The sequence below is a fragment of the Coturnix japonica genome, chromosome 5, assembly GCF_054131305.1.
Source record: "Coturnix japonica strain WE chromosome 5, WE-NBRP24, whole genome shotgun sequence".
Taxonomy (NCBI): domain Eukaryota; kingdom Metazoa; phylum Chordata; class Aves; order Galliformes; family Phasianidae; genus Coturnix; species Coturnix japonica.
In genome coordinates, this window is record NC_140667.1 from 43,792,851 (window position 1) to 44,036,643 (window position 243,793).

The window sequence follows — 243,793 nt, forward strand, 5'->3', positions numbered from 1 at the left end:
CATGCCACAAAACCATATTTCCCTTTCCTTCACTTATCTTGCATTAATTCAGCTTTCAGTTTGAGTTCATTCATATGGCAAAAATTGCTTAATTTATTCATGAACCAACAGGAATTATATACAAAATTACATAAAGCATAAACATGAAAACTTTATTTCTGCCAGAAAAGCCAAATTTCACCAGGATAGAAAAAAATCTTGGTGACAGCATTAAAATTCATCACCAGAAACATGACATCACTTCCTCTTCTGCACAGTGTGCCCAAAAACTTCCTATGTGACTTTTTGAGGAAGAGGTACACAAGCTTCTCCCAACAGTGAAACAGGATAATGCTAATAAAGTAGTTCTCAACCTTGGGACTACTCTGAAAAGTCACAGCTCAGTTCTGAGACAATTTGCCAAATGCCTTAGATAAAGGAAACAAATAGTTATATTTAGAGTCAACATTAGTAATTCCAGTTTTTGAAACTCCCATCCTGATTCTCTGCAGTTCATTCCAGCACCATAATTTGCTGTGGAGGATCAATGGTTTGTGATGATACTTGGCCATCAGAGTCATAATCTGGCTCTGAACTCTTGATACTTATTCTTTTCCTGAAGAATGTATTGTCTGCAGTGTCCACAGGTCCACCGGTACTGCACAGAACAAGGAGCCAAAGCCCTGCTGGTTGGTGCTGTGCTCAAGAAGATGGCTCAGCCCAGGAGTGAGGAGAGGAGAATCCATACACCTAAGTCTTTCCCTCTTGCCATGCTGCAGCCAAGGCCAAAACACAACACATGGTGTTAACAGAGCACTCTGCAATCACTGGATAGCAACCACTGACTAAATCCCCTCAAAGACTGGAAACCATAAAGATTTATTATAGCCATTGTACCTATGTAAAGAAACACATGTAGAATCTGATGGAGATTCAGTGCTGGGTTCAGAATCAAAGGAAATGTTCCTTCCCATAGAAATAATGGGAAGAGGCAATTAGAAATTCCAAGTTGGCACATATATTAAGTATGATTTGAGGTATTCTAATTAGGCAAAGCTCCTAATCTCCCAAGTTGGAAAGCATGCTCAACAAGGAGTAGAAAAGAAATACCAGTAAATACCAGTATTTAGGCATCACGTAGAAGACAAGGGTGAGGTGACTTTCAGCACTCTATTTCACAGGCACTTCTAAGCTATACAAAGTCTCCTGGCCTTTCACCTGCTGTAGGTCCATGTTCCATTCAGTTGTGCCATTTTCCATACAGTTGTAGCTCAGGTTTTGCTTTATGTCCTTGAGGGATATAGTCTATGCTTCTCTGCAGACATCTACTTTATCTCAACCACTCCCCGCAACCCCCTTCCTCCCTCCTCCCCCCCCCACCTCCACCCTTCCTTCAATTATTTCCTCCCCTCCACTCCCCCCCCCAAAAAAAAGGAAGGAAAAAAAAATAATAAAGAAAGATGCTTGATTGGTTGGTTGGTTGATGATGATGATGATGTGGTTTAACATTTTCTTCTTCTTCTTCTTTTTAATCATTATTTTATTTTACCTTTCAGTTCTCCCTCTCTGGAGAGCTTCAGCACAAAGCAGTGTACTGTAGCAACACAGGGCTCTACATTTGAAGCCATCAGAGTTTAAGTGATCGACCCCTTAACTTTGTATTAATTGCTTACAAGGTAACATAGTGCAGCTACAATTATTACCTTTGTATAACAGGCTCTGCGTATCAAATCAGGGTAAGCGTAACCCCAGAGAAACAAAGTAATTGAACTGAACTACTCTGTCTAGATTTTGTCAAGACTCGCCAGGTCTCCGAAGTAGAAAAACATAAAGTGGAATGAAACCCTAAGGGAGTAGAACACAAAACAAGAACTCTTTGGGTTTCTGTTCCTTTATGCTTCGCAGTGTATAACCCCAGAGAACCAATAAATGCAGATGGAGCACAAAAAAATATGAACTCACCTTAGCGTTGCCTTTTTTTTAACTTCTACTAATCCAAATGTTTGCTTCACAAGCCATGTAAAAAGGAGTTTGCATGGTTTATATTCCCAGGGTCCCATTATGGTAAAGCTTGAAACCAGTTCACCAAAGTATTACTAAAACCGTGGGGGAAGAGAAGTATAGATTTTCAACTGATAATAAATCACTTTGTCAGCCAAAATAATCTGACTCTGCTCTCCAGTATTACTTACTACAAGATGACAGGAAGAAACACAGTAAATAGGGTACTAAATAAAAACATCAGTTGGGGCTATCTAGATACAGATGGCACAGATGGAGATATGCATCAGACTGCTCGAGCTGACTGCGTGGCAGAATGCATCTGTGCCATACGTTTATGAGTCTGCTCTCCCTAGCTTCAAATGTCCTACGTTACAACTTTCTCTGGCAAGAGAATTTCATAATCCTAAACTGCTTGCTGTCAGGAAGATGAACGTGGTGTATGTTCCTATTGTATAATTATTCATTTGTTACTCCTATAATGCATACTGTTATCTGGAATAATTCTTCACTACAACAGTGAGCCTCTGTGAGCAGCTTATATTTCTTTTTACAGTCCGCCTTCTACCCTATCTCTCCTGTGAGATCTGGAAGGGATATTATTCATTCTACAGACAAATTTAGGAAGAAAAGGTCCAACATTTCATACAAAACCACAGAAACCAGTTACAGCAAGAAACTGAACTCAAGTTCTAAAACCTCGGTAGTATGTCAGTATCACAAACCATAGAGCATGTGTCAAAAAAATAATAATAAAAAAATGCCAAATGAGTTTTTCAGTCATATTAAACCTTTTGAGAACAAGTTTGCATCAAGGATTTAAATTATGATGAAGATGGAGACAAAAAACAAAATATATCTATGTTTTGGTCTCCTTCTACAAGAATACAGTATCACAATGAAACCTTTCAAAGCTCTTTTGTTAGAGCTGAACCTGTTAGAACGTAGTGGGCATTCAAATCCCTCATGTTGCCTTTCCCTTACTGCACTAACACAGAAAATAAGGAATGTGCTTTTGTAGGATTTGCATTTTGGCATGGGGGAATTCTCCTAAAATAGAACTTAAAAATAAATAAATAAATAAATAAAATCCATCTAGAGTCTGATAATGTCAATGAAACACAGCGATGCAAAGAGAGATTTTACTAACATCATCTTCATACCTTCCACCATTTGTTTTTCTACATTCTTGATCTTTTTAGTACTGCCTTCTCACTTCCTTTCTGTTATCCTTCTATTCCAGACCTAACAGGACTTGATTTCACAGCATACAGAAGGGAAAGCAAAGCCCTTGGGTTTCTGCCACACACTACTGAGAAAAATAATAAGTCCTACCAACTAATGGTACAGATACCATTTTTAGTAAGTAATATCAAGCTTTTAGATCAGGATTAAAATTGCTTTTCAATTAGACTTACAGTACTAAAATATAACTTTGAACATAACATTTTTATCCCTAAAAGACCTTGATTTCCATATAGTATTAAGAACACATACTACTGACTGCAAGACCAAGCTTTAGTGGTCAAGACCTCAGAGAAAATGCACATACTAACTCAACATAAGGCACAACACGACTTAAAAAGCAATCACTGGTGATTTCATCATGATCCCACGCATAGAAAGCTTGTTTTGGAACACAGTTTTTGCATTCTTATGAAAAATGACATGATTTCACAGAACAAATGTTGTATATAGGGACATGTTCTGTGATGTGGATCTTTCATAGCTCTTAAGCTCTTTGCTTGCACTGGATAAGTCTGAAAATCTCTGAAGATGAGAACTGTAACCTTAAGTTAACTAGTGCTGGTTATCAGAAATGTATTCCAAACCCACCTCTTACAGCACCAAATCCAGTCTGACTCTCGCATTGAAGTAAGCAGGCTGAAACCCTCATTTCTGACTTCCAAAATTACCATTCCACTATACTCACACACATAAAATCCAAACAAACTCTGCCAAGCTCCCAGTACAGCAATGAGGCTATTAATACATGAGAAATAAGGAAAATATATCTGTATTTGCAAAATCCTTGGCAATATTATCCTTAGACCTACCTTTTTATTTGCCACATGGAGAACACGCTTTTAAAAAGTAACAGTGACTAAATACAGAGGAGATGATGGATTACATATCCATTCAGTGAGAATTCCTGACTGTAACTTAAAAATAAAAATAAATGAAAAATAATTGTCACTAATTTAAACACTAATTTTCTGCAAGGTTGCAGTGAATGGAGTCCAGATATGTATCTATAGCAGCAGGACCGCATCTCCAAAATGCAGTAGTTCCGTAGTGCCAACCCATGGTATGTATCAAAGAAGAAGAAACTAAGAAGTTTGCTTTGCACCTTCCTTTCCCTGTAGGAAAAAAAGAAGGCTACTTTTCCTCTCTTCAAGAGAGCAGTAGCTATGAAACAAGAAGCCCCCTAAAGGACCAACTCATACAAAACCTTGGTTAATTTCTTCTGCAGTAGATATTCCTACATCCTGGTACAGGGAGAATTTGCTCGAAGAGAAATACCATGTCTACAAGGAAACACACATAATGTTAGCAAATGTTAGCTGAGCAGACAGCAATGGGGGTCCTCCCTGCCCCACTGACACCTACTGTACACACTATGATACATTGCCCATTAAAACTGAATATATTATGAGAGTGAGGAAAAGCATGAGAACAGGCAACACAGTTGTAAACTGTTTCTGGCATCACTGGAAGCAATGTTGAGAGCGTTCCTATATGTCTTGTCTAAGCCAAACAAGACACATGTATACAGGTGAGCTCAGGCATTTGAGGTACTTAAGGAAAATCAGGTTGATTAACCTTGTCTGTTGATTGAAAGACACAATATGGAGGTTACCTGCATTGACTTTGTACCTTCAAGTCATTAGTGTTCAGTTTATAGAACTCTCATAGAAGAGAAGAAAGGCCCTACTCAGCAAAGCAATATAAGAAAGTGGCCGTCTCAGAGTGGTAGCTCTGCCTTGCAGGGACAAGTCTTGAGATTTTGGGAGTCATGGGGAAAGAAAAGGCTTAAGAAAAAAAAGAATGTGGACCTTACAGGGAGAATAGATACCTCTGCTAAGAGGACTTCCCCGAAGGAAGAGCAAAATGAGAGCCGCTTTCCTAACTGCAAAGGTGCTGTCTCAAAGCGGCCAAACATCAATTTGCAGCTTCTTAGCGAACATCCCCGAGAGCAATATACAAGGGCTCGTTCTGCACTTCAAGCTTAACGCAGCTGATAGCGGCTGAAATTTATTAACAAAGCTTTCAGACGCCGATGTATTAAGATAGTCAAACTTCTGGAAACTCAGCGGGACAGATCTCCACAAAGCAGAAAAAGAGAGAAAAGTGCAAGGAAACACAGCAGAACAAGCGGGAGGCTGGATTTGTACTGCCTGCAAGTATTCCAGGTTTACGAGCCGGGAGTACAAAGGAGGTGAGGGAGCAATAAGGGACGTGAGGGAAAATAATAATAATAATAATAATAAGGTATTTTGCCGCGGGCCCAATAAATTACCGGATCTCTATGGCTGCGGCCTTCGCGCCTCACCTCGGGGAACGCTCACGCACCGCTCCGCCGCCCCTCGCCCTGGCTCGGCCCCGTCCCCCTCCGCTCGGCTCCGGCCGTGCCCATCCCTCTCGCGGCCACCTGCGGCCCGGCAGCCCTCGCCCGCGGCGCGGACCCGGCACCGGCTGCCTGTGCAACACCTCTGCAACACATTTTATTTACACGAAATCGACTCGGGGTATTGTACATTATATACAGATAGTTTCCCCCTCCGACAAGGCAGAGCTTGTGCAAGATAGTAGCATCCTCCGGAGCGTATCCTACAGTCCACGGGGAGCGTCCCCCTTCGCGGCATCAGCTGTCGGAGTCCAAATCACTTTTCCCATCTTCTTGCCTCTTCTCCGGAGACGTTTTAGACGCTTTATTCCATTTTTGTGCATTTTCCGACTCCTCGGAAGACGACCGTTTTTGCCTCCTCCATTTCGCCCGGCGGTTTTTGAACCAAACCTGTCAAATGAGGGAATAAAGTTAGAGAAAGGAGAGGGCCCTTTCCCAGCCCTCCGGAGCGCTGGGGCCTGCCCTCCGGAGCCACACGATCCCGCGGCCGCCCCCGTGTTCGGGGCTGCGCCTGAAACCTCCGCGATGCGACTGGCTCCCTGTTCTCTGCCCTCCGGCAGGAGCGGAGACGTTCCCCAGCCCCGAACCTGTTGCTCTCGCCGCGGCCGGCGGAGCCGAACCCAAGCATCTCCGCGTTTAAAGTGGAAAGGAAGAGAGAGGAATAAGGGGATCGGAATACCTCCACTTTTTCCTCTCTTAAGTGCACCCTCCTCGCCAGCTGTTCCCTGGTGCCCACGTCCGGATATTTCGTTTCCTGGAAGAGGTTCTCCAGCGCTTCGAGCTGCTCGTCGGTGAAGATAGTCCGGTGCCGTCTTTTCCGCCGGCAGTGCAGCTGGTTGAGTAACTGCAGCTCCGTCCGGGACAAAGTGCCTACGTTCATGTAGGGCAACATCTGATGGGGAACAGGGGACATCAGCACCGACCCAGCGCCCTCGTAACCTACGAACAGACAGACGAGACGACGGGAGGCTTCGTGCGTGAGACCGTCGCTCCACGACGAAGAGAGCCCACTCTTCCCCGTCCCCCCCGAGCGCTCCCTTACCTGCGGGGGGCACGCAGGAGCACTGCTGGGCCCCCAGCGGCGGCACGGCCCCGCAACACGACGGGCCCACGGGAGACGCGGGCACATGCAGCTGCCCGTAGTAGTAGTTGTTGTAGCCCAGGCGGGAGCCGCCGACCGCCGGCAGCGCCGAGCCGGGAGCAACAGCCCGGGAGTAAAATCCTCCGTAGTCGGAGGCAGAGCCGTAGAGGGAGTCCCCGTGCAGGCTGGGGAAGACGACGGGCGCGGCGCTCGGGGGCAGCAACACCGAGTCCTTGCAGCGAGGTCTGGCCGCCAGGATGTTGTCGATGCTGAACATGCTCGCAGGCATGCCACAACGCGGGCCGGGGACCGGCCGGGGGAGGGAGGTGCTGCCGGAGGCTGCGGCGGCAGTGGTGGTGGTGGTGGAGGGGAGGGGAGAAGCTGGAGAGACGCGAAATCGAAACTTTCGGGAGAAATTTTGGAAAGGGATCGGAGAGAAAAGAGCGGAGCTTTTTCTGAGGGCAGAGATCGGGCAGAGTGTGTGTGCGTGTGCATGCGTATGCGTGTGTGTGTGTGTGTGTGTGCGCAGGATCCACCCCTGGAACTTTCCCCCCTCGACTCGCGCCTGTTTACTGATCTCAGCCCGGAGGGCTGCACGGAGTATAATCCATCCGAACCTCTTCCCTTTTTTATACTCAGGCGACGTCATCCTGGATTTAGTTCCTGGTAATATGCAGATGACAAACAAAACCAGATTTGATTTTTCACCCACCTTCACCCCCCACCCCAACCCCCCCTTTGCCTCCTCCCCTGCGCGTTTCTGTAGGGAAGGGATGGGGGGTTGCACAAAGGAGTGAAAGGAGCCTGGGTCTGTGGATTGAGAATTAATGAAATTAACGTAATCCTTTCCATTAACGGGCTTTTTTGAAAGGCCCCAGATTTAGGCTTGATCTCTGCTGCACCGGCTAATTGCCCGGGTTAATCTCATTAATGCCATTGTGCAGAAGTGGTTAGCAGCTCCTCGCCTTGTCTATTATGCACCTACTTTACTCGTGTTAGTTTGCATTAGTGGGTGTGATTTCCTCCCCCTGAAGATCGGATTCATTATTTATACTTCGAATTGCTCTAGAAAAAAACACATTAAAAATAAATTTCGGTCAAACCATGCAACTTTTCCCCTTCGAAATGTTTCTGTGCTACGGGTCGAACTTTACTCGGGGAACCGGAGGGGCACTGAGGAGTGCGCTGCTGTCATTTGCGCTCTGTACGCTGTGCAATATCTTCTCCTGAGTATACGAGCTATTTTTTTTCCTCCTCATTTCCTACATTACCTGGAGAGGAAACATTTAATCACTGAAAATATTTAAATTCTGTTTCATTTTGTGAATTCTCGTCCACGCATGTATCGCTTTCTGTTTTTTAACGAGCCAGGAGGTGAGAATGTCAATGACCGCTGCCATCTCACATCCCGGAGCTGGTAGGTGCTCCGACTCGCTTCTTATCTCCGTTCCGGTGTTTTTCTCGTTTCACTTTCTAAGCAAGAATAATTCCTTTTCTAAGTTCGAAAACGAAGCGTGTAGAGTTGCGGCGATACGGAGAAACTTCGCCTATTGAATGTGCAGGGAATTTGAAATGGAGCAGTTTAAAGTCTGTAAAATTCTCAGCTGAGACTCTCGACTCTCCCGGTAGCTGCTCTTGTGATTTGCAGAATACTTCGTCTGTCACGACTGTCACTGGGAATCCACAGGAGGTGAACTCAATCAGATTAGACTATTTACCCCATCAACCCTCCATCACACAAGGTAGGAAATTGTACGCGTGAAATGAAAACAAGCTATTAACGTCCGTTTACGAGGAACACATTATTTTTCCTCAACAAAGACCATCCTCGTTAGCGCTCACTCGCACTTTGTCCTTCCTTTCCTCGAAATTCCAGGTTTTGTTACTGCGTCTGATCTTGACCCAAACCGAAGACCCGTGTCTAGGAAAAGACACGTAGCAAAGTTAAGAAAAAAGAACCCCAGGACTCGTTTCTCACTTTAATACATCGAGATGTGACTAATAGTTATCATCGTTTCTTTTCCTTCATTTATTTACCGATTTCTTTGCGCCTTCGGTATTTAGAGCTGACCTTCGTGAGAAGTTAACAAATTTGATGTAAAATGGAAGAATTTGACGGGGAATGAGCTTTTTCTTTTTCTCTTTTTCTTTCCTCTTCTTTTCCTTTTCTTCTTCTTACTTCGTATGTGTTCTGGGGTAGTTTTTGATTTTCTGTTTTGGTTGGATTCTTTTGGGGTGTGTGCGTGTGTGTTTATTTTCATGTTGGGTTTCTGGGGGTCAGTCGTTCTCTGCCTCCGGCCCTGTCCCGTGTGGTGCTTAATTCCCCCCTCGCGATGCTCACTTATGCCCCAGCGGCTCCGCAGCCACGCGTGACCGCACCTCCCTGATGCCTCCGCAGCTCACGGCGGTGCGGAGTCTCCGGGCGGCTCCGAGCCCCGACGATCGCCGGGCCGGGCCATTAGGGCACAGCCTCGGGCCTCCGCAGGTGCCCTGAGGGCCTCCACGGGACGGAGCAAGGGAGGGATGAAGGACAGCGGGGAGATCTCACCGAGGCTGCAACGCTCACCTTCATTGCCAATTTGGAGATGATTTTTTATTATTGTCATTGTTTTATTTTCTCCAAGTCACTCCCGTCCGGAAACCTCTAGTTTGGTTTTGTTTTAATCTCTGCAGCCTTGCAGGGCGAACTCCGGTGTCGACACCCACTTCGCAAGGGCTGCTCCGGCAGTTTCTCATCTCGCACCCGCTCCTCGCTAACTTTGCAGACGTAAAATTGTATTAACCAAACAGTCAGCGCTCACACAATGTCGGGATGAAATTGTAATAACAAATGAAACGCAAGCAAATTGTGCTGCATAGTGTTGCTAAGCAATTGTTTGTTACTGAGGGAGAGTCACAGCATGGGCTGAAAGAGAGACCTAAAGAGGAGTATGGCACCGGGCTGAACAAGCTGTTAGATGGGAAATACAGTAAACACTGCACTGATTTTCAATATTATTACCCAAACACGATTTCATATAAAGCAATCACCGTACTCAAGTCTATGGAAATGCGCTTGTTGAGAAATCCGCCGTTTTTTTATTTAGAGGTATTAAGGAATAATTCCGGGGATGCAAAACTCGCCGCCTGCGGGGCGCAAGGGTTCCGCGACCGAACAGCGCCGCGCAGCTTCCGCGGTCTCCCCGCGTTCGGGGCCTCCCGGCGGGGGCTACAGAGGGGGCTTCGGCCTCTGTTCGCCCACCGGACCCCGGTCGCGGGGGAAGCTGAGGCGGATCAAAGGGTCGGCTCCAGCACCGAGAGCCTCGCGGAGCTTTGCAGCACATCCCTCCAGTGCGAATGCCATCACCCTCCAGCGTTTGCCGAGCTTGTTTCGAATTGATTGCATCATTACTTCAGGGGAAAAAAAAGAGGAAAAAAACCCCAACCAAACAAACAACAAACCACCACCAACAACAAAAAACGTACAATGCGAAATTACGGTAATTTGTTCTCAGAATAAACTTATCTTGAATTGATTAGGAAAGTCAGTCATTTTGAAAACGAGGCAGCGTTTTCAAAACGCGTCTCCCTTCCCCCCACCCCCTAAAAGTTTCCCTCTAACAATACCGGCTTCTAAAGTTTTCATTCATATAAACTCTATTAATGAAGATCTTTTATTTAAATGTCAGGGGGATTTGAAATTTAGAGTAAATTATGAAGCATGCATGTCTTGCCAAGTCATGGGTCAAATGCATTTGTGAAAAACTGCTAAAAGAGCATATGGTTTTGAATTTTTCTACAATGACTAGTGTTTAAATAAATTGCTTGTACTGCTTAGCTTCATGTATAATTTTGACAGAAATTGGCCTATAGCCTTTTGATATGTAAACATTTCAGGCTTTTATGCGGTATAAAAAGACACTTGCTTTTTGGGATCAGCTAAAGCAGTCACCCTGTAATTCAGCAAGCTGGCACCTACCATTACGTTCTTGCTACATTTCAACTTTCAAGTGGCAGCAGAACGGGAAAAAGAGAAGGGACGTTTCAAAAGCAATGTCCAATTGGAATTAAAAATTGCAAATGAGGTGAGAATGTGCCACTCACCCTCTGATTGAAATGGACAAACCATAGCATTAACGCAAACTCTGTCTTGTTTTCTAAGGAACAGACACGAATCAATTAAAACACTTCAACACAGCGCAGACCTGACTTGCAAGCACTGGTAGGTGGGAGAAAGGAAACTCAGACATCCCTTCTGAATGTATTTTTCTGAGTCCTTCCACTTTTTCTTGGTTTATAAAAATTAGAACAGACTTTTGTGCATGGAATGTTGCACACAAAGTGCATCGGCATCTCACAATCCATGGTTTTACTGTTCAGCCAACTGCACGTCCACTCACATTTCACCAGTTCCCAAGACTCTTGCAGGTATTCCTCCAGTAAATATCTCATTGACTCCAATTCGGGTTGGGTAGCTTTTCTTTTTTGTCATGTTGCGTCCCGTGTGTCCATGTCCCCCCCTACCACTTATTTATTTATTTTCCATGTCTGGTGAGTAGCAGTATAGCAGCACAGGGGCTTTATCACACAGAGCACACAAATAGTGGCACACTCATTCTTAAGTCTCCTTAAACTGAAATGATCTTGTGAATGTATATAAATCCAGCAAGCTACTGAATAAATCCATTTATTGCTAATATATCTGTCTCACATAAATAAACCTCCTAATGTTGATTGGATGGATAAGCCTAGCAGAGCGCGAGACAGAACAGGACCTGGAGAGTTGCTTGGTGCCAGACAGCTCAATGTGTTTATTTCCTGTGTGCTTTAGCTGAGGCTAAGCTGAAGTTGGAAAAAGGTTCAAATGAACTATATAATTTCAATCTGTTACTGTAGTAAGATCCCTATTTATTGTATATGTCAGTTTGTCATACACTCACTTCTCAAGATACACTGCCCCTTTTGTTAGTGTACAGAGATGACTTTTTTTTCCCAGAACTGTAATGAGTCAACATAGACACATTCTGTTGTAGGTGGTTTGGATGTTATAGAAGCTTAATATGTAATGGTTTCCGTCCGATGTGAGGTTTTCTAATGAAGAAAGTATAATCTCTTAAATAAGTTCATGAACGTGAACAAAAGGTGTATATATATATATATATATATATATTTACACATATATATATAAAATTTCATTTTGCAGGTTTCTCATGTATTCCAGTACAGGTCACACTTAGCAAACAAAGAAGTGTATAATTACTGATAAAACACAGGAATTACGCCACATCTAAACTGTGCAGGTCATTGCAAGGACTCATTCAAAATAAAGTATATTTCAGAGTGGTCAGTGAGAAAACATTTCTGGTCCTTGATTGTGCTCACAGGAGCCAACAAGAGGATTCCCTGTTCCATGGTCATTTGCCTTCCACTAAATGCAGTCTGGGTCATAAACTCAAAGATACTGTGATCAGTTCTGCTTAGTATCAGTAAAGTGAGATGATGCAGACATCAACATTAAGAAAAACAATCATGCCAGAGGTTGTACTGCAGAGGCTGACATAGCAGTCTCCTGTAGCAACATGATTGACTTACAATTTAGAAGTGGCTCCCTACCACAGGACAGACAACAACCAAATTTTCCCCTGAAAACTGAACCATACCATAACAATGTTCTCACAGACTTCCAAGAGAAGGTGACTTCACTCAAACATTTCAGTACTTTGGTTTGTCTTTGTAAGGATATTTCTAATTCCCTCTGTTGTACACACAGTTACACATAGCTGTGTATAGGTATGCACATCTAATTCCTACACATATTGTGCCTAAATTGTGTTAAGCACAGTATCTTATTAGATCTCTTCCTGTGCTAGGTTTTATACCAGTATAAACACAGCAATTTTAAAAGAATAATAATGATAACCACACACACACACACACAGTAAGCCAAAAGACTGCTTTCTTGATTGACGAATGTAAACCAAACTAAGACCTCTGTTGGTGATTTGCCTTTTTCCAGTGATTGAACTAAGTTCTTGGATCATCATGTAGCACACTGGATTTTAAACCACAAGAGATCCTGAGCACACACAACTACAAATCAAGTCAACAGAAATTGTGTGTGGTCAGCAATTATCATTCTACGCAAGCATTATTTCCCTGGCTAAAGCTCTTCTTAATGCCACCAGAACCTCCCCCCTCTCCATAAAGGACCTGGGAGATTATACCCAAAATAGGCATTTATTTGTAATGCAAACAGCCTCACAAGGATTTTCTAGGGAGTTAGAGAAACAAAATCAGTGTTAAAAATAAAGAAGGAATTCATAGAAAAGGCATTGTTTTGTTTAACATATACATGAAACTTCTATGTTATTTTTGGGATTGTTAGAGTTTATGATTATCACTCCAGCACAATCTAGTTGCTCTACTCCAGTAGGATTGGAATTACCACCCAATCCAATACCAAGGGAAGCCTGCTTGCTGGGTGTCACTGATTTTGAATGAGAACTGAGAGAGAGAGGGATGTTTTTTCCAGCTAAAAGGTGCATTATCATTGCCAAACGCCATGTAACTGAAACTTATTAGACTGCCTTGACTGCTTTATTTCTTGAGTGAGTGAGCGAGGTGTGCCAGACTCATATCAGGAAGATTTACAATTTTTAAAAAAGAAGAAATTATATTAAATATGAATTCTTGCAAAGGTCAGAAGTTAAAAAGAAGGATATTTATAGTAGAGAAATATAAAATGAAGGGTAATAGGTTTAAGGGAAGCAAGACAAATATGCCAGAAGGAATTACAAAATTGCTGCCTTGGTTAGATGTTATTTTGAACTAATGAAATAAACAATATTGCCATAATTGGTTGCAGTGATTACTGGTTACACCACACAGATAAAACAGGGTCATCCAGTTAAACAGCTGAGGTAAAAGAATGATTATACTTACCTACTAATGCTCTCGACCTTAACATAGGTCTCTAGATTAAATCACAGCATTCTCAGTCAACTGTATCCCCAGCTGAATTCTAATTCATGCATTTAGGGGGAAAAACACAGTCTGTTTACAACAAAGGTCATTTGTGGAATTGAACACAAGACCCAAATTGCTGAAGGACAGAAGTATAAAGCTATGTTTATATGACATTCTAAAGCTTGTTTTTTCTTATTATTATTATTTATAAAGCCATTTTTATTTGTACTGTTAGTACACACAAGAGTCTTAATACCTTTCTGAAAGTTAACAGAAAACTTTTAAACTAAATAGGATTATCTTTGAAGTCTAGATTAATTGATAGCTTTTCCCTTGCTACTCCACTTTCCCCAGTTCAGGACTTAAGTTTCAGATTCCGGCAATATTCCTACAAGTCTGAGAACTTTTAGCTAAAACTTTATACTTTGGATCTGATCAAATGAGGCATGGCATTTTTATAATTTGGGATTATAAAGTATTCAGGGGAAACAACAGTGTCGGCTACTCCAGTGAATCAGGAACGTTTTACCAGTATTTATACATTTGTAGAATCATAGAATTCTTTGGGTTGGAAGGGACCCTTAAAGGTCACTTAGTCCAACTCCCCTGCAACGAACTAAGACACTAAGAGCTCAGTCAGGCTGCTCAGAGTCCCATCCAGCCTGACTCTGGATATCTCCTGCTACATTTGTGGCTGTCTTTAGGATCAGATACTTTGTCCTTTGAATACATTTTTTCTCTCTAATTCCTACTTATTGTTTCCATGCAATTTGGCCTGCAACCTCTTGGTTTGGAAGGAAGTTCAGTTCTTTTATGATAATTCTGAGTTTTCTTGGAGGATTTGTTCCAAAGTTACTGTAAGATATGCAAGACCATGGATTGGGCCCAATGCCTGTTTCAGGAGGCTGTTGTGGTGTGTAGCTAGATATAATTCTGGACCAGAAACTTAGCTGAGAACATGCAACAATCAGAAGGCAGGGATAGTTCATATTTCAGAAGTTTTACCAATTACATCTTCATGTTTATGTGCTGACATGATATAATATACATTTTTGAAAGCAAGGATGAATTGTTACATGACTTTTGCCCTTGATAAATTATTTTTGGAGAGGGAATAATGACTCCTTCCCACTCTTCCTTTTTCAGTAGATACATCAGCATAAATCAGCAACAGATTTGGAGATTAAATACACTCAAAACTTGACAGACAGACACCAATATTTCCTAGACCACTTCTTTGTTGTGATTTAACCTCAGGGCAGTAAATACGCTCTAGGTACCACACTGTGATAATCCAGAGATCACAGCATACTTAGGGGCAGACTTATTCATGAAAGTTTGTGCACGTGAAAGAGAACTTATGGTCTGTCTTGGTCTTCATTACATCTGCAATTGGGAGACATTTTTCACACCGCAAGTACTCTGCACCTTTCAGCTATTACATGCCATGTCTGCCATGAATGTTGTACAGTAGACATTAAGAAAGCAGACATATCAGAATCCTACTGCATGCTCCTAAAGAAATCCCAGTTTAACAGACAAGGAGTAACCTTACCTTAAGGCTGTATGGGCTTTTACAGCAGAGTACTTCACCTTCAGAGATCATGCAAGAATAAACAAAAGCACTTTAGCTTACTGAGGCTGTTTTTCCAGGTCTTACCAGAACCCCTTTAGCACAGCAACAGATGTCACTGTCTAAGCTTCACTTTTGCTGCTCTGGACTGTTGAACTTGATGCTTGCTGTTTTGAACAGGGCATGAAGACAGACTAAAACAGAAGTTGGTGGCAGCAAGGTTAGCTTGTTTTCATTGCTGTTTCATGAATCTATCTGAAATGCTATCTGTGATAAATCATTGCAAGACCTATGATGGATGTCATGTTAAATTCCAGAGTGCAAACATTTTGTAATACACATTAGACAAATTGTAAAACATTTGAAGGAACTTTCAGAATCTTTGCAACCCAAAAATTTCCCCTATTGTGTTCATCCAAAATGAGTAGCACACTCTTCTGGGTTTTTCTTGATTGTAAAATATTTTCTTTACAATGACTTTTGAAGTCATTGGTCACCAGATGACTAATGCCATAGTCTAGCAATTAGTTTAAAACCCACTAATTTTAGGTACTCCTAACCTCGGCCTGCCCTAATTCAAAAAAAGAAGACTGGCTAACATTGAAACAATAGCAGAAATTAGGGAAACCAAAGCATAATTGCAAATATTTTCTACAAATACCCCCCAGCCTGTACTCTGGACCCAACGATTGGATTCTTAATACAAAGACTATCTCAGCATGAACATCAGGCTCTCAAAAGAGCTTTGCTAAAATAAATTTACTTTCTTGTGCATAGTATACCTTGACTTCAAAACTGACTATGGCTAGTGAAAAATGTTGGCTCAGCAAGACATTTGCTTTGACAGCCTTTGGACTGTGTCTTAAAATCTTCTGGATTGTAAAATACACTTTGCTGTGTTGTGTATTGTAAGGCCTCGGAGATGAAAACTGAAGCATCCACTCCACTGAGGTAACCGTAGAGTTAGCCTATGTACAGCAATTCCACCAATAAATTTATTCCAAAATCATTCTAGGGCAACTCTAATATTTGCAAATTTAACACCAGAAATTCTGAATCTGTGTTTGGATTTGCTGCCTGTTTACTGAATACTGAACAAATATGCGCTGACAGCTTATGGAATGCAGGAAAAATAATAGTCTGTTCTATTCAATGACCAAACCACACATCTCTAAGAATGACTGTGATATTAAAGATGCTAGTCAGATGCTATGACAAATGATAGCATAATATCACAATTTTTGCATTTCCTAAAGTCAATACAATAAGTTACAATAAGTAACTCCCCAGCCCCCCCCCCCACCCCCCGCCAAATCCCTGGTCACCCCACCTGCTACTCTCCAGCTTTCACTTGAAACTGAGGTCTGATTTCAAATGTTCTCAAGCCAGACTGGTAAAACAAGTGCTTTTCTCTGATGTGTCATTTGCAGCATTCACTTAGCGGGATTTAACTGGAGAGATCTGCTCTTCTTGCAGCTTGAAGGAAAAATAAAACTACATAAAAAGTCAATTGTTTTGACTAAGCATTGCATCCTGGTGCACACACTGAAAAGGAAAAATAAGTACCACCAGAAACAGCTCTGAGGTTTTTCTATTAAAAGCATTCATTGCTATGTAGCACTGTATAAATAGGGTAGGGTAGGAGTCAGTAAAAGCTGTTCAGGTCAGGGAAGAAAAACACATTTAACATTCATGTCTTCCAACACAAGGCTATAATGTATAAACACATAAATACACATACAGAAGAGATCATTACATTTCAGGCAAGAAGCAAATGTCACTGCATTCGAGTTTATAGCACTAACAATCAGCTCAAGCAGCCACAGATTTCTTCTTTAGATGATGTGGACTTTGTGTAATCATGCTGTGTCTGCCATGCACCCTGTGAATTAAGTAATTCAGAATGCCAACCAGAGAAACTTTCAGCTGCAGGTAATAATCCTCAAGGGCTACAGCAAGCGATTTAACTCCAGCTAAGATCATTTTCATATCACTGGTCTATAAACTCCACATGCTTTTCAAGATTAAAATATGATTCACTGCTCCCAGAGGCAGCTTGCAAAGTCTGTGCCACTGTCTAGCAAGGGTGAGAACTGAGATCGCCCCCACGCTTTGCTGTCACTTCATTCCCTGAAATTGTTCTGGGTGGGGCAGAGAAACCTGCTGTGGCATGGAAGAACTCAGCGGTGCATGGGGGAAGCTTGAGGCCCTGAACTACCAACATCAACACCACACCAACAGCAAGAGTATTCCAGCAAATCTTCAGCACCTTGGGTTTTAATGGGTGTTGGGTAGGTTTTAATTCAGATTACATTGCAAATACCTTCCCGTGTGATAAAGGGCTAATTGCAGGAATAGATGGAAACCGCAGGGCCTCTGGGGGAATTAAAACTCTTAGGAAAGCTGTACTTACCCATAGGCAAATTATCTTGTTGTTGACACTGGGTGTAAACCACAGGTCCTCCTATTCCTTGTTTGCCAACCTATTTACTGCCCTGTTGAGCATAAAAAGAGCCAAGCACTTTAATACCATTACAGAAAACTCTGCTAGACGTCCTGCTGTGCAGGGTCCAAAGTGTCACCCTTGTTACTGAATTCTTGTTCCTTACTGACCTTTAACACTACAGTTAAAGTTGTGGTGGTAGAAACATTTTCAAGTAATTTGCTCTACCTCAGGCAAGTTGCAGATTACTGACATCAAGTCAGTGTGATTTAATTTAAAATGTTATTTTGAGATAGCCTTTGCACTAGCTGAGCATTATGAGCTACTGATGGATGTTTTTACTGTGTTTATTTTAGCTGTTTTAAGAATAATTCAAATTAAACCAGAATAAGCCATTCTAGAACTGGAAGAATTTGGCTTCCATGTAATGATTTGTATCAATGTAATCAATTCAATATCGAGAAAAACTGAGAACATTTCAGATGTCAGTCAGACTGAAGAAAAGTATTCGTGATACAATTAAGAGATATGCTTTTTGGGGATTACTTTCTGTTAATGTATCAAAGGATTATTTCTAAATGCTGAAAGTATCAGAGCTACCTTTTATAAGAAGTGGGCCAAAATTGAAAGAACAGATTTGAACTCTTGAATTTGTGGGTTGGAATGTAATTCTCACACCTATTTATCCAGCCTTGCCAGACTTATTACCACCACTTGAGCCCTAGGAGTGAACTTACTTTTACAGCTTAGTTTCCTGATCAGATGCAAAATTGGAATATGTGTATTTTATGGTTTGGGAGTAGGCAGAGCCAAAACTGTGCAGAGCACCATTCCACTCAAGATCAAGTATTCTCATCAAGATCACCTAATATCCGAGGTCTTCCATTGGAACTTTATTTTGTTGAAGATGCATGTGGGAATTGAACATGATGTAAGTGAAGCAAAGCTTAACACAGATCCAACCCAGTCCTCAAATTCTGCCTCTGCCTATTCCTCCCAGTAGCTGCAACTAGTCTGGAAAACCAGTTGATCTGGCACCAATTGCTCAGACAAACAAGTGGTTTTAGCAAAATTTAGTTTCTGAGCAATCTTTTAAAGCAAGCTATTCCTCCCACATACCTCCTAGAAGCTATTTTTTAAAGCCATCACATATATGCATATATTTTCTCCCATAGTAAATGTACACAAGCAAAAGTAATCTTTACAGCATTAAAAACATGGGAATTAGAGAATCTAGGACTTCAAAATGTACCTACTTGAGAGACATTTGGGAAAACAGAATATACATTCACTATGAATAAAAGCCAGTTGTTAACCAGTACAAACAACAGTAACCTAATCTATTTTTCTTTTCAAGAACACTGGTATCCTATCAAACACCTTTGCCTCCTGTTATACAATTCTACTACAGCAATAAAATCAACTGTCTGCAACAGTTCTAGTTTGTTGTATGGTTAATACCAATAATGTACTCAAAATTGATGTTTAACAGAGTGAACTGATTTGTTAGAGTGTTAACAGCCACAGACTTTAACTAATAAACAGATCATTAACTGCTGGTAATAAACAACTTGCCAGGATCATTTATTATTTAAGAACATACTTTGTCTTACAAAAAGATAGCCCCATTTAGGTCTATGTGCGACACCTTTCTGGCTGTCACTCAATGTGTGAGACAGACAAAGCTACCTAGAAACTACCTGCCACACTCTAGATCAAAATACATTTAAAACCACTGTTTCTCATCAGGAAACAGTCAGAGATAAAAACAAAACAAAACAAAACATTAACTCCTTCTACAGTTCAATTATATAATCAGCATTTCTGCAAAATTCTTTTCGATAATGCCTCTAACTGCAACATGAATAGCCTAATTTCTAGCACTGATTAAACACTGTAACTGCTTCACCTTTCTTGCCATATGGAATGCCACTGCTACAAACATTTCCTTTTGGCAGCAGTTCTTCGTGGGGTATACTATTTACATGTGAAAGGCTTTCATAATGGAGAAGAAAGGAAGTTGAGTAGAAAAGCCACACAGGTTTTGTTCTAGGAGAGACAAGACAGAAAAATAAGCTTGAAATGGATTCTTTCTTTCTTTAAAACAAACAAAGAAACAAATAAATAATGGAATTCTCATGAGGAGAACAAGGAACCCAGAGAATATCTGCCTGGAGATATTCAGAAGTCCCAGTCTTCCGCAGCGTGCTCAAGGTGTTTCATGGGAAGAGTGCAGAAGACATCCATCAAAGTTCCCTTCCAACCTCAACAGCTCTGTGCTTCTGTTATTTTGCAGAGCTAAGGTCCAGGTAATTTAGAAATATTATACAATTATTCTATATGATGTCTGCAGATTTACCAGTTACAGTAGAAAATCTTTGTTTTCCTGAAGCTGTTTTATTTGTAATACATTAAAAAAATTTATATAATAAGATTGACTGCAATCCCTTCTGGTCCTCATCCATGAAAGGAATATAGGCATAGTAACTCAGAATACTACAATATTTTGCTGAAAAGCAAAGATGCCTTCTAAGACTTAGTGTTGCAACAAAAATCAAGCTACCTAAACCATCAGATGAAGGTGTCCCAGACTTTTTCCTGCTTTACTTCAACAAATTACCCACTCCCCAAAATGCACAACCGTATATCTGCTATCCATTTTATTTTAGTTTAAGAGTCATGTAGTATTATTTCCTTTTCTAGTCTCTCCCTAGGGACAACAACAAAAAATACGAGATTATTTTGCCAGGTACTATGTAAATAAACTACACAAATGCCCCAAAGATATTACAGGTTGTCTGCAAACACAGCCTCAATAGAATGGCGACCCTTAATAATTAGCTTTAAATTCCCTCTGAGACACACATAGCACTTTAATCATGGACAGCTTACACAGTTCAAGCAGGCCTCCTTAATGCCAGATCTTTTAAAAGTGAAGAAATGCCCCTTTAAGAAATCTTTTTGATGAACTTTTTTTTTAACATCACGCTGCAAGCCAGGGAAAAAGCATTTTAAAGTCATCATTAAAATAATTCTGACCTTAAACTAATATCACAAATTGGCTATTACTTGCAGTAAGAAACAAAAACTGTATTTGCATGCTGGTTGGAAAAATGCTTGAATTTAATTGCTTGTGGAAGAAGCACTTTATTTATAGACATACTGTGCAGGAGGAAATTTGTCTCTCCTACCATATAATAAGATGCATGGCCCTCTGCCAGGACGCTGGCTATCCCAGGACATTTGGTGTTCCATATACCAAGAATGTGGAACTGTGCTGCCTATAAACAGAAGAGGCTTATTTTTTCCAAGGATACTTTAAGACATGCTTTTTCTTGGATATAAAATTGAAGACTCAGTGCAGCAGTTACATGGTTGCAGGAGAAGGAACTTCCTTTTGTATATTCATCACCAGCCACTTTAATTATCTAAGGGATTGCTAAAATATTATCTGTAAGTCTTCCTTTTCCCATTTACAGAAGATACTAAAAAAAAAAAGAAAACAACCTCCTGGACTTTCTGGGTTTTTCAAAGTAATTCTCAAGACTCAAGGTATTACTTACACAAGTATTTCCACTCAGCAGGATGACACATAAATAAGGATCGTAAGAGTGGGATTTGCTAATCTGGGATAGACAGTACATCCAATTAATTCATCTGTTTGTTTAAGTAGGAGTTTTAGCTCTTTATTATCTTCAGTATCTCCAACCACAGCAGAGAGAGGTGGGGGGGAGGAGGGAGTTAAAGACAGATTTTTGAAGGGAAGCCATAATTAGCTCAATCCTTGGATTGAACTCAGGAATGTTGTTACTGCTAAATAGTTCCTTAAATAGAGTGTTTATAAACTAGAAGCAAAGCTGTAATATTAGAAGAAAACTCAAAGCAAAATAAATTTAGATTCAAAAACCTCAAGGTTAGTGCCCTGGCACCGTGACATAATCCAGTCTACAGAGCAGGGAAGGAGAAAGTGTGTGACTGACAGTAAACCAGCGCATTGTGCGCAGCCCAGTTGGAACCCTAGTAGGACTGGGAGACCTCAGAGCTTGTACCTCTCTGAAGCTTCTCAGAATGGTGCTTGGCTCCCACACAGGGCATGCATGGGCCTGCTGTCCCCCACTGCTATCTGCCCCATAGCCATCTTTGGAAACACTCGGGTTTCCACTCAGCCACCTCCTCTCCTTCCACTTGCCCTCCCCAGCAGCTATTCTGTGAGGGATTCCTGCCCAAACAGATGGATATGAAAATTCTTGGCCTGGGAGCAGCCTGGTTCCTCATTGCCTCATTTTGCAGCACTCCCACAGCAGGCATAGGGCTGGGGTCTACCCAGGGGCATGTTACAGCTGCTCTGAAAATAAAGCTATGTTTCATGTCCACTGCTGCACAGCCATGTCCTGTCGTGACCTGGCCCTAACACAGTCTATTCAAAGCAGATTTTGGCTTCTATCACACAATCTATAGGGCCTGATCCAGCTACCATGGAAGTCATTTGGACTTATTTAAGAATGAGTTCAGGACCACAATTATTTTCCAAGAAAAATAAATCATTAGCTATGATGCAAATTATTAGTGCCAGGTCTCCATGCAAGACTGAATTTAATTGTTGCAGATCAGGGTATTTGGGGACAACACCTATTTCGTAACTTCATTAAAAAAATAAATAAAAATCAAATAAGGGATCCACAGCTTGTCCAAAATTTAAAATTATTTTCCACATTTCAGAATTATATTTTTTAACAGACAAACCTTGCTTGTACTGTAATATCCCAAGGAAGCTTGTTAAATGGCTTTCCAAGGCTACATGATCTTTATTAAAAAATTATAGCACTGTCTCCTGTACGCAAGGAAAAAAAGAAATAATCTATTTTTCAGATCAAGGCTTGTAGTAGTGGAAAATAAATCTTATAAAATTCCCTCTCAATTTCTACTTAACATTTCCTGTTCCAAATGCAGAGGCAGTTGTCTCCTAAGTGTTCTTCAGTGCATTCATAAATTGTAGCAATACAGTTTTCTTGACAAACCCATTTCAAATCCAATTAAAAAAAATAAAAATGGGATCAACCACTTGAAAATTTAGTCAAATGATTTAATTTAGTGGAGCAAAATACAGTGGGTTAGTATATTAAGAGTGCAAAATAAATTTAGTAAGGGGAAACTGAAGGCAAAGAAGTAGAGATGTGGGATTCTCTTGCAACTGGGCGTCAGTGGCTGCATAGGAATTTGATCATGCTATGGAGCTTCCCATGAGTGGTGACTGCAAGTGATGCTCTTTGCAGAGCACAGAGGGAGTGCACAAGGCTCCATGATCAAGTCCCCACACAGGAAGAACTTCCTTCTGATAGCAACAAAAAGAGGCTATTTCATTTTTGTCTGTGAAAGTTTGGCCAGATCAGTATATACAGAGCTGCAGCACCAGAGTGCAATGGTGCTGGGAGCTCCCCCCACGTCTCTCAACACTTCCTATACAGGAGAGACTGGAGACCAAGAAATGCAGTATAGCTTCTCTGAAATGTATACATCTACAGACATGCATAGTCATGTATATATGTATGCATACAGGAGAAACTTTTACTGTACAGTTTTTCCCTTCACCACTTTAGGATACAGAACCCAGGGGAGAGGTGGTAGAGAGGTAGCAGAGTGTGAAAGGCTGCTTCTTAATTGGTGTTTGTGAAACATAGCAAGTTTCACAGTGAACACAACACCTCTGACTAGCCCTGAGGAGCTATTGTAATAAATACAGTAGATGGACTTTGTGTGGGCCAGACAAAGTGATCAAAATGCTGCAGCCAGCTCTGTTTGGTTTGGCATTGCCTATGCTACAACTCCAATTTTAAAAACAAGCTATGATTATACTGGTAGAAAAACCCCAGCAGGAAAGAAAAAATGTATTTTATTTGGAGAAAATTGTACTCAGATATTTGAATTTCTCATTTTCCAGCAAGAAATTGTTTTTACACCTTGATTTTTCCTTCACTTCATCTGCTTTATTTGCTTTTTTTTCTTCAAGCAAATCACACAAAGAAAACAAACAGACAAAAGATCTCCTCTGATCTGCACAACTGAAATTTACCACAGTACTGTAAAAACGTTGTCTGTTCAGATACTTCAGTATAAACAGAACATGGCAGCAACATGAGCTGATTTAAATAACTGATTGGTAAAATATAAACATAGATGGATAAGCAAATGGAAAAATAATAACAAACTGTTGTAATTTATGAATTTTCTGATCAAAGTTATTTGCGAAGTATTTTTGCATTTGAAAACAAATACACTACTATGTGTTCATCATTTGTAATCTATGCACTATTTCTTGTTGGTCATTGTCCATGTCTCATGACAAACCACCTTAGGCACATGGAACTACTTTTGTTCTCTTCCTGAAGGACAAGAAATGAGTCCTCCTGGAACAGAGCATCATATTTATAACATTTTCAATTTTGTTTTCATAAACCCTCTCATTAGCACAAATGATCCCAATAACTTTCTACAGAAAATATTTTAAATATCTTGCAGGTAGATCTATTATGCTCATTCACCCTCCCTGCACATTCTTCTAATATTTCCATGCATCTATGCACATGTGCCAAAATAAAAAGACTTTTCTATCATGATATAGTTAAAAATAAGAAAATTCTCTATGTGCTGCAGACACAGATTGAGTTCAGAATTACATTGTGAAATGTTCTGGTAATGTTCATATATGTTATGTTTGTAGGTACAGAAAGATTTCCAGTCATAAATCTCTACTGGGCATGCAAATTCACCTTACTCACCTCTGGACGCTGTTTTTGAGGAGTCTCAAGGCCTTTCAAGTCAATCTCTGCTTCAATCTGGAGCAGTAAAAAAAAAAAAAAAATTAAAAAAAAAATTAAAAAAACAATCAAAAACACCACAATAAATAGATGTGAAATAAATTTAAAGAAAAAGTAATCCATGAATTTAATAGGAAATCTACTGCCAGCCTCAAACATCCACAAGTTCAGAATCAGAACCAAAAACTCTAAGATTAATTTACAAACTGGAATTTTACGAGATCTTTGGTGATTACCTTTTGCCTTCTATTATTTAAGTCTCTGGGGCTAAGATTTGCCCCAATTTTTCCCCAGGAATTGCAAGAGCTAAAATCATCCCTTTTTTATGAAAACTGAGAATCACAGGTAATGAGATGTCCCTAGAAGCTGGCATTCTAAGGAAAAACATCAAATGTCGCGAGACTTGTAATAAAATCAGAAGTGTTGGAAACACTGTTATAGCCTTGCTTTCAGAATGCAATAATTCTTGTAAAACACAAAATAGTGCATGCTAAACCAATCTTTTCCAAATCAATACCTCTTCATTTTGAACTTACACTGGTAGGCTGAGGGTCATATGGCTACTATTTTCATACCACAACAATTTACAGGGCCATGACAACAAACTTTAGTTGCTAAAAAACAGTATCAGTCAAAGAGCAAAGAAAGGAAATGGACAATTTTTCTCAAACATGATCCCTGTTTCTACTTGCTATGGACACAATTTAACTTGTTTCATTTCACAGCCTTACCTTACATGACCCTCTCATGGGAAGGACCACAGAACTTCTTCTAAATGGAGAAAAGTGCTTTGCGTGTGTCAGTATTTTCCCAGAAAGGGAAAAAGTTACAAGCATCAAGTCATGAAAGTGAAGGAAAAAGACATCACGCATTTGGAGCTCTACAAGCAGTAAATTTATTGTCAGTAGTCAAGTTCAAATAGCATCATCTGGGGAAAAATTCCCTACCGAACCACAGCATGGATGAAAAAAGAATTTTGACCACTTGTGTTCTGACATTTTTATGAATTTAATTTAAGGTGGCAAGAAGAGTTCTAGTAAAAATGGAAGAATGCCCACCAAAGGGGAAAAACAAATAACCCAAAAGAAAATGAAACACTTTTTTTTTTTCTTTCCAGAAGAAAAGCTTTCATAGCTGCTGATGTGTTTTTAGGTTCCAAGCTAGAAGTATTTGTATCAACATTTCAGTAATGGGACAATAAGAAAAAAAAAAAAACAGGCTCAAACCTTTTTGACACACTGACTTGAGTAGCTTTGATATAGAGGTTGACATCTAAAATGAATACTGAATTGGCTTGTTTAATTTCTTTTGTGATTTTGGACAAGTTAAATAGTTTGGTATTCATGAGTTTTCAGTGCCTGTATTTGCAAATATACTTCTAAGTAGAGATGCAACACTTCCAGAGGCACATCTAGTTTTCTTCTGTAGAATGGCTTTTGTAATCCTTAGAGGAAAAAACACTTGGAAAAAAAATCTTGCATTGCCCTCACCATTTTTCTCCTCACCTCTCCCCCTGGTCTGCATTTAATAGGATACTGCAGAAATGAAAAGATCTTATGCGATATATTTGAGATAAGAATCACTCCTTGGTAAAGAATGTTAACCACACGCTCTTCCCAAAGTGCACAGAAAAGAACAAGAGGCAACAAACAGAAGCTGCAGCAAAGGAAACTCTAGTTATAAGAAAAAAATTCTTCACAAAACACTGAAGCATATTGAAGAGAGAGAGTATGGCCTCGGTACCTGGACATCTTCAGAACTTCAGAAGAAATTAAACAAAAAAAAAATTGGCCCTGCATTTAAGTAGGAAGTACTCATATGTGATTATAAGTAACAACTTCTTTTTCATTCCAAAGATAGACATCTGTGAGATTTGTGATTTGCTGAGGTTTATGTTTTTTTTAACTCTGTACCATTAGAGCAACCCAACTTCTACACTTCCATCTCTTCTAGAAGCATCACAGAAATAGTCACTTTAAGTGCTACTACTGAATTCAATGTGCTGACTTTAATGCATACACTCAGCCCAGGGTGGGACTGTTCTTCCTTAGATAGACATAAGCAAGCTTTAATCTACCATCCCCAAAACCAGCTAGAGGAGCAGCTGTAACAGCATAGAGCTATTTGATGGCAAAATTAAATCACAAATGTCATCATAAACGACAATGTGTTGCACTGCATACTGCCAGAACAACACATAATATCTAAGCTATGTTTTGGATATATTTGCATAAAGTTGTAGTCATGCCACTGATTGAAAGGTGCTAGCAAAATTAGGATGCCCATGTGGAGCTCCTAATGAATGAGGTCCATGTGTCTTTATCAAGAAGCGGACCCCTAGACACCAGGAAAAAAAATACATCAGTACAATTTGTAAAGCAGTACAGTGCCTTTCCACACAGTCATCAGTTTTGCTTGTTAACTGGGTGCTTAATCAACTGTTGCCTTCTTGTTGCTCTACTCTCCTGCCTTTCTGGAGTTATAAAAAGTGTCATAGGTATCTTCACAGCAGCCTTGGGAAGCCCAGGAACTGTTGGTGAAAACTCAATACTCACTTAAGAACAATATATATGCTCTTCCCCAGTTAAACTTCTGACATAACCATCAAGAAGCATGTCTTAAAAAACAAAACAAAAACAACAACAACAACAAAAAACAACACCAAAAACCCCCTAAAAATAAACAAAAGCATTCAGAGAACTTGAGATACACTCAACCAGATGAAGCCTACTTGTTGTCAAAGTCCCCTATATATCTAAATTAATTGCTAAGTATAACAGCGAATTGGATTTCCCTGTTCCAATTTTGTGCATGCAAATATCCATTAGAAATGCATTGCAGAAGTGGGTTCAGAGAATTGTCAGACAAACGAACTGCAATTGTTTGTTGTACAGGAAAGCATCACCAGATACTATTACGGTCTCATGTGAGCAGATGCTAGATCTGTAAGGAGAGCCTAGTCCTATGGAAATAGCATTTTAACTCACACAATTTCACATTGGTCTTCCTAAAAGTGGTTGAGAATTGATTTTTCAATCGTTGGCCATTTTTGGACCAAGGACTTGCAGTGCACTGAAAGTATACGAGGCAGATCAAACCATGGTTAGGGCACCAAGTTTCTTTAAGTTGTAGACAAAACCTGTGTTACTCTTGATCAGACTGGATTTTGTCTGTTTTTCTGACTAGCTGTCCAGAATTTCCTGAGTGAATGAATAGACAGCCATTTTCTCAAGTGAATAAGCCAAAGCAAATTCTAAGATGCTACACTTTAGAAATTACTATGATCACTGGATATTAAAAAAAAAAACCAACCACACACTTTCCCTGGTAAATAGTAGTTTTTCTTAAAGGCATAATTCTGAGTATCATTTTACTGTCGGTGATGATTAAATTTTCAGATTCCGACACCTTAACAATTGACCTTGATCAAGGTTTTGAATTGCCCGTCAGATGAAAAAGCTTTAGACACCAAGCAATTATTAAGTGATAGCCATCAGGATAAATATTCACCAAAAAGGAAAATAGAATGAGTGCGCATCTCAAATAGAAAGTGAAAAAAAATATAATCAAGGTCAAAACTTAATTTGCATGTGTCCACAACTCTGCACTATAACTTTTCCCTCCTCAATTTCCATTTATCGGAGCATACCAAAGGTAAAATTTAAGACTTCAAAATAAAATTACATCTTTTCAGTAGCTATCATGAAAAGATGAGGAGTAGAAATCTAATGTCAAATCAAATTAAAGCACATTATAGTGTAAATTCGATGTGCATTTTGCACGTTATTATACCTTGACATCTCATGAGCTGAAGTGACAGCATTCCATGCATGCATTGCTACTTCTGAAATCAGAGAAAGAGTACAACTAACTTGCTTTGCTCCACAAATAACTATGATGTATTAATTTAGAATCAGGATATTTCCTAAATTTATTACATTAGAAGAATGATGAGTCTTCTACTGATACAGATACCCTATCCTTCTATCAAAGGAAGTTGTATCCAATTCCAGAGGTAAACTATTCAAGTTGAAACAAGAGTTCTGAAAAAAAAAATCTGAGAAGCAATTTACTCATAGAAGTCCCACCCACTTGTCAAAGAGAGCTTTATATATTCCTCATTACTGCAGGAAAACAAATACTGCTTGCTAGTCACCATAGATCAGAACAGTATCTCTCTACAGATGAGTGAAGGGCATCCTCCTCTTGCAAATGTCTTTTTATTATAAGCCCTTTTTCATTCACAATAATTTTGATTAATCTAAGGCATTTTCATAAAGATACATAGACCTACTGTTTGCCAGGGACGTCTTCCCAAGTCTTTTTGCTATTCCCCTCAGTCTAAAGGCCAGGCCAGGATACCCATATCCTCTAGAGAAACAGCAATACCTTTATTGAAGCCTGTCATCCTGACATTCCTGGGTCCAAGAACTGAGCACTTCAGCAATATATAGTTTTAGTATGTTACACAGACTAATGCCTTTTATTCTTTGTCTTCACAGTGGAGAGGTATCACTATTTTCTTTCTCTAGTCTTGACATACTCTATTACTGGTCCAGATTATTAAGAAACTCTTTCAGTCATTTCTATGATAATTTCACCCGCACCCAATGATCACCCTTTCTCCTTGTCACCCACATTCCCCTAACAAGGAAACTTCTCCTTCATTTCTTTGATAAATACAAATAAATTCTTTTGAATTTTTGCCTTTGACTAGGATCCAACAGGTAGTGAAAAGGTTAACATCAGTTTGCATCTCTTTAACAAGAGACCCAATGAAATAACTTTTCCAAGCCACAAAAGTGGCTTGATCCTTTCCAAAAAACTGAATGCTACAAAGAAATTGCAGCAAACTCTTTATTACAGCTATACTATGGTAAGAAAGAAATTGTTGCGACTAAGTTTTTTGAGGACTTAAAAAATTACACTTATGAACTCTCCTTCATTTAAAACTTTAGCCAATATAACTGCAGATTCTGGCCCTTCTTTGGCAACTTGGAGGTAAACTGGGGTAAAACTCTGTAAAGTTACACCATTGTAGAATTTGTCTTCTGAAACTGATTTGTTAGGGGCTGTTTTTGTTTCATTTTCACCAGTCACAAACATTGTTTCTGAACATTAAATAGTGTATAAACTAACTTTTAATTTAAAACACTCCTGCAGGAAAAAAAAAAAAAAAGAAAAAGAAAGGGCACCAGGAAAACAGCTGTTCTATGCACAATAGTGACACAGTGACTTACAATGACTAATTAATGAGAACACCTGGAGTATCTTTCAGGGCTAAACTGGAAACAAAATACTGGAGATTAGGTTTTCAAGCTACCGGTGGTCCCCACTAATCTCTTTCAGGTGTAAACCATAGTGTACGTGGAAAGCAAAATCTGACTCATTCCTGCGAGACAGGAGGTCTTCAGGCTAATAATTGCAGCATGTAGTTTCCATAAAATTTACAAGGTTGGCTTTAAATTTTAGTAGTGGCAGGCCTGCAATAAATGCCAATGAGGTCCATCAAAATGAGTATTTGTGTGTGTCCTCATAAAAATAGATCAATCTTTTTAACAGACTCCATGCAGAGGAATTTGTATAATTACAACGCATATCTACAGCTTTAGAGTCCTTTCCACACCAAAAACAACATGCTAAGTCATAAATACAGCGGAAAAATAAACACAGGAACATAATAAAAGAGATTTGGTTGAGCTAAGTTGTTCTGTCTCAGCTGCCACACTGTAGCTAACAGTTTCCACTAGGGGTGGGCAAAGGGATTATTTTCCTTGTTTGTCAGTTTCCTTCTCACCTTTGCCTCCTGCACTCTTGGGACAGCAAGCAAGTCTGCTCACATAAAGAAATGGAAAGGGAGAATCAGAAAGGAGGAAGGGTTCCACCACACACATGCATTCGTTCCCAGGCCACCCATTAACTCTTATCGTGCCAGTCTTAATGGAGACACTCAGTAAGGAGTGAGAGAAGAAAAGCAGCACAAAAGAAAGGACAAATTAAGCTTACACCCTCTGTGTCGTGACTGTAACTTGCTAGTTCCACAGTCAAAGCTGAACTGTCAACTCCAAGCAATAAAATATTGTTTATGTACAAGACTCTCTACCATGCCAAGTTTCCACACACTTCAGCTGAATTGGAGAGGAGCCTGTGATTCAGTGATTCTCTTCCTAGCCCTGCCACAGCTCTCATCCTACTGAATTATCTACCAACAAGGGAAAGTTGCAGTGTTATGTATCACACATGCTCCTCTTCTGAGCTTACCTCTTCCAGGAGTTAGAAAAGTGGTACACTGAAGCAGGGGCACAGAAACTAAAAAAAAAAAAAAAAAAACACCACTTGAAGATTCATTTCAGTGTAATGCTCTCCCTAATGAGACTAAGGCAGAGGTAGGTGTTTAAATACCTCAAAACACAGGTGGCCATTTAGTGAGATTTTCAATTACTCATCTCATAATGAGCCAAGAGGTAAGCAGCTGAAAATCTCACTTGGGGTAAGGAACTTTTAAAAGCTTTATTCCTTTAGATTCCTAAGTATCTGGTCTAAAAGTCAGCCATTGCTTTCCAAACTGACCTTGTTTTTTTGTGCAATTCTGTATTGTTTTTAATGATATTAATGGATTCCATTTTTGTGCAACAGAAAGAAAACAGATCAGCATGGGATTCAGTTTTACTTATTTTGGGCACCTGAAAGTAAAGCATATGAATCCCAGATAGCTGCTTGATCTTCCTTTAGACATTGGATGGAGCAGACATCTCTGAGAGGGATGGGTCAGCCCCTGGAGGTGCCTGTTCCACTCCACTAACCACAGAGGGAGTATAGACAACAAGCTCAGATTAGATGCCTAATTTGTAACAGCTGAAGCCAGATGAGATGAATTCCTCCTCCAGTGATTTAGCCAAAGGCATAAAGGAAACAATAGGAGAGCAACACACTAATTTCAGTTTCCCAAATCTCCAGCCAGTTGTTTAACCACTGAAGTGAACTTCCCACTTGAGAGGAGGTGTCAAAGGCTCTTGCCAGAGCAGTTCCAATTTTAACACAACAGAAAACAATGAAAGTTATGCTGACTAATAAGTACAGAGTTGGAAGCTGGAGGGAACAAAAGGGAGATATAAGCTCAAAGCCTTTCCCCCAAACCAGTCAGTTCACAAGATGAATGTTACAGCAGATACACACAGGCTGTATCCTCCCAAGGGAAGAGTGCTGCTAATGGAAGAGCTGTGGGTCCCAACAGCAGGAATAACACATCCAAAAGCAAATTCTGTTCTAGTTTTGCATTATTCACATTTCAGTTTTACTTGTGCCTCTGTATGACTTTATGCTTCTTAGTGCTGTTAGTCACTGTGCCTGAACTGCTCTAATTGATCTAAACAAAGCTCCAATTTTGTAGGATTTTTCATAAAACTCATCAAGTATTTCTTTGATGGACCTGAGGAACCTCTACAGAAGTCATGCTTTGGAGTCCAGAAGTTCAGGGTTCATTACTCAAGCCTGTTGCCCAATTAGTTAGTATCTGAAAACCTCATTCGCCTTCTCAGTTTCTCACAAATCTGACCCTGTTCTGGCAAAACCCTGGGGTCTTACACTTCTAAGTTATTTTCCCTGCTTCTCATTCCCATACACAGAAGGTGACTGTCCTGGCCATGCCCTCTCCTTCACATGGGCTTTGCCCAAGCATTGTTTCATCAAACTTGTTCTGTTGTTAATGGGAGGTTTCTGTTTCTCCCACCATTCATTTCCAAAAGGAGCTTAGCTTAGTTCATCACAGAACAGGATTTTAACCCTGGAGTCTATTACTTACAAGACAATACTCTGACACTTGCCTTTAGCCTGGTGGATTGACATGGGAGGATGACTTCTCTCTAATTTCACTCTCTTTTCTTTTCCTGCAATTTAATTATTTACAGCAGAAATAACACTGGGGCAATGGGGCATGTTGTATGTCTGTGTAAAGAACATTATCCATTTTAATAGCTTTGCAGCAATAACAGATTTGGCTTAATTAAATAACTGCATTAGCACTTCTACTTAGCTGCACTAACCTACCCACTTGCAAACTGCAGAGGTTGCTGTAGATGCAAACTCATCAAATTCCAGTATGGTTGCAACTTTGAGGCACACTGGATTTGTTTTCCAACATGTTCTGAATCTTCTTTATAGTCCAGTGAAGTAGCTTTGTCTCTGCCTGCACCCCAAATTCCTCTGTTGAATATTTTTACAAGTAACTAAACCTTTAGCTGATTTATTGTTGTTGTTATTATTGTTATTATGTTTTATTTATGCTTGATGCTTTTGAAAGCTTTTCCAAAATGACTGAAGACATGCGCAACAAATAGATGTATTGTCTCAGTAGACTAATGCAATGAGGTCCAGCCATTAGGATTATGAGACAAACCAGGGAAAGAAGACAAATGTCCACGTCCCAGCAGTAGTATACTTCCCCTAGAACTGCCAATACAGTGCCAAGAAGTATGGTCCTTTTTAGTCACACAGGCTCTGGATATGAAATATTGTAATGGGGGAAGGAGGAGGAGAGCAGACCTGGTGTCATGTCAGACAAGTTGTACACACAAAGTCATCAGCATTGATCTCTCGCAGTCTAGGCTGCATTTTAACAAGCAAGTGAAGATGAAAGGATTTCTGTTCCCATTGCAAATCCTTAAAGCCATCCATTTACCCTATCATGTGTTCACTATCAGAAACTGCTCTTCAAAGCTAAACAAAAACTACTGTGCTGCATAAAATTGACAAAGTTAATCGTATGCAGCATGTTTCCTCTACCATAAATATTCCCAAACACCATTTGTTTCTGGATTTCACTCTTCTCTTAACTAAAGAACAGCTACGTTATTGTTTCATCTGTAGCCCAACTGTTTTCTTTACATTTTTACCACTAAATTGAATCTACTGCCAGTAATCTAATTTACATTCAAAATGCACAATATGCCAACATGACCAGACTTCAATAAAATTTTTACTAAAACTCATAAATGCCTTGATTCTGGTGTTTATAGAAATTTTAGACTGTTCATTCCCTGAATGTTATGTCGCTAGCATCCTAAAATCATTTCCATATGAAATAAGAAACATTCTTAGATTCATGCTGCGTCAGGAAATACAAAATATACTGTCACTAGCCATCGCTCTCAAAATCAAAGATTTATCAGTTCTTAACAAAATAATTTGAATTGCATGTCCAGACTGCAGGACTGCAGTAGCATAGGATATTAGCTTCACTCACCTGCTACGATTACTGTCTGCCACGCATCCTGGTCCCTGCATTTCAGATTACAAATGTTTTTTAACCACTTTTGCTTCATTTACTTTTCTTCCTGTGCACAAAACTGCTTGGTTTTGAAATATTACAGAATCCCCTAGGATTCTTGTGAGCACTTCCCATCATGACAGAATCTGCCCAGAGGTATCTTTCCTGCAGAGCTACTTGACTATACCAGGAATATCATTCACTGGAAGCTTGGATTACATTTCTCTGCTGGAAACGGATTGTCAAATTTGTAATTTTGGTGAAAAGAAAACTAACAAGGAATTCATATAAAATTGGGACAGAGGTTTCATGGTGGTCTTTTTTTTTTTTTTTTTTTTGCCTTCTAATGTGGAAATGAAGTGGTAGACACAGCTCATTATTGTGCTTTCTAAATATTTTGGCTTGGTTTTTAAGAATAATATTTTCAGGGAGCACTACCTAAAGAGATTTAGATAGTTAAAGTAAGATACTTTTGCTTGCAATTAACTGACTTTCTATCTTATTTTGAAACAAAGCTGGTGAGATGTGTAAAGGCATGTACATGTTCATACATGGGGTATTAGAAATGTTTGGTCTTTCTGAGTCACTCAGCTTTTTTTTTTTTTTTTGCTTTTTTTTTTTTCCAGTTGTCTGTTTACTTCAGAAATGAAGCCTATAATCAATTACTCCCAAAGTTCTTCAACGCAGAGTATTTATTTATGTTTTCCAGACAACCTTTGATCATGAAGAAACTTCACGTTTTACTATAGCAACAACAGGATCAATGGTCAACTTGTTAGTACAGTCATAGTTTCAGCCATACATTGTCCTACAGTGTGAATAATCTGACTCCATAAATAGCTGTTGGTATTTGATATTTACTTACCTCACACTGTCATCTATTTAAAGCTTTTCTTTGCTATTAGGGTCAGAATGGTTCTTGATCCAAGTGGCAGAGTGATCACTCTGGGCCATATTTCACTTTACATCTTATTCTGATAACTTGAGTTTTATATGCTGGCATTGTCCTATGGAGTGGGGGAATATTCATCTTTGTTGTAAGTTTCTTTAGAGCAGAAAAATGCTGAAGAGAGATGAACCGAGACAGAGGCTCCCTCTTGCTTAGATACTGGACCACAGTTGCTTTGTGTAGAAGACAAGGTAGCAGCTGTGTCTTTCAAGAATGAGTCAAATACCTTAGGCTAGTCTTTTTATGTCATCTCTAAATGCATATAATCAGACGAGGAGAGGAGAGGAGAGGAGAGGAGAGGAGAGGAGAGGAGAGGAGAGGAGAGGAGAGGAGAGGAGAGGAGAGGAGAGGAGAGGAGAGGAGAGGAGAGGAGAGGAGAGGAGAGGAGAGGAGAGGAGAGGAGAGGAGAGGGAAGACTAAACAGAAATACATTATATTGCTTTGAAATATTCCCAGTTAAGTTATGAATGTGTTTTCCTATATTGGACTCTGGGACAGAATTCTAAGGGATCAATTCTGTATTTGTGTGCATGCCTCTAAATGCATGGTTTGGCTCTGAAGGAAGAAAGAAGTGAGAAGGTCTGGTTTTATGCATAACAGACCATTGCTCAAAGTAGTCCTCTGAAAATTTTAATAGGATTTTTGTGTACAATAGGATTGTTGTACTCCAGGGTGCAACTATTTATGTAAATATAATCATGCTATTTATGTAAGAAATTGAAAGGTTTATAGTAAGAATCAAGTACAATTTCATCCTGAAGGAGTAATCATTTCATTGAGAATACTGAGTTAAGGTTTAACATTTCCTTTTTTCCTTTTCCAAGTGGTTTTTGCTAGCATTCTTATTACACTCAGAGCTACATAAAGTAAACATACATTTTAGCAAAGCCAAAACTGCTGTGCCAACAGAAAGCAATACCCTGCACCTGCTGAGAAAATCTCCTTTCCCAGAGCTTGATTTTTGCAAAAGTCCTTGCTGGGACATGGAAGATCTAAGGTATCTCATCCAATCAGCAAACACCACAGACCTTCTGAAAACCAGAACTCTCTGCATGCTGTGGGGAGAGCAACACCAGGTACTTAAAATAGTGTACAGAACTACACAGGAGATAGTGGGTTGTTTTATTTCTGGACTCTTATTTAAATGTCAAGCGTCTGCTCTTATTCACCTTGTTTGTGCAACAACAGGGTTGAACCTTGACATAACCATGACATTAAACATGCGGTTTCTTTGCTGAAGTACTCTCCACTTGCTCCATTCACTTACTAGAGTCTAAAGGTATGGTCTTTATCCTCTCTACAAGGTATGTCAACAGAGATTTTATGGTGTCTTGAAGTGGTAACCTGAAGCAATAATGTGGCACACTTGGCTATTGTACCAAAGGAAACCCTCTGGTGCCTGGGGAGAATAATCAAGTAAAAAAACTTAGTGTTAAACCTAATGAAATAGTTCCTTCTTATTCATCAGGAGATTTCAGTCTTGGTATAAGTTTACCAAGCCAGGTATTGAGGAAAAGTTATATTAAAAGTTTTAAGAAGAAACGTGATAATCCTACCAAGGAACAAAATGAGGCAGTTCCTGGAAACTGAGAAATGTATAGTAAGGCTCTCTGGATGTCCAGTTATGAAGAGGGTAATGAGAGATGATTGAGTGGTAGTAAGTTCTTAATGTATTTGTATACATATATAATATTGAACCAATATTTGATTACTTGAGAGACCAGGAGAGACTTTTTCCACACTGTTCTGTTGCACAAGTTGATACTGATCTGCTGTTTTTTTCCCTACCTGTAAAGCACTGCATTTACTGACAGTAGTGACAAGATATATAATCATATAATAAAATAATAGAATGGCTTGGAGTTGGAATGGACCTTAAAGATCACCCAGTTCCAACCCCTCCAATGGGGGATGGGCTGCCACCCACTAGTTCAGGATGCCCAGGGTCCCATCCAATTTGTACTAAAGGCAGTATATAGGCAAAGACTCTTAGAGTTTATACTAGTACTAGTCCAAAAGATTTTTTTGTTGTTGTTGTTCTTTTTTCTGTGATAAATATTGTAGGAATAGTGGGAAATCCTGCTAAATCCTCCTTTGAAGCTTGCAGCATGAGCCCAACTACCTGAAGTTCACTTTCCTGAAGCATCCAGGACCTTCAGTTCTCTTATATTATCTGTCACGATCAGTACCAAAACTATTAGGTAAGGTGTTTTCTTGCATTGTCCTTTTCATTCCTCCTATAAAATAGATCTCAAATTGATTACAGGGTGTTGAAACCTGCTGATTTGCAGAGTACATGAAGCAGAAGTTCTTCAAATCAGAGAGCTGGCTGTTGTAGGGAGCCTTAACTCAGTGATCCAAAGAGTGCTCTGCACATCTCAAGACTAATGACACTGGATTAATATGCTTGACAGAATAAAACTCCATTTTCCAGAAGATCCACTCTTCTGCTTGGGCAGAATTAGAAAAAAGCGTTCAGGATGACCCCAGCCATAATAAACTATTGGTTGAAGGACAGTGTGTGACTAAAAAATGTCCAATAAGATTGTTTTGGAATTTGTAGCTCAGGCTATAAATTCTAAGGACACATTTTTTACAAGAAAAAATGTAGAGCAGTAGACTAAATTTATTGGTAAATTTAGCTTAAATGACATGTTGTAGAACAGTAAGCTTCAGAAGTCAGACATCTAAGCACAAAACACATAGGTCTTGTTTATGACCTGGGAAACGCTACCTCTGAAGGGATGTAGGGGTGTCTGTGGATATTCATGTGAATATCAACTCCAGCACTGTCTCTGATGGGCAAGTACATCTCTGGAGTGAGTACCAACGGGACAATTGAATGAGAGGTTGTAGAATCCTATGTCTGGGCACTCAGACAGCTACAAAGCCATCCAAGCTGCTTCAAGTTAAGTATCTGTACAGGCCACACACATATGATGATTGGCTTTGTCAGTTTTGGAAAGAAAAAGATGTGCAAGATCCAGAGGATGAAAGATGAATCTGGATATTTAAATCTTCAAATGAGACTCATTTGCCACATGAGGGGATGTAAACTGTACTAGGGGGCTCTGGCATGGGAATGTCACCATGCTGTGGAGGCCTTCTGACACTGGAAACTGCAAACCAAGATTAGAAGGTTGGGTTTGTTTGTTTTTCCTAAAATATATGCTCTAGTTCAACTAGTGTTGTTACTGGTCTTGGAACTGCAGTCAAGCACTCAAAGTGTATTGTCACAGCGGTCTCTTTTGGTCTCTTTTTCAAAACCTATGAGAAAAAAAACACAAAGCTACAACACAAACAATGCTTTGGAGGTTTATTTTGCTACAAAACAAAACCAAAATCCACCAATTTCAACATACACAGCCAATAATTAATTTGATTTCTTCTGTAGTCCACCTCTTTACCCTGCTGCCAGTCTACCTTAGGGCCCAGGGCAGAGGCTGGCGTGCCCAGCACTCTGCTCCAGCACAGCACACTTTTCCACTAAGCAGAGCTCCCAGGATCAAAGCCTCAGACTGGAACCACTTACTTGACCTAAGGATTTCATATGGTTTCTGTGACTGCTAATTAACCTGAAAAATTTGCTGTACCAGAAGAAAGAGATTCATATTTCTCAGTACCCTGAAAACTCATCTTCTCCATACCCATTGTGGTAGATAAATCTCCTGTTGTTGGTGCTAATGAGCCTGACACACATCTAAGCACTACTGACTCCATCCAGCAGAGGGAAGCAGCAAAAAGAGAGCTATATTTGTTGGTTTATCATTATAACAATTACTAAATAGAATAACTAGTTGCTCCCTAAAGAAATATATTCATAGACTGCAGCTAAAGCCAAGCTCCCGACAGACAGATCTTTTCATTTCTACCCATTTACCCGTGTAAACTGTGGGACATTTTATTACACAGAGATGTTTCCTCCAAATCCATCAAGCATTTTAATTTAACCTCACATCTCGGCAAGCAAAAAAAAAAAAAAAAAAAAAAAAAATCACCACAGATGATACTAAACCTACACTTTTACCTGCCCCTGTAAAATTAAATAAAAAAGCAACAGTGCCACTATTGTGATTCACACGTAATTGAGTGTGCCAACTAATAATCTTTAATATCCACTGCTGACAGAACAGAATTAACTGCATTTTTCCCTGTCCAACTTTCATTTTTTCTCCACGGTGTAAGCCAGTATCTAATCCCATCCTTATATCATTTTGGCTTTATTAACTCAATTGAGGAGAAAGTACTTAGCCTAAAGCAGGTTAGGGTGAGACCTTGAAATAACAATGTTTACACAAGCTAAAGATGTCCTTTGTTGAAGCTCTCCACTGATGCTTGCCAACAAAAGCTTTTCATGCACAAAAGAGTCAATACCGAATTATAGCTAAGCCATGTAATAATTATCCTCATTAGATGTAACCAGAGCATGGATAGGATGAATTCAGTTATAAACTTTGCTAATACTCAGGAAGCATATTCTATATGTAATTTAATAATCATGGAAATAAATACACAATTATTTCTGTCTTTTAGCATGAAGTCTGGTAAAGCAGAGAAGCAATTCACTCTACAGTGAGAAGATGGATCCTTCTTTTTTGCTAGTTTGTTTTTAATTTGTTTTGGTGGGAGCTTTTGAATACTGCATTTAGGTCAGTCTAGGGCTTCCTGAGAGCAAGAGAGCTAGGACACACTGACCACCTCACCTCTAGTGTACCATCCTGGTGGGGAGATGGACATGGGCAGGAAATCCTCTGGGAGCAAGGAGTGAAGATAGGGATGCAATTTCTCCAGAGCAGGTGGGAAGGGAGACAATCCTCTGCAGAAGTCTCCTCTGGACACAAGGAAATTTCCTGTCCTTCTCTCCCTATACTCTCTGAACACATCCTGCCAATTTTTGAAGACTGATCTCTTTTCTCAAGAGACAAGTAATAGGACTTGAGGAAATGGTCTAATTTGTTCCAGTAGAGGTTTATATTGGACATTATTATTTTTATTTTTTTTTCATGGAGAGGGTGGTAAAGCATTGGAATATGCTACCCAGGGAACTGGTTATTCATGAGGTATGTGGACACTGCCCTAAAGGACATGGTTTAGTGATGGTACATAGTACGGCAAGTTGATGGTTGGACTTGGTGATCTTGAAGGCCTTTTCCCACCTAGATGATTCTATCTCAGTCCCAGAGCTGCTTTTCTCCCTTGTTTTTTCTAGTTCTGCCATTGACTGTCTGCATATTTCTCACTGAGCAGTTCACATGTGATTCCTCCAACTTTGCTTTTTTTCTGTAACGGGATAACTTTACCTCCCTATCATAGAATTAACCAGCTGTGTCAAGGTGCTTTGAAAGCATGAAAATGTCATGTTTTTCCTCTTCAGCATTTAAACCCGATGCCAGTTTGCGAATGAAATTTTCCAGAAAATTAGCTTTTGTATGTTGAGAAACTGCAAGGAAACCATTTCTCTGCAGTTCTGGTCAACCCCTGGGAGCTTCTAGCAAACAGAGGAAAATAGAACATATTTCTGCAACTCCAATCCTTACCTTACCTTGCCTGTTCCAACCTCGGAAGTGCTGAACGCAGAGAAATGAGCACATCTGTAGAAGGTCATAGGCAATGGTTCTGAGATAACACCTGCAAAATATTTTTAAATAAAAGGTCAAAGAAAAACAGTGTTCATCACCGTTCACCTCAGAGATGGCATGGCCTGAGGCTCAAGCCCTGCTGTTTTCTATAAGCTTATCCACTCTGAATCAGTGGCATAAATCCCATAACTGCAATGGGATAAGAATCTGCTCCTTTCTAGTGGTGTAACCCTGACACAGCTTTCAAGGCTGTTAGTAATACACTGGTGTGGCAATAATGCAATTCTAAGACTAGCAAGATAAGGAAATAAAACAGGATGAGAAAAACAAACAAACAAACATTTAGGGGATTTATATTTCCCACGTTTACTTCTATACTTTTGAAAAAGTTTTTCACAGACTGATTTTTCAGGTATTGGCACGTTTTTACCTTCATGAGCTTTACAGTGATAAAGTGATTGACAGTTCTTGGAGTGTCAGGAAAAGAGCCCACGTTCCATGGAAAATTTGTCTTCTGAACAACCAGTGTAAGAATGTGTTTGTGTAGTCTGAACATTTCTAAGTACTGAGGCCAAGGAACTAAATTTAATCTCATATTTTAACTTTTCATTGCAGAAATATTTTGTAGTTACATTCAAAGTTATCAACATTTGAGGAATGATGTAAATAAGATCTAACCTCCATGCTATTAAATTAAGTTGCTGCCAGCATTATTATTGGCAGTAAAATTACTTTGATTGCTATCAGCTATAATCAAATATAGGAAAAGCCTGGAATGCCGATATCTTCCACAGTAGTACATTCTTCAACAGTCTTGTGAAAAATAAAAATCTCTGACATGACATATCCATTTAAAATTCTGCTCTACAGTAGCAGATAAAATAATAAATTTTTGAGTTGCTGTACTCTGTGTTTAAGCTCAAGTTATTACTTGATTTTCATTTGTTTCTTTCAACAGTTTAACTCTGTAAGAAAACCATGACTTTGTACACTGAATTAGTCACAAGCCTGAGGCGTGCAGATGCCTAACGCAACTCCTCTGGAGAAACCTCTCCCACTGCTCACTGGGATGAGCATGCTGAAATGGAGAGGACATTTCTTTAGCCTTGAGATCCACATCTTCCCCAATTCCTGCACAGAAATAAGGTGTACCTCTGCTCACATCACTCCAAACACAGGAGTAGCAAATAGATGTATGACCTGAAAGAAAGAAACTCCATTCTGGGGCAGTTTCTCAGTCAGCCCACAGCTAGGCTTCATGCAAACACTACATGAAGTTCCTGGGCTAAGCCTAGTGGTTTCTTCACTTGTGGTTTTCATAGAAGCCAACGGAACAAGAGCTGAGGCTGTAAGCACAGCTGGGTACCAGGCATTTGTCCATCTGCAGAAAGAGCACTGCAGGGCTTGGTGTTCCCTTGGCCCCAAGATACCTGCCTCCTCTCCTCACAAAGACATGTCTCCAAAGATGCCTGAATTCAGACTGTGGCACAAGGAGCAACATCCCCACAGGTGCCCTTGGGGTCTTGGAGATGTTCACATTCATCCCCACTACAGAAAACTCAAGGACTGGGCCACTTCCATATTCCACAAAGTAACGCCACTGGAATAAAAGAAAAAAGAAAAAAAAAAAAAAAGTCTTCATAAAACTTATCCTACAGGGTTTCATCACAGTACCTGGGTTGGTTCAGTCACCCGTTGTTATGAGGAGAGAGGCTGTTGGAAGAGCAGCTCATGTTTGCTTGCTGAGCTCCTTTTTTTCCTCCCAAATACTGTGAAATAATAGTAATAAAGCACTGTATCTGGGTGCCCTGTCACAGGACAGGGATAGTTAAAATTTTCCCTGAGGTTCATGCTTTGTTGCGGAATGCTGAGACTTACAGAGGGGCTGCACAAGTCATTGTGACAGAGTGCTTTTGAAAATGGCTCAGTTGAAACACAAAACACACAGAGCATCCCCATAACTAATCTGACACTGTCTCTGACCCAGCTGTGAGTACAAGTTCAGGAACAAACAAAGCTCTCTTTTAAACTACATGCTTCTAACAATTACGCACTGCAGTCTCACCTCCAGAGGTAAACCAGCTTTCCTCTCCCAGCTGATGAACAGTGTGTGTCGTAAAATTCAATCAGATACCGGATATTCAGTACCTATGAGACGGCATAGGTGCCACAGGGGCTAAATTCAGCCCAGAATAATGCAACAGCCGTTGTTAGAATTAAGCCTTGAATAAGAAAGGGCAGGTATTTTTAATAGATAATTATTTTTTATTAGGTGCAATTATGAGTGTTGAAAGGACAAATGTTATTTTATATAAGTGTAGGGGAAGTGCCTGATTCTGTGCTACTTCTAAATTAATTCTATCAGCTGATTCCTCTCTTCAAAGCTCCACAAGGTTGAAGCACAAGGCTGTAATTTACAAACCCAGGGCCATAGGAAAAAGCTCATGTGCACTTGTGCCCCACAGCAGCCACTCTGGACTCAACAGAAGGCTCACACGGCTGCAGCCAGGCACAGACCACTGTCCCTGCCCACCCCAGCTGGGCACAGCTGATTGTCCCATACTCTATATAAAACCAGCACCCAAGCATCCTTTCTTGTCACTCCAAAGAACAGGCAGGCCTGGTGAAGTATTCAATAGCAGCACGCTTTTTGCACCATTTCACATTAAAAGCTTTTCTTCACATTCTGCCAAGGAGGTTAATGTCTGATTTCAATGCATGAAAGACAAAATATGTTGCTTTCAGTTATGCATAGGAAAGCATCTTGTGCAACTGAATTCTTTGTCTGCAGCCCAGGCTTTTCCTGCCTCACAGTGACAGGATCAGGGAAGAATTTTCTGTGACTAATTAGGTTTTAACTTGCCAGAGAGAACATGGACATTGGCAGTCTATTGTATAATAGTGAAGCAAAGTTTGAACTAGATTGAACTTAATTTCCTTTTCACTGAAAGGAAAGAAAGATTAATGAAATATCCCCAAATCCATCCTGTTAGCTTTTATTAAATCAACAAATGAAATTTAACCTCCAATTCTGTTATAAAATCTTTTCCTGTAGATTAAGTTTCTACAAACATAAATGAAGTAGACATACTCTGCTCTGCAACATTTTAGATATGAAAATTACATTACTTCAATCAACATCAATGTTACTTTAGGCAAATGCCATATTAAGAAACAATTATTTCTTGTGTTTCTTTTTACAGTGTTACTTAGGTTTTATTAAATGCCAGAACTTTGCTAGCAATTTCTGAAGGCTGTTTGCTGATATTCCAGCACGTCCTTGCTCCTTTTGCCAATAGCACAGAGTAAACCCTTGAGGAATACAGAGCTCTCTTTTACTAATGTAATACTTCTCATCTGAGGGAATCTAAGTCATGTTCCTGTCTCAGCTCTTCTACTGCTTCTCAGTTCCAGTTATTGCATTAACACCCCACTCCACTTCTACTCCTGAAATCAACAGTTATACCAGAAAGAAAAAATAACCCCCAGCCTCAGTAGGTGAGGCCAGGTACTTCCTCTTGATGTATTTAGTGCTTAAGCATCCTTGGTGGGGAATTAGCTGATCAAGCTTAATGTCTGAACTTATTTTCAGAGATAAGCTTTATGAATCAATGAACGATAGATCTAACTGGAACACCCATGATGACATCTGCACCTTAGGAGTTATTTGCCTGCAAACATTAAAACAAAGGGGTTTGGGAGCTTCATTATTTCTCACCTGATGAGTAAGGCAGAGCTGCAAACAAGAATGTAATGATCACATCATGCATGGGAACTGCTCCAGTCTTGCTGCCCACTGACCAGGCCCTCATGCAGCTGGAGTGGAAATGAGGGGCTCAGTGTAGCCATGCATAGCTGGGGCTCTGTGGGTCCTGCTGATCCTCACAGGAGAGCACTCCCAAGTGCTTACCAGGTCCCTCCAGCTCCCAGACTTCACAGAGTCCAGGGCACATAGGAAGAAGGCTGCTGCCATAGGAATTGAAACATCAACACTATTTACGTCAAACCTCCAGTGCACGGTACTGCACAAGACAATATGAAACTTTATAAAATATTTGAAATGATTGCCAAGAAAGTAGACGCTGCCAATACTCCAGAGCACATCCTCTGGAACTGATTACTTCTAATCCTTTAGAAAATTTATAAATAAAATGATGCCAAGATCGATGGACAAGCCAGGGCACATACTCATGTTTCTAATATACTGCTTTTCCTCCACCCCTTCCCTACTTCATACAAAATACTCTCCTTTTTTAGTAACTTAAGTTGACAATCATCAAAAGAAATCAAACTGCATTTAAATGAACATTCTGAAGCATGTCACAGTGTGTCAGATACTATTGAAATCTACCAGAAGTCTCCAAAACAAGTATTTAAATCTTTTAGTAATGCTTTAATAGAGTGATTATTTAACTTACTAGCAAGAATGCATTTAGCAGGAACACTAGAGGCGTTTACCCTTAGTATTAGCTACTCAATCACAGCCTAATTCCAGAGGCCTAATCTACGTGTTAGTGGGAACACAGCAATTATCTACATTCATTAGAAATTAGAAGGGGGGAAGGTAGGGGAGGAAACTTCAATGGATGGATAATTAGTTTTACATACTACCATTGTTTGCAGGGGGTCAAATCCTTCAGTCAGCACTCTTGAATCCATATTGCCATTGAAGTCAAAGGAGCTTTGACAAAACTGTCCTGTCCTTTCTTGCCACCCAGACCACCAGCTACGATCATTGGGCTGCTTGTCTTAGCCAAGGAGACACAACCTTGTTTTGGCCTTAAATATATTAGAATGGTCTCTCTCTCTCTCATAAGCATCTAGTAAACTAGACCAAATGGATTTCAAATGGATTTCAATAGCCTGCTTGTTGGTAACTGCAGCTGGTGCCTGCTTTGAGTTCTTTATTTTGTGCTTAACACAATACTGCTTTAGAACAGATGGATTTAGCAAAGCTCACTAAGATACTAAATAGAAATAGGGAGTTCTTAAAGCAGCTGGACACAAATTGGGTAAACATGTAATGGAATACCATTTCTCTCATTTTCCATTTCCTAATAAACATGTGATGATTTATCATATAGCTGGAGAACTGACATCCCTCTCAATGGAAAGGTAATGTTACTCTTTAGTATGAGTCATTTATGTCTAATCCCAGATAGAGGAAGGGAACAGGCTACTATTGCAGTATTATTTCTGTAAGCTCATTATAATTACAGCTGTCCTCAAGCTGAAGAATTCAGACATATTCCATGTCTCCAACTTTTACTGTAGCTCTTTGTAGCAGCAGATCTATGTTCATTCTCAGTCAATGCCACATAATAAGATGCTCTGCAGTATCCTGTACCATTATAATCTCCTTTTTTCCTTTGTGCCAGAAATTGGCAAAACCAGTGTTACTCAAGTGTTACTGAACTTGTCTGTTAAGTGTAAGTGACAAGGAATCTGTGCAATATCCATTCACAAATACTTATTCAAAGTGAAGTGTCCCTAAACATCCCAAAGATTATCATTTAGAGATGTTCTGTTTTCAGTATGGACTTAGCATCAAGATAAATATTAAGTACTTCCTGGTATAAAAAGCTTTTGAAATGCTTATAATTCTCTTTCCTCTAAGAACATGCACTGAAATAAGTCTTTCTGCTAGGTCAACTGATAGAGTCTACTTCTAAACAGCAAAATGTGTGAACTCAGCTTGAACAAAACAGACAGAGTGAGCTGTAAAACTTGACTGCTCCTCATACATGATCTATGTTCTCTGCTCAGCGTAATGCCGATCTTTGCAAGGGCTCTGCTGAGGAAGTGCTGGGATGAGAGAAGTCCAGAACCAAGGGGGGTGTGATGGATCCATCCACAGATACATTCAATAAAAGGCTTGATTTCAGCTTCTTTTTGACTACAGAAACAATCTGGAAATGCTGTAAGTGAGAGTAGAGACAAGCAAAAGGGGACAAAATTCACAGAATGTGACTGTGCTGCACAGATGCAATAGGACCACTCCCAAAAACTGAGTGCCAAGCACGGCTTTATGCAGTATGAACCCTTGGCAGATATCTCACCTGCAAGGACACAGTAAAGAAAAAATGTCAAATGAAAAGAACTAGGAAAAAAATCCCCTCTGAAAACAATTTCAAGACTGAAGATAATTAAGGCTGGGGTCTAATTAAATAAGACCTCAGAAGACCATCTAACCCAGCATCCCTGGAACAGCTCTACTATAGAGATTCTTTTAACCAAAGAATCTTCTGTAATGGGGAAGAAAATGGTAAAGATAAAGTAATATTCAAGCATTCCCTTTTGATAGGGTGATATTTCTACAGTTAAACCAGGTATTAGAAAGGACACTGTGATGATGAAGTGCAAAAACTTTATGGTTGAAAGTGAAACAATAATGACTTGTAGTAATTAATTCATGATTCAAAAGTAGCCTGCCTGACAACACTTCTGGAAATCTTTACTACAAACTTACTAAAATATCCAAAAAGGAGGAAGGCAGACACCTTCCATGCTGCCCAAAAAGCAGTTAACCTCTGCATAGCAGAAAGCAGAATCTAAAGATGTGTCCCAGAAAAAAAAGTTGATTACTCACTGAGAGCTTCTTTCAATATGTGGGTTGTTGCTTCCCCACTTTCTGGGTGGTGGTGGTGGTTCTGCTTTCTCATGTATCATCTCAGCCTCAAACACAAACTCATTATTATGTAAAGTACAACATGCAAAGTCAGAATCTAAAACCCTATAATCTTGCAATCCAGCATATGGAAAATGTAAATAGGTGGTATGGAGCGAGAAGCTGTTTTCATCAACTTCAGCCACCAGTTGATGCCCAGAAGAAAAAGTTTTCTTTACCTGCTATCCTTCCACCAAAACAATTTGCAAAGAGCCATCATCCATCCCAAATGAAGCCATCAATTGTTGTATTCAGAAACCTTTGGAAACACAGCTTCAGCTGTGTGAGAAAATGAATTTAAACAATTGTACTGAAATAATTCCTTTTCTTCCCTCCCCCCTCCCCCCCGCCCTTCCTCCCTATGGGCACGAAAACAAAACCACAAGACAATCATTTTGCGGCTACCACTTTACCACTTACTCTCCGTGTAAAACAGGAGCGACCAGGGTGCTGTTTCTACTCCTCCTCTTGCCAATGGTTTGTCTATAGACAAAGGCAACAGGGGAGGGTACGGCAACATTGCATTTCCTAAAACCAAACTTCTGCACAGGGCAAGAGGGTCACTACTCAAAGGGCTTTGTAGACTTAGGTTCTGTTAGTGGTACGGGTGTCCTACTGGAAGGAAAGCTGACTCTAGCCAGATGGCACAGAGCATCAACAGCAGAGTGCAGAGGAGCCTGAAAAAACAGGAACTGAGCTCAGGCAGAAGGAAGAGATTTGGCAGGACAACTGGAGAGGGAACTCAGTTGAGAGATAACAAGTGCTTTCAAAGTTGAAAGCCAGACCTCTCCACATGAGGAATCTCAAGCTTTGGTTCATCAACCTGCTTTGGACAGTTATACTGCAGGACAGCCATTGTTTTGAGAAGCTCTAAAATGCAGCTGCTCAGTGTATTTATCATTTAGCTGTAGCACACTGTATTCCAGGCAGTATTTTTCCACCAACAGTCTGTGTCCAAGCAGTAAAGTCACTTTAAAAGAACCAGTTGAAAATACCCTGTAAAATAACAACTGTACAGTCCTCCACAATTAGGTCAATAGACAGCATACAGTGTTGACGGGGACAGCCCAATATTACAAATAGCACTGCTACAAGCCATGACTGCATTTGGTAGACAATCTCATTTTGCCTTTAAAAATCTCTCATAGGTTTTAAATCAAACTTCAGAGGATCCAAGTGATGGTTTTGCCATTGCATAGTGTGTGTTTACCATGAGATTAATTCTGGTTGTTTGATGTACATGCACTCAAGACAATTCAGAATATTCAACCTAATGGGCCAGCAAAATCTTCTCGTACCATAGTACACCTCAGCAACAATTAGCTGACATACATATACTTCCAGGAAAAAACTTATTTTAATTATCTTTACATGTCAGGTGAAATGATTTAATAAATATTGCATTTCACTTGAATCTTTGTCTATTTTCAGAAATGTGGATATTAGCCTACTTACCCAAGAAAATGAGGCTTTTGCAGTCAAGATGTTTCCCTGTTTGTTTATCTCTGCTCATGCATATGGCCCAGCCCTGGCCATTTTGAACTCCTTACCAAAGTTCAACTAAATCTGAGAGATGGGAAAGGTCTGTAAGATACCTCTATTTTCCTGTGTTTAAAGATAAAAGACAATCTTCCAGAGAAGTGAAACTAATATTTTCCCAAATGAGAGAAAAGCTGCATTATTAGAAACCACAAAACCTATATATGAAAGACTTCACAGGACCATAAAATAGTTCAGGCTATCAGGAACCTCAGGAGGGCTCTTTTGTCCAGTCACCTGAGTGAAGCCATGAGACCAGATCAGGCTGCTCAGGGCATTATCTCTAGGCACATCCCCGGAGAACATCCGAGGATGGAGGCTGCATGGCCTCCCCAGGGAACCTTTCTGCTTCTTTTTGCCCTCACAAGGAGAGGGTGTTCCCCTACACCAAGTATGAGTCCTTACAGTTTCAGCATATACCAGTTGTCTCTTGTTTTCTCACCACACACTGCTGAAAACCTGAGTCTGTCTTCTCTATGGCCTTCCTGCAGGTTCTAGGGTGCTGTTGTGTGCTCCCTTCAAAGCTGTCCTTTCTGCCCACCAAACAAGCCCTGGTCCTACAGCCTTTTCTCAAAGGGCCTGTCCTCTGTTCCTGGGACACGTGCCCTTGAAATGACAGACCCTGTGAAACACTGGCCACCCAGTTGCTGGAGTCAGAGCCTGGCCATGTGGGATAATCCAGCTGTGCTAAGCTGTAGCCAGAGCTGAGAGGCTTCCCTGCACACCAAGAGCAATACAAGACATCTGCTCCCAAAGAACATGTTAGCCGGGCTGACTCTCTTCTCTGTGGTCAGGGCCACAGAATGTCTATTTTAAAGTCTTCTTATTTTAAACATATCTTAGAGGCAAAAAGTTGCCCTCACTGCTTGGCAGCAATAAGGAAAGGGACTGTCACATCCTGACCTCCTGCCAATCCTGTAGCCATAGACATGCACTGAGATGCAGTGCCCTGTGAGTGCTCTCCTGACCCCCAGGAGATGGGGTGCCTTACCAACCTCCTCCAGCCAATCACAGAGCACAGCACAAAATCACAGCCCCATCCCTTTTCTGCAGTGGGGGTTAAAGCCTCATTGCCATTCAGGCACTGATGATCCCAGAAATTACCCAGTTTCAAAGAGGATGAGAAGTCTGTCTGTTCAGTGGGGTATTCCTCATTCTATCTCTGCTTTCTTTAAATACATGTTGTAATGACTTGCTGAAAAACAAGGAAATTTGACATTGTTTTGAAGTTCATGCTGTCTTCAAGGTCCCTACCTTCAATTCGCATGTTGTAAGCCTTTTGAATCTGGTATTAATAATAAATATTATTGCCATGCATCCTTATTTTTTTGCTTAACCTAATTACAGAAAATGTAATAGCCTTATGAAAACAATATATGAGTTTTCAAACCTAATTAACATGATACAAGTGCACAGGTCACTAGAACAGTTGTTTTATCTGGAAGCCTTCCATGCAAACAGATAAAACTACATTTAATTCATCAACTTCGGTCGAAAGTGAAATCAAAGATGACTAGTTCTAGCCTAGGGGTGCAGCTTTCCTGGTAATGAATACTTTCCTCTTGTCATGATTTTAGAAAAAGAGATATGGGAACCCTATCAAAGAGTTTAAAGTATGTCCAAGTCAGCCATGACCAAGGCTTAGCTGTTACACCAACTCTTTATCACCAAGGAGAAAGTCAACCCAGATGTATGGTATTGTTTTATTAGCCTAACGGCAAGTCTTATTTTTAAGGTAAACTCATCCATTTCCCCCTGTTGCTGCCTCAGTGCACCATCTTAATACCCAGTTTGATCCCACAGTCCTTTTGGGGATACAGTAAAAGTCAGCAGCAGTGGTGTGACAAAACTGAGCCATGTGTCTACATTCTCTTTCTATATTTACTTGAACATTCTTCAAGAGTTGGCTTAAAAAGAAAAAAAGAGTTAAAAAAAAAAGAAAAAGAAAAAAAGAAAAACTTGATAGTGGCAGCAGAGGCACTTGTAATTCAGGCATTCAGCAAGTGGTTTATTGCTCCCAGTACAAAGAGAAGCAATTCCCTCATTTCTTGGAAGAGGGAAAAAAATGGGTCTGGTATCCAGGATGTCATGTGTCTGCCTACCCACAGGCATTTGTCTGTCCATCAGCCAATGAGAAAAACTGCTCACTGAGAAACAGACAGCAGTGTTTGACAGGCATTAAGGCTGATTCATCAGAGGGCTAAAGCAGACCAAATTGCTCTCTGTGGCAGCTGAAGGAGCTTCTGCCTCCTGCACCTCTGGCTGCTGTTCCTGCTCCTGTACAACTGCTCAGTGACCTCGCAGCTCTGTGACTGATGTGTGACCTCCCCCTGCCTGTATGCATGGCTATTCTGTCTGCTGCACTGTGAGACGACCCTCTTACCCAGAGAACCACCACTTGTGCTCCATATAGGTTGTGTCAGAGGGTCTGAATAAACACTCATTCTCACCACAACTTTCAGGAAACCAAAATTATCCCATCAGCCCAGATGTACATCTATCGAGGCTGAGTTTTAGCGCCTATGTTTCCTTGGAAGTGACAAACTCATTTAGGATTAACATATTATTTGTTCCTTCATTGAGGTAATGACTCTCTTGCAGCTCCTCAGCTCTGAAACATCCTCTTCACACAGGAGGAATTTTTGCAGTAGAGCTGGAAATGACAGGAGCATGCAACTCTTCTCAACTCTTTAGGACTACAGAAGATACCAAAGGGACACACGGAGATGCAAAATACCCCCTACCTCCATATTCAGCATATCTCCATAATATCTGTATTCCAGTAACTTTCTCTGTACAACAATTCCTTAGGATTTTTTCAGGAATGGGTTCACAGTACTGTGAGTATAGAGCCAGTATCAAAACCCAATGTCTGTATTTCTCCTTAAACTATAACATATCCCATTTTCCTTTACAGGCCAAGGGTTCAAAGTTTAATGCTGTTTTTCTGCTTAGCTCAGACTCTTAAAGTATTGAAAGATGCTACCCACTAAATCCATTACCTCTACAATCTAGTCAGTAAAATGGTATTTTCTCTATAGCTTGATGTCAGGACCTTCTTTATTTTTAAACTTCTCTACAATATCAACACCTAATTCATAACAAAAATGTCCATTTTACAAGAGCCCGTAACAGCAGAAGGGCAGGTTTTGGATGAGTGCAGATTTACACAGTGAAAGCAAACAGGGTCTCCCTAAAGAAAGCTTGGTCATATGGCCAGCAGCTGTAATGGAGCAGGGTCCATATGCAATCTGAAAAGTACTAATGACAACCATTTCTTGTGCTCCCCATTTCAACAAAAAGCAAATGATAGCCTAAGAGAATAAAATTTAAAAATAGTAAAAAAAATAAATAGAAGGTAATGCTTCTTTTAAAAGATATTAAAAACAAACAAACAAAAAACACAAAAAGTGGAGATTCAGGTGGGAAAAGGGGTGAAAAATGAAAGGCAAAATATTTCAAGTAGGAAAAAAGAAGCCTTTGTACAGTCATACTTCCCAGATGTACTAGGCAAATTTTAGTCTAGAATTACTAGAGACAATGAAAAGGAAACAATAATAAATGTGTAGCCCAAAGGAGAGGTGATCCCCTTTCCTTCCGCGGTCCCTTTCAGCCTGCAAATGAGACAGAGGGCATGAGGAGGTTTGTCCCCTCAGGCAGGTAAAACCAGAAAGCATGAGAGAAAAAGGCACCACAGGTTAGCACCTAAGTGAACTCAGTGCAGGTTCTTCCAGCAGAGATTTTGCAGTCTGAACCAACACTACTACACTGAGATATTTCCCCCATCTCCCCTGTTGAGACACTCCCAGCTTCAATTGTTAGAGAAAAAACAGCAATCCATCCCAGTCACGCATAGGAGAAAGGATAGAAGTTGTGAGGACTGAACAAATAATTAGAAGCAATAAGGAATGGCTATGAACATCCAGAGATTCCTCTGGAACAAGTAAAGAAAGAAGTGACAAGAGCTACCAGCTGGAAGAGGAGGCAGAGTGAGTGATGACAGGACCTAAAATGGCTCACAGTTGCTTCTGGGCTGCAGCAGCTACTTCTTGCTATATTTAAAGAGTCAATGGCCAGCACAGCCTTTGTGGAAAACACTATTCTCACTGAGGCACTCCTGTGTAAGAGGATGTTGCTATTCATCCAGGGAAGGAGGCCTTGGGAATGTATTAAAAGAGAAAAGGGTACTGCTGTATAATAATATATCCGGTGATGAACCCCAGCAGATTTAGCTTGTCAAACTTTTTTGAAAAACTTCCTCCAAGCAACACAGTCTGAAGGAACAGCTCCTAAATTCTGAATGCCGAGAGCTACAGAGATTATGTTGTCATGCATCGCCTTGGCACCTCCCATTCCTGTCCTGTGCCAGTCCCAGGAGGTTAATAGCTGTCACTCAACACCTTTCTGTGCCCCACAGCACTCTCTGGCAAGGTCCTGATCTCCCAGGACCCAAGACTACTACCACTGCTACAAGGTTGCTCCAAGACCATACAGATTTCGGCTCTGGAGTCCTTGAGTCAGTCCCTCCTGGCAGATGCCATCAGAAGCACCAAGTGGGACTTCCCAACAATGCTTGAGGGTGTTTCCTTATTTTCCATGATAAACAAAAGTCAAATACTATGTTGATGTGCCTAAGACACACCCATTTCTGCTGGGGAGATGTGAGACCAACAAATACAACATAACAGGGCACCTCTTTGGTTAGGATATGCCCCAACAAGGCTCATTTTTTAGTAGTTCCCTGTTCCCACCACTAGTTCTAATGGCATTTCTATTTCTCCTCTTACCTAAAATCTAAGGCCATAACAGCAGGGAAAAACTGAGAACTGAAGGAAGTGAAATGCAGGGTGAATGCTGTTTGCTATAATCCTTAGTTGCCCCAAGCCTGCAGAAGTTCAAAGATTCAGGTTGTGATCTGTCCCACTCAGATTTTAACTTGGGATGTCATACTGAAGCAATGGGAAAGGCTTCAGTTTGACAGCAATGAAATTTCAAGAGCATTTCTTATGAAGCTTGTGATCAAGACAGCAAAAACCTCAATATTTTGGCCCTGTTCCCAAAAGGAACTGGATAAATTAAGGCCTGCTTCAGTTGTGGATATAACCCTTCACCAAAACCACAGGATTCAACTCAAAATCTGCCTGCCTGAAATTCAGGCAGCTAGAATTCAAAGACTTTCAAAAGGAAGGTCCAGAACTCACAAAGGAAAACCTAAATTAGTTGAACCCAGGCAAAACACCTCAGCCACAAGCTCAGAGCCCATTCTGTGCTGTTAAAGGGCTTTATGCTGCTGATCTCCCTCTGAAAACATGGTATTGTCACATTATTGCACAGAACCTGGGTGGGGTGAAAGAAGTGATCATGGCATGGCTCTATTCTCCAGAGCCCAGGCTGTGGGCAGGTGGAGGGTGCTGTGCAGTGGGATAAGCCTACACGTGCTCAAGCACCAGCAGCAAGCAGCCCTGAAGGAGCTGAGCCACTTCCCAAAGCCTGGGGTCTGTAGTACAGACAGGACACATCCTCATTACCCTGAACTCCATAAATCAGCTGTGAGCTTGACCTGGGTTGCTCAGAGTCTTGTTCATCAGGCATGGCTGGGCTTTAAAAAAAAGAAAAGAAAAAGAAAGAAAGCAAAGCTTTCTGCAGCTTTGTTAAAAATGTACTTTGGAAGCAGTTTAGGAGAGGGCATGTGGCTGCCCTTATGGCCCCCTCGGGATGCCACGCTTGTGGGAAGTCAGCAATGCTGGAAGATGTCTGCAGAGCTCTAAATCTGCTGCAAACACCCCTCTGGGTCATGGCCAGGTGAGAGCTAGGACTAAGGCATGGAGCGAGAAGCCACTCCAGCAGCTGGGCAAGGCATCCCTACATTTTTATCTCAGATAGCCCTGACAGCAAGCACACCGCACCCTCTGATGATAATGCCTAAACCAAACAGCTCTCCTCCTGCAAGGCTGGAAGTGTGGATCTGCTGTGAGTTGTCATTTTGCCCTGTGGGGCCATTGCTGGCTGCAATGAGGGATGTGCTGCCTCAGACCTGATGCCTGCACTTCAAGCACACCCCAGGCTCTCTTTTCAGAGCTGCAGATGCAAGAGGGATGAAAACGAGAGCCCAGCTTGCATGATTTCATTTGGATTCATTCTGCCTGTTTCCACTTGGAACTATTTCTAATTTTAACTGTATCCATAATAATGTTTAGGGCTTGTTTTCCTTTTTTAAAATAGCAGGGCTCCTAGCTCCAGCCTCAGCTCTGTTGGAGTTGATGTACAAGTACACCGATGTATTTATGTCTTTGCAGTCACGGGTGAAAAGGCCAAATACAGCTGGCTGAAACTCTCATCCAAAGTGAAGGCGATGTTTCAGTGACACAATTACTTTAACACAGGGCTGGCAATCTAACAGCCTGATGCATTTTTATTTTTTTAAAGGCAGTCATCCTACCAATATTTGATCAGAGAGGCATACCCAGGGCAACAGCAATTCTTTAAGGGTATGACAAAATTTGAGTATGCTGGGATCTGCATAGCCAGCAGACAGCATTGCTCAACAAGAATGAGGGAACATCCCTTCTGGGGAAAGGATTACGATAGCCCACCCCCACAAAATCCCTAAGGCTGCAAACTTGGACCTGCAGCAACTGGCTGGTTATAAAGCCCATCATGTCCTTGGATTGGGCTGAACACAAACCTGGAAGAGAAACTATTCAAATCCATGTATACATACACAAGAAAGTACAAGGAGCTCTGCATTCCTCTTACTGACCTGTACAAAGACTTACAGAAACTTTGTTAGGACAACTTCCAGAAATCATATAAAATGAGTCACAATCCTCAGTGAGAAACTGTTTCTATACAAACCACAATTAGCAAAAGATAAATTACCAATATATTAACCATCTACCACACAAATATGGCCTATCTGATTTCCTAGACTTTGTCTCATCTATCACCTATTGTACTCCAGGGTCTTGTCTTTAGGACATGGGACATGCCTTCATTCTGTATTTTTGCAGCACTGCATATCCCAGTCTGCATCTGGGATGCCTAAGCCCTGCAGCATTGTTATTGCACAGTATTAAATTATTGATATTGAAAAACATAAGCACAGAGAGACTGTGCCATCTCCTCCCTGCAGCCACTGCCCAGCCAATTTGAAGTCCTCGTGCCTTAAACGTATGTGCTATGATCCAGTGAATGGCTTCCCCTTTATTCCCCAGGGTTTCAATGCTCACATAGGATAAGTACTATGTTAGGAAGCAAGTTTTCTTGCTACACTTATAATATTCTACACAAACTGAGAATGATCTTGGGCTGAATTGTCCTGTACTTCCACACTTGGAAAACTCAGTCTTGAGATGTGATACTTCTATATGTGCATGTTGTATAGTGTTTTCTCTTAAGACTTCAGCAATTTTTCTACATTCCATGGGTGCTCCTGCTAGTGTTTGACACACACTCTGTACTGATCCCGGTCTGAGCCAACAGGCGTTATCTATCATACAGATTGTCCTGTGCTTACTTACGGTGTATATTACTTGGACAAAAAACAAATGACATACGTTGTGTATAAGTAACAATTTTAAAAAGGAAGTGGTAGGAAAAAAATCAGTATTTTTAATAGGACCTTCTTCTCTGTCATGCCTGCTGGAGAGCTAGTTATAAAGGTTGTTTTCCTTGTTTCATTAAAGGACATCATGAGGCCATGGTAAGTTATCCACGGCTGGACTACATTAAGCAGTGGATTTAATCATGTTTCAGATTAAGGTTTTACTGGAAATATAGGCTGTGAGAAGTATTGAGTATTGACAGTGATCTGCTGATCCAAATGGTTTGGAAATAAAGTGGGCCAAAACCAATCTAACATAAAGAACAACCGTGCCTTAAGCTAGTGCTACATGCTCTGCTAGGACTGGGTCCACCTTTCCATTTTGTGTCTCCATTGTGCCCAATAACACAAAGCTGATCTATAGCTGCTCCTTCAGTGCAATTAACAGGAATAGCAGCAAGCTGATCCAAGTGAGTGCACAGCACAAAATATTCACAGAAGCATTTACCATGACAGGATGTCCTCTTCATTCATATGTGGAATATATGACTGCATATGAAACATGAAATTCCAAGCTATCCAATGCATTCAAACCCTTTTCTGTTCCAGAGAAAATAAATGGCTTGGGCACAAAAATCGTAGCCAAGGAAAAAGACAAACATCCCTTTAAAAGGGAATTTCATTTCAACAAACCCAGACAAAAGAACTGCACCCTTCCTAAAGGGGAATTACAGAGCTTACACAGGGCCTCTGACACCATCAACTGCATCTGCACCTACTATTAATACAGGAGCCTAGAGGAGACTAGAGACCAGCCAGAAATGAATTTAAATTAACATTGTAAAAGCTTCCCAAACTCATTCTGGGATATGGGCTCTGACCTTATTTACACAAGTATTAATTGAGGAATTTTGGATGTTACCTAGGATATAGTTTGGGACACTGCTGAAAAAAAAGAAATCAGCACAGGGAGGACACTGATCCTGGGGTAGGTATGCACTGCTGATGTGGACATGATCTTGGAGGCATTCCAGGGTGCTGTGGGTGGTTATTGCCCCTAGGCAGGAGCAGTGAGCAAAGGTGCTGAATACCAGGCTGCAGTGCATGGATCTGTGTCCCTATGAGTGGCCAAGCACACACCAGAGCACCTCCTCATTTGCTACAGAGCCTCCCTTCAGTAGATGGATTATTTCAAATTATGGAAAGGTTTCCTAATATGGGCAAATGGTCAGAAAGGGGATAAATCAATCAGCCTCTCTTCTGCCTATGGCAGAGGCCCTGGTTCAGCAGGGTCCCCTGGCACTTGTTAAAGTTCATGGCTGAACAGGGACTGTAGGTAGGTTTTGAGCTAATCTTGGCTTCCCTGAAGCAGATGGCTAAAAACCTTTCTGAATTTCAAAAGGTGAAAGATTAATACACTAAACCCTTCACCCTGCAGTTCTGCTTTCCAGAAGACAAGAAAGTACCAGTGCTTGCCCAAAGCAAGTTTTACTGTCTGTAGCTGATTTTCTTAGGCACATAGAAGTACTCCTTGCCACTCTCCCCATTCATTTCCTAGCTCCCCTTTGAAATCTGAAGTGAATTCATACACTCCACTGTGCCAAGTTTTTTTACAGGAAACAGTACAACTAATAAAAAACAAACAATTTGCACTGTTCCCAACATCCCATTAGAGAAGGATTCTCCCTTCTGCCTTCCTGAGCCAGTGGGGACCTCAGAGCTCATACCATGATTAAAAAAAACCCAAAAACAAAACTAAAAAAAACACCTTCACAGCCTCACTTGGGTTGTTCCCACTTTCCAGGGCCAAGGAAGCAATATGGGACAGAACAGGCTATGATTTTTTCAGGTTGTGCTGTTTATCAGCATGACAATGGGGGAGAAGCCAAAACTGTCACCTCGCTGTTTTCTGTCCCACCACATCAAACACCAGATCACCCAATAGTTTTTCTATTTTCAACAGTAACGGAGTCCTTTTTGAAGTATATTGGAAATACTTGCTAGATAAGCTATTTCCATTAGAGGGTCATGGAATTTTGTAATATTCCATGCATCAGTTGGTATCCCTAACCCAAGGATTTTCTGGCTTTGGCATCACTAGCACTAACTTATTATTTCAGACCTTATTTCTTGATATTTGGAAAAGCTTATTTATGAGACTTGCCTTGAATGTATTGTCTTAATTCCCTACTTGGTTACAGTCCCAGTGAATAGCATTTTCCAGTGCCTACCAAAGCACGAAGGGGCCAAATGACAATTTAATAAGCTCAAAAAACCCATTTATATTCTACTGAAGAGTAAACTCACATAAATCGTGTTTGTATTTTCACTGTATTTTGAAATACATATATGTAGATATAGTTATTTTATATTAAAAAGTTCTGAGTTGATCAAATCGTTACATATTTCTTTCTGGGTAAGTGGTAGTGAGTAGAGATTTCTGACAGTTGTATATTAAATGCAGGTGGCTCCGTGAATGCTATTCCTGTCTGATACACTACATTAACCATAACCTGCAATTTCTTCCAAAAGAACTGGAATGAATTAAATTGTTTAATAAAACGTTACTTACCTGGATAAACTCATTTCTATTTTGCATTTAAGTTCCCTTAATGCATCTTTCCAGATTGTTACTCGTAACATAAAAACTACAAGTGCTTACTTAAAAAACCAAACATCAAGTGTAATCCTGGTAATTGTCCAAGATTTTTCTTTCTAACACTGAACTTTCATAATATTTCTTGCCTTGCTGTATTCTGAATTCAAGTAGCATGAACTGATAACTTCATTCCCACTTTAAAGCTAAATTCAACGCTCAGACACACATCCTTCTGCATAATTTACTGTACAGCGCACCTCTTTTAAGCCTATATATATATATACATATATATATATATATATATGAGTTAAAGCACTAAAGACATCAAGAGGTTTGAGGGTGGATGCATTTGAATCTGAGTTTTTTCTTGTTGCTGTTGCTCAGTTGAAAGAAAGTCCACGGGGCAGAGTAAAATGCAGCATCAATAACCTATTCCTTAACAAGACAAGCTCACATTGAAAGGAAGGTTTTATCACAAAAGCAGTGGAAAGCAGTAAAATTTTATCATCAATACAAATAATAATAATAAAAAAGTTATTCCGCTTTGTGTGTTTTTTTGAATACAATGAACTCAAAAAGCTTTGCTATTTCAAAACTCATTTTAAAAGCCAGAATAAAGCACGCTGGGGAGAAGATAACAGCTTTATCTTGTTTTCACAGTTAAAGCAAACCATGAAGTTCTTTATAACTGAGAGGGGCTGAGATGCAAAATGCAGCCCCATGACTCTGAACATAGCATCATTTATATCCATAACCAGATTAAATTTTGAAAGTTCTCTCAGTACCACTGACCAGAGGAGCACTGTCATTGTTAGAAAACACACGCACTGGTTACCTTATAATCAAATTTTCACTGCCCTTTCTGACAGGTTTTTAAGTTACTTAAGGGATCTATTTATATGTGGAAGCATCAACATCATGCAGTAAATCCAACCACAACTCAGTCACATATTTTATTAAGTTTAAGTTCAGTGAAAGTGCAGAGTAAACTAGGGCCCTATGTCTCTCAGTTACATCTGATTTGCGGTTGCTATAAAAAGGCCCACATGCCGCTCTTTCAGATGTGTTTTGGATTGAAAATAGGATTAATGTGCTAAAGTGTGATTAGAATGGTTAAACACGATTAATTGGAACAGACTTGTATTGCCAAGGGAGCTCCGCTGTTACTGGCCGGCCTCCAGTTTACCAAGTGAACAAAGCAGGCCAACTGTCCAAGTTTTTCCATGTCTTTGCTTATGTGCCTTTTCCTTTGCATTTTCTCATAGCCAGCTTGTCTCAGAGCAGATTAAATACAGCTGAGAATGTTGGTCTAGGTCTGCAGCAAGCATCCTCGGGGAATAAGCAGGAACCTCAGGCCCAGACTTGGCTTCTCCAGCGCTGGTTGAAAACTGCCATGCACCTAGGGCAAGGGTCCAGGTGGATCGACTGGGGAGTGGGAGTAATTTGGGGTTTTTAAAATGATCTATTAAACCCCTGAACTTTAATCAAGCTGCTACTACACTGACAGCTGTGATTTACTCACACATGGCTGCGAGGGGTAAAAGGGGCAAGGACTAAGGAGCATAGGCACTTGTCCTGAGCTTTCACATGCGGGTGTCCACCACATTTGTGCAATGTGTTTTTGCAGCGGGCAATTTTGCATGCAACTACAATGCAGAAAATCTATTCTTTTTGTTATTAGATATTTGATGTTCTGCACTAGCTACCCTCCCCCGCTTCTTCCAAGCGCAGATTAAGGATTTAAAGCTTAGGTAATCAAAGCTTTAAACTGATCTTGCCTGGAGAAGTCAGAATGGCTTAGTATATTGTTCTAAAAACAGAAATACCTCAGTGGTTTGTTGCACGCAGATATTAAAGTATGCACAAATTAAACTCAGGAGTGCAGACATTTTGAGATAAATTCCTGGCTATAAGCAACTCAAACCTTCGTAGCAATTAAAACCATGTTTGATTTTTTTTTCTTTCCTTTTAATAACACCAGGCGCAACTCAAATCACAAAGGAATTGCCTTTCACAATAACTAAGTCATTGTAGGGATCACAGAATAATGCTGTTCTCTCTGGAAACAGGCTTGGAAAATGCACAAGCAAACACAAGATCTCCAAGACTGCATGCACATGCACACACAGCAATCTCTCAATATTTAGTAGCCTTCTTTAAAAGCTGCATAACCATTGGGAACAAAAGGGAACCATAGATTTAGCTGCTGAAGCTTTACGTCCTGAAGCTGTTATTACTGTTAGAAAAGAAGCGGAAGATAAATTCAGGGATGTTTCTTGCTGTACTGTAGTTCATTTATGTGATTGTGCATAAATTATCCTTTTTCTGAACAATAGGGAGGCAAACAGCATGCACAACCCTTGCTCATAACTCAAAGACTTGTGGAGCTAACAAAGCACCACCTTCCCTTGGGATTGCAGTGCCAACTCTTTCACTTGCTTTCTACTGCCTTTCCCTGCTTTGCCTTACCACCTTCTCTGTCCCACATACAGCTTCTCAAAACAGTCTTGTAAATCCTGTGTTTGCAGACAAGGAACATATCAGCTCAGACATATCAGCTTCCAGTCAGTCTTCGCTATGAAGCCCATTGCATTGGGTAGATTATAGTGATTTGTTTGCCTAATGGGTTGCTTCCTTCTTTCCTTCAGGAAAGGTGCTTGATGCACCACAGTACACCAGAACAAAGGAGAAAGCTCACCAGACAGCCCACAAGCTCTACAGCTACACTTCAGATAGAGGCAGCAATGCTCTGGTTTCTGGAACCACTGCTAGCAGCAGCTTCTTGTGCACATCTGATTTTAAACATTTTCTGTGCAAGAGAAAATCTAAAGATTTTTTTATATATGTATAGATAGATGTTCATCGCCATTACAAATTAACTCCTGTTCCAAAAGAAAACAATGTCAACTGCTTACATTTGACACCTTATCAATGCTGTAGTCGTCTGGGTGCTCTTGAAAACAGTCCCTCACCACCTTACCACTTACAAGGAATGACTTACCCCTATGAAGATATTCTCTGTTTCCAGTTATCAGTAGTAGTGAAACATTAAAGCTTTCTTTGCAAGCTAGGATACTACTCTTTCTTTCTAGCAGTCCACAAGATATCTCCATATCCCACCACAGCTGCTGCACATACCCTCACAATTACCTTGTGACCCATCTTTTAACATCCATTTTATCAAATCAGAGCACAGGTGTAGTCATTTTAGCTGATGAAGACCCCACTCAGCTGGCTCCTTTAGTCAGCACAGATTAGCCTGACTTTGTGAAGAGTGCTCTGGAAGAGGGCTTTTTCTAACTTGTTATCTGCATGCTTCCATTGAAGGGATGGCTTAGCACAGCTGATGTCATCAGAGTTGTCACACAGAGGTTCCCCCAGTGACTGGAGTGATATAAATGTTTGGATGCTCTACCTCAGTCAAGAGTAAATATTTCAACAGCAATCCCTAGAGAGCTACTGTATTTTTACTCAACAGAAGACAGAACTGAATGCTAGTGGTTACATCTTTGACGTGGTGCAAAGCAGAAATCTTCATTACTTTTTAAACTATTATTGTATCCTGATAAAATAAGTTTTAACAGAGGAAATCCCATTGCCAGGTAGGTTGTATACAGTCCTTCATTGTGCTCTAGTATTGAAATTGACACTTGCAAAGCCATCAGACCATAGGTGTATCAATATAGGCTCCAAAGATCCAGGCAGATCAGCGTATGTCTTTAACAGCAGTTACATTTTCCATAGGAAAAAAAAAAAAAAAAAAGATTAGAAAGTCCCTTTTTTAACTGAAAACTAATTTTTCAGTTTGTTGTGAAATACACAGTGAAAGCATGAGGTACAGCCTACACCACCACCCCCTATTGGAAGTTGCCAGTGTTGAGAAGGAGAAAACAGCAGCTGCATGTTCTGTAGTGCCAGGAGAGTGCAGCACGACTGCCTGCATGTTGTGTGCCTTAATTATGCACGGGGGATCTTGCCTTAGGGGAGGTTTTGATTTTGCTTTTTTGTCAGATATGATCAGTACTTAGTGGATATTCAGGCACATATGAGACCACTTCCAGGTCTGTGTAGAACACAACTGTAAATCTATGTGACAGGGCTGTTTACTTTGCTGCTTGTGTATGCCTAACTCAGCCCTCACCATCCAATCTATCATCTCTTTATCAAATGTGAGGGACGGCAGTTGAGAACTTGAAGCTGAAGAGTCAGCTTTCCCTCAGGAGGCACAGAGCAGTGACAAGTAAATGGGATGGAGCTACAGGAGCGTGGATGAGAGAAGAATGGGGCCCAGACTGTCTACAGCTCAGTAGCACAGTGCTAAGGCAACCTGGAGGTCATTGCATGAGTAGGACACTGCGTATTTGCATGGCCATGGAGGTTTTGCGTGACCAGTGTCACTGCTTAGATTCACTCAGCTGCATATCTGTAAAGCTGGGGATATCAGTGTGACTTTGCATGGTGCAGTGAGAATAAATGCACAGAAGATGCCGAATTATTCTAGTTGCTGTTGTATGAATAGACTAACTGCATCACATTTTTCCTACTAGCAATTCCCCAAAATAATACTTCAACATTTATAATCCACTTTCCCGAGCTCTTCTTTTATTTAAGTGCACCCTCAAAAAATCCTTGCAGCTGAGCTTCATTCCCTGCACTTTTACAAACAGCAAGGGAAAGTGAGAATTGGAATAGATGCATCAAGGCCTGGTTCTGACAAGGCACTGAGTGTTCCAGCCCTCTCCCAGAAAAGCACAAACACTGGCTGTGTGGAAGTCAGTGAGCTCTTCCTTTGATTTCCATACCACACCTATGTGTTCCCTTGGGCATGGTCCAGAGTGCTCAGCACCTCATGGGGCAGTGCACTGCCCGTGCTGTTTGAACTGTGTGGCAGGGCAACAGCAGAGTTGTGGTACCATGGGAATATGTTCTCCTGATTACTAAACAGGATGGCTGAGAATTTAAAGGGTGAGAGTCTGCTCCAGGTTTTACAGAAAGCCCTGTGCATGCTGGGGGAAAAATTCAGAGAGCTTAGAGACTGCTGCCTAAATACATCTTCAGAGCAAAATTCTTTTCTGCATGCACCTGGTTTGCATGAATGCCATGCTTGTGTGTGCAAGGGAGGCATGTGCGTGGCTGAGAACAGGCGTTTGAATAAAAGTGACCCTTAATTATATGTGGCACAGCAGGGGAAAATGTCCAGCTACACACGTACAGGTGTATATAACCTTCTTCAGTTCCAAAGTCGGCCATATGTAAGACAGTGATGTCTGAATTTGATATCTCCAGTTAACTGCAGCAAACATTTATGAGGCCTTTCAACTCAAGAGCAATGATCATACCCTTAAGCAACGCAGAAGACATATATTACACTGATCCTTTAATGTTTCTGCATGGTCCTTCTCAATAGTCCCGTTAAATCCTCCTTGTTTTGGCTGAACTGCACTCAGCGGGTCCTTGACATGTGCAAAGCACAGAGCTGAGCTGGGGAGGAGGAGGGCCAATCCCATGCTGACACTGAGCAGGATTGGGCCTTTGAGCAGGGGCAGAGCACAACAAACTGCACTCAGCAGCTTTTTATACATCTTTATCTCCTCTGCTGTGAGCTGCAGCATTGTGCACAGATTTATGGGAATTCTTTCCATGTTCACAACTTATAAGCATTAATAGCCAGTCCAAGTTGGAAAATAATACACCATTCCTAACTCTATTAACTGCAGAAAATCTGGCTTTGGTTAAAATAAGATCCCCTTTAGCAATGCCCAATATACAATAAAATATATAAAATAAGCCAGGCCGCATCTTATCTGAGATACAGTAACAGTAATGTTTTTGCCTGAGGCACTGCAAAATTCAGGCTTAAGAATCGGAATGACAGTACATAGATATCATTGTAAACTTATCATTTTTACCCTGAGTGTTTACTTTAAAGTCTTCTTTATCTAATAATGATTACAGACAGGCAAATTCAGCATGCCCACACATCTACATCAAGATATTACAGAGAACTTATTAAAAAAGAAAAAAATAAATAAATTGTTTTTTAGACTTCTGTTTTTGTCACTGGTTTGCAAGAAAAGAAACACCATTAAGATTTATTCTACTGTGCTACAAAAGCTGCTCTGAGTTTCCCAACCACGCAGTCTCATCCTGTTGCCAGACTTGTTAAAACTGCTTGCCTCTAATGGAAGACTAAATCCTACACTCCTTACTGTGACAGAACTGTTGTGTCCAGTGGAAGATTTTTTGTCAAATTTAGACTTCTGGATTCAGACTAAAATCTTCTAAAATGTGTAAGTGCCAAATGCACCACTTTCCAGCAGAGGTCTGGTACATGAATATGTAGGTCTGGGCCATACAGATGTGCCAAAATATGCGTAAGGGTGTTAAGATACCAATTACTTTTCAAGGTTAAATGAAGAAGGAGGTGTCCTGGGGTTACTCTGTGAATCTTTGGGTTAGAAATTCTTTGTATGAGCCCAGTCTCATTTGAGCTTTAATGGTGTGACTGTCATCCTGCTCTGTTCTGGCAGAAGACATTGTTGCATACTTTGCCTTAACAGGGGTCACCCACGGTCAGCTGCTATATCTGTGCTGCTGCAGCTTGCTGGAGAATGCAAATCCCTCACATATTTACTGAGAGCAGCCTCTGGCCCTAGTGTTCTGGTTAGCCTGATCTCCAGTTAACTGAGAGTTAGAACAAGTTGTCATCTCAAGTGTCACGTTGATCCCCTTCAACAATTCCTGTTCCTGGTAACACACTTTAGCCTTTTTTCTTCCCCGTTGCTCTCCCTGAGACCCCTCAGCACGGTCCCCGAGGACAGTGCTGGGGCACTTGTCAGCCAAGAGGTAGATCACAGACCATGTATAAAATCCTGCACTTTAGAACAGCATTAGAGAAAATGCCCAGAGAAGCAGTGGATACCCCATTCTTGGAGGCATACGAGGCCAGGTTAGATGGGATCTTGAGCCCTGATCTGGTGTGTGGCAGCCAGTTCATGGCAGGGGGGTGGGGTGGGAATTCAGTGGTCTCTGAGGTCCCTTCCAACCTAAGCCATTCTGTGATTCTTTGATTTGCCCTCATAACTAAGCATCAGATCAGGGCTTAGAGGGGACATCCGTTCCTCAACTCAGCATAGGGCCCCAGAGCCACCTGTGGGAAGAGCTGGATGCATTCAGTGCCCTGAGTTAACCTGGCAAGGGATACATCATGGACCACTGTATGGGGTTTTTTTTGTATTTTTTTTCAACTGATCATCATCCTGAGCAGGAGCCCCCCTCAGTGTTTCTATCTCATCCTCTGTGAAGTGGGAACCATGAAAAGTAGCTGTTTTGCTCTGTAGTGTGAGATCCACAAATGAAAAAATAAAATCAAATCTAGTTAGATTGTTTGCAGTGCGAAAATCTGTGAATTAATTTTATTCCATCATTTGCTATAATTACCGTTTGCTCAATTTTTATATCCTTGAAATTCATTCAGTCATTCAAATACACGCTTTCTAGCATAATTTTACCTTGATGTTATTCTGTAGGCTCCATGCCAGTTTAAAGAACTCAGAACTAAGGTTGCCCAGAATTTTCTTTTATTTAGGGGTGTGGATGAAACCCTTCACAAAAGAAAGCAAGCTAGTGATAATGGTGAGTGTCTTATGGGCCATCCTGCACCAAATGCTGTTAGATCCAGAATGTTGGTTTGGTTACATTTTTGTTAAAGACATTGCAATATTGGCTCAGGATTGCTTTTTTATTATTATTATTTTTATTTCAGTAAACACTGTTAGAGCAGAGTCTAAAACTTATCTGTTTGGCAAGCAAGCTCTTTTATTCATTTATTTACTTATTTGTTTAACATCTCTATCCGAGTTGCCAATCCTGCAAGCTTACACCAACTGAAAATTAAAGTCAATGGAAGTGTTTCACATGCATACCAGAAAGCAAACTCATGTTCAGGATGAGATTTGGACACAGTTATCTCACCCTGAACATGACCTCATGAATTTGGCAGCTCTGTTGGCTTCCACCCTTCAGCGGAGCTTGTACTCTTTGGTGGATCAGTGTCTTAATCTATGATGTGCTCTTTACTGTAACAGAGGGGAAAATCTCAATAATTTTATAGGATTTTGCAAACAAGTGTCAAATCATGCACTCATCAGACTTATAAAGTATGCAACTGCTGTTGATTTTTTTTTCAGCTACAGTCTGTTCTTTATCTGGTGAGTTTCTGATCTCTGACATTGTGAGCGCAATGAGTGAGGAATTGCTTAAGATCCCCATAGATTCTGTGAGAAGGATACTTTTATCCCAGAAACACTCTCTTTGCCTGATTAAAGTGATCTGAAATCCTCAGGACCCCGTCTTTGGGTTGAATGAGGTCCATATTAAACACCAGTCATGTCTCTGGCTCTGGAAAGAAAATGTCAGATTTGCACAGGTTTGCACAGGGAAGCAGGAGTGGGGAGTCCCCACATTGTTCTTATAGCGATGCTGGGATTTTCTGTTGGCCCAGAACTTCCAGACTTAATCAGAAGAAGCATGAGACATCTTGGAGTGTGCTCAGACACAACTCACTTTTCTGATGTGAAACCTGGCAAAAAGAAAGCCCTTGGGGCTTGCTTCCTTTCCTATTTTTGCACTTAGTTCGTGTATTAGGGCAAATAAATAAACTGAAGCTCAAGCTCTGGTGAGGGAAATTCCCATTACATGTTACATGGCTCTGGTTTCATTGCCTGTCCTTCTTTCCAGGGCTTCCTTCTTCTCTGTCCATTCCTTTCAGTCACGGCTGCCTCATACAAGCAGTGGCTTGGAAAACTGAGTGTTTTTCTGCAAGGCAAATGATAGCTTTCTGGTGAACACTGCCTCACAGGTACTCATCACAGGGATGTAAAATCCCTCCCACTGCCATGCCAGCCCCCAAGCCCTAACAGGGCTGCAGGTGCCACAGTTGTGCAGCCTGACACCCATTTAACCAAGCCAGGGGGAGAACCAGCAGGAAGATGTTTCCATCACAAATAATCGTGTGTGAGGAAACCGGCTGATGCAGAGCTGCAGGCAGCGCTGGGTTTGGATCAGTCTCTTCTGCTCTTGAACTACTTTGAAACAGAAACAAAAGGTTAAAAAAAAATAGGAATCCATTTGGGTGGGGCAAGTTCTCTGTTTTATTTCCCATTATAGTTTTTTGTCTATTACAGAGGTTTGGCCAAGCTTATTGCTTTCTGAGCAGGAGCAGTTGTGTTGAGGGAAGATTGTGAAAACTCTGGAAAAAAAAAAAAAAAGAAAAATACATTCTTTCATAACAAAGTATGGACTGAAGGGCTTGCCTGGGTTTCAAAGCACAACTGTCAGAAAATTGAAAAACACATGAAAACCAGAAAAAGAAGGAACTTGCTTTTATCATTTCCATGGGAGAAAAGAGACCCTCAGAAGTTTGGATTTCTGAGTTATCTTAGGTTTTGAAAACCTTAGAAGAATTTTTCCAACAAAAAGTGCTTGGGTTGGTATTTCCTCCAAACAGTGACAGCCTTCCTTTCTCAACCAAATTAAGTTTTAAAGAGTGTCTTTAATTATGACTGTTGTTGTTGTTGTTATGGAGGCCTAACACATTTCCTGTTAAAAATAACAGTAAAGCTTTAGTCGATTCAGTTTGAGCCCAGTGACCAACTCTGAAAAGTGCTGGAGGAGCAGATCAGATTAAGGGATGCTCCAAGGAACACTACATGCTCACAGAAAGATGTATTTTGTAGACAACTTGTTTTAAAGTTACTCCTTAGCCCTTGTTCAATCTGTTCTTATCCTTACATGCACAGATCTTTGCTGCCTGCTGTAACTTTTGCATTACTTTTAGTGTCCAAATAAACAATACCTAACCCACTTGCTAGCACTGCTGAGGTGAACCAGAAGTATTCACTCACACAGGGATTAAATCCCTAGAGAAACTGTAAAAAAGTAATATTAGAAATACCTAATCTCCTTCAGCATGGCTGTCTTTAGTAATTAACTTCCTCTAAGTGTAGTTACCTGATTTTTAAAAAGTCGGATTTATTCTGATTGAAGCATTTACTCCATTGCTGCCAGAAAGAAAATTTACTGCCTGAGGAAAATACAAATGTCAAACATGTACTTGAATATACAGAGTACAGTGGACATAAAAACAGACCATGTGCTTAAAGGTCAGGAAGGTTAAAGAGGACTTTGCTGCTATTTTAGAGCTGCCATACCTGGAGAAGAAGTGTGGCTGAGGTGGGAATGTGCTCCTGTGCCTGCAGGAAGAACACCGACCACTGAAAAGGAGAACAGGTATGTAAAAAATAGATGACTTTGGCCCAAGAACCATAAAGAAGAATTTTATATAATGTTGTTCCAGTGCCAGAGTTACTGCTTGTCTTTTCAGATGCGCATTTGAGGTTTACTTAGACAAAGACTGTAACTATGGGCACTCTTTTCTTAGTAGCTTTTCAATGCCTGTGGTCCACTAGACTCACTTTAAAAGTTGCTATCTGTTGCTGCACCCAACTCTTATCTGGGATGAATTCTATCCCCTCTGAAGGTAAGGCAGAAGATGCACCTTACCTGCACAAATTCAATGGGGACACTGAAGTCAAATTATTATAATAATAAAAACACACCTTCCATCCACATATCCCTGCTGGAACTAAGAGAGTAATGCCAGTGTTTAGTCACAGGTATTTAGTTTCACTGGGACAACTGAGGGCACCTTGGACATGGGCTCATGGGCAGCAGAAGTGACAGAGATCCCCTTGTGCCCTAACAGAGTGACAGCTGAAAGCCACCTGCATTGAGGCACCTGAGTGTATCCTGTGAAAACAGGAGATTTAAACAGAAATTCATATAGAAACCCATGAAGTTCAGGCTTCAGGACAGAAACACGAGGGGGCCAATGACCCCTGGGGTTTTGTATCCCAAAGACCAGATCCCATACTGTGTGTGCCCAGCAATTTCAGGTCTCATCTTAAAATAGCCTAGGCCACTTCTAGCTGTGGTCAGCATTGAGGCTGGTCACTCAGCACCTCTGAAGAAGTGTTGCAGGATGAGGCCATTAGCCTGTATTTACATTGCCTGGTAATGCCATCAAATGTTCTACTCGTAGCCATTAGCAATCCATCCCTCCTGCTTTTCCTCTCCCTGAGGAAGCGCTCTACAAAACCCATCTGAAGAATTTCTGTTTTTTCATTACTGTCACAGTCCCCCCAGTTTATCTTGCTCTTTCATTAAAACAGCAAACCACAGATACGGTTTCAGTCCAACAGCCTGTTTTCAAGAAACTAACCATTCATGAACAGGAACACATCCCCTTCACGTTCTTTAAAAATTCATTTAACGTGAGTCATTGCATTATTCTTTGCTTAAAGCATGTTTCACCTACGTTAATAATTTAACTTTCACTTACAAATTCGGACACAAAAGCGGTTCAGCTCTCCAAATGTTAATATTCATAAAATATTACATTATCACTTTCCAAAGGTCAGATTTTATTCTTCCCCTTAATTAGGATTCAAGACTTCCAACAATAACTTGTTGCAGCAGATGTATAGCTCTTTTATGTTTACTAATTCACATATCTGGTTTTTCACTTTGCAAAGAGGAAAAAGGAAATGGTTTTAAGTGGGATAAGTACATTTCTTTCTAAACCAAATAAAAAAAGGAAGTTCTGACTATGAGGGAAGGAGAAGTAATTGGTGATCTGATTCAGTAAAAATTTATACACAACTGTAAGCCCATTACTTTAAGAAAGCTTATGAGTCAGTTCCTAGATGATCCCCATTGGAGTGAAAGGATATCAGCACCCATGTGCTGTATTTACATGCCTGGACGTGTGGGTCAGAGTTGTTCATTAATAGAGCTCCACTCTCAAAAGGGATCCACTCACACCTAGAATTACACTGCAGCGTAAATGTTGTGACCTTTGAGTCATTTTTCATGTTGTAGCAGCAGTCACTGCCATTGTGCAACTGAGTAAAATAAAGAACAAGACATTATTATGAAAATGCACTCAAATTTTTCAGGTAAACCTGAAATGAAATAATTATGTCTGGAGTGAGAGAAGTGCATTAAATCGACCAACCTATCTGAAGGAGCACAGATAAATACAGTGCGTGGTGTTGCCTCCAGTAGCACGTTTTGCTTCATCCATGTGCAAAATTCTCATGTCAGAGAAGCATTATCCTTTGGGTTCCACAACGAGAACCATTCAAAGAAGGACACAAGCAAAGTTTATAATCATGTTGTTGTGAAAAAATGGTTGTTAATAAATAAATACTGGAGTGTGTAAACAAGGATGTGAGCATGGAGTCCAAGAACAAGGTGATGTCTTACCATGAGGAATTTTTCTTGGTGTTATTCCCATTCTTATGATTTGATGTGTGGGTGTTTCTGGAATTCCCTCTAACTTGCCTGTACAGCATTTTGTTGTGATTACATCCCTGTGGAGCCTGCAGGGGGAGGGGAAGGGGGGGTGGGCAGGTCTGGGTTAGTCCCCTGGCTCTGTCAGAAGCTGCCAGTGTAACCATGAACACATGGCATCATTCCTCTTGCATCTCACTGAACCATTCAGAGGACAGATGTATTCTCTTAGTACTGCCTCACTGGAGTGAGGGGTGACAATGCTGCCTGTGAAGTTGTATCAAAACCAGGGCACTTTACAGTCCCATGTAAACCGACCCTGGCCTCAGTTTACTTCTATACATCAACCAAAAATGGGGCCAGTGCTGATGCAAGCTGGAGTTGAGTCACCTCTTCATAAATTCTTAGATATGCGGTTTAGGTGCTGTAATCCTTCCTCATAACTCAGTTCTCCTGGATTACCCATCACTTCAACATCTCCTCCTTGAAGCCAGTTCCAGTTTATCTAGATACTTTTTGGAAATTGAGAGCCCAGCAGTGAATGTAATTTTGTTTCTCAATATATTTTCTAAATCCTAATTCAAAGCATTATGGTTTTATGTGTGCATATATATTCTATTATGTATTACAATATATCATACTATACATAAAGTGAAGAATTCGCCTTCATGTCAGTGATACTGATTTTACTGGGAGAGAAATATTAGCAGGATTTGATTTTGAGTCACCAGCTGTTTTTTCTTTAAGGATATTTCATTCTTATTAGTGTCCCAGTGAACTTAGTTTAGATTTTAGCCGTTAAGACTTAACAAAACACTAGGATGATTCATACAAGCATAAAAATATATTAGTCTCAATTTTTCTGAAGTCTATCCAGAATGGTTTGAATTTATTGGACAGATTTCAGGCTGCTATCACAAAGAAACCAAAACTGGGCTAAATATTCTCATGGCTCGGATTTCCCAAAGCTGCCAATGCCCATTTCTCCTATCAAAATCCATTTGCTGCTGAGTTTGGGCAGAGGATGAACACCAACAACAGGCACAGAGCAACCTAAAATATCTGATGCCCATGCAAATACTTTCACTTCAGAGTGAAATGGCAAAGGCCAGTGATATTAACAAGGGTTTTTCAACTGATGTCAGTGGGCACTGGCTCTTCTGCATACAAGAATATATATCAACAGATGCCTGTCTACAATAGCCAACTGTACAACAATCTCCTTGGTTACATTCAGTCTGCTTAGCCTGTACCAAAGTTCTCCACTATAATGCAAGTCTCCCTCACTTCTTCCAAAAGGGAGAGCCACAGGACCCCATCCTTGCCTGCTGCAATGATACTGATTGTGGCTAAGGGCAGAAACTGATTTCAGTGACCTGGTTTCTGGGATTGTTTTTTAGCTTTTTATTTGTGTTCATTCAGATGCTACAGGATCTCTACTGCCTTTTATCAGGTGAGATGTCAGCAAATTCCCTTCTCTCATAGCCTGACTTCAGCTGTAGAGCAGGGTTCTGCACCTCTTAAGGTGGGCAAAAAACAGGGGCAAAGCCCTGGGGTGCACTTTGGTCATTGAAGCTGAAAAGCAGATACAGTCTCTGGGCTCTGGAGAGAGGGTCAAGAGTCAAAATGGGTCTGGGGCCATCTCACCAGAGGGAGCACACAGCTGGTGACCTGGAGTTGGTACCTGCCGTGCTTTGGGGGTACCCTGTTAGCAAGGAACGAATTGAAACTATTCACCACTAAGCAGACCCACAGTTTAGCTGCGTTGTCCAACACAACCTAAACAAGAGCAACTTGTTATATGAACCTGGAAAATGACTTTGGAAAGTTAACGATGTGTTTTATTTCATTTTCCAATTAGCTGGAAAAAAAAAATTCTCTGTTGTCCTGCACTTTGTGAAACAGCCCACCTAAAGGCTGGAAGGTAACATTAGACCCTGATTTTGCACTGGTGTAAATGGCAACTGAGAGTAGTAGAAAACCACCATGTACCAGAAAAACAGAATGAACTTCACCATGCCATTAAATAGCCATGGTTGTAGGAGGGGATTCGTAACACTTCAGAAACCCAATGCAGTGCTGCATAGGGTAAGTACAATTATCAAGGATGAAAACCTTTATCTCTACCAGAGATAACAGATGCTGCTGATAACCTCCAGGAGATGAATCACTGCTGGATATATATTTTGAATGGAGGCTCTAAAAAATTCAAGTAATCACATTAAAAATTGCCTTTTCCCTTTGTAAACTACACAGTTACATACTGTTGCAATCCAGTCTGAAATTATTATGCTAAAGGCATGAAATAGGAAAACATGAGGGCTTTTGAACAGTGAGAATTTGCACAGGGAATCAAAGAGGTTTCAAGTTCACTTAGTGCAGATGTTTCTATAATTGAGACACACTAGAAAAATGCAGTAATGCACAAATCAGTCTTGCCTACAGTTATCTGAACCATAAAAAAACGTCCATAGTCAGGATATAATTCCATACTAAATCCTACAGGATAGTTTTTTTAAAAGAAAAAAAGAAAAATAACAGGTTCTTTTTTCCTATTAAACTCCCTAAGACTATTTCAGTAGGGAAGTCCACAGGGAGCACAAACAAACGTCAAATCTGCTGACCAATTCACCCCACAACCCCCTTTCATACACTCACCCACAGATATTAAGGACCTGATTTTTAATGAGGCCAGCTAAGTGCAGCTGGTGACCTGAAAGATTTATTTGGGTCCTGATCTTACTCCCATTTAAACCAGTAAGACTTCCTTTGGAATGGCTCAAGCTCCCTTTATTGCATGTGCCCACTCAGCCCAAGCACAAATTCCTGCATGCAAGGGTAGGAATTGCACCTATGCATACAGTGCTGATCCAAAACGTGCAGCTGTTTCACAGGTGGAAGTAAAACAAGAGGTGTATGTGGCTTTTCACTTCTCAAAACTGTAACACTTGAAGCATGGATACTATTCAAAGGGGGAAAAAAAACCCAACATATCTAGGGTAAGTCTGAAGCAATGTGAAAATAATAATGGAATCCTCACCTTTATAAACATTATTCCTCACATTTACACACCCCTAATATATATAAAGAGAACTGACATGTTAACTCCCTACCCAAACTGGGCAGAGACCAGCTGTACCCTGCTGTAACATCCTTCAGGACAGATGCCTTTGCCTGAAAGCACCCAGCCAGCCAGCCATCCTTCCTGCTGCAGGCTGCTGCAGCCTGTTTGCTCCTCAGGAACTCTGCAGGCACACAACCTCCTACTGCTGTGCTGAATTTTAACAAGGATATCCCAACCCCAAATCCCGAGATTAATTAAGATTATCAGGTGTTGGCTCCCAGATGTATCCATTTACCTTGCATTGCTCATCTAAAAGAACAACAAACATTATTTATTTATTAAGCCTTAAATCCACGATTGCCTTGATAGGTCAAAATAATTATACAAACAAGAAGGAAATTGTGTCACTCTGTACCTTTATCTCAGCCCAGCAGGAGGCGGATGGATAAGTATGAATAACAAATTATCTAGCAGTGGATTCTACTAACCAGCCCCAGGTCTGGGCTGGGTTAGCATGAAGCAATTCTAAGTTTCTCACAGTGCTGGTTTAAGGCTCGGACAGAGGACCCTACCCCCTAATTAAGAACCTGAAACAAATTGAAAACAGCTGTGAATAATTAGACAATTTAAGTGCTGTTAAGAAGGAATAATTTTTGTAGCTATCGTAATAAATCTTATGCTGTCTGAACCCATACATTTTAAGTGAACTTTTTTTCTGCTGGTAGGCTAGTGCATTACTCATAAAAGAAACAGTATCCCTTTTGTTTTGATTGGGTCTGTTTAATAACAAAAGAGCATATCACTACAAGTGGAAGTGTGATGACAAAGAGAATAGCCTTTACTTTCCTTAATTTTCAGTCGTTGTGGTTCAGATCCCATGTCAAATTCCTGGCTTGTGGGTTCGGTGGAAAAAAAGAAGAATTCTTGATTTGCACTGTAAATAATACCTGTGTCGAAGCTACTTAACATTTTTCAGATTTCTCTGGAAAAATACACGTCAGGAAAATACTTAAAAATTTAACAACTGACCCTTTAGCCTTATGGTAACAGATAAGTCCTTGATGTATTAACTAAAACTTTAGGAAATCTATTTTTCCCTGAAAATTTTTTACCTTCTTGTTAATCTTCCCACTTGTCTGGAACTCAGTTAAAGTGTTTCACAGAAAATAATTTACAAAAGAAAAACTTTCATTAAGCTCTGCCAGACTATTCAGGGCTTTATTCAGTAACCCATATCTTGCTCTATTAGAAATTAGCCCCAAAATGCACCTAAATACGTATTTAATTTTTACATTACACATCACTTTTCTGAAAGATAACGTATCTGCTTACACACTTAATGGTAACACCACTCTCAAGCCCTTGTAGGATTCAGCCTTTTGTTGGATAACAGCATTACCTGCAAACAGGATAGGGAAAGAAGTCAATTGTTTATAAGCATGCTTTGGCTTCTCTATACTCTTTTTAAAATAACCTACACTGCCCTGTCATTTTGCTGAGGTTAAATCACAGATTCTGACCACCCAGCTATTAGAGGATTCAGAAGATGATATTTTGCAATGTTTGCAGCTCAGCTGCAGAAATGTAGCTGCAAGGAAATACCTGCAGATGCAGAGTACGTGGTTCTGTGCTGCAGTGGTCTAGATTTAAGTATGAAAAAAGGAAAAAACAAACTGCACAAAATGGGCCTTTATGAAGGCATCTCAGAGAGGTGAGTTTTGCAGTCTTTCTTTCCTCTAGCTCATAATGCTGCAACTCAGTCCCTGCTGCACACTCTTCAGCTCTAGGTCCTATGACACCTCTTGCTGTTCTGCTTCTGTGCCTGTTGCTCTTCCATCTGCAGCTTTCCTATCCTTGACAATATTTAGTTAATACCTCATGGCCCATTTCAAGCCTGAATTACACTCTGCAAACCTTATCCCACAGGTACATAATGTGTGCAACCACGTTGAGACACTGCTATGTTCCAAGAAAGGAAAAAGAAAAAGGGAAGAGGAAAACAAAAAATTTAGTTCCTAATTATGCTTTAAGGATTAGCAGCATAAATGCACAATGCACATTTTTCCATCCTTCACATTCATCTTCACACGCATGCCTAAATTTCTTTTTCTTAGCACATAGGTTCAGTGTTCTCCCTAGGAAAGAAACGCACGCCAGTTACGCAGAATTTACAAGCATGTCTACCAGAGCACACTGGTAGATGTGTCTTTTGGAAAGAAATGTTGTTCAGCAGAGAAACTAAACACAGTTCCCCAAATTTTTAGTATCAATACAACGGTAAGGTGACAGGGGAGAGACCGTGGATATTACAGAAGCATCTCTGTGGCTTCCTTTAAAAGAAACAGAAATGAAAGTGATCCAGTACTTAGTGAGGTTTGGTGAGAATATCTCCACTCTGTTACATAGAAGCCTAGCAGACAAGTGTAGGGACAAGCCACAGCACTGGTGACTTGGGACACTGACAGCCAGGAGGCAATTAATATATTTCTCCCTCACTAGAAAGCAGTACAGACAATGTCTATCAGGCATGTCTATCTACTCACACAGAGTTCTCGCTTATCCATCAGACTTGTCCTCTTTAGAGGGCTTGTGGCTAAGGAAGAGTGCCAGAGGTTTTCTGATTTTGGCCTAGAATACAGCTGGAAGATACACTGACCAGAAGAGTTCAATACTTAAACCCCTCATCCTTAAGCAACCAATTTAGACAGAAGCTGTGCCTTTTGGTTGCACCCATGCCCGTGAGTTGCTGTTATCCTTGGGGACAATTCTGTGCAGGTCAATGCAAATCCATGGAGGGTCTATGGGTAGGTAGAGCTGGAGGCAGATCCCAGCCAACTGCCTTGGTTTTCATTGGCCTCGATGGAGTTGTGTCAGAGGAAAGAGCAGGTTTGTCCACCAAAGGAAATGCCCATGTGACTGCTCACCATGGGCAGCCACTACTGCCCCTCCACTTCTCTCGCCACAAAACAAGTGAACGTTCCTCTCCCTCTATTTGGCTGCAAATCTCAATTGGTGAAGGCTTATAGGGCACCCTGACTGCAAGTTACTACAGACTTTGCTTCAAAATAAAATAAACACATTTTATACAGTTGAAAGCACAAAAGAAAAACAAAAAATGAAAGAAACCCCACTCTCTCCTCCTCCCCTTGAAGTCAGTTTCTCAGTGCTTCTCCTGCATGAGTTATGCTGTGCTCCACACACAAGGTTCACAAATAGACATATAGTTAGTTGGCCACAAGCTTTTTTTTTTTTTTTTTTTAAACTCTGGTGTTTATAATTCCAATTGGTGTAAAATTTCCTGATGGTTAACACATCCCGCTACAGACACTCTTGAATGAATGACTCATTCCCAAATAATTGACTAGCTTTGTAATTTGGGAAGTAAAAATCACATTTATGAGTCCCTGGGGGAAGGGCCTATAATATTGTGCATAAAAAGTAGATAAATCATAAAACCTGTGTTGTTGGGTTTTTTTGTGCGTTTTTTCTTTTTTCTTTTGTAAAAGCTTCCATTAGCCTTTGTGAGCACATTAAAGCAATGCCCTCTAAACGTGTGCAGCTGCTTTAAATCACTGGCGCACTTTAAAATCTAGTCTTTTTATATCTTGATGTTAAAATTACATGTTGGTTACTGTAATTCTGTCTTGTTTTTTGTGGGACATCCTTGGATCAGATCTGCTTCTGGAGGGACCTCTCCCTATACACTAAGCTTTCTAATCCATGGAAGAAGAAGCAGTGGAGACGTTTTGCAGCCGCCAAACTCAGTGCTGTTTATGATGCAAACAAGACAGACCAACAAAAAGGACCAGTCGCTGCCACTGCAATTAGGACCCCATCCTCACTTAGCAAATGGGTGCATTTTAGATTGAGGTTTCAAACAAGTGTGCAATGTGATTCTAATGGAATTTGACAAGGGTATTTGATGGCTGCAAGGCAAATCTATTATTATCCACAAAATATCTAGTTACAAATCTAACAATCCCTCCCCCCACTCCAAAGGTGGCACTAAAACTGTGCAATACTGAAACTCCTGAGTGAAACCCTCTTGCCACCTGCCTTGTCTTTGCAGTATGAAAGTCCTCTGTACCCTCATGCCAGCAAGGCCTTTTCCCACAATTTCAGAGTACTGTAAATTAGTTTAGTATGCTTGAAAGAACCTGTAATTGCAACTGCTCTTGTTGACACATCAGCTTGATGCCACACAGAGCACGACTGGGACCGTATCCCTTCGTTTTGCAGCTACAGTGCATTTCAAGTGCTTGACAGGTCCAGTGCTAAGATGTTCTGAATTAGATTTGAATTACAACCGCTAAATGCCCTTGTCAAAGCTTGTTATGCCTGAAACTAGCCATATACATTTAACTGACTATTCCTATGGAAGGTATACTGCTTAAACAAAGACATACTCCAAAGTTTCATACAGAATTGTCAAAATATAATTGAGTTAAAAAAACAACTAAAAGCATAAGAAGAGTAATCTTTACTGCCTTTTTCTCCCTTCTCCTTCTTTGAAATAAATCCAAAGAACAATTTAGTGGAATCTTAGCATAAAATAAAAAGAGCACATGCAGTTCCCACAGAGACACTGAAATCTATATGAATGCCATATTCAGCTACGTGAGTTGATCTTAGTGTCAGGAAAGGGCATAGCAAATCTTCAGGATCTCGCCCTCTGAAAAAGGTTTAGTATCACATTGCTTGCATTGGAGAATATCCGGTGCTGCAGGAATACGGTGAACTAAAACTAAAGTATCCAAGAGTTGTGATTAGGCCCAGATTTCTAGAAGAGCCCAAATTTGTGCTTCATCAACAAAGGGAATCATAACATTGATACACACACATGTGTAAGCAGATACATCTATTCCCACTTGCAATATATAATGCATATATGCAATATTTATATAGTTTAGGCACACAAAACAGAAACTTCTTCCTCACTTGTGGATTTGTTCACAGTCATGTTCTGGTTGTGCAAGACTGTAATCATACATTCTTAGGTCAGGAAATAGTAACAAATGAAACAAAACACATTTAGACGGTGTTTTTCTATCTCTGCTGTGGAGATCTCAGTTGCCCCCTGGGACTGTGCTGGGCTACAGTCTGGATTCTCATACTGCACCCTGGGCTGCTGCAGTCTGCTAATGCTGTCTTGGCTGGAAAAGAAACTGCAGCTACAAGTACTGGTATGTGCAATGGAGCTGGCACAGAGCAGAAATGTAAGAGGAAAAAAAGCAAGGATCTCCTGCAAAACAGCCTTCTATCTTAACATTTCTTTGAAGAAGCAATAAACAATTCCATACTGCGAACTCGCAAAAATCTGCACAGTGCAGAAGAGGAGGAGCAAGATATCACATCCCTTGAAGAAAAGACAAACATGGGCATACTTTCATACGTGACACTGCACCATGCACTCCTCTTCCTCCAAATGCTCTTGCATGATTGAAACAGAACGTCTTAGGTAAATACCTGCTGCTTAACTACAAATTTCCAAATCAAATTTGAATAGTAAAATAATGTTGGAAGTTGTCCAGACTCGAGGGCAATTATATGCTATAGTCAGCTCCTGGGTTTGCATTCCTTATCTTGACATAGCTGTTGGTGCCCTCCCTTACTGCCTTTCCTTCCTTTATAATGGAAATGATGAGTGCAGGAGATTATAAGAGAGTGTTATGGACCTTCTCTGGTGGGGAGGCAAACTTGGCAGAGGCATATATTCAGAAGGGTGCCACAGCTACTCATGTAGCCTCAACATGAGTCCTCAGTTTCCAAAATAAGAATAATGGTGCTTCCTCTGTTTTCCTTGGCTTGTGCGCATAGGTGGTAATTTCCCTGGGGGAAGAGACAGTCCCTCCCTGGGAAAGAGGCACAACACCCAGCATGACAGCGCACTGTTTCATCTGGGGCCTCTAAACTGTACTGTAAGACAAACAGAGAATAATCCTGCCCTACAGATGGACAAACTCTAGACAAAGACCAGGGCAGCTGCAGTAGGGCAGTGTTCCCATCTTCAGTGGTGTAGCCATATAAACAGATTGGGAGTGTGCAAGTAAGAAGCTGCCCTAGGCATTACCTCAAAAGATGAATTCTCCAACAACAACAACAAAAAAAAGCATTTCTAACCTCATTCCAAGAGCAAAATGTGGCCTGAACTGGTCAAAACCTGCTGACAGCCTTAAACAGCATGAGAAACCTGTTTCATGATGGCAGTTGGTTATTTTAAAACTGAGCTGAAAGATTAATGGTGAGATTTTCAAAAAATGTAGGCTCCCAATGACAGGAACCGACAATTTGCTCATGCAATTTCCCATCGCTATGCGTGCAATAGGGAGAAACGGGTGGGCAAAATGACACATAGCTATTCTGTGCTGATGCTTTTTCTGGAAACCTTAGCCCCTAAAAGTCAATAAGCAAATAAGCAGAACATTTAAATGAAAGGCAGAAAGGCTTAGGCTGAGAGATACATTGATATTCTCTGTTAATTTTTTATTCAATTAAGAGGCACATGACGATTATTTTTAGCAGTGTCTCCCTGATACAATTCAGATGTAAATCACATTTCTGTAGTCAGCTGCTGCTGTTTAAGCAGAAATATTTTGACACAATAATTATAGGCTTGAAACTATGCTTTACATTAGTGTATAAAACACTCATTAAATTAAAATTCTTCCATGAAATCATGAAAATAAACAGTCTGTCTGAACTAGCATCAACAAATTCACAGGATGCTTCTGCGTTTTCTCAGGGCTGGCCTTCAAGTGACTGTATTACAAGGCCCTTATTTAACTGTGAAGTGTTAAAGGTTCACATTCTTTTGAAGGTCCTATTCTGCTTATTTTTAAAATTATTGCTTTAATTGTTTTTACAACTTGTAAGATTTTAAAGCTATTAAGCCTCAAAGTTGTGGGAAAAATTTAAATGCTGATTATTATAACTTGCGTAAGTCTGTGAGATGGTGGTGGCAATGCTTTTTTTTTTTTTTTCCCCCAGAGGTGGGTTAAATAAAAGAGTTCCATTGCACCATATGTGGCATGTCACATCAGTCTATTATGGCTGAGATGAAGGATACACTATGTATACACATCGCCTTTTGGGACAGAAAAGGAACTAGAAGCTTGGGTTGGTAATGGCATTGGAAACCATTCTTGCCTTTCCCTTGTTCCCCAACCTCTTGCTGCCTTTCCATTCTGCTTCCATCCATCACAGCACTGACAGTCATGCAGACGACTGTCTATGCCTTGGTGCTGGCAGAAGTTTCCAGAAGGAGAAAAAGAGCACCCCAATGGGGTCCATCCATGTCACAAAAGAGGGAGAGAGAACTCTTGTCCTAGTCTTGCCCTGCTAACACAAAGATTCGTTTCTCAGGTCTCTTTTGTCTTACTGCATTCCCCAGAGATAAGAAATTCCTCCTGGCTAATCTTTCAGGTGCTCCCATGCTAATATATCCACCATCTACAGCCCACTGGGGGTTTCTACCCTCCCTGTTCATACAAAATTGGTTGCCTCCAGCCATACGTTCTCATCAGAGGGACCCAGTGATGTGCAGCAGCAGCCATGGTCTCCCAGCACCCACCTGAACAAATTCTGCTGCCAGGGACTGTGGCTAAGACCCCTGAGACTTGCCCTGCACACCCCAGGCACACAAGTAAATCTGTGTACATTGGCACACTAATTCCTATAATCCCTCATTGGGTTTTGTTTGTTTTCTCTTCATCTGTACAGTATCACTGATCTTTACAACATATCAAGAGAGCATGGCTGTGCCAGACTCGGGAGTGAGCAGCATGGGACTGTCAATATGCAGATGATGTAATCACAGCGGTCTGAAACATTTTTGCTACATCTCTATTCCACTGAAATCCACAATTATGGTTGACTTTTCTTAGACTGAAGACATTCCAGAAAGATAGACTGCAATGGTAATTGCACCGTTTTATCTCAATACGAATCTTCAGTCTTATGAAATTACAGTCAACATGTTATTTTCTCCATTTGTGCACGAAACGTATATACAACGGCGGTTACAGCAATGTATATTTAGTCTTAACTTGTCAGAACCATCAGCTAAAAAAATATTCAAATCTTCCAACCATTTTATTAACCAGGATTATGCACAAGAAAGCCTGCTTCAGAGTGTAAGCTTTCATACAGATTGTAATTTAATAGTAAAGATTTAATGCTACAGTTGTCTTCCTTCAGCAGCCACATGGATGTTTTTTTATCCAGTATTACTGGTATTATGGTTCTCTCTCCCACAGGATGAGATTTTCCACATTAGATAGCAATACCCTTCTTTTCAGAGCCTAGGTACTACAGTCCAGAGAAATCAATTGCACTTCCCCTAGAGGTCAAGGGGAAGAAAAGCTCCAATTTTTTATTAATTCACATTATCATGAAATCTGTGGGGAATGCTGAATGCGGTTTTGAGAAACCCCACTAATAACTGGGTAGACACTATTCTTTTATTTTTGTTCCAGATCACTTCACAGAGTATTTTTAGTTCTGAAATCAGATAATTGGTAGATAAAATTTTTACTTAATGTGCTTATTCAGACAATTTATTTTGAGTATTTATCAATAGCTTTCATGAGAATTCATTCAGATTTTGAGGAATTTTAAGTACTGAAAAAAAATTATTGCTGAAATAGGGAAGAAAGCCAGAAAAAAAGAACCACCTACTTTGGTTAATGTAGGCTTCTATGGCAGGAGAAAGAATGAAAACAAACAAAACAAAAACAAAACAAAAAAAAAAAACAACAAACCAAACCAACCAACCAAAAAAATCCAGAAAGAACAAAAAGCCCATAAAATGCCTTTTCTCTAGAAGAAACAGTTTTTCCAGCACAAAAAATGTTTCTAATGAGCAATTACAAATACCCAATACTAACTGTATGGAATATATTACATATCAAAGCCTCTGTTTAGATTAACATCAGGTAGGTGTACACTCCTAAGACGCTATAATTTAGTTTCCATTCATAGTCTCCAGTATCTGTTTGGCAGTCATTTTTCCTGGAAATATCAGTGTTAGCAAAGCTGCTCTCTGCAGCATTCACAGAAGACAAACACAGCTGAAGTGAACTCAGGACTTGGCTCAGTAAAAATATTTTGCTAGAAGTTATTTTCTGGGCCCATCTCTTATTTAATAGGTTACGCATATAATATGTAATTTTGGGACAGGCAAGTGATGACACTTCAGCATAAGAGCAAGTGTGAACTTCAAGGACAGAGTGACACAAAACCTTACAGCTAAACCCCACGATGGCAACATAAGCAGAATTAAAATACACTATCTGTGATCAAAGCCCAAATAAATCAGTCAGCACTGAAGTACAAGTGTTTATACAAACAGACATTTAGGTGAATTTTAGGCACTTCAGATATGAACCTTACATTTCAGAGCTGCATGACCTCCCATCTTTGGGAGAGGATTTAATTACCCAATCCTACCTCTTCAGACAGAGCTTCTAGAACAGTTTTGAATAGTAGAAGACCACAAGCGAGACTCTGTACTCTTCATTTTCCACTAGCTACCCTGTCTTCCATTTTTCTTCCCCCACGCCTGAAGCAAGTCTGGGGATACTTAAGAAACAAAGAGCTACTTGTGGATGAAGACCAGTTGCTAATCACCAGAACCTAATATCCAGCCCCATCTCTTTCAAGAAAGGCAGCTTAACACTTATTCTGCATTCAGATTCAGCTACTTCAAGTACCATTCCCTCAGCCTGAAACAACACCATTTCTCATACTCTACAGTAAGCTGTTCTTTTTTGTCCTCTTACCTGATTATCAGTAGTGGAAACAACTGAATATGATTATATGATTATATATGATTTATTAATTTCAAATCTTATTATATTCTATTATAGTGTGTTATCTTGCATTCTGATACCATATTTAGTAAATTAGTTTGTTATTCCTCAGATTGTTGCCGCTATTTTAAAGTACTTTAGTATCCCCTGTTTCCCTTTTCTGGAGGTGTGAATTTTGCAAAATCCCTCCTCCCCACTAGTCATGGAACTGGGCCGAACCAGCCCATCAACCTTGAACAAAACAAGAGGCTCATCTCTGGGAAGCCCCCAGATCCTCCTCCTGCAGAAATGGGATCTGCTGGATGGGTCTTTTGGCAGCTACCTAAAGGCTCTTCTCTTCACTGTCTCCCACTCACACGTCTCTAGGCACACTTGAAGGCGCTGATCATTTTATTGTTTGCAGGGGAAAAATGTCACTTGGTCTTTGCATAGCTCTCTGCGCTTTCCCTTGCATCTCTTTTCCTCACATTCTCAACTTCTGAATATGTTAGGAGTACTAAATAAGCAGCACTTCAAATGGTTTCAGAGCTTCCTCTAGCTAAACCATAAAATATGTACAGGCAAAATATGTATATATTTCTGTCCCAGATTCCCAATCTGTTTCCTTTAAATCCAATAAAATTTGTATCATAGAGCTTAAGGGCAGAGGGCTTCATACAATTGAAACTGATTCAGTAAATGCAAAACATAAAAATAAAGTATTGGTATTTGATATTCCTATATTTCAATATTGCTTTGATATTCCACTATGAAACTTAAACTGTTGGGGTTTTATGCATTCTTTTTCCCCCACCTCTTTGATTTCTCCCACTTTTTCCTTTGAATTTGGTCTCTTTAATCACTGGACCGTGGATCAGAAATACTTGCAACTTGTTTGTGGAAGGCCAAAGCCTAAAGCAGCAGCTTATTTAGAGGGTTATTTCACCATCTGTTCTCTCTTTTTCTATTAGATGACTACTTTTACATGAAGATCCATTTTATCAAGCACTCGTTCTGTCTGCAATGCATCATCTTGTTTTATTCCCATGCCCAGACATATACTCATCTATTTTTCCCTTTGTGCACCATAGCTATCTGTACTACAATGCAAGGAGAGAATGCATTCCTCAACAGGCAATATTCTCCATTGAATTTCACTCGTACCACATGTAATTCACTGGAGCCAGGGCAGGATTTTCCAAAATTGTATAGTAGATCCAAATATCTGATGAATGAAAGGAGCTGTTATGATCATCTAGCCTGACAAAACAAAGGTCATAATCTAACAAAGGCCACGAAATTATTCCTGAACCAAACCAGTACCTTCTGAATGGAGAAGTTAACACAGATCTCCAGCTTGGGCAGTCCTCTACACCTTGGAGAAGGTGTTCCAACAGTCAGATGACTGACTTCTTTTTGTGAAAGACGATTCCATTTTCCCCACAGATTTTTATACCCTTTGCAGTGAGAAAACTGAGATCTATCTGATAATAAAAATCTCATCACTGTGTGAGATTTTGAATATGAAATAGGCCATCCCTTTTTGCAGCTGTTGGAGTGGTTTGTATGTCACCTGGAATTATGGCCACAGTTTGTGTGTGGCAAAATAAATGAGTTTTATTTCTTTTACTTTTTTACTATAAAGCAAGTTTTGAATGTCTTAAGCACCCAAACATTGTTTCATAACAAAATCTAAACGTGCTCTTTTATTGGCATGTTAAGAAGTGACGTTGCAAAGCACTCTCCACCCTGTGTTGAGGAGCCTCTTTTAGCTTCAGTGTGAGTCACTTAATTTCAGCCTGTATCACAGTAATGAGTTCTGCTGTCTCAATGCAAGCACAGAGGGCAACCTGCATAGATCTCTTTCTTCTGATCACATCAAACACCTCCCCTGGCAATGAAGATGCAGGTTAGATTACATACAACAAATAAAGGTGATCCCACATCACTGGAGAAGGTTGAAATAGTTTGTGAGTTTCTTTCCAGCCCAATTTTCTATGAGTTAAATACATAAAATTCACATGGTTAGGTAATTAATGCTTATTTTCCTGCCATCGCCTATACTCAGTGGGTGAGGTATCCTCTTACTGCTTCCCCAGTCTCTTACTACAAACAGACACTTTGAGAAAGATCATTTCTGTCCTGCAAAATCTGAGGTTCTATACTAATATGATCATTTATTGCCATCTTATTCTTCTTTCAAGTCAAACCTCTGACATCCCTCATTTACTTAATGTTACCATTTATTGTTAGTGCTGCTAAGAATACCACCTTGACTATGATTTCCTCTTCTTTGAAGGTGAGAGAATATATCTCCTTCTTTGTCCTGTTTGGTGGCTGTCAGAATTTTTCAGAGTTTTACCTGATATGCAGTTAATCTCAGAAATTCTCTTTTCATGTAAATGCAGACATTATACAATGGAGGTTTGAAAGGGAAAAAAATTTGTCTGGAGCATCATGAATTCTGCAGCATCCTTTTAACAGCCAAATAGCTGACATTTGATTATTTGGAAGATGCTTTGGATACTGACCCTACTGTAATTTTTAAGTCATATCATGCCTGTTTCTTAGCACAAATTGCTTAATACATCCACCCATTTTAAGACAGCAAAAAAATCAGTCTGACAAGCATTCATTATTCTGAAATCACATATTAAATAGAGCAACATTTGCAAAAGTACCGCAACTATTAAGGGAGAAGAAGAACTTACAGGAGGTATAACCTTACTGTGCAGTGGGTAACAGAAGCATTAATAGGCAAAACCTAAGTGGAAACAGTTGACAAAATAAATTAAAGCACAGCTCTCCCCTGAAAAGTGACTAAAAATGGCATCCTGGGGTCCCATGTTTATTATGTGTTACCGACTCCAGATCAGATTTGTTCAGTATACAAATATGGGGTGAAATTCTAGCTGGGCTGAATTCAACTGGAGTTTTACAGAGAACTTCAATGGGGCCAGGATTTCATTTTAACAGACTCTTTCTTCCTTTCTGAGCAGCACTGGGGACTTTACTTGGAGGATCACAAGACTTGTTGAAATGTAAAACAGAAAAATCCTAAAAAAATTCAAAATTGCTTCAATTTTGTGGAGTTGAAAACAGGCCAGTTTTTTACTTCTGCTTTGTATCACCAAGGATTTTGTGTACATCTTTTTTAATCGATGTTCTTATCAGGGATATCACTGACATGTTTATTAGTGTTCTTTTTTGCCACTGGAATAATGCAAAATAGAAACAATCTTATTGGCATTGAACTTGATAATGCTCGTCATTAAAAATGTCAACAGAAAGTAAGAAGACAAATCAGGGAATGTGAAGAAGTCCAGTTTTCTCTAATAGTCTCCAACCTAATAAGAAGCAAATGATCCACAGAGAGGAAGGGAAGCTGGGCTCCTCTATGGGTGCCTCAGGTGACTCCTCACCCACAGCGGGTGGCTGCAGCTTAGGGTGTCCCCAAGGGAAGGACAGCGTGCTGTACTTCCCCCCCTCCCTGTGCAGATGGGTTACAGAGCAGGGCTGGGGAAGGAAGTTTGTTTTGCCATTTCCCATGCTGTATTCCTTCTGTGGCTAAAAAGAGACCCCAGACTCCAGAGCTGTCAATCTGGCACTTTTCACTAGCACTTTAAAACAATTTCAAAATCTATTAAAAAAATTAGATCCCAATCCTGCTATATGGGAGCAGACAACAGCAAAAGCCATATCAGGGGCTTTGATGGAGGCAAGGCTGGCTGCAGAGAGCCAGCACGCTGCGGATATTGCATTTTATTTTTGATAGCGCAGGACCTCTGTGCTTCTGTCATGTCTAAGCTGTCTGTTTCCATCAGGGAAAGGCCTTACGAGTACAAAACACATGGGCAGCCTTTCGGCCCTGTTTCAAATTTCTGCAGCACAATAAATCCGTTTGTTTTTATTTCTTCTTTCTGTAAACATTTCTCCATCTAACATAGTAACTGCTGTTTATACAGCGCAGTAAAAACACAGGTCAGAGCACAATAAGATTATGGTCTTACTTCAATATGTCCAATCCATAATAAAATAAAACCTTACAAAATATCGAGAGGAACAGTTTGGGGTCCTCTTCGTATTAATGTACGACGTATGGGAGGGTTGTATTGGGGTATAATATTTTCCACAGCTGTCAGGACTTATTTAAAAGGCAATATCCTTTTTCTAGGATTTTATTTAGGTTCTGTTTATACCATGTGTAGGATTGTTAATCCCATGATGTATGACTCAGTGGTGTACGATTACTTGAAGGCAATATGTACAAAATGAGCTAAATATTTTGGGACAGATCCTGGAGATCTGACACACTGGGCTCACCACAGCAGAGAGGACCCAACAAGGAGGAAACAGAAAGGTAGCTGCAAACTGCTTTGCTTTGCCCAAGGGAGCACATCCTCTCTAGCACATTTCCCACTCTCTGGCTTCAATAATCTCTCCTGTAGGGCAGGACTGGACAAAGGGTTGGATGCTTTGGTCCTGAATCCCCTTTCACACTTCACCTTGTTACATCTTCCTTTACAGGGGTAAGAAAAAGCATTTAGCCCTCCACATGTGCTCTGCTCCACTGGGGCATGCCTGGAGTGGCAAAACTTCCTAAAAGGCCAGTTGTTTTCCTGGGTACATTGTAACATGAAGCAGGCTGAAATAGATTTTGATGTGAAATGTGAAACATAAGCATGTCTTCTGATTTAAAAGATATGAAACGTGAGTTAATTTCATGGATCTCATGAATGGGCTGAGACACTGTTATGTTGTTAAGTCATTATGTTTGGCAACTAGATTCTTTAGTTGGAGAATCTGCAGGGACACTATCAACTTCTGTGCCTATGAACTCTGGGTACTCCTGGAAACAAACATGGAGAGATGAAACTTGTTTGGGAAACAACAGGCCAGAGTTCCATACATATTCAAATGCCCAGAGAAGCAGAGAGGCTCCTATAGGGATTCTGAAATGTGCTCCCAAGTCATGGCAGTGTAAGTGGGAAGAGATGGAAAAGGTCAGTCATAGAAGTAAGATGCCAACATTTAACATCCATCTAATGTGATGTCATTTTAAGAAACAGTATACCAAGTTTTTGGAGGATATTAGGAGAACAAGTTTTTCTTGAAGCACAGGACCTGAAATGCTGAGTACATCACCAGGAAGCATCAGTGTGAAACAAGTGGCTCTGAAACCTTGGCTTATCCAGTCCTGCAATTACCTTGAACCACGTTTTTCTGCCAAGACAAAGAAGCAACAGCAAAGGAGGGAGAGAATGAGAGAGAGAACAGATAAGAAGGGCTCATAAACCTTGAGAAATATCAGAGAAGTATCTTTGTGGGATGGTGTGGGACCAGGATGCTCAGCTGTGTTATCTCAGCATGGAAAGGCTGGGATGAATATGTCCTGTTTCAGAGAAGATAGATGGCATGGAGGCACCTTTATCACATAGATTCAGAGATACTTATGCGTTTCTACATAGAGGTACAAAACCTGACTAGAAGGGAAGATTTGGAAGACATCCAACACTGCATAGTTAGGGTAAATTGTATTTGTACACAAAATGAAAACCAGTGTTCAGACTTTGCTCTTATCCACACCAGCCAACTCTGCTCAATGCTGAAGCTGCAATATGTGCAGCTTTGGCAACATATAACATAGCTGAGGAGAGGGACTGTATAAAACCAGGGAGTGATGATAACTCACCCAGACTGCAGGGCACTGGTCACAGGCAACTGGGGGGCATGTGCTGCCTGCACACATAGGCTTCTATTCCTAGGCATTATGTTGCATTAAAAGAAATTTTTAAAAGTGAAACATTACTTTTCTCAGGTCAAAGGGTTTGCTGGAAAACCACAGGAAGGCAACGTGATTCCAAAGTAGGGGCAAAAGGCAAAAGGATTCATCTTCCCCATGAAAGAACAGCACTGTGGCCTCTTTAAATCAAGAGAATGACTTTAAAATTTCATGCAAGACTGATTTACTCAAAAATGCAGGGCAACCACTGCCTTCTCTCCCGCTCTTCAGCCCTGAATAATGAGCTTGCTTCCACTTCTTAAGATTTCTTTGTCATTATGGCAGCTAAAACTGTACATTTCTTAATTCAGAGGGGAAGGAATATTTTTCATTTAGTTTTACTTTTTTTCCTGTCCACAAAGTGGGGTATTATGCAATGTACTGAACACCATGATACTTGGTAGTTTTTGGCATAGTGTCTCCATTAATGTTCAGCCACAGTTAGGAAAAAATTGAGAAATCTTAGGTACACCTCATAATCTGACAGACCTATCCCATTTATCATTTCTATGGGCCAAATCTTGAGGATATTTATTAGCTATGGATACGATCCTTGTTTATTTTTCAGTGCAGATAAAAGACCTTGTCACGGAGCAAGACCTTCTGCTGCATGCTGTACAAACCTTCCTCTAAATTCGGGGAAAAGAACATTTACCTAGTGTTCTCTAAGAAAATCCCAGTTTACTTCGCTCATGCGTAGAGCAAGCTAAAACCTATGGCTTATATTAGCACAGTATTTTCTCTATGCTAATCTACTTTTGCATTAGTTTTTAGAGTTGCGCTAATTTCCCGTCAATGAAAGCCAAAGTAAAGAAATGCTGCATTTGTTCAAAGCAAAGTTAAAGTTATTCAGAGAAGGAGCAGCCCAGGAGCATATGAAGGCAAAGCTCTACAAGAGGCTGGAGAAACTGTTAATGTAGGTGAAGGGTTCAGGACATTGTGCTGCAGCTTAATCCTTTACACTTAAAAGAGCCTGAAGCCAGAGAGGTCTCTGGTGAAATTCACAGAAATCAATAGATGTTTTGTCTAATCTTTCAGTAAGCACTATTTGATGGGGGGAAAGTTGCAGTACTGTGCAGTGTTCTTTACTGTGAGTCCCCACAACACTTGACAGTTCATCCTGCCTCCTGCCAGTCCCATGGCTTCTACAAAGAAACACTTCTGCTACACAACCCCCTTCAAAATCTTCCTTGGAGCTGATTTACCTCTGAAGAGGAACTTTCCTGGAGAGCTGGTGGCTGGACACAGCACACAACCAGACTTGAGGCCCAAACAGAAGACACAGTTTTATTTTTTTTTTCAATGTGCCTCAAAGGAAGAAAATTAAATTCTCACGTTTGCATTTTTTGAGGCAAAGAGGATTTATGGCAAGTGTGGCATGCAAGGCTACGAGCTTTCCTCTAATTCTCATTATTTGTGACAAGTTCTGGTTGCATGTAAATAACTCCTGTACACCATAACCCTATTATCCAGTAGTGTCTTTTTCTTGCCTTTCTATATCATTGTTAAGTTCAGTTACACGCTCTCTTGCTCTTCAGTTAACACCCTTTCAGACATACTATTTTTCTTCTCTATAATTATCGAGCCATTGTAAAGCTATATTGGCAGACACTATATTGTAATTCTGGCACTTTTAGTCTAATTGGGGATAACCACATCAAGGAAGATGGTCAGTAAAAAATGAGCATGTTTTTTTTCCTCTGAAAGATAATAGGTAGCTACTTCAATCACTTTTTTTGACAGTTCAACATTTGTCTATATTTTTGAACATACATTTCTGCAGGGAAAAAGCTATTACCAGTACACCACACAAGCATCTCCTGTCCATAAATCTATTCCTTTACTATGAGTAAGCTTTACCGTTCTACACAGTGCGGGTGGCTTTCTGCATTAATATCAGTAGCACACCCAGAAGGAAATGAGAAGAAGGAATAAACCCTGCTATGTGGTCTGTGGCTGCCTAGGGTCTCCCCAAAGAGTGCAAGGGACAAACCAGAAAAACCACGGACGATTTCTGGGATCCGGAGAAACATGTGATAAGAACAACATAAAAAAATCCAGGGCTCCTGTCCCTGGGTTTAAAGGGCTTTTTCACACTCCAAAAAATATTTCTTCTCACTCATAACATGCTGGTCCTGGAAGCCATATCGATACATGGCATTACTATGGCAGTACCACCAGAACAGGCTGCTCCATATAGCCTGCCCACACCACCAACAGCGAGTCTGTCTTCTCACTGCTTCCTAATTAATTCCCTTAACCAACAATGAAAGCTTTGGCAAGCAGCTTATCATGGATAAGCTGCTTTTCTACTTTTCTATCTTTTCTACTGTTTTGGAGCTTCCATGCAAGCCCAGTCCTGGGGGGTGCCAATGCGGAAATCCAAACTGACCTACTCAGCAGCCAAGCCACCAGAGACCCCAGAGGGTCTGTCAGAAGAGATTTCAGATCTTTCAGAAACTGGCTCTTACAATGAAGACCAACAGCAAGCAAGCGATCTTCTGCTCCTCAGAAGTTTCTCTTTTTCTTCAGGACAGCCCAGAAACTCTTTTGCACTGTGGGAAGTTTCTCCAGGAGTCCAAAGTGCTTTTGATGAGCTGCTCTTTCATTTCACAGTTGTGTTTGTATCTAGGGCATGAATAAAAATACACAGATCTTTTAAGCCGAGGGTTTCATCTACACATTTGTACCTCCCTTAAAAATGTTGCTTACTCCACCTCCAAATTTCTGTATAATCCATCCATCCATTACACCCAATAGCAAATGTTTTGCCTTGTCAACTTCTTGTAAATAGAGGGTGTCAAATACGTGGCTAACTCATTGGACACAGCTAGGGAAACAGTTTAATCTTCCCAGTGGAGTAAGTAAAGAAACCATCCCAACTATCTGGTTGACTCCAGCCAGACACCTAATCAGCTCAGCTGGAAGCAGGACGCTTGCGATGCTCATGCACAGGGAAGGGGAAGGACATGCAGGACGTGGGGTCATATGTGGAGAATTCATGTCTCTGGAAGCTGTGTTCTCAAGAACCCAACTGTTGGACTTGGTCTGAGAAAAGTGGTTCTAAATACTGGAACGATTTTTAGAAGTTTGTGATGGACTCTCTAAGTAAGTGCTTCAGGAAAGGCAAATCCTTCTGTTCAAGTGGGATTGTATTCATTGCTCAACTGATAGACAGCAAGTATGCTTGAGGCAGTAAGCTACAGTCTAGAGCCAGGAGCCTTGCTCACTCAAATGAGAAAAAAAAATGTTACCCATGAAGGCAAGAGCTACTTTTTTGTAAGCATCTTTGTAGTATTGCTCAAGAAAAACTTTACTGCACTGCATGTGCCTGTTAAAAACTCTGAGCAAAAGGGATTAGACAACCCAGAGGCTGGAGATTCCTCTTTTACAGATTTTACTGAAATTTCTTTTTGCCCTAAGAAGTTTTTTTCACTCAAATCCTTCCAAAAGTAAAATATCTCTAAAGCAAAAAGACATGTTGTGACAATATTCTAATGAGAAAACAAGCATGGAATTTAATTAAAAACTTTGGTTTAGTCCTTCAGTACACAAGCATGCAATCCTTGAATGAATGTTTCATGAACTAAAAGGCTCTTTAGAAAACCCTGGTAGCTGGTAGAGGGAAGAATGAACATGAGTAAGACTGAGAAGTACAACGGCATTGCAATTCTTGCTACTTTCTGCAGTCCTTTAAATGGAGACAGAAGTAGGACCTTAAACAACAGTGAGAGACAATATAATTGTTTCTTGTGTCTCTGATGACAAAGCAGATATTCTTTCTTTTCATTTTATTTTTAATTGTAGGATTTTATTGGCCTTTCCTAATTTTCTTCTTCTCCCCCATAGGGAGTTTTCCTTCCCCTTACTTTTTCATTTCCACTTACCTTACAAAAGCAATCCTCCTTAGATGAGGAAACTACTACTACAAAAAAACAAACAAACAAACACAAACTGTTCTTTCTAATGTGCCCCCTTGTAGAGGTAAGACTTCACAGTGTTTCTGTAATGTGCTTTAATTAAGCCATAGCAAAAAGTCCCACCGAATCCAATAGAAACTTTTGGTTTGGAAGCATTATGGCAGCCATCAAAGGAAACAAGGAATTCAGTGCACTAGGTACTCATACGCTAATTAGTGTCCAACAGCTCAAGGAACTGCATCAGAGATCCAAAAAGGGTAATGAGCCTACAGCTAAAAGGGCACGAGATGTTCCTTTCCTTATGTTCAGCCACATTGACCTGTGCTCATGGTGAGACTTCAGAGGCTGAGGTCAACTGAATCAGGGAGTGGGTCTGGCTGAGACCTTAATCCTAAGGGAAGGGACAGGAAAATCCAACACAAGGAGCACGTCTCTGGGATGAGGAGAAGGGGCTGGCTGGTTGTAAAATGACACCTAGGTATATGGAAAATAACATTTAAAACATCAGATCTATGATTATTTAATGCTGTGCACCAGCAGAATACCCTGTTAGCAGAGAATAAATTAACTCCAAAGTTCTCCTGTCTCAGCCCACCAGAAAATTTGTGTTTTTAAGTTCCCAAAGAACTAAACATAAGCATGTTTCTTCAAAGGGTGAAGTCTGCTTGGAATTTATAATATGTGTTCTTTTATTCTGGGTTCTGATATTTATTTTAACTTTCTGGAGAACCAGAAGAAAAAGGTTCATTTATCAAATGATTTGGTACATTTTAGCAGGAGAAAGCTGCTTCCATAGGGGTGTTTGTCTGCTGCTGTTAGGAGGAGAAGGGCAGCAGGTCTCAAAACCCAGGGAGTTTAGTGTTTATACTAGAGGTCTCAATTAGGTCAGTGTACCTCGTTTGCTGAAACAGGCTGCAATGAGATTTCCAAGCCGACATTACAAAAACGTTGTAACAGAAAGAAAAATTATCTGACTTGTGAATTGAAATGAGGCTTTTGATGGCTGCAGAACTAGAATACGTCCTATTCATCAGTGACATTCAGATGGGCCACTGTGTAAAACACATGTCAACATCACTGATTAGACATCTGCCAGAGGAAGGCCGGCAAACCTCACAGGAGAGGACATTCTTCAATCAGCAGAGTTCATGAAGTTCCCCATGGAAGCTGCTCCATTACAAACAGCTCTGTTTCCTCTACCAAAGATGTGGTGGAAACATCTCATTTCTATTTAGCTAATCAGACGACCATTTCTATGCAAACCGGAGTGTGGGATAAAATACTCAGAACAAGGTCTCTAAGAAGTTGTAAGTTTTCTTGGACAGATTTTAATTTTAGACCTTTGAGACTTGTTACTGTCCAGCCAGAGCTTACTAGCACTTTGGGAGTGCCAGTTTCCTTAGTGTTTGAAGTGACAGCTACATGAACTGTGACATTTTAAAAGCATGATGTCTGCTAGCCGTGTCTCAAAAGTTGTGTGTGTTTGTTAAGCCCATAAATCCTACATGCTCTCTTGTTGTGTTACCATTTTAAATTCAGATTCCAACTTTTGCTTCTTTTTGCCAAAAAAAAGTATATGTCAGTGCTTCATATTTCACTGCAGATTTATTATAACTGGAAGAACTCATGTAGTGTAACACACTGAGACAGAGGGGGTGTCTATACTACACCCAGAATGTGTGACTGCCACTTGAGCAGACAGCTGAGCTAGCTTTCATCTGGCTCACCGGGTGCTGATAACAGAGCAGTCATGGCAACAGAAGGCTGAACAAGCTCAGCAAGAGCTGTGCACCTTGCCTTGGTCTCCAGGTGCTCTGAGGTGGCTGATTTGGAGTTAGGCTGAAGGGCTTTCATGAACTGCGGATGCAAATTTCTGTCCAAAAATTTTCCAAGACACAGCTTGGCATAATGTGGGAAGTATATACAGAATACAAAGCGATTTACAACTTGTTCTTTTCCCTCAGCAACCAAGACAAGCCCATCAGAGGGACAGAAATGTAAGCAAGATGAACTTCTCATCTGATTCAGTGTGGCCATAGTTTCATTCTATAAAAAAGTAGAACCATTTTTCATTTTTCCAGTGGAAAGAAAGAATCCATGAGGAGTTGTCCCTTGAGCTGTTCTCCTTAAGCAGTCTCAAAACTATTCAGGAAAGAGATCCCAGGCCCATTGCAGTTTGTCCTCTGAAAGTATCAGTTCTGTGATTCTCAGTGGTACAACAGAAATAATCTCCAGGTTACAACATGGTGCTTGCTGTGTAAATACGTGGTGCTTCCCTGTTTGGAAATACTCACTGCTGTTCTCGTTGCCCAGTCTGCAGTAGGATATGGTAGAACTGCAAAAGGGGAAGGTAATGAGCATAGCGGGGAATAATCAGAACCAAGGATGTGTTGAATTTTTGTAAGTGGAGGCACTTAGAGGGAAAGTTGCCTTGACTGGAAAGAAATGAAAATGTCTGAAAGGCGTGCTAGAGGTGGAGACAGCAAGGAAATATGGTAGAAGTATTTAAAGTTACAGGCACTACAGATAAAAAACTCGGATCTGTAGCAAGGAAAAGTAGAAAAGGAAGTCAAGCTGCTTTGAGGACAGTGCAAAACAGAGATAATATTCCCCAGCATCAACATTTCTTGCTGAGCCCATAGAGGAAGAAGTGTTTCAAGCTTTGCTTTGGAAGAAAGAAGTTTGGAAGCATCCAGAGGCTTGGAGATGACTCGGGACCTTCTGAGTGAGCAGCTGGGAGGAGGTCAAACATGTGAGATGCCTCTAGGGTGGGAAATGCTGCTTACTCTTGCCCACTCCATCGGAGCTGAGGAAACTGGTAAACAAAGCTCAGAACAACCAAATGGAGACACCTTCCCACCCAGGGTGTAATTACAATGCTGGAAGTCATTGTTGCAGCATATAGTGAAGGCCACAATCTAAAGATGGTTCCAAAATGAATTAAACTCTTTAGTAGCTATTAAGCCCTGTGTTTGGATGCAGGACTAGGAGTCTGCAAGCCACTAAGTGCCAGAGTCAGATGGTCTGCAAGTAAAGATGACTGTGCTTATATTCCTCCCTCAGGCACCTACAGACCATGACAAATCTTGGCCTTTCAGCCTGACCAGTTCCAACAGCTTAATGTCACACCCCCTATATGGTTCACTCCCTGAGCAGTCTGGCTTCCCTCGTTTCTAACAAAAAACTTGCCAATGAGATGAAGTGACAGTAACCACTCAAACAGTGACAATCTATGAGACTGACAGATCTGGGATGAAACAAGATTTTTTTTTTTAATCAGTTGACTTAGTAATTATTTCCTGGAACACAGTTGGAACCAGATTGAATGTGGCTCCACTCACTCTAGAGTACATCGGCAATACTGACTATTTAATAGGAAACATGTTTGCCAAGGTGGATCAGACCAGTTCTCTATCCCTGTCTAGTATCCTGTCTTCATCACTAGCTATTCCCAGAGGCTTCAATGGAAGGCACAATATATCCTGTAATAGACCACTAGGAAATAATTTATCCAGAAGAAAACCATCTCCTTTACTCATTTTGGTTAATGATGTCCACCCTACTTTGAAGGCTGATACCTTTTCCACTTTGGACCACTTATTCATATAAATTCCAAACCCTGCAGAGTGGTTGGCCTCAGTAATACTTCCTGGCAGAAAGTTCCACAGGTTAATTATGTGTTAATTATTTCCCAAGTTCCTTTAAAAAAAAACAACCTGCATTCAAGTGAAAGAAAATCCTCACCTCCCATTGGTTTCAGTAGACTCAGGGGCTCTCAAACCTTGGCAGTTCGGGGTGGCATTGACAAGGTGGTAAAGAATCCAGCTACGCATGTAGTTTGTGTTAAATGGAGCATACACCAGCTGCCCCTATGTTTGATAGCGATCTGAGGGCTGCAGAGATTTAAGGCTCCCCACAGTGATCCATCACAACTCGAGACACAAACAGAGCTGGGATGTGCAGCTCCCCATGGAGCATTCTTCCATGGAAACAAAGATTCCATTGTGTGGGTGGGTGGGTGAGTGTAATGGATGGGGAGGAGGAGAATGGTAGCAAGCTGCAGCACAGATCCATATCCTCCAGGAATAATAAGTAAGCTTCTATCTCACCACCAAAGTAAAATTTTAAATGCTTGCTGTATCTGATGTGAATGTGCTAAGGCCATGCTTTGCTCTGTGTCTGTGTATGGGCTAGGTTTCACACCACTTCTTCTGACACAACCATCTTCTCTCAAAAGCAGCAGCTCACCATGCTTCATCCACCATCATCCTTTCTGCTGCATCCTTTGTGCTAGGGCCATGCGGCTGCACACAGTCACATCAGCCTGGAGTAATTTGAGGGTTGGGAGAGGAGCTGCCCTCTGCCATGCTCTCACATCTTGGGAAGAACAGGGTGGAAACACATGGCTGGTGGTCCCACAGCAACTTTCAGTCAGGGGAAGCATAGATTGGGATAAGTTCTTCCCTGACCCTCAGAGTTCTTGCCTTCACCCACATGCTGACGCTGCTACTCCTTAAGTTATACAGTAGGTCAGATGAGGGAACTGATCCAGTCAAAAGTGAATAAAAATTAAAAATACTCAAATAAATGTAGTGGTTGAAATAGTTCTCACTACTGTTTCAGAAGTCTGCAAACACTGCTTCTGGTAACAGGGAATATGGAAGAACACAGTAATGGGGAGCAAAGTGAACAGCAGAAAAGCAAAGTTTGGTGTCAATCTACATGGGCGTTATCTTATAGGGACTGAAAAGTCAAAAATCCTTCCATCTTTTGGTCCACACATTAGGAAAACAAAACATTCTTCCAGCACAGCCTGGATTTGCACAGGATGTTGTGCAGCGATGTCAGTCACTTGATGAGGCTGAGTGCTCCCCTCTGCAGCACACTCCGCCTTGCTCCCACACGATTTCTGGCTGAAGTGAAGGATGCAAGGGGGAACATGAGCTCCCATCCTGATAAAGGCAGACTTGCAAAGAAAAGGAAAACAAACAGCACAGGAGTGTTCAGGTACATGAAGGGGTGAGATGAACTAGAAGCAGACCTGTCTTCCAGCGCATACAAGCTTTATCTTCCAGAGCTCTGAGACATCATCCATTTGCTATGTTCCTTCCTCAGGGTCAGTAGCCAAAACATACAGCGGGAGGTGGCACCTTATGGACAAGAGTCACTCACGCTGGTTGGAGAGCCAGACAGACGCATTGTCCCTGCCAGACAGGACGGAGCTTTTTTGCAGTCTGGAACACCACAGCTATTAGCAGTGCTTAATGTCACCAGCATTTCAGTCTTATCTTAATGGATAGGAGGGCCCTACTTTTAGAATGAATCAAGAATCACAGGAGATCAGCTCACACAACAGTTTCCTCGAGCATTCAGATTACACTGCTTTGTTTTTAAATTCAGGGAGCACGATTTCAAAATGAAACAAATGAACAGGGATATTTTAGGACATGATTTTCACAAGTCACAGAATGCTTGATGGATGTGACTGAACTGGTGCTAGCATCCCAGCTCCTGGCGCCTGACCCAGTAGCCACTTTCTTCCATATTTCCAGATATATTTTTTCCATTGTCTTAGTGCTATGTTAAGAAGGGCAGTTCAAGGACAAGGATATCTGCCTGTACACTTAACAGTTGCACTTTCCTATGGAAAGAAGCGGGGACAAATTCACTCATTCCAACTTCAAAGACAGGGAGACAAAATCTGAGCATCAGATCCTTTGCTCCTTCCCTTTGTATGTGTGTAAATGTTGTTGGTTGGTTTCCTTTTTAAGAAAACTAAAAAATGGCATCTAAATACCTGGGGGAGAACAGTCATTAAGAACATTATAAGTAAGTACTTCTGTTGAGCCTTGGCATTAGTAGTGATATTTTTTCTTTGTATGTTTTTTTCTTTAGAATCTTCTGAGTGCTAGAAAATGGATATAAATAAAGAAATAGAAATTGTACAATATTCAAGCAGACTGTAATAATGTTAAATACCATTTTAAAGCCCCTAAACTACTTTAAAAACAACATGAAATAGACTGATTTACAACCCGCTCTGCAGTTGAAGGGTGGAGTCCAGTAGGAGTATTTGTCTTTGGTTATGCTAGTAAAATAACAAACCTATATTAATTCAACCTTTAACATAACTGCCAACATTTTGACTGCATCTGTCTGTTAACAGCATAGCAAAGCATTCAAAAGAGACTTAGTTTTAAAAAGTAATCAAAAGATGAAGGCACCGCTAGGACAGAAGTCAGTTATTCATTATAATGCTTTTTGCAGCAGGTGTTTTGTGTCAGAAGCTGTGGAGCTGGTTGTTTGCTTTGCTTTGTCATCAGATGCTATTACATGCAACCCACAGAAGAAGATCAATGCTCAAGATTAAATCGGTAAATCTTTTTACTCTGGAGAAGAAGAATGAGGTATGAATACCCCCTGTGATGCACACACACACACACACAAAGTATAGTTTGGTCTAGATTTGTCAGCACACTGATAAATCAACATCATCCACCATACACCTTATTTTGACTTGCTTACCCCAGTGTCATCCACTAATGAGCATTAAGCAGGAAAGAAACTATCTTCAAAGCCATTAAAATTAATAAGCATGTTTGAGTTGAAAAAAATGTATGATGGGGAACAATCACCACTGGGACAAGGGTGAGGAGTTACCTCATGTCAGCAGCTCATGGGTTTTGCTGCCCCTCAGGAAGATGTGAACTCTGAGGGTAAGGTGGCTGTGGGCTATAGCAAGGCCTAGTGAAGTCTCTGCCAAACTCAGCTGATGGAATCATGGTGTAACAGGCTGGCTCAAAATTGCTAACAGCTTGGTGGACTGTTCACAGCCAACAGACCATTATAAGGGCTGAGCTGAGATGTCTCTTATGGAAAGCATTATAGCGTAAATCGCTGGGCCCCATCTTCTCTGTGAACAGAGAATGTTAAATGTTAAATGAACAGAGCTTAACAGAGGTTCCCTTTTTTACAAGAGTGAGGAATGTAGCCCCCCTGCTTTGAACCCACAAAACGTGCCAAAACTGTCACCTTTGAGGGCTGAATGATCAAGGTTTGGTCTTTGCATCCAAAATGATTCTTTTTGCAAGTTCTTGAACACAGGTAAAGTAAAATAAAATAGTTGAAGCATTCCAATCCACACTTAAAGGAAAACTAAATAATAGTAACATAAAAAGGCAGACTTACATCAAGAAAAAGGATTGTGCTTGATTCCTGGTGCCAAAATCTTCCTCACTGAGAAGTCTGGCTTTTGCCTGTTTGGCACATGGCTGCAAAGGTGTGAAGGGACCTGCCCCAGCACCAACCCATGCCAGCTTGCACAAGACATGGAATAGGATTGAAACACTATCCTGTGGTGTCCTGGAATTCTGTGGAGCCACAATGCTTGTGGACCCACTGTTTCTACTCATCCATGGGTAGATAAGAGCACTCATGGATGTCAGTGAAGGCTCTTTATTGTGCATCTTGTTTTTGGAGTTTTTTGGAGATTCAGCATTACTGCTGGCCCTTCCTTGGGAAGGAGGTGTTTTTTTACAGTGTGCAACAGACCCCAAAAGACTCGGGCTATGAACTAGTCCCCTGTACACAAAGCTCAGATTGAAGCCCTTAGAAGTGTTATTTTTTTTCCTATTTGTCACACTTTCTAATGCTATCTTTGGTTTCTTGAAGTGCTACAAGATCTCATATTGCAAAGTCTCCCCTTCCTCCTTCTGAATGGTTAGCAAGGGACTTGCATGCAATTGAGCAAGGTCGTTGCGCTCCAGCCCAACTGTACAGTCAGAGGAGATAGGCAGATGTTCACAAAGCCTACCAAAGCTCTGAACTTTCCTGAGAAATGTACTTTAATAAATGCTTATATTATTTTCTGGACAAAGTGTTGGATAAACTCCAAAATTCTTTCATCTTAGTGAGGAAAGCTTATAATTATGTGGCAGCTCACCTTTGACTTAGGCTCCTGGGTGCTATATTCCCGTAGAACAAAAAACATGCCAGTGAGCTCCCAACAAGATCGAAGCCAGTGGTATCGTCACCATCAACATCAAAGAATTAGGATTTCAATCCATGATTTAGCTCAGTTTATTATCTCTGTCTAGGATAATTAACATTCAGTGAACATTCAACACAGCATGGTTTAACAAGTTATTGCTTTTGGTAGAGTTACTTATTTATCTCTGCCTTTGTTTTCTCCTTTGATGAGGATAACAGCTAGGGCTTTATAAAACTTAACTAGGAAGTTCCAAGGGTACTTTGAGATCTTGAGATAATAGCACACAGAATGTGCATGGATTAATTATTTTTAATTCCTCAGGCCAGTGGTTCCTGACCTAGGCACTTCAAAACAGTAGCTTAGGGAGATGGGCTGCAAGTCAAGAGGAAGTGAAAATGTCAAATTAGTGCTCTCAAGAAGAAACCACAACAGAAACCTAGAAGTTGTATTGGAAGTTAGGTCATGAACTTGGTAGTGAAACTAGAACACAGGTCCATCAGTGTTTCTGTTCCAGAATGGCTTGAAAAGCACACCTTTTACTGATAAATATGTTTCTGCTCATGGCTAAAAATGCAGTCTCCCAGACCTGCATTTCTTTAGAGCTCTCCCTCAAGAACAACAACAGAAAGTTCTGCCTATGCCAGTGATCTACTCAATTACATTTTACTTCAAGGTGTGTTAAGAGACTGGAACAAGGTTTTAAATGAACGCTTAGCCCTGAAAAGCCTTAACAGACTCAAACCTACATTCACCATGGGTATATGTAAGCAGAATAATAATAAACCATTGGGACATACTGTGAACATCAGATTGGCTACAAACTTTACTGAGTAGAAAACTTCTCAGCAGCTGGCTGCAATCCTTCTAGAAAGGATTGGGGCTGGATCAGCAGCACCTTGGGGGGTTTGGTGCCCATCTCTTATTGTATTTTTGCTGAGATAACCTAAGCACAGAACCTTTGCTTCTTGGTTTATTCATTAAAAAGCCAGAATTTGTGTTTAAGATGTCAGGTCTAAGCAAAGGGCTTTTTCTGTAGTTCGCACTTTATACTTTTATCAATGGCAAAAGACTGTTGAATTTAGTTTTCATTGAAATACTTCTTAGTTCTTCCTGGGCAAGGGACTTCTTTGCCCGAAGAAGTGGGTTCAAGTTCTCAGTTATATGTTCTGGAAGAAGTTTTTCATAGGGCAGTCTAAAAAATAAAATATCAACTGCCCCCCTTCCCCAAAGGGTTTTCATTTGTCAAATATAATTTATGCCCACATAAGATTCATTCCTTAAAATAAATACTGAAACCTCAGAGAAAGCCCTTGTGCAGGATTCATAAAGGAAAAAAGTGCTGTGTGAATGGGAGCGGCGGTTTGCTCTGTGCCTGGCCCCGCCAGTGTCTTTAGCAAGCAGAGGAACAGAGCGGGGTTTACGGGCCTCTATTGTGTCTGTTGAACTGTTGCTCTGTCTTTAGCAAAATCTCAAGCAACAGAAATCTTCTATTAAAACCACCTGCGTGGCTTTGTCAGCTGAGCGCCGTGCTGTCAAGCAACTGAGCTTCTTAAGCCAATACAAGTCATTAAGGAGAAGGTGAATTAGAGATTTAGACGTTGCCGATAGTAACTATCCATGATCAATTGATATCTTCCTCTGATAAGGCGGTGCTCGGCGGCCGCCCCCTCCTCGGCCTCGTCCTCAGCCCGCGACCACTGGATCTAATTACGGGTGAAGAACACCAGGCCCTCGTCAGCGCTGAAAGGCCATCAGTAGGCCTATCCATTAATAACTCTCCTGTGCGCTGTACATTGTAATTGTCAGACTGCAATTTACAGTAATCCTCCAATGCAAAAACTTAAATAGCTGCAGCTGATTTGAAATTCATACAACCAGTTGAAAGAGAGAAAAACAAGATGCACGGGTTAAAAGGCCAAATTGTGCAAGTGTGTGCGCTGAGTGACAGACATTTTAGTACTAGCCTGGGACCATATTTTAAAAGGTCACTGAAAACTTTTGGCTTGGGCCCTCTGACAAACAATGAACTTTCCATATATTTATTTGCCATCTCTTTGTTTTTACAGCAAGCAGAATAAATGAGTTAAATGACGTTGTGCGGGTCTGCACATTGTCAGCACAGGTTATAAGTCATTATTAAACTCCATCAAATCAGACCAAACCCGGTCTAGGCAATGAGACTAAAAGTTATTTGCATTCCTTCTGTCATAAAAAATCATATCCCCTTACCCAAGACTTTCGTTTCTTTATTAAATGCAGCCACAAGAGTATTTCAGGTCTGGCAATGTGAGCTCAGGAAAACCTACTCTGTATAACTCAGTGTAACAGCTTAGAACCGATTCCACTAAAATGTCCCAGCTGAGTGTATCTGGGCACTCAATCAAGACACACATATTACTTTTAAATAAGATTAGCTTTTATATTTCGCTGCTTAAGTTAAAACTTTTCATGTCATTCTCTCATTTTATGTAAACTCCAACATAATTCTGTTTTAGAGAATACTTCAAATTAAAACCCTCGACTCGAACGTGTCTAGCGAAACCTGCCTAATGGCACAGCAAGCTGCTTGGTGACACTAAAACACTTTTAAATAAGATGAATTTTCCCTGCGTTGCCCTGGCTTTGTAATTACTGCTGCCGAGCAGCATAAGCCTTCGGTTACAATGGCAAAAGCAGCGGCTCACGCTCTGAAACTTATTTGACAAATAACTTACAAGTGACCTGCAACATCTGTTTAAAAAATTGTCCTTCAGTATCTGCCTCAAGTTGAGTTCAGCATTAATTATGAAATGCAAATATATCATCTGGGGCCGAGGGCGGCTTATGCACACACACAAGTCACGGAGCGGGGTGTTGGGACCATACTTCTGGCACAAGGCAAGCGGGGACAAGACGTGCCGGCTGGCCTCACGTCCCACTGCCAGCTCAGTATAGATGGGCACCGATGCCCAAAGCATTCAGCCACCCCAGGTACATCAGCACCACGCATCCAGAGGGTGCCAGCAGCCCACAGGGAGATGTGCGAGTCACTTCAACACCTACGCTAGTGCATGAGGGGCTCTGCACCCCATGGAGCTCAGCGACAGGCAATAATAAAACAAGTGACAACTGAGTTTACACCACAAAAATCCTACAGTGATTAAAAAGTTGTGTTCTTCAGCCACGAGGCTTTAGAACTTCTACCCTGCTGTATCTCTTCGGTGCTTGGTGTAAAGTCAGCTCAGGATGAGGTTCAGCTTGTAGCACAAAAGCAGATGGAGCAGTGAAACAGAGTGCTTTGCTCTTCCCCAGAAAAGGGGAATGTTTTTTCAAGGTCTTATAAGTCTTTTTATGTGCAGGTCAGTAAAAAACAAATAAGAAATTCCAGCTCTGTGTAATCCCAAATTACATTATTTTGGATCTGATTAAAAAACTATCCAAAAAGGTTTGATTCAAATAGCATGTGCAGTACAGGTATCCCTTCACATCCATAAATATTAACAGTGTAACTATGGAGTATAAAGTTTTAGAGAACAATTTCATGATTGCAATCAAAATAAACTGCTTTAAACCTGTATGGAAGCACATGTAAAATACAGTCGGACAATATCAAAACTATTGATTTCTGCTGCTCTAAAAGATATTTGCTTCTAGGAGATCAAAGCCAGATACGAAAGCTTATTTCTGCAGATCTCCCTCTCTGCACTGCTTTTTCATTTACCTTGTTATATACGAATGCAAGCAGCAGCCAGGCTCAGCCGCTCAGCGATAGCATTTCTGCAGCTAATTGTAGCATACTGGAGTTCAGCAAGGAATATTATTAAACTGTCCTATAACTCACATTTAGTGTGAAAACCTGGGACTTGAAAAACACCTGCCCAAACAATTCATAAACACACTGCACAGCAAATACCTATGGTAATTCACTGGATTTACAACCGTCATATTATATTAAACATACAGTATCAAAATTTATCACCCATTACGCCGATTCCTGTTTTAATAATATCTCATACTCGTACTGTAGCACCTTCTCTCCCCCAGGATCCTGAAGCACTTTAAAATCGTGCGTACAGGAATTGCTTCACACTCCGTGCAACTACAGCTGCCTCTGGGGTGGAGGGGGGTGTTAGCAGAGGAGGAATCCTGTGCACACCGCTTATAAACACTGACAGCCTAAAGGAATGCTTGGGGATGGGGAGTGAAGAAAATTACACCAAGACCTCGGGAGCCCAGTATAAAACCCTAGCAGGTGAGAGAGGCGTGCAGGCAGCTGAGCCAGGATGTGTGCTGATGCAGGGCATATTTGTAGTCACTGTCACCAGTCCTGACTGCAAACCCAGCTCCAATGTACAGCTCGAAGGAGGCCCCAGCCTTCACCCTGTCTGTACCCCAGTTCTCTGGGATCCACCCTAGCCCACCAACTTCCCATCTCCAGTACTGCTATGCTGAATCCCTCTATCCTCAGCAGATAAGAAGGTGCACTTCCAGCAGAGCAAGGAGACCTCTGTGGTGGGCAGATAAGTGAAACTGTCCAAAAAGTATGCATTTTTAGAGAAAAATCTGGCAGATTCATGGATTTCTAGCTTGTGCTATTGATTAGCACATGGCCATTGAAGACCAATTACTTACTTTACTGAAAAATGCTTATGTTCTTCAGTTGATTTTAATCACAACTTCAGCTACTTCTTCACACTTGTCATCATTACCAAAGCAATCTCCCATGGCTTTGGCTCACTATAGAACTGTTCAGAACCTCTCTTAGGATAGCAAGAAACCAACTTCTTTTAGGTTAGAGAAGACAGTCATCTCCTAAAAGCTGGCACCTGATCCATCTATATCAGCTGTAGAGCTGCCTGCTGGACTTCAGCAATACAATGAAGCACTGAGCTCCAGTCACTTCCCCATTGTTTGAGACACATTGTCTCAGTGAGGGCTCAGAGTAGGGAAGCTCTTTCTAAAGAGACAGGTCATGCTTCTGTAAGGGATGAGGAAATGCAGCTGAACAGTAACAAGGTGAAGAACGTCAGGGTAGTGAGCCACTGGCACAGACTGTCCAGAGAAGCTGTAGGTGTCCAATCCCTGGGGAAGCTCAAGGTCAGGCTGGATGGGACCCTGGGCAGTCCGATCTGTTGGGTAGTAACCCTGCCCACAGCAGGGGGCTGGAACTGGGTGGGGTTTATGGTCCCTTCCAACCTAAGCCGTTCTATGGTTTTAAGGTTATACTGACTGGCAACACAAGGTGGCAACTAGACTACTCCTAACAGCAGTTTCCCACCCTTCAAACATAGCATCTGTTTTGCCTGCTGCTGAGTCCCAGCGGGCACTTCTCTAAGGTATAACTGCTACTCAAACTACCTTTTCTGGTAGCACTGTGGACTGACCACAGCTCTCCTCACCACAGAGCTGATTTGGCTGCAAGGTGGTTTTCACTTCTGTAGGTATGATGGATGTATAGCTTGCTCTGAAATGCCCTGAATTCTCTACTTCTGCACAGGACTTGTTTGGGACCCCAAAGGACTGAGTTCAGGGGTACTAGAAGCTTAAGGCATCTTAGTAGTAGCCAAGACTTCTGCACTGCCTGGTGGCTAAGCTCAACTCCTTCTTTTAAGGCTGTATTTCAGCTGGCCTCTACTTCCCAGTCCTGGTCCATATGCCCTGCTCATACCTTGAATCTGGATGCTAAAACAAGCAAATACTGGCTGTGCCCATTTCCACCTCTGTCCAGCTCTCCTCCACCCCTTCCTGGGAAGCTGATTTGTGAGCGAAGTTACCCAGCTCTGTTCCCTTTCCTCTCTGTTTTTAACCTGTTTCTGAACTGTGGCATTTCTCCCATATTATCTCCAGCCTACAGCTGTCTCCATTTGTTGATACGCCTTTGGCTTTGCTGCAGGTCCCCACCCCTCCTTGTCTCAGTCAGAGCAGTTCCTGGGATCCCCTGACATGCACCAATGTGCCATATCCTATGCAAAAAGCAGCTGCTTATCCATCTAGTCCAGATTATGTACTTCTTAGTTTAGTTCTTGCAGCTGACATGCCATGCTGCAATGTGTTTAACTGCTGCATTAAATAAACCTTCACCTTAGCAGAACTGCCCATAAACCAGCATTTCTTTGCAATAAACCTTCTACAGAGGTTGCTGTATCACTATTCTATGTTCATTTGGTGGTTTGCAACTAAATGTAAAGTAACGTTAGGGGTTCTCTTGTAATGCTTGACTCAACTCTGCAAGTTGGACCAGGAAGGTCTGAATTCTCCTTCTCCTCTGCCTTTCAGTCCCTTATGAGCACCAAGAATGCAGTGCAGAAACTTTTTTCGGCTGATAAATTCCACAGAAACATTTAAAGCCCAGCAAAGGCATTTGGTTAAGGAAAGAAAGGTTACTCTACCTTCCAAGTGCTGCAGATAACATTTCCACTACCCGCAAACTTCAATACTGCTGTTGGTGGCAGAGTCAGGGGAACTTCTGTCCTTGATTGAGGGGAGCTTTTTAGCTGGCCCAGCCCTGCAGAGCAGCCAGTTGCCCAGACAGTGAGTACTGCTGTCCATGCCATGCTCATCTGTGTAATGAGGGCTCTTTTTGCCTGGAGCTGAGAGAAGGGTGATGAGTGTTACTGGCAGGAACATAATTCCCTGCTATTCCAACTAGATTCACCTCGAAAACATTAATTTCTAAACCAGTGCCTCACCAGTCATGCTACAGCGAGAACAAAGGAGCAGTTGCCATCGTATATGGCTGCATTTCTCAATTCTCACTTGAAATTCAGTGTTTCTGTTTCATATACCTGAAGGACTTTTGTGTAAAGTTCAAACACACACAAATTACAGAGCCCAAGTGGATGTCTTCCCCGTGACTTCAGTTGAAGTTGGACAGGAACCCAAAACTACAGGAAATTTTCAAGTTAACAGAAGAAAATTACTTCAATTTAAGAGTTAGCATGGGGCTTTCCAATAAAATATATAAAAAAAAGTTAAGTAATATTGAAAGAAGACCATAAGCCAGGTAAGTGGAAGCTGCAAAGTAAACCATGCTGTTTTCATAACATATGGAAGCCCCTTGGTTATTTTACTTACCAAAATGAAAGTATTGTTCACATCCTACGATAAGGAAAGACATAGTAATAGTTACGAGAAAAATAAAGCACACTTACATGTCATTACTACCTCTATCTGCTGACAGAGAGATTTCCTGTATGGGACAGATTCTGCACCTGGACTCCAGCAGAAAGGCTGAGGGAAGCACAGCCAGGCCCCAGAGCGCCTCCCCTCAGTACCTCTGTGCTCAAAGTTATGACTAGCTTTGTTACTACCTCTTCTTAGGGTAGCGTATTCATCAAGTGATTCAGTTTTTAAATTCCCTTTCTGATATGGTTTTACTTAGGAAGAGTAGCAGTTAACCAAATACATGTCTTAGCTCTAACTATGTAATTATGGAGTAGTTACTACTATTAGGAGTATGAGGAAACCAGTATTTATAAATTCTTCTTCAGATAACGTAGAGGCATTCTTTATTCCCATCCTATGGACTAGCCATTGAGTTATTCCTTTTATTCATGGCTTTTATATTGCTTTGCTGATGAAGAAAACAGGCTTATCACCAAGTCAAACCTGATGTTCCATCCCATGTGGACAGTACAGAAGAAATGGACTTCAGAGTGTTAGCTGGCACTTGGCTAAACATGAGCCAGCAGTACTCCCAGGTGGTCAAGAAGGCCAATAGCACTTTGGCTTGTATCAAATAATATTGCCAGCAGGAGCAGGGAAGTGATAATCCCTCTGTACTCAGCACTGGTGAGGCCATTCCAGTTTCAGTTTTGGGCCCCTTGCTACAAGAAAGACATTGACACCATGGAGCACATCCAGAGAAGGGCAGTGAAGTTGGTAAAGGATCTGGAGCACAAGCCTTATAAGGAGCAGGTTAGATTGCTCATTCTGCAAGAGTCTCAGGGGAGACATTATGGCCCTCTACAACTCCCTGAAAAAAGGTTGTGATGAGGTAGGGGGTGGTCAACCTTATCTCCCACGTAACCAGAGACAGGACTGGAGGGAATGGCCTCAAGTTGTGCCAGGGGAAATTCAGATTGGATTTCAGGAGAAATTTATTTTCTGAAAGAGTAGTCAGGTACTGGAATAGGCTGCTCAGGGAGGCAGCTGAATCACTGCGCATGGAGGCATTCAAGACATGTTAAGATGGTGTACTTAGGGACATGGTTTAGTATGGAAATGTTGGTGTGTGGTAGGTGGATGGAGGACTGGATGCTCTTGGAGATCGTTTCCAACCTTGCTACTTCCATGATGAGCATCACCCTTAGAACCTGTCATCGCAGTCATTCTGCATGTGATAGATCACTTCCATTGAGACGAGTGTAGATGGCCACTCCATTCTTCCTCTCCCACAATGAACAGGAAGATAAGGACATGAGCATTCAAACAAACAAACAAAGAAAAAATAAGGCCCATTTTTTTCTATTAAATACTTTAGGAAAGTTTTTCAGTTCAACCCACTTACTAACATTTGGAGGTGAGGGCCATGCTTACATAAGCTACATTCTGGAACTTGAAGGGGCAGGAAGGCCCTGAGAGGTCCACAAGGTTCCTTAGGATCCTCAGCTGAGAACTGCTTGCTTCATTACAGCTGAGTAAAAGGTTACCCACTACCAAACTGGTGCACCTGTCAGAATATTCCAAATGTTTTCAATATACAAGATAAGTGGAATACTTAAAGGAAAACAATTTAAGCAAATTTAATTGATTTTGAGACTATTAGCAAAGATTAACACTTCATTCTTAAAACGTGCTCAACTGTGCAAGCTTGTGTTTCTGAACCCCTATGCTTTGGGGCCTCCAAGCAGCAGAAGTTTTGCAGGTATAATCGTCAACACAGAGATCAAACCGTAGCACAAACACCATCATTTTTAACCCGAGCGTCCCTTAAGGGTCTTCACATAGCTATGAAGACAGTTCATTCATCAAGGGAAGACGACAGACTTGTATTTAAACAAGGTCAAGAAATAATATTTTCAACTTGTTTTAAGATTGAGACCAAAAAAGTTTGATTAACTCTCAGAGATTTATGAAAAGATTAACAGGAACTAAAAACAAAAACAAAAGACAATAAAGGTGAACAGACCATAACTTTATTGGAGATATATTCAGCTACAATTATTACAAAAAACTATTAAAGGTAATTGTGATCCATAAGGTGCAGATTGCAAATTTCTGCAGCAAGATTACAGTATGAATGAATTACATTTTATGTCCCTTAAAGACAGCTGCAGCATGTGATGGTAAATATTTTATTGTCCATCAAATTATATTTGTTATTCATTCTACTTGATTTTAACCATCTTTTCAGTCAAACTATTTACAATAAAAACGCCTGCAATTCCCAATTATTGTCCACAAACATTTGTCTCTCTAACTTGCTGCTGCAGTATATTCTGAGTGCATCTACAAAGCAATTAAAGTAGTCTGTGGTTGCCATTCAAATAAAAGAGGGAAAAAACCCCAAGGAGTTTACTGGATAAAATTTATTTTTAAGAAATGTAGTTAGCTTTGATAAAAGTTAATTTTAACTGCTAGTGGAGTATACTACAATGACCTCTAGGTATCTGCTAACATAATTCAGATTGAGTTACAGAGTTACAGTTGATATTTAGATTACATTTCATGGTCACAAACTGTAGTGTTTTAAGTTTTAAACCTAACAGGAAGGTAAAGAAATCAGCTTCTTGAAAATCAGAGCAGTTGGAAAAGGATCAATGTCAGTAATTAAGTACCAAAAATCAAAATCCTTCTCACTTTACTCATATAAAAAAAAATACAGAGATTTCCAAAAGAACATTTTTGCAGAGAATCCCACCCAAAGCAAATAAACCCAGAATACTGTCAGACAGAAGCAAGTGTAGCATCACAGCAGATGTCAACACTATTTGTCACCTTCAGATTATAGATGCTGCTGTGACTGGGATACAAAGATTTCATTTTCTATACAGATAAATGCATGTAGCATAGTTATCTCATATGCAGTAACATACCCCCGCTCCCCCCGCCCCCCTCTATTTTCCAGTTTATAGTTCTGTATTTACTTACAAGGAGAAGAATCCAAACTCTGTTATATATATATCACACATCATCCCTGGGCCAACACTGTATTTCTCCCCAGCACTGCAACCGGTCTGAATTCTTCCCTAAGTTCTGTACTCTGCAGTCACAACACATTCTATAACAAGACTAAAAATTAACAGGCATTTTCTGTACGGACTTTAGCAGCATCAAGCTGAACAAACACTTCAGAAGTCGCTACTGGACACTCAATATTCAGACAGAGCAGAGATTTAGTTGAGGTTGACCAAATTCTAAGGACTGTCTATTTGCAGAAACTACGCTATATGCATAATATGTTGGTTTGTTCAGAGATAATTACAGGAGTGTCAGAGGTCATTCTAATTTTAATTACTTCACATAACAGTAAAATGATGTAGTAAAAAAACAAAACCAATAGCTTTAAAATACAACCAGGAGCTGTCACACCCCTTCGTCGTATTTATCCACATACAGTAAAAATGCCACAGACATTGCAAATGACCTATTTAAGTTGTGCAAGTAAATGACACATTGCAGGCATATAATTATCTTTTTCAAATTCAGTAAATCAGAACAGCAGCAAGGCCAAACCACATTTTTCCTCTCTGTTAAGCATTTTTTTTTTCCTTGAAATGAGGTAAAGCATGGTACCAAGTGCAATGCTTATTTGTGCTACATGAACAGAACAGCGCAAAAAAAAAAAAAGCCATAAAAATAAAAACGCAGCATAGTTAGGAGGACTGTTTAAAGTACAGTATAACAGGACTTAGATAATAAAAAAATCAAAACAAAAAAACAAGGTTCATGCCAACTAACCCCCACACTATTTTTAAGATGAGCCCGTGTGGCCGATTTTGAAGATGGGTTGCAACAGTCTATGTTACACTTGTGCTCACAGCATGTCAAGTGATCTCTATCCCAACCTTCAAATATGATCAGATTTAGGTCTTTAATAGTATATACTGTCCAATATCAAAATCATATCAACTGAAGGGTAAAACACACAGATGTATAACATGGAAACTACTATGATTTTTCTATCTCAAAGGATATAAAATATTTCAATGAGGTCACACTGGAAAACATTACGGCATTTAAAACTCATTTAAAAACACATCAGCAGCAGAAACTACTTTATAGTCAGCCACTACACATTTCAGATTTCCAATTCATAGGCTTTATCTAGTAACAAAGTGATCATTAAACTGTTCTGAAATACAGAGCAAACTCAGTTCAGTTTCTTTGCAAAGACACTCTGTACCACATTATTGTTAACAATCACCTGAAACCCCTGAGAATCTATGACCTTGAAACAATCAGTAAGAAATCGTAGGCATTCAAAGACTAACCTTAATTATTTTGTAACGTAGTTAAAACTACTTAGCACTTCATAGATGGTCTGATCAATCTGATGATTGATGTCAGAATTGCCAACTTTCACAATCATGTATTTTCTCTAAGAAACTTCACTCCTAGCCTAAAGGAAGAGCTATAGCATAAACTGGTAATCCATTTTCCTCTATTAAAAAGGCTACCTCAAAGCAATTTACCTTTGAAAATTTTGACTGTTCCATCTCATTTACTTTTTTTTTTTTGTACATGCCAAGACTTGCGGGTCTTGTAATTTCATGTCACGTTTTCATTACTGAAGTTAACAAACAAATACAAGAACTGTTTTGCAAGCTACTACTTTAATTCTCACTCTGCCTACTATAGCAATGCTCTTTTCAAATACAAGAACAGTCCTTTTTGCAGGATTAAAAAAACATAATGATTGAGCTAGAAAATACATGAACTTTTGAAAACTGTATTTCAGAAAAGCTTAATGCCTACCCCCTTGCCACGAAGGCTTTTTTCTTTTGTTGTTAGGAAAGCAAGAGCTGACAGTTTTTGTTTTGTTTTAGTGTGCATTTAGGGAGGAAAGGAATAGGGTTTAAAAGCAGGAAATACAGTATTTACCTGTAATTTAATACATAAGACACAGCATTGAGTTCAAACTATTGTGCTGGAAAATGTTAAAACACCTTGCTCTGCTTTCTCAAACTTCAAGCATAATTAACAGGGCAAAATTGCAGCAAACCTCTACTGATATTGGTGGGAATACGAGACCCACAGCTTTTTAAAAAGGTAAATTAAGAGGTATTATAGTTACAGTGCAAAAATTAAATTTTCAAGCATAATATATAAACATAGCACCAAAACAGAAAAAACAATGCATGCAAAAAAAAAAAAAAAAAAGAAGAAAAAAAGAAAAGAACAAAAGAACTGAGGTATTTAAGTGAAGAGTGCCTACATAAATCTAATTAAAGAAGTATAGGCAAAGCCTAAAAAATAAAAGTATGATTTCCCCCCTCCCCCAGTAGATCAAAGCATCAACGAGCTAGTTTCTCTAAATTAAGGACCTAAATCACAGATGTATCAAAAGTACGGCAGTTATCTCAAACATCAACTTTCATGTTATTTAACAGCACAGCTTTGGTAGGTGAAATATGCATGCAACTCTGAAAAGTACAGTAAGAAATTTACGTGGAAATATTTCTAAGTGTAAAGGTGCTCTGTTTGTTAAATACGTAACCAATTGACTATAAAATCTGCAGCATATTTTAGGTGTGATATGTCTAAGGTTATTTTATTAGAATGACAGCTTGCACTGTACAATTATTCATTACTGTTTCCAGTATTGGAACTATCTAGCTTGCAGGTTTGTGTAAAACTTGAATTTTAGCCAAAGACCATATTCTGTTTATGGTATAAAAAAATCTGTAGACTAACCACCTCCTCAGAATCGTTAAAAATAACCTAATTACATATATATGAATACAATTTCTATTATAATCCTGTAATAACTCACAGATATAGTAATGAGTTGTACTGTAAATATAGAGCTGTATCATTGTAAAATGCATAATAAAATGACGGGAATGTAAAATAGTTTGTTCCAAAAAAGATCAGAAATTAAAGGTTATTAATGAGGGTTTATTTATTTTTAAGGCAAGAACCTTTTTTTTTTTTTTTTCTTTTTTCTTTTTTTAAATGCAAGACTATGTGGCATAAGGAAATTGAAGTCTCATTCTACCAGTATGCCAGCCATTTCAATTAAAATCTGTCCCTAACAAATAAGTGCAATAATGATTGGGAATGCCATCTTAATGTACAAAGATGACACGTAGGAGGAAATAAAAAAACAAAAACAAACGAGAATACTGGCACACTTATTCTTTCTTATACCCAATCATCCAGTACAGTTTATCAACTGCTTTATGACTGGCACTAGTGCACAGATTGAAGAATTTCAAGATTACTATATATACATCTAGCAACTGCATTAGGCATAAGCTCCCTGGCCTTCTAACACTAAGCAAAGCTGTACTGACAATAAAAGTAAACCAAAAAGACCTGACAACAATTATTCTGAACACTTGCTAAATGTCATCATTAAAGCACTCTTGTGATTAAACAAAGCAGAAGTGAGGAAAGAAGACAAGATTGTGTTTGCGCAAAAAACTATAACTACAATTAGTTCCAAAATTTTATACATGTTAAATGTTTTGTTATCTATTCTGTTATCAAACAAACTTTAAATTCTGTCTTCCAACTTGTTCCTCTCAACATCAACGTTTTAAAAAATTTGCTTTATTTGTATGCATTTTTTCCCCCATTTGATTTATTTTAAGAGGAGTCTCAGCTGTTTGGGACCTGAGGTTGATTTGCTTTGAGGCTTCGTAGTGCTCTTCTTGCAGCTGCAGATTTGGCAATCCTGTAGCTTCTGCCAACACCTTTAAACTTTCCCTTTCCTACAACTTCCACAGTTACTCTGACCTTTCCATCGTAAGTTCTTTCTGCAGGACTGCAAAAATATACACAGGAATTACTTACTTACTGTCTAGGCACGTTAATGTGAAATACAAGATCAATATTCTCTTTTCTACGGCAGTAAAAGCAGTAAAGTTAAACAGAAATCAGTGCTTTTCTCAGAAAGTTAAACAAAAGCAAATACAAAAATCTTAACTTTTTGATGCAAAAGAAATTAAAAATTGCTCGTGACATTTAAAAACTCCTCTGTGGTTCATAAGCACATCTTAAGAACATTTTAGGGTGGTGTGTTCCAAAGAAAGCATCTTCTTACCTAAACTTGGCGGTCTCCGGCTCCATCTCAAGCAGCTCTCGCACTGGGGAACGGGGCACATTAGCAGAAAACTTTTCTATTAAAAAGTAAAAAATAAAAATAAAAATTGATCTTTGTTCTCTTCAATGCAGATGGCTCTTAATTATTTTTTTTTTTTCCTGAAAGCTGACTATACCTATTAATGGCCTCATCATTGGATAGTACACTTGCCAAACCATTTCCAAAGACATTCCACTATCCATATAAATGGCACCAGCAAGGGACTCAAATATATCCCCCATGGCCTTTGGTACTTCAATGTCTTCCTCCTTTTCTTCATCTTCTTCAGATCTTCTGAGCTGTTTGCAATTAAAAAAACAACAACAAGGTGGGGGGTAGAGAGAGAGGGAAAGGGAGGAGAAAAGAGAGACATTTGCTTCTTTTAAAATAAAACAAAGATCTTCACAAATGTAAGTTCTCTTATATCCTATCCTGAGCTGCTTCCTTTATGCTTTTTTTCATTGACAGCTTTCTGTTGTGAAATTATTCTTTTATTCCCCAATGAAATCAAGTTGCTGGATATATCATTTTTCAAATGTGGAAAAAAAAATAATACCCAAACACCATTGCTTAGAGGACTTAACGTGCTTTGTGAATTCCTCCAGTAATAATTCTGTAGCATTTCACCATGGGTCTGGTTTTTCCAATAAGAAACAGACTCAGTTCTATCAATCAATAGTCGAAAGCTACTCATAACAAAGGAAGACTTCATACATTGAAGACCTCCTAGAAGGAGGCTTTAAAACCTCTGAAGTCAAGTCTGTGGATGAAAGTCAGATGCACCATTTATTACTTGATTTATTCCAAAAGACAAAGCATAAAAGAAGCATTAATAAAGTTAGTCTCTATTAACTAATAACCATCAACATTAGACTGAGCTAACAGGTACACTTAGGTATTTTTTAAAAATAACAAGCAGTGGTTATTTTTGCTATTGAACTAATTTAAGTCCGAAGTCAATTATCATTAAAACTAAACTTATGCAGATCTTGAGTTACACTGCTCCTTAACTACAAATTTTTCAAATATACATGATTTGCATTCATTTTAGTGCAAGCACAGTAATACAAGAAACAAAATGTTTTGGATTATTGTTGTCCTAAAGAGAAATATACTTTTTTGTCTTTTCCACAGCAGGCAGCCCCTATTTTAGTCTTAAGATGCAATTCAGATCTCTTAACAGTCACCATAATGCTTCATAAACTAGTCCCTTCTACAACATTTCTCCCTAAAATATATCAAACAAGTCACACCTGACACATATACCCTCAAAGTGGAAATATGATGATTAAAAAAAAAAAAGAAATGAACAGTGTTCTGAAGAGCGTATTTCATACCAAGTTCAAACTAAAGCACTTTAGAATTCTACAGTACTTAAATAACAGAAGGAGAGAGAAATTAAGATCTATAAGGCAAGGAGCAACAGATGTTTCAGGAGTGAGATTTGAAAAAAGCAAAGCAGATGATGTGGAGACACACATGGAAAGCAGTCTAGTTGGCATGGACTGCAGAAACAAAGACTCTGTGCATTAACTGTGATGAAATAAGAGTTTTAGTAATTCAGTGCCAGACCAAGATAGGGAGCAGGCACAGGGAGAGTGAAACAAGAATTTTATTTGAAACAGCTATCTGACAATTTGGTTGCAACTTGGATCAAAGTTCCTAGACCATCTTTTTGCATACCAGCAAAAACTGAACAAAGCTAAAGATCACTTATGAGCCCTTGAGATTCAAACCTTTTTAGTCATATTGTGAAGAACACAGATAATAGTTGGTTTTCTGATGAGAATCTAAGTTTCAATAACAATTTTCTTCGTCTTGTCTTAGTTTTCTCAGCCTTCCCATAAAACATATGGATTTTGCTCTCTGCCAGATGCAAGGGCTGTAAACACCTTAGTAACTGAAAGCTTTTGAATGCTGAGCTTTAAATTGTCTATCAAAAAAAAGAAATTACTTAAGTCAAGGTTAATATGTTTATTTAGAGCTACAGCATATCTCAGAATATTTTGTAAGAAGTTAGAAATTGTTTTTCTGAAGGCAAACTAATACGAAATCTACTAGATGATATTTTTTTAAAAAAGGCTCATGAGATGGACCCTGGTTAAAATGTCACTCAGCAGGTCCTTGTGCTCATACATTCTCTGAGCAGCTTATCTAAATGAGATGGCTTTAGTCCATTCTTCAGAGAACATTCATTGAATTAAATATAAATTTTTGAAATGAATGTAAAATATTCCATTTATATTCATTACATATCTCAGATATTTTCTTAGTTTGCAAGTGTTCAGCTAAACTATTTTTTAAGTTGTTTATTTAAATGATGCCTATGTTTTCCTGTTTAGCATCTCTAAAACTTCTAGGAACATTTCAAACATTCTGGTGCAAGATGCTTTGACACCTGGTTCCAGCAGAAGGCATCCAGGATGAAAACAGTGAACATTTATTACACAGTGTGCTACATTAAATAATGTATTTTGCCAAGCTAGAACTGTTTATGGTGTCGTGTGGATATCCTATCTTAAGTCAGCACTGTGTGACTTAATGCTTCTTCATTACTGCTCTACAGTAGAGTAGGCTTCCAATCAGAGAAGCAAGCTAAGAACAACACAGAGGTGAAACACTGAGAGAAATCAACTGAAAAAAAATCTACAGGCAAAACTGGTCTCAACTTATTTTCTTGATGTTTTTATTCACATTACACTTCCTGAAGATTGTATTTTACTCCACATATTGCATGCTTTACTACTGAGAGCCACCTGCTTCTTTGGCTACTTTGTCATTAAAAATAAAACACGTCAAAAACGTGCATAATGATAAGAAATCTAACAACATACTACAAATCAGATACTGGAAACATTTCTATTACCACTAACCTCAGAATCCATTCCTTGCATTTCATTCTTTTCCATTTGAAACTGCACAAAGTCATCAATAACATGAAACAGTTCAGGAGAGACAGCTTTGAAGTACTTGTGGTAGTCATACTTTACAGCTAGCGATGCAAAAATGGTATTATTGACTAGAGCAGATCGCAGGTCAGTAAGAACTCCTGGTGAGTGTTGCCGTGGGTCTTCATAAAGGTGCTTGGTTATGAGGTAGTCCAAAATTGCATCTCCCAGGAATTCTAAGCGCTGGTAACAATCTTAAAGCATTGGAAATAAAAGAAGGTACAACAACACAATTAAGTTTAACACACACATTCTTTCCAGGCCTTTCTGGAAAGAAGATTTGGTAAACTGCCATGCAAATTCCACAAAATAACCAATGTTCAGGGAAGAACCAAGCATGTTTTAAAACAGGTATCTTTCTCTTTAAAATGTTTGCTAGTAAATTATAAGAAAAGAACAGTTATCTTGTAGCACAAACACTCCTGAGACAAATGTTAATTTGTCAGGCTAGCAAAACACTTGTATATAATGACAGTTAATGCTTATGCCTAAAGTCATCCTATTATGCTGAAAAAATCATACAAATAAAATTCTACTAACACACTGATCTGAAAAGGATGGAGGTCTGTTTTTAGAATATAAACACCATCTTCACAAAAGCCACTTTGAAAAGCAAACAGGAATATAGTTGGGAAGAGAAGGAGGACAAAACTACTACAAAGGTAACTTGACAGTGAAACGGCTAGAAGATTCAGTTGCCTTTGGCAGCTAAGACACTGCGACATCTCAACTAATGCTTCTTAAGAAAAAAAAAACAAAAAACACCAAACACTTAGCTGTTACGGCAATTCCAAATTATTTTATATGGTATAAAGAAAAGGGACTGGAATCAAAAGTTTCTGCTACAAGCAACGTAATTTCATCTACTTGCTATCCCTCAACATTTCTCCTTGATAGTATATAAAAAGAAATAATCTATATCTTTGTGAAGTTACTATAGAAAGTATGTACATAGGTAATGCTACCTCAAACATAAAACCAAAGGATTATTCCAGTGTTTCATCAGGACTATTTCTCAACATACTAACTTTTCAAAATGAATTATTCCTTTAATTAAGGAAAAGATTTCTTACTTCTTGGAGTAAGGAACTACTTCAATATGGGGAAAAAAATAAAAATAAAAATAAAAAAATCAGACAAAGTGAAAGTAACTGGAGAATATTACAAATTTGGTCTAATGCTATATCAGGTACAGGAACAGTAAGCAATTAACCTGAAATTAATATTTAGTCTGATTAAGAAAACTACTTCAAACTTTTGCATTAAACATTCACTCATTAAAATAACTAAACTTTAATTAAGACTTCAAATTCCCAACTTCAAACTGAAGTCTATCAATGTTGCAAAATCTACTTTGAGTCTTAGTTATACACTCAAAGACTAAAATCTTTGAGATTAAACTATGTGACAAACTGCTAAATATACTTGCAAAACATGATCAGAACTTTCAGATTTTCTGCAATTACATATGAATTTAACACAACTGAATGAGAATCTAACATTAGTTGTGTGCATTAACGATACAGTCTCAAAGACACATCCTGTATCCTGTACCTTTTATTTAAAAAAAAATAAAAATATGAATAATCATTAAGATATAGCTTCAACAAGTACTCCCCTTCTAAATCAGATTACCTATCTTACATTTATTATGCAAGAGAAAACACTTTTCATTAAGGGAACTTACCAGTAATGGTATTATAATGGTACGAGGCATGAGTAAATGCCTGAAGAAGATACGCCTTGTTCTTAAAACTGTAATTAATTTTCTTCTCAAAGTTTTCAAAACCAGAAATAAGGTGATTCAGGGTTTTTTCAGCATCTGGGTGATCAAACATACACCTTGGTGGGATCTTCAAACAACCATACTCCAGGTCTTTATAAAGAGAAGGCTCTGAATTAACTATACAAGTAGAAACAGAGTTTGGTGAAAGATTCTTCAGCTCACTGTTACAGTTCTCTCCAGTCGCACACAGAGTGCTTTCCCAATCAGTCTTTTTAATAACAGGGAGCACCTTCAGCCCCAGTGAACACAGGAAAAGCTGAGCAGCTCTTTCACCACAGCTGGTCAGGTAGCAGCCCAACAGGGCTTCCACACAGTCTGCAATGCTTTTGTCAGCAATACACTGCTCTGTATGCAAATCATATGAGATTGACTGCTTTCCTGCATCAACACCACAGTTTTCTTCTGATGGATTCCAGAAGCCGACTACAAAATCATCCTCTTCAACAGCCTTGCTAGGATCCAAATAGCACATAGCATCCCAAGAGCTATAGTCAAAATCATCAAAATCTGATGAAAACGGAACGTTACCCAGGGATGACTTTTTGGGTGCTTTCCATTCATAGTTTGAATCAGTGGTTGAAAAATGAGAGAGAGAAATTTTCTTCACAAAAGCCCCCGATCCCATTAACATGCTATCTATGAATTTGATATGCTCTTGATCATACTCCAAAAAATCATCTTCAAAGTCTGTTTCTTCCTTGGGCAACCTCCACATTAGGTCTTCATCTTCTTCATCATCATCATCATAGTCAAGTTTACCATTAGCCAACAAATTCTCCTTTGTCTATGAAAGAACACACAAAAAAAAAATCATGCTACTGAAGAGGAAAATAGTATTTTATTCTATAATTGTCATAAGAATAGGATATGAGTAGTATATGCTAATAAGCCTGACTTTTTTAGTTGATAGTATATTGTCTAATCAGATACACAATATAACCTCAATTAATACTAGCATTCTAAGTCTAGAATAATTGTCTTGGAATACACTACTACAGGTTAAGTAATAAAGGTTTTGTATGTTTTACATACCACACATGGTATGTTTCATAGGAACTCATGCTGATATTTTTATTCAGTGCACACAAAACTGACTTATAAAAAAACACTAAGTGCATATTTGTATGTTGAAAACTAAACAGCCTCTTAAACTCTAAGCGCTCCAATAATCATTACATAAAGCAGCAAAATATATTTATTTATGCTCTCAAATACAGTTGAGTTGCAAATAACTTGTAGTCTACTCAGCAAACGAATTAAAATTTAGTCAGAGTAGGCAATTCTTATAGACCAAAAGAAGAGTCTAATAACAGATTGGCAAGAATTAAATGCACGTGTGGGACACTGTTCTAATCGTCTGTGATAGGAGTTCAGTAAGTGATCTGCTTAGAAGCAGAAGAAAAACAAATTAATAACATGTAATTTTAACACATATGAAACCTCTCCAGCTTCTCAAATGTTTTGCATCACCAAGACTACAATAGAGAATGTCTAAGAATGGAAAAGCAGATAAATGACACAGTTACGCAACACAGAATTTTGTTTGGTACTTAACAGCAACCTGCACATTAAATCATTATATAGAATAATGATGCAGTGCAAAGGCAACCAGTATTAATCCTATTCTTTAGGCAAGTGCATAGCTTTTTTTTTTTTTTTTTTTGCAGACTATACCCGTAACTTGTTTAATTAAATTTACATTTGTCACCGTTTTTAATACATAATCATATATCCACAACAATAAAAGTAATGATGTCTCATATCTTTTCTCTCCTCACATGGAACAAATTGGTGCATGCTGAAGTAAATTGTAAATTGAACACAGATATGTCCAAGAGATACGATGCTGTACAATTTGCTGTGGCCCCAATCCAGGAAAGCACTTTAACATATTAACTAAATGCATAAGTAGCCGTTCCTATATCAAAAGGACTATTCACAGGCTCAACCCAGCATCACTGATGTCAATGGGAATTCTGCCACTGAATTTGATCGGAGCAAGATCAGATTCAAAGTGCTTTTCTGGATTGGATCTTGAAAGCCAACACCATTTTGAATCAAGTGAAACAGCCTATATCTGCCCTCAATCTATGTATGGTATGCTGTAGTCTGTATCTGCCCCCAGTCTATGTATGTAGTCTATAGCTGTAGTCTCAGCTATCTAATCTTGCGAATCTGTGAACCAGATGCTAAAAACTGGGGACCCCTCTATTTGGGCCAAATATACAAGTCCTGAGAGCTGTGGATGTTCAGCTATAGGGTGCACCCACCAGGAAACCCCTGAAACCACCCACTGACCAACTGGATCAGAACGTTCCTCAACATAATGTGACAGCCCTAGCCAGGTCTAGGAAAGGCGGTGGAACAGAGAGGGAATGGCTATAGAAACTCACAACCCAGCTATATTTTACCAAAAAAGTTCTGCTGTTGTAAATACCCATTTCATGTGTCCAAAGCAGGGATTTCACTAACTTTAATTGTTCAGTGAAAATTGCAACGTTTGAATAAGTATTTATTCTAGACACTAGTAGCAGTGCAAGTTTTCTAACCACCTAGAACTAGAGCTAACTTCTTATCAAATATCACCTGTCCCACCTGCCATTAAAACACAAATGAGAAGCGTTCATTTAAGAGTTCAGTGACCGTCCTTGCAAATATTTATAAAACGATAAACTGCATTTTTTTGCTGCAATTTCATTCACAAGTTAAATAACTCTAAGAAACAGGACAGCTAAGTAACCTACCCTAACACCGCCTGCACATTGCCTCTCACACTACAAAAACAGAAAAAAAGAAAAAAATTAAGTGATGAGAATGCTTGGTAATTAAATGAGTCAGGATATAATTCTGACAGTTGTTTTTTCATTAGTTCAGAAATAATAAGAAAATTAACCCCGAAAGAGATTATTATTATTTTTTTTCTTAAAGAACATAAAATTAACTTCGAATAAGTTATGACCACAAGCTAAATAAAACTACATTGTTGGTTTTTTCCTCCTTGCTGTTTGGAAATTTGCTATTTGATAAATTAAAACCATTCTGCTACAGGAAATATCTTAATGTTTGATAACGTAATAATACCAACTTTTATTAGGATGTTTCAACAATAATTTGTCATAGTGAAATGAGATTTCTAGATCCATAGATAAACAATGAGATTTAAATCTAAGATCACGAGGAATCTAGTCTGCCACTTGGCATATAAAACTCTTTATTTTGGTCTGAAATTGATAATTTTGGTTTACAAACAAATAGGGAAAGAAGAAGATGCCGCTGAAAAGTTATGGAGAACTGAGAGCATTTTAAAAGCAATGATTATCACCTGTCCCAAATGTACTATTTTATTTTTAGAAAGGTAAAACAGTCTTTGAAATCTTGGCACAATATAAAACCACAATAATCAAGTTGTTTTATTCTGCAGTAAATATTTATTTGCACAGTACATCTACCTAACAGCCCTCTCATGTGCCCTCTGGTGGTTCTGCAATCTGAGTGTGGTCTTCGTACTGGGGAAAAAAAAATAAAAATAGAAAACCTCTCTCCTAACCTCCAAATTATTTTTATCACCTAAAAACTAAATCACTGGCTGCTGTAAATCAGTGGTGTTTCCTTAACATTCACTTCTACTCCTGACATAAAATGAGTTCAATCAGAAAGTAATTTTCATAGTTCATTAAGACTTGCCAAGTTTTTAGCGATAGGCACTAAGAGGTGTCTACATCTGCATTTTATTTTCAATGAAGAGGAATTCTCAACTGTCCTTGCTTTCTAGCTAACAGCAAGCAATATTTTCTCAAGCCAGCTGTAAACTTCATTCTCCAAAGCACTATGAAAAATAACATCGCTTCATATATTCTACGAAGGTAAATACATTTATTAAATAGCAGACGGTTGAAATTTCTTCTGCATACATATGCTACAGCAAAACCAATAATGATAACTCAGCTTAAAATTTTCAGAAGAAACTTCAGACCAGGTAAACTCAAGAGAGTACCTTAACTACAGCAAAAAAGCTTTTATTTCCCGCTTTTCCATTAACATATATTGGATGATATTCAACAAATTTCCTTAGTTTGGGCTCTATTTGGGATCAGTTTGCCACTCATTTTCCTTAAGTTAGGGTTATGTTTTAGATAGAAATGAAATAAATATATAGATTTTCATTTTCCAAAATGTAGCAAAATACCTGAGGGAGAGGAGGAGGTAGAAGTTAGGGGATACAGATCACAGTCATTAAACTATTCTGAAAAGATGTAGACAATTATTCATCAACATTGTTAAATGAATTCTTACCGTTTCATCTTTCTCCCATTTATCGGTGTTGCTCTTGTCCTGGTTTACTATGTAACCAGGAGGAAGCCAATTGACAGGGGGATCAAAAATCGATACCACCATTCGACTGGGCAGTCCTTTCTTTTTTCCAAGGCGATACAAGTTACAGTTGCTGACCTTCAGGAAAAAAACTTTGATAAATCTCTGGACACATATTTATAAAAGAAAAGGTTAATACATGAAGGACCAAATTGATTTTATGAGGTCAGGTCAGATTTTATACCATCGTGCATTTCCTTCAGCGCTCTTAAGGGTGTTCACATTTCTTAACACAGTGAAACCAATTCACAGCATGGCAGAGATTTATTTAAGTTAAACATATTAGATGTGACAATTTCAGTTAAAAGAAATCTGTTACACTAAGTTCTCTTTGCAAAATAAAATTACTACTAATTTTAGAATAACAGTAAATATAACCTGGACAAGCATCATTAATTATCAGTATTAACAATCAACATTCAAGCTAGATTTGGAATGAAAAATGATTACTATTAGGGTCAGATTGACCTAAACTTTAGCAATAGAAAATGTTAAACAGTTCCACATAAAAAAACTTAAGTTATAATCCAGATGTTATTTTGATAGACTCAAAAGCTTTTAAATATTTTAAAAGGAAAGGAAAAACACAGACACAAACATCAAGAGTTTCTTTTACTTTTGAACTACCAACTTATGACCTCCATTTCTTATTTTATAAACAATTTCCACATTTCTTTTTCAAGTCTTGAAATCTGAACCCAAATATTCAATTGCTTTTATTCATAGAATGGGCTGGGTTGAAAGGGAACTCAAAGATCATCTTGTTTCAACCCCCCTGCTATGTGCAGGATCACCAACCACCAGTCCAGGCTGCCCAGAGCCACATCCAGCCTGGCACTGAATGCCTCCAGGGATGGGGCATCCACAACCTCCTTGGGCAACCTGTTCCAGTGCATCACCACCCTCTGTGTGAAAAATTTCCTCTTAATACCTAACCTGGCTCACTTTAAAACCATTCCCTCTTGTCCTATCACTACAGACACATGTAAGCAGCCATTCCCCCTACTGTTTATACGCTCTCTTGAAGTACAGGAAGGCCACAATGAGGTCTCCCCAGAGCCTTTTGTTTTCCAAGTTAAACAAGCCCATTTCCCTCAACCTGTATTCATAGCAGATGGCTCTCTGACCATCTTAATGGCCCTCCTCCAAACCAGCTCCAAGAGCTCTGCAACTTTTATTTGAAGCAAGCAAGTTATCCAGCTTTCCTTGTTTTCCAAGAGGAAACTACTCAGTCTATTTAATCCTCAGTAATGCATATTATTAGAAGTACTCAAATCAAATTCTCAACATTAAATTTAATTCATGTTACATGGAAAAAAACAATTACTACTCTAGAATTCTAAAATTGTAACAGCAGAAATGAAGACTGCTCACTACTGTTTATATTTACATTAAAATACTTTTATAAATTTTTATTTAACTGTTATGTACAATTTGTTGTTTGTTTCATTTGCAGTATTCCTGTAAGATCATGCAAAAAGTTTTTGCAGAAGGCAACCCATTGTGGAAAGAGATAAAAGGTCAGTAAAGCTACAGTCTAATGCTCTGTGCTGCTAACTCTTGATTCAAGTGCTCCCATTTAGAGTTTCTATTCTAAACAACTCAAATGTTTGGTCCAGCAAATATGTTCTCGTTAACCCAAAACTTTCAGTTCAGTTCAGCCCTGTATTCAGTTGCTTTAGAAACAAACTGTAAAAAAAACCAAAAACAACGAAAACAACAAAAAACCACTACAATTTCAATTACAGCTATAGTAGCATCAATCTCCTCATCCTGTATTTATATACATATAAATATATAAATATATAAATTTAATGTAATTCATATTTATTATATATAATGTGTTATATGTGATAGCGTTGGATTGTTGCTACTTACTTTTTTGCTTCTCATGTATGACAGCCGTCCCTCATGCGCATCAGGGTAAGTGCAAAACAAGTACGTAGTGATGGCATGCTTTAAAAATGAATCACCAAGCATTTCTAGCCGCTCCAGATTAAATCCATCACTAGCATTTGAAAGAGTCAAAGCCTGAAGAATGAGACCAGGATTAGGACCAAGAGTTTTTGAGGAGTACCCACTGGAAGTGTTCTTTTCAGAATCCACTTTGTCTTTTGAAACATTAATAGCTGTTGAAGTACTGGTGGTCACTGTCATTTTGGGGCATCCATCTGAGGTAGATCTGTTAGCATTTCCATCAAGGTATTTATTACTCAGTAGAGTACATTCATTGCTGGGCTTGGGCTGGTTCTCACTGCTGTATAAATTCTGAATGGGATATGAGGTAGTTGGTTGTACAGGTATTTCCTGCCTGCAGTAATTCAGCTGATTTCCTTGGCAAAAGTCTCTGTTAACTAAATCACAATTGCCATTGGCAAGATTTTTATTATAAGAAACACCATTAATTGCTGCAAGTTCTGCTGAGACATCAATTTGGAGTTTACTGGGTGACTCATCAAGCAGTGTTCTGTAACTCACAGACATTTGGTCATGTTTTTCTGCAGAAGAGGTTCTATTAGCACCTTGATGTGCAGCATTTTCAGGGACTACAATTGTGCTGTGCTTACAGTAATTTTCATTCTCTACCAAAGAGGAGCTAGGTATGGAGATGAAAGATTTGCTGTCAATAGATTTTTTCCATCCGAAGTCCAGGTTAGGATATCTGTGAAGAGAACATGTTGGCGTTGTTAAGAAGATTATAGATAACTACATGCACATACTTGTTAAAAAGTGAATTTAGATGCTGTAGTCACTATTTCCAATCAAGTCTTTAATTATCAGTGTCACTGACAAGTGACTTGAGTTAAACAGAGACTATCAATCTCAAATTCTCACAGCAGTTAAGTCTTCCCCTTGTTTTCAATGAAGTCAGATTTTAAACATACTGAAAAAATACAAACCTGAAATCTGCAGGAAGTGATTTAACCCCTACACCAGCATCAGTGGCTGTTTGAGCTCTTAGTTCCTCTGCTGTCAAAAGGCAGTGCAGGCGATAAAGTATGCTGGGGAGGCAAACTGCTTTTCTCCACAATGATGCTGGAATAGGATGTATAGCACATAGCTCAGGAACCAGTATCTGGGACGGGAAGAATATAATTATATTTCTAAGGGTAGTCTCCAGGATACTGTTAATGCAGAGGCAACTTGAATTAATACTTGTATTTTACCTGCTTATTCTGCAGACTTTCCCATTTTGCTTTCCTCTTCTCAGCACTGCTCAGTGGAAGCGCTTTCCCCTTCTGATTCAAATGGCGAGGAGTCAAAAGATTAAGTCTAAAATACATGTGAAAACAGTCTAATGTAAGTATATTATTAATAAATAAAACTTACAAGCTTAAACTTTCTGAAGTGACGACTTGTTCTTAGAATTCACCTGTAACGCATTATGAAGTGGAAAAAAAAGAATAAAAGCAATATACAACTGTAACTTGAGTGTAACATATGCAAGGTATCACCAGAGAAAAAACAGTATTTTGGAAAGCACAAACCTTTAACTTTATCACATAGGGGAAAAAGAATAGCATTTTGTTGTTGTATTTCAAATATCAAACAGAAATATGATTGTTGTTTACCTTGAAGATGTGTGGTCCACATCCAGCAGTGGCTGGTTGAGATTGGTCAGGTCAAGATTATATTTTGTTTTATAATATTCAGCAAAAGTTTCATATTCAGGGGAAGGGAATTTGCTGAGTGGAGTAAGATCAGTGTATACATCAGCTACATAGAATCGATGAGGCTGATCAAAATTTCGATACCTAAAAAAAAGAACAGTGTAGCATGTTTTATCCTTAGAGTAAAGCTTGTGGTGGTGATTTCTTGATGCTTGAATGTGATTAAGTGAAAAACCATTAAATAACTCAATTTAGGGCTTTTATTTTCAAACACTAGTTAAATAAATGAGGGTTTAACAACTTCAAAATCAAATATACTGATAACAGTCTGAAGAGTAATTCTGCAAATGATGATTCCTTAATTCCAAACACCAATTACACTTGCTAACTTTGCTTCTTTTAATCTGGTTTCCTATTTGTGCTAGAGTCAGTAGAGTTCAGAGAATCAAAGTTCCCATACAAAAAATGTATTCTATCCACACTGGCAAATAAGCTTAAAATTCAAAAATTAAAATACCTAATATAGTAAATCCACCATAGCCTTCTAAGGAGAACACAACTATTTTAATAGAGATACAATGTTAGAAAACTGAAGCCAGGATTGTGAAACACCTTTTAGTGATGCTCACTGGATACTACGTGAAAATCTGAAATTCTTTGCTGAAGAATATGTTGTGTAATTAAGCTTTCACAAAATCCTTTTTTTCTTATCTCATTCACAGCCATGCTTATTTTGTAGAATGTCCAAATAGATCCTTGCTACTCACCGTGGAATGATAACTGCATCCTGGTAGTCTTCTAACTTGAAAATAAAAGGCATTTCTTTTGTATACTGTGTACTGGGAATGCCTGTACGCGCTTCAGACTTTTCAATGTCTTCCATAAACTTAAAGTCAATGTCCAAAGTGCTGGAGTCATCAACTTCAAAAAGGAAAATGTATAACACAATTATTCACAGGAAAGTTTTTCAGGAAGAGTTTTTCTGACAAGTTGTAAATTACAACTTCTTTTTTCTTATCCAGTGTGCTTTCTTATTCTATATTTCTATTTTACTTGTGATAAATATATATATACACACATACAAAAATATATGTGTACGATTTTACACCTTTATTGAGTCAACTGGAATTTGCTATAAATCAACTCACATCACCAAATTAAATCTAATTAAGAATTGTGAATAAGAAATAAAAAGAATACTGACATAAGACTTCATACTACCACATACGACATTATTTCAGCAGTTAATCTCTGAAATTTAAAATAAATATTAAAAAATGTTTTGCTAAAAGAATTAGAAGTGAATATTTAAAAAAGCACCTCTGTTCTTACCAACATTAAGAGGTAGAACACAATAGGCTGAATCAGCTTCTGTGGGTTTGAACTCTAGTGCAGGTTTCTCAAGACGAAGAATATGTGAGAAAATGTACTGGTGGAGTCGTGTTATCAGCTCAAGCATTTGCAAAGACAGAGTAAAACCAGATTTCTTAAGCTCAATTGATATTGTAACCTCTCCAGAGCGAGTATACACAGGAAAGTGAGGAATCTAAATATGGGGAAAAAAAATAATCAAAAAATCAAAAGTGAAAAATTCAGAATAGGATTCCTCTACAGAGTACTAGTTACACAGTTCAGACATTTGTATGTAAAGACTGCTGCTAACACTTTGCTACCACAATAATAATGACAGAAAGTCTGCCAGCTGTTTGAAACATCACTCATGTCCAGTTGGAAGGGACACACATCAAGACCTCTGAGGTCTAAGCAAAAGTTAAAACATATTAAAGTCATTATTCAGACGTCTCTTGCCTTTTATGATCATTTCCAACTCTTCAGCTTGGAAAAATGAGATTGTGAGGCACATTAGATAAAATAAAGGAGCTAAATTCATTACCTGAGGTATTGGTTTGGCTGTCAATATGCCAAAACATCTCGTCGTATCTTCAGGAGGATATAGCTTTCGTCTCCTAAAGTTGAGCTCATCAGGCAATGGAGTAGTTAACACCATTCCTATTACATACAAGTAACAGGGCTGATCGGGTTTGGGATAACTATCCCTCAAACATTCTGGAATCTAAAAAACATAAAATAGAAAAACATTAGCATGATTAAATCAGCAAAACTAACCTAAACGCTATTCTTTGAACAAACATCCCTGTGCTTATTTGGTAAGGTACTGCTAAAAAGGAGGAATAAGAAAATTAATTTAGACTTACATAAGCTCTTTCTTACACAAAAACATCTGATCAGCAACATGGCCTGGAACTGTGGAGCTCATGTCATCAAAAGAGAATAATGCTCCCAGATCTTCCTGTTTGCTAAGGGAACTTAGCACTACACTACACCCCTAACCATCCACTATGTTAGAAACATAAGTCTAACTATACAATACAGACATAACTTCATAATTAACACAACTAAGCTTTTGATGCCAATTTATCCAGTATACCTAGAATGCCCTATGTCCAACATCTTTCAATCTTAACACTAGAATGAAAATAAATAAATAAATGAGGGAAGAGGGAAGGAGTCAGAAGCAACATTAAAAAAAAAAACACCTTATGATCTAGTAATTCAGCTTTCCTATAAGCTCAGCTGAATTTACATCTTATTAACACAGATTATTTCCCCTAGATAAACAGTTTTAAAACATAATTTTCTTTAAATACAATTTGAATATATTAAGTTTTATACATAGCTGGTGTTGCCTAGTGTTACATGGTAAAAGTCTCCTATTAACAAATCTAGCTTGTAAATTTGAATGCTCTCCACAGCTAGGAACAATTTTATCTCTGCTGCTCATATTTATCATAGATCATCCCTTACATTTGCTAGGATCTTTACGGATCTCAGAATGTTATCCTTCTGCTTATCTAAAAACAAACTGCAATGCATGTAGTTATGGATTTTAAAGTTAGACTGTAGCAAAACTAAGGCCTTGGCTTAGTGGAAAATTACTCATAAGTTTAATAACTATATTAAGCCCAAGAGGATCTTGTAGACCTTAAACATTTGCCAAAGCTTTTTTTCCAGATGTGAAAAGTTGGGACAGAAGTGAGGGAAAATATTCTCAGATTCTGTATTAAAAAAAAAAGCTGAGAAAGAACGATGCATTACTTGACAAATCAACCCCTGTGAATGAGAAAGAATATAGTCATGCATTTTACAAGTAGCTTTAATTCAGAAAAATCACTAGAGGTAAGAGGCCCTTGTGGTGACAAGAAACACCAAGAAACACCTTGCAAAGTTTCAGGCCAATAAGTCTTGCAGGAAAAAAAAAGGTTTCCTAATCTTGTAATTCGCTCTATAATATTCTTTATGATGACGCAGTCTCTTTTCCTGGTGTTTCATAATAACCAATTATTTAAGCTACTATTAAAATTGGAGTATGTGGAAGAATCCAAGAATGAAGTTCTTGGTTGGTACAGCACATCACCATAAACTACTGCTCTGAGAATACATGCTGACATTCTCAGATGGGATAAAGAGCTATAGGTTTCTTCATGAAATGCAAAGATTGTCAGAAGCTACTACCAGAAGCTTCTGTTTGTTACCGATCATATTCAAAGGACCACAAGGCAGAATTCAGAAACTACAGGGGAGGAAGAAAGATTCCTGAGTAAATCATAAGGATAAAATCAATGATTGAGCACTTTGTGAAGGGGTGTATACAGCCCTGGTAGCACAGGTGGAAGCAATTCACCCGCGTGACCAAAAGGAGTGGACCCATGGTCTTACCTAATCTAATTTCAGGGCTGGCAGATGCAAGGGGAGAATTTCTACTTGGAGATCACATTCCCTGGGGTGTTCTGATACTCAGAAAGGGGTAAAAGCAACCCCTTCTTTATGACCAGATTGTGACTGCTGCCTTCCTTGGGTTTAAAGCAAGTATATCTTCTGCTGCCTATTCTTACGCAGTAGCAGGAAAAACAGTTACAAAGAATGTACAGTTTCTTCAAAACTTGGAACTACAAGCACACTTCCATAACATTTGCTCGCATAAGCTAATTCAGGTAATAATGCAAGTTTCCATACAGTCAAAACTATATAATAAACCAAGTACAAACTGAATTGTTCCAAAAGACTCTTATCAGAAAAGAATAAACATTAGCAATGCTAACAGCTTTAGGGTAGCACTGTCGTCTTTTTGTAGAGCCTGGTCTTCCTGGCACACTGGTTTCCTCTTCATCATGTAAATCAAGCTCTTCCTCATATTTAACCGTTTCTTTTCCAACTGGCATCAAATGATCATCCAGTTCACCTAGGTATTGTGAAAGATTACAAATAAATAGCATTAAATACAATCACACTCTCACCTTGTAAGTTCCATACAAATATGTTCAGGAAAACACCTCACCTAAGTTTTTAAAATTCACTTACTATTGTAAGTTTTCAGAAGTGCAATGTTGGGAAAGGAATGATAAAGATTACTGTTTTAGTATATATTTTAAAATATAAAATATTACAATAAATGTCTTCATGAAAAATTAATAGAAAATGAAAACCTGAATTCTGTTACGAAAGTATTCGAGAAAATTCAAATATCTTTGGCCACAAAAAGCAAGCAGTAACTGAAATAAAGTCTAAAAAAAACTCTCAAAAAAAGTTAAAGTAACAAAAAAGGAACAGTTATATTCATGTATCGTTCTAAAATAGGAAATGACACTGTTGACTATGCACTCAACATGAAGTTGGGACACAGAAATATTACTCTGTGATAAATCCACTGGTATGGTTTCAGTCATCAACACGTATAACTTATCATAGTTTTTATTTAAGAAAATATTTACATTTCTGTATTGCACCAGAGCTCTGATAACATTCTCTAAAATATTTTATAGTTAAGAATTCACTCTTATAAGAGACAAGACAGTTGAAATAATCCTGCAATGTTATTTCTGGACCATGACTTAAGATGCAGTAAAAAGAACAGTTTGGGGCTCTGGATTTGTAAGATTTTGCTTAAACTCAGTTTTAAAAACCAACAATTTATTTTTTGCCTGCAGTATCTAAATCCTGATCTACAACCAATACCTTCTAGAGAACGATACACTGAATATGTTCAATATTGAAATCTCTTCGGGTTTCACTAAAGTTGCATTTGCTGCTTAAGACAAAATTAAGTTAAATAACTGGAAAATTACTTCAGCTTACACCATGTAAGCTAAACTATGAACTACATGATGATATCAAAAACAAGCTGAAAGGAAGTAAGAATAGACAGATTCAGCAGAAAATCATGCATAATGTCTTGATCATCTTCAGTATTTAACTGTAAAAAAAAGAAAATAACTTGCCAAACAGATACTGCTTTTCAAATTCTTACCAATTTTGTGCAGTTTTTCACAGCAAATAAGAGCTACAACTCTCTCAGCCAATCTTGCACAACTCATTGGAGGACCCTAGAAACATTTTAATATTTCTTGAAGTCTTCAGTTGATTAGCGCATATATTACGAACAGTTTAACATAAACACTGGACAAACAAAACTTAATAACATGTTACCCTACTGACAGCTTTGTGTAGATATGCTAATTTACACTGTTTTTCTACAGAAACCAAAAGCTTTTGAATTCAAAATACTACTGGTGAAAAACAATTAAGCATGTTTACTTACATCTGATACATAAGCACGCAAAAAAAAAACCAAAACCCCAAGCCAAAAAAACAATGGATATCTAAATATTTTGCCCACCGAAAAGATAGTAATTGTTGCAAAAACAGATAACAGAAATAGGTTTACATGCAGTTACAGAGCACAATGCAGGCAGAGAAAGTCATGTGACTTTCATTAACATTGAAAAATATCAATTTAAAAAACTGAGCATGCACACATCTATACCAACAAATTCACTTATTTCTATGTTTTGTCCCCAAATACCTACAACAATTGATGCTCGAAGAGGTGAGTTGATTGGCAGGTAGAGAGTAGAGTAGAATGTATGATCAGGTAGTTCTCGGGTTTTACACTTGGGAGCTAGGTGTGTAAATGGATCACTTGGTAATCTAGCGCAGTACCTAAATTGACAAGAGATTTTTCAAATAATCAAAACTTGCAAAGTGAAACTTAAAGACACTTCCGATAACTCTTACCTGTCACGGTTTTATGATTTTTGTTATCAGTATTCCGCATCATAAGATCACATAAAGCATTGGGAGTTAAAAGAGTTAGTGCTTCAGTTCCACAGACTGCTGATTTTCCAGGTACCCAGTTCTCAGAAGAGAAGGACTACATATCCCAGAGGACTTTGCATCTCTATTTTCTGTTTAGAGGGAAAGCTGAAACTGCTCACAAGACACGAGACTGTCCTGTTTTTTTTGCTACTCATCTTTGCAGTGTACATCCTGTCACCATCACTTCAGCTTTAGCGTAAGGCCTTCGGTTTGGCCACTCTCTCACTCTTTTTATTTATTAGCCTCAATTCCTATTATACTGCATTATACTATTATCTTGCATTCTGATTTAGAAAATTAGCTTTCCTCCTCAGATTGTTGCCACTGTTTTGTTTTTATGCCCATCAACCATCTGTCTACCCTTCCCATTTTTTTCCCCCACTTACCCTGGGTGCAGGTTTGTGGGTTCTGCCTCCCCATTAATCACAGAACCTGGCCAAACTAGCTTGTAAACATTTGATACCTCCCCCTCCCCCTTCCTCTCCTCTTTTTCAGGCTGTCCCCCTGTCACAGACACAGACAGATTTAGAGTTAACTCCATGACACCATTCCATCCCATGTACCAGAGTTTCCTTTCATCTGTTTCTCAACCTCTAGACATCTCCTCCACTGTAATCACATTCCTTGCTTCTTGAACACATGTCAGGATCAAATGTGTCAAGGAACTTTTTATTCAACCATGAGAGTGACATGCACTGGATCTTCTCATGGCTCAAAAGCAGTACCATGCATAACCACATGCCAGCTACACTTTAAGTTATCTACCATTACACTCTGTCTCAATCTGACTGCTTTGCTGGATTCCATTTGCCAGGCAACCCACTCAAACAACCTGTATCACGTAATTGCCATACAGACAAACTTACATCAAAAGCTTTAGTTAACAGAAAGATTTTATATGATCCGTTTTTCCTTTGTTCACAGAGTCAAGCACATCGTCATACACGAAACAATAGGTTCAGACATGCAAAAACTGGTCTTGATGAAACTGTTGGCTGTTCACAACTTCTTTATACTTATGGAAACATGTTCCAAAAGTATTCATACTAAAGAGTTAAGCAGTCGTGCTTCTCTGTCTCCACCTTCTTGCCTTTTTGGAAGAGGGTCACAACATTCACCTTAACCTGTCTCTAAAGGCCTTTTCTAACTGCTGTGACTTTACAAATATAGTATTGGTTAGTTCCCTTGGAAATAGTCTCCAGTCTGGCAGAATGGTACTATGTTCACCTTAAAGAATTGTATTTTTTCAACCCAACAACACGCTGACTTTGTAAGAGTGAATTTTATGACTGGAACACAGTACTACAGTTTTAATAAGCTACTTATTTGTTTTTAAAGTTAGCTTAGTAAGAGAAAAGAAAAACAACCTTGCTACCAGTTTTAAAACTAAATGTTTTCAGAGCAGCTTTTATCAACAGGACTACGTTTATTAAGAAAGAATCGATTATTATGTTTATTATCAGAGCTGAAATATCTGTAAAGAACAAACAAGCAAACCATGCCTTCAAACTTCCATGACAATTTTCTTTGGAAGACCCTGTCAAGATTTCCAAGATGAAATGTGCACAATGCCCAAGCCTATAATATTGTGTTACAAGATACAGTGATGAACTTTCCATTCATAGAAAAGAGGTAAAAGTGAACATGCCTCATACCTATTTATGTGTCCAATTGCAGTGTTGATAGTAACTCTTGGACTGTTCTCATCTGTCCTCAACACATACGGTGGAAACACATCATCATCATCAACAATGGGCTCAGTTTCAGTTTCACTGGTATCAACAGATTTTGAGCATTTATTTCTCAGGATCTTAACATTTCAAGAACAGAACAACAGAACACAGTAAGAGATTTTTCCTTTAAAACACATTACAATAAATTTAAGAAAAGTAGGCACAGTCCCTTGGTCACATACCTTCTCAATTGCTTTATATGTCTTAAGATCTTCTTCAAAACTTTTAATTTTATCTGTATCTGCTAACATTATGTAATTGGAAATTGGTGCTCTAGCTCTTCCTTTTGACTGCACATAGGAGCGGTATTCTGTGGGCAAATCAAAACGCACCACCAAATTGCATTTTGGTATGTCAACGCCCTCTTCCACAATACTGGTAGCAATAAGAAGATTGGTCTCATGCGCTCGAAACTTTCTAAGAACCTGTAAAAGTAAGGAAGACAAATTTGAGAGATTGATCTGTCACCATTTGCATCGCTCAACTCATTGAAATGCTATTAGAGCTAAGAGGAATTATTCAGGCATTCCAAAAACTTGTTCAAGTATGCAGATGTAAAGCTGCTAGTGTTTACAGAACACAGCAGGGCTATTTTACCAATTTTTAGGAATTATATCTGATACGTGGAATTAAGCAAGTCTAAGGATCTACTGTCAATCAGGTAACAGGGAAGCATCACATCTAATTACATTTTATAAATACAGTATAATAAAATACTGCCTTCAGGAGAGCGATTTTTCTTCCTATAAATTATTTCTGAGACTGAAATATACCCTTTTGGGAAGGAAATAAAAGAACAACACATTCTAGAGTTGGTACATCTATTTTTAATATTTACTAAACAATAAGGACTTCCTCTCCCATCCCCTCCTGGAGAAATGTGAGAAGAAACAAAGAATACTTTCAAGAACATTAGGAGCAATGCCAAGTTAGATCACAAATTCAAGAAAAGAAGTAAACATCTTAAAAAAACTTAAAAAGTAAAAACTACAGAATATCTCATTACAATATATACAGAGAGGCTCCCCATAACACTAAATAGTGTGTATTTCAAATTTGTTAAAGAATCGATACCATCAACATACACTGATTTTAAGTTTTAATACAAGCAGCATATAAACAACAACCCTTCATTAGTGGATTCAGCCCATGCTTGTTTGTGATGGTTTTCAAGACTATATATTCTGGATGACAGAAATGTCTTTTTTGCACTCCTATATAAAATAGTGTGTGATTTTATTAGAGATTTATTAGGCACGATTAACTTCATTACTTTTATAAGACACTTAACATTTTTTCCTTTAAGTACATTCACTATTAAGCTCTCAACCTACTATGTTACATGAGCTTTATTACAATTAAAATTTTGGTGTTGCCGCATTAACGTGCATTTCTTGAAGTCTGACTTGTATATTACTCTCTCCGCACCAAGTAAATGGTCAAATTGAGAGAAACATACAATGATTTAAAAAAAAAAAGAAAAAAATAAAGATATTAAATAACAGTATCATTACAAAAGCCAGAAAGTTGGCAACCCAGCCTAGGTGGGAGAAAAATGCATTTGACCTCCAAAAATCGTATGTGTTCAAACCATGGAGTTTTACATTTATACAGTTTAGAGATTTAACAAATGCTTTTTTAGCAAAAATGAACAAAAGAAGCTCAACAGCTGTTAAAAATACTAGGAACTTCTATTTGCTGTATAGTATTACTATACTTACTATTAATACAACGGAAAAAGTTAATGATCTGACAAGAAATGATCATGACTTCAAATAAGGCTTTACATAAAGTTTTGTTTGTGCAATGTGACATACAATTTATCTAAACATCTGTTATTTTTCATGAAGAACATCTGTACCCCAAATTAGCATGCATATTTGTAAAACCACAGGTATTCCCCATACTTCTAATGACTGATTCTGCCTGTAAGAAGAATACTGAAGTTACTGCAAGTTTCAATTATTTTTCTTGAAGTTACCTCTTCCTGTTTTCTGAATTCTACTTCCATCTGCTTGTTACGAGGCTGATTCTTGCCAATGCCATGTCCAGTTATGAAATTGCTACTGATGTAAGACAGTTCTGGATCTTGCTTGCCAGCTTCTTTTATCAACCTAAAAATATCATGTGCTTTTTAGAAGTCACACAAGCCAGACAGGGGAAAACAATCCTTTGTTTGCAAAACCAACATTTAAAAACGAATAAAATTGTGGAAGTGCAAAAATTAGACATCTTGCCATATAAGCCAGCCTTAGTTTCAAGCACCAGAGAAAATTGCTTGCATAAAAAAGGACTGAATCTAGAACCAGATATCTGTGGATTTAAAAGCATTATTACCTTGCTCAATAAAAGTAATTGTTTATGCCATGGCACCCTTAATAGACCTGTTTTTAGCATGGGCAGAATATGGGATTTCTCAGCCATACAGGTTTAAGAGAGGAGAACCAATAAAACCAAGGTTCCTCACACAATTATATCTCTTGTAGGTCTCAGTATAGCCATCCCAGTACTAGTTCTTATAGTACACCCCTTGTTTTCATCAAGAGGTGTTCCTCCTGTCCAAGGAAAGCCTGCTTCCATATACCCTCAACAGTAATTCCAACCCCTCCCACTTACATGTCGAGAAGTTCTGCCTCACAGAAGAGGATGGGTACTGTGCTAGCTACCAACCAGTACATAGCCATTTTCCATTTGATTGGCAGCAGCTAGCTGGCTAAGTTCTCTTTCCTTCCTCTCCCACTGGAGTACTTACTACTCAGGTTACTGATTCTAGTAGTTTATGGGAACCCAGAACACCTCCTTCCTTTGTATTTTGTTGAAACTGTAATGGGCAGGAAGAATAAATGAGATAATGGAAAACTGACAAATTGCTTGGTATCCTTACAGAAACAAACTAGAAGGATCCCCTTGTACCAAGATGCGCTTTTATTAGCTTGAAGCTGAACAGATTCACTTTTCATATGTGGTCTAGGCTCTTGAGACAGTCATTTTAAGAAAGAGTTACAATTTTAACAACACTTTAAAAAGTTATTTTTCTGTGTGGCATTTGTACCAAGCTGTATACCTTCAAGAGCAACTACTACTGTACACTAGAAATACTCTTTTTGTGTCCTACTTATTACAGAAATTGAGAAAAATTAAGAGCAACTGAATAAACACACCACTATGTAGATATTTGGAATGCTTTCGAGAAACATTTAAGACTTTAACCTCATAATTTAATAGAAAATGTGAGTCCTAGTAGCTAAAAAGGAACTGTTTTCCAAAGAGATATAAGATCCTTCCCTAGGAGAGCAGTGAGGCACTGCAATGAAAGTGAATGGATACTGAGCTTTAGAAAGTGATTTCTAGTTCCCCTAACCTTTTCAGAAAAGGACTCAATTGTACAGACAAGAGAGTAAACAGGCCACTTCATCAGTTGTGTCATAAGAATGTTAGTTTCTGAGGAGAGATTCATTGGTTTTGTTTCTGTTTGTTAGCCTGTAGTACTTACAACATGAATAGTAGTTGCTGCTGAAGTTCTCCAAAGAAAGATCTGCTTTACTTACTACTTCAGAGAAAAACAAACAAACAAACAGTCTACCTACTTTCTGGAAGGGTTGCCCCTTCCTTAAGTCATCATGAACTACATACTGTAATACTATTTTATGAAGTTTGTTTTACCATATTATACATTTTTGTTTAAATTGATAGTACTTCAAGTTAGTTCTGATCAACACTGGACCATTAAAAGCTTGAGAGGTTTTGATAGACAAATTCAAACCCTCATGACTTCCTCATTCAGGAAACTACATCTTCCTTACATACAGCACCAACACTGCTGCAATCAGAAGAGGCCTTCGAACATAAGCATCTCCCATAGAAGGCCTACAGGCTTCTGTCAACCAGCTGAAGTCTGCTCATCTTCCAGGAATTCTGTGACTAAGTGTGCATTAAGTAAAGAAGCATTTTGAAATTATGCAATCTAATTTTCAACAGAAGTTGTATAGTTTAATTTCTTTGCTGCCCATAACTTGCACCAAAGATGCCTAAGGCTTAAAAATGGCAGGAAGTGGCTACTTATTCTATCTAGATATCATATTCTCTATTGGTTTCAATATATATTAATAACACATAAGTCTGTCTATGAGAACACCTGGTGAGAGACGCTGGAAATTAAAGGATTTGTAGTTTAAGCTAATATTTAACAATTCTGTTCACTTCTTGTTTAGTAGTGAAACACCTCAACTTTGCAAGAATCTATTGAAGTTATATTTTCAGGAGCTATTTACAGGGAACATTAATTCCACTGAAGTACATGATTTGCATTACATTGCATATACATTTAAGAATGTAGAAAGGTAACAAAAAAGTGCATAAAAAATACATAGGCAAGTCTGTAGATCAATGACTATATTATGCAGCTCAAACAACTCAGTCAGGTAAGAGATAAAAACTGAAGCATCAGATTCAGAGTTATGCAGAACTCAAAAAGCAGACTGCAAAAGTACACTTTTAGCACTCTATTAAAAAAGAAAAAACCCTACTTTTTCCCTTCTCCCCCAAAATATAAATCAGATGTCACCCAGTTTGTGTCAAACGGTGTTTAAGAATTAAGAATGTTAAGTATATCTATCACTGATCACATTCAGGAATGAGAACTGATAAGGAATGAGACTACTTCAAAGTATATCTTGGCAAAAATTTCAGAATTCCTATCTTTCTTGGTGAAAACTGTAAGAAAGTGCCTAGTGTAGTACTGGTAAACCTTCAGAGGAATTTTGGCAAGTGAAAATTTGCATTTCTGCAGGCCTGTATCATGTAGTAAAATGATTTAGTAAGCTAATGGTAAAATTTCCAGAAGTATAGCTCTCACTAAGTTAAAGAAATTCCCAGCATCCATTGCAAATATATAAAGAACAATTAATACAAGTACTCTTATTTTACCCTTTGAGTACAATTTTCAAATACATTTGCTCTCCCCATCCACACACAAACACTTGTGTTTTTTTTTTGGCTATTCTTTCTTGAGACAGGATCTGGTATAATTCCCTAATGCAACTTTAAATAGAGTTCTGAAGATAAAAGACAATCCCTTCCATATTCACAATGTAAACATCCACGTGTAGGCAGCTGAACATGCCTTTTTTTGTTTTTAAAGAAGATTTACCTATTTAGAACAACTGCTGTGTATCTTCTTTCCACAAAAATAATTCCACATAAAATATTTGTAAAAGGAGATGGGAAATTAGTCTCTGGCTTCTCTTTCTCCTCGATTTCTTCATCCTCATCATCATCTTCAGAATCACTCCACGATACGTAATTATCCTGATTTCTATTGTTATACCATTCAACACTTTCAAACTGCTGCCGTTCATATGGTTTGTATTTGCGCAAGATTTCAAGCAGCTTTATTACTTTTGGAGTTACAAATTTCAGGTCAAGTGAGGCAGGTGAGAAATGCTCTTCACAGAGTGCATGTATTTTCCTTAGGAAAGTGTCTGTAAACAATAAAAATTTCCTGTGCAGCTCCTCTTGCTCATGTTTGATATACTTCTGTAGCTCTCTCACCATCATCCCAGCTACCTTATCTGCACACCAGGGTCCCAGAACAACCAACACAGCTCGACAGTCTGACAATATCTACAACAGATGAATTCAAGTATCAGTTCAAAAGAGTACATTCGTAAGTTATTCACATAAAACAGAACTGGTTTCTCATGTCATACAGCTTATGAATATTGTGATACGTTCTATTACAAAGATATTTAAAGTTGGCTTTTGTCATTTAGGCAACCCTGGAAACTCTGGTATTTAATGGAGCCATTTTTCCTCCCCTCTTAAGTCCCAAAAACTCAACTTTGAGCTTTGCACATTTCTGAGCCTCAAAAAAAAGTTTAATTTTGCAATTTGATGAAATTGGTATTTGAAATTACCTTCAGATAATTATGCTAAGAAGGAAAAAACTTCTTGAGGCAGCTCAATATTCAAAGCAGAAGCATTATCTATTGTGTTTAACATAAAACTCATAACAAGATAAATGCTTTAAGAGGTACTTTTTACTTAATTTATTAGCGATAAATGCCAAGCTTCCAAAAATACCTAAACATGAAATTGCACAGCTGAGTTAAGTCTTCCCTTTCAAAGGAAAAAAGGGTATGTGTAGGCAGAACAGAAAAAAAAGAACTATTTACTACTCGAACAACATAGACACTTGAATATAATCAGCATTATCGCTGATGACAAGTTTTTTCTTTACACAGAATCAAGTGGTCCAACAAGAAATAACTAATCACATCCACATATGAGATACAAACAGTACTGCTCATGAACTATACGTATTAGTTACAATGGAAGTATCTCAAAACAATCAGGATATCAGTTGCTCTTCTAAATATTTCTTCCTTCTTCCATTCTTATGAGAAAATACAAAACAAGTTGTCTTCTTTATACTATATTCCCTGAAGTTTATTTGCTGTGAGATTTAAGGGTAAAAAAAAATTCTAAACAAATTGTAACTATATACAGAGGGTTGATTCTCTGCAAATCAAGTGGAAATCTTTTTGCTCTGATATACCAGGCTGACTAGCATAGAAAGTTTCTGTAATAGAACACATGGTGCAAAGAAAAGCAGTAAGACTTCAATTCCCTAGTTTTTTTTTTACCCAGCTTACAACCTTACCTGTTTAGAAATTAACGTAGAATCTCTTTCCTTTGAATGTACTGATATGTTGCAGTCATTTAGAAAATGAAGTGCTTCATCCAATTCCCTTAATAGTCTTCCATACAATCCACTTTTGTCAGTATATGGTCCACAGTCTACAACAATCTCACATGGCTGAGAAGTATATCTTAATTGAGGGCAAAGATCAGGTTATTTCAGCCTGTTAAAGTTATACGGCAAATAGCAGGGGCAGTATGAAGTATAGTCAAGTACATTTCTATCCCTACCATGAATGAATACAAAGTTAAATATATATTTAAAAAAAGAAAAACAAAAATCATCCTATATACCAAATTGATTCATTTTAAGAACACTAATCTGTCTAATATACTTCCTAAAAATGAAGTTAGTATCACTGCCTACATTTCAAATATTGGAATATCTAAGGCAAAGCAAATTTAATCCACTTGAACACAACCTTCACTTTAGCTTTTCCAAAGCATACTCTTTTGATATGCCAAACAAGTAAAACAGTTATGATGTAAATTTTATTTATTTCTTCAACAACATAAAGTCTCTGAATATTAAGGTCAAACAGACTTTCTACTTAACAGTGGTTACTCAAAAAGCAATTTTATATGTTCAGCTTTCTCTCCACATCTCATGTAATGGCTTCACATACACACAAACTCTAAGATTTAAAATAGCAAACATTCACACCAGTTTATTCCTTACTAAACAAAAAGGCAGTCAATTAAATAGCCATAACTGTACAAAAACATACCTATCTAAGACCACCAAATCAGTTGCAGTTTCAGCATTGCTCTTTAGTATTTTCTCCAGTTTCTTTATCTTCTCTTCTAACTCAGCAGGATCACACTTCCCATTTAAAATGGAAGCAGTTAATCCCAGGATTCGAGGGCAAGATGGATAATCCTCACAGATCTGTGAAGCAAGCCAGAATGAAATACCTTCAAACAGTTGTTCCTACCATTCTGAAAGCCTACAATCAAACCAGCAGTTAGAAAGTTTCTGTGCTTAGTTGGAGGCTGGTATTTAAATAGCATGTACCAGATAGAGTATCAAATGTTCCATAAATTCTTTCTTCTATTACTTGGAAGTAAACCTATGAAACTGAAGAACATTTAACAGCAACCATGTTTCAAGGTAAGTATTTCCATATAGTAAATATTTAAAGTAGTAAACAATTAGTATTACACAGGATAGCTTTGTCATGCTTACAATAAAACACATAACACTTAAACACCATGAAGAAACTAAAGTAACACACAAAAAACAAGTGCGCGTGATCTGGTTAAATCTGAAGAGACATCTGGGAAGATATCTAACAAATACCTCATGAAGCTAACAATATACCTTCAAGAGCCCTATTAACGTTTTTAAAAATCAGTATCTTAAATACAGGAATTGGTTAGTACATCTCAATCCCAAAGACAAACGACATTAAGAATAATTTTGAAAATTCTCTTAATGCCCTAAGTTCAGGTTACTGCCAGATTTTTCTTTAATCACTACGAATTAGAGAAAAGTTGTCTAGTAGTGAGTTAAGTATTAATTTATCACAGTAAATCCAGCCCCAAAGCATGCTAAAATATGGTTCATTGATGTTATTCTCCAACAGCAAAAATTAACTTGTTTCCTACTTCTTCATCCCTTCCAAACTCACCCTTGCACTGCAACCAAGTATGAAAACGTTCACACAGTACAAACTAACCTTCATAATTTCACGGTATGGATGGTCCTGGATTGCAAGATGGCACTCATCAAACACCAGTAAATTAATATTTGACAGGGATAAATATTCATTTCTCAAAACAGTCAAAGCAACATGACATGTCATAACAAGAACCTGAATTTAAAAAAAAAAAAAGCATCAATATAAAAAAAAGAGTACAAGTTATCTTAAGCCACAGTAACGTAAAAAAGCTCTTCTGTACATCACACTTGATAGCATTGACAGCATTAGCAAATATCGATTCCATCTACTCATCTGAGTACTCTAGATATATTTCACTGGCTATTATTACATGTTTTACTAAAGTAAAATAAAGACAGACAAAATAGTCCAAGTAACACAGCTTACTTGAAAAGGTAGAAATAAAAAGGATGCCAAGGAATGACATTTTTTGTAACATTTGAAGTACAATATGTACACTAAAAATTTCTTCTGTATCTGACATCTCTGACCACAAGGCAGGGAGACTTGAAAAAAAGGATTAAAAGGACAGCTTTTTACAACAACCCAAGTACCTCCTACACATGTTTTGCCTCAAAATTAATATATTACTAACATGCTGAATTTCTGTTAGAACAGTTTATGTATAATTGAAAATGACTAGCTCTGATCTGGTCTAACCATTGACTTATTTATACTTAATACATTACCTGATGCTTAGAGAATTCCTGACTCCATTTCTCTTTTGTCCATGATTCAGTTACCTCTAAACTTGAATACTCTCCCACTTTAAGATCTGAATGTGTTCTGACAGCTGATACTTGCTGAGCAACTTGATTTGCTTAAAAATAAAACAAACAAAAATCCTCAATCTCACAAAGGTATTTTCATACATTTATTTTCAAGACGTTTGCCCTATTATTAGCACCGTGTTTTATAGTACAATCTTCATATCAGGCTAATGTTAAACTGGGGTGCATGGTAGTCTACCTCCACATAAAACTATAACTAGGAAAAACTGCTAACTGAACTGCAATTCAGATGCAATGTTTTTATGTTAAGTCAGAAAATAGAAGATGCCAGAGATAAAGAGATTGTATTAAGTGTACAAACAGCAAAATGTGAAAGGCATCACATTCTTTGATCACTTTATTAACCCTGCTGTTAAGGGCTTCAGCCAAAACTTTCTCCCAGATTTGCTTTCACACAACTTTTATTAAGGAGTGTCCAATGACAACAGAACTAGCACATTCGGGAACTTAGTATATTTTTCCTCTTACCTGAGTTGACCAAGAACACAGTTCTTTTTCCATTTTTGTTGAAATCCCCCCTGATCTGATAGGACAGCTCTTTAGTGAGTAGTACTGCAATAAAAGTCTTCCCTGAGCCAGTGTTTAAACAGACTATTGTATTATGATCCAAAGCTGCTTCAAGCAGTTCAACCTAGGTTTAAAAACAACACCCTTATTTGCAGCAAAGTGTATAAATCATTGACAAAAATAACAACACAATGAGTAAACAAAATACAGACAGGTCAGTATGACCCGTAGAACTCTTTTTAATGCCAAAGAACTAACTCCATTCTTTCATAACAAAGATACAGTCACTCACTCAAAAAATACCAATATGATTTATCTTCTAATACTACATTCCTCTTCAAAATAATTTGAAGCTACATGCTAGAGCTTTTAAATCTAATTCTATGTATTAATTCAGCCAAATATGCAAGTACATTAGTTCAAGGTGAAACAATCTTTACAGTAATACTAACCAAATTCTAGCTTTCAGGCATCTCTGCAGGGCACAAAGAGGACTGAAATTCCAGAACTCAGGAATATCTTCTGCAACAAAATGAAAATCAGAGTGCCCTGACAGAGTTTCTAATGTCACTATACTGCTTTGACCAGCGTGCATATCAAAATCAAGACTGGAGATGTGACTGTAAGCGTATAATCAAAATGCACAATGTCAAGATTAGGGTATTTATCCCCAGTAACACCTCACAGAGAATATTCAGTTAAGATTTTGGTTCATAAAAGAAGAATTGAGAAGGGATTATTACAAAAGCAGAACACTTCCTAGCTAGTGGAAAAAAGGACAACAGGTCCCAACAGGTGGAGTTGTGAGAAACACATGCCTGGACTACATACAATGGTAGACTTTTATAATCTGCTCTGCTTCTTTTTCTATTAAATTCTTAAGATTTAGTTTCATTAACATAGTAATGTTACAAAAAAAGTATGATCAGCAGTACCTGATATTTTCTTGGCGTGTAAATGTTATCATGAATTGCTTCTTGTTGCCATGGTAGTCCAAAAAATGGACCCATTGGGGAGGAAGCAGGGGTCATGAGCTGCAGTCCCGCCATGCTGAGGGATTGCAAAGCAGGGCTTTTCATTCATTCATCCAGTGTTTCTGTCATTGCGTTTTTGTTCCAGCACAGCCTACTACGGAAGAAAGCAAAACGGTATTAGATACAGTTATAATACAAAGGAAAAAAAAAAACACCACAAAACAAAAGAATACAAGGATACATCATTCTATTTCATTTTTATTTGCAGTAAGTGCTACAATCTCATTTTTAGCAGAATACTTCAATTTTGCACTTACAGACACTTTTCCACTTAAACAGATGCATTTACCAAAAGATTTTCAAGATCACAGGTAACAAGTAAATCTACCACATTTTGCATTTTCAAGTAAGGAGTCATATAACCAAAGATTTACATATACATGTAAAAACATAAATGCACAGAACGGGGACTTCACTCTAACCAAAAGGAAAAAGAATAGCAGTTTCAAAAGAACTTTTTCAATTAAACAGATAATTTAAGCAGAATTGGCAGAAGAATAAGCAGAAAATGTAATAAACAATTACAGATGATGATGACGAGCTAACAGAAATTGGGACCCCTGCCAGATAAACCACCAGCTTCCAGAAAGATACTCTAAGTAACAATTTGATGACAAATATATACTAGAAAACAACTCCCTGAGAAGGTCTACGAAGTCCTCATCACTGGTTATTTTAGAAATGTTGGATATTTTACAGGAATTATCAAGGTATAATCAATTCTTCTTTTCCCATAGGACTGAATGAATTATAACCTTGTTGTATAGAAATGTTCCTACTGTTCTATACTAAGGGAAAATTAAGTTTCACAATTGTGCACTGGGAAAAAAAATTGAGACAAGCACTGCATGGTATACAATAGAAAATACCGAGCAGTGAATGTTATTAACAAACTGCTTAGCAAGTATGAAGCAGTTGAAATAAAAAAGAAAAAAGTATTCATTTTCTCTGAATCTAGATGAACTTCACTTTTATTTATGAGTTCAACTGACTTAACATTGTAGCTCTTTCTTGTATATTCGTATTTCCAAGTTAAATTTTACAATTTGAACCACCTCTAAACACTAACATATATGCTAACTTAGCTAACATTACGTAACTGAAGCTCTCAGTTTTCCACTTGAAATATATTTTATCTATTGCTTGAAACAAAGAGAAAGTGTTGCATTGAATTACATGATCACTCCCCTAGGACATTAGTCAGAATAAAAACCTCTGTTTCCCTCCCCCCCCCACCTTTCTTTCCCAAGAAGAGTGGAAGACTATCCAAGGACATTATGGTTGAGTTGAAATAGCACTGTTCCATTCCACTACAAAGAGCTACCACTACTTTGAATACAAACATTCAAAAAAATGCAAGTAAGTGAAAAAGGGTAAACTTCATCTTCGGTTCAGCAATCAACACCTATCCTTCTCTACCAAAAAAAATCTTCACCAAAAGGAGTATGTTAATGTTGCAGGAATACACTGTTATATTCTAATTTCATCTACAGAGAAACTGTCAGGGTGAAAAGATACCAGAAAGAATTGATATATTTAAAAGTTTAAAGAAAAAGCATGTAGGATTTCAAAGGATGTATTAAAGAATGCTTTTGAGACTCCGATTTCCCCAGTTACTTTTGAACGAACCTCTAAACTCATGCAAATCTTATGAGTACTTCTCATTTACTTTCTCAGTCCTGTAACTTAAGTTATTGTTTCAGTCTGAGTCCTTTTAGATTCTTTAAATCAAAAGAATAAACCAAACAGACATTGCTTTATTTAGTTGCAAATACAGAACAACATAGGCTACACACATCATAAAATGAGAAATACATCATTTTTCATTTCAGATGTAATATAAGAAGAGCCCTGAAGATTGTAAAATTGCTTTTATACATTTCAAACTGCATACAAGAACATGTAGGTTCTGTTCTAATAATTAGACTAGTAACTCTACACTGTGTCTAAATCCAGTCAGACAAGAAAATGTTTTGGTTGACTCCCCATTTGGAATTAGCAGCTCTATGGCTGTTCTTTCACTGAAGTTTCCGTAGCTCTGTGTCAAGTAAGACAAGTGGTAAAAAAAAAAAGTCCATTTGCTACATACAGTTGTGTGTAATAAAGGTAGTAATTCTTAACATTGTGGTCTACTAAGCATCTGCACAAACATACTCAAGTTAATCATTACATAATTAATATGATCGTTATCAGTCGCACATGAAGGACTGAATTGGAATACAGTTATCAGCCACTGATAGAAAGCACCTGAGAGCTCTGGACACTAACATAAAGCTTTTGTATGAACAGGCAACTTAAGTGCATGACATCAAAGATACTACTGAAAGGTTCCCTCCTTCACTAGCTTCTTTATAATCAAATCAGTGTCATGCTATCTGAAAACACGCAGATTCTTTTGGAGAACACAGTAGTCTTCGTTGCGACTACAACGTTTCATTGAAATTGCCTTGGCACTTTTCCTACTTATTTACAGCAGTTCATGTGGAAGGATAGTTTTGTTTTATTTTTTTTTAAAAGGAGCCCTGGTTGCAGCCATTATAGATGCTCAAGGCTGGGATGGACCAGGTAAAGTATAATATATGCTATATTTCTAAGGGTAACTGCCCAATCATTCTTATACTTATGCCCAGTCACTTCGATTTTATAGAGCATTTTGGATCATCAGTGCCTTCTCTTTGTTATTCCACTTTTTCTTTTCCAAGCCATAAACACAACTATGAGAACAAGTACAAGCACTCTCTGAGACCATCTCCCTCACAGCCCAACGCATGATCTAATATTCATGAAGAAGCATACATTATTTTCTTCATACAAGTCCACAGTAACAATAGTAGGCTTAGCTACCTCAGCATAAGAAGCACGGAGACTCACACTTACACATAGGTTCAGCTTGCTCTGGAAGAGCTTGTAGAACATCATATACTCTAAGCCACAGATTTCTTTACTTTTTAACCTCGTGAAAGTCCTGCCTTCAAGTACAGTCTTCTCAGAGAGATTAAAAAAGCAAAAAGTATACTCAAAGAAAAGTTGGCAATATTCTTTCTGAAGTGTGAAGAAATAAATATCTAAACATTGGTAACTTGAAAAATAAGGAGAAATAAAACGTTTTGTAGGGCAGTAATACTATTATTAACTGTGGAACAGTCTGACAAGAAAAACAATGGGATTTAGCTGTCATGGACCATATGATTAATTAGAAAAACAACACAGTGAGACTCTCACAAGGCAGAGGACACTTGAAATAGCTTAGGTTCCCTCTCCACGTATAATGACTGAGGTAAGAAGAAAAGTCCACCTCCATAAAATATCAATGCTACTTCCTGCTGTTCTAAGGAGCTCCCTAGTCCTGGCCTTCATTTATATTATTTCTATTGTAAGTATATAAGATTTGACAAGACCAATGTCAGCGTTATTATGGGAATAAGCCACAATAATGAAGTAATTACACATTTTAAGTCTCTATTTCAATTGCAAGGACAAATATCAAGTTCTGCAATAAAAGAAAAGCAGTGCAAGACCATCTAGAAATAAAAAGGGGGAAAAAAAACATCTACTTGAAGAACAGGTTTTAAATTGGAAACAGTTGAGTGCATGCTTTCAGAATTTGTGGACAGAAATTAACTGAACCTTGAAACTATCTAAGTGGGAAGCAGAAAAAAGTACTCCTGTTCTGCCAGTGTGAATAACAAAGATACCTGCTATGATGTTCCACCCCTGTGTCATTTTGGATACTGACACAAATCTTGAAATATATATATAATTTCTATATTATCTGGTTTCTAAAACAGTATTAGGAGTCTATTTTCCCTATTTTCTGAAGAATATAATTTAGCTCAGAGGTCTAAATAAGAAAATACCATCAAACAATAGTATTCAAGAGGATGAATCACGTTATTTTTACATCATGCTACCTTTAACATAATTTAACATATGCAGTGCAGCTGCACAAAACTCCATTATCCTTCAAATACCTTCATCATATGCATTGTCTAACAAACTGTGTTGCCCTGAAACATTCTTTGAAAAGAAATAAATTCAGATCCATTTTTTTCAAGTTCTAACAGAATGCATAGATACTTAGAAAGCTTAGCGGCAAGAATTCCTCCAAGAACCAGCTCCCCTGGTTTCCCAAGCACAGTCAATTAACTGTGAATGTTCATCTTCAATTAGATGCTATTTGTTGTTATTTTATGAAATAAAAGTAACCTAACAGTATAACCAGAGCACTGGTCTTTAACAACACATCAAGGGAGTCAAGTGTTCCTTTTGTTCAGAAAAGTTTCATTAGAGAGCTAACTAAGATGAGGATTACATTGAGGAGCTATGTTAGAAGGAGCTGCTTTTGAAGGATTTCTGCATGGCAATATGGTACAGTTAACAGCTGGAAGGCTTGCCAGACTCCTATTCTACTGCCAGGAAGTTAGAAGAGGATAAATGCACAACGCCTGAAGTCCTTCAAGTGCTCCATCACAGGTATAGACAAAACCAGCTTTGAAGCAAATTCCTAATAAACAGTTTCTGTTGCTGCTGACAGAGCTAAGCTAACTGCATCAGCAGGTTCATATCAAAATTAAACTGCTGTACATTGCAACAAACCCTTAAAGCAAAAGAATTTTAACTCTATTTATCAGCATAGTATTCTTAGGGTATAAACTATTTGCCAGTGCAGAAATGAGAAAATGAAAACGCATCTGTTTTTTAGCATATCTATACCTACATCAGTACACGAGGCATTCAGAACAAATGAATGGAAGGAGGATGCTTATCCTTTGTCAATTACAAACATACAGATAGCAGAACAAAGTATTTAATCTTTTATAAAGGCACATATAAAGCCTAGTACAGCAGGTCTAAGTATGCAGTTTGTTAATCAGGAGAGCTTGAACTGCTGAGATTCTATGCTGATTCCTCCACTTTTAGCCCTTTAACATAGAGTGCAATAGAAAAAAAATTTAGGCACATGATACATAAAGTGCAAAAGGAGAGGACTGATGAAACCAGATACATGTCTGTCCTCACTTTGACACCAAAGCACTCAATTTTCATTGTACACAACTTTATCAGATGCCTCTTTCCTGCTTTTGCTCAACTCATAATTCAAACTGAACTATATTACTGAGAGAATTCTAATTCTAATCCCGCACATCTTCCTTCTTCCCACTTTTTAAAAATTTATTTTATTTCATCTATAAAACCACATTTCATGGCAAAATCCACAAGAAATATTTAAACACAACAAAAAAAATGAACACATATTCAGTTTTGCAAGACATATCAAAACACACATCTTAGAACAAATTCCTTTTTTCCTTATGCCACAGCATTATCTAACCATCTACACATAAAATAAATTAGCTATTTTCATCATTCTTATTCTTTCCAAAGAAATTCAGGGTAAATTTCTACAATCTCACTTGATGGTGACATGGTGGTCCTGAAGGAATTTTATCTATCAGATAGAATACAGCAAAATGATGCATAAAAATCTGTTTCTCCTACACTACAAAGCACGCACTTACCGTTTTAATGTCTGCAGCCTCTGTGCTTATGCTTTCCAAACTGCATTTTGACATCATGATATCAGCTTGGAGGTTAATCACATAATTTGCAAGCTTCGGCACTGAAAAGCAAGAAGAAAAAAGACCTCTGAACTATAAAATTTTTTTTAAAAGGGAACTACATTATCAAGGTTAATTGTAGAAATTCACTTGCTTATAAACATTCCATGGCGTGTTTGTACTGCAATATAACTGGCTGAGAGAAAACAAAATATTTAAATCCACTCTGAACCCATATTATTTTAATTTAGTAGTAGAAACAAAGCAACAAGCAATTTAAAAGCTAATTTGTGAAAGATTAAATATGCAAGGAATTAATGCATCCCTAATCCTACCCATATTAGTAATCTGTTCATATGAGAAACACACTAGTGATGTTTTAGAACATTTTTCAAATAAACATAATGAGTTTTCCATGCACAATTCAATTCATTTAAGAGTTGGAATGAAATTCAGATTTCTTTTAATGTTTTCTAATGTATCACTCTTTCGAGTCATAATACAGTAAACCGATCATAAAGAAAATTACTTTCCAAGCACATCAACATACATATATTTTATTATTTTATTTATTATATTTTATTATATCAATAGTGTGCAATTTATGTTAATTCCTATAAAAACACATTTGTTTATTCACATACGTCTAGCAGTCATTCAAATCAATTTCATACATTAACATCTTTATAAAAACACAACATTAAAACACAAATGTTAGATATCTAACTGATCTACAATATTCTCAGAGCTTGAAAGCACAAAATTAATGTGATATATAAGTATTAGTTTTGTTATATCTAAAAAGATAATTGAAGTCATTTTTTCTTTTAAATCAATACTGAAAACTTAAATGCAAAATTAATCTTGATGAAAATTTCTTCTCCAATCAATTCCATAAAGTTAATAAGGACACTCCCAAGATTACTTCAGTATGTTCATTTTTACCTCAAATACTGATGCTGAGCTTTTCCAGAGTTTCCAAGCCTGTAATTTTGTTTCACCCTAGGTAACCTAGAAGGCAATATAAAAAGAGAGTATTTCAACATGAACTGCCATAAAAATCAATCGTGCCATGTGGTAGTCTGCTTTCTTGCATTTTAATATTTAGCTCTGTAGCAACAGCACATGGTCCTTCAAAATCTAATTATCATCTGTCCTTTTTTGGCTGGGGATACAGACAGTCAACATCTGAAAGCCATAAGTGCTCCGGAGATATTTGCATATTTTCTGTTTTATCTGCTAAAGTAATTGCTGGCTGAGTACAACTAGATTTACAATTTTCCTCCCCCGCGCTCCTTCCACACAGCTTTCACCTAATGCCGTGATGAAGTCTTAAAGAAACTTAGCATCCAATACATAGCCAAAGAATGGACTTAGTTTGAAAGAGCAAAAATAAACTGTTTTCGCTTTATTTTACAACAGCAACGTGTGGGAAATGCAATGGAGAAAATCTGGTGAGTACTGTGATAATGTACAAAATAGACCTTCTCAAATCTTACTCCCAGAGCTACTTTTGAAATTCATGTTTGCAATGCACATGCACACCCCTTCTCTTCACAAAACACAGCAAATTACCAGTAAGATGCAGTGAGTTGAACAAATTTCTAACAATACGTTCCTGTTCTGTACAGGTTAATCGTTTAGCCATCAGCTCTACAGCATGAATAGCCTACCAACTAAAAGCCATCCCTTTTGAAGTAGTGGAGCAGAAATGTACCAGACTTTGTATCATCTCTTTCAGCTTCTCTTGCTATTACAGCATTTAGTTACCCTATCACGAAACAGACACGAAAAGGAGAGGCAAAAAAAAAAAAAAAGACAAAAAAAAGAAGGCTCAATTACTTGTCAAGAAAGCTAACATCACATATTGCTTCACACAGCAAATATATTTTATTCCATAATCGCAAATGGTCAGCAGAAAGCAAACAAATCGCTAGGTTTAGATTTGGGAGAACCAAAAGGAGAATGTAATTCCCCACCAATTTCCTTTGGTGCATCAAAGCTGTTAACATAGAAGTCGGCAGCCTCAATCGATCCGCAGACGTGAATTACAGTAGCCCTTTTAATGCCGAAGCTAACATATAACCAGACGGGCCACATTCCTGAGATGCAGTCAAGTTCTCCTACAAAACAGCAGCTCCTTCCATTAGCATCTCAATGGAGCTGATGCCCGCACCCAGACAAAGCCCGGTGCGCGGAGGCAGGAGCCCTGTCTGCAGCTCCAAGGATCCCAGCCTCGGTGAGGAAACGCTTTGGGTTTATCAGAGAATTTTAATAAACATCAGTGTCCGATCTGGTAAATTACTTAAATAAATAAATAAAAATCACAAATGTTTTATATTCGGACAGACAAATATACAGAGGCGTCAACCATAAAACTATGACAAGAGGTGTAATATTTTACTCTACAGCGACTAAAGATCTCATTCAAAAACAGGAGTGACTTTTATTAAATGACTTTGACATCGCTAAGCACAAAAGCCATTCCAGAAGTGAAAATCAACATGTCTTATTTTTTTTTAAGCTCCCTATTAAGAGCTTAATGTTCACATATTTTTATATAATGATGGAAGGGGAGACTTCCAAGCTAAGTACTTGGATTGCCCAACTAGCCACCCTGCAAAACCCTTAAATACTCAATGAACAAAGCAGCACTGTTCAAGCAAACAAATAAAAAACCCAACATTCAAGTCCTATAAGGACGCCAAGAGAAACAAGCAAGGACACTGTGACTTCTGCAGATCTCCAGTGCCCCAGCAATCTGCCAGTAACCAACAGGCACCTCTGCAGACCTCAGACAAGATCTCTGAATACCGTGGCTATTTGCTACTTTGACATTTGATAACACCAAAAAATAAGTGTACCAAAATATCAGAAAGAATACAAAAGAATACATCAACAGTTTTGATTTTTATTTTCTTCTATTTCACAAGACGATATATGCAATTGGACTCTGAACCCACAGGAGCGATGCAGCAAATGATCTTAAAGCAAATAGAAACAAATTCTAGTGCAAATCAAGGTCCTGCAGCACCAGAGGATATGAGGTATAAACCACCATTGTGGCTGTGGTTAGGAGGAAGTCCTTCTGGGCCACCATCCTGCCTCTCCCTAATCACAGCTGCTTCAGGATTTTGAAGAGGGCAATTACAAAATGGGACTCACTCTTCTGTCATCCCCGCAAGTTTATTCCTAATAATAAACTCCTATTCTTTGGTTATACTGTGCTACAAACAATAAAACAAGTTATGAACCACAGTACATACATCATGCTACCTCAAACTCACTCCAAGACAGAATACTCTCAATTTGACAAATTGAAGTCTACATGGAAGTTAGAGGGAAAAAAAGATTTAAAGACATGTCTTTAAATGAACTAAAAGCCAAAAACTTGTAATGGATTTAGCAATTAAAAAGAAAGTACTCCATGTAATATTTAATTTGCTTTTTTTTTTTTTCTTTCCCCCCTCCAAGCTACTGTTTGAAAACTAACCCACAGGGTAAGCTTATAGACCCTAATTTATGTAGATACCTGTATTATTACTACATCTGAATTACCAGAAAGGATAGCTGAACATACTGATGATTTTTCTTTTTCCAGTCACTTGATCCTTTGATTGAGCAACAAATTGTTTTCTTGTAATTATTTAGTTTATCCAAAGGTTAACTTTAAGACAGGAAGGCAATTAAGCAGACATTAGAGCAAGGATTTCTCCTTTCCCCCATCCATGGGCAAGCTGTGAGCCAAGTACAGTTCCAGAGTATCAATTATTCTTGCTTATGGTAAATAAAAGCAGCAGCTGCCCTCTGAATATAACCCCATGTGGGGCTTTTGAGCCCATAATTTGCATCAATATAAACCCTTCCTCTCCATGCGGGGCAAGTCAAGCTCCCCAAACAGAGGTGTCTGACAGTGCTCTGTTCTCCCTCTGTCAGCATCCAAAGCTACAGTCCTATGATACAAGAGGTCTCCTTTGAAGGCATTAGTTCTAAGAAGTAGCATATATGGATATCTGGATTTTATGTCATCCTCTAGCATTTTTACCAGTCTAAAATGAGAAGAAGATGCAGCATATTACAGACAACCACACATAAGGAAAATCAGAATGGCCTGCACAGATTTAAGGAACTTATCTTGTGCTCTATAACTTCAGGTGTCCAGTGTAGGAAACAAACACCTTTGTCTTTAACAGATGTCTCCAATGAAGTCTCAGAAGTTTAAGCGCTGCCTTATGATTGACCAAGAAATGAAAAATATTTAAGACCCACAAAATACAACTGGAACACATTTCTCCACAGCACGTGGGATCACAGGTGTCTAACATGAATAAAGATGTTTTAAAAACTTAAAACTCACACCCCTGCTTCCCCTTTTCTTCCCTCACCTTTTAAATGCCTTTCACTTTTTCCATCAACTATGAAAGACAACGGAAGGTCAAATAGATAAAGAGCCTACCATGTCACTAGACTTGAGAAATGCCCTGTTCATCATAAGGGTCCCTCATCTCCACCGTTGATGTTGTTCTGCACCAGCAATACTTTCAGTACAGGCAAACAAAAAAAACCCAGACCCATCCCAGAGTCAACAATCTGTGAACCTTTCACAGCACCAGAATCAATGCAAGGAGACAAAGAATAACTGCAAACAAAACAGGTATCCTTGAGATATTTCTGTGTCTACTCAGAAGTGCTTTTGTATAATACAAAACTGGTTTACTGAAAATTGCTTCAACTCGTTTAACGATTATTAAGGCCTTTTATATAAGAAAAAAACTCAAAACAAAACAGAATTTTACTAAACAGTTTCATTTTTCTATATTCTCATCTAAAGCCATTCAGGGCTGAGAAATAATATTCTGAAGCAGCTAAATCTCTGTAAATGATGTAATTAAGGCTTTCTGACATTCACTTGGGTTCTGAAAGCAATATAAATTAATATAATACTCCAACTGCCAATTAACCCTTCTACCAAGACTGACTCAGAACACATTCACGTAGTTCCTTCAGTTCCAATTCTACCATGAATAGCCTGGCACTGGAAAGACAGACATATCCACTGGATCCTGGTCCACATTCATCACTTGAAGGGATTTCTCCTCTCTTTTGTAACGCTAAGTTGCAGTCCCAGAACTCAACCAGTTGAGAGCTGGAGAATAGTGTTTTCAGAACTGGATATAAAGATATTGGATTCAGTAGAACAAGTTAAAGCAAAAGAAAACAAAACAGTTATTACCACATCAGTTGTGGCTTGAATTGAAGTTGTCAAATCACCTATAATTATGTTTAGTATCATCTAATTGCCAGCAGCAAAATAGCAAGTACCTTAGAGGTCGCTTGATCCAGCAACACAGAGCAGCCAGCAGCAGTCATCAACAAACACTTCAGATTTTTTGTGATTTTGTCAGTTTGTGAGTTACTAGAAAAAGAGCCAAGTTCTGCAATGTCTACCTGGCAGCTCTATCGGCAGAGCCTGGATTGCCTCCCTTTTGTACTTACATCCTAAGCTTCTATTGCAGATATACCAGGACTTACAAAAAAAAAGAAGTGCTATTTTTGCAGGTACAGTCACTACAGAAATCTTGGTGATTTACATGAGAAAGAAGGGAGGAAATTACAAGAGAATCAGATAAGAACTGGAACACAGCTTCACCATTTTGTTATTTTTTTCCCTCCAGATTCAAAACCAAACATATTTGCACATAATCTTTCACCACAGGATCCCTCCAACCTGGATTAACTTGAGAATATTCCACGTTTCACATTTTACGACTCATCCCAAGGCGTTTCCACTGTGGAAACATTCCTCAGCACCTTTTTCTTATCTGACCCTTGGGTGGTTCTGCAAATAATTCAATACTTTCACTAACAATGAACACAATGGGTTAGGAATATTTCCTTGCCTTTGCTTATCCTCACAGTGCCCTGCAGATGACCAATTCCAATAGATCAGACTGATGAGGACATAATTCTCCAGGGGACAATTAAATCCAGACTCTCTAAGAAGATCCATGATGCAGCACGAAGGGGATGGAAAGAACAGCAGCTGTAATGAATACATAACATTCAGGCACTATCAGAAGAAACGCTGCCTGCATTTAAATGACAAAGAACAATGAAAGCTCAGTCTAGGTAAGAATGAATGAAAGGAAATAAATATGTTTCTAGAAGCAAAATATGAATGCAAACAGAGCTCTGAAGAAGTAGATATACTCCTGCTCAAATAAAAACAGATACTGAAAGTAGTAAGATACAAAGAAAACTGGTTAAGAACCGGGGGAAAGGAACAGCATTTTAAAGGTGATTACAGCACCACATCATCTTAGAACAGCAGATTTGATTATATGCAAGACATTAAAACCTCTTAACACTGATTTCAACTGGAAAACTTAAAATTATCAGTCAAGAAAACTCATTTTGGTTGTGAAATTTTAATTTTAAGCAATTATTGCTATTAATTACCTTATCTACAAGTTATGAATGTGAGCTTTTGACATATTAGGAAGGTACTGTTATAACTACTATTAGTTACTTCATTTAGCTTATTAATTGGCATTATTAGTAACCATTATATAGGACATCCTGCTTGTCTGACAGCTGTGTGTGTTATGGTGTATTTAGGAGGAATTTATAACTTGATTAAATGCAAATGCATTTTAATTCATTAAGAATTTATATTATGCAAAATAAATATTTAAATACAATTGTCTTTAGTTTCACTGAGTAATCATGTAATTTCGTTAGTTAAAGCTAACAAGCTAACTTATTTGATTGGGCATTAAGAGAGATAATTGAGTGGTATGACTTCCAGAAGGATTAACACAGATTAACTGCCCGACTTCTACTGAAGATCTGAAATATTTTCTACTTCTTCCTCAGAATTGCTTCTCAACTATGAAAGAGTAGATACATTTTTAACTTCTCTTTGGTACACAGATGAATTATAACACCCTTCCTGCATAACATAAATCAAAAGTAATCTTATTTAGAAAAAGTGCATGTATTCTTTTTATAGCCTTAAATGCTTAACAAGGAAGACATTGTGAAAGTTAGAATTAAATACTGACTCTGATTCTCTCCTAGCTACATGTCATTTATACAAGAGGTGGTCATTTTCATAGTTTACACTTCAAGCATCTTTCAAAGGCACAGTAAAATTGATCAGGAAAAAGAACATAGTCTAGGCCTTTAGCACACATAATGAAGTATTTTGAAATGAAAATGTACAGTTACAGTCATCAAATAGATAAGAGCTTAGAGAAACTGAGACTAATCAAGTAATGCAATGAAGTTAATTTGAAAAGTGAATTAAACTCACATAGACAAGCTGTTACTGAGAAGAGTGGCCTTGCTACTTGTCTATTTGAATTAAACACAAGAGCAAATACAGAAGTTTAACATATCTTAATGTCACTAGAGATATTTCATTTTAGCTCTTGAATATTCTCATAAAGATCTGTATCTATTTGCACAGTCAAAGTTTGCCAGAATAAACGCAGAAGAAATGAGATAGCCCTATATCGACAAAATACAGAAAATTCACTTTCTATTTCATCACCCCTCTTCCATTTTCACTCAACATTTACATAAAACACTGTCCCATCTTTTAAAGGCCCCAAATGACACCTTAAGATGCATTTCATGGGGCTCTGACAAACATATAGGAGCATCAACTCTTAGAATTCTCTTCAACCCACGTGCAACCTCCCACTGTGTCTTACACTGGTACAACAGCTTCTAGGTAATTTATGGCCAGGTAGGAAGACCAGCCATAACAGTAATAGAAGATGTCACACAGAAGCAAGTTGTTTCTTAGATGAAGGAGCATCCCCAGTCCAGCACATTACTTCAGAAACGCTTACACTCAAAGCTTCACAGCCAGTACCACTAAGTAGGGGATACACAGGTATTTTCTTTCTAGGCAGAAATGTCAGCTAAAATGCACAAACTACATACAGACAGAGACTGACCTGTGCACCTCAGGTGCCCAATAAGAAAAAGGAATTTTGAGGGGATTTTTTTGTTTGTCTGTTTTTTTGAGTATTTTCTCTGTGATAACGTAACTCCTACATTGAATGCAAACTTGTAAATAATAGGATTTATTTATTTAAGGGTTTTCTTTTTTTGTTATTTTAATTAAACTTCCACATGATATCATAATACCTACCACAAGTATTGGATCATATTTCTTAAGAAAATTATACATACACTTACGTGATATTCTGAGTTGCATGCCTACTACTGAAACTAATAAATATTGCTTATCTCAGATCCAGTGGGACAGAAATATTAAGACAACACTTTAAGTATGGGACTCCAGACATCAGAAGTCAGCCTGCTCACAGTTTTTTTGGATACTGATGTATCTGAATGATGCTAAAAGAAAAAGAATACTAAAAAAACCTGCAGTCAATATTCATCACAAAACCAAGTGTAGGATTGTTTAAATTGTCAAGCGTTGCCTCCAATCCCTTCCCAGATTTACTCCAAAAGTAAAAGCACAGGGTAAGAAGAAACAGTTCTTTACTCAAATGAGAAAAGGAAGAAAAAAAAGAAAAAGCCTTATAAAGGTGACTTGCCTCTTTCAGCCACTTTAACTTCTGAACTTCCCACACAGTGATTCAAAGACTTATGTTGTGGTCAGTGTGAGCTCCTAAAGCTCTGATTTCAAATTAAAGGTTGCAATACTTCAACAAGCTGGTGGTAAATATCCGGACTAGAATTGATTACTATTGTTTTAAACAATCAGGACAACGCTTTCCTTTCCTGAAAGCTACCCACTTTGGTTCAAGAAGCTCTTAAGACTAATCACAGAGATTACAAAAGGAAAAAAAAAAAAAAAAAGGAAAAAAAATTAGGCTTTGATTTGCATTCAGTGACACTGCTATCATAAAACACAGCAAAATATTTGATGAAAACAGGAAAGAAAACATTGTAAGATAAAGCAGTTTCACGAATATCTCCCTAATTACGGAGTCAGGATTACAAAGCAGCACTAAATAAAAATGGGAGGCTTTAAACTGAGCATAAAAGGAGATCTGAATTTTCCCAATCTAGCAGCTAGAGCATAAGTACTCCATCCTGGTTATTGCCCTGACTGTTATTATCTTTGTTTCAAAGTTATTGAAACTCAGCTTATCTTAATACTCAAAAACCATAAGATTACTACAATAATATACCTATTTATAACAACTGCTTACTAATAAATGAGAAAGTAGAATGTTGAGAAAAACATGAAACAGTTATTTTAATTAACAAGTGAGAAGAGACTTCAACAGTCACATCGTACAGAAGACAGTCAAGTAGAAAGTACCCACAGTATTTTGGGATTAGGTTTCACAAGACTGCCAACCTAGTCCTATGGCAATTCAGCGCTAGATGAAGTAACTCCACTCCTCACTGCTCCTTCCCGTCTCTAAACAGCTTTGACACTCAGTTGACATGTTGGGGGGGGAAAACAAAGTTCAGCTCCCTTTTCTCCTTTGCCTAAGCAAGCTTTGTGCTGGATCAGCAAGCTGCATGAAGTATGGAAGGTGGAGGGTGCCACATGAGTAGTAGAGCTGGTGTGAGGAGATGGTTGTCATCCATTTTGACAGCCATCAGGTGGCTTACCTTACAGGAAACAAGCAAACTGGGTTCAAGAGGCTTCTGACTGTCACTCAAAAATCAGACAGCAACTTCCCTGTTGCCAGCTATTGCTGATCTACATTACACAGTGACAAAAAACTTTAAGTTGCAAAAACAAGACTTCTTGATACCTAGTACAAAACCAATTAACAGAAAGCAACAAAAGAAAACATTTAATAGCACCAGAAAAGGAATGAACTATAAAAGGCTTTAAAAGCAGTTAACAGCTGGCAGTCAATATATATATATTAATAGTATTATTGGCATGTTACTCAAAATGCTGCCAGAAATCAGCACCTGCTTCATCATTCTGCAAGTCAACACATGTTCTAAAACCATCCAGCAGCTCCCTGCAGAACCTTATTCACTGATATAAGTACCAGCCAGTGGACAGCTTTAACAAATCATGGATTGCTTTATTGAAAATTCATCTTCTATTCAATTTAAGTAACACAGAGACTAAAGAAGACTGTTTTCCAGAAAGTTCAGTATTAATCAAGGCAGGTTTTATGTCTCAATTTCTACACAGCACAACATTAACTATGCGAAGATTACCACAGGGAAAATTACTCATCTCCTGTAGGTTGATTGAATGTCTTTGAAGGACCCAGGGAGCTCATAAATGTTCCTGGCACTGTCCCAGTCCTTTTGCATTGAAGTACTTCAAGGTAAAAATGCAGACCTATGTTGTGCATTACCTTCATAAAACCTACACCTCCTCCTCCGCAATTCTGTCATCTGCCATATAGGTCAAGCTCTTTCCTCTCATATCCCAGGACAGATATTCTTCACCACACATTCTGGTTACACTTCTTCAGAAGATATCACTAAATTGTAACCTGATCGGAGGACAACACTAAAATCAACTGATGTATTCAGCATATAAATAAACCTATGAACTTCAATACCTAGGTACACATTTCTTAACTACATATAAACCTTCAAAGTATACAAATAATCAGCTTGGTTTTGAAGCATCAGTTACAGCTTGCTGTGTTTCAATTCAGGAGGGCTAATATTTACTGATATAAATATTCACTAGACCAACTAAGAAAAGCTTTCCCTCCAAGTATTAATACACGGTGCATGGGATCCAGTTTAATTTTCTTAAGCTAAGAGGAAATGCAGGCCTTGTTTAGAACAACTATAGAAATAATGAGAGAAGTAAAAAAAAGAAAAAGAATAATCATTGGGCTCAATTACACAACTGTGTCACTTCCCTTTTGCAGTCTCTACCATTCAGGCTGAAACTGGCCACATAACTGCTAGAAACCATTCATTTCCTTGGGTCAATATTATCCTTGTTTAGCCTCACAGAAACAGGAAATCATTAATACATCATAATAAGAATAATTAATACGTTAAATAAATAAATACACACATAATTCCATAGACTCATAGAACACATGCCAGAAACAGGGCTTCAAATCAAGTCCTATCTTCAAAGCAATGTACCTTTTAGTGCCCATTATCCACCTTCAGTAGTAATTCACTTCCTGAAGTCTCCGACATCAATTTGGCCACGCCAGACAGCAATAGTAGCTAAAAATGGCCTTCAGTGGAGGCGGGGGAAGGGAGAAGCATGCCCTTCCCTACCCCAAGCCTTTCACACAGATCATATCACTTCTTGATTAATAACTTCACATAGATTGGCAACATGGGCATTTAACTTCAGCAGAAAGACGTTAAAAGGTCATGGATAAAAAGATCAATCAAAACATTGCTATATTGTATACACCTTCTTTTACTTCCCATCCTCTTCCAAAAAGGAAAACCTACAAGCCACTTAGCATAAAGTTAGCAAGGCAAACACGTCTGCCTACTTGGAAATACAAAACTTAAATGAGGAAGTAGAAGTCTCCCTTGAGATTGATTAGACTTGGTCATCTTTAATGATAACAACATTAGCACCAGAAGTCAGTGAACGTTCCATAAAGCCACAGTTAGTAAGTCAGCTTAGATGTATCTATCTGTACTAACACCTAGAAACAGTCCCAGATTTCAGCAGTTGAAAGTGGGGAGGGGGCAAAAAGAGGGGACACCTGAATGAACTTGCCAGAACTCTGAGAAGGGTTTCGTGAATATGGACACCTGGGGATCAATTCTACTTGTTTTTAAACATCAGCTACAATGTAACTCCACTTGGTTCATTTCCTCAAGAGCAAGAAAACATACAAAGGGATGGCAACAGTTGCAAGAAAGCTACATCTAAATCACAGGCAAAACAAGACCTGAGCAAACAAGGGAGAAACAAGAATTGTGAAGTTAGCCATCAAGTTAGTCAAATTACTTAAGAGAGCAAACTACATTTGCTCCCTATAGAAAGGAAGGTTGTGCTATCAGCAAGTGGGCAGTCCTTCAGACCAGATATCGCAAAGAAAAAACTATTTTAAAAAGTAAATCCTACATTTTTGCATTTCCAAGAAAACTGAACATTTCCTGCTACCCAGCTGCTTTTTGGAATCTGCTGAGGAAGCTCTACATAGATTGACACTGTATCAGCAATCAGACTCCGAAACAAGAGACAGGCACTGGGAACCAGGTTTTAACTATTAAGTAAGTAACTATTAAGTAAGGATTACGGGGCTTGATGATTTTCTATGCTTTTGTTGTAGGTTTTTTTGCATACAAATGGAAGAGTTGAAAAAACACAACAATGCCAGCTCAAATAGCCTCAACCTGCTGCCTTGTTCACAGCAGCCATCCCACTGCAACTAAGGCAAACACACACACACTTGGTGAACCTGTCAAGGAATTGATTGTTCCAACCAATTGGAAACCAACCCACAAACCAGACGATTCACAGCTGTGGACAAACTTACATAAAAGCCACAAGAAGAGGTACAAAAGTCCCTGGCTCTAAGATGCAAGAAGTCAGAGCACTGCTCTTCTTTCTTTTCCCACCAAAGGATATTTCACAATCTCTGTATAAAAGACACACAACCTTGCAAGTAAAATCCTTGAAGCCAGTTTCACTTCTGGACTTGAGAAGGAGAGAAGTTGCAGCAATTTGAAAGTAAAAACTTTTAAATCAGGAAAATTTCCCTTAACCAATATAAAGCAGAAATCAGCTGCTCAGCATTGAAACACAACATCAGTAGGCAAAGCAAGAAAGGACTACCAAGACCAAGCTTTCAGAGAATATCAAAGCATACTCTAATACAGCAGACACTGCTTTGTCCTGTAGATTATATCTTTTAGAATGGCTCCTTAATGTCAATCCTGAAACTGCCCATTCCTTCAAATGAGTAACACAGTTTGAACAATCAGACCTTCAAATACCAACCAAAGGCCGCAGTAACTCCAGCTAAAAAGTGAACCTTTAGTTACTACTATCTATCAAGTCTCTTCTGGTTTATCACAACCCATGAGAGATAAAGATTGAGGAAAAATCTTGATGGAGTGAAGAAAGCACAATTTGGTCTTTAAACATCCTTAGCCTTTAGGGTGGAATGTTCTAAAAAGTACATTTAATTATACTTCTACTTTCTTTTTAAATACAGCCACATCCTGAGGAGAAAAAATAAACCAAGTTTCTGCGCTATCAATATGAAGAAATGAGTATTGAACACATGAAGGTAACAGGACACAGATAGTCAGAGCTTACCCAGCTACACATTACAACATGAGGCAAGGGAACACTGTAACCATCTCTCTGCTCTGCCAACTATATCTGCCAAGCTCAGTATCCACAGTTTGTAATAACTATATGAGAGAAAAAGAAAACTGGATTTTCTCATTGAGAATTATGGAACATGGCATAACTCATTGTAATTGAAGAAGCACAGAATCACAGAATAACTCGGGTTGGAAGGGACCTCAAGGATCATGTAGTTCCAACCCCCTGCCTGGCAGGGCCACCAAACATACACCTTTACTAGATCAGGTTGCCCAGGGCCCCGTCCAACCTGGCCTTGAACACCTCCAAGGACGGGGCATCCACAACCTCCCTGGGCAGCCTGTTCCAGGGCCTCACCACTCTCCTAGTGAAGAACTTCCCCCTAACATCCAACCTAAATCTTCCCTCTTTTAACTTAAAACCATTTCCCCATGTCCTGCTATTGTCAGGCCTTTCAAAGAGTTTACTCCCCTCCTGGGAGTAAGTTCCCTTCAGGTATTAGAAGAATGTTTTAATGCAACTAGAACAACCCTGAAATAAAGGTTGTCAGTAGTCCTAGCACTTACTCTAATGCTCACTATCCCTAAAGAATCTCTAATCCTTTGCAAATTCTTCTGTATACTGTAAATGAGAGTTCAACCTTATACAGAGTACGTCAACTCCAAGCTTACCACCACATTCATTTCTCTAATCTCCTTGCTCTTCTAAAAAGTACAGGCGTATTCACTTTTATTTTTTTGGCCAGCAATTTGCATTCAGATCAACACATACTTGGTCCATTCACGGTGAAAGAGAATACAGATGAAGTAGTGAAGTTTTGCATCAAGGAACAGGAATCTCACAGGTTTTTTAACTGGGATTTGCGTACACCATACAGTAGTCTACCAGTACCCAATGGAGGACAACTACAAAGGAGTATAACAGCAAGACCTCCTACTGACACCTTTCACAGTCACCTTGTTGTTTTCTGTGTATGGGATGCTTGAGCATTCCAAAGATGCTACAGCACCAGGAACTGTAGCTACATATGATATAGCAGCATGTGATCTATAGTTCTATTGCCTTATTTATTTATTTATAAATTACAGGAACCTTTCAAGAACAGATGAAAAAAAGCTACTGCTTTCTATCAACTTCGCTCATGACTTTAACTTCAATCTCTTACCCTTCCTCTTGCAACTCTTCCCCTGTGTAAGAAGTCCTAATGAACTTTCTCCCTACCTTTGTGCTTAGTCTAAAACCAACTTTTTGAGGTAGAAGAGAAAGACAGCAAAAAACACCCAAACTGCATTTAGTATTACATATGTTGGCCCAGCAAGGACCTATACACCGCTATATACTACTATATACCGATGGCCTTTTATTTTCACTTATTTGCAAGTCCTGATGGTTCTTTTTACTTCTTGACTGAGTGCTGAGCTGCCACTTTCACAGAAACATTATCACTAAGATGATTTCATACCTAATTTAAAGTTCAGCACTTCTGTACAAGCATATTTATTTTAATCCCCCAGATTAATAAATTAAATAGTAACAATGCTCTGATCATACACCTATTAGCACCTTCCAGCTTCTAATACCTCCAAACCTTATACTGTAATCTTCATAACTACAAGTGTTGTAGACACAGACAATGGAAAAACCCCCTCTTCAGAAAAAGATTTAGGAGAATAGTTATGGTATATAGGGAGTAAACTCCAGTTTGTCTCTATATCAAATTATGGGAGGAAAAAAAAATAACCAAGACAACTTATTAAAGCTACATATGCAGTATGCACTTCAACACAACAACAAAAGTAGCTTATTAAAAGAAAAAGGCATATACAGAAAGTATAAAGCACAATATACCATAATGTAAACTGAGTGCCTGCAGTTAATTCTTTTGATTTTTCAGTTGGGTCTTTTTTCTTTAAGAATGGTCATCACCTTCAAACCTACAGCTTCCACCACTGTAGCCCCCTGCATAACTTGGGGTTCAACATCTCGATGTCCAGAACACTCATAACATATCATCTGAAGTGCCAAATCCCCGCCATTTGAAGTCAGTAGGGAACTATTTTTGGAAATAATCATTTCCGGGGAATGACAATAAGCAAAAACAAAACAAGCTTTTTTTTTTTTTTCCTCCTAGAGGTCAATACCACAGCCCATGTTTTTAGTATTAATTTACCGAATATATCAGCTTACTAACGTGCCTTTTAACCTTTTGTTCTTTCACAAAGCACCAGGTGTGCCTCTATCACTCTGCTACTACACTTTCTTCACTCCCCTAAACTGTAAGACGACGGGAGCACAACGAAGAGCCGCGATCTTCCTTCCCCGCCTTTAGCAGCGGGCTCCCAGCAGAGAGTTCTCCCCATGCTCCGATCCTCGCCCCGAACCCATCGGGACAGGACACGGGGGATCGGAGCTCCGCAGCCTCACACCGGGCCTTCCCCGCGGGCCCTACGCAGACAAAGCCGAGCAGGACCAAAGCGCGGCCCTCACACCCCGCACGCTGCCGGGAGCTGCCGAGGCCGACGGTGGGGATCCGAGCCCGGCCTCAAGACGGGCGAGGCCCCGTAGGGACGAGGACGGTCGCTGGGCCAGAGGCGGGGCACGGCTCACCGGGACCCGGCGGCGAGAGGCGGGGAGGGAGCGGCCGCCGCCATCCCACCCACCCACCGCGGCGGAGCGGGCTCCGCCACGCAGCTCCCGGGGCGACGGGCAGGCGAGCCCGGCCGCCATCTCCTACCTGCTCGGACGGACCCGGCGCTGCACCCTGCTACAGGCCACGTCTCATTGTGCTGCAGCCGCCACCGCCATTTCCCCGCTGCCGCCGCCTTGCTCCCCCCAGCTGTCAGGTTCCTCCATTCACCTGGGCCCGCGACGGCCTCCTCCTCCTTCTCCTCCCCCCGCTTTCCCCCTGCGCTGCCGGCCCTACGCAAACGGAGCACCTCCCTCCCGTACCAACGAAGGCCGCCCAGCGCCTGCGACGCAAACCCGCTTCGAGAATTCCACCCTGCGCAGCTTACGCTCTGCGTCCCCGCGACATGAAAGGAATCGAGCAATTGGCGGCGAGACCCAGATAAAAGGTGAAAGGTTCACAAAGCAACCAATGCGGCGAGGCGACACAACGGCTGCTCGGGAGCTGCCGGGTGGTCCAAGAGCTCACGTGTGTGCGCCTTCCCCTCCGGAGCATGGCGAGGATCGCGGCCTCCTCTTTTCCTCCGCTCCTTCCTCGCGCACGCGCTGAAGGGAGGGCGGCGGCCGCCATCTTGGCAGGGCTGTGATGGGTGAGCTCTGCGGGCTGTGGAGATGGCGAGGCCGCCTGCAGGGCGCTGTTTTTCCCTCTGAAAGACCAGCTGTCTGCCCTTTCTTCAGTAACATTCCGAGATACAACGCTTTAAGTGCCCCAAAAAATCTCATGAATGTAGCTTTTTAGCTGATGTAACTTCACTGTCAAAACCCTTCAGGTGAAGCGTCGAAGAGAAGCAAATGGGTTGTGCATAAACAATAGAACACAGTTTCTCTTGTATGTCACATGCTGCTGTTTTCCGGCTTTTATTTCCATGATGCAATTGACATCAGTGTTTAAAAGTCCTTGGGAAAACTGATAAATACTAAAAAGCCTTGAGTTTACCTAAACTGGGCAGCAGTGCCACATGACTGCTAACTCCCTAACTCCTACCTTTCTTAGCATCATCTGCTGACATCGTTCTCTTTGTGACTGGTGAGAAGACGGAACCCTCCTCCCAGAGATGAAGCTAATAATCAAAGCTCCAGTCTTGATTATTGCATGACTTAGACCCATAGGTGAAGCCTGAACCAGAGAGATGCCCAGGGCAAATAAGGATAACTTGTAGATTCATATGTTGAGTTTAAAAGTCCCTCAAGCCTAATGTCAGCTGGGATGGATCATCAGGGAATTGAAGTGTAGTAATCACATCCTATTTCTGTCTGGTTCCATCTGCATGTGTGTGACAGTTTGGTGGAACTATTAATGTCCAGTTATCAATTAGAGCAGTGTTGGAGCACAGAATTGAAGCTTCAGTCTTGAACAGCTTTGTCTGGAAGCAACCTTGAAAAGCTGCATCTACCTCAATTCACAAGGTCTTACCTGTTCTTCAGCACACTGCGCTCACCTTTTGCTGAGTTGGTCCACGTTCATCAGAGCCCACATCAGCTGTTTAGATTGTCCTGTCCCTTTCCATGGGTTTAACAACTCATCCTTTTTACCTTGGTGCCCTCTTCAAGGAGTTTCACTTACACTACGAACAAATTAAATCATTGACTAACAAGAGATATTTTGGTGGTGGTTGGTGATGTTCTTTTTTTTCCTGGGTGGGTTAAAAAGACTAAAAGATGTACTAAAAGATGAAAGCAAGTAGCAAGTCTTATTGCTGGGGCAACATTTTTTTTGGTCTCATTTCATTTTCTAACTGCAAGGTTTAATTTTTCTGCTTAACTTCCCTTCATCCTTCACTCACATATGTCCAAAAGCTCTTAATTTTCCATAGTTTTCTCACTCTTTGTGATATAACAAGATACATATTTTACCATACTTCACAACAGTGGTGGGATATTCACACTTAAAGTTCAGAACAGGTTTAATCCATGGTGCCAGTGAGTGATCAGATGTGCGTGTTGCCCATAGAAATCACCACACTGATACTGTAAAGATATATCCACACACGAGCCATGTGGTCATTCTTATGGAAAGAGGTCTTCAAATAATGTAAATATATGCACCTGGCTTCATCCTGTCTTCTCCTGACTTCTCCTTTCCACAGTGGATAGTTTAGTTGCATGCTGCATCGTGCTGATCCTCTTTGCCCTGCTGCAAAGAGCACTGCAAGATATTTCAGGCTTGCAGGTATGGCACTAATCATGCTTTTGCTAGTCCAAGTAGGCAAGTTAGGACCATCCTAAGATCACAGTTACTTACAAAGGGACTGGAGATCGTCCTTGTTGCCTAATAAAGAAGAAAATTGTAAATGCAATATAAAGCCATTTCTTGCCAGCTGCTGCCCTTTTAAGTTGTGCTGAATGTGATGCATATGCAGCTGCAGATCTGTCACTGGAGATCCAGGTTTCTTCATTCCCTCTGCATTCCACCTTCATTCTTACAACAGTTTGTGCCTAGAAAATATAACCAGAGCACCCTGAGGTTCATTTAAACCTGGGTAAAATGATTCATCAAAGTGATAGAGAAGTTTAGGATATTACCAAATTGAGTGTTTTCTTTATTTAGCTCAAACCTTAGATGCTATTTAGAGCATATTTCTTTTGTAATGCCCGTGTTATTAAGTATTACCGTATTAGGTATTTTTATAGTGTTGAAGGGACACCCTTCTGTTTTTTTATGGTTGGAAGAATAATTATATCCCGTGACAAAACCTTAGGAAGAGGAGCAGCTGTTCAGTCTTATCCAGTGGGAGCTGTCAGAACATATGGGTCTATTTTTCCAATTTAACTCAAGTACTGAAGGAAATTGGCATTCTTGATTATTTCTAACATAAAATAAAGCAGGAAAAAAAAAAAACCCTCCTTAATCATCTGCAGGCCGTGATTAAATAATGAATTTTATCCAATTCAAGTAGGTTCAAAGAGAAGACAAACAGAATACTTAAAACATAAAAAACAAAACACAGTAATGCCAGGAGAATTCTGGAAGTTATTTTCATATAAAGAGAAGGGTGTCTTTCTCCACAGCTACTTCCTCTTTGAGCCTGCTATAGCTGACAGCAGTTTTTGATTTAAAGCACAGTTGGGATAGAACTTGTACTGTACTGTATTGTTCCATCACCTCTACCCACTCCTTTGTGAAATAGGAATATTTCTTGTCACTTGCTTGTGTTATAACAGCTAATGTTCAGATTTTTCAGCCCATATCAAAAATTAAACTCTACGTTAATTTCACAAATTTCTTAGGAATTCTTTTTAAATTAAAAAGAAGTCATCAGTGTGTTAAAAGCTCTAAAAAATTCCACACACTTCAAAGTCCTTAGAATTCAGTGTTTGGTGAGGAAAAATAAACTACTCATAGGGATAAAAACGAAACAAACAGAACAAAAATAACCCCATGAACAGGACATTATATGAAAGGAATAGAATAACCCAACTCCTTAAAATCCAGGACAGAAAAAATGATTATGCACCAGATCACAGCTTTCACAATATCTTTGGTGCTGGAAACACTGACTCATTACTCTATGCAACAACTGCAGTAAGACTATGGCAGCAACAACAACAAACAGAGATATTTATCTGCCCCTTTCTATAAAATATATCAATAAATGATACTGGATTTTGTTTCTTGTTATTCCTGCTGGGTAGCAGTGAAAAAATGCATATGGGTTGGAATGGAGGGAAAATGCAATTTAAAGAAAGTCATAGGCAAGTAATTGCTCGTGCTACAGAACTTTGAAATTAAGCCAGCAGAAACCAGGCTTTTTGCTTTTGACTCTGCATATCTCATCGGGTTCCAAAATGGATTCTGAAGAGATTCCTTCCTATGAGTCAATGGTGACCTCTGTTGTTTCCTGCTGCTGATACCAGCCACGATGCTGTTTTGTCTTTGCATCACACTATTTCAGTGGTGCACTTTGAAACAAACTGGCACTGCAAAAATACAGGCCAGAGTGTTGTAAGCAAGTTTCTGTAAAGGATGTGTCTATTCTTCACCTCACTTCAGAAAATGTAAATTGAGACTTCCCTCTCAAACAGCTCCTACTCTGGCTACTGGGTTTTCCTGTTCACAGTTGTGAATCACTGCGGAAAAAAAGCAGTTACAAACACTTGAAGCTGTGGCACTAATAACAACATCTGCAACGTATTATGAGAAAAAGCAGCAGGTACGAGTATGAAGCTGGAGGAAAGAAAAAGCCTTTCTTTGAGCAGAGACCATTCTTCAAACTGGAGCTGAGATTTAAAGGTCTCAGGTTGTGCAAACTTTTGGTTTCCCCTCTAGGATACAGGTTAAAAGAAATCTCACAATACTTTAAGGCTTCATAACTCTACAGAAGGATATTATTTCCCTCTGTGCAAGTGAAATGTAAATATTCTTAATAGTTGTAGTGTCTTTACTCCTCTCATTTATCACTGACTTGAAGTTACTTTAAGCAAGTCTTGTAATCCCTTCATTTCACATACAGTTGCTGTACAAGAGATCTGTCAAACCATAATTAACAATGGTTCTTAATAGCCTTGAAATATACATTTTTAGGCTCTTTTGCCTGAGAATAGAGAAATAATACTTTGTAATATATAAACATACCCAGCTGCTACAGTTATGATGATTCTTGCTAACATACACAAAATACATAGTAGCAAATTGATGAATCAGTTCCCCTGGGTACAGATCAGCCATAAAAGTAATGCAAAAAATAATCAGTTCAAAGTATTTACAGCAGAGGGTGCTATGCATTTTGCTTTGATCATGTTACATCACATTCCAAAGTGTGGGGCTTGGGGGCACGGAGAACTGCCAATGGTACCATCTTAGCATGGAACAGACTTATTCACCAGAGAGCACTTGATAAAATATTGTAATTAACTATAGTGGAAATTATCCTTGTAATACCAATACAAACAATTCAATAAAAGATTATTGTCATTTCTTACCTGGCTATGTGTTATTGTTGCTTCAAGAGAATTTATATATATATATATATATATATAATTATATATAAATCATTTTATATATATATATATATATATGACTTATGTCCATAGGTCCATAGGTTGCCCTCAGTAGGTTTGAGCTGCTACAAAAGCATGACATGCAAACGAGTTCACTGGACTAACACTTACCTTCTTACCTAGAAACAGGCCGGATTAATTGAATATTAAGATTAATATATAACTTGGCACAACTGGTATTGAAAGCTTACCTTTATAATAACAATTTCCATGCATTAAGTAATAAATAACCGCCAGGAAAACTTGAAGTTCATTGTTGACTGGAATAAAAATTTTGGACTTCCTCCTCCAAAATTAAAGGTCGCTCTTTAAGTAAGTGAGAAAACAACGCTCACTGTGAGTTTACTCTCTTTGATCAGATCTTCTCTACTAAAAAGTGAGTACAGTTTCTGGGCACTAACATGCAAAGTAAGGACAAAATCTGTGCTGACATCAGGAGTCTGACAATATACAGAGAGGAAAAGGACAAACTCACAGGTAACGGTTTCAGTACAGGAAGCCTGTCCCTTTATTTCCAAACTGGAGATTTTATAAAATAAAGAGGAACTATTCACTAGTGAATACTAATCTTATTACAGAGGAACAGTATCTAAAAACATTTACTTTGCTATTGTACCAACTATACACAAGAATACATTTCTTTCTCACAGAAATTAGCTTTGAGCAACAGGTGCGAATGTTCAGTACATGCCACTGACTGAAAGCATTTAGAAGAAATGTATTTTAAAGTACACAGAAACGCATCTCCTTCAGGACACCTTTTGATACCAAGCAAGTCCTCCTTTCATTTGTTCTCATTTAAATAACCTTCATTCCTTACCACTTGCCAATGGATAGCATGTTTCTTGAATACAACATCCCTTACTTATAAATGTCTCCAGTTAAATCCTTAGCAAACTAGAACTTCATCAATCCTTTTAAATTGAAGAACTTTAATAAGAATGGTAAAATTGGTCAGGGTAAAACAGGGGTTTTTCTTTTGCTTTTTACACTGAAGAATAAGATGGCATGCAGTGGTACGGCAAACTAAAACATGTTTCATTCAGTGCAAAAGCAGAGGTTGAATTCTTTTGACTGTAACAAAAAGATGTATTTGATTTACAGTATTTAACTGCAAGTTCTTCAGCATTAAAGAAAAAAGCCTGTTGTTTCTCTACAAAATGAACAGCACATAAGTTGAAAGTTAATTGAATTAAATTAGACCAGTCATTTCTAAGCAAACACTGGTGATTATCTGTTACAGTCTAGTGACAGCTGTGGATCAGAGCTGCCCTGTATGAACGGTTCCTTGGGCACAGAGCGAATGTATTCCATGAATCAAAGAGATTCCAGGAAGGCCCAATGAAAGTAATGAAACTACTTTGGCAGTAAAATATTACCTGACTTGAACATAGCCTTGCTTGGAATGTTATTTTTTACTATTTCTCACTGAGGTCAAATTAATTATTTTTATTGCCCCTTCTAACCTTTTCATGAGGAAAGAATTGTATTAATCACCCAGGGGCCAATTTTATGTTCCAGAGACATAAACTTAGACATTCTCCTCATGGTGAGAAAATAACACCGTTCTCATTTTCCATTATCAGCAGTAGCAGCTGTCTAAAAAGGAGTCATCAAAAGTGCCACTGAGGTGGAAGCGAGTTTTCCATGTCTCATATTCAGAGGAAGAAAGAAATGCTTTGATATTCCACAATTTCAGTTAAGATAACCCTGAAACAGACACAGCACTTGAGAATAAAAGGTTAATTTCTTTTTGCCTTCTGTGGGCTATAGAGCAGCAAGTCAAGAGAAGGACAGAGTACGCAAGCTTTCCCATTCAGAGTATGTCTTTTCTAATATCCTTTAAACGTGCCTATAAATCCCATCCTCTGGCACAAATAGCTTCATCATGGTGAGGTGTGGGGGAGCAACTTGCACTCATGCATGCCCTGTGTATGTACAACACTGGAATATGAACACACATCAGTCAGGTGTGTGTAAATGAGCATCATCAGTGGTGTGCAGCGGGGAAGAATCACATTCTAACCTGTGACCTTACCCCGCAATCCAGCCACTTGTTCCCTGCTGCTGTCCTCTTAATCAGAACTGGTAGTGGATGGTAACTTCCTAGAAGAAGGAGGGGTTTGGTCCTACATATTTATGCAACAAATGTGATGCATTTAAAGGGATTGGCTGAAGTCTGTGGCATTGTTTGTGTACCTTGGATTAGAGGGGTTCCTAGCCCTAAGGCAATGTATAGGCTTTGGCTAGTCCTGGCCTATGTGATGAAAGTTAAATCTCCTCATGGCCAGATCCTGTGGTGTGTGCTTAGCACACAGATGCGTCACACTGACTTTCACGGAAGTCGAGAACTGAATACATCACTGGATGCATTCATGTTTGTGCTTGGTAAGAAGGGACTCCCAAGTACTTAAAGCTACACATAAGTGATAATGCACTAATTATCTTCTTCAATGGATAAATATGAGAGCACACACATTGGCCAAATTCCTCTTCTAAAAGCTCTGATTATGTGAGGATGGGTACCGAAAGCTCTGAAAAAAATATATTAATAAAAATCCCTGGGCCCCAGTAAATTCAGTGGCTCACTACTTTGATGAAGAAGTCATAGTGACAGTCATCAGAAGATGTAAAGGAAATAAGCGAGTTAAACACCAAATACTAACATGTTGAAATTTCAGCCTCAGGAAGTTTTAATGCAAGAAAGTACCTTAATCACTCAATATAATTTGCAACTTTAGCTGAAGGTTAACATCGCAAAATGACATATAGCTATGCAGCTTTAAGAATCGCGCAGTTGTATTCAAATCCTGTCCCACGTCTTTCAAGTCTACTGTTCAGTAGGAGCTCTTCCTCTGTTTGCAGTTTCCATTTTCCAAATGTACGATCCAACCGGTGCATAGCTCAGTGTTCATTCTTGTGAGTCATAATTAATAAATAATCGTATCACATACACATAGTTTTACAGATATTCTTAAAATGGTTTTACAGTTCTATTAAATATATAGATAAAATAATCACCGCTATATAAAAAAAAGAAAATCTTTTTAAAACAGTTGAACTCTGAAGCTCTGCATAAAATTCTGTAGACACATTCATTATAATCTAGAAACTCAATTAAAATACATTTTAGAGCTCAATCTATCAAAAATATTCATGGCATTAAAAAAGTGATTGTCTTTTATTTTTATCTTATTACTGCAAGCTGTACTTGCCCTGATCATTTCCTACAACCTGGCAAAGGCTGCATTCATTTCACTTTGTAGATTCCATGACTGTTAAACTCGTTTCTTCAGCTGTAAGACATCTGCCCCATAAACATTTTGCAGGGTTTTGTCTTTAATACTAAACCAATTCTCGCACTTTCTATAAAGCTGCAATGAAACACGTTGCAGTTCAGCTACACACCAGCAGTAATGTTGAAGCATCCTGTTACAGCTGTTTTGTAGCCTGTAATGGTGCTTCTCTGAACACCAAACACCCATTTATCCAGTAATCTACGAACACTTCCCAACACTTACACTTCACAATACCCTCCTATGCATATACTTGCTCAACAAGAACTGGTTTTATAAATGGTCTTAACAGATCAGCACCCATATAACCTGAATTCTGCTACTAAACCTAAGTACCAAATGATGTCACTTCAAACTTAGCACTTTTCAAAAACCCAGGTCTTTTATCAGAAGAAACCTCCTTATTCAGACCCTGCACTTACCTGCTGGCTAGATAAAAGACGGCCCACCGGCCTTTAAAATCTCAGATGCCTCACAACAGTCTTAGAGCCAGCACACTAGAAAATCCTTTGCTACAATGAATGCTTTACAGTCAGGCTTTTAGACTGTGGGCTAGGAATGGCACACGAAGACCAACAAGGAGCAACGTTTTCAGAACAGGGAGGGCACTTGCAGGAAGAGACCGGATTTTGAACAGTGGAATAATGATACAGGCTTACATACTTACACATACATCTTTATGGATGTCAGTAGTTTAGATGAGACATCCAAAGATCTTCTTCCAATTAATTTTCTTAGGAGATAGAAGATAAAATGGAAATGATTCTCCTTGACTGAAATCTTAAAGGGGTAAAATTCTCCAAAAAGACTGTAATTGAACTCCAGATAATCTCTTATGATGACTAAGAAATAAGTGCAATTGAACTGGATTTGAAGACTTCTCTTTCACCCTGTATCACACTGGTACCCTTCCTCTGGCTGAAAACCTAAATCAAATACCCAAAAGTGATCGCTGATGTGGCTAAAAATGGAAGAGGCAGAAATGGCTTAACTATGCATGAAAGTGTATCTAGTTATACTGGAGAGTAAAGAAAGGCTGTCAGCGTTTCTTGATGCTGAGGTTTACCCTTGTCATTGATTTATACACTTAAAGAATATTTCTAACACTTTCATAGCAATGCACTTGTGCTTCAGCAGTAGCCTTAGAAATTAGATGACCTGTCATATTTTGTATCTTTAAAAGAGAGAAATGATCTCATGATCTTGTAAGTATTTTTTTTTTTTCCATCAGAAAGAAGGAATCAGATGCTGTCTCACAAGCATTGAGGTACAGTATTCAAAACAACCAAACAGCACTGATCTCTTCCTGATCTTTCTCAAACATGGCCACTATAGAAAGTATATTTCTTCAGGTAATCTGTATAGAAATTACTGGATTAAGATTTCTCACATGATCCTTCTTAAGAAGCAGGTAGCACCTGCTCCATACCCAATTTGTTCCTGCAATTTAAACATAAAAAGTTCACCATAAAAATGAATTTACATCCTAAAGAAACCAATCTTCCCTCCACAAATAACTCTCCACCTGATTTTGCTGCTCCACTGGATTGCCACTAGTTGAATTCCTGCAGCAAGAACGTCTCAACTCCAACTCTGCTCTACTTCCACCTCCCTCAAAGAACTCCATGGAAAAAACTTATTTCAAGCCTTGTTCTTGTAGGATAGCCAGATTCACGGGCAAGCCAACAAGAGTTCTTCCACTGCTGTTGGACCCTATGCAGGTAAATGAAGCCAGAAGAATAATTTTTGAAGACTAGAGCTCTGAATTGTTCATAATTCTACTGATAATTACCCATTTTTATTTAGCATCTTATAAAGCAAGGCACAAATGTACAAAATTGCAGCTACTAAATCAGGTCTTTTATATATATTTACACAATTGTCATAATATAAAATGTGCTTAGACATTGTCATAAGCGCAACAGTAGAGGAACTGAGGAGAACCTGATAGTAAATACAAATACCAGGTCCTATATTTCTGCTTGTGCTTCACCTGAAATAACATACTTATATGTAGATACACAAAGCAATCAAGCCGTTGTCTTTTATTTTTCCACACCCCACAGAGATCACACTTTGAAGCTAAAAAGCTGTGGAAGGACTAAAAGGCAGTAGACAAGCACCCAGAGGAAAACGATGAAGTGGAATAGCTCCGATTGCTCAACGCTTAGAGTCTGGCGAGGAGGTGCTGCAGTCTCATTTGTTTCCATATCCTTTTTCATCCTAAAAATAAGAGAGAATTTGTTATGAGGCAGAAAAAACTGTTAACATTTACATTAAAGATCAGAGAGTGTTCTAACACACAGCAGTTTAAGCAGCGCTTTCAACCTACTTGGTCGCAACCCAAGCTACACTATAGGATGCATAATGAGCTCTAGCAGGTGTTTCCTAAGGACTCTAAAAACAGCAATTAACACTCTGAAGACTTGGACAAGTTCTCAGGTAGTTAATACACATGCAGAAACAGTTCATTTCACATAAGCTGATTTTCATTAGTCAGAAAGATATATACATATATATGTATATGATACACCCAGTGTATCAGACTTGACATATCATCTCCAAACCAGCTACTCTTAAGAGTCTTTCTTGCCAGCTGCACAGAAGGGTAAACAAGCAGCCCTAGACCTCACGAAACAAACCAACAACTCAGGTAATTAGTTTGCAGGAAGACTCCAGAATTACAACCACAGTTCATTTTTTCTGGGCTGGGCATCCTGATCCCTCAATTAATGTACTGGATATATATATATATATATATGAGTATTACACAAAACAAGCAGCAGTCTGCAAGCTAGGAGAGGCAAGAGCTCTGCTAAGCATTGTCTTCCCTAGCACTGTCTTGACAGGCTTCTAAACTTGGAAAAAGACAGCACTGCCAGGGGCTTCACACAGAAAGTCCTCCCACTCTTTTCTTGGTTTGAAATATCCACCACATCGGGAAAGAGTTCACAGTCTTGCTTAGACAGCCAGGCCTTTCCTCTCACACCAAGAAAAGGTATTTTTATTTAAAGAGAGAGATCAAGCAACAAAGAAGTTCTGTGTCTTACACCTATGGGAAATATTGACCCTGAGCCAGTACATGTCTACTACTACAGTTAACTTTTATTTCCCTTTGTAACACTGAAAAAATTACCTAGAAGTTACAGATTCTTTGTGTAAGATTTTTTTGTGAAGAACTACTCACCCAGTGATCAATAGATTTTCATCCATTTCTGTCATCTTCTGATCCTTTTTACCAGAGGTTTCCTTAAACAAACAAGTAACCAAAAGTAGATGATATAAAAAGAAAATAAAATTCATTCTCTCACACAATAGTAGTTGTATCCAGAGCTCAGTTGTATCACGTGCTTGCAAGAAAACAGTATGAATTATATCAGCAATTAAGGATGGCATTTCACATTACAATCAATTGTCTTTAAGGGCTAGCTGCTGCTATTCAGAGAACACACCACACCACTTCTACAAAAGGAGAGGCAAAGAACCTCTTTGGTAAAAAGCGCATCCAAATGACACTCTTGAGAGGCTCTGACCAAGATGCTCACACACATATAGAAAAATGCATAAACTGAAAGAACTTGTATCTGCAAGTAAAGGAAGCTTCAAAGAAGTGAAGTGTTTCAGTCATACAGTAATGACAAAGTAAACCTCAAAATCAGAGTATATTTAATTGGAATATTAAGTTGCACTTTGTTGGCTTTCCCAAGGATCAGTAAGGTGCCATTTCATTTATTTGGAAGAATTCAAGAATAGCTTAAATTGTTATAGGTTAAAGCACTAAAAGTCTTAGAAAACACTAGACTTTTGTGTTATCACAAGACATTTATAGAGAGCAGACCCTGTACAGTGACAATAACATAAAGATAGGAATAAATATCCAAAAGGCTATTTACAGGAAAACCTCACCTGTGTGGAAGCCTTCAGTCTGCTGGGAAACACTACCGCAATCACCACCAAGGAGCAATCTCCAAGAGATGCTGCCTTAGTGGTGGTCAGCCCATAAATGAGATCTAGAGGAGATGGAGTCAGGCTCCACCCCTTCTGGGAGCACAGCTAAATTACTCTCACCTGTGCTCCCACAGCTGACCCTACACTCACCTCAGCTGATTAATCAGAGGTTCAGGATGTGATTACCAATTTCCCATACAGACCCTTTTACAGTATCTGAACTTCTGGAGTTGGGGGAGAAATCATGAAATAGTGACAGAAAGGCCAATTTCTACAAACTTACCATCTCAGAAGTATCAGGAAACCTTTTTCGGAGATAAATGTTGGAATCATTGTCACAAGTTCTGAAATACACATAAAAGTACAGTGTTTTAATTCATGAAATTTTGCTTTGAATTCAAAGAGGGACACTGCACTATTTTATTATAATATTCACACTAGTTTTAGGTTATGCAAAACTACAAACGTGTGTTGTGTGTTTTACTGCATGGATTTGAATTTATGCTTAACATTACAAGCAATAACTTTGGGAAACTTTAAATTTTTTTTTTCTTTTTCTCAAATTTGAATTATTTTATTTTATTTTAAACAGTATCTGATACATTTTTTGCACCTTTTACATCATCTACATTTAAGCAAGGCTTATGGCTGGGTGAGATTTTATGGTTGTGTAGTTAAAAAAGAATTGATACATGACAGGAAACACAAGCCTGACAAAGTTTCTTTGAAAGTTCAAGTGCATTGGGATTCCTGTTGGTTTTGTGTAGCAAAGTTTGTACAGCAAAGTCAAATCACGCCTCACTTGCACCAAATCATTTGATATGTTTAAGAGAAACACAGGAAGAAGCCAATGAGTCATAGAAGTCCAAAAGAAATATTAAGTGGTCATGGCATACTTTAGAAGTGCAGTGCACTTCAGAAGTGCATCATTGCTATCAATTAGATGCATTTCAGACAAAGTTAATATGAAATACCTGGTCAACTCGTGGCTATTAGCAATTTCTTCCAGTTCATCATCTAACAGTGTAGTATGCCCAACTTCTGAGATCTGTAAATCTTCTGCTTCGATCATATTTTCCTTTTCTCCCTCCCCATTACTACTTTCTTCCAGTCTTATTCCCACTGTTGCAAAGTCATCTAGGTTGTCTCCTCTGGCCTGTTGAAAGTAAAAAATATTATGCATCAGACAAGACTGATTCCCCAACCTTTTAAACAGCTCTGTGGTGTAACTTACTCAGATACTAGATATACATGCAGTATGACATTGAAGGTGTTACTAAAGAGAATAAAACACAAGTTTTGAATATAATTTCAGATACCTTGAGCTGTAAAGTATCATCAGTTTAACTGACAAACAATTGGTTGGTAGTTCTTTAAACATAAGAAGTTATGGCATGATTCAGCTCTTTCAAGTAATCCACTGTGATTTTCTTTTTGCCCAATTATCCTGTTGGGTATAACAGCAATTTGACTTCATTGCCCTAATAAATGTTAGGACCAAACCAAGTGTAAGCAGCAGCGTATGATTCAAGTACTTAAGTGGACATTCATTCCATAAAACACTGTCACTACTATGCTAGAAAATGTGTAAGACAATTCAAAATCAGTGTTTCCAAGAATACATACAATTTTGCCTAAATCCAAAACACAAAATAATTACCAAAAAAAAAGCCCTACTTTCTCTTCCAGTTTAGATAAGCCTGCATTTTACTCACATTACTTAACCTATTCAAATTGGTTTGTTTTCACAGACAAACTTATCTAGATTCAGACAAAAAGAATTCCTTTACCTGTATCATTTCTATATCAACAACACTGCTTCCTGTTTATTTCATTAAAAATTATTTCACACACCCTCTGTCGTAATCTTCTCTGCCTAGGAGATACAAAGGGGCTTCAAAATACCTTAAAACATCAGTAAAATTCAAATTTCTGCAGTATCATTACTGCTCAGTCTCTTCTGTTAATGCCACATCTTTTCAGGGAACTGCAATTCCACTCTTTCCAGTAGAGGGCTGTGGCAAACAGTGTTATTGAGGCAGAAAACCAAGTACAGAAATCCCCGAGTTCAGGCACTAAACCCCCATACATACATAAAGAAATACAGCTAATAAAAAGTTAAATACCTCAGGATGCTGTAGAATCATGGAATCTTCATTGCCGGTGGCTTTTTGGCTGTCTACTTCAATTTCTATCTCTCCTATTAGTAATGGCACTTCCTTTTCATAGAAAGAACTTCTAAGAGTGTTCATATCTACTATTTCCTCCTCTCCATTCTCAGCATCCATTTCCAGTGAGGGGACACCATGATTATTCCCGAAGCCTGGCTCTGGAGCATCCTCCTTGTAGTGCTGTGCAGGTATCTCTTTCTCATGTAGATTATCTGTTACTGTTTCAGAAAAAGATTTGTCATTTTCAGTACTGTATCTTTCAAGACGAGGCTCAACATAAGCATCCAAAACTGCTGATATGGGAACGTTATAATGTGGATAATAGAAGAGATCGTGGGGTATTACAGATACTTTTGAAGAACTGAGTAGTACTTCTGCTGAAGACTCATCGTCATCGCAGCTGTCTGAGTCTTCTTCATTATTGGGCACATCTGAGAGAGAGTCATCAGATGCTTCTAGCAGTGTAGATATTTCTTGGCTTTTGAGATTAGAACCATTGAACAAACTATGGCTATTTTCTGTTGTCTCCAAGATAGGTGATTGCTTTGTATGTTCATTTTCTGGCAGTTTCAGTATTTCCTCATTTAGAAGATGGAGAACATACTTATGTGTATCTTCTTGTTTAGAAGTAACTTCTGGTAAAATAATTGAATTTTGAGAATTGCTCTCTTCTACTTTATTTATAGATTCATCTGTAAGTATACCTGAAGTCCAAGACAATGGACTTAAAGAAGAAGTATTGGCTGAAAGGCTCTTTGTTTCATTGTCGTATTCGGTATAGGTTTCTTTAGTTAATTCTTCAGAGTAGTCTTCAAAAGAGTCAACAGAATTTTTCTGATCTGTCAGAACAGCTGGAGAGAGGTCATCACTCTGTTTCAGTGGATCATCAGATAAGCCACCATCACCTGGCATCAATTTATCACTAAGAACTTCCCAGGAGGAACTTGATTCATAACTGACAGATCCTGTAATATTCAGTGAAGTAGGCCTTTGTGGCTCATCGTCACAGATTTCCTGAGAATCACCTAACGCTTCATTCAATTTGCCATTACATGCTTCAGGAACTGTTTCTGACAGGGTTCTCTCAGGGGTATCGTGAATATGAACCTTTGGAGGAGCAGGGTGACTCCTTTCATGATTAACAGTGTACATATTCTTGTCACTTTCCCTTAAAATCAAGATTTTGCTTTCCTTTTCTGAAGGCGTGTCTTTGATGTGAACATATGTAGATTCAATGGGAAGCTCTTTCTCAGGATCTGTAAAGTCTTCCTACAAGTAACAATACACCATTAAAAAACAAATCGTGCCTCACATATCATTTTATTTCTCCCAAGTGATACAGCAACTAACCCATTGCCCCTTTAATTTGTAAATGGCCAATTAATTACTCGCATATTTTAAAAGTAGGCAGAGCAATGTGGCAAGTAAATAGAATTGAACAAAGCTCAACATACAGAGGCCACTTGTACAGGAAGATTAGAATGGAGACAAGCCTACTGCTCAGTTCTTCATATTTTCATCTCTCCCTGCTGCACTTGTGGAAAAAATCGACTTGGCTTTTTTGACTCAATCCCAAAACCTGGCAGTAAAGTAAACCTAAAAAGTGCACTAAATCTACCACGAAACATAGTAATCCACTATATTACTCAGTTCCAATGGACTGTATTAACAATAAATAAATAAATAGGTAGGCTCTTTTTTTGCCATTAAAATGTCTTAAGGCTGATAAATATTAATGGCAATCTCATCTAATAATCATGATTAGATTATTATAATAACTTTAATTCCAGTGATTTTAGTAATGTCCACTGATTTTATAAGCTATGAAATTAAATAACACAAGAAGCTTGAATTCAAAACCAAATTGAAGGTCAAATAAATTTTCATAGATTAACAGATAAACTTCACTGTTCTGAAATTACTATGGCAAAGTGGCAGAGCTTATGTAAATACTTCTAGCCTTTGAAATCTGTAATTGGATGTAAATGCTTAAGTGCAGAGTTCTACCTGAAGCAGCTGAGCAATCTGCAGTGAAAGCTCACTTGACTTGACTTAACAAAGATGAGAAAAATTACAGCTGAATCTGTGGTTTATTTTAAACAGCTCAGAAAGAAACCTAAAAGATAAATGCAACACCTTTATTTATTACACCAAAGCAAATAAAAAAGGGATGTGGCATAAGAGTAAACACTTACCCCCTCCAGCTCTGGGAAGTGCTCAAGGAACTGGGCCACATAGGTCACAATGGACTGCTCATCGGGGGATTCCACCATTATATCTGTGGAGGAAGGTGTACAGCACATCAGCACACGTGGCCTGAAAGCACTTCTGCAGAGGCACAGACTGCCAGACAGTTATCTGCCTTTATGATGAGAGAAATAGCAGCTACAAACACTTTTCTTTTGCTGACAGAACAGACATGGTAGAATCCTTTTCACTGTTCACAGTATAAAGAATTCTCACCATCTTGTTCACATTAGTTTTTTTTCCTGTTTCCAAACACACACTGAACCCTGACCAGAGTCACTTTTCACCCACCTGGAAAGTTTAATTTACAGCATATATATGTTGCTATCACTAGACAGTGATCTTGTTGAGTGACAGCACAGAGACTTATTTTTTGCAGAGCCTATTCTTCTAACAGGTGACACATAAAGCACAGTTTGGGTGTTTGTGCTTTCAACCATAACGTCAAGGTTTAACACCTGCATAATAGAGTTCAGCAAAAAGCATGGTAGGAATCAGCTCCACTTGCAAAGATATATTTATCTGTACAATTATATATGCTGTATACACATAACTGGGAAATGCAAACACACTTGAATAGGTCTCTACCCATTTTCCTGGTGTGGTGACTCACACACTTCATCCTGAAGTGACATTTAGCCTCTGTGGACTGCAGGCATTATGAAATGCTGCTACTGCATTGAGACATCTCTCTGCTCCGCAGGGCAGTGATTAATGCCCACTAGCAACATCGATGCCATGTAGCATCTAATCATTAACCAGGACTAGTGCACATAGCTAAAATTATGGTAAGGTATCTGGAACCTTGTGACTACCAGCCAGCGTCCAAATCTTTTTTCATATCAATGAGTACCACACACCAATCACATCAATATTCCAATCACCTGTGGTAGGTATGACAATGCAATATCAATATATTTGTGGTAGTCTGAATGTTACCTCATAACACTGATGTAAACGTTTTACCTTCTGGCTCTAGGAGCCTAGGAACACCCAGCTTGTTTTGAGCAATGCTAAAAGCATCCTCCAAGTTTTCTCGAGCTGATTTTTCCAGTGCATGCTTCATGTCTACCAAAGTGGAGTCTATTGCTTTTATGATAGCTAAGAAGGCAAGGCCGCTCCTCCAGCTGCTGGCAAAGTCCTGAACTGCAACACCGTATCTAAAGAGAATTACATACAGTTTACATAGCAGTTGTGTTAAAAACATCACCATTTTCAAAGATGCTTGAAAGTTGCACTCATCACAACGTCAATCAAAAGGCACAAAATACTTCAGTGAAACACAAGTATTCATAGACTGGGTCAGTGCGGTCAACAACCAATATCAACCTGCTCATAGGAAGCAGCTAGTAAAAACAAAGCCCTCAAGTACTCAGCAACCACATTTAACATTCACAAAACCAAATGCTTGTGCAATTCCTGTTTCTGTTGTGTTCCAGTACTCTAACGCCATAGCTTCGGATGACTGCCAACACTCGAGTACTTAAAAAACATAAGAATAAATGACTCACTTTCCTCTGTACTTGGCCTCCCATAGCAGAAAATTGTACTTCACCAAATGCAAATAGTGCCAGTATATGTATAGATCACAGGTGTGTTAGGAAAAAGCAATTACATTTGCAATGAAATGCTGCCCAGAATAAAAAATCGTGCACAAGTCATTGGTGAACACAACTATAATGATTCTATTACACTCCTAATAGCTCAGTTGCAAGAACAATTTTCCCCATTAAATGTTTCAATTTGTACTCCTTGACTAGGATGAGAAGACTAAGACCTTAATTTCTCTCATTCTCTTTGCACCTCCTCCCTGTTAATGTCATTATCAGCATTACCTTGAGAGTAAAACCGCACTTCCTACGTGGTCTGCATTAGCAGCAATTAACTATGGATCTCAATGGAGCAAGTTTATCTGCACAACAAGCACCATTACCTTCACTGCAGATAATCAAGGGATGCGGTCCAGAGGACCAAACAGTTCAGATGTAAATTTGTATCTTCAGATCTCTATATAGAACTTCTATCTGGGTTCATGGGCAAACTGGATATACAAATCTATCAGCAGACAAAAAATGTTGAATATACAGCTATCCTACATTTATTAGTAAGCTTGACCCATGCCCTCTTTTATCTCTGGCAACTGCCCTTTCTGATACTATTATATGTAAAATACATGCCAAGCATTTATGTGTGCACTGGATAACTCACACTAAAAAAGTTCAACTGGACAGCAATTCTACCTGGTGTTAATGGTCAAAATGTTTTGGTGAAAGAATTTATAACAGAGTAGAGAGAGATGTGTTGATCAATGGAAACGGACCCCAAAGTTAATTAAGGAAACTCAGATTTGACCAGTTTTTATATTTAATTTAGAAGAAACAAAACTTCTAATAAAAATTCTGCAGGCACTCTACAGCACACAGAGAAACTCCCTCAAGGCTGCTGCTTAATTTAAAAGGTTGTTTGTTATTAAAGTATTTCACTATGGCTTTTTTCCCCTTCTACATTTCAACCTTTATTTATACCTACCCTTCAATTAGTAAAAGATATCTAATAGACTGTGCAGAAGTTGCACGGAGGGGGAAGAGGGAACGATCCTGTTTTAAATAGTGCCAAACAGATTAGTGCAAGTTAATATTTAACATCAAGCCACAAAGCAGCACAGCCTGCTTCAAGGTCAGACGGCTGCTTTAGATGCTTGTGTGCAGTGATACATCTACCTGCAGACTATAAAAATCTCTCTTATGCCTGCTGACTTTAAAAGCCAGAAGAACCCATTGCCATGGTGGTACATTAGGAGAGAGAGATGAGCTTCTGCTTGAACAGGACAGATGGGACACAGTTTTCTATGACAGCATGTTGGCTTACTTTCTGGTTTTCCTCTGAACCCAAAATAAAAGGGCTCTGATGGCTTTTCGCTGGTCCTTCACTGTGACAGACATGCTTCTCTCTATGTTAGGAGTGCTAGGGTATGATGTGTCCGACTCTGGCCCACTGGGCCCAGATGAGAGGCTGGATGAGGAGGAGTTCCTGTTGAGGTTGCCTGTCAGCTCTTTAATCTGTAATAAAAAGTGAAACACACAGAACACCGATTTAATACTGAGTGAATGGAAAACTGAATGTTTTCAGGCAAGCCAGCACACTTTTAAGATAACAGGACCATAACTGAACAACTCTCAACTTGTACTGCACAGATGTGACAGCCACAGCAGCCCAGCTTGCAACCCCAGGAAATGGGGAGGGCACAGAATCAGTTAATATTGAACAGAACAAATTCATATTAAACCAAAACCAAAGAAACCGATCCTGAAAAAGCAGTTAGCTTAACTGAAATCATTTTCTCACTTCACAGGGCCCATCTGGGTGAAATATTTTACATTAAGAAATGGTGACCTGCAACAGCATTCCCATCCTGTCCTTGGTCAGCATGGATAGCTGAGTCCAAAGTACTCACTATGCTGCTTTCATGTGCCTCCATGCCAGAAGTTGCCAAGTCTATCTGGCCAAACTGGTGCTATGCTGTGGTGTCTGGTTTGAAGTGCTCAGCCACACAGAGAAACCCTCGTGCCACTTCAAAATTGAGAGCCATTTTAGAAATGGGCCCAAGAAAATGAAGGAGCATTAGAACCTCATAGTCTTCCAAGAACTGCAGAAACCTTCCCTCCATCTCCCTCTGTTCATTAAAATTTGGTATTGTCTAGAAGGTCATTTTCAAATACATGTAGATTAGGAAGCAGTTTGAATCTAACCTGGGGCTAAATTAAATTTCAGGTTTAACTCAGTTTTATCAGTTGTGAACTTCTGCCATGGTGATAAAGCCTCCAGAGGTCACTGATTCTGCATGGAATTTGCCACCACGTTACACCAGATCCAGATAAGGATACTGAAAATGAACTGTAACCTGGAACCAAACCTGAGACACTGGTGCAGGTCCAGGGAATCTGGAGCAGAGTACTGAGAAGGCACAGGGGAGAAGGGAAAGGAATAATCTGAAGCTAATTCTGGTCCAAGTCAAATGAGGGCTTAAATTGCCTTCTATTCACATCAAATCGGATTCAATGACATAAAATGAAAACAGCTCCAGGTATAAAATTAGCACATCTTAGGAAAAAAAAGGTCACATTTAGCAAGCTTAATTATGTTTTTTAGGATGAAAAATCAATTAAAAAAACCTGTATTTGGCTGGAATAGACTGATAACATGAAGGCTGATGACTTATGATTAAAGTATTTGAGTTTTATTACCTGAAAAAACAATATTATGTTCCATATTAGCCCAAGTACCAGAGAGGAATTTCCATCTGCTATTTCTGCTGCATCAATGCTAACGAGCTTTACCTGTAGAAGAGGTCATAAATTCAGAGACAAATTCAGATGAAACAGTGTAAATACAAAGATATATAATGGCTTGGACTGAGACCATAAGCTATATCAGGAACACTTCCACCGCTGACCAACCAGCTAACTGTAAGATTGAAATCTCTTTTAATGATAATGTGCCCTGATCACAGCCACTCTGCTCACTGAACTCTCAGCTCAAGCCTTCCAAACCTCTAGCAAAGTCTGCAGAACAGCAACAAGCTCATTTTCACAGTTAAGAGTACAAATGTATTTCATCTGTACAAATACAGAAAAAGACAGTGTCCTTGCTGGAGGATCTTAACATGCAGAGGGCAGGCATATACCTTCTGCCTTTCTCTGTCTAAATTGTGACAGATTGGCTAGAATGCACATAAAACCTGAGGAAAAGGACAGGACTGAGGTTACTTCTCTTAAAAAAAACTGAAATTATACTAAGAACTGCTCACTTCTGTTCTGCTACACATCTCCCTTCTCCTTGCTTATATCACTTTACGCTGCTTGTCAAAGAGCTCTGATGAAATCAGGTAGCAGAAGATAGGTTTGCATAATCCAAGCAAACCCTAGAGTTTCCTACATTGAAGTTTATTCCACATAATAACAGCAGAATGTTATTCTCTTAGACAACATTTACTTGTTTTTGGCAAAGCTCATGAAGGAAAGAGGAAGCAAGGAAGCTGTCAGTACTGTACATGGCACTCAGAGCCCAGCATACAGCCCATTTATCGTTTATTTAGGAATTCCATACATGATGAATCACTTTGCTTCACCCTGCTGCCCCAGTTCCACAGAAGCGTACGCTGATGGGTTCCACCCACTGTGGTTTAATATCTAACCCTGAAGGTCTTGGCAGCTGAGGCTTTTTGCCAGCACTTTCATCACTACCTCTCACTAAGTTTGGTTAAACTGAAAAATGGAGAGCAGAATAGCTTTTTATCTAGTGGTCTGCACAACAGTTTTCAATCCCAGCATGAAGACACCTCTGGCTGTCATACTTCAAGGCTCAGATTTTCTTACCAGCTTCAAAGTAATTGGCACAGGAAAGCTTTAAAAGCTTTAAAAGTTTAAAGTTTAAAAACTTGGTGTGTTTTAATAATTGTCCAAAATGAGCATTCATCCTTAGACTGTTCTGTGTTGGCTCTGTTCTCTTACTTCTGCTTATGTTTGTCACCTGTTCCAGCTGAGCAAACTGCTGCAAGCTACCAGCTGCTTAATCTTAAGGAAACAAGAAATAAATAGGGAAGAAGTTGTTTTGGCAGAGCTAATTAGAAGGCTGCCTGTGTCCATGGCTTTGTTCAGTGAAGTTCTGGATTGTCACCTTGTGAGGTCCTGGCAAGCAGACATGCTTCAGCTGCAGCTCTACAATGTGTTGACATCAACAGAGAGAAAAAAAAAATCTCATCTGCTACAGGCCTTAGCTGGCTTTGTGTGAAAAGCATAATCTGGGAGGCTGTTGAGAAATTTAAGAACTTGTAAGATATTTCTTAACAATTTTATAGCAGCCCATGTAGACCTAAACATTTACAGCCAGATCAGTCCCCCAGTAGAGGACTAAAATATGTGGAAGACATAGGACAACTTTCTGACCTTACACATCCTCTTCTGAGGAAACAGGGTAAAACCTTTAAAATCTATGAGGTTGAAAGTGATCCAGTAATGCCTCGCATCATACTCATTACTGTACTGGTGCTCCAGTTACCCTCTGGTCTGATGAGTACTACTACAGGATCTCTGGAGCAAGAATTAAGCACATTAAAAGAAAGCAGCAAAGTGGCATCAGTTACTGATACAGCATTCTCTGTGAGGCAGGGTTTTGTCCCTACACACACATATACTTCAGGCCTATTCTTGCCTATGAAGCTTAACCCTCCTTTATTTGTATACCGGAGTTAATAGGATCATCAGTTACATTTTATCCTAAACAATATCGTGGAGAAGCTTCAGAACTTTATTTCAGATATTAGGTGAAAGATCTTTCAGTACTACAAGGAGGCTGCAACCCTTTGTGTGTATGGTCCACTTTTGTCTTCCTCATTCTGAAAGATCTGAGTATACGATATAAATAATCTGCAGTATGGCTGGGGACTTCTCTTGACGCCATTACATAGCTTTGCAAGAGCAGAGAACTTTTAAGATACAGGTCACATTGTTAACGCTTTGGAAGAAAGCTCTAATGGGAGAAATTCAAAGAGGACCAAATCATTCCAAGCTACAAGGTCGGATCTTGCTTGTTCCCTTCCAGCTGTGTCAGGTTTTAGGAAGTGATGCTGCAGTACTACTACACTAAGAGGAAAGTTATATCCTTATAAGGTTTTGATTCCTGGAATCATGCATTTATCTCATGTTACCAGATTTAATTTTCTCTTGCCTTTGACTCATGATCAGCTGCTGCAGTGGTTTACCAGATAAATACATGATTTGTAAGACTGAAAGTATTTCTGATAAAAGGAAAGAAAGCCATCTACCTTCAAAGTAATTGAAATAATGCCTCTAATACTCCGTTCATAAAGACTACTTGCATTTCTCTTAATTTTCTTTTAATATTGGATTCCTAGTCCTTTAATCCTATTGAACCTTTACATTATGAATTGAACAAATAATCCTTGTTTTAGACTCTGTAGGTGTTCTCTTTGTGCATTTCTATGTGGCTTTTCAGCCTTGCTGCTAAGGTAAATCACGGTGCCTTTAAGCAGTACATTCTTCTTATGTACATGCCATGCATCACCCTAGTTACAACAACTACAATTTGTGACACACATCCAGAGAAGAGATTAAGAGCTGCCTTTAGAAATACTCACATTACTGTCCTCCAGGAACTTAAGTGCTTTGGCTATATTGTTCAAACGAAAAATGCGATGGGTTGAAGATTTGTATTCATGCATCTAGAAAAAATAAGCCAAAAAGTGTTTAAAAGTGGTGGCGCCCCTTCACACAAAGCATTAAAAAAAGCCAGCAAACAGAAAGTGTTTCAACTACATGATTGGCCCCGGCTGCAGAAAACAGTTAGCAACCCATCTTCCTGCTCTCTAAATGTTACGTCTCTCCTCAGCCTGCCAGGTTGGTTGTTTATGTAATTAGCCCCAACCACATTCAGTAACAGGACCAAATTTACCTGAAAAAAATCATAATAGACACATTTTTTTTTTCTCTTTAATTAAATGGTGTCATTCTACTTAGGAAGCATGAGCAGTTTTGCTAGCAGGCATAGGCAGGTGGGAGCAATAACCTTCATTTTGGCAGATTTGTTGCATAGCTGTCTCCCTGCAATCTCATGTTGGCACCCTGCTTTGATCATGTATGCAGGAAGATCCAGCTGCCAACACAAGTCTGGCCTCCCTCCCTGACCTTCCAGCACACAGACCAGTGATTATTGTGATGTGTCTCCCCTCCAGTCCCTTTCCACCCTGCTCTCAAAGCTTTCTGTGTGAATGCAGACAGAGACAGCACAGCTTCTGCTACAGCCCGAACTGCATGAATATTAAAAAAATAGGTGGTTCTGAATGTATGACCACAATGAGCATTCACTCTGCAGTATGGAGCAGCATGAGGTAATTATCACAGCACATGCAGTGATGTGGAGGCTGCAGAGCCGGTCCCTCCTCTTGTTCAAAAGTAAGAGTGGCATCCCCACAGAAGAGAGTACTTACTGACAAGGTTTAAGCAGAAAGAAAAAACTGAAGTCAACTGTAATTGGTCATTTATGTTTGCACTGGGCAATTCCATTTCTGGTACGTGGAATTTTAAATAGTTCTTACAATGAAAGAAAAAAATAGATTCTGGTAAGTGAAATTTCATCATTCTGATTCAGACCGTACCAGTAAGACTAAAGAAATCTGAGCCAGAGCTAAACTCACAACAGCACACAAAAGCACACGGCATCACCAGGCTTACTCAGTGTCATAATGTCTTCAGACAGAATAGAAAGAAAATTCATGGATTAAAAAAATAATACAGCTTTCTCCAGCAAATTTATGTTTCCTTGATAACATGGCTTGAGCCAACTCAAAACAGAATATGTGAACATTAACATATCCAAGCGTTAAAAAAAAAAACACAGCAGGAAGGAACATTTACAATGATTACACACCACTCGTATCTCATGGTTACAGATTTCCTTTGGATCTAAATTACAGCTCAGGACAGCAGCTTGTAGCATAAAGAAATAATGACATATTTGCTGAAATACTTCTTACTGTATGCAAGACACAGTGCCAAATTCTCCCTTATTATCTGAATGTCCATATAGTGTTACTTCTAATGTGTGGAGCTCCATAGATACATAGATTTCTCTCCCTTGCATACATACCAGTTTTTGTCCTGACAGGACTTCCAGTAGTGCCATCAAGATTTTGCCATCTTGTATATCCATAAACAAATCTCTCACTTTCAGAGGAGGTTTGCACTGTGAAGTAAAGAAATGAGGTAGCTTTAAAATAGCCCTACTTGGTGAGTCACCGTTACTACAGAGAATTGGTAGGAGAATTTTACAAGACAGAGATACTGGAAATAAATCTCAGCCTGCAGGAAGAAACTGACAACTCTTCTTCACATCACTGGCAATTCTGCCTATAAAAGAAATCAGATACAGAACCCAAGTAACTGAAATCAGAAAAGGACTTATCTCAGATCTCATTCCTGTCTCCTTTTTAATGCTCCTGGTGGTACCACTCCACATCCCGCTATTTTCTAAGCACTTTAAATAGCAATGTATTGCGTCTTTCTTCTCAGCAAACTTCTCCAAAGAGAGCCATCTCTCCACTCCTCTGAGGTGTCATGCTGAGTGCTGTGAGGCATACAGCGAAGTCAGCTCTGCCCTTAGGGGCAGTCTCAGCTGCAGCAGTGATGCTCCATTCAGCTATCACTCCCACCTGTGTCCCTAAAGAACCAAGGTGTTTTATTTCTGATCAGGCAATGCGCTACTGTTTTGTTAAGTGCTGCTTCTGGCAAAATGAGGCTGTACATTTTTGTCACCAGTCTTTAATTTAGCCAAGAGTACTAAACTAAACACTCCATACTTAAAGAAAGAAAAGTAACATTCATTTCAAGACTTAAAAAGCTTTAAGTTCGAAGCTTCCAGATTTCTCATTCACTCCTAACAAAAACAAGAACCACCAGAACTCATAGGATGTAGGCTGCCCCCCAGATATCCCATTACCAGAGCCATCTTCTCTCAAAAGATGACCCACATGGGATGGCACGCTTTAAGAGGGCACACACCATGCCACAAGTTTCCTAAGAAGGTATACAATACAAGGAGGCCTTCAATGTTGCCTATAAAAGAAGCCAGTCTGCATACAGAAGTGCTTCTTCAAGGATAAAGGCAGAAGCCATCTTCCTCAGAGGGTGTTTCTGTGAAATCACATGTAATTAGAAATAGCTTTAGCAATGTTCTCATTATTTACATGGATATGTTTGTTATGCTAGTTGCAGGAATAATAATAATAATAATAATAATGTACCAGTAAACTTTTGCCCTTTCTTCAGAGAAGCACTTTTCTTTATTGAACCAGAGAAGTAAAAAATTTGTATGTGTTCCAGAGAAAATAATTCACCTACCCACAAAATTTCTAAGACTTCATATGTTTGGCACAGACGAATTAACAGCTCCCTACAGCCATTTTGTGATCTAATTCCTTTTGTAAATGAAAGACCTTTTCCACAGTTACATACCTGACAAACCTTTCTGACAACTTTCAAATTTAAAGCCCCAGAGCCTAATTCCCAGAGGAATCACTGTCTTCATTCTGAGTAATTGATAGTTCAAACATTACCAACTGGTCTCATTCTGATTTTCTAGAGAGACTGAAGACCCTTTTATTCCTTCAGTAACATTCACTGCATAGTAGAGGACTTAAGCAACTATATATGTAATGCTTTTCTTCTACAAACCCTTTTTGCTTTACCATGTTTGAAGTGCAGTCTTTTCACAAGAAGCACACAATCCAGACCGTAATTTAACTCATAGCCCAAACTTAGTTCCTATCTGTACTCAATGAAACTTAGCCACAGATACTAACAGCCCTGTGAAGCCCAAACTCCAGTCCAAGGAGTCCAAGGAATCCAAGGACTGCTGGTCTGTCTCATTCCACAACTGCACTGCTTCTGTCTCAGTAATTCTAAGATTCTTTTTTCTCTTCTCATTCTCAACAACCTGAAAACCTTCCTCTGGATGTCTAACTGCTCATGAAAGTTAGTACTTATCTACCACCAACAGGAACAACAAATTGGCTTTAAAAGTCGCATTACTGTTTGATTAAGAAACAATTATACTTCAAAAATATGGGATGTCCAAGAATTTGTTCTCTAACATAAATGGATATGTAAAGATCACATCATACAGGCCTTCGGAAAACGAACAACAAGTAATTAATGCTTCCCATCTGGAGATCTGGGACAAAGCCAGGTTCTGAGGACTGATCCATCTTTGGCTGCTATGCCTCAAACTTCCAGTCGTGGAGAACACACAGCAACCATCCCTTCAGAGCAGCCTAAACCACGATCGTTTTTATGTGGCTATGTGGGGTTCTACAGAAACATGCAGTCAGTAGCAACGAAGACACAAAGATATCTGAGATGACCTAAAGCCAGACATGCATTTATTGAACCTGAAAGAGAATTTTCATTTATACGGAAACATGTTTCCAGCTTGCCCTCATTCTTCTCCAAACCTCTCCCTATACACAAGTCCTCTTGGATCACAAATTGTAACTATTTTAAAATATACCAATGTAGTCTGCTTCCTACTGTGTCCTTGTATCTCAATATCACAACAGCCAGTCTTACCTTTCCCAAATGTAGGTTTATCCATCTTGTAAAGGTCCTCTTCTGTACATTTTCCCGTTCCACTACAAATATCAGAAAAAAAACAACAAAAACACAGCACTTAATTTTCCAGAAGACAGCACACTTATAGGAAACTTCAAAATCTTATGCACAAAAGAAGTCAGAATTCATTGGAGGCCTGCAAATAAGACAAATATGTTCCATAACAGGAGACATAGAGTCTTCATCCAGACATGAGCTATGCACTTGTAGATGCATTCTGAACTCCATAGGAAGAAAGTTCTCTTAGTTTTGCAGTCTTCAATGTAGCTTTTGAGAGCTGAGTTTTAACATGTTGTGCACAGCTCTCCAGTGTTGTTAGACTGAGCTGGTGGTTTGAGCCTTCAATTTATGGAATTATTGTCCTGACACCCACATGCAAATTGGGCTGCTGTGGATTCCAATGTACTTAACTAACAAGCACAAGGAAACTGGACCACATTAGTCAACACAACAATTTGGTCTTCAATCTTATGAATGGAAAAGTTGCCATCTTCCCAATCTTCCAACTAGTGCATTTCAAATAAAAAGAGAAAAAATCAGAATCAAAAGTCTCTACACTGATTAATCATTTTATTTATATTGCAGTAAGACAAGAAGCACTTTTGACTTGCCAGAAGTGCTGTACACTGGGAGCTGTACAAATAGCTCTTGTGCCAGCTGAAGAGTTTTTAATCACATGTGCCATTTCCTGAATCCATTTCCATAGCAAACTACAGCAAAAGTGCAAGGGGAATCATATTTCTGACTAATCTTCTAAAATAAAAGAGTAAAGTATAAATTTTAAATAAATAAAGTAGACTGACAAAGTGATATTTCATTTTAGAGACAATTATTCTCAAGTGGTTCTTCAGTTTCACTAGAATTAAGGAAATCTGGCAATTTATAAACAAAAAACATTAGAACTAGTTACATATTTCAATCTACACATAGAGTATATTGAATATATTCTAAAATCATTTCTTGTTTCCTCAGCCATGCTAAAATAGGTAACCCATCTACTGGGAAATCACATTCTGTAAAAGTCTGGCTTGTTTTTATTGGTCAGCCTAATTATAGGCTAAGTAGCAGCTTCCGTAAATCAAATTTTAATCTTGTTTTTTTGATCATTTTAACTGAAGGGTCAGCAGCCTCTAATCATATATATAATAATTGTTTTCCTTATTTTGATGTATAGGAATAGAGCTTTCAGCATGAATTACATCTATCACTGATGGTCACTTGGGCCTTCTAGGTCCTCTTATTCCTGTAAAACCTGATTTTATGTAAGATGGTTTAAAAAAGTCATTACCCTTTATGTGCTTCAGAAAACATGCAAAATGCCAAACTAATTATTGCTGTTGGCTTTTCTTTTAAAAAAACTCAGAAGAATCTGCACAGATTTGAAACAGCTCTCTACAAATTAAACTGTAAATTATATTAGGTTTCAAGAGTATCTGTAAAAATACCCACAGCATTTACTACCTACAAATCTCAGAATACAATAAACCATGAGACAGGTCATATCCTTCTTGGGCTTCCCTCCCAACAGCACCTCAACCCCTGAGCTGCCTCTCCATGCACTCACACACACCCACGTCTGTTCAGAAGCGCCACGTGTCACGCAAAGTCAAGGGTGTAACTTCAACAACTGATCTGTTAAAATTAACTTTGGAGGGTGAGTAGAGGTTAAAGTTAAGCCAGATCCGTCCCCAGATACATTGCTTTTTGTTTAAATACATGTGTTGGTGAAAAGAGGCAGACAGTGCAGCAGGAAATGGAGCTGCGTTTGGGATTCCTGGATGTCATGGGGGACTGGCTGCATTACCAGGTGGGATGGCTAGACAGATGTCCAATGTCCACCAAAACTGAAAAGGAAACACAGAAGGGTACACAGAAGCAAAACTGAAGTCTTCTAAAGCATTTAATTTCTACAGAGGCTCGGTTTCAGCCAAGTCCTATTTTCACCAAACACTTTGGCAATTTTTATTTTCAGGGTAAGTAAGGATGCAAGTGAGAGCTGTGCTTATTTAGATTGTCTGTACAAAAGAGGACACTGTGGCTCTTAATTTTGCTGCAGAAATTCTGCCATCAGTGTAAATTAGAGCTGCACATATGCCTGAAAGGATAGGTGAGTTGAGCTGGTATTACTGCTTCAGGAAGTTCACACACCAAAAAATAAGCCAGGCACACACAGGAGAGCACTTATGTATATGTACAGATTGCTGAGACTACTCAGCAAACCTTTCAAAAGCAAACAGGCTCCTTCCAATAAGAACGATAACACCAGAACAGACACTAGTGCTGTACTACTGTAAAGGAATAATAACTGAATGGAGAGGAAGAAAGGGGAGAAAACTTGTTTCTAAAATCCCTAAGGCAGACAAGCCCCTAATGCAGGCCATCTGCTTGCCCATGGAGTTAATGGGAAAAGTTCAGCACAGGTATTTACTGATGCGTGCCTTTAAGTGCTATTCTTCTCCAGCTCTGCAGACCTCCCACTTCTGATGCAGCCCCTCCTCTCTGCAGCCTTTTCATTTGTGAGGATTGTGGAGACTCTATAAACTTTATATAGTTTCTATAAATTAAATGGAATCTTTTTTTCTCCTTCACACCTACTTTTGTATAAAAGTGAAGAAAATCATTCAAGTCTGAAGTTCATATGCTGTTGCATATAGTCTACTGAAACTGCACTGGGTTTACTGGGCAGCTAGAGAGCAATAACACCATTATAAAACAATAATTACATATGCCATATGGCTGGCCTGCACGCAAATCCTGTGCATTATGCTGGAAAAGGAGGATGCCGACTGAGAGGGTTGGAGGCAAAGATGTAATACTAGAAGGCAGTAAAAAGTTAAGAACTACTATTTCAATTATGCTATACTCAGATCTTGATGTAAGAGACAAAGATATAAAGAGGAATTTTGACCACCTCACAGGAAGCAGGTCTTCCATACTCTTCCAATAAGCCCAAATGCAGCGTGCTTTCACAGTAGTCTAAAGTTTTGCAGAGGCACGTGATCTTACTGAAGAACACAGGTTCTGGGACAGATGCAATAAATGAACTGTCCCACACCTACACTAGCAGTAAGCAACAGCCACCATAGATCCATCCCACATTCTTTTTGATTTAAGAGATATCAGAGCATCGATACAATATGCTCACCCTAGTGAGTTTGCAAATAAAAAGTCACAAAAACACACACTCTAGTTTGTGAAATGAAATGGAAAATATTAATTTGTTGCAGAGAGAAACCAAGCTAGTTTAAAAGACCTCTTGAGCAAACTCAAGGCCAAGTTGGTATGGACAAGAGACTTCAGCTGGTTCCCTTTGTGGCACTATTTCCTTTCTCACTAGACTAGGAATTCCTCAGGCATACACTGCTGATGTCATTTCTTCCTCCTTCAAATCTCCTCAAACGCCACTGCTGTTGCAATACCTACAAGAAGCCAATCCCAGTCACTCTGTTCAATAGCAAATTGGAGATAGCAGACACCGATTTGCTTTTAAATACTATTTATTATGATGCTGTATAACCAGTTATGAATGATCCTTGGAGGCACATCACCACAGGGCTGGGCACATGAAGGAACCAAAAAATGTAGAAACTGATTTGAGTGCAACTCTTGTCAGTGTGTGGTTACATAGTTTCAGAAATTGCTTGATTTGCATGTATGGATATTACTCCGAAAGCAAAGCAGCAGGTCAGTTAACTTTGTTTTCAAAGCTATTAGCATTTAATTCAGGATATCGTCAGCAGATGACATTCAAACCTGCATAACAAGCTGGCTTTTAGATTCACTTGCTACTTACATAGATGTCTTGCTAGCTACCAGTGTTACAGCATGTACAGAAGCCTTCTTTCTCCTCCCTACCTGAGGATATAACCACTACAGATACAAGATCTAGCTGTTATTAATATTTTTAAGAGGGAAATGGTGGTGCTGGCCACATAACTGTAAGGGAGGATGCTGATTGCCTTTGGCTTCAGATGCAATAACTTTCACGTTCACCTTATCAGCAACCAATGCCTACCTCACAGCCAGACTGACATCTTGCATATGCTGGCATGTCCAACCAAGATCTGCCTCAGTAAGTTTCTGTACAACAAACACCTGAGACACATGTATCTTACCTAGCACAGCATTCTACTTTTTGCCTATAGAGGTGCAAGAAATCGTATGTGTCATAATGGCTGAGGCATTATTTACAATAAGTAGTCAGACATTCAGTTCAGGATGATGATGTTAGATACAGGATGTTGCAGAACAGCATGATAAAGGGCAGGGAGAAGTGCAATTAGATTTTCTACCTGTGACTGGCTTATCCAACCTCAGAGTTTGAATAAACATGTTGAGCCACTTAATCTCCATTATGTATTTTTATAAGAGGATGAAAAAAATAGCTCACATTGTGATCTAACACAACATACAGAAAAAACATTCCTCTAAGTCTATACAATGCAGCTACACTGCCCAGTAAGTACTCAGTACTTATAAGGAAATCTCCGTATTTGTAGAAGTGCAAATTTTAATGGCATAATCAAAGCACAAGGAATAATTTTATCCAAATTGCCCACAAAATTTATTTTATAAGCTTCTGAATTCCCGAGAATTGTATATTTTCCTTGGGATTATGAATCCCCCAAACAGCTTAGAGGATTAATATAGTTTTTTTTCTTTTTGATCTATATAGGGGTTGAAGGCTTTGTTGTGTACCATATGCCAATTGGACGTAATTTGGAGCACATGAAATATTAAATCCTAAAAATTCTGGTTTTCTAAGGGAAACATTAACTATACCATATAACATGAAACTGCTCTCAAGTTACCTCCTATGAAACAGGGCCTCCAAGTCTTCCAGATGAAGTTGTTAAGTTAATTGTTTGTTGAAACTGACCCATTTATTAGGACCCCCTTATTAAATTTCTATGGCAGGCGCTGAAAGCTTGAGGCTTTTTCTTCCATCAAAGTTGCAAATTCCCAGCCTTACTGGTTCAAATTTTTTTAAAGCTCAGGTTGGTGCTGCAGAATACAAACCTCACAGGGTCACAGGCATGACGTTTTCATTAACTGTAGCTAAAAAGGTTTATTTCAGAGTTCAATTTCTGATTACAGCAAAATATTTACTGCTGCAGTCAGTGTATTAGGATTACATACATCAAACAAATATTGCAGGATGAAAAGACCTCTAAAAAACTCTTAGTACTTCAATCCTTCCAGTGTCTGAGACAGATGTTCCTCTTACCAAAGCATTAAGTAGATGAATTTACTTGTAAATTCTACTAGGTTCTGGAAGAGAAATCCTACATAAAAATATTACTATCAGAGCTGATAAAATGGCTTCCAATGAGAGGGATTTATTTTTCCCTCATGAAAAGTAATTTGATGGTGGCAGATGGTAAAGATTCCTCTCCCCACACCCTTAGCCACAAAGTAAACATCTTTGTTCTGATGACTTTTCATATGCATGGAAAATGTTATTGAACAGATTACAGAATTTTTCATTAACTTACCAGGAATATTCTTATCAAACAAAATCTGACTTTTGTTTGATACGGTTCTGTCCTGAACATTATGAGTGAAATAAACATCAGTGTTTACTGGGATTGTTACTGGGCCCTACTAAGTAGTAATAAAGCTAAATTCGGTGGCTTTGGAATTGATCTAATAAGTGATTTAATCATTGATCAGGCAAAGCATTCTCAGACTGCACACACCACCTGTTCTGTTATACTATATGTTGTACAAGGAGCTTAATACTTTCTTCTGTACATGAAAATAAACAGGATTTGCTATTACCAGCAATGGCCATAAGGAACAATGTATATTTGCAACAATTTGATTTGAGAATTTCTTCTGGCTTAGAGTCCACTGTATCCTCCTGCCTTTGACTGTACTAGAATCAGGTTTTACAACTGTTTCACTTCCTGAGACTGTTAATGTTTCTTGGGAGTTATTTAGGCTCCCATCTCCATAGCCAGCAGAATCTCCAACCCTCTGCCATTGCCAGTGTGATGAGCTCTGCTTTGAGGGGAAATGGTTAACTTCAGTTTCAACCTCTTCTTACAACATTTCTACCTACCTGAGTATAACAAGTCTGATTCCCTTCACTTGCTCAAAGAAATATCAGGAGCATCCTCCTGAAAGGGACATCATTGGCATCACTGCACTCAGCCTGTACCAGTTAACTCTTGTTAGGGGAACAACTCTTGAATCAAATTCTTGGAACATGATTTTAGCAGCACTAGCACAACTGTTTCCCTACTGCTGACATGGAAAAGATCATTCATTATCCACATTGATATCTGCACCAGCAGAGCTAGCAGCTAGATAATGTGCTAAATCAAATATCTGTGCTCATCCCGCAGCACCTAAGAAGAAAACAGCAGCAGCTTACAGAAACCATCCTACCTCAACCAAGTATGAGGTAGTCACAAAGTCCAGTCCAGCTGCATCTCCACTGCTCTTCTTTATTTACTGTGGCAAATCTAGAAAGTCTAGATGGTAAAACATTCCTTATTATTTATGCTTTTTCCTTCCAGAGAGGAAAAATATCCTTTTGGCTACTTAATTTTGTTGAGATATCAAAAGCAATAAGATATTCTGCTTTACATTAGCTTTGACAGCAGTACTAAAGCCTGAATGATTTGAGATGAGCAAAGAAGCCCAACAAAACATGGACTGTGAGTCAGGGTTGCTTGCTGGTATTCAGAGTCAGATGAGCAGCACAGTGCCCAGATTCCCACCGCTTCCTACACTCATCAGATAGCACTAGAAGGCTGGTGATCAACTACTTGAGTGCATTTGAGATTATAGTATCTGCACTTGTGAGCAGAAGGAACAAACACAGGAGACCAGCGATACATTCATTTTCAAACAGAAGCCTAGGGCAGCTTCCCAAGGTGCTTCATAGTAGTCAGTCTCTAACACAGAATTTCAATTCATGCAATTAATGGCCAGGACCTTCAAAGAACTATAGTTTGAAACAGAAGGGCTGAGGAGACATCTAATTTCATCTGGAATTTTGATGTCTTCTCAAGAGGACCCACCACTAGAAGAGGTCCAGAAGTGAAACTTAATTCCTTATGTGCGGTACTGCAAAACAGAATTTAAAGCTAGGAAGAGTAATCCACTGCACATGACACCAAAACACTGCTATCCTCAAGAAAGGGAGAGGCTTTGGATGGATCTCCATAGTGAAAAATGTGAATTAATCACACTGCATCCTGCCTTCCACTTTTTCATCCTGTTGATGTCTGCCATCAAAGCTACTAAGCAACACAGCAGAAACAGAGCGAGGAATATGGTAGTCAGATGAGTATTAGAAACAAACAGAAAAACAGGCAGCTCTAAGATCAAACACTTGAAGAGATTTATGGAGATTAATATTAACTAGCACCAAATCCTGTGGCTTTAGAGGAATAAGCAGATGCTTTGTCCATTGTGGGCCAGACACACGATCTGAACATAAGGGTATGGAACAGCTCTTGGAGAAATGAAGAGAAAAATGAAACCATAAACATCATGTAAGAGATTGGAAGTACACTGTAATGTGCTGTTTTGTAGAGCAAGCAATGACCATTTAAAAATGGATGAAGGTAGAGTGTGAGCTGCTAAAGTTAGATTAAAATGGCTAAAAAGATGAACTGCAGAAGAGGTCCTTTTTGAGATGCACTGCAGATGAAGAGGCAAGGTATGCTTCAGGAGAAGTACACCTGCATTTCCAGGGAGGGGGTACTTGCTGCAGAATTATTCTCTATTTTTTGCAGCTCTTTTTCCAAAATTCAATGGGAACACCACAGAAACTATGAAAACTTCTCCTTCCTACCTCACAGGAAACATCCACAGAGAAGAAAATGCAAACATTTAAAATAATTTATCATTAAGTTCCAACCGTGCGTTTATTCACAGACATTTCCAGATGTTTCCAGATTTAGAATTTAACAGACAGGCACTCCGGATACAGTGTTATTCATTGCAAGACAACCTTATTTCAAACAAAACACTGTCACTGTTCTGCTATACTCTCTCTGTTTGCACAGAGTTTGCACCTGTGATCCTCCTTATCGGAGTTTCACATCCTTGGGGACAAGACATAGCACCATTTCCCATTAGCAAGGAGAAAATGGGAGCACCAAGAGCTTCAGGGACAAACATTTTTCCATAAGGAAGAAATAAATTGAGCAAGCCCAGAATGGCTAGGACGGTCTAGCTTAATTTGCAGGTGTTGAATACCAAAAGGTGGAGGCTTACAGCAGACTGTGATGGAACATAAGCAGGGAACAGGACAATGCAAGAGGAGTGCCAGCTACTTATCACACATGCATCAAACGCTTCCTTTAATACATCTCTTGGTGCATCACGCCTTTCCAAGGGCAAGGGGGAAAAAAAAAAAGCTCATGGAAAGAGCAGGTATTTTGTTTCTTTGAACTGTGTTCAACATACATAACATTCCCTCCTGAGATGGATTTAAGTGATATGGAAGCAAAATGGAAAGTAGGCCATTTTATTTGCTAGCAATGCTTGTACTCAGAAGAGAGGTAATTAGACACTCCAAAGAAAGGCAGGCCCTCAAATATATGTCATACTCCATAGCACAGAAGGATTAAAAGTACTTTGAAAAGAGAGAAAGCTTCTGTCAGAGGGTCCACAGAGTTTATGCAGCCCTTTGAATCATGTCTTCTTTATTTTACTTTTAATGCCAATTCCAACAATTTATTGCCAGCTTCCTGGTGCTTTCAGCCACTCCCTGAGGCTATTCGTGCATGAGAAGAAACAGTTCAGGCACAGCCTGCTCAGTGCCACTTCACTCCCAGCTGCATGGAACAGAAGCGTTGTTTCACATACCCTTTAATACAGTTCAGATCTGCAGTGCCAGTAAGAAGCTTAGCAAACATTTTGGCTGGCACAAGGGAGAGCATCAAGCAGCTTTTTGGCAGCAGGACTGGCCTACTGTGTATATGAATCCTTGACTAGGGAGCACTTATTGTCTAAACACCATCAGATGAGGTCCCTGTCTTGTTTAATTCAATCTGCTTCTACACTACCTTGCATCTCTTGCCTCCAGCCAGAACAACAGGATTCTACTCACTGTATGTTCCTTGTACTTCTTATCCATTTGCCATATCAAACCATGAAGGTTGTGCAATGGGAATAACGTAGAGCATGAAGACTGACAACATTCCTACTGCCATAGGAATCAGAAGAGCTCTCATCAATATGCATCCATTCTGCATATTTTTTTCTGCTGTAAGAGGCACATCTGTCACTTTTAGCACAGAGGACTGCTGGTACCTGCTGGATATGGTTAATATTTAATATAGTCACCTTTTGAATTGCAGCTATTTACAGAACCAGAATATACACATTCTACAATAGAAAAGTCACTATTCATCCTCCATTTTCCTTCATGCCCCACAGGGCAACAATTATATCACTGTTTTCAGGTCTGAACACTTGAGTTCTTTAAGGAAAAGCCAACTCAGCTTCACAGTCCACTAAAATATGAAAAGACATGAGCAGCAGCAGGAAGGCTGCCCTGCATGCAGCCTCTGGCAGGAGTGGACAAGTCAGCAGCATCCTCCTGTCAACAACACTAAGATCAGTTGTACTGACATGAGCATGGACAGTTAGTTTGGGGTGGTAGAGGATGATGAGATGTCTTCACTAAGGTCATGACTATGTTTAGAGGTAGAGACTTCAAAGCTGCTTTATTTCTATGATTTATCTACTTGCATAAGAGTCTTACTCAAAAAAGCCTTTATCCCTATTCTATCAGTAGTACTATATCTGAGACATTTTGCCTTAGCATGGTGCTTCAAGTTGAGAAGCTTACATACATGGTAAAGGCTCATGCTTAGCAATGATGTGTGCCCTGCTCACATCATTCAGTGACTTCTTAGTTATTAGAACATAGTCTGATGAGGTGAGGCTTAACTCTTAGGAACAGTTTCTAATCTTCACAGCTATATGATTAGGTCACAAAATTACCTACAGCAAACCCCACATTTGAGAAATCTAAGACCTGACTCATGGGTTTTGAAAGTTTGAGTCCATACATTTCCCAGTGTCTGTCATTCTGGGCTCACAGAAAAGACATTATTAAGTATTCCAAGGACTCCATAGGTCTGAAGTGTAGACGGCAATAAACTTCATCAAAGCACTCAACAAACACATGGTACAAGTGAAGTCAAATCAGAGAATTGAGTAATCATGAGTAAAACATGATCATATAATCATACACTTCCCCTTGGGATTGGAAACACAATGAAATCTTCACAGAGAAAAAAAAAAACAACAGAGCAGGAACATAACTACTTGATTGCAGCCTCTTGCATGGCAACAGAGAAACACTGAGTTTTGAAGCTACCTTGAAATTGAGGTATCATTAGAAAAAATAAAAGGACTCTTAATGCCAAACTGCATTTAGACTGCATTATGACATATTGCTAAGAAGGCTGGGTATATAAGAGTGTGAGCTCAAAAGATGAGAAGAGTAGAGAAGAGTTCAACCAAAGTCTAAAAAGGATGTGGGAATTCCTTTCCATACTGCCTGTACTTATCATCTTTAACACAAGAATCTTCCAGGCTTTGAAAGGATCTTGAAATGAAACCCACACATACTGACTACAGAAGCACTCAGGTACTTCAACCAGAACCATGTAGCTAGGCACAGATGTATAGAAAATAAACTACACATAGGACAAATTCTGGTGATGCATCTACCCACAATTGTCACAACTACTGATCAATCAGATTATTTACCCCATCAAGAAACCTGATAAAAGTGTGTCACTCCTCAATTAGCTTGTTTGCAATTGATCAATATTCAGCCTCAACACAGTAAAGTTGTAAAGACAGCAACACATTTTACCTATTCACACTATGATACTGGAAGTAGCTGAGGTGTAACAGAACTCCATCACAGCAGCCTGTTCTTCCTTTACTCACAAACGTTGTTTTATTTAAAAGCACTGGGAGAGTCAAGATGGCATTTTTGTTTGAAGTAACTTCACTTGGAAAAAGAGAGCTAAATTTTTCATTATCTTTTATTTTAATTTTCCATTAATGATAATGGTTGCAACTTAGCTGTAAGAATGGCTTTGAAAATGTAACTCCACTGTTTCAATTTATTTCTACAGCTGCAGAATTAAATTGTTTAACTTTTCTTTCTTAAGTGGATTTCCTTTGGCTTTGGCTCCTACTTAATAAAGTGACGAGCTTACTGAAAACAGCTTTTGCAGGTTCAGTGGATTAGTATGGTAAAGCCTAACTTGATTGAAAAATAACTTCACTGCATGTTGTTTTACTGCCACTCAGCTGACACCATTGACCACAGCTGTGTCTGGCCACCAGACCAGTTATTTCACTTTTTGTTTGTTTCCAAAGGGTCAGCAACAGCAATACCAATAACATGCACACTTCTCATTTTCATGGTGTGTACAGAGTTGGCAGGAATAGCCTGACTGGAGACAGGTTGTCAGAAAAATGGTTTTTCCTGCTTTTCTGCAGATCTGCAAATAACACTGATGATTAAAGGAAAAGCAAACAAAGCCAGTATGAACTAAAGACAGCAGTATAATTATTTACAAGGAGATATGCCAGATGAAACATGAGGGTAGAATTTAAGTAGGAAAAGCTCGTCAGAAATCCCTAAGCACATAATTTAATAAGGTTTCGATGCAGTGACACCAGAACATGCTGCACAACTCCCCTAAGGTCTGGAGAGCCTCTGTCACCCACTCACTTCACATCCCACAGTGCCCTGGGCACAGATGGATCTCACAGAGATTCATTGTGACAATATCCACAGCTAAAGATAGCCATCAACATTTAGCTTTTATTTGTCTGTAAAACAAGAAGACTTAATATAAAAGTCAACTTTATTATGACATAAATAATAGCTACTGTGTTCTTTCAGCACTGAGGTTTAAATTTAAAGCTGTTTCATGGACATTCACATTAAACCTCACACATGCAAGCAAACAAAGACTCCAGCATTTAACACACAAGCAGCAAGGAATCTGGGCCCTTCAAATCCTCTAGACCAAGTTTATTAGCCTCTCTCCTACCTCATCCAGAAAACTAAAGATGCTAAATTTCTGAAATACCCCCTTATTGGCTCACACAATCATAGAATCACCAAGGTTGGAAAAGACCTAAAAGAACATCCAATCCAATCATTCACCTATTACTAATAGCTCCCACCATGTCCCTCAACACAACATCCAGTCTTTCCTTGAACTATATAAATACCTGCCCTGGAAAAGTATCCAATTTATTTACTTCTGTTTCCACCGAATAGAGGATTCTTATAGTTTAATTATATAATTTTTTTCTTTTATATACCTCCAGATCACCCTTTCCATTAAAGAAGATTAAACTGATAAAATCTAGTCTAGAAATACAGTTACATAGCAAGAAGCTTATTTTTGTCACTGGCAATGTGCACCCAAGACAAAAATGGAGTTTCTAAATAAGTTAATTACAATTTTCAAAACAATAACTAAAATGGAAGTTCACAGTCTGGGTGACTTCAACAGAAATTCCCAGTGTAAAGAATGTAGACTTTACTCACTACCTTGGTCTTCTAATGAACCTACCCTGTAAGGAAGCTGTCAACAGGTTAAAAGATGAAACTGTGGTTTCTGGAGGCAGGGCTAGTCAAAGAAAACACATTGGACAGTACAACCTGGCCCTTTCACTCTGGATTTCTATAAGCTTCCTAAATCAATCATTGCAATTTTAGGAACAAAAGTAAGAAATTATCATTACACTGAATTTACATAAAAGCTACTCTTAATTGATTTTTCTGATGACACACATGAAGCCAAGTTGTGTCTTGAGTCTTGTTCTTGAAGTCCCATTTTGTATTGTGAATAAGGACATGCTTAGAAAGTGCACATTTGACTGCAGTTGCTATGCAAGTAACAGATATTTAAACTGCAGCTTGTGTGGGCCCTTTTCCTAATCAAATCCACTGAGATACCGGACTCTGCAGTTAAAATAGGTTTTACCATACAGGCCTGAAACAGATAAATCTGGAGCAGAATGTACTTGCTATAAAAAGTAGGGGGAAAAAAAAGTCCTCAAACTTACATTTGTCCCAAGAGTCATATAAAATTTCATGTCTCAGGGTTGTCTTCTAGAGAAACTAATGTTTCCCTGGAAACAAGTTTCTAAATGCAGTTGCTCTACCCATCTCTCCTACTAACAGTTTGTTCTCCAAGTACAGAGACAGGCTAATCACTGCTGAGCTTGTATCCCTGAAACTTGCTTGCCCTAGTCAAATCTCACAGTTTCTCAGGACCCATCTATTTTTAATAACTGAGAGAGCAACAACAGTCACCCATGATCCAAGATACTCCTTAGGAGGAGCCCTAAGGCATCTTTGTCCTCTAGTACAGGAAAGTAGATGCAGTGCTGTCAAACAGCCTCCAAATCTCAGGCAGCTGGTACATGAGCCAGCACCACTGACGCTCCAGGAACAGAACTGCACCCTGACTTTTCACCACCCCTGGCACACTGTTACATCAATCACTTATTACAGAAGGACCTGGAGCTGCCAGCTGAGCTATGAAGGAGCTCTGAGAAGATCTTGGGGACTAAAAGCACATCAGTAAAGCCACCATGATACTTGTATTCTGGAGATGGGTTCTCTCTCTCCTCAGGCACTGGTATTAGCATTCGTCTCTTAGTTTCGTCAAGAAAACAAACAAAGAAACAAAATACATTAAAAAACATAAATGCTGGTGAATTCTTCACTGTGAGAGCACAAGAAGGAGCTGCAGATTTCTAGAACCATTTCTGATTACCCTGCATTGAACTTCCTGCCAATATCCACTATAGATATGAGGCAGTGCTGGCCCTGGCATGTTTCCTAACATGATCTCCAAGTTGCAGTGTGTTTGGCAGAACGTTTGCTGTTTCATGTCTTTACCTAAGAGGAATCAGCTCCAAAAAAAGGTGGGTGGATGATACCAGCTTTTGCCCTGTCTTCTCTATGCTTTACCAGAAAAAAGGTGCTGGAAGATATCACGCTGATCTCTGTGATTACCTACCTGGCAGATGGGTTTTTTCAGTTATAAGCAATTCTTTGTATGCAATATTATTTGATCTGAAGAAAGATGGACTTAAGATTCGACAAATATATTTTCTCTGTTTATTCAAGGTCTGTGAGATCAGGAATGGCACTGAGAAACTAATTGGTTGTTGTTCCTCCCAGCAAAAGAACTAAGTGATATGAATTGAGAATATCAGGAGCCAAGTTCAAAAACAAAACTAAGGGAAGACTCTCTTCATGCACAGAACAGTCAATTAGTGGAAGACTTCACAGCCAGTCACTGAGCAATGTGAATGAGCAAATTTCTGCAATGTATATTTTACAGGGTGTAGCTATCACAGGTGGGAGAAAAGTATTGGCATCCAAAGCTGGACACACAGTGGAAAAACCCCTACGGTAAGTACAAGAACTAAACAAATAGGTCTGCAGTCACACCCTGAAGGCTGCCACCACCCAGCACTTGCCAGGGAAAGCACATTCCAGATTCAGGGCCCTTCCTTGCTGAGAAAGTATTGTCACAATTACTCCCAGAAACAAGTCTAAGCCATCAGGCTATAAATCTCTGTATAAAGCGAAAGTCAGAAAAAAAAAGTTAGGAAAGTGACACAAAATTATTCTCAGATAGGTCACTATGGAGCATATTTTTAGACTAAAAGCAGTCTGCTTGATGTGAACTAGAATTCAAAGAACAATTACTTTTTCCTAGCCATGGAGTGAGCACTATTTCACTGATGCTAATAAATGCCCCACAGAAATCAGAAAATGCCATATTTGCTCATTTTAGGTCACTGCTTTGCCTCGGGATGAATAGAGAACACTCTCCTTTTTCCCCTTCCTTCATCAAGGAGAGACTCCTGTACTACTGCGTAGGTTTGCTGAACAGCTAGGGGTAAGGACCATGCTGTTGCCTGACATCATAATTCCTTGACAAGCAAGACCACCATTGTTTTTTACTTGCTTTTAAATGGAAATGTATCAAGTGAAAGTATTTATAGGAATGCAGCAGCTTTCGGTAGTGTCAGCTCTTAATGCCCAATGTAACAGTCTGTGCTCTAGAACAGCATCCTGAAAATCTGAAGTAAACTCTGAGCAGCAAAGTTATCAGCTAAATACTGAGCTAATAATTCAGCTCCGATAAATTCTCCCAGCATGGTGTTATATGAGAACATTCATTTAATTCAAGGCATCTTATTGCTACTTCTGCTCTTCTCTGCAAAAATAAATAAATAAACAAAAATAGCACTTCTTAACTGGTAATTTTTAAAGGAGTTAAACCTGGATGGGATCAGGGAATCTAAAAGGGATCTGGGCTTTTGCTGAGAGATCAGTTCAGTTCCAATGAGATGTATCTCATGACACACTTAAGGTACACATTCAGTAACTTTTTCCACAAAGCTACCTGTGCTGCACACTCAAGGACATGGATCCTTCGGTGCATCTGCCACCACCTGCAGTTTTTGGTCAGGAACTTCTAGTGCTGTAGTCCTTAAACTTCTCATGATCTGCACTGCCTGAAAACATGCTCATCAGCAGTTTGCCAGGGCTCTGACGCTCCTTATCCACTTGAGACACAGGTGAGGAGGCGAAATTGTTCCACACCAAGAAACATGGTCAGCAAAACCTAGATTCTGGAAAAGATGTTTCTTTAATAGCTTGTAGTTTTTCAGATCAATAGGAGTCACTGACCAGTGTGGCATACCTGAATTTTCACCATCTGTGTGGCAGCATTTGCCACAGGGCTTCACTTTGGCCTGTTCAGCAATGTGGTTATGGGGTGCCCTCTCCATCAGGGAGGAAACCATCAACTCACACTTTGTTCAGATACCCTTCCAGTGCCCGCTTCAAGTTGTACCCAAACACCCATGAACCCAAGCTAATGTCTGTAGCTGTCTATACTCAAGAGTCTCATAAGTGTTATCAGGTGCCTTGACTAGCTTTTGTAGCCAGTATGCACTGGCCTGGTTTAATCCAGCAGCACCAAATAGAGTTGGCATTACAAGAGCTGTCAGGCATAGCAGTCCTTGAAAAGGATTTCTGTCCCCTATTCAGCAAGTAGTTTTAGATGGAAAAAGAAGTTTCTTCCAGACCTTACAGACCAGAAAGGTCTAATTCAAACGTCCACATATCCCGTAGGTGCCCGTTTTTAGACATATGACCATGTGCTCCATTTCACTACCATCAGTGTCCCAGATCAACGTCCCAGATTTGCATTCTCTTGCTGATTCCCCTCAGTGCTGCAGCCAAACTCACTCCCGACACAGGTCAGTTGAAGCTGTCCCTCCTCACTGAACCACTTACCTGCACAACTGCAGGATGCCCCACAGGGACAGCAGGGCAGCAGTGTGCCCCATCAGCAGCCTCAGAAAACCAGTACTGTGGGACTGGGACATGCGTGGTGCTGTCCTCCTGCCCTCCCATGCTCCCTTGCCCTGATATGCAATGAGGATTTTTACTTTGTGTGTCATTGTCTGAAGTATGCACTGTGGATAAGATGCTACATTTTCTCCTTGTTAATCTGTTTGAGCTCCTTTAATTGCAGCCTGGAAGATTCTTTGACACAAGTGACTGGTATTATTTTACCCTTTCCCTGAAGAGTTCAACTGCCTTTGCCATTTAAAGGCATTTCTCAAGGGTTAAAGCTGTTCCTCCCAGTTTTTCCTGGAATACAAGGTCATGTGTTCCACAAATTATCCCACCACCCATCTCTCTTCCGTTTCTATAATCAGGTCAGAAGGGATTGTACCAGATTTGCATCCTCCTCTCTGTACTTAGGCTCCATACTTTCTTCCACACACCCACAGGCATTTTTTGCCCCCAAAGCCCATTTTTTCCATCCATTATGCTGGATATGTACTCTTTCTACAAATTGTTACTTTGCTTTTCCATTTCTACTCTTAATTTGCTTAATTGACAACTTTAACACTGCAAACCAAGTACCAAAAAAATACCAAGTTTCAGAAAAGATGAGCAAAGCCTAATTTCACAGAGATCTAAGCTTAGATCTTGGGAGACCGGACTGAGGAAGCATTGTGAGAATCAATTGTATCTCACACCAGTGGCATCTCCAAACTCCTCCACTCTGTGATTTGTGTTTCTTCCTTGAAGCTGAATGTAAGTTCAGCACTTCTTGTGCTTTTACACTGACGTGGTACTTCTCTGGCTCTTTGTCCAGCTTTGATAATTTGACTTCTACTAAGAACATTCTCTTACAACATTGTGACAAAAAAAAAATCATCTCCTTTTATTCAAGGTGAAGGAAAAAATGAAAACCATAAGCATTTAATCTTCATTTCTTTTCTGCATACGTGTGAAAACTGGGTAGAAAAGCAAGCACAGCAGACCAGTGCTGAAAAATAATTCAGGGACATGAAGAGTTTCTGTACAGGAACATCTCCAGCATTACATTTTAAACTTTTTAATAAAACATTTCAACAATTAGCAAACTGCTGTGTCTCCCATTTCATTTCAGAAGCCACACTGTCATCAGTTTGTGCATTACTCAACTAAATGCTGTTTACTGAGGTTTTCAAAAGGTGCACTGACTCCTGTTGAAAAAATTGGGGTACGACTCCTCAATACCATTATCAGCAGTTCTAACAGTTTGGGAGCTTTCTCCTCATCTCCAGATGAGGAAAATAGAATCGCATTAAAGTACACATTAAAAAGGGCCATGCAATTGTGAAGTGATAGAAAATCACTTTCCATGTCAAGAAGATTCTGGATGGGAGGGAGAAAAAGAAAGAAGGAAGCATTTGTTCTAACTCTTAAATACCAATTCACAATATTACCAATCTCTAGATTTTCTCTCCATATCAGTATCTACAGATAAACTCCAAAGAAGGAATATCCAGTCCAACTGAAACATTACATGACTGTTCATTGTGTTTACAGTTATACTTTGTTCAAAACTAGTTTCCAAACTGTAAAGTATACTGCATTTCAATTACAACAAAAATGAAAAAGCCTGATGAATTTTTAACCATTTATTCTCTCTACCTGTCAGAAGGAATGTTTTTTGTTTTTGTTTTTATTTAGAAGGAAAAAAAAAAGAAAAAGAAAAGAAAGAAAGAAAACCAATACTGTTAGTTGCAAAATATCTCTACACTGCAAATAGGATATAAGCCCTGCAGCCATGTTTGCAGACAGAGGCCTTAAACTTCTCTCCTGGCACACAAACAGGAAAAGGAGATAAGAAGCTGCTCCTGGGACAGGATAGATTCCTTCCTAGTGCACCTCCTGAGCCTGAAGCAGTATTTAGAGATTTCAGGGTCACCTACACATCAGGAGCCCAAACAATATACCTGTTGTTCAAGAAACTGTTGAAATGACTCACTGGATTTTTCTTTATTAATCTGCCAGAGTTTTCTGTTAGATTTTTTAATCTGATCGTTCCCATCCTCTTTTATCCCCTTGCCAGCTTAGTCTTTATGCCACACTCTGAAACAGCTGAAGTATTTGATTAATGTTTTCAGAAGGAAAAAAAAAACAAAACACTTCTACACTTACCAAAAACATTCCATGTATTCTGACAATTATTGATGTTTCCAAGACACAAAACAAGAAAAGCAATTAGGGACAGTGTGGTTTTTCTCCATATGCATTCAATTTCTATATCTCCCACAGTAATCTTGGTCCAATATTCTCCCAAGTAAACATTCAGACAGGTAGCCCTAACATTAAGTTGAATCCCCAGACAAGTGTTTGCCTTCTTAAAGCTTTGCAAAACAAAGTCAATTTTCAGTTAATTTTCATTATCTTCAGAGATAAACAGTAACTTAATAGCACAAGCAGCAAACAATGATACAATGTGTAGTTCAACAGTACAGTAAATCCATCCTAAAGCTTGAAGAACCAGATTTTATTTTCAAAAGCCACATCATACAAAATGCTGAACTAGTGTAAATCTATCCTAACTGCTTTATTATTTCTAAAAAGTGGCAAATTAACTTTGTTTTACCAAGTTTGAGACCACATCAATTATTGCCAGGTCTCTGGGAAGTGGCATCTAAGGATAAACTAAGCATCATCTCCATCCAGTGAATTCATCTGAGTATTGTGAGCCCACACATGATATGGATCACCTCTGTGTTGCTTTATCATACAATAACAACCTATATTGAACATTAACAGCAATGAGCTAAGTAGGTGAACTAAAATCCCCCTTAGTTTTAATGGGCTGAGACATCTTGAAATGCCTGCCATATGGGTTAGGCTATCACCAGTTGAGCACCATGTTCTGGCATCAAGGATAAGGGAGAAGCCTAATACAAAGTCTGTTCTTGGTTCATCTTTTGTTTTAGCAAAGATAGCTGCTATCCAATCCAGGACAGCCTCAGACTTGCTTTCATATCTACCACAGGTATCAGAAAGAAGAATGAGAAAAGCAGATTCTGTATGTATCATTTTGCCCAGAACTCTTTGTAGAAGAAGGTCTGGAAGCAAAGCTAAAGCCTTATACATATCTTGCCTGGGAAGAGACTAGATCAGAGCTCATTCTCAGGGAAAAGCAGTAGCTTGAGGAAGGTAGTGAGAGAGTCTTTTAAAGCAAATAAGTTAGATCTACAACTTTCAATAGGAGTATCATATTTGAATAGGTTTCTAACTTAATCACAAGTCATTCAGTATTACTGGGTCTTGTAAACAGCATATGGCAACTAAAGCATCAAACCATTGCTATGATTTAGAAGAGTTTATATGGGTAAACTCAAATTTTCATTCTGGGAAGCAATCAAATGCATAAATGGAGAACTGACTACCTACAACCAGCTTCATCAGCCACATAAAATGTATTTCATTTCACAACTGTGAGTCTGCAATACCAGCCTGGATCTCTTCAGGAACAAGAGACCTAACAGAACAACTTGCCTTCTATTTTTGTTCCTTAGTATTACAAGACCAAACTCAATGTACAGTGCCACATCTGTTTTCTCCTACCTCTACCACAGATTCACAGTTTACATACCCTACAAGGGCATGCAAATAGTCCTTACACAAAGATTTGCTTAATGTTAACCAGTGCAAACTCAAATAGCCTAAGCAAAGTGAGAGATAGGGAAGAGCAGTCTAAACCTGTCTGTGATGCCATGGGAAACCAGGTGCAGGATTTGATCCCAGCTAAAATTAACCTGGTGGACAAAAGGGTTTATTTTAACTCAGTCACTCGATCCAATTCATTGCACAGTCACACAAACACTTGCGCCTGTATGAGCCAAGGGAAAAAAGGGTGTGCTACAGCTCTGCCTCTCTTGGCAGCAGCACTGGCTTATTTCTATTTAAACCGTATGTAAAACTATGTCTTAATAGCCCTTGAGCCATTTTATTTAGTCTCCTGAGTCACATATATCACACAGATTTTTGCTGCTGTCCAGACTGGAGACACTCAATAAGTAAAGCATGAGTCTTCACACAAGACTGAAAACTACGATATGTTTAATTAAATACTCGACGGCTGTCTCTAATGGTGGTATTTTTAGAAATATTTGTAGTTCAGAAGTTAGAGCAGAGGATTGCCAAGGTATGCTGCAACAGGAGAGAAGCAAACAAATGAACTTGTCTTTGTGCTCCATTGTCGCTACCGTGCATCAGTTCACTTTGTAAGATCTCAAGAGAAGATATCCTGTGATTAGTCTCTGAATATAGTATACATGTGGTTGATTTAGAATGGTTAAATTATGCAGTTTGTTAGCAGCTCATCCCAGTTCGACTCTCGATGAAATACATTTTTCACAAGTGGCTGAAGACATAAAGATCAAGAGCCACCTTCTTCCTTGCCTTCTTTGCACTCATCTTACCCACACTGTTTTCCTAGAGCTTATTTCCCCATCCAGGCTTTGATCTGGTCTGTAATCTGGGTACGCACTTAATCTGTATCTCTTCCTTTCTTTCCTTCTCTCAGGAGATAAACCAGCACCAATCTGCAGAGGTAATTCCCTTACCAGACAACAAGTCAGAGAGGTAGAGCTACTCATAACACATTTCTGAAGCTGCTCTGAGATTGCTGTGGTTAGAGAAGCATTACACATAGCAAGTCACTCCAGTTGTAATATTTCAGGTCAGGACAAAATGAACAAAATGCCCCTCAGGCATCCATGCATTACATGCCCAAAGGCAGCTGATTCATCATCTCAGGAGGCCAGATAGAAGGATTTAGTCCCTGCTCATGCATTAAATATCAGAGTCACAAGGGGCTGCCTTTTAAATCCAACTAACCATAAAAGGATCCTCTATATTGGTTATCTCAAATCTGAAGGAATGAATAATTAAAGACACTAGGTATTCTGTACAGTAATTGCGTCTTTAGTTAGGAACAGAACGACATTTAATAGATCAAGATTTATGCATATGAAAAATAGCTTAGAAGAGTCAAAGATCAATCAGACTCATACAGAGCTGGCTGGCACTGGAGGCCCAATGGACACAATGCACACCTGCTGGACACAAAATGCATTGACTCTGAAATGGGTAATGCATCTACCATGCAGGCACAGTGTTCATAGCTGTCCTGTCTTCTTGATGACATAACATGATGAAGATTCTTTCAGCTTAATTTCACAAGCACTCCAGGAGAACATTTGCCACGAACGGTCAAATGAGAGTAGTGCATAGGCTGCAGGATTTGACTTTCATTAACTGCAAGATGCCACACCAGTGGAAAATAAACAATAAACCTATCTTGTTTCAGTGTCTTAATGCTGCACAAACAGAAGCTGGCTAAATATAGACCATTGCCTGAAAAATTCCTCTCCACAAGCCTATTGAAAGCCCTATCCATGCTGAAGATGTCAGGCTAGCTGTTCATGGCAGGCCTGGGTAATGATGATTGATGTTGCCAGCCTAGTCCCACAGTGCCCAGATCTCCTGTGTTCACTGACACCTATGCAGGCAGGACAACAGGTGTAACAAACGCTTCTTTGCTCCAGAAATCTTTGTTTTACAGCCCAGCAATGAGGAGAGGCTGTGCAGCCCACATGCATGTACAAGGTTTGCAATAGAGCTGGAAGCTACAGCTCCCTGCTTCGTAGTCCAACAACTTCCAGGTGCCACGGCAGGATCAGAAGTCTTCTTATTAGTGAGAGGAAAAGGAGTACAAACTTACCTCAGACCAAGAGATGAATCTATCATTTGAGGCAGGGACATGAAGAAATCAGAGAAGAGCTTCTGAAGACAAAGCTCCTTTGAATACTCAGTTTTCGAAGCTGAGCTGAAGACAAATCATGGAAGAGCCTCTGCCTCCCACTTACCAACGAAACCTCACTGCTTTAGGATGCAGCCTTTCAGCATCAGTCACAACTAATACTCTCCAAGGTGAACCACCAAGTCCACACTGCACTGGGGATTTGCCAGGTGTGGGAATGGCAGCCCAGAGGTCAGACAGGGGTGAGAGCATGGTGATCACCTGCAGTTCTTTGCCTCTGGAAACAAAATCCTGAAAACTTGCAGCACTGTGTTTCTTCAAAACAGGGTGGGCAGGACTGTTACATAAGTAAAGTTAGGTGGCATAAAAATCACTTTCATTTCCTCCCTAAGTTCTTTTTATAAAGCTGAGCTATTTTAGACAAAGAAAAGCCATTGTTTTAGTAACTGGTAATTACACAGTAACATTTTTTCTGCCTTAGCTTATTAATATTGTCTCAGGTCTTGTTTAGAACTGTGAAGAGGCAGTGTTCAAGAGCAGCAGTTTGAAAACATAGACTACACAAATGTACATCGCATCACTCCTCTCATTCACTCACAGGCATGCTGGACAGAAGGGACCTATGGAAGTCCCTGGACAAACCCCCTGCTCAGAGCAGGATTATTGCCAAAGCAAGACTGCAGCTTGCCAAACCTTCAAAACTTCCTGAGAGAGAGTTCTTGTGGCCTCTCTTGAGAGCCCTTTCCATGTAGTTCCAAGCCTCCTGGTAAGAAAGGTCTTCCCAATGCACAGTCAAGCATCCAGCTGTAGTATTACCCTGTGTTGCAATGTCTGGCACTGCTGGGAGGAGCTTGGCTCTCCATACCTGAACTTCAGTTCATTACAAGACTTCCTGAGGTATTCATTTCTTCCCTTTGCTCACACTTCCCAGACTAAAGAAGTTTATATTCCACAGTGTCCTTCCCTAGGGCATGCTCTAGCCACCTTACCATCTTTCTAGTCTTTCAGTGGACCTTCTCTATGTCCCTCTTGACCCAAGCGCCCCACAACTGGATATGGCACTCCAGCTGCTACATCACCAGTACAGGTAGGAAGGCACAATAATTTTATATTCTGCAGGCCATGATCCATTGGGAATGTAGCATGGTAGATGGTTTGTATTATTTGCAGTCAGGGTGCACTGCTGTGTTGTTTGAAACTTCTGGATCTACTGTTGTCATCCGGCTTCCATCTAACACCCACACCCTTATCAGCAGGGCTACAGATAAACCAGTCACTTCCCACCCTCTACCAATGCAGGGAGTTATTCTGTGCAAGATGCAGAATGTTACAGTTTTTCTTACTGAACTCCATGAGATTCAAGTTTGCCTACTCCCCACGTCTATTCCTCTGGATTCAGGCTCTCCTACCAGCCATATCACTTTCTTCACTTAATTTCTAGAATGCACATAGTGACTTCACCAGTTTTCCAATGAAGATGTCAAGCAACATGGCACCTCACATCATGCCCTTATCAATCCTTTGGTCTCCTGGAGTCCAGTCTGAGGTGATCCTGTCAGTTTTCAACTCACCTAGCAATCTACTGATCCAGACTGTGTCTGCAGTATCAAAAAGGTCATTTACCACTGGGAGGATTTGGCAGCTTTGAATCTTTTTGAGGAAATATAGGCTTAAAATACTCAGATAGAAAGAGAAGCCCTGATATCTCTGAATTACAATTTGGAAGCCCCAAACAACCGAGACATAGGAATGCAGGGGGTCAGCATTGAACAGTACCATGAACTTATTAACTGAAGACCAGCAGTTCCTTTGTCCTTTAGCTGAGTGAAAAACAATGCCAGCATTCAGATATGAAATTAATATCCAGAAGCATTTCAAGTGCATATTCAAGCACATATGTCAAGAATCGAGTTATTCCTTACATGAACACAGTCACTTTAGTATTACTTCCAAAGCCAAACATCTTCTCTTTACTCTGGCCTTGTTAACAAGGTCACTCCTTCAAAAACATCACAGCACTTGTAAAAAGAGATTTGGTAGCTTTCAGAGAAGTCACGAAAATAATCACTAGTATGCAATCCAAACTTGAATTAAAAATGATGGTAAAAACACATGGAGTGACTGCAGCTAGATGGTCAGATGGGTTTCAGATGAAGAGATCACCATTTTGGGTGTACATACACAAATCAGCAATTAGGAGTAATTGCTTTCAGCTGCATTTTGCTGTAGTAAAAAATTAATGATATATAATTAATGCTAATCTAAGGACAGATGAAAGCCAGTGTTGGTGCTGAGTAGATATGTGTCTGACACAAAACAGCTACCTCAAATGCAACTCCAGTGGTGACAGCCAGAGTATTTCTACCATATTCCCAAAATTACAAAAGCTTTAATCCTTCTGTCTTCTCATGCACTTCCTGCCAATTAATCTTTCTCTTTGCCCATGAACAGATCCTCAAAAAGGTGTGAGAAGGGAAGAAATTCATTGTGTTACTATTACCAGACACACTGCCAGCCCTCAGCCAGACACTACCCCTTGCTAACTCCACATACCTTCACGTAACAGCATAGACCTGCTGCACTGACATTAATCATACAAGCAGACTTGGGAGTGAAAGCCTGTGAATCAAACTTCCCTGTGATGTGCACACTGTTACACTACCTGAGAAGAGATAAACATACCCAGATTCATGCATAAAATGACTTTGCTGGAAGATTTCCTGGCAATTTCACGTAATCTACCCTGACAACATTTCCTGCCTTGAAACAACAGTCACTCAGCTCTGTGAAGTCCTGGCTGCATCCATCCCTGCACAAGGCAACCTCACATAGGCTGCACCACAGGCAGGAAAGCTGATCACTGGTGTCTAGGGGAGCTTCCAGTTGCTACAAGCAGGCAAAACAGTGAAGTGCCAGAGTGATAAAAGCAAAAACCTCTTTGGGATTACTGAAGTGTGACTTCCATGGCTTCCATGATGTCAGTGAGGAGGTGCACTGGATAAGCCCTCTACCTGGTCAGCGCCTCAGTTCTCTCACAAGCACCCTTCCTCAGACTGCAATTCATAACACAGAGTGAAATGATGTTGTCGAAGTTAACCTCCTTCCACACTCCACTCTGTGAAAGCACATGCCTATTACATGCATCAGTCTTGTACACTTATTCTAAATAAACTGGCTCTCAACATTTGGTCAAACTATAAAGTCCCAATGCAATGTGGTTTACCATGTGTTTACCTGGCTGGTCAGCATAATAGACCAGACCTAAACACTCATCAAACCCAGAATCTTTACTAGTGAGGCTGAGTAGATTTAGGTCCCTGTAGTACAACTGCTTCTTTATGGTTCATGTACCATATAACAATCCCCACTTTGTCAGTGAACGTTCCTTTGCCTCCCCTCACATGTTACACATAGTGTGTGGCTACCCTGGACAAAACTTTTTGTTTCCTTCCTCTCTTCCCCAACATTTGGAAAAAGGATGAAAAGTTCCTCTGATTTGATGGCAGCAGGACCCCCAGGAGCAGGGGAAAGCAGAGGAAGGCATCCCCTGCAGCAGCTGAGCAGAGGTGAAGAGAAAGAGGAATTTCCCTTTGGGGATAGGCTGCAGAGAATTACCTGGTTGCTTAGAAACACAAGATTAAAAACAGCTTGGTTTTCCCCCTTCCTTCACACATGCACTTACAGAAAGACCATAAATTGGCTGCTTAAGAGACTCGGGACAGACCATCTGCAAAGTGAGACCCAGAGTCACTGCTCCAGCCAAAGAGCAGGCAGAGGAAAAGTTTTGTGCTCTGCATTCCCTGTCTGTTAGCTGCCTTTGATTTGCAGTGAGAAGTTTCTCCTTGCTCAATTTTAGCAGCCAGAAGGAGACTCAAGCGGGCAGCTCCGCAGATCAGTTTTATGTGCCAGCATTTCAGCCCTCGTGGCAATCAGTTGAGGGAATGCATTCAGAGTAAAAGAAGCAAGAATGAGCAGCTGATGTTTACAGCAGATGATAAATTCTGTGCCTCTTACTAATGTTTCCTACGTGAGCTGTCACAGCGCTGGTGATCGGCTGCATTACAGATGCCTGCTGCCTGGCTGCATGTTACACACCTCAAAGAGTCTGAAAGAAAGACTGATTTAAAACACAGAAGTCCAACTGCTGCTTTGTTTAACCACCTTCATGTAACATGAAGTAGGAAATAGCCATCCAGATAAAACAGATTTGGACTTAATCTCATGCAGTTCACGGTCAAACCAGTTTAACATGAAAAAGCACCATCACTAATGCAAACATTACAGCATAGCCACAATGTGTGCTCAATAGCTTTAACGAAGTCTCTGCAAGAAGAAAGCTCTCCAGGGCTGGTTTAACAGATCAAAATACAGACGAACTGAGATCTGTCTAGAAAGTAACAGAATGTGGAAAAAAATACTGGAAAGTGCCTCAAATTTTGACAATTTAATGTTCATTCACTTTCACAAACATCAGCTCTCAAACACTAACTAGTATGGATTTTCTATGTAGTACCTAATAACTCTGTGGATAAGAGCCAGTGGTGTGGTTATCATTATGCTGAATAGTTATTACAGTCTGAAGGTTAATTATTAGCAGAGCTGAAAATAAAATGGCACTTGATCCAGACTGCATAGCTACACACACAGGAAGCCGCTACCCTGAAGCACTTCCAGTCTGCTTCCAGACACGTTCAGCATGGTTTAGACATACGAGGTGGCATGTCATGCTATGGTAGAGGTAACAGAGAACACAGCCAGGCCGTTCCTGAAAACAACACCTTTGCTGAGTGGGTGTTTGTTTGTGCATTCCACTGTTCGGTTTTTGTTTGTATTTTTGTTTGTAATACTACTCAGAAGCAATTTAAAAACTGGTATTATCACTAGAGTGAAGTGACTTTTGAGTAATAATTAAGCTCTGTGTAAGTGAATTCTCTCTTTAAGTTGGGAAGGAGGAGTGAGAGAACTTTCTCTTGTTCCAGAGATGAACACTCCTGCCACACTCCAGCCTTTTTCACTCAAATTATCCTGCTGCCATTTGAGAGCAGTTCAGCATTAACCCAGCTGCTTCAATGCTAACAAACACAGTTTCACCTGCACATAAGTGCTTGGTATCAGGAAAGTAAACAAGGAACTCAGAAGCAGGCAGGCAGGGACAGCTGAATTCAGAGTAACACAGCAGTGGGTGCAAACCAGCCTGTGCCCAGGAGAATGCAAATGTATAAATCTGGAGTTTTCCAAGGCAGATGCAATAAGCAAGGACCTCATGCGATCAGTAGGACCATGATATTCTATAAACAGTACTGGAAAAAAAAGAAAGAAGTTTATGCTGGTAAAGTGAAATAAGAATAAATTGCCATGCTGCCTAAACAGGGCAACATTCACTCACAATGAAGGAGACATAGCAGAGAACACTCTGCCCTGTGACTTGCTCCACCAGTGTGCGTGGTGCAAAAGCATGGGCTGATGGGACCATGGGTTGCCCGCGAGCAGAGCAGCTCCCACTTGGCAGAAAAGGCTTTTAGTGTTTGCTGACTTTGCCAAAAGGAAATCAGAGCAACCTCTGCCCCTCCCCATTCCCAGAATGTAAGGCAATAACACCAGGAATGGGGAAACTTGCTTCTTTGTGTGCAAGCCAATTTGAGAAAAAGAAGAGGGCTCCATTTTACAGCCAGCCATCAGGTGAGACAGGCTCCATGTGTTCTGGCATAAGAAAGACAAGTGTCCAAGCTAAATGGCAACCAGGCAGCAACAACAAGCAAGGGACGTGGCTCCCATTCACTTCCATTCATGCTGAAAACAGTAACTTTCAGCTCAAGGTCCATATTGGTCCAGTTCTAAAGGATTTGTGACTGGTAATGCAGACAAGATAATAGCAATACACATGCTTTAAAAGTGGTTAGGTTTTTGTGTTGTTGTTTGTTTGTTTGTTTTTATGTATCTGCAGAACTATTTTGTCATTAACTGAAGGCAGTGAAAAATCAGAGCTCCAGAAGAAGATCAGCTTAGATCATCCAACTCCTAGACAACTTGGAATTGAAAGGGAGAAACAGTGCCCACCGAGACAAAGCTGTAGAGAGCACTGGAGGTCTCATGAGCCAGGGCAGCAAGCTTCAGAAATCACACCCAGCTACTGGAAAGCACCACAACTCCAAGATGCTTGCCATGAAACATTACAGTGATTAAACCCTCCACCCCAAATAAAGCAAAACAAAAAAACCCAGCTTCACTGGGGATGAAGACAACATGAGGGACCTTCCAGGCATGTCAGACAAGCAGTTACAGTGACAGCAGATAGAAGTAGACTGCATTTACATCAAGGTAATGCTTGCCAAAATAGTTTCCCAGTGAGCTGTCCAAATAACCCTCTTTCTGTTTACACCGAAGCGCTCCCAAATGTGACTCTCTCATTAGTAAATTGAATCTCACTCCAGTCAAACAGGCACATTTCCACTTTGGCAGCTCTCCTGGCCTCGGCAGGAGCAGGAAAGGTGAATTCAATGCCATACTGCTCCTGTAACAAGGCCCACAGCCATGTGAGGCCAAGAGATATCCTCAACTCCCCGGCCTCAACCCTTCCCTCATGGAATACATCCAGTTTTGCCCTGCACAGGGAAATCCAGGTAGCTGAGCTCCAACAAGACCTTGCCCTGCCCAGCCAAATGAGCCAGGTAAAACATCTATGTGATTTGCAGTATTTACATTTGAAGCAATGAAACTTCTTGTTTAGATGCATCATCTATGTCTGAATTGCTAACAAGACCGCAGACTGCATAGGCACATTTTATATGTTGCTTCTGTCATTAAACATTTCTCTGCAACATTGCTCAGGGATGAGAAGACTCAGGTTATGGCAGTATCAGTAGATACCACTCTACTGCCTATGGTTTAATTAAAACCATCCCCTTGCTACCTATCAAAGCCAAAAATCTACATTTTGCAATCACATTGGCTTTCTTAGTCAGTCCAGGTCCTGACTGCGATGCTTCAACTGTAGTTCTGTCAATTAGTGCTGTAGTTATATTTATTTGTAGTCATGGTATCAGAGCTATATTGTATATATATTGTATATTTTCCAAAGATTTTCACATGTAAATGAAAGAACATTTTTCTTTTTCAACTTTAACAAATGGAAGAACAACATATGCAAGGTAATAATACATAATTCAGATTTATACAAATTGAACTTGAATGTGTTTGTTTTTTTCATAGTTTGCAGTCTGGAAACATGAGCAATCCAATGGGCTAACTTCATCGATTCCTATTACACAGATAAGCACGCCACAAAAAGAAGTCTGGAGTGAGGTAGTAGCTGTTATTAGGTCAACAAACAGAAGCTGGAAAAGCAACAGAGCAACTTATCATTCAGCCTAATAAAAGACATTACCTCTCCCTACAAAGCTTGCCTAGCATATAACATAGCAGCAACTTCACTGCTCAAATATTTATCACCCTAACAATTAAATTCTGCATTTACCAGAAGTCAGAGAGCAGCCTCAGTTCATAATTTACTTTTGTAACTAAACAAGATGCAGTGCAGAGAGGGGGAAAAAAAGCAGAGGAACACCAGTACTGGAAACACAGCCGATATAATTTTGCTAGCGTGGGCACTGGATCTGCAAGTTCTTCCACCCACATGCTGCAGAGCCAGCATCTGCAGAGAACCCCCAGCAGCAAAGTCATGAGCCCTGGGAGCAAATTACTGTACAGCTGATGCTGCCCAAAATTACCATCAGTAGTGTAGGCGGGTCTGTGTCACACATGGCTGATCTGGGGTGCAAGCAGCTCCTGGTAGGTATGCAGGTCTCCTTGGGGACCCTGTGAGACAGCAGTGAAAGCTATTTCATATCCCATGCTCCATGGCACAACACTGCATTGGGACAGCATTTTCTGTGAGGTTGAAGGAATAATCTTACGGTACAAATTGCCAGGCAAACAGGCATGGTGTAACCACAAGGCAGTGTAGGGATACCCAACAAGTTTTAGGAAACAGGAGGTTTTTCTGGAGCATCCCCAAGTCCAGAGACGACTAATAGATTGCTTCCAGGGAAAAAGCACATTAAAGTAAATCTCATTGCCTTGTAAACTGCACAGTAACCATACCCCTACACACAGACATGGTCCTTAATGAGCACCACTGTCATCAAGCAGAGCTCAGGCATCCTTCAGTAACTTTCTTGCTGAGACTGAAACATAGGGATATAGTCTTCTATTTCTTTCCTAGCCTATGTTTAAAGGAGACACGTAACTCCACTACCTCCAGGCAACAACAAAAGAAAAGCCAGGATTATACACACATAACCTCGGTTCCACCACTGGGGCGGGACAGAGCTCAGCCTTCCCAGCTACATGGCTTCTCTGCCAGCACGTCCTTACAACAGCCTCCAGTCACTGCCTTTGGGGTTCAGCCCAGCTCCAAATACATGCATCCTGGTGCATGCTCAGCTTGATCCCAGGTGACTACGTTGGCCCTCTCCAGCTGGTAATGCTCCAGCTAGTGCATTGCTGGCCTCCAGGCTGGGCAACATCACTGCTTGCCAGGCTTCCACTTCCTCTGCTGTGACTTTGGTTGGCTTTAGATGGGTAATGCCAACTGCTAGGCACCCATCTCCAGAAAAACATCAACAGAAGCAATCCCCACTTTGAAAAAGCATCCTTCATTCAGTTTAAATTCAGCCAAAGAAAGCTAAAGCAGAGCTACCTTCATTCTGCGGAGGAACATCATGTTGGCATCCAGAGTGGTTTATGTGTCAACTTTCAGGAAAGCTAATTTGGTTTCACTTTGGAGAGTACTCTTGTAAGGTAACATTTTTTATTTTTCATTAACTACATTGTATCAGGGTGGCTGTGGCCAGGTTCACTGCTCTGTGGCACAGTAAATGAATCTAAATCTGTGTTTTAACAACATCAGGCAGGCAGCAGCTGTTACTGCTGACTGCCCAGCACATTACTATTGCTCTGAAGACTTTCATCAGTGAAGGTACTCAATAACCTTAAGATATTTTGGTCTGGTAACAAATGTTTTCTTTCCTAAACAGCACCTTAAAAACTGAAGTTGTATGTTGTGGAGGGATGATGAAAAGGCTTTCCTATACCCCTACTCTGAGCACTAGGCTATTAAATTTTTATGTAAAGAGGAAAATAAAACATTATGCAAACATCTGAAAGAGTGTGTTAGAGAAATGGAAGGCAGGATACAGAATTAAATGTATAATTCATGGCTTGTGAGAGCCTTTAGGCAAGACCTTTTGGACTTGCTAATTGCTTTTCTGAGAAGTAGTTCAGAAGCCATAACAGTGCCTCCTACAAGTAGGCAAATGTATACAGAAAGCTGTAGTAACATCCATCTAGGGGCTTCCATTATCACCCCTGCTGCAGATGTGTTGTTGCCCACCAGACAATATGCCAAGCAAAGACATCAGGCAGACCTAGGTGTCTGGATCTAATTCTTGTAGGCATTCCTGCATACTGCAGTTTTTGGACTGCAAACAAGTACATTTATTTGTAAATGACTGCCATTATATTGTGGCCCATGGAGGACTTACTGTGTGCCCTGAGCCTTTGAATGTCATGAGCTCTGTGAACATGAGATCAGTAGGACAGAGTGGCCCCTCCACTGCAGCAGCCTTATTTAGTCCAACTGAGCTCAAAGGCAAAAAATTCAGTGGGTGCAAGATCAGATACCAGTTGCAGGCAAGGATATTAATGTGACAGACAGGGAGGACAAAGGCAAGCATAACAGTTTATACAATTACAGAGGCTTGTATATGTGCATAATTTCGTGAATATAAGTCGTGATCAAAGCATCAAAATATTTTCTCATTTCCTGTGCCATAACCATCTCCTCCTTTGTCCCCATTGAACATCCTTGAATTTTCTCATCCCTGTAGGCTTTTATCTACCAACAAGTCCTATGTTCTATTCACATTCTCTAGCTGCAGAACATGTCACTGTAGCCAGTTCTCTGATAACATCCTGGCAAGCACCCCTACCCACTGTTGCTTCTACACCATTAGCCCCTACTAGAAGTTAACTTCAAGGACTTAAGGGAGGCCTCTCTATTGCTGTTTCTAATTTGTTACATTACACAGTCAGAGTTGCTCTCTGTGTCTTAAGAGAAAGGAACTTGCCTCTAAAGCAAGCATGTGTTCCCTTTCTGTTCCCATCAACTTCTCACACTCCAGCCTTTTTGGAAACTTTGAAGCAATGTTCTTGATGAACTGTTGTAACCATCTTCCCCTACTGCTTCCTTAGAAGTCTCAGTTGATGCTCTGTACCCCTTTTCACAACACATCAGAATGAATCTTTTTTAAAAGCTCTATCATTCCCTTTTGGTATTATTTACTGATGCATCAAAATTACCTTAAAAACTCATTAATAAAATGTAAATCAGTATCTTCCATAAAGCAGCTCGACTCCAATGAGTTTGAGATTTACTCCTGTAAAGCTAATGAAAGAGCAAAAAAACAGAATCTGCCCCTTAACTGTACTGTGCCAAATCATACTCTCTTCATGAAGACAGTGAATCAGATTACGTTTTTACTGATTATATACTTATATTCATCAAGATGTTCCATTTACTTCTCAGGATCAAGAATATGAAAAAGCAAAAGGACTCTAGAGATATAAATAAAGCAGAAGGTGCGTAAAGAGTCCTGGTTTAGACATTTCATCTGGAAACCGTAGGTACTGTCTTGTGAAACTTCGTAGCACAAATGAAGCTATCAGTTACACTATAGAGAAATAAAGTTCCACAGCAAGTAAAACATTCTTAAAGTACTTCAAATCACATTAATGAGAGAAACTGCTCTGCAACATCTTCTGTATAAAAATCTTAGCTAATAATCAGTAAATGTAATAGGCCCACCAATGAAGGCAGTTCAGTAGTTAGTACAGAAATGCAATGAAGCTGAGGACTCTCCAACTTAAGACTAGACGCAAAATGCAAATTCACAGTTCTAAAAGTTCTGAAATAATCCCTTACCTGCTTCAGAATTGGAGCAACATGATTCAATCAAGGCTGTAAACTATTCCATGTGCAACTCCCACCAACGCCATTTTAGTTCTAGCAATGTTACTGTTCTTTACTAACTCACCAATTTAGGTTTTGGCATCTGCAAGGGGCATACATGGAACTCACAGTTTTCCCAAGATCTGGAGTTTACAACCCAAATAAACAAATTAAAGGCAAAATATGAGAAAGGGAAAATATGGCAACAGGAAAACCATCCCTTAATCTTGTGAGTTCCACCCTTAATAAATCTTAACTCCTGCCACATAGGAAGTAAGGTAAATAATCACTAACAGTAAGCACAGTTTTGTGTAGTTTTATTTTCTTCTGTGACCCGCTCACTAGGTTCAGGAGAGACAAATTATGATAAACAGAACTGGTCCATTACAACTGTTAACACAAAGGGCAGTCTAACTCCACACAAAGAATACTAGCACAGACGGTGAAACAACATTTTGCAGGAAAATCCATGTTGCTTCACATTAATGAGACATGGGTTACAAGAACACAGTATCATATGTTGTTGCCATTATGTCACAAGTGATTTGTTGTTCTAGCTTAGGTATCCAGATGGTATAAAAAAACTACACCAAACTTCCTACATGTGCAAAGCTTTCGTTACAACTTAAGAAACTGTTTCAGAAAACATGCTGGTTTCTTCAAGTATTCCCAGTTTGCTCTTAACTGCTGAACATGTTCCGTGTTTTGCTTGCAGTGGTTTTACAAGAGCACGTACATGCACTAGAAAACCTCAGAAGGAGGGGAGCTGCGCAGAGCCATCATATTCCTAACATGCAGAAGAGAAGGAACAGGCTAAAAGATTAATGGTGTCTCCCTAGCTCATATAGCAGTGAGGTCTTCAAAGAGGGCCTGGTCTGTGGAAGACGTGTCCATAGAGCTGCATGTTGGATAGTATCAAAGCAGAAATCAGAAACTACACAATCCATATTCACACAGTTTAAAAATAGCTCAAACTAGGAGCAGTGGCTGCTCCTGCTTCATCCACATTAGCTTTAACCTTCTACCCACACAATGGGCATTATCCATTTCAGAGACAAAGCAACTGGACTTGATGCCGATTCTAAGTCCCATTATTAACACAAATCTTTTCCTGATAGGAGCCTCAAAAACCTTTATAAAGAACTCCCGGTTAAATAATTACTTTCCTTTCACTTCACTTTAGCAGACTCCCACAGGTTTGACTGTATTTTCTTTCTTTTAAGTAAATTATGCAGCCTCTCCTAAAAGGTTCACCTTTACAAAGAAAAAAAGAGCCTAGAAAATACCAGTCAAAATTTGACGTATTTTCCCCGTTTCAAAGCAGTAGAAGGGTTTTTCTGGAAGAAGATGACATATTTTCTACTCAAGTAGATAGAAAATCTACTGCAGAAAAAGGGGAAGGAAGGGGGAGGAGAGTGGGCACGAGGAAGATAAAGCAATGAACTGCTGGGAGAATACGTGGGTGGCAGGATTTGGTTTTTAATCTGAAAGGTATATGCCAGCACTTCTCCACAGACATACCTATCAGGGATTCTTCTTTGCACTGCTATAGATTTGTACTGCTTTCTAATGATACCTCTTATTTTTAGGTTAGTTTCCTACAGGTCTTGATGTCCAAAGCATTAGCAAGTTAACAAAGCAAAAAAGCCTTTTTCATCCATGCATTTGCCTTTCTAAGTACCTCAGATTCCTCCTGAAATTAAAAACTGTTTTGTCACCTATGTAGCAGACAACATGGTACAAAGACAGATTTACACCCTGGTAACTAGGGAGCAGGCAGAAGAGGCGGCTGCTCAGCTGATGGATATAAATAGTAAAATCCTAGTCAACAGGATATTATTGTTCTTTGGGGTTCCCAAAGAAGCCTGAAGCAATGGATCAGCTCCTACGCACATGCTGACTGCAGTCAGCACTGGTGTGCAGTGGGCAGGCAGCACAGGAGAAGCACTGCTCAGGAAGACTTCAGAAGTGGCCAGGTCCCAGCACTTCCCATGCTGCAGTAGGAGGATAGATTGAAAAAGTAGGGGGGAAAGGTCTCAGCAAAACACCTGTCATTTGTTTGCTTATATATTAATAACTTGCCTCTAATAGTCATGAAACTATAGAGTAATGCTTTCCCCTCTACTCACCATGAAGCCAAGCCTAGAAGTAGATCACCAGATGAAAATCAAAGAGCCTCAGAAACTGGGAAAAGAAAACAAAGAAGAGACGAGATCTTTCTGAAGCAGATCAGAATGGCTTATTTATCAAGCTGCAACTCCACAGGATGCTGACTTCAACTGGCTTCGAGTCAAGGCAGCTTACAGTCTCAGGTATCACATTATAAGCCATTATAAACCACATTTCAAGGTGAGGCAGTTAATTGTCTCATCCCTCTCTGACCTTTACAGAAAGGAAAAACAATTTGATTGCTCTCCTATTTCCTATTTTCTGTTAACTTTCTCATTTCTTTTGCTTACAGAACATACAGTTGTAATCACCCAGGGCAAACAGACATCTTTGGACAGATACCTCCCCACGGGCAAGATTAATATCTCATCAATGCCCTAAGTAAACTCTTCCTTGGTTTTCCCCTCTTCTACCCATTCCTGAGTTCTTTCAGACCCCAGCACAAGGGAGACACGTTTTCCTGCCAGTAGATACAGCACTGTTCTCTGTTAAAATAACATTTGGATGTTTCTAAGAACTGAAATTACAAGTACAGTGTGACCACAAGTTCAGCCTGGGATAAGATTTGATCTGATTCATTTATGCACGCAAACGAAAAGCTTTTATTAGCTGACATTCCTCAAGAAAAAGGAATTATAATTCCTGGAGATGTTCACCATGAGGGACATTCTTCTGGCTTCTAGTAACAAGTTTCCTTCCTGCCCCAGCTCCACTTTATCTCCTTTTTAGCAACATACTCTCAAAACAAAGCAAACAGAACTCCCGGAATAAACTGAAGGAACTGGAAGTACAGTATGAAGAGGCCAAGGGAACACAGCTGACTCGGATGTTGACCAAGGTAATTCCAGAGCATCTGAAGGAAAAGTTTACCTGAAGATGATAAAATAGAAACTCAGAAAGATGGTCAACATAAAATTACTATAAATACATCTTTCCAGATAGGATGAAGTAGAATAAAGCATGCTCCACAAACATTCACACCATAAAAACCTGAGCCAAGCCAAAATGATGTCTGCCTGCACTCAGTTAGTCCTGACCCTCCAGCTGGTGTGCATTGGAGAGAACACAACAAATATGAATAAACCCAGAAGGAAAGCACCTGCTGCCAGACTGGGCAACACTGCAAGGTGGGAGAAGAGCTGGGTAAGTAGAATCACGTCAGTGAGTCGCACAATTTCAATAAAGACAATATACTTGTTACAATTCAGGCAAATGGTTGGATGACATTTCGTATTGCTGTCAGATAGTGAGGGAAAGGCAAAGAAGGTGTGAAAGAAAGAAACTGGTCAGATCATTAAAATAGGCATCCTGGAGAGAGAAGACCAAGGCTCAAAGCCTGCTCCACCAAAGCTTTCCAGGTTCATACACTGAAAAGCATCATTATACTACCTGGATAACTTTGAAATAAGTCTTCTGGCTTAAATGTGCCTTTGTTCCCAACCCTGAAACAGGAAAGCCAGCCAGACAAATACATCAGAAACATGAGAAACAACTACTAAAGAAATAAAATTAATTCCTTGTTAGTATGTATTAAGGGCACATTTCAGTTTTAGTCAAGACAAATACAAAGCAGTAGGGAAAAAAGCCTATAGGCATCAATACCACCTGAGTACAAGAACTCAAGCTGTGACCCTGTCTGTAAAACCATGACTAGTGAATGCTACTCCCACCTCTGCAATAGCCCTATCCATCTCTAGGAATGCAACGTGCAGGAACACACATACCCAGCAGGACCACCAAGGCAAAAGGAAGCAGGCAGCCCTGCAAACCTTTCTGTCATGTGGACACCACATTAGCACATTACGCTGTGCTTAGCACACAGGGTCTGGGTTCCAAAACTCATCATTAGTGTAATAAATGAAATGAGCGGAAACTCCTGCTCACAGAGCCCAAACTGCAGCAGCTCTTTTGTCAGTCACTGCCCTAAGTTTTGGTTCATTGGTGAAATGAGAGTATGAGAGGTCAAGTGAACATTTGGTTCTTAATTAAAAGCCTGAATGACAAAGCTGTCTGCTGGCTTGAGTGACGCAACATGGAGGTCTCATCAGAGCTTGCTGTAGGCATCCAGACCACCTCTGCAGATGACTTTCATCATTCTCAGCATAAAAGTGAGTGACTAAAGATACATGGAAAAATAAATAAATAAATAATTGCTCTAAAGCCAGCTGTGGGCAATGTTTAGACACCCCTGCCAAATAAAAGTTAGACTTCAAAGGCACCCAAGAACTGACTGGTTGAAACAAAACTTGAATATAACTGGCTATTAATTACTTTGAAATCAGCCTGGAGAGAGACGCATGGGTACCAGTTCTCCACACCTCAGTAGCTACAGGAGATCTCTCATCAACTGAGAACAGCCCCCTGGTCATACCCAGGACCATGGTGAAGCACACCCAGCCCTTCTCCTGTGATCTCCAGAGTCAACACCATTTCCTGGCTTCAGAGACAGCACACTGCTGTGACCTCCAAGTTCTTAAATAACCACATGATGAGTGATACTGTCAACTGCAGCATTATGGGTGAAGGTTTTTATGTAATTGCTTAGTATTAGTGACCAAAACAAGGTGCTTCCTCTTAAGGTTTCTGAAAACAAATATCCTATCCTATTTTGATCCTTCAGATAAACAGGCAATGTTCTAAAGTTTTGAAAGGCCAACACTGAGTACATCAAAAAGACCTACTTTCAAGAGAAGAAATGCAGCTTAAACTTTCCATGTCTCCTTTCAGCCAAGGTCAATAATTATACTAACTTCTGAAAGATGGTTGAGTACAATCTGCTTTTTGTTTTTTAACTAGCATTACATCCCTTTGAAACTTTTCCTTTATAATAAACAGAAATGAAAGAATTAATGTATGAGTCCCTGTAACTTTAAATTGTGCATCATCCTGTCTCCAGGGAGATCTTTAGAAGAAAAAGATAATAAAACTGTGAGCAACAGGAACTAAATGTTGCTCAGTGGCATTAATCATCAGGGATGAGAAGTCCCTGCACAACATGGAACCTGAGAACAAGGACAAGGACCAAAAACATTTCCCCAGTGACTCTAAATGATAGCTGCTGAAGTCACTTGTAATTCTTCACAAAAATAGGCTTACTGATGGTCTTGTCAAAGAGGTAGAATCAGTGGAGCAGAAAATGTCACACAACATAGAAATAACACGTAAAAGACTGACTATCAAGGCATTTACTGTACTGTTTATTTGAGCTTCTTGAAGGAAACAGAAAGAACAGGCTGAAACAAACAATGAGCAGCAGCCATCTAAGCTACTTCAGTCCCTGTTGAGGAGAATCAGGGTTGCAAGACCTAAACCTGAGCTTTCTTTATGTACAGCTAAACATGGAGAGCCTACTCTGCAAGTACCACTGAATGAGACAGGGCACCCCAAGGCATCCACCATTATGGAGGTTAACTGGGCACTTGAGACTTGTTTCACAACCAATAAAAGAGTCTCCAACACAAATATTAAACAGAAAAGTCAGAAGTCCAGCTGCCCTGAAAATCACAAATTTTCAGTAGGCACGAGTATGATTGATTGCCATCAGACAAGGTTTGCCTCCATGCTTTAAAAGCCATGTGTTGTGATCCGACCCAGCCGGAGCATTCCTGACCTCAGCAGGCTCAGTGCAGACACAGGACTACGCAGCATTATCAGAAATGCACTGCAAGAGCAGGTCAGTCTGACTCACAGAGCACTGGTCATGTCCCTGGTCATGGGCACTGCCCAGGAGCAGAGACTTCCTGCTGGGGACTTTAAAATGCACTCATCCCCAGCGCTAATTAGGAGAGGAAGAAAATCCAGTGGGATACATGCATTAAAATAAAAAAGAAAAATAAAGGCTGGGATATAAATATTTCCATTTGAAATTAGTTCTGTGGAACATATTTACTGAGCAGTAACTGGAATTATATTTCCAAAACAGAAATACATGACAACTGATTGCCATAATGAAGCGAATCAACGACACTGATCAAGATTTAATCTAATAACACAAAAGGTATAAAAAACAAAGTAACTCATAGTTAACAGACTGACTGGGTCTGAATTATATTGGTATACATCAGGAGTAAATGACAAGTACAAAAGATACTTATTTCGTATGTTGGAATTAGTGGAAATAATTAATAGAATCCCTCCAAGTAATATATTATTTTAAGTATTAATTCTCGAATCATGCTGCCAAACTAAGTAATTTGCACAGAGTTGAGAGTTATCTTTTAAGTATCTTTGATAACATCTTTTCAGATTCAATGGGATTTTGGGCTTTAGAAATAAATCCTTTCTGTTTGCAGGTTACATGTCCGCAGGTATTTGTTCTGGAGACATGCATGCTGTTGCTAATCATGAGCCTCCTTAGAAGACGTAGATTTCAATTTGTGTTTGTGGCTATGAAGCCTCAAACTGCGGATAAAACATGGCTCAGTTATTCACACAGAAACATGCAGCAATTACAATGAAGTAAAATCCATGCCACAAACCTCCACCTACATTTCCTGCTCTTAAGTGGGTGGGGAGAGATAAAAATAGAGCAGTAGGTAAAGATATTTGTAGAAACAGATGGTTATTTCTTAAAAAGTGCTGTGATAGCCTTCACCACACCAGCACCGACAGAGATGCAACTCCTTATCTGTTGATTTCTTCCTTTGAATACATCATTTTGAGAATTTCTTTGACTTCTGCATGGAAATAGAGGTAAAAATTGGCTCTTCTCCTTTAGATTAATGCCCTTGGCATATTAGCATATGTTGTTCTGCAACAACAGTAAGTTTATATAATATAAACAATACAGAAGATATGAAAATAGTGCCTTAAATGGACAGTGACAAGCTAAAATACCCAAGGTTGATTTAGTCCAACAGAAAGCAATCTTCCAAACAGAAAAAGGAAACAGTCATTAATTTGAAATATTTTCTAAGTAAATGCTATAAACATGTCAGAATACAGGTGACATAACCTTGAAATTGGCTTGGAGAAAGAAAATTGTCTGAATTTCTGTCCAAGCTTAGTGGACAAAAGAAAAAATAAACAGGAGAAGCTATGAGAAACATGTAATATTTTTTAACCAGCATTAGTTTGAAAACAGTATTTTGAGTATCACCATTTATAAACTAAGGCCACTCAACTTGTAGGGTCAGAGATGTGACCAGCTGTCCTAGGTAACACGTTGTGCTGAGCAGCAGCTCTCCAAGACAGGAAAGAGGAGGTGATACGTGTAAGAGCATCGGCCTCCTGCCTCCATTCACGTCTGTGCTTGGAGGCTAAACAAGAACAGTGTCTCTTAAGTTGAAGTATTAGCACGGGTTTGACTGTAGGGCTATTGGGCATGATTTGAATTTGACGTAACTTCATGCACGCAATGGGACAGAGATCCCAGACCTTTAATTTGCTAGAGAAATTAGGCACTGACCTTGTTAAAACGGCACACTGAAACGTGCAATCTGTGCTTTCTCTTACCTCTCACTACTCTTTTATTCCATTGCAAGTGCTCCCTGCATTTAGAGCAGGGAGTCCTCCTCATTGCTGACTAACATCGTAAGCCACAATAGTGCCATTACAGAAGCCACCTCCATCAGAATAACTATGTTTCCAGCATTACCTTTAGTTTCTTATACTTGGATCTGAATCTGCATTCTGGGGCGTTGCATTTAGAACTCCCAGGTCCATTGAATTTCTATACAAATTGAATTTGTATAACTTCACTTTCTTGATCTTCCCTCATCATTAATAAAATTTCCATGGTTTACAAACTATAGAAAACAGGTCAAATGTTGCTGATATATTAGAAATGAAGACAGAAGAAAAAAACCACCACTCTGTAGTAAAGTGCAATGGTCATAATCGTTATGCTTCACACATAAAGACAAATACAGAGAGAAAAATATATTCAAGAATTCCTGACTATGAGCATCTGCCTTCTGATGCCCATTGGAGGTGCACAGGACAGAGATATGTTCACTCATAAAGAGAGTTAGCAGCTATGAGCCGAACACCTGTATTATCTCTTAAAACATAGGCTATCTCAAAGGAAGCCGAGGTCCATTTCAATATCAACTAAAGTTATTATTGTTCAAAGCTTATTAAAAGCCTAGATCTTCTAATGTATCCAAATGGGAAGGTAAGCAAAATCTGGGAGTGCTATGAGTTTATGACAAAGCAATGTAAGTAGAGCTGCAAACCAGGGCAAGGATAGGGAGCTTATGGGTCTGGTATTGCTCATTTCATTTCTTTCAGCCTGTTACCACTACTTTTGCATCATTTTTGACAAGTCTACAATATGCTCCTGTCTAGCCCTCCAAATATATTTCAGGGCCACTTAATCATCAGCAAAGCAAGCCTGAGACATGGAAAAGTATTTAAATCCAGGGGAATCCAGGAACATACATCAATAGATTTATGTGGGATCTGGACCAAACCCTGAGTAATCACCAAAATGACAAGTAGCAAGATGCTGTGCTCTTTATCTAGTCCTGATAGATTCCTACCATCCCAGACCACGTACTCTTATTATAAATAAAAAAAAAAAAAAAAAAAAAAAAAAGAGCATTCAAATCACTGTTATTTTTAAATGGTGATAACAGTACTCATTTTTCAGAGATGGGAAAAACTTCTGACTATACTATTCACCTCTACAAACTTCATTCCAAGGAATATAAGGAAAGGAAAGGGATTACATACACATCTGGACTATTGAAAAGTACTGAATTCAGGACCAAAATATCACCTAAAAGAAAATAATTCTTGCTGAGGATGTTGCCTCTTTCCAGTGAGCACGATTCACCACATAAGCGAGTATATTTTTGACGATCCTAAATCAAGCTTCCAGTAAGGAAGCTTTTTAAAATATTCTTGTGTTGTAACAAAATGTTCCCACTGGTGGTGTAATGAAAGAAAGAAAGAAAGAAAGAAAAAAGGAAAAAGCCCATCTCCTGGCAGGAAATTAATTATTGAGCATTCCACTGCTTGATGATGTGCTCATACATCCTGCGCAGGCTTTCCATTTTTTCTCCCAGTATGTGGAGAAATTCACCATGGAGAATATACAAACAGAACAAAGGGGTAAAGAATATCAATTTATTAATTCTATTTAGCAAGCGAAACAGAGCTAGAGAGAGGAGCCCAGTTTACACATCACCACACTGGGGCTCATTCCCTCTTTAATATTGACCTCTTCTCCATCAGATTGCCACTTCATTCTGTGAAATTACCTCTGTTCAAAAGGGAAGAGATGCTCCTGAACTTAGCATCACTTACCTGCGACAGGTTTGAGCTGCCGCTCATAGCTGACATAACCATCCATCTTATAGATTCTGTTTTACACCAAAATATATAACACCTGAGGTTACTTGTGCCCCCTGCACATGCACCTAGGATACTCCTGAGTTCAGCAGGATCATAATGCTGCAAAGCATCCCCACCAGAGCATAACTCAGCAACTGGCATTCTGAATCCGTCAGCAGCATTATGTGGAGCTATCACACGGAGAGGGAACACGCAACAGACTGAAACCACATATGCTGTCTTCAGATAGTGTTTCACATTAGCAGTGCACTACAGCTTAGCTAAGACATGGTGAAGAATTTTTTTCAAGAGAAATTAATACTTCTAGCACTCAAAAAAGGAGACAGAAAGAATATGGTAAACTGCTATGGCAGATGGTTGTGTGATGCCTGCAGAAACTTGAATACTGGGTAGGTTCCTGGGGTACTGATCTCATGCAATTGCCACTGACTGTCCCCTTGGTTCTTCCACCAGCTGCTGGACAGGATGGCTCAGGCTCAGCAGGACAGAAATGTCTCCATCTGTCTTGTAACCCTGAAAGAGCCCCTGTTAAGCTATCTCCTTGTATCAACAGGAGACAATCAGAGGTCAGCTTCTATCCCTGTAGCACATCTCAGCGTTATCACGTGCTGTTCATATCTGGAAATATCTAGCTGCTGCCTGCCATCCTCTCCTTACAACATCCCCCTTGTGCACCGCAGAGGCATCTTGGGTCTACTGACATGCCAAGGGATCCCCAGAGACCTCCACAAATGCAACAGCATCCACTGAAAGGATACATACAGGAAAAAGACAAACCATCAGCTCTGACCATCTCATGCAGCCCTGCAGGAGTTCTGCAGTGCTGCTGCAAACTGCTCCAGCCCCAGCTGGCTTCTCATCTGAAACTCATGACTTCCTAGCACATCAAAACTCTTATTGATTTTACAACTGACAATGACACTCGTGGTGATTCAGATCATATTCTTTTGGGAGCATGCGTTTTGAATTACAACGCATGAAAAAGTTTAATCACTACATATGAACATAAAGCATATGCTGCCATTTTACAAGAAGGCATGCTGAAGAGAAGCACCATGCTTTGCCACTGGGCTCCGGCATAACAAAAATCACACTCTCCTGAGTATCAGACTCACCATCTGTAACATTCTCCATTTCTAGAAGATAATGTGAGAGCTATGTGTTACACATCATCTCTGCTGTAAGTGACAGATATTATCACTTGCTTTGGAGCAGCATCCCAGAACAAATGCCTTTTCTCCCCTGTAAGAGCCCACAACAGGCATAAAACTTCTTTAAAATCCTATTCAGTTTTGCATGCAAAGTGTCAACTAAAGTATCTCTGGGAATTCCTCTGATATGGTAAGAGGGGGACAGGAGTTCTTTTCATTAACATAATGTTATTCAAAGGAATTTGCCCTGTAGGATGACGTTTCTCCTACAGGAATATAGAAGTTCTAGAGATGGCTGTGTGCATCTGTATAAATGCATTTTAAGTTCCAGAGAGGAAAACAAGTTTAACTCCTTCTTATATAAATGACTGGAGAGGCAATGGGAAAAACATGGCAGGTCTGGGGTTTTTATTTATTGTTTGCTTTAAGAAGAGATTTCTACTCCTTCTCCAAATTGCCATGAGTTAACGATTAAACCTATTTTAATCACTAGAGTTGACCGCAAGATATCAAATGCAGGCCATCCATGCTAACACAGAGAATCAAAAGAGACAGGACCATGAGTCAGAAATGTAGGATTATATTACAAGGAAAGACTATCAAAACCCAAGGGGATTTCAACCCAGAATTGCCAGCCTGGCAACTGAAAATTGGTATTTCAGTAGTTACAATGATGCAGGTCACACCCCAGCCACACTTTGCTGCAGAGCTGAAAGAATGGCTAATTTGGGTCTTTCTTTTTCTTTTTTTTTTTCTCTGATAAATTATACATACTCTCTGTCAAACCCAACCAAAAACTAATTTCCAGCAACTGCACTGCCTCAGCCAGTAGACAGAGCTCTAATGTCATCATGCAGAAACAGGAAGAGATAACGAGCTATAATTCGAGTCTATTATTTCTATGGGACATGAAGATGCATGGCAGTATAATGCCAGCTGCTGACTGCGTTTGATGTAACACACCAATCTGAGTGCTCTCCCAAAGACGCTCTTAATTCTCCCATCAGTTTCTGCTAATCACAAAGAGTTTGCTGGTGAGGAGCAAAGATAACTTTGGAAGGACTGATACCAACAGCATCCAAGCCCGGATATTTGCATCCTTTCCACCAGCACAGCCTGTGGCAGAACAGGAGAGTATCTCGGAGACGATTTATCCCACGTTTATTCAACTGTACGCCGGGACAGCCGCCACCTTTCCCTCCAGCTGCGGGACTCGGAGCCAACGGGGTCTGCCCGGCCCCGGCTGCTCCTCCGCTCTGCCCCCAGCTTTCTTCCCACCCGCGGAAGCCGAAACTGCCGTTAACGGCGAGGCAGGGCGAGCCCGGCACCGCCTGCTCGGCACCGAGGGCAGCCGGAGCGTCGGAGCTCCTCGACGGTCCCTCAGGTGTGGTGGGGCCGGGCTCGGCCGCGCCCCTCCGAGCCCCCCAAGGCCGCGGGGCGGCCGCAGCGCTCCGTGGAAACTTTGCTCCCCTTCCCCACGCCGGGCCCCGATTCCGAGCCACGGGAAGCCGCCGGCCCCCTCCTCCTTCCCGCAGCTGGTGGGTTACGGAGCCCCGAGCAAGAGGAAAGGCGGGGGAGTAAAACGGAGACGAGGAGGAAGAGGAGCGAGGCGGCGTGGGAGGGGTCTCGGGGATGTTTGTTTACCTTGGAGGTTCTGCACTCGGATGTCGCTGATGTGTCCGATGAGCTCCTCGCGTTGAAACCAGTCCCACTCCTGCCCGGCCATGGTGCCGCCGGGCCGGCCCGCTCCGGGCAGGGGGCGGTGGGAGCGGGCGGCACCGCCACCGGCACCGGCACCGTCGGCGGGCACGGAGCGGAGCGCGAGGGCGGGGAGGGGGGGCGGCCCCTCTCGGCGCTGCGCCCCGCCCCGCGGCTCTCCTCCCTCCCTCTCGCCGGCCCCCACCTTCGTCCCCCGGAGCCGCCCCCTGGGGCACCGTGGGGCCATTCCGGCCTCGGCCCGTGGCCCGAACAAAGAGAGGGATTTTGGCACCGCTGCTGCGCCTGGGGACGCGATGAGGGTCGTCCCCAGAACACTCGTCCTGCGCCCTCGTCAGAATGGGATGAAAGAACTCGGAACGGCAGAGGGGTCCGATAGAGTAGATAAACGCTGTCAATTAAAAGCTGCTTGTGTCTGCCTTCAGCCTGCTCTTGCTACGCTGCCGAATTTCCTTTGGATTTGCACTCTGAATATCTCCATTCACACCACTCTTCATCCCAAGTGATAGTTATCGAGGCTCCTCAGCATCACTAAGATGTGCTCTGCAAACTTCCCGAGCAGCACAAACACCACTTTACATGCACAGCGTTTAGTTACAGCATACAAACATCTGTAATTCTGCGCCTTTTTCTTCTCAAACCATGGAGATTGTTTAATGTAAACAGAACAACTTGACACAATCCAGTCGGACTGGTATAGTACCACCAGTTAGACTACCAGAACACATGGCTGAGATCTACAAAGTTAAATATAAACAAACTAGGAGCTGAGAGCAGGGCTCTTTTGAGCTGGAAGTGTTTGTGCGTATCCCGAACTCTGGCCCCACACAACCATTTAGACACATGGTGCTCTTCCCACAACACCATCAGATGGATTTTCTGACATCCTTCCAAGTAAAGTGGAGATGGTGAACACGTGAAGTCAACTAGGAACAGGTGAACTGTTTATTAGCTCTGTAACAGGCACCAGTCAGCCATCCCACAGCCCAGCCTACAAGCATCAGGGTGGCCCTCAGCTTTATTACTGTTTACACATCCAAGCCCTAAAGTTTTGCACAAATGTTAAGAGGTATGAGTGCCACACCAAGGAGTTTACAAGCCTGAAAGTGAGGAACAGAGGAAATATCATGTAAAAGGGAAAGTGCACCTGACTCAGGCATATTTGCACGAACCCCAGTGCCAGGCTATGGCTTTACAGTGCACCAGGACATCCTGGTGTTGCCAGGTTCCCCAGGACTGCTACCAGTGTGGGGCAGGTGGCCCAGGCTTGGTGTCACTGGGTGTGGGCACACAGTGGGAGATGGTGTTCTGGGAGCCCTCTAGACGGCCCATCCCAGCCTCCAGGAACTCCAGTGTGTGTTCTCACAGTTTCCATGTAGAGTCATGGAGTCTTTAGGGTTGCAAAAGACCTCTAAGATCACCTAGTCCAACCATCAGCCCCTCACTATCATGTCCACTAAGCCCTGTTCCATTTGCTGCAGGCAGTGTGTGCAGCTGCAGAAATACAGCCGGTGTAAAGTGAAGGTAAATGGGTGAGGAGAAATGGAAAGGTCAAAAACGTTTGGCAGTGAAACGCTCTCATGGAGGTGCAGAAGGAGTAAAGGGCAAGAGGAAGCACTAAAGCACACATTCACTGCAAACCCTGCCCGGGGTGTGATGTTATGGCTCTGATTCACTGCTCTCCACACCTTGTCTGGGTCTGCCTAACACCTTGCTGCCTTCAGCCTGCTCCCTGCCCACATGCAATGTGCCCAGCTCCATCAGCAGGATGGCTGATGGCAACCCCACTATGCTGCCATCCTCAGGCCGGTTAGCAGCTGGCTGTGACTTGTACAGTCTGGGTCTCAGGGTCAGGTTTTATTTAAGATGTTGTAAATGACTAACATCAGGGCAC

General features: G+C 39.5%; 3 protein-coding genes across 15 annotated transcripts; all 3 read right to left on the reverse strand.

The window, feature by feature from the left end:
* Window positions 1-5,209: 5,209 nt before the first annotated feature.
* On the reverse strand, window positions 5,210-7,338 carry GSC (goosecoid homeobox). Of its 2 annotated transcripts, none has more exons than XM_015865414.3 (3): window positions 6,651-7,338; window positions 6,288-6,547; window positions 5,210-5,998 (listed from the first exon to the last, which is right to left on the reverse strand). In XM_015865414.3, exons 1-3 carry the CDS (start codon window positions 7,336-7,338, stop codon window positions 5,846-5,848), a joined length of 1,101 nt encoding a protein of 366 aa, XP_015720900.1. In that variant the 3' UTR covers window positions 5,210-5,845. The 2 variants fall into 2 exon arrangements, with proteins under 2 accessions (XP_015720900.1, XP_085406654.1); XM_085550528.1 differs by having other exon boundaries at window positions 6,288-6,500; window positions 6,651-7,184.
* A 103,266-nt stretch (window positions 7,339-110,604) lies between these two features.
* On the reverse strand, window positions 110,605-169,111 carry DICER1 (dicer 1, ribonuclease III). Of its 11 annotated transcripts, none has more exons than XM_085550530.1 (30): window positions 169,005-169,111; window positions 153,553-153,618; window positions 152,569-152,669; window positions 146,951-147,143; window positions 145,977-146,139; window positions 145,407-145,537; window positions 144,736-144,870; window positions 143,785-143,945; window positions 143,019-143,187; window positions 141,507-141,979; window positions 138,339-138,471; window positions 136,540-136,782; window positions 136,280-136,434; window positions 134,336-134,468; window positions 133,777-133,852; window positions 132,572-132,711; window positions 130,345-130,524; window positions 129,783-129,996; window positions 129,218-129,371; window positions 128,412-128,594; window positions 128,007-128,112; window positions 127,740-127,915; window positions 126,718-127,501; window positions 124,762-124,917; window positions 123,213-123,242; window positions 120,370-121,252; window positions 118,608-118,876; window positions 115,871-116,033; window positions 115,696-115,771; window positions 110,605-115,416 (listed from the first exon to the last, which is right to left on the reverse strand). In XM_085550530.1, exons 4-30 carry the CDS (start codon window positions 147,092-147,094, stop codon window positions 115,251-115,253), a joined length of 5,796 nt encoding a protein of 1,931 aa, XP_085406656.1. In that variant the 5' UTR covers window positions 147,095-147,143; window positions 152,569-152,669; window positions 153,553-153,618; window positions 169,005-169,111; the 3' UTR covers window positions 110,605-115,250. The 11 variants fall into 11 exon arrangements, with proteins under 11 accessions (XP_085406656.1, XP_085406660.1, XP_085406658.1 ...); XM_085550534.1 differs by lacking the exon at window positions 169,005-169,111 and adding an exon at window positions 168,865-168,996 and having other exon boundaries at window positions 146,951-147,140; XM_085550532.1 differs by lacking the exon at window positions 169,005-169,111 and adding an exon at window positions 168,865-168,996.
* Window positions 169,112-174,011: 4,900 nt separating this feature from the next.
* CLMN (calmin) lies at window positions 174,012-242,003 on the reverse strand. Of its 2 annotated transcripts, XM_085550538.1 has the most exons (14): window positions 241,828-242,003; window positions 231,694-231,748; window positions 196,337-196,398; window positions 193,860-193,955; window positions 192,352-192,435; window positions 189,440-189,532; window positions 188,064-188,254; window positions 186,162-186,355; window positions 185,144-185,226; window positions 182,904-184,217; window positions 181,752-181,933; window positions 181,061-181,121; window positions 180,017-180,078; window positions 174,012-179,052 (listed from the first exon to the last, which is right to left on the reverse strand). In XM_085550538.1, the coding sequence occupies exons 4-14, from the start codon at window positions 193,920-193,922 to the stop codon at window positions 178,899-178,901; spliced, it is 2,481 nt and encodes an 826-aa protein (XP_085406664.1). In that variant the 5' UTR covers window positions 193,923-193,955; window positions 196,337-196,398; window positions 231,694-231,748; window positions 241,828-242,003; the 3' UTR covers window positions 174,012-178,898. The 2 variants fall into 2 exon arrangements, with proteins under 2 accessions (XP_085406664.1, XP_015720847.1); XM_015865361.3 differs by lacking the exon at window positions 231,694-231,748.
* Between the last annotated feature and the right edge of the window lie 1,790 nt (window positions 242,004-243,793).

What these genes read in the sequence shown, in the direction of transcription:
- CLMN (XM_015865361.3), bottom strand. Translation starts at nt 241,909, where the DNA reads ATGGCCGGGCAGGAGTGGGACTGGTTTCAACGCGAGGAGCTCATCGGA. An exon ending in TCCTGTCAGGACAAAAACTG is followed by an intron (nt 192,436 to 193,859) that starts GTATGTATGCAA and finishes TATTTTTTCTAG; the next exon opens with ATGCATGAATACAAATCTTC. An exon ending in AATAGCCACGAGTTGACCAG is followed by an intron (nt 181,122 to 181,751) that starts GTATTTCATATT and finishes TGTGTATTTCAG; the next exon opens with AACTTGTGACAATGATTCCA.
- DICER1 (XM_085550530.1), bottom strand. Translation starts at nt 147,094, where the DNA reads ATGAAAAGCCCTGCTTTGCAATCCCTCAGCATGGCGGGACTGCAGCTC. An exon ending in GCAATTGGACACATAAATAG is followed by an intron (nt 134,469 to 136,279) that starts GTATGAGGCATG and finishes TTGTCAATTTAG; the next exon opens with GTACTGCGCTAGATTACCAA. An exon ending in AATGTGCAGGCGGTGTTAGG is followed by an intron (nt 121,253 to 123,212) that starts GTAGGTTACTTA and finishes GTTCTTTCATAG; the next exon opens with ACAAAGGAGAATTTGTTGGC.
- GSC (XM_015865414.3), bottom strand. Translation starts at nt 7,338, where the DNA reads ATGACGTCGCCTGAGTATAAAAAAGGGAAGAGGTTCGGATGGATTATA. An exon ending in CTCCTGCGTGCCCCCCGCAG is followed by an intron (nt 6,548 to 6,650) that starts GTAAGGGAGCGC and finishes GTCTGTTCGTAG; the next exon opens with GTTACGAGGGCGCTGGGTCG. An exon ending in TAAGAGAGGAAAAAGTGGAG is followed by an intron (nt 5,999 to 6,287) that starts GTATTCCGATCC and finishes CTCATTTGACAG; the next exon opens with GTTTGGTTCAAAAACCGCCG.